At 32.2% G+C, this 288,358-nt stretch overlaps 9 protein-coding genes and 1 long non-coding RNA gene across 11 annotated transcripts; 2 read left to right on the top strand and 8 right to left on the bottom strand.

Moving 5' to 3' along the window:
• Window positions 1-14,097: 14,097 nt before the first annotated feature.
• On the bottom strand, window positions 14,098-26,158 carry LOC143052652 (uncharacterized). Its single transcript, XM_076225716.1, has 5 exons — window positions 25,980-26,158; window positions 21,742-21,987; window positions 18,780-18,905; window positions 15,501-15,911; window positions 14,098-14,778 (listed from the first exon to the last, which is right to left on the bottom strand). The coding sequence occupies exons 1-5, from the start codon at window positions 25,987-25,989 to the stop codon at window positions 14,669-14,671; spliced, it is 903 nt and encodes a 300-aa protein (XP_076081831.1). The 5' UTR covers window positions 25,990-26,158; the 3' UTR covers window positions 14,098-14,668.
• A 14,946-nt stretch (window positions 26,159-41,104) lies between these two features.
• LOC143050870 (uncharacterized) lies at window positions 41,105-74,172 on the bottom strand. The gene is made up of 17 exons (XM_076223976.1): window positions 74,110-74,172; window positions 73,454-73,552; window positions 68,900-68,998; window positions 67,619-67,717; window positions 65,355-65,453; window positions 61,543-61,641; window positions 61,015-61,113; window positions 59,992-60,087; window positions 56,781-56,898; window positions 53,703-55,126; window positions 51,812-52,336; window positions 50,496-50,599; window positions 48,264-49,499; window positions 47,068-47,098; window positions 45,651-45,928; window positions 43,831-43,858; window positions 41,105-42,539 (listed from the first exon to the last, which is right to left on the bottom strand). Exons 2-10 carry the CDS (start codon window positions 73,523-73,525, stop codon window positions 54,963-54,965), a joined length of 945 nt encoding a protein of 314 aa, XP_076080091.1. The 5' UTR covers window positions 73,526-73,552; window positions 74,110-74,172; the 3' UTR covers window positions 41,105-42,539; window positions 43,831-43,858; window positions 45,651-45,928; window positions 47,068-47,098; window positions 48,264-49,499; window positions 50,496-50,599; window positions 51,812-52,336; window positions 53,703-54,962.
• A 6,616-nt stretch (window positions 74,173-80,788) lies between these two features.
• Window positions 80,789-97,888, bottom strand: LOC143050869 (uncharacterized). The gene is made up of 5 exons (XM_076223975.1): window positions 97,824-97,888; window positions 95,366-95,401; window positions 94,350-94,442; window positions 82,587-82,679; window positions 80,789-80,905 (listed from the first exon to the last, which is right to left on the bottom strand). The coding sequence occupies exons 2-5, from the start codon at window positions 95,381-95,383 to the stop codon at window positions 80,789-80,791; spliced, it is 321 nt and encodes a 106-aa protein (XP_076080090.1). The 5' UTR covers window positions 95,384-95,401; window positions 97,824-97,888.
• Window positions 97,889-119,117: 21,229 nt separating this feature from the next.
• Window positions 119,118-128,112, bottom strand: LOC143052651 (uncharacterized). The gene is made up of 5 exons (XM_076225715.1): window positions 127,977-128,112; window positions 123,408-123,653; window positions 121,970-122,095; window positions 120,522-120,932; window positions 119,118-119,806 (listed from the first exon to the last, which is right to left on the bottom strand). Exons 1-5 carry the CDS (start codon window positions 127,984-127,986, stop codon window positions 119,697-119,699), a joined length of 903 nt encoding a protein of 300 aa, XP_076081830.1. The 5' UTR covers window positions 127,987-128,112; the 3' UTR covers window positions 119,118-119,696.
• A 5,068-nt stretch (window positions 128,113-133,180) lies between these two features.
• Window positions 133,181-148,040, bottom strand: LOC143052647 (uncharacterized). Its single transcript, XM_076225712.1, has 5 exons — window positions 147,649-148,040; window positions 143,866-144,066; window positions 142,427-142,543; window positions 140,950-141,165; window positions 133,181-133,719 (listed from the first exon to the last, which is right to left on the bottom strand). The coding sequence occupies exons 1-5, from the start codon at window positions 147,650-147,652 to the stop codon at window positions 133,604-133,606; spliced, it is 654 nt and encodes a 217-aa protein (XP_076081827.1). The 5' UTR covers window positions 147,653-148,040; the 3' UTR covers window positions 133,181-133,603.
• Window positions 148,041-150,352: 2,312 nt separating this feature from the next.
• Window positions 150,353-158,258, bottom strand: LOC143052646 (uncharacterized). Its single transcript, XM_076225711.1, has 5 exons — window positions 158,135-158,258; window positions 156,714-157,004; window positions 156,341-156,457; window positions 153,467-153,724; window positions 150,353-150,629 (listed from the first exon to the last, which is right to left on the bottom strand). The coding sequence occupies exons 1-5, from the start codon at window positions 158,136-158,138 to the stop codon at window positions 150,514-150,516; spliced, it is 786 nt and encodes a 261-aa protein (XP_076081826.1). The 5' UTR covers window positions 158,139-158,258; the 3' UTR covers window positions 150,353-150,513.
• Window positions 158,259-162,209: 3,951 nt separating this feature from the next.
• LOC143052645 (uncharacterized) lies at window positions 162,210-186,522 on the top strand. Its single transcript, XR_012971193.1, has 4 exons — window positions 162,210-162,400; window positions 179,985-180,994; window positions 182,271-182,346; window positions 184,185-186,522. It is a non-coding gene; the product is annotated as an uncharacterized LOC143052645 (long non-coding RNA).
• Window positions 186,523-191,693: 5,171 nt separating this feature from the next.
• Window positions 191,694-230,817, top strand: LOC143052650 (alpha-mannosidase 2x-like). The gene is made up of 23 exons (XM_076225714.1): window positions 191,694-191,778; window positions 192,271-192,390; window positions 196,097-196,417; window positions 196,809-196,953; window positions 198,482-198,653; window positions 202,000-202,127; window positions 203,158-203,331; window positions 205,472-205,658; window positions 207,036-207,213; window positions 208,729-208,931; window positions 209,456-209,638; window positions 213,225-213,339; window positions 214,527-214,594; window positions 215,028-215,193; window positions 215,776-215,903; window positions 216,428-216,524; window positions 217,102-217,224; window positions 218,369-218,480; window positions 220,284-220,423; window positions 222,940-223,081; window positions 224,874-225,004; window positions 225,661-225,972; window positions 227,218-230,817. The coding sequence occupies exons 1-23, from the start codon at window positions 191,740-191,742 to the stop codon at window positions 227,386-227,388; spliced, it is 3,555 nt and encodes a 1,184-aa protein (XP_076081829.1). The 5' UTR covers window positions 191,694-191,739; the 3' UTR covers window positions 227,389-230,817.
• Window positions 230,818-236,148: 5,331 nt separating this feature from the next.
• On the bottom strand, window positions 236,149-247,804 carry LOC143052639 (uncharacterized). Of its 2 annotated transcripts, XR_012971191.1 has the most exons (4): window positions 247,619-247,804; window positions 244,187-244,267; window positions 238,832-243,521; window positions 236,149-238,554 (listed from the first exon to the last, which is right to left on the bottom strand). XR_012971191.1 is itself a non-coding variant. In XM_076225706.1 (3 exons), exons 1-3 carry the CDS (start codon window positions 247,656-247,658, stop codon window positions 240,373-240,375), a joined length of 3,270 nt encoding a protein of 1,089 aa, XP_076081821.1. In that variant the 5' UTR covers window positions 247,659-247,804; the 3' UTR covers window positions 236,149-240,372. The 2 variants fall into 2 exon arrangements, 1 of the variants encoding a protein (XP_076081821.1); XM_076225706.1 differs by having other exon boundaries at window positions 236,149-243,521.
• A 7,708-nt stretch (window positions 247,805-255,512) lies between these two features.
• On the bottom strand, window positions 255,513-265,582 carry LOC143052643 (uncharacterized). Its single transcript, XM_076225709.1, has 6 exons — window positions 265,384-265,582; window positions 261,980-262,174; window positions 260,889-261,021; window positions 259,854-260,102; window positions 259,242-259,352; window positions 255,513-256,130 (listed from the first exon to the last, which is right to left on the bottom strand). The coding sequence occupies exons 1-6, from the start codon at window positions 265,415-265,417 to the stop codon at window positions 256,052-256,054; spliced, it is 801 nt and encodes a 266-aa protein (XP_076081824.1). The 5' UTR covers window positions 265,418-265,582; the 3' UTR covers window positions 255,513-256,051.
• Between the last annotated feature and the right edge of the window lie 22,776 nt (window positions 265,583-288,358).

Raw genomic sequence — 288,358 nt, 5'->3', positions numbered from 1 at the left:
CATTTTCTACATTTGAAAACGCCTGTACCAAGTCAGGAATATGACAGTTCTTGTCCATTCATTTTTGATGCGTTTTGTTATTTGATTTTACCATGTGATAATTGATTTTCCTCTAAGTTCAGTATTTTTGTGATTTTACTTTTTCCTTATATAGTAAATAGATAGATGTTAACCATTTTCCTCTTGTCGCTGCCTTCAATTGTGTGGATTAAATTCAATGTAGATGAATCCCAAACAACATCAGCATATTCAAAAACTGGCCAGATATAAGAAGAATAAAGTTGTTCATGTACAGAGTTTAAGGGGATATTATTCACTAAAAGCTGTGGATGAATTGGTTTTTTAAGTTTCAGAGATATGGTCATGCTCTCAGTTTTATTTGCATTAAAATTAATCAACCACGTCTCAAACATGTTAAACTAGTATTGATTGTTTTTAAATCATCATTAAGCTTTAATGTATAATTTACTGGATTGTCCACTTACAGACTTGTGTCATCTGTCAAAAAGTTTTATTTATATATTCCCCTAGACAAAATACCGAGAGAATATCGTTTTACTTGTTTCCGTTCTATCGTCCGTCCCACACATTGATAATATAAAAATAATCATCTGACCAGGAAAAGTGAAAATCGAGTAAGAACTATGGAAAAAAATATATATATTTAATAGTACAAATAAGATGCGGAATATACAGTTGTCAATATCTAATCAGACACACACTTTATACAACTGTTATATGAACTGATAACAGTTTAAAAAAATGTTTATTCCAACACTACCTTAGTGTATTCTAACCAGTATTTGGTTGTTTTTGCATATAGTTCTTGATTTCTGAAACTAAACAACATAAAATATATTAATTGTCAATCAAACAAATTCTTCCTAGTTTTATATAGAAGTGAACAGAGATATTGATGCTTATTGCATAGTTCAAATATTTGTATGCACAATAATATATTAAGCCCATTAACTATTCATTAACCTCAGGCAAACAATAATATATTTTTAAGAAAATGAAATTTTGGGTTTTTAGAATTATTTTAGTATGTTGTATCTTTAGATGTTTTGTTTAAAGGTTTAGCATAAGTGAGCATTACTTCTTATTGTATATATGTAAGTCGCAATATTTTTGGTATCTTCCTACTTACTCATATATCAATAAGTACCGATTATCAGGTTATCTGCATGTTGATATCGTAAAATATCAGCTGCGAGACATAATATGAAGCTTTTTGTCGAGTGAGCGTAGCGAACGAGATCAAAAAGCCTTCATATAATGTCAAGCAGCTGATATTTTACAATATCAATATGCAGATAATCTGATAATCGATTTATCGGGCTATATTTGCGTGTTTCAGAAGTGTTTTCGTTGTTTCACCAGCACACAAAAGATGACTTGATAAGTTCGGGTCAAAGTTATTAACGTCGGTTCAAACATTATGACGTCGCTGATATGTCCGGGTCAAAGTTATTAAGGCCGGGTCAACGTATTTGACGTCACAAAGACATGATACGGAATAATATTAAGAGCTGAACAGAGTGATATAGACAGTGGGACGACCGATAAGTTAGTGTTATCAGGTTGTAATATAGCAAATGTATAGCATACAACATGTACAATGTCATATTTTATTACTTATGATTTACATGTACCCTCAAATCACAGAATGTAAAAACATATGGTCTTGTAATTAGTACGTCTTTTTTAGCTTTTTTAATAGAATGGAAATGAATGTTTCTCAGAAAAAAGTCTGGATCGTTGTTGACTACTTAGCTTTAAAATATTTATCCTTTAAACAATTTTCAATTTATTACTGGATGATTGTCACTTCTCAAGTTACAATAAAAAAATACAGTAAAAACTGTAAAAGTTTTTAAGAAATCTGTTTTTAATAACTCACTTGTATCAAGTAAATTTTGATGGTTTGCTCTTAGTTCGTTCTGTGAGTCTTGACCCGCTCTGTAGTTAGCTTCAAACTTGCAACGTGCTGCTTCGAATTCGATTCGTAGACTTTGTACTGTTCGTTCCTTTTCCTTCTGTAATTTACTTCGAGTTTCGTTTAGATCATTTCTAAGAATGTCTTGTGCTTTTGTCATATTATTCAACTCTGCCTCAGATTGATTTGTGTCTGTTTCAATTCAGCAAACGTCTTGCTAACTTCAGTTTCTATATCATCAATCTTGTATTGCATTTTCAGTTGAAGTTTGATATGCCGTCCATAGTCTGAAGTTAAGTTACTCAGATTTTTTGTAAGTCCATCGAAAACCAATGTGTTATTCTTTAGCACTGAAAAACAAATAGTCCAATTCAGTGGTGCGACGGATATCGTGATATAAATAATACAGTCAGCTCATTTATATTTTACATTAGACAGACAACAAACAAACGACTAACCTATCGGTTTTATTCCTTATATAGGTATTTGTTCAAGATCAGACCCCTAAAACTTTAAATGTTAGAAAAGAGTTCAAATTCTTATCAGCACAAACATTATATTAAGGATGTACTTAGGTGAGGTTTTGGAATTTGTGTCAAATGTTCGGACTCCTTGGTGTTTTTCCATAGAATACAATGTAAAATATTTTGCCCCATAATACCCATTTATTTTTTCATATAAAACTTAATAGCTCATGAAAGGTAATTTATCAAAATTTTAGAAGATTCTTGATTTTCTTTCATTTGTTTTGAGACCCAAATAATACCAATGCAAATATAAGGTAAAAGTCCGAGTCAGCCTTTTCCCGTCATATTTTAAATCTCAAATATCTCGAAAAGGAGGTCCATGACCTATCAATATTTTTAGGTTATCTTTATCCTTAATTGATGCTCTACAGGCTTATAGTATCAATTTTAATTTCTTAATTTCTTAATTTTTACCTAACCTCACCTAAGTACATCCTTAAGAACTTAATATTGAACTAATTTAAAAACAAACCGCTTTGGTCTGAAAGATTGAAGATAAAACAATCAATTATCAAAGAAAACATAAGTATAACATGGCAAAAATCACTACAGTTCATTTGAAAAAGGTAGCTTCTTTAAGTAAAAGCTTATGATGTTAAAGTTGATTCACCACTGTAGCATACTTGTTTACTTTTTTGTGAAATATTTGTTGGTTTGGAGATTGTAACACAGTGATGACTGATGTACCCATATTTTGACTATTTTACTTATTATGTTTGTTTTGTTCAGGCATCGTTGTAAATATAACAAAATTTGATGTGACTGTCATACACGTAAGCGGTTTAGCGCTATAAAACCAGGTTCAATCCACCATTTTCTACCTTATGAAAATGCCTGTACCAAGTCATTTGTTGTCCATTCTTTTAATGTGTTTTATCATTTGATTTTGTTATTTGATTAGGGACTTTCTTTTTTGAATTTTCCTCCGAATTCAGTATTTTTGTGATTTTACTTTTTTCCAGTAAGTCTTTTATCATCATTGAGTTGTTATGCGAGGGGATAGTCTATGATGACAAAGTTCTGTTTTAATATTTGATCACTTATATCAAGTATATCTAGGACTGAAAAACAAAATTGAAGACCACTGGTTATGAATTGTATGTACTGTAGTAATTGATATTTTACATACTTGTTAATTTCCGTTTTGTCTAAATCTTTGTTTTGGCGGCTCTGCCCAAAAAACAACAATGTTATATCATGTTCGAATTTTTTACTTTGAACTTTGGTCTGCAATATGCCCTTTTTCATGGGGAATATGTCTAAAATAACACAAAGATATAAATTTAACGATACATGTAAAACAAAGATTTATCGTTCAAATTATGTTTTTCTTCCCAATAATTATAAAATCCTATTTAAGAAACTACCATAGTTTAATATACCATGATCGTTTCACTATCTCATTGCTCCAATGATATAAAGCAGAACAGTCGATCACATTTCGATAAAGAAAGTCCTTAAGAAGGAAATGCATTTCTCATCAATTTGGTAAAATTTGTAGATGCAGTTAAGTAGCAATATCACTCAGTATACCTTTGATTTGTTATTGTATATAAATTTCGTTCTATATCTACATCGTAAAATGTTTATCAAGGTACCAGGATTACAATTTAATACGCAAGACGCGCGTTCCGTCTACATAAGACTCACCAGTCACGCTCAGATCAAAATAGTTAAAAAGCCAAACAAGTACAAAGTTGAAGAGCATTGAGGAACGAAAATTCCAAAAAGTTGTGCCAAATACGGCTTAGGTAATCTATTCCTGGGATAAGAAAATCCTTAGTACAATGCTCTATTTAAGTTAATCACAACTTCTCTATACACGGGGCGATTAAATATTGAAATTTCTTACTGCATAAAAACCAGCATTATAGACGTACCTTTGTTGTCGTGAGACAGACCACTGAGTTTGTAGGTTAAACCAACAACAATGCCGATACTACATACTATTAAAATACCAACGGAGCATGGCCATTTGTTTCTTCTATACACAGAACATGTACTTTGCTGCTGTACTTCCTTTTTTCTTCATCGTGTGACGTTAAATCCACTTTCACGTCGGCTGAATCCTCGTTAAGGAATTTTTCAGAGCTATCTGGATGGAAATTGTTGTCTTTAGCTGTATATATAATGCCAACATAGAGACGTGTGACACAACATCAAATACTGTGGAATCATTGTTATTCGTTGGATATCAATTTTCTTGGATTTCGTGGGTGAAGGCGAACCACGAATTCAAATGTTTATAATATAAAAATGTTATATAGGCTTGTATGCAGACTTTGACAAAACCACGAAATAAAATATCCACGAAAATGAAATGTTTACTGAATCTACGAAAATTGATACCCACGAAAATAAATGAATCCACAGCATAGATGTAAATTGTACTATTTCGTTTATTTATGTTGAACTTGACAAAATCATTATCAAAGTCGAAGAATTTTTGCTTGTCGGCAGATGCGTTTGTTGTCTATGTTTTATTGTGTTTAAAGGTTTATGATTCAAATATTGCATAATTTAGGAAAGGGATTAAAATAGTAACTTAAATAGAAAAAAAACTAATACCTCGAATGTGGCGATCATGTGACTATAGGGTTGTATTATATGACACATATACGTAAGAACCATTTGTATCTGACACTTGGTTGTTTCTTGTATTATTAGATTCGTTTATTACATTGGTTGCAGTGAATTACATTAATTTCCTAGTGTAAAAAAAAACGGTAATTTCACATATGAAATAAACGTTGTTATTTCACTTCTCTGACGTCATACAACAATAGGCGTTGAATTCTTCGTTATTCTTAGTTATTCTATAAATATTTTCAAGTTAGGAATCCCCGATTATAGAAGTATCCATTTGCGTCCAAAGTATCATTCTCAAATATACTTTTAATAACTTTTTTGCTAGTCACAACCTAGTATATATCTAAATTATGTGTTTTCAAAACGAACTTATTCATTCGACAAATTTGAATATATTCTAAAGAACTAACCTTTATTCATATTTAATATTAGTTGCAGAGTGAGACCAAACCACAATCTCACAACAAACCCTGATAAGTGAATATGAAAGTAGATTTGTTTGGGTAAATTTTAATTTCTGAATTTAGAACAAGTGATAACTTTTATTATCCTATAATATAATCATTGATGTCAGTGATTACTATTGTAAACATAGATTTATGAATGAATAATACAAGTGATGAATTGTGTTGTTCCTTTATGCGGCCAGTATGACCGGTGAGAGAGGTCTAAGTCCGTAATATATTTGTTTATGTAATCGAAATACTAATTTGTTGGAATCGGCATGCTCTATGACAATGCAGATTTGTGAAAACGGTAAAGAGCAAGCGCAAAAAGTCTGAAAAAGTGTAGTGTGCGGCTGGGGTTATTTTTGCGTTTGATTTATTGCAACATGGTTTATGTAGTGTCCTTGTTCAGAATATGGAAACGCATACTGACTGAGCATGAAGAGTTGTTCCTTCGAAAGCACAAACATTTTTTACCTACATAATTTATAACTTATGTCTGAAATTCTGGGTAAAATTGAAAGTGATTATAATGAAATTATAGCTATTCAAATTGCTTTATAAAGTGATAAATGTTAAACCTAAGTAGTTGCTATATATCTATTAAAGGGAAACTTTGCAAAAAAATCAAAAATTGATATTATGTTTATTCTGTATAAAAATGCTCAAATTCATAGATATTAAAGTTTTATTCCGCTAGATAAGCGATCACCATCGATTTTAAATTTAGAGTATCAATTCTCTGTGATCCGCCATTTTGTCTTCTTTCCCGATTAATAAAAACGATATGTCTATAAACCACAAAGAAACAAAACTACAGTAACCGATGTAGTCGTAATTGCGTGTCGATATCTTGTCAATCGTACGGTTGTTTTATCCGACTAACTAACTTGATACGAAAAATATTCTTACTTTTTTTAAATTACCATGGTCTGTTGTTTTTAAACTGTTGATATTGGAATTAGGTGAAAAGTCAAAGTTGAAATCATAAATAAGTGTTCCGTGAAAATTGTTTTCGAAAATCTAATTTGTTCATAATTCTTTAAAGTAATAAACAAATATATTTTGATCTTCCCTCATCTGATCACCAGCATGGCTAAAGGTATTACTTCCAAAGGTATTGTGAGGGGTGTGAGGTGACACGTCCAGGTATTCAAGCGATTTCCTGTCGGGCTTGCAAGTTCATGCATCGTTTCACTTCTGCAGGTATTGATCAGTGTACACGGCTGATAACTTATAACTTATAACTTTCCATTTTGAACTATCAGATGAATAATATACAACTCTGTCTTACTTGTCATTACTAAACTCATACGCTTGTTTATAAATAACATTTCTGGTGTAAAGAATATAATTCATAAACATATAAATAATACCCAAAAAATAAGATTTGATGAAATTAAAATCTATTTAAATATTTTTTCCAAGGGTGAATTTGGGAAAATGTAATATATAGTCATTGTCAATAGTGAAGGACAGATTGGAACAGACCAGAAATATTGATTTAAAAAAATGTACGCACTTGCCGACGATTCGTTTATACGACTGGATAGAAAGATACGGAACTATAGCGCAATTTAAAATATATACATGTATACATTGAACATAAGAAAAAAACATATATTTTGAATAAATAGGGGTAAAAGTGTTGTAAATAGACTAGTCCACGTATGCCAACAGTATGTAATCATCGAATGTCGATAGACTATTGTATACCAGAAGAAGAAGAGAACCAATTTGATTTAAATACAGGTCGATGTATAACTTTTGCTTTGGTTCATTGAAGCTGTGGACCTAGTAAAATCACAGATTTATATTTCAATAAGATTGTTCTCGAACAAAGGAAGTAATTCGTCATCACAATTGTTATATATGCCACTGGACGAACACTAATTATCCCCAGGGAATGTGAATATTTTGCTGGGAAACTTTTGAGTATCAAAGTTTCAAATTAATTTCGGGATTTATTTTCTTTCTTGGTATTCAATAACAGAAAAAAGAATAAATTACTTGTTCGTTAAATAGGGGTATTCTTGTCAGATAAAAGACTTTTAGTTATATTTAAAAAAATAGGGAAATATGACATTAAATTGGTTCTGTCTTTTTTTTTAAAACATCGTTAAAAAGATGTGTGTCTAAGGTGAACGCCACAAGAACCCTGTAATACTAGTCCGAGAGTATAGCATGTAAACATTCCTTCTCAATAATATGGTTGTATTGGAAATCTTTTCATACAGATTGACAACTCATTGTCCGATATGCATGTAATATTTGCCACATGACGCCCATAGTTCTTTCTACCATCATCATCTTATTCTGTGATATTGCTGTAAACATCGATGGTTCACACCCAAACAAAATGGGAGTAATGGACCTTCAGAGCTTCTCCGTGTTATACACTTGTGAAATATATAGACGAAATTTCTGTATTGAAATGAATCTACATCTCACAAACAGGATTTTCAAATAACGATTGTGAGTAATCACCTTACAAACCAATATAAACGTATGGCAAGATATAACCATGAAGGAATTTAGTTTTTGTCAGACGCAAGAACTCATCAATATATATATCATAAACGTATACGTATATATATGCATACAGTTTCAAATATTAAGAACAAGCGGTCGATGTCGATAGTCTGTTTTCTAACTGTTCAGAGTTAGACATGTCACTTGTTCATTCTTGGAAGCCTTCATATTCCCCGTCTAACGATGGGAACTCTTTCTGATTGTGTTGACTATAAATGCTTGTATGGTAATTCTGTCGTTTATCTGTACAAGCGGTTGCATTTCCTCTCCTTTCCCAACAAACAAACGAACGAAACGCCACTAGTCTGATTTCTCTGGAGCTCATCCTCAATGGCTCTTATACGTCAGGAAACTTACATGTATACTAATAATGATTGTTTCAAGAACAACGATGTATGGACGAACTATTATAAATTCGTCAATATCAGTTATGCATGACTAAAATATAACTTGTATTACAACTACTGTATTACTTATTTGGATTAATGACGGCTATCATGTTCAACATTGCACAAATATTATCATATAATTTTTAAAAAAATCCTCAAAAATCCTCAAAAGAAATAATGCCTTAGCTTAGATAATTGATATTCTTTTCACAAAAAGTTCGTGTAAATGATTGTCAAATGAATTTAATTATGTAAGAATAAAATGTTAAAAAGAAACTAAAAAAAAATCATGCATGTTGTATGTTGTATTTTTTTGTCAATTAAAAACTTTAAAATTGCAATAGTTTTATTAGCATTTAAACACAGCCAGATTTGAATACAAGTTAAGAAATTCCGGTAAAGTCAATGATATCAAACAGATGTACAATGGTATATCAAATTGGGTAATATTGCATTTAGTTTTTATAAAAGATTAAAACTACAATTTTTTGCTTCATATTTGAATCTTTACGCCAATTGCCGCTAAGAAAGTAATCAAAAATTGTTTCCTTTTATTTTTATACACTTTCGGAATTACGAATCTGAATTTTATTTTCAATTAATTTACACAATTTAATTATTGTATCTTTATTCTCATCGTGTATTAAATCTTAGTGTATTAACATCGTGACAGCATACTCTTTCTAATCCGTTCTGTTTATCCTTTCCAAATAACAACATTTATACCTGTGTACGCTTGAACTCACACCTGCGGCTAAATAGCTACAAGGTAAACGAATTGACCTCAAGCCGAGAAATATACAGTGACCTTTACAAAATAATATACACACTCTGCTCACACATTAGTTGCATTGAAATGATTATCAAAACAATAACGGTAAATAGAACTGAAATATTTTCAGTTCAATATCAGTAAAAATGTTCAATAAATATTTTATGAAAAAAATCTCAACAATAATTAATTAAATTTATTCAAAAACATTTACTAGAGATAATTTTATAGGAGTTTAATTCAATCAATACAAAACGGTATATGCATATTCATTTTCGTTCATTCTTATATTGTGGTTAATAACTTCGACCATTCGTCAGCTGTGCGCTTTTAATTACGTATATTGTCGATAAGCTATAAGAGTTAAACAGATTTTATTTTTTCCCAGAATTCAATAAATCGGGCTAATACGTCACGACCCACTCAAGAATTCAACCAAAAAAGTTACAAATACTTGATTTTCTCCGTTATTCGAAGGAATATAAATTTAAAACTTTGCAAATGTGTTTTTTATGTTAAGATGAACATAATTAGATGATAAGTAAAAAATCGCGGAATTTCCCTTTAAACATGCTTATAAAGATTCCAGCTTCTTCGTGCAAAGTTGGCCTTTATATCTGAATTTGGCCACTATTGTCCTGGCATGTGACTCTGTACACGTACTTATACATGCCCGATATTGTGTTATTGAAAATGTGTGTTAACAGATTTGTTTGTTTTATAGTGATTTTAATCTTAAAAGATAATAACACAATGTTGTTGAAGTGCTGTACTTCTAGCTTTTACTTATTTACCTATCATGTCAGTTTGTTTTGTTCACACATTGTTGTGAAATTAATGGAATTGTATGCGACTGTCATACAAGTAAGAAGTTTATCTAGCCATAAAACCAGGTTTAATCCACCATTTTCAACATATGAAATGTCTGTATCAAGTCAGATATATGACATTTTGATGTTCATTCGTTTGATCTGTGTAAGCTTCCCTTTTTTAATTTTCCTCGGATTTTAATATTTTTATGATTTTTCTTTTTCACACAACTATTCTCGTGTTTCTGTTCTTTTGCATCCTTGGCTTTCAATTGGTTCATTGACTTTACTGATAACATATTATAGTCGAAAACTATGTTAAGTATTAACTTACATATTATGTAACATGTATAAATTCAAAGAACAAGCTAGTTATAAATTTTCACTGGAAATTTCCTTCCACAACAAATGTAACTCGCTGTATCCTTTAATATCTATCAGGGTCTGGACGGAGTTTATAGAAGAAGAAGAATCACAAAAAATAATGAAGAGCAACATGAGAAAAGAAAACAAGGAAAAGAGAATAAGAGTGCAAAGTTTCAATAATAAACGTAGAAAATAATACGGTTAAACTCTATAATTACTTCAGAAAAGAACGACGTGTGTATAATTTCAATCGTATAATTACATACAGAAAGAATAATATAATATCCTTTTTACAAAAAATGTTTTATGAGAATTTAATATTCTGACCCCCAATTTGATGAGAAAAATTATTCTGGTATTAACGCAGAATTTTTACCAAAAAAATATTCTGAATCCAGATTTTTCCTCATATGTTTTAGTGTTAAATTTTGAAAGATTAATTTGATTGATAGCGCCGAAAAAACTAAACAAAATTAAACATAACCCTCCCCCTTTTGAAGTTAAATGACTGCTTCCTTAAAGCAAAACCATCCCAATAAGTGATGTAAGGACAAACATAAAATGAACATGAAGAGAATTTACCTGTTTTAATAATATTACTTGGTCTTGACTAAAAGCGATCCTTTAATATCTATCAACTTTGATTACGTTATCAAATCTATTTTCTTTATCTACCAGCACGTGTTAAAATATTTAGTTTACAACATACATTTATTAGTAAATTTGCACCCCATAGATTTATGAGTCTATTTTTAGAATGTCAAAACATCTTTCGATAAATATCAGATTTCAGAAAGTTGATTTTCAGAAAATAGTATTGAAAGGTATTGGCTTGTTACACATGTTTCATTCATTATAATATATTATGATTGTTTAACGTAGTCCAGAACATGTTCAGTTCCGTTTATTTATTAGTATATATAATAAAAGATTATGAAACAATAATGAATAAACAGCTGATACACAGTCAAGACTGTACAAAAGAGCTTTAAATGTAAAAGCCAGACATATACATCTACTTATATTGACTAGATCGCTAAACGAAAACTTAACGTATATGTTTGCAGTTGTAACCAAATTCAACTTGAAAGGTTTTTTACCCAAACATTTAGACCTCAACACCTATATTTGCTTTAGTCGGTAGATGCATTATTTTATTTTTATACTAGTTGTTCTTGGCTTTGAAATAGCCGTCAGTAACTGCAAGTTCTCTTAGATATGTACTTGGTGTCCCTTTTGTTGTTGAGATGTATATTACGTACCTGACCACGTCCATGTGTTTTTCGTTAGATGTAATTATATTTGTATGCATCTGATGAGTTAATAGTTATCAAACGTACCAAGGTTGTATTTAAGTACACCAGACGCACGTTTCGTCTACAAAAGACTCACCGGTGACCATATGTGAAGCTCAGATCAAAATAGTTATAAACGCCAAACAAGTACAATGTTGAAGAGCATTGAGGACCCAAAATTCCAAAACGTTGTGCCAAATACGGCTGAGGTTATCTATGCCTGGAAAAAAAAATCCTTAGTTTTTCGAAACATTCAAAGTTTTGTTTCCGGGGGGGGGGGGGGCACTTCCTATCTACAAGGTGATAGGACGCACCGCTGGAATAGGTCACCTTTTCTAGCTTTAAAACATGTAAATAGGTCGGGTAAACTATCAGAAATATATAAGGTCAATAAAGTTCCCATAACTTTGTCTGTCATCTTTCTTGCTGTTCCTGGCTGTGTTTTATCAGCCATTTTTTTCTCATTTTGCACTTTAATATTCTACTGGTACATTACACACCAAACGAAACCCAAACAATATGGGAAAATGCAACATTTTTACCTATGCAATATATGAATAGGTATATATTTTTGAAATCTAAATTATATGAAAAGGGTGGGATAACAGAAACCCAGCGGCACCCCTATCAATTATGTTATTGAAATGCCCATATCATGTCAACATCGATCGAAGTGCTGACTACTGGGCTGGTGATAACCTTGGGGACGAAATGTCTACCATCTCTCGGATTAATATAAAAAAAAATAGAACGAGCTCGAGGATTCTTATACAATTATATAAAATCATATTCAAAACAGTGTGGCTGTGGCCATTGATTGACAACCTAAATTATCCCATTGACTGGGACAGATTAGGTGAACGTTTGTCTGTAGCGACCACTGCTCACTACTTACTTATTATAGAATTTAAACTGTGGGGTCACCAAAGGTTCTTAACGCCTTTAATAATAAAATAATTCGAAAAATTAATCAGGAATAACCTTTATGTTTTGATTTATATTATTGATATCAATCAAAACATCGTATTATTCCTGATTAGTTTTTTCGAATCACTTTTTTTAGGTGTTGAGAACCTTTGGTGACCCCACAGTTTCAGTATCTTTAACAAGTACATAGTGAGCAGTGGTCGTTACAGACAAACGTTCACCTAATCTGTCCCAGTCAATGGGATAATTTAGGTCGTCAATCAATTGCCACAGCCACACTGTTTTGAATATGATTCTATATGGATATTAATAGCAACATATGAACAGACATACTACATGTACTTCGAGATTCGTTGAATTAGTAACTGTACTCAAAGATCAAAGTGCCATCCAGGATTTTAGCCACATTCGTCTGTCGAACAGGCATCATTCAAATGTAATGATTTTTTTAATTTGCCTCATCTGTTGAATCACTTAATATTTGCCACTGGACGTCAGATAGAACAAGGGCCAATGTAAACTTTTCCCCAGATTGAATTTTAAATCTGAATTATATGTACTACTAGGTAAAATTTATCGAATGTATGATCTTAGTTGACAATATTAGACGTTTGTCACGTTTACACTGTATTTGGCGGTGAAAACACACTTTGACCAAGTTCAATGCTATCTTCCTCTGCATGGTCACCAGAAATCTTATCAAGGGTGACTGGTGAATAAAATGATGACCTTTTTTTCAGACTGTCGTAAAATTCCTTGTCAATGCGTGGCGTCCGTTAGGATGTGTGGGATATACAAGTACGAAGTCACGTCCTCTTTGAATGGGGACCCGGTGCAACCTGCAGAGAGAGAGAGTATGCTCTTTGTACGTTAAGAACCTTTGGCCAACTCTTCGAGGGTTCCGTATGTAAAGAAAGGCTAAATGTCCCTATCCAATTGCAATCATTTTTATATGACACTCCAAATTTCCCCGACCTTATCCGTGACGCCCTCATGTTCAAGGCCTAATAAATTGTATTAATTGTAAAATTTCTCGTCCTGAACATATATGAAATATTTGCTGTTGGACATTACGCATCAAACAATAAAACAATATAACATATTGATGAAATGTCTGGTCTTTAATGCGAACTTATAGTAAACCTTTTTGTAAAGATTCATATGCGGTTAGTAAAATCCATATGGGCTTCAGTTAAGCAGCAAACAATGTAACTTATCAAGTGGTGTATACGACAAGGAGACAAGAAACAAGCGACATAAAAAGATCCAGAGTGCCACTTTCTGTCTAGAGAAGTGTACATACAATTTGTCAATGATTAAATCGACCTCAGTCTATAGTATACATGACTGTATACATGGCCGTACTGTGACATATAGTAGTTGTTAATTTCTGTGTTAGTATGTCTCTTTTGGAGAACTGTCTCATTGGCAATCATACGATATCTTCTTTTTTATTAGATTTGAATAAGTCATTTTTTTCGTTGAAATAAAGATTATTAAGTCGTGTTACAAATAAAAATATTGGCTTTATTGCAAGTACAAAATATCACATAGAGTTTATCTTTGTGAATAGTGTGTAACTATATCGTTTATGATCATGATTATAATGAAATGTGTACATAAGAATAAATAATATTACATTTTAATAATACAATAAAATTGAGAATGGAATTGGGGAATGTGTCAAAGAGACAACAACCCGATTATTTTAATTATTGATTATTTTAAATTACACCTTTACATCCTTCAATTGGACCTATAAGTCACCTTAAACTTAATGTTCATATTTTCAATAATCAAAATTAATGTGAAATTGTTACTTCTTCTCTTTTACAGAAAAATAAATTCCAGTATTTGGCTGTTTGTCTTTGATGAAATGCATGTCGTCCAAATGTACTACCATTGATGTAATTAATATCAATGTTCACTGATTCAAATGGCATGTGACTCAAATTATTGAAAGCTTTACAGTATAGTAAGAAGTGTTTCTCATCTTCGTCAGTTCCGTCGTTGCACAGGGTGCAGAAACGTTCATCAGGAGCCGCTTTTCTAAATCGCCCGGTGAATTAAGAACCAATCAAAAAAATAAAGGGATGAATAACAGTAAAACTAAAATTAATCCAACAGAGCTTCGAGTAATCGGACCGGAATTTGGTTTGGTTTGAACTTGCTTCTTCAGATCTGAAACTAAACAATTAAATAAAATATAAACATTTATGAATACTGCTATGAATGATTACATATGTTCAAAGCTGAAAGCGATTTTAGTAAAAATGACAGATCTTATCCGATTTGTATTGTAGACAATGTAAGTGATGTCCAATGTTTGAAGCCCTAAAGATTCACAGCTGCATTATTTCACATTTTGTCACGTGTTTTATAGCTGACTATTTGGTATGCGTTTTGCTCATGGTTTATGGCCTTACAAGGACCTGCACTTGCCAACATCTTAGTTATTTGGTATATGATGAGGAGCAATCACACGTACCACATATCCTTACATTCAATATTTAGTCTGAAGTGTGACAGAAGGGTTTACCGAACAATTTAGATTAGTTTGAAGTATCATACTTTGTATTTGAAAAAGTTATGTCAACTCTCGTTTTTTACCACTCAAGCCTATGGAAATCGGAAGTCAATATGATTCGTATAAAACTTCTAGGAACTTCGAGTGTCTCAAACAAAAACTTCTAGTAACTTCAAGTGTCTCGGACAATGTAAAGACTTTTGTGGTTCGTCATATCATTTGTGTGTTGCATTCAAGCGATTACATGAAGCTTTACTAAATAAATTTTTGACATCAAATTAATGATCAGAATATTTTTTAGAAAATAAAACATACACCCCATTTTGTTAAAGTAAAATGGTCGTTCCATAACAAGATTGTGTTTTTTAATAATTTAACTTACGTTTCCCAAGTAACATACTGCGTAGAGATTGCTGGCTTGCTTTAAGTTCATTGAGTGAGTTCCGAGTTTCTCTATCGTCAGATTCTAATTTGTGTTGTGCTGCTTTGAAATCATTTCGTATCTTATCCACTGCGTTTTGTGTTTCCCTACGTAAACTACTTCGAGCGTCTCTTAGATCATTTTTCAGAGCTTCTTGTGATGCAATCATATCATTTAAGTTTTGCATCATAACAACCATCTTTTGGTTGAATTCTTCAAACTTCTTTTTATTTTCCGTTCCCATTGCATCGATCTGTTTTTGCATTTCCACCTGGAGTCTTCCTTGACGTTCGTATTTTGTAGCTAATGTGTTAAGCTCTGTTGTAAGATTGTCGATGCGCTCATTAAAGGTCATATTTATATTCTGAAGCACTGCAATGAAATATATATAAATTACCTTCCATTTATATAACCAGATGCTCTGCAGGGCGCAGCTTTATACGACCGCAGAGATTGAACCCTGAACGGTTGGGGCAAGTATGGACACACCATTTAAGCTGGATTCAGCTCTAAATTTAGATTGTGATTAAATAGTTGACACATCATAGGTTTCTGACACAGAATGAATGTGGTCTAATGAACTTAAAAAAAAAATTTTGCCTTTGAGCAATTCACTATGCTGTTGAATATTAATCCTCTCAAAAAAATGTTTGAAGAAATTTTCTTTTTATTTATGAAATCTGAAATAAGAAAAATTTAACCCCTCCCTCCATTTTTTCACATCCCCCTTTCCCTTTTTCCAAAACTGATCTCAATTCAAATTTCTAATGGAGTTTGCAACAATAACTTCTCATTTAAATAAAGTGCTTGTATCACTGAATGGTAAAGATTGTTTTAATTTATCAGTTGGTAGTAAAAGTGAATATACATTGTATATTGTATAAAACAATGATTTAAGTTGATTCAACTACTATTCTGGACAAAGAAAGATAACTCTACTTGAAAATTTCTTGCTATTGCACAATATTGCGCAATTAGATATTTCTTGCTATTGCGCAATACTGTACAATTGCAAATATTTGCTATTGCACAATACTGTGCAAATGAAGATTTCTTGCTATTGCGCAATACTGTGCAATTGAAAAATTTTTGCTATTGCACAATACTGTGCAATTGAAAATTTCTTGCTATTGCACAATACTTAATATAATAATTTTGGATCCTGATTTGAACCAACTTGAAAACTGGGTCGGTAATCAAAAATCTAAGTACATGTTTAGATTCAGCATATCAAAAAAGCCCAAGAATTCAATTTTTGTAATCAAACTTAGTTTAATTTTAGACCCTTTGAACTTTAATGTAGACAAATTTGAAAACGGGACCAAAAATTAAGCAACTACATACACAGTTAGATTTGGCATATCAAAGAACCCCAATTATTCAATTTTTAATGAAATCAAACATAGTTTAATTTTGGACCCTGATTTGGACCAACTTGAAAACTGGGCCAATAATCAAAAATCTAAGTACATTTTTAGATTCAGCATATCAAAGAACCCCAAGGTTTCAATGTTTGCTAAAATCAAACTAAGTTTAATTTTGGACCCTTTGGACATTAATGTAGACCAATTTGAAAACGGGACCAAAACTTAAGCAACTACATACACAGTTAGATTCGGCATATCAAAGAACCCCAATTATTCAATTTTTGATGAAATCAATACAAAGTTCAATTTTGGACCCTTTGGGCCCCTTATTCCTAAACTGTTGGGACCACAACTCTCAAAATCAAACCCAACCTTCCTTTTATGGTCATAAACCTTTTGTTTAAATTTCATAGATTTCTATTCACTTATACTAAAGTTAAACTTTATAAATATGGTGCGAAAACCAAGAATAATGCTTATTTGGACCCCTTTTTGGCCCCTAATTCCTAAAACTGTTGGAAGTAAAACTTCCAAAATCAATCCCAACCTTCCTTTTGTGGTCATAAACCTTGTGTCAAAATTTCATAGATTTCTATTTACTTAAACTAAAGTTATAGTGCCAAAAAAAAGAAAATGCTTATTTGGGCCCTTTTTGGCCCCTAATTCCTAAAATGTTGGGACCAAAACTCCCAAAATCAATCCTAACCTTCCTTTTGTGGTCATAAACCTTGTGTTAAAATTTCATAGAATTCTATTCACTTTTACTAAAGTTAGAGTGCGAAAACTAAAAGTATTCGGACGACGACGACGACGACGCAGACGACGAAGACGACGACGCCAACGTGATACCAATATACGACCAAAAAAAATTTAATTTTTGCGGTCGTATAAAAATAGGTTCTAATAAAATGGAGGCAAGCAGTAATTGGCAAACGTTCAGCATTCACAAATGGGAAAATGTCCATATCGTTATCAAATTCTCCGTCACGAAAATATGAAATAATAGTTTATGGTAATTTTTGTTATTACCCTAAGGTTTTTAATGGTCGACTATAATGACAAATGAGAATTGGCGATGTTCCTCAGATAGATAGTTAACACATTGAGAAAATATTCGATCGTTTAAGCGATATTTCTAATAAATGGATTGTTGAATGCATACATTGTCTATTAATTATTCTACCTTACGATTTTATTTTTTCTAACAGTTACTTAAAACAAAATTTCATATTCACAGTTGTAAAGTTAAATACAAGTTCATAGAGTTGCCGATCATATTTCATTCTAAAACACTAAATGAATATTAAAATGTAGTAAAAAAGTAGTTTTATTACTTGCAAACAACTTAATACAAATAAAGGATGATATGGTTTAAGGTCAACGAAATAAATTATCAAGTATAAATCAATTGTCAACTTCATAAATTTTCAGAAAATATATTTAGATATAAATCCAATAATAAAAGTGAAACTAATTAAATATTTACAGCCTCATTGACATATTTTTCGTTGGACTTTGAGCAAGCTACAATCATTCAGTATTGCATTACACTTTCTATATTTCAAGACATATATATATATTTTATCCCCTGAACATCAGTAAGAGAACAACCATTTAACTTCAAAAAGGGAAGGGGTATGTTTTTTTCCTAAAACAAAATATTCCTATCCCCAATTTGATCCAACATACATATTCTTCAATGTCAAGCATATGAAAAAAAAAAATAAATAAATGACAGAAACATAAAACATAAACTAAACCGTCCCCTTGAAGTTAAATGGTTGCTCCCTAAACATTCTAGAACACTCTAAAACTAACCCGTCCCCTTGAAGTTAAATGGTTGCTCCCTAAACACTCCAGATATTTAACGTACCCGTTTCTAATGTGTCCAAGTTGTCATTTGGATCGTAGTGCCCAGCATACAATAGTTTAATGTCATTTTCAAATTTTTTCCTGTGTTGTTTCATATCTAATATGTCTTTTTTCATACTGGATATCTCTGAAAATATACAGGTTGGGTAATATATTTTTACCATATATACAATGATAAAGACGTACCACATAAATTCATGTTTATGTAAACTACATATATAAAATCATAATATATTATTCAAAATCATTTTTAAATAATCAGAAAATCGTCATGATTTACAATATCCTTTTTTTAAATTTCATAAACGATGCAAAATTTAGTATACACTGGGACACCGGCTACCTACATCAATAAAAACTGACCGCGGAGAACAATAGTGTTGAAAGTGGCTTTAAACATCAACAAGTCAATCATTTATAGACAGGGCTCTTTTCCTACTCCAAATATCTGATCATATTTTATTTGACAATTGAGCAAAAATAAAAATTTAACCCCATCCATTTTGCGGAGGGGGAGGGGGTCTTTGTAGCATTTATTAGCTGTATCGGATATAAATTTACCTTATGCAAGTGCCCCTATTCATGTTCATTTATAAGAATTAATTTTGATACACTCAAATACGAAATTAACGATCAATGTTGGTCTGTTTTGTACATGTTGTAGATTTTGTTTAAACAGTTATACCTTCTAACACACTTTTCATCGAAACAACCCGAAGTAGGTTAAGATATGTATTAATTAATATATATGTAAGGACACAAGGTCGATTTCTATCCGACGCAGCTCTATGCTAAAACCTAAAGTCAATACATTGTACTTAGAATTGGTAACCAGATGCTCCGCAGGGCGCAGCTTTATACGACCGCAGAGGTTGAACCCTGAACGGTTGAGGCAAGTGTGGACACAACATTCAAGCTGGATTCAGCTCTAATTGTGGATTGTGATTAAATAGTTGACACAGCATAGGTTTCGGACTCAGAATGAATGTGGTCTAATGAACTTAATATATTTTTTTTACCTTTTAGCAATTCACTATGCTGTTAAATATTAATCCTCTCAAAAAAAATGTTTAAAGAAATTTTCTTTTTATTTATAAAATCTGAAATGAGAAAAAAATTACCCCCCCCCCCCATTTCAAATTGAGTTTGCAACAATAACTACTCATTTAAATACATCATAAAATATTAAAATGTAACAAAAGGTGATTGTTATCACTGAATGGTAAAGATTGTTTTAATTTATCAGTTGGTAGTAAAAGTGAATATACATTGTATATTGTATAAAACAATGATTTAAGTTGATTCAACTACTATTCTGGACAAAGAAAGATAACTCCAATCAATTGAAAATTTCTTGCTATTGCACAATATTGTGCAATTAGATATTTCTTCTATTGCACAATACTGTGCAATTGAAAATATTTGCTATTGCATAATACTGTGCAATTGAAGATTTCTTGCTATTGCCCAATACTGAGCAATTGAAAATTTCTTGCTATTGCTGAATACTGTGCAATTGAAAATTTCTTGCTATTGCACAATACTTAATATAATAATTTTGGATCCTGATTTGAACCATCTTGAAAACTGGGCCCATAATCAAAAATCTAAGTACATGTTTAGATTCAGCATATCAAAAAAGCCCAAGAATTCAATTTTTGTTACAATCAAACTTAGTTTAATTTTGGACCCTTTGGACATTAATGTAGACTAATTTGAAAACGGGACTAAAAATTAAGAATCTACATACACAGTTAGATTTGGCATATCAAAGAACCCCAATTAGTCAATTTTTAATGAAATCAAACAAAGTTTAATTTTGGACCCCGATTTGGACCAACTTGAAAACTGGGCCAATAATTAAAAACCTAAGTACATTTTTAGATGCAGCATATCACAGTACCACAAGGATTCAATTTTTGTTAAAATCAAATTTAGTTTAATTTTGGACCCTTTGGACCTTTATGTAGACCAATTAGAAAACGGTACCAAAAATTAAAAATCTACATACACTGTTAGATTCGGCATATCAAAGAACCCCAATTATTCAATTTTTGATGAAATCATACAAAGTTCAATTTTGGACCCTTGGGGCCCCTTATTCCTAAACTGTTGGGACCAAAACTCCCAAAATCAAACGCAATCTTCCGTTAGTGGTCATGAACCTTGTGTTTAAATTTCATAGATTTTTATTCACTTTTACTAAAGTTATGGTGCAAAAACAAAGAATAATGGTAATTTGGGACCCTTTTTAGCCCCTTATTCCTAAACTGTTCAGACCTAAACTCCCAAATCAATCCCAACCTTCCTTTTGTGGTCATACACCTTGTATCAAAATTACATTGATTTCTATTTACTTATACTAAGTTATTGTGCGAACACCAAGAATAATGCTTATTTGGGCTCTTTTTTGTCCCCTTATTCCTAAACTGTTTGAACTAAAACTCCCAATATTAATCCCAACCTTCCTTTTGTGGTTATAAACCATGTGTCAAAATTTAATTGATTTCTATTTACTTAAACTAAAGTTACTGTGCGAAAACAAAGAAAATGTTTATTTGGGCTCTTTTTGGCCCCTAATTCCTTAACTGTTTGAACTTAAACTCCCAAAATCAATCCCAACCTTCCTTTTGTGGTTATAAACCATGTGTCAAAATTTCATTGATTTCTATTTACTTAAACTAGAGTTATTGTGCGAAAACCAAAAAAATGCTTATTTGGGCCCTTTTTGGCCCCTAATTCCTGAAATGTTGGGACCAAAATTCCCAAATCAATTCCAACCTTCCTTTTGTGTTCATAAACCTTTCATAGATTGCTATTCACTTTTACTAAAGTTAGAGTTCGAAAACTAAAAGTATTCGGACGACGACGACGACGACGCCAACGTGATACCAATATATACGACCAAAAAATTTTCAATTTTTGCAGTCGTATAAAAAGAAAACTATTTTTTTCTGACGTACCTTTCTCATCAAAGAACAAATTCGCCATTTTGTAAAATGACAATGCAACGGCGACAATACTACACGCTGCTATGATACCGAACAAAACTTTCCATTTCCATTTTTTAATCCAAACACATGTACATATTTTTCGCTGCGGATTTTTCGTCTGTTTCCCGCCATTAGACTTCATGTCAACATCATATTCACTTCTCTCCTCGTTAAGTAACTTGACAGAGCAGTCTGGATAATCATGGTAGTCTTTGTCTAAAATATCAACATTAAGAATTAAAACATTGCGCCAAAAAAAATATATATACAACCAGATGAAGGGCACAGCTTTATACGACCACAGAGGTTGAACCCTGAACGGTTGGGGCAAGTATGGACACAACATTCAAGCTGGATTCAGCTCTAAATTTGGATTGTGATTAAATATTTGACACAGCATAGGTTTCGAACACAGAATGAATGTGGTCTAATGAACTTAAAATATTTTTTTTGCCTTTGAGCAATTCACTATGCTGTTGAATATTAATCCTCTCAAAAAAATGTTTGAAGAAATTTTCTTTTTATTTATGAAATCTGAAATGAGAAAAATTTAACCCCTCCCCCCCATTTTTTTCACATCCCCCTTTCCCTTTTTCCAAAACTGATCTCAATTCAAATTTCTAATGGAGTTTGCAACAATAACTACTCGTTTAAATACATCATAAAATATTGAAATGTAACAAAAGGTGCTTGTTATCACTGAATGGTAAAGATTGTTTTAATTTATCAGTTGGTAGTAAAAGTGAATATACATTGTATATTGTATAAAACAATGATTAAATTTGATTCAACTACTATTCTGGACAAAGACAGATAACTCCAATCAATTGAAAATTGCAATTAGATATTTCTTGCTATTGCGCAATACTTTGCAATTGAAAATATTTGCTATTGCACAATACTGTGCAATTGAAGATTTCTTGCTATTGCGCAATATTGTGCAATTGAAAATTCCTTGCTATTGCACAATACTGTGCAATTGAAGATTTCTTGCTATTGCTAAATACTGCGCAATTGAAAATTTCTTGCTATTGCACAATACTTAATATAATAATTTTGGATCCTGATTTGAACCAACTTGAAAACTGGGCCCATAATCAAAAATATAAGTACATGTTTAGATTCAGCATATCAAAAAAGCCCAAGAATTCAATTTTTGTTATAATCAAACTTAATTTAATTTTGGACCCTTTGAACTTTAATGTAGACCAATTTGAAAACGGGACTAAAAATTAAGAATCTACATACACAGTTAGATTTGGCATATCAAAGAACCCCAATTATTCTATTTTTGATGAAATCAAACAAAGTTTAATTTTGGACCCCGATTTGGACCAACTTGAAAACTGGGCCAATAATTAAAAATCGAAGTACATTTTTAGATTCAGCATATCAAAGAACCCCAAGGACTCAATTTTTGTTAAAATCAAACTAAGTTTAATTTTGGACCCTTTGGACCTTAATGTAGACCAATTTAAAAACGGGACCAAAAATTAAGAATCTACATACACAGTTAGATTTGGCATATCAAAGAACCCCAATTATTCAATTTTTGATGAAATCAAACAAAGTTCAATTTCGGACCCTTTGGGCCCCTTATTCCTAAACTGTTGGGACCAAAACTCCCAAAATCAAACCCAACCTTCCTTTAGTGGTCATAAACCTTGTGTTTAAATTTCATAGATTTCTATTTACTTATACTAAAGTTATGGTGCGAAAACAAAGAATAATGCTTATTTGGGACCTTTTTGGCCCCTAATTCCTAAACCGTTTGAACTAGAACTCCCAAAATCAATCCCAACCTTTCTTTTGTGGTCATAAACCTTGTGTCAAAATTTCATAGATTTCTATTTACTTAAACTAAAGTTATAGTGCGAAAACCAAAAAAATGCTTATTTGGTCCCTTTTTGGCCCCTAATTCCTAAAATGTTGGAACCAAAACTCCCAAAATCAATCCCAACCTTCCTTTTGTGGTCATAAACCTTGTGTTAAAATTTCATTGATTTCTATTCACTTTTACTTAAGTTAGAGTGCGAAAACTAAAAGTATTCGGACGACGACGACGACGACGACGACGCAGACGACGACGCCAACGTGATACCAATATACGACCAAAAAATTTTCAATTTTTGCGGTCGTATAAAAATCATTCGGTCAGAGAGCAATGTAGTTTTTTTAGTTAATTATATAGAAAAACATCAAATTTCCTTTCCGGTCAGACAAACCCCAGATCAGTTTGGTACAGACTTACTTAACAGATTCAGATTCATGATTTTCTAAATAGATGTGAGTGGCTTTGAACTAGCTGTAAGTAACTGTCAGTACTCTTAGATCTGTAAGTAAAGTGCTTTTCATGTATGTTGGGTTATACAAGTACCCGGCCACGTCCACTCTGTGTTTTATTTCTATGTTCTTTTATAAGCCATGTGAATCTAGTTTAACACGGTGGTTGTTTGTTTTTTTAAAGTCCAGTGGCAAATATTTCATGCCTTTTCAAGACGAATGCGGCGAGGCATCATAATTATAACTTCATCTCGATCTTCGTTAAGAACTACATGAATCAGTACTTACACTTCCTACAAATATCTTTGACTAAAAAGATCGAAGTCTATATGTTGACGGAGTACTTAACACATCTCTTGATAAAAGTACATATATGTATGTGTTTAAGTACATTCTATTTATTTATTTTAATTGCCTGTCGAAATCTTGTCAACGTTTCGAATGCATTTATATTCGTAGGCAAGTCTTTCTTACATACTATATTTGATACAATGTGAGGCAAATTAAATATAATGTTTTCCTGGTTTTACTACCATCACTATTTGTTCTGCCGCATTTAAATAAAATGTTGAATTATAGGGTTTTAGTGACAGCCAAATGTGCCGAATTATCAGTATTTACATACTTAGTAAAACATGTAAAACAATGTTGGGCAAAATATTCCACTCTACCCTTTAAATCTTAATGAGACAGTTAAACACACATGTTTTTTTTAAATTTATTTGTAAGACATAACTTACATATTTTTTTAACGATTGTTACTGCTATGTTTCATATTATATATATAGTTGTAAAGGTGGATATGTAAAAAGTAGAATATTATATAAATGAATAATCACATGTCACAATCCTTATAACATGTATAATTCAGTTTGTATTTAAATGCAGTGAAATTGTAGTTCCATAAAATACAAATAAATATATGTAAAGTAAACGAGATCTGGGTAAATGTCAACTATATAAGTAAACAAATACTTTAATGAAGTAGAATAAATCAATTGTCAATTTAATTTGATTTTCTGAAAATATATATTTAGACATAGACATTCTCGAGGAATCCAATAGGGAAAATGAAAGTGAAAGTAATTTTTCCATACATGTTTGTTTGATTACACTGTTGAGTTGTGTAGTCAGTTCAATAGATTAATTATATTTCTCACTGTTAGAAATTATGAGTGAAGCATGTATGATCAAACAATATTATATAAAAGCGTTGACCTCAATTATTTTTTTTCTTTTACACCCTAGCGATTATTAGAAAATAACAACCAGTAAATTAATCTATATTGCATGATACAACGCAGTTGTTATCATTTAAGAAAAAAACATCAACTATCATTTTAAGTAATGATACATTTTAATAATATGCCATCGACAGATTCCTCAATTGTAGAAAGAGTTTTTAAAACATGTAAAACGCATATGCACGTGTCCAACCCTGCACCTCATATTTAACATGGGAACGGTATGGTGTTCCTGATTTAACACACTCCGTTCCGACCCGACTTGCCTATGTATTTCAACATCCCGCCTATCCAAACAGAGGCCCCTTAGATGTTAACCCTTCTCTATAATATACCCGTCTACCCTTAGTAAGTATTACACCGATAACTTACGTAAAAAGTAACAATTAAAGAGAACAACAACTTGAATAAGGTGGAGCCGTGTTATCTCATACACCAACATTATAAGATATACACACTAATTCATTGTTTATTTTTATTCAGTGTTTTTCTTACATATTATCTAACATTAGATCTACGTAAGAATCTGCGACTAAAAATTCCGCCATTTTTCTTGGATATATATATCAATTATATATTATTATTTTCTAATCACCAAGAATTATAGCCCGAATTAGATCACATGTCTAATGTGGTGTTCCTTAAATCATCTGTTCGTAAATATTCTTATTGCTAACTTACCTGTATACATCTTGATTGTCTGTAGTAGACTGAAATTAAATACGTTAACAAACAATTTTGAATAAGTGCAAGTAAAAATAGATGATGTGGAAATTTCCTGTCTGGGTTATTCTTCTGCTAAATTTAGAACACGCGTTATCATAATTATGGGGCTCTGAACGGGCCATAACAAAACACCATATTATGTAATTTGCCTACCAAGGCCACCTGACTGAACGGTTTAATAACAATTAAACGTTACATTTCCTGTCCCAGTTATTCTTGTGTTAAATTTAGAACAAGTTATCATGATTAAGGGGCTCTGAACAGGTCATAACAAAACACCATATGTAATTTGCCTATCAAGGCCACCTGACTTAGCGGACAAACGTAACAGAACATAATTGTATATATATAATAGTTACAAAAAGTGTAAAATTGCTTAGTTATAATTGGAATCAATAAGGGAAATTCTAAAAGAATTTATGTATAAGATAGATTTAAATCCTTATCTTTTGTCTCATCATTACGAGGTTGACATACTTTTTCTTATAGTTTTAAAGTAAAAGTAACGGTTTTCTATTTTACGTTTGGTATATTATTAGTAAGGTGTTGGTAAAAGATTGGTTCTCTAAAATGAAAATTACACTTAATAAATCTTGCCATTTTCTTAAATTACCATCATCAGCAGCGCTAGCTCAAAACAAAGTGAAAGCCATGGATATATAAATATCTATAAAATTTAAAAGGCAAAGGTGTATATACATGTACATGAAACATTTGAAACCGGGGATGTTCAATACCCGAATACTTTTACAAAAATTATTCGACAAAAAAATACTGAAGAAAAGTATGAAACAAACCATGCAGACAATTGACATCCAATCAAATCTACATGTATCGTAGAAGAACACTGACTTCCAATTTCTATATGTCTTCTCAGATCGCTCAATTATCATGGTATATTGTTCTTGAGGTAACTGCTTTAATGAGGACACATTCACTAGTGTGAGGTGTACAGATTTTTAATCGTAATTAATATTCAATGCAAAAGAATTGTATGTCCTATATTCATATATATAAATCCCAGAATTTCGCTCAAATCGGAAGCCTATTTTCAACTTATGGTGAGATTCGCGAGTTTTTTTCTGTGTTGAAGGCCTCCATTTAAGATAAAGATCAGCAATAAAAGCAGCTGCTCCATAAATTTCCAGTCCTAAAAAATGTTAACCAATTTTGTATCCGCAATTACGCAACCACGTGCCACGCCTTCTGCAAATGATGAACACAAGACAGATGTATGCCTCACTTGTTCAAGTGTTTAACTGCCGGTCAGACGAAACCCTAAGTGCCCTTATTTCAAATTTCCCAGTCACCGTTGGAAGGCAGTCCATCAGAGTTATATTTTACTTTCATATAATATTCAAACGCGTTTATATGCCATACTATTTGATGACGTAGTTGTTTTATTAGTGGATTGTTCTTGTATAGGAAGATTTTTTGTTTTTTATTGTCTCATTGTATAAAACCTGTGCGTGTTGTGTAAAGTTATAGACCAATACTCGATGGATTGGTATCAATTAGCCAGTCGTTTCTCCGTCCTAGTATGGTAAATTTATGAAATTATATTCGTACATCAATGTTTTTGATACACCAATAACAAAAACTGAAATATATTGAATTGATACATCTTGTAACTATTCAAATTTATATCAGAAACCTAAACTTAATTATAAAATAATGAACCTGTTAAAGGGAGACAATACTCCCATAACTTTTTCGAATTGGCACATAATACAAAGGAATGTCACTCCTGCATACAAATGGCAGATCAATATAATTAATTAACTGTGCAATCGCGCTCCACCTTCAATGATGATTCTAAATTATAAATATAACGAAAAGTTGTTAATCTATAGATAGTAAAGACTAATGAAATCTAACCCACTGTTAAAATATTTCTTTGCATTTTTTTAAAACTTCCTCAGTAAAATGCTTGAGCCACTTGACTTTCATAGCTCATAATTAACGTTTTTACACAATATTTAAATAAAGTAGCTAAATATTATTCGCTTCTCAAAGTGTAAGACGCAATAAAAATCGTATGCTTGCACCATCTTACCCAAAAACAGATTTAATTAAGTTCTGAACATTTCGACATTTCTTCGTTAAAACCGGTTTTAAACAAATCACAAGTACGTGTTAAGATCCGACTAAATACCCATATCCCGATATCGTCAGGTTAATTTGCTATCCGATGTTGAACGAATTCTTTTGGGTATGAATGAAAATATCAACAATAAGCATAAAACATAATGATTTATAGGTTTTAAACAAGAATATTAACAAGTGAAATATGTTTTTGCAACGATTGTAAAAGAAATAAGTCTAGCTGAGTCGTTCCAGGCGCCGTTGTTTACTTTGGAAACACAGACATGTTGAAGAGGTCGTCATGAATAATTAAATATACTGTCGGCAACTACTATTGAAAACTTCATGAGGAAAATTGATATCAGGTCAGTGACTGTTTATGACAGAGAAAAATACAGTGAACACATTTTGACTACTCAAGTAGAACGAGTGCAATATATATAAAAATAACAATGTGTGTATTCCTGACGTGTAAGAGATCCATTGACTGTCGTTTGTTTTCTGTTTGCGTATTCCTGCATTGGATCCTGAAATCAATACATAATACATGAAATATATATCATGTATATGTGGTGTACAAGTTGTAATGTTGTACAGATTTTTTGTACAAGTTATCAGTGTTTTATGAACTGCTTAACACAAATGGATGATTCAAGCACACAGTCTTTTGTTTCGCACATTTCTGTCATATTTCCACAACTACAGTAGCATAGTGATACTGAACATAAATACAAAAAAAAATTATAACACAAAAAAACATTTTATGGACAACGATTTCTATTTGAAAAAGAGAAAATCTATATTATTCTCTTTTTTCCACTTTTCATGAATGAAATGTGTATAGATTTGATATTGGCAATCTTGTATATTTTGTATATTTTGGGGCACAAGCCCCAAAATGATAAAATAACATATTTTTTAAAAAGCAGCGTTTAATGACGAAGCAAGCTATATCCATCATTTTCAGTTTGGGGCACAGTCCCCAAAATGAAATTACAACATATAATTTTGTCTGTAATATATGTTATGTTTTATTCTCTTTTCCCCACTTTACTTGAATGAAATTTGTATAGATTTGATATTTTCAAGCTAGTATTTTATGGGGCCGACAGTACACTGGAATTTGGTTAATAGGTTTAAGGTCACTCACTCCCATCTCAACATTTCAACGATCGAGTGTTTATACAACAATGACATCTTGATTTTTACAAAATGCTTTACTGTCAAGAATGAAAAGTAGAAATAACTCTTTATTACTACGTATTAAATCAAGTAGAAACTAAACTTATCAAACATACATGACTTTTTGTATTTAAATATGCTGGATACTTTCCATGGCTTAAACACATTGCTCTCCCCCTTTTATTTGGTTTGTACTTATAGCAGTGGTTTTTTTTTTTTATGTCAGATCAGATATATATTTATTCCATTTGAGCAAATTTAACGTAACCAGAATAAGAGATGATATGATATAATGATTACTAAATTAATGAACTAAATATTGCTTAGTCAATAACTATAACATAATGACCAATTAACAAAAATAATGGTTAGTCCTGTACTTTCATGACGTTCTTGTAATATGGACAAACATTCAAAATTTGTGAATTAATTTTAAATGATAAATGTTTGCTGTGATGGGGTTTCGATAAGTTGTTCGTGTTATCAAATATACTTTTGTCAGAGGGAAATCTAAGATCAATACACCCCTTGGAAATAATCTCGTTCCGACAGTTAAAGCCTTTCAAAAGTTAGACATCCGTTTTGCTATGCGGGACAGTGTATAAATACGTAGCCACGTTCGGTGGGAATGATGACTTCAAAAACTATTGCAGCATCTCTGTTCAACAAGTTCAGGGGTCTGTAGGTGGCATGTCCCTTTGAAATATATCCTTATTTCCTTTGAGATGCTTATACCCTGACGAACCCTATTAGCGGACCAAACTGTTCATATATTCATTCTCATATGTATTTGTTTCACATGAACATGCAAGAAATACTTGCCATTGGACGTAAAGCAAAAACAATTGATCAAGCATTCATCTTGATTTTTGAGTTTTTTTTCAAACTATCAAAAGCTTTGTCTAATTATTGGAACTAGGCTTTGTTTGATTAAACAAATTTGTGTTATACATTCTACATTTTACTGACTGAGAATATTAACTTTTACTTTTACACTAAATTATGACTGTGTATCAGGCATTTGTCTATATACAGAAACCATACACATACCTGTTTTTTGACTGAACAAATATTCAAGTTCAACTTTTGTGTTTTTCAATGTCATCCCTTCTTTTAAATCCTACATGGGGACACTTTTTTTTGTCAATATTTCTACAGAAATCCTGGGTGTGTCTGTAGTAAAAAAAACATCATACGTACTCTTAGTTCTTTATTTCAAAATAATTTATTTACCCTTAATTGTCTTCGAATCTTTTGAAATGTTGTACTAGAAAACAGCATTGCTCTAAACTCCTCTCTCGGAAGATAGTTTTGCGTCTTTCATTTTCACCAAATATCTGTAGTGTACAAAGATGCAACATGTTTATATATAGTGGGATTATGTGTAACTTAGTTCCTTTAATGTCATTTGAGGCCAGTAAGTATAATTTAGTGGCTGTAATGTCATGTAGGACCAGTAAATATAATTTAGTGGCTTTATTTCATGTGGAGCGAGTAAATATAACTTAGTGGCTGTAATGTCATGTAGGGCGAGTAAGTATAATTTAGTGGCTGGAATGTCATGTGGGGAGAGTAAGTATAAGTTATTGGCTGTAATATCATGTAGGACGAGTAAGAATAACTTAATGGCTGTAATGTCATGTAGTGGAATTATGTCTAACTTAACGGCTATAATGGCATATAGGGCCAGTAAAAATAAATAAGTAGCTGTAATTTCATGTTGGGCGAGTAAGTATAACTTAGTGGCTCTAATGTCATGTAGGGCTAGTAAGTATAATATAGTGGCTGTAATGTCATGTAGGGCCAGTAAATATAATTTAGTGGCTATAATGTCATGTAAGGCTAGTAAGTATAAGTTATTGGCTGTAATATCATGTAGGACGAGTAAAAATAATTTAGTGGCTGTAATGTCATGTAGTGTAATTATGTCTAACTTAACGGCTATAATGGCATATAGGGCCAGTAAGTATAAATAAGTAGCTGTAATGTCATGTGGGGCAAGTAAGTATAACTTAGTGGATGTAATGTCATGTAGGGCCAGTAAATATAATTTAGTGGCTATAATGTCATGTGAGGCCAGTAAGTATACCTTAGTGGATGTAATGTCATGTAGGGCCAGTAAGTATAATTTAGTGGATGTAATGTCATGTGGGGCCAGTAAATATAATTTAGTGGCTTTATTTCATGTGGGTCGAGTAAGTATAACTTAGTGGCTGTATTGTCATGTAGGGCGATTAAGTATAATTTAGTGGCTGGAATGTCATGTGGGGAAAGTAAGTATAAGTTATTGGCTGTAATATCATGTAGGACGAGTAAGAATAATTTAGTGGCTGTAAGGTCATGTAGTGGAATTATGTCTAACTTAACGGCTTTAATGGCATATAGGGCCAGTAAGTACAACTTAGTGGCTCTAATGTCATGTAGGGCTAGTAAGTATAATTTAGTGAATGTAATGTCATGTAGGGCCAGTAAGTATAATTTAGTAGCTATAGTGTCATGTAGGGCCAGTAAGTATAATTTAGTGGCTATCATGTCATGTGAGGCCAATTAAGTATACTTAAGTGGATGTAATGTCATGTAGGGCCAGAAAGTATAATGTAGTGGCTGTAATGTCATGTGGGGCGAGTAAGTAAAACTATGTGGCTGTAATGTAATGTAGGGAGAGTTAGTATAATTTAGTGGCTGTAATGCCATGTAGAGCCAGTAAGTATAATCTAGTGGCTATCTTGTCATGTAGGGCGAGTAAGTGTTACGTAGTGGCTATAATGTCATGTAGTTAGATTATGTGAAACTTAGTGGCTATAATGTCATGTGAGGAGAGTAATCGTTACGTAGTGGCTATAATGTCATGTAGTGGGATTATGTGTAACTTAGTGGCTATAATGTCATGAAGGGCCAGTAAGTATAATTTAATGGCTATAATGTCATGTAGGGCGAGTAAGTATAATTATTGGCCACAATGTCATGTAGGGCGAGTAAGTATAACTTAGTCACTATAATTTCATGTAGTGGGATTATGTGTAACTGAGTGGCTATAATGTCATGTAAGGCCAGTAAGTATAACTTAGTGGCTATAATGTCATGTAGTTGAATTATCTGTAACTTAGAGGCTGTAATGTCATGTAGGGCCAGTTAATATAATATCGGAGCGGACTTCATAAGTATGGCTTACTTGTGTCCAATCCATTTTACTTTGAGTAAATAAAATATGTTTAAACTAATATAATCTATTTGCTGTATTATCATGTGGTGCGAGTAAGTATAACTTAGTTGCTGTAATGTCATGTAGGGCGAGTAAGTATAATTTTGTGGCTGTAATATCATGTGGGGAGAGTAAGTATAAGTATAACAAAACTCAACCAGGGTCTCCTAAATAGATTGTACCAACATCATGATGACAATATTATCAGTTCGTGGTATTTTAATGGTCATGTATATGGATCAGACGAGGAAGGAACTAGACATCGGTTTGAAATATTTGACGACATAAACAAAAACTGAAAAAAAAAAAATGTGTGTATAAAATCACTTGAACATGCTTTTCATATTTGTTTGATATTGTCAAGTACCATATGTATTTTTATATAATTGCCGTTCATCTATAATTATTTTGTTGTCTACAACACCAACTTGAACCTTGGGACGATATTTGTCTCTTTGTCTCTCATACCAATCAACTATTTTTATTTTGTAACTATTTCCGGAAATTATACGTTTTCTACGTATTTGGTTTAATTTTTAAAATACTCATATTTCCGGTTAGCTGTAAACATACAAATTTAATTATTTACTTCCAGAGTTAACTCGATTTTACACATGAGATTTACACTCAAGCAACTGGATAATGGTTGCAATAGTGAAGGATGTCACATACATCAATATCCCTCAATATACTGTATTACCATAATCTAAAACATACATTATCCTAATCATTTGACAAATTGTGTTTCTCACCTCTGTCTGCACTCGTAAATTGAAAATTAAGTCAAGCTTTTAAACTTCTGTCAAGCATATTCTATAGATAAGTCTAGTCAATTTTACTGCGCTTAATTCAATTTTTGTCTGACATCAGGCCAAGTGTAATCCTACTTTTGCTTATTTATTTTGCTTTTGTTTTGTTTTCTACATTTCACATTATAATTACTGCCATACATCTTTGTAATTCAAAAACACAGATTATTGCATAAACACAGACCTTGCTAATTTTTTCAATATTATTACAGTATCACAAGATAAGTGATATCTGATATCATCAACATCTGTTATTTATTAATGTTTCAATTTTGTATATATGTTCTGTACATGTATGTTTTGTTTTGTACTTTATCTCGTCTATGTTTTAGTGTCCGGCTTATTAATGTATACGTCAGCTTTAGGTTTCAAAGATCTGTCCAAAGTGTACATCATGTGCTTATGTTTCACTATATATTCATTATAAGTTTTGATAGTTTTGACTGATCAATGTTTTTAACATTAATCTGTAAATTTGTAAACTATACTATTATTCATAACATAGTCCTCCCTATAATCATAAAAAATGTTTTTATCCTCAGTAGTATAATACAGTTTTTGTTACTGGTTGCTGGAATTGAGCAAAATCCAGGTCCAGATCAGAGTAACAAAAAGAATTTGAAAATAGTACACAATAATGTGTGTAGTTTACTTCCTAAGTTAGATCTCATTAATAATGAACTTCACCAGTATGACATTATTTGTATATCAGAATCTCATCTTGACAAGTCAATTACTGATGACCAAAGTAAATTAAATGGGTTTCATTAACCTATTAGGTTAGATAGAAATAGACATGGTGGAGGTGTGACCATTTATATAAAAAATAGCTTACACTTTATTATACGGAATGACATATATGTAAGCAATCTTGAATTACTTTGGGTTGAAGTGAGGAATTGTAGTAATGAAAAATTTTTAGTTGGTGTTTTATACCGTCCTCAAAACTCAAATTCTAATATATGGGACTTATTAAGTGAGTCAGTAGATAAAGCACTTGATTGTAATTTGCCAATTTTCCTTTGTGGTGATTTCAATTGTGATATGATGTCGAACTAAAGTAACTCTTTTAAAAAGTTACTTAACCGGTTAAACTTGGAAAATGCTGTTTGGGAGTCTACCAACTTTACAACCCAAACTGGAACTTGTATTGATTTATGTGTGACTAATGGCAAAAACTTAATTAAATCGGTTACTGTACTCACACCGATATACAGTTCTCATTCTCCTGTTTCAGTCGAAATTTCATTTAAAACTTTTAAACAACACTCGTTTAAAAGACAAATTCGAGATTTTAAGGGTGCAGATTATGAAGGTCTTAAAAACCAGTTGAATAATACTGACTGGGATGATGTTGTTTTTAATTCAAATAATATAAATGATGTTTATATGAACTTTGTCAAAACATTCGAAAGTACTGTCAATAGATATATACCTACCAAAGCTATTACAGTTAGACCAAATGATAAACCATTTATGAACAACTTGATAAAAAACAAGATAAGACATCGTAATAGAATTCACCACAAAGCGAAAACTTCAAATAATCCAGATCACTGGAAAAAATTTTGAGAAATTCGTAATGAAATTATCAGTTTAGTTAGAAAGGCAAAAGATGATTATAAGTGCAAACTGACATCACAACTTATTGACAAAAATATTCCTCCTGGTAAATGGTGGCGCATTGCCAAGTCTGTATCAAATTTTACTAAAAACAGAGATTATCACCCCCCCCCCTTTTTGGAACATGATGGCCAAATTTTTATTCATCCATTGAACAAATCATAGATCCTGAACAATCATTTTGCTGATGTAGCTAATATTGATATAGAACCAGAAATTCCTGATAATAATGAGCCTCCTACATGTCATTTAAACAAATTTTTCCTCACTGAGAAAGAAATTTTAGACCAGTTAAAAATTTTGAATGTTAATAAACCAGCTGGACCTGATGGTATCAGTCCTAGAATTTTAAAAGAGGTTTCTAGCTTTATTTCTAAACCATTAACTAAGTTATTTAATATGTCTCTATCAGTTAAACAGGTTCCACTGTTATGGAAAATTGCACATGTTAATCCTATTTTTAAAGGGAAAGGTAGTCCACATTCAGCTCTAAACTATCGTCCAATATCTGTTACTAGTATTGTTTGTAATATTATGAAAAAAGTTTTATTTAAACATTTGTATAATTATATGAGGAGTAATAACCTTTTGTCAAAGTTTCAATCCGGATTCCAACCAGGTGATTCTACTGTTTATCAGTTAATCGAAATAAATCATAAAATTGTTAGTAATTTGGATAGTGGTAGGGATGTAAGGTTTGTATTTTGTGATGTATCTAGAGCTTTTGATAAAGTTTGGCATAAAGGACTTTTATTTAAACTTAAACTATCTGGCTTAAATGACTAAAAATTTTTCATTACTACAATTCCTCACTTCAACCCAAAGTAATTCAAGATTGCTTACATATATGTCATTCCGTATAATAAAGTGTAAGCTATTTTTTATATAAATGGTCACACCTCCGCCATGTCTATTTCTATCTAACCTAATAGGTTATGAAACCCATTTAATTTACTTTAGTCATCAGTAATTGACTTGTCAAGATGAGATTCTGATATACAAATAATGTCATACTCGTGAAGTTCATTGTTAATGAGATTTAACTTAGGAAGTAAACTACACACATTATTGTGTACTATTTTCAAATTCTTTTTGTTACTCTGATCTGGACCTGGATTTTGCTCAATTCCAGCAACAAGTAATAAAAACTGTATTTTACTACTGAGGATAAAAACATTTTTTATGATTATAGAGAGGACTATGTTATGAATAATAGTATAGTTTACAAATTTACAGATTAATGTTAAAAACTTATAATGAATATATAGTGAAACATAAGCACATGATGTACACTTTGGACAGATCTTTGAAACCGAAAGCTGACGTATACATTAATAAGCCGGACACTCAAACATAGACGAGATAAAGTACAAAACAAAACATACATGTACAGAACATATATACAAAAGGGAAACATTAATAAATAACAGATGTTGATGATATCAGATATCACTTATCTTGTGATACTGTAAAAATATTGAAAAAATTAGCAAGGTCTGTGTTTATGCAATAATCTGTGTTTTTGAATTACAAAGATGTATGGCAGTAATTATAATGTGAATTGTAGAAAACAAAACAAAAGCAAAATAAATAAGCAAAAGTAGGATTACACTTGGCCTGATGTCAGACAAAAATTGAATTAAGCGCAGTAAAATTGACTAGACTTATCTATAGAATATGCTTGACAGAAGTTTAAAAGCTTGACTTAATTTTCAATTTACGAGTGCAGACAGAAGTTAGAAACACAATTTGTCAAATGATTAGGATAAAGTATGTTTTAGATTATGGTAATACTGTATATTGAAGGATATTGATGTATGTGACATCCTTCACTATTGCAACCATAATCCAGTTGCTTGATTGTAAATCTCATGTGTAAAATCGAGTTAACTCTGGAAGTAAATAATTAAATTTGTATGTTTACAGCTAACCGGAAATATGAGTATTTTAAAAATTAAACCAAATACGTAGAAAACGTATAATTTCCGGAAATAGTTACAAAATAAAATAGTTGATTGGTATGAGAGACAAAGAGAAAAATATCATCCCAAGGTTCAAGTTGGTGTTGTAGACAACAAAATAATTATAGATGAACAGGAATTATATAAAAATACATATGGTACTTGACAATATCAAACAAATATGAAAAGCATGTTCAAGTGATTTTATACACACATTTTATTTTTTCAGTTTTTGTTTATGTCGTCAAATATTTCAAACCGATGTCTAGTTCCTTCCTCGTCTGATCCATATACATGACCATTAAAATACCACGAACTGATAATATTGTCATCATGCTGTTGGTACAATCTATTTAGGAGACCCTGGTTGAGTTTTGTTATATCATCACCAATTCGAACTTTGAGTGCTTCGTTTATAGCCTTCTTTTTACGCAGAAGTCAAATTTTGGTATCCATTCTTAGAATTTTTATAAGAACTGGTCTTGGACTCCCTTCTTTCCCTGGTATTCTATGCATTGCAACAACTTCTGACGGGTTGATGTCTAATTTGACTTGGTTCTTTAGTTCATTAAAAAGAGAATGTGGTAGGTCTTCATTTCGATTTTCTGGTACATGTAAGTGGTATATTTTCACATTTTTCTTACGCGAGTATTGTTTATTCCAGTTACCAAGCCGAACACTTTCAGTGGCTTTCTTGTTTTCATCAACGACTTCCCTCATTTTCCTAAGATGAGAATGCAGACTAGCATTTCTTTCGAGGAGATTCCCATTTTCAAACTCAATAGTGTTTAATTTGTCATGTAGGTGAGATATTTTCGAATCATAATTGGTTTTTAATATCTCGACTTCTGACTTGACTTCAGACATAATCTCTTTTTTAATTTGCTTTTTCAAGTTTTTGGATAATGATTTAAATATCTCGGTCACTATCTCTGTAAGGTCAGATTTTTTCGGCACATTTTTCAGGGACTGCTTCATTTCATTAAGTTTGTTTTCAATACAAATACTATGATCCGAAGAACTAAAAAGAAAAGGGTGGAGACGTTTTGCTGGATTTATGATATTTTTTTTATCTCCATTTTTCTCTGTAAATGCTGATTCCTCAGCATTATTTGTGTTTTTGGCTGACAGTTTATCGACTTTAGCGGTTGAAATAAAGCTGGTTATTTGTTGTTGTAGTTGTGACATATTATATGTGGCGATTTAAACTATGTCTGCGATCATGAAAGTTCACTTTATGTGTACATCTATATGTAAACATTGGCTAATTACTACTCACTCGGTCGTCAATTTTAAAACTCCTAATTTAAACTGCAATATTTATAGTTAAAGTTCTGCTTTTTTGAATATGTCAATTCAAATTAATTAGTAGTAACATCGATGAAATAGAAAAGACGTAAAGAATATCTCTAAATGCATAAAAACACAAACCTTCATGGGCGCCATCTTGAACGGTGCAATATGTCGAAGATGGCCGACAGCGGGGAACTTTGTTTAACATAGGACCGTGCCTATGGGAAATACATACAAATATCTTCTTTAAAGAACCACTGAATGGAATGAAACCAAACAAAGCATGAATATTCCTTACGAGGTGCTTACCAAGTGTTGTTACTTTGTAGCCGGCCCATCATCCAAGATTGCCGCCAGCGGAGGCGGACTTTGTTTAAGAAAGGACTCTATGAGAAATACATACACATGTCTTCTGCTAGATATTCATTGAATAGAATGAAACCAAACATAGCATGAATTCCCCTTATGATGTGCTGACGATGTATTGATACTTTGTAGCCGATCCATTCTCCAAGATGACTGCCAGGAGGAACTTAGTTTAACGTAGATTCCTATAGGAAATACATACAAAGGTCTTCTTTTTAGAGATCCACTGCTTGAAATGAAACTAAACATATCATAAATGTTCCTTATGAGGTGCTGAACAAGTGTTCTACTTCGTTTCTGATTTACTGTAAGATGGCTACCAGGATCTATTATTAAATTAAACCAAATCATAACTTAAGTAGATATAGGAAGATGAGTGCCAATGAGACAACTCTCCATCCAGATAACAAGTTAATAAAAGTACGGCCTTCAACATGGAGCCTTGGCTCACACCGAACAACAAGCTATAAATGGCCCAAAAATTACTAGTGTAAAATCATTCAAACTTGAAAACCAACGGTCTAATCTATATAAAAAAACGAGAAACACATATAAATTACATAAACAAACGACAACTACTGTACATCTGATTCTTGACTCAGGACAGGTCCTATGTTAAGTATCTGTTTCGATTTTTTCTTTTCATTTTATATAATTTCAAAACCCCAAGTAGAGTCAGGTGAGCGACATAGGCTCTTGAGAGCCTCAAGATATTGATGTTATTTCTTCGAAAGTGTTTAGATTGCAATCAGGCTTGGTTTGTCATTATTGAATATATATCACAGATATTCAGTAAATAGATTTAACCGAGTTATCCTAACCGCATGCAATGCCGTCCATTTGTCCTCGGTTGAGAAACCAACGAATAAGATTTATCAAAGAACTTTCAGAGCAGGATCTGCTTAATCTTCCGGAGCACCTGATATCTACCCTAGTTATTGGTAGGATTCGTGTTGCTCTGTCTTAAGTCTTTTATATCGTCCTTGTAGACTGTAGTTTTTCTTTTTCTCCTAAGAACATGAAGATTATGAAAAATGTTATAGTTCCACAAAATGAATGATTATGAAAAATGTTATAGTTCCACACCTTGTATCGTCAGTTTAAACATTACTGTAGCTTGTATGAGAATTCTCTGATATGCAGCTCCTTTAAGTCCAATGATTAAGTTGTATACATTATGTAACTAATTCCCAATGTTGCTTCAACTGCTATGTGCTTTATAACATTTATTGATGATAAATATTAAGAGGTGCACTGTGGGTGACGGAGATAGCTCTCTAAACATGTTTAAAAGGAGTCAATTTTGGGGTTTTTACCAGGCATCTATGGAAACAAGGAACGATAATCGATTGGGAAAAGACAAAGCAAATGAATCGCATGAACTCAAACGTAGAAAATTAAACGAATGAAACATTTCGAAGTAGATCTTCGTAATTTTTTAAGAGTAAACATATGTTAGCCACTGCTGGTTGAATACACTGCATCACACTTTTTTGAAGGCCATCTTTTACTGTATCAAATAGTAATAATAAGATGTGGTATGAGTACCAATAAGACAACTATCTAGCCAAGTCACAATTTATAAAAATAAACCATTATAGGTCAAGGAACAGTCTACAACACGGAGCCTTGACTCACACCGAATAGCAAGCTAGAAAGCCCCGACAAATGACTAGTGTAAAACCATTTATAGAATTGTTGAAATAAGTAAACATAAGCATTGCAATCATTACAAAAACGCTTAACTTTTTTAAAGAAAACTACACAAATCTCTAAAAAAATATTTTAAAATATTAAAATTAATCAAGGGTGCATAAGTAACTAGACGTATTGCTCTGCAATGCGTCTTCAGTCCTTCCACATACCCAATAAGGGATCGTAAGACTTTCCACTCGTTTCCTTCATTCTATCATTATCAAAAGCGTTACTCGTAGGCATTAAGAACATGTAAATATTAAATATGACGAACACTTTTATATATTGTTGACTCTTGAGGGGCAGAACTACCTTCCGGATGTTCATGAACTCTTCGAAACATATAACTAGATATTAATAAAGAAATAGTACTTTCTGTTTTCAGGATGTGTTGTAGTAGACATGAACTCAAAGCTTTTTACGTAAAAACCTGTTTCAAATTGATAGTATGTAATCATGAACCACTATGACACAGATAACTCATAATCATTTTATTAAATTGCATACTCAGTAATTGTAGATGAATCCTTAAAATCAAGGAGGCACCATTGTGTGTCCTATACCTGAACCGTAAAAATCGTTTGTTAACACACACAATAAATTTTACAGGTCAACAAGTTTACCTTTTTAAACAGCTTAGGACTGATTAGCTCTATAATAATGTAAGGTAATGGGGTCATCTATAGTAAAGGTTGTAAATTGTAATGTTGTTGTGTATGAATGAAAGTTACATGGTTTACCTATAGTATGTTGTTGTTATTAATGAAGGAAAGTTACATTTGTTTTATTAAGAATGAACAATGAACATTACAAACATTAACATTAATTATATGGTTTAGGTCAGGCAGACTGAACAGAGATAATTTTCTCTTTTTGTATTGTTTTGTATATTTGATATGTTTTTCTGTAATTTTTTTCTACTTAGTTATATAATGTTCAAATACGTTAGGTGTATCACATATGAAATTAATAAGACTGTAAAGCCAAAATTAAATGGCTAATTATTGTATCAATTTAACTTCTATTAATGTAAATGGCTTTGGAAACGATTTTAAACGCAACTGCATGTTACTTTGGTTGAACAAATTTCAAAGCGACATCATTTTCTTTCAAGAAACACACAGTATGGAATCATATAAAACTATATTCTGTATGTATGTGCATGTCCCAAGTCAGGAGCCTGTAACTCAGTAATTGTCGTTTGGTGACGTATCGTTGTTAATTTCTGTGTCAGTTTGGTCTCTTGTGGAGAGTTATCTCATTGGCAATCACACCACATCTTCTTTTTTATAATATATAGCCATCGAACATGCTTGATTTGGCATTTGTTGTACTTGAAATCGGATAATTAAAAACATTACATAAATGGCTATTAAAATACATTTTTTTTTATCATTGTAACTTCTTTCTTAAATTAAAAAAAAATAGGATATTGTCTGAAAACTTCAACAAATGTCCACTTTTTTATGAATAAAATCACAAAACTCGGAAACATAAAATCTGAAATTTGAAAAATCTGAAGGGAGCTTACGTCAAAAAATAAGCATTCCATCAAAGTTTAAGGAAAACAGATCAAAGCATTTTTGAGTTCTTGTTCGAAGACTGGAATAAAACCCCAAAAATTGAAAAAGTGCGAATATGCACGAGCATAATGTATCAACTGAGATAGGTACATGTAACACCATACGATGCAGCAGCGGGTTGGTTATTGCTGAGAAATGAGAAATTGATAATTCGGAAGTTGAAATCGTCCTGTTTGTCATTTGATATCAGACAACTTATCATAAATCTTATAGAATAAAAACTAAATAAATGTTATTTGTCGATTTGTAAGTATACTTCTGACTATCATTTATTTTATATATGTTTATATGTTTGATATAGCTAAGTTAATTTAAACAACATGATAAAATGTTTAATGATAAAAAAGAAAATTGTGAATTATCTATCTAAAACCTGCCAACATAAAAAAAAAGTGTTAAATTACATAAATAGATGTCGACAATATCTTAGTTTTTATACTTTGTACATGTAAATTTGTATTTGAGTCCACCTGCATTTACTCGTTCAAGTGCCATCACCAAACTATGGATGGTTTTGATCTTTGACTTTTTTTTCCACGTCATAAGTATATCTTCTACCAAACCAGATAAATCTCTTGGAAAACTGAACAAACTCTGCTCAACTTCTCTGAAACTTAATCCTAGCTCTATTCCTAATTGCAACGGACAATTCCCTATCTGCTTTGACAATTCTTTTAAATCTTGATCAGTCGGGGTGTCCTGGTGATTGTAGTCTGCTTTTTTATGTAAAAAGATTAGATAAAAGAAATGGATTAACATAGTAATTTATAATCGTAATGCCTCTGCATTGACACAGTACGTGGCCCTTATTGCTTTTGCACTTCTTACCCTTCCGATTTCTATAACGTTTCTAGTGTTATTCTTTTTGCTCAATTGTAATTAATTGTTAATTTGTATTGATTCATTACAACAAATCTTTTCAGAAAATTAAACAAACCGTTTCCAGGCAAAATGTTTTAAAGTAAACGAATAAAGCATCTGCTACAATTTGCGCATACTAAACAGTTAGCTTGAAGTAAAGCAAATCGGATAGCATATTCATTTGACCAGTTTTAGTTAACTTCAGACCGCATAATGACTTATTTCTCGTGATTTTAGTTGTGTACTTATTTGTTTTGTTCGTCGTTTTTTTTTTTTGTCTGATTTTCTTTTCGTATTCATCACGGGAAATTGTTCATAATTAGTTATACATGTAGGTATTTTCGATTCGCATATACATTCTCAAGTTATCTAGAACGTATGCATGATTGGTTTCTAATAAGCCTGTATCGCTCACCACGGTCTATGTGCATATTAAACAAAGGACACACATGGATTCATGACAAAATTGTGTTTTTCGGATGGTGATGCTTTTGTAGATCTTACTTCACTAAACATTATTGCTGCTTACAATTATCTCTATCTATAATACACTTGGACAAGTAGTTTCAGAGGAAAATATTTTGTAAGATTTATAAAATTTATGAAAATTGTTAAAAATTGACTGTAAAGGACAATAACTTCTCAAGGGGTTAATTGATTATTTTTGTCATTTTGACTTATTTGTAGGTCTTACTTTACTGAAATTTTTTGCTGTTTATATAGTTTATCTCTTTATAAAATAATATTGAAGATACATGTAATAACCAAAAATCAATTCAGGGGTAGAAACCCAAGAAAACGGATTGTCTGATTCATCTGACAATTTCAGGGCAGATATATTTCAACCTGATTAACAATTTAACCCCATGTCAGATTTGCTCTAAATGCTTTTCAACTAAATATCCTAGTGATGATTGTGTCCAGGTTTGGTTAAGTTCGGCTTAGTTGTTTCAGAGAAGAAGACTTTTGTAAAAATTAACTGACGAAGGACGCCGACGAACAACGACGAACGACGGACACCAAGTGATGAGAAAAGCATACTTGGCCCATTGTGCAAGGTGAGCTAAACAATTAGATTTTCTTTGTGAATATTCGGAAAGTTTTACATTCAACACTTACATTGTAATCCTAAGTTATATAACTTACCAACTGGCTTTGATTTCTCTCTTAAGACCTAATAAAAAAGAAAATTAATTATAGCGAAAGAAGGGACGTTAGTTATATTTTCAATGCGACAACAACTACTCTACCCATAATTAACAATTAACAAAAGGATCCTAAATATTCTTTCAACTATAAACAAGAAACGTTGCAGATCGTTCAAAGGTATGCGTGTTTAACAGCTCTGTATTTCAATCTGACTGACTACATAATGTAAATTTATTGGTCGCCACGTCTTGTAGCGGATACATTTAATATATAATTTTCATAAATTAAATGTTTTGGTAAATCAAAAATCTATTTACCTGTATTGATATTTTTCTGTTTTTATTACGTTCATACAATTATATACTGAGTTATAGTAGTCGGGGAAATAAAATTACCTATTTTACTATATATCAGCTATCATTTTCTATTATACTTAGTACACAATATATTGACTTTTTTCAAATTACCAGCATTGAACTATTGGCCAGTCAGAAGTTTCCATAGATTGGACCATGTGGACCTCGACGAATCTTTTTCGCCACAAGCGTCATTATATTTTTTGGAAATTCAAATGCAGCTATGGGATTAGGGTATTTTGAAGATATCACGGCAGTAGCAAAATACATGTATCATGTACTTTGTAAAACTCTAGATTCTACTGACGAGGAAAGTAAATACTATGCCTCCGAAAGCTGATTTAATGATTAAAGGAGTTCGCTTCTCACTTTCAAAATAATAAGCTTTTCAAAATGCTAGTAAATATTGATAAGTGATAAATAAAGGAAGCAAAAGAGCAATAAAATATAGAGGTCCATGTGCTTGTTATTATCCTTCAAAATTTTGGCTGGAAAATGTTCTCTCTTGACTTTTCATAGCTTAATCATTGACAAGTATCAAAAATCAATTAATAGCTTGGCATTATACATGTGAAAGATTTATAAAAAGAAAAATGGGGGTAATTGGGCAAAATTTTTAAGGCATTCAAATGGATAAAACCAGAGAATTTCGAAAATCTTACAAACATTCCAAAACATGACAAGCGAACATCCTTAAGTCTAGGTTGCCGGGTGTTCTAAAGCAATTGACACAGTGCAGGCGGTTTTGTCTCGCTATCCAAATAGCAGTAGTTTAAATATGTGATAACTTGATGACAGACATGCTTTATTGAATAACTTATTATCTTACAGGTCTGACACCATACACTGTATATACATAGTCGATAATTTATCAAAACAATGTTCAATATATCTTTCAATGGGTCCTTTAACCCTGCTTGTACATGTGTGGCATGTTGGAGACACGTCCTGCATTGTGTATGTATAATCATATATATTCCAGATGAAACGTATACACATGTATCGTGCTGATAATTTGAATGGTCCAGGGTGCCTTTGCATATTTGTCAATTACCTGATATATCAATATTTTACTATGGAAGTTTACCACAATATATCTTCCCTGATGAGAGAAAACAGAACAATGGAGACGGTTTTTTATTAGATGATTTATACTTTGTTTTCTTCTTATTTCTTTAGTTTTGTTGTGTGTGTTTTTTTGTGATTACTGTGGTATCAAAATGAGAGAAGATTGCACATATTGCACATAAAATATTTAATGTTAATAAACTATTATATTCCTCACAGTGAGAAAAAAAAAGCTATTAAAACATTCAGTGACTTTCACTATCATTCGCACTTACGTTTGTAATTTGAAAATTTTGAAAATGAGATAATTCTGGTCATCACAACAGCATATTTTGTTGTCGATAAATTTTCCTACAAATATATTTAGCGTAATACATCACTCAATAGTTATACCTGACATATGATGTGTTTATCGAGGTTCACTTTCGTCAAGGCTTCGGCAAGGTCTTTGAAGGTAGATTTTGATCCAGAAAGCTTCCATTTGTGTAGAGCCATCGCCATTTTCCCGTATGCGCTGTGACCTTCATACATATCAATAGTATTCTCCCATTCCCTTCCCTCCATTCCCAAGTGAATGAAAAAATCTTTAAATGACGAAATTCCCATCTGGCTAACCAATCTAACCAGATGCTTATCACTTGGCTCTGTTTTCAATTCATCCATGGATAGACCTTTAAATTATACTTATTTATCATTTATCAATTACGAAATTTAAAGAACAAGTGAAGATAAATGGTTTGGTGTTATCTACATACAAAAAGACTAAAAATGACAAACAATGACTTGTAATTGGACAATGCAAAACTTATCCAATTGATTATCATAAAGGAATGTGTTTCGATTGTCAATAAGAAAACTATCCATTAAAGTTTAAATGATGTTGATGTAAGACACGTTAGGCAACCATAATACAGTCAAAAATAAGTAAAACCCAAAATCATATATATAGCTATAAACGTCCCCGTTATGCACAATATAAAACCATTCATAAAACAAAACCAAAGGCATAATTTACAACATAACGATCTACAAACACAAAAATGAACCCTTCCATTGACTTGCATCGGAACAAACTTAAAAATCAGTTAAAAAATTGGAGAGGGTTCACTTTCTGGTCGATTTAATGCAAACACACGTCTTTTAAAAACACAAACAGGGGGTTTGAGCTCAATCATAAATTCATAACACAGAAAAGACACAAGGTAATGTTCGGAGAGTAATGGCTGTTACTGACAGCGAGTTCAAGGCCAATAACAACTAAGTGTATTTAAAAACATGTATCGAAGACTATAGTGTACGCATTTTAAATCCAATATATCTAGTTTCAAGTTTTTAATGACTAAATATATGTTCAATAGCATATTGTTTTCTTTTACTCTGATTGTGATATCGTTTTCGTTTTACTTAATCTGTGTATTTGTTATCTTTATCCTGTATGTTTTTTTTTAAATCTATTTTTTTTTTGCAATGCTTTATTCGTATGGCACTGTGGTGATATGCATTCATTAGATGACGCACGTATTGTTTAAACAATTATAAGCCTGATATTTTGTATGAGTTACAAAGCTGTTGGAGTAGTTTTTGTATAATATCAATAAAGGGCGAACATAGCGGCACGTATTAACTAAGATTTTTAAACGCCAAAGGTTTCATTATTTACTTTTACATAGTATATAGTAACTTGGACCGTGCAAGGGCTGTATAGCTACATGTAGTCAATGTCGTTTAACACTTCCATTTGTTGTAACTTAGATAGAGAGTTGTCTCATTTGCGGTTAATCCACATATGTTTATTTCTATAAATATATACCTTGACACCCACTTCTGCACTTCTCTTGTGACTGCAATTGTATAAACTAAAGTGTCATCGTAATTCGTAATCAAATAACATGTTAGTAATTATAGCAAAATTTGGAACAAATAATGAAATGAAAAGTAATATCAAAGTTTAAAAACAATCTAAATTATTAAGGTTAATGTATTATGTTTATAACTGTGTTCTTGTATAAACATGTGTTTCTACTTTCATGACTGTATGGATCTGTGGAATTAATTGATCATGTAGATGCCAAAGAAATTGAAATCTGATGAAAAATCAAAAGAAAGAGGAAAAGCAGATGTTACCAAAACGTTATTAAAATTACCAAATGAAAAACTAACTTCTTCGTGATAACACGAATTCAATAAAAAGAATTATTAAAGAAATATCAAGAAAATTCATAAGGTGTTGCCTTTTATCTATTACCAGTTGATGGGTCTTATTATTGATGTACTGATAGTACCAGAATTATCGTCGGCTATGACGTCAGTGAAAAGCTCTGACATTTCAATTGTAAAAAAACGTTTTGGTTAATAATGAAAAACATTTAGTCCGTTTGAATGTGTGTCGGCATTATTATTTTTTTTTTTTGTTAAAAGTTGTTTCCTCTTCAAGTTAATGTGTTTACCTCAGTTTTAGTTAATGGTCCATATTTATTTAATTCAGATTGATTTATGACAAGTTCTCGAAACTCTCGCACGCGAAAATAAGTTGGTTTACAGTATGGCTTATCCTCATAAATATGGACTTTAGATACAATTATATCATGATGATCATGATGATCATTCATCATTTTAATACTTATGTAAAATCCTAATCAATCACGCTTACACTGAACATTAGGATTTGTTTTTTACAATTTAGGGTAAATTTTCTTAAAACAACTTCAATTATGTAGCAACTGTAATTCTGAAGATTTATTTAAACATAAACCAACACTTACTAGGAATTAATACTACTAAAGGCAATTATAAACTCCTGAAGTGAAGCGCATTCAAAAGCATCCCCCTTTTTTGTGTAGCAAACGATAATAATTGATGTTGTATGCACTATTGATAAAATATAATTAACATCTGTATATATAATATTTAAAGTGTAAGCTCCATCACTTCATACGATGTGTATATATGTAGTTTAGATCAGTGGCAATGCGTCAAGATCAGTACAATCATGATATATAATCTTACCCTGTCGAAAAACCAGTACTTTAAGTATCGTGTATCATGCTTCGTCCCCCTGTTACCATGGTTACATTGAAAACTGTCCTTTTTCATTACTTTTGGTGACGATATATAGCAAATGTTATTGCCGCATTGAATGCCTACTTCTAAAGTGTATAATTCTGACAGAAATATTGATTTCGTTCTTTTACCGAAGCTGTTATAATGAAATAATAGACAGGACTCCAGATTTTTAGTGAGGCATTCTTGAACACTGGCTGCAACATCCGGTGATAAATGTAACGATTTTTTGTGTGTCATACAAACCATAACTCGATTATCCTCTAACCATATTCTGAGTTCATTATCTTCACTAACGTTAAAAATTGCAGCCTTCTGATACAGACATGGTTTGCTGTCATTTTTCAGAGGCCACACGTTGAGTGATGCTCCAATTATTTTGTAAGCCAGTGCAGTAGGAATAGAATGACGGGCTAATGAATACCTTAGATATATCGTTTGTTCTCCTTGTCTGTCGATCGAATTGAAATCCGATGGTCGTATAGCCTTGATCATGCATGGTACCAGGTATACATCATTAGTATGTGTGAAAGCCTTTGGTATTATGAGAATGTCTAAATGTATTAGAAGCTTTGTTACAAATTCTTTGGTGACATCATCGGGCATGTATGTATGCACATGGGATTGTTGCCAAAGCTTTAAAAGGTTTGTTTTGCAGATTTGTCCAGATTCCTTCATTTTTATTAGAATTGATTTAAGTCTATGATCTACTGGAAAGAATTTTTCATCTGTTACAAATGACCTCAATATATTAACCATAGTAGGAGGATGAATGACGATAAATTTGTCTAACCCTGACAAATTGTAATACATCAGCTTACCAAGAGAATGTTGAACTAAAAGAAAGTCGTTTAACTGACTTTCGTTCAAGGCAAGGTCATTATTTAACTTGTTAACGCTATGAAGGTCCTCCTTTGTTATTATATGCACATGCTTCATTCTCATGTTGGCAATTTGAAGCTCTAATGGGACCCATTGCATAGGTCGCCGCTGACCCCAGGATAACTGTTTCATTGCAAACTGAACCACTTGATTTGTCAAGCGTCGAATTTCGGCGTCATTTTTATCTAATCCGTTGATGAAATATACTGTTTCTAGATAAATGTGATGTTTCTTCTCGTGCTTGTAGAAAATTTCATTTATATCTTTGATGAAATGTTTCTTCAATTCTGCGGCATTACTCTAAAAGAAGTAAATAGCAGAAATAATGAATATCGTTATATTTATTGACTTCCTGATAATTTCCAAAGTTCCTTAATGATGTACGATTATGTAAAACATGTTTGTGAATATCATATCTGAAAAGCTTTTGCAATTGGTAGATTCACAATGTTATATTTTGTTGTCGTTTTCTACCACATCATTATACGACAGTGTTCAACAGTTAAACATTTTGACATTGATGCAAATACCACCAAACACATATCAATAACCAAACAACATCGAAAGAAAACCGATGATACTATGTGTTATAAAATGTATTGGATGAGAGAGTTGCAAGAAAAAAGTTATAAAGTATTCACTGTTTTGTATTGTATTATTCATTAATGTTTATTGCAACGTTTTTATAATTACTTCTTGGCTTCTCAACTGAGTAGTGATACGACACTCGTTAACGATACCTCCGAATACAGGATTTTCGCAATGTGTTGAAAACCCGTGGATGACCTGGTGCTGTTTTTATTAGTTCTTACTTATCAATTAGGTTGTTATTTTTCTAAATCGAATTTTCATATGTTTTATGATTGGGCATTTTATAGCTGACAATATGGATGTATTTCTCATTGTCGAAGGCATCACAGGTGCCAATGATTTCTTGTTGACGATTTCTTGGTTTTTGTAATTGGATTAAGGACTTTTAGTTTTGAATTTCCTCGGAGATCTGTTTTTTGGCGATTTTGCCTTTTACATCTACTTCGTATGAACTTTCTTATATCCAATCATACCACAGCTTCTTATTTGTATTATGATAAGTTAAATCATTAAAGACTCAGCAAAACACGAAATGCAAACATTTTAATATCCAAAGACAGACTGAAAATAACGTTAGAATTCTACACTAAAATTACTTAAAACTGTAGATAGGTATAGAACATGTATAATATTCGCGATTATAATTTTGTAATTGATTGAGCTACATGTATATGGTTGTGAAATTGCTCTAAGATGTTTATTTACCTCACACTGGTCCCTGTGTGTTGCAGCAAACATAATCATTGGCATAATGTCTGCTGTATCTTCAATATATGCCAAAACAGAATCAACCCAGTGTTTAAGTACGTCTGAAGCACAACAAAATTTTTGATTACTACTATCGATAACTGTCAAATCAATATATTTATAGAAGTTTCCATACATTTTATTGTAACTTAAAGTTACTTAATTATTATGTATGGTAAATACATAATTTTGAAACGTAAATTGGATAAGAGGTGGATATTGAATAAATATTACAATGATTTTATGAGACAATGTCTGGTATATTCAGTTATTATATGTAATCATTAAATTTCAGAAGTGATGCAAACTTCTTAAACTATTATTTATTTCGTGATTTATTATCAAAACAAATAAAATTAAAACGTAAAACACAATATATTAAAGGAAAACATTTGCAGTTACCAACTTAATTTGGTAGATATTTTCTATTGTACATCTGCCTTTAAATTTCAATTGTATATTCGTTCGATTCTCGTCGGCCTTTGTAAAAAAATCACATTATAAATAACCTTGTATTTCAAATATTGAACATAATTTTACCGTGGGTCGAAGACGTTCGTACAGTTTGACTAAAATAAACATTGAAGGTCAAATACAAGTGATTCGGTCAACTCTACATGATTCCTTCTGTTGTAACCAACATTAATTTCAAGTCTTGTAGTAAAGTCCTGAGTGTTGCCTTGTCGTTCATGAAAGATTGCCGGATTTTTTAATATCTTTTTTTTTCATATGATCTACATGCGGTATTTGTTTCAAAATATAAATGCAAATTTGACCTTCTAAACAATTTTTATCTAAAGTATCCGATTTGCTTGGTTTCTCTGTGCATTCAGTTAGATTGCTCGTTTAGTGTTATTTATTTTATCAATTATCTTACATATCTTTCAATAAATTTGTTAATTACGGTGCCTTTAAAATACTGAATATATCTTTCAGTTGGCACAAAATACATATACGTTTATCATTAACAATTAGAATGGTAGGCTTTATTTCAATCTTCGTAATGATATGTCTCAACTATTAGTTTGTTTATGTTTAAAGGGGCCTGTGTCCTGTGTTCAAGCTTTCCCCAAAAGTATTTGACAATGCTTGTTTCGCACGCTTTTTGTTGACCTTTTGAGTGCATTGGAGATGTCGAATTATTTCACACAATCTAAAATTTAATCAGGCAATGGAAATATAGTTTTAAACAATAAATATGTGATAAAAAGACTAAATGAATCATCGTTTTGGTGATTATGCATAATGATATTTAAGGTTAACATGATACTAACCTTTAGCGGTAACTCCATCTATCTCCTCATGTAAACCATATCTTCCGTCAAACATCAGAAGAAAAGACCCGGTATGCTGTATGAAGAGTTGATGGGTCATGTCATATGATTTCTGGCCACCAAAGTCAATCAGGTCAGAAGGTGCTATTTGTATTTTATATTGCCGATTTCGCACTTCCTCTAAAATATCTGTTTGAAGTTGCAGCTTCTGGAATTCTAAGGTTTGGATTTCTGTTGGTGCCGAGGATGTGCGTTCGTTTAAAATGTCAGTACTTAAATTTTTCTGGTCAGGTTTCGCTACGGATAACAATTTATCATGCCCCAACTCGTGTTTTGAAATGTTGATAGTGTCCTTACATCTCTGAAGAGTTTTAGCTTGAGAAGCACCGTCTGTTGTATCTGTTGAACTGGCATGAATTTGCTTACTTAAACTGGATGTTTGCCCTTGTGTTACCATTCCAGATGTTTTGCGAACATCTGGTGCACCTCGAAGAATTTTTGCAATTACTCCATGACCACGTTCACCTGTATAAGTAAAAAGACAGTTGTGTGGAACTTTAATAAACACTAACGTCAGCTGACCTTAAACAGATACATTAAGTTAAACGTAAATTCAGCGTAATTATGCATCAATTTTCAAGCCTATAACATGTAAAAAGAAGTTTATAAATACAAGTATAAACGACACTTTAAAATAGGTAAAATAAGCATTCTCCCAAACCCGTTTTTGAATTTACCGTAAACAGAAACTCAAATATACTCATATTGAAAGTGAGGGACATATACAAACCGACATAGTTGAACAGTTGTATTACCAGAAAATACGTTCATTATTACAAGCATAATACGTGCATTTCTTGCTCTAAAATTTCATGAAATTTAAATTGTCAAATTAACACTGAAATGGACGAATATCTATTTGCTTCTTTTAAATGTTTTGCTCTTTTTTCTCAATTTTATTGCCTCTATTACAAAATAATTTTCCTCATTCTAGTATATAAAAGTCTCATTCCGTAGTTCATGTTCTAATTTTATAAGTTCATGAAGTTAAAAAACAAACTTATTTTAAAATTTCTTCACGAAGCATTAAGTACTAGTTTGACCGTTGTTTTCCAAATTTAAAACATCGGAATTTTGAAATAATTTTTCGTTTTTAGAATAGATATAGGAAGATGTGGTGTGAGTGCCAATGTGACAACTCTCCATCCAAATTACAATTTAAAAAAAAGTAAACCATTAGAAGTCTGTTTAATTCAATTTCGATAAAATAAATTAAAAACATCGATAATTTGTTATTGATTTGCAAGCCAATAATATAACTTATTTGAACACAATTTTATCCGACCTTCGAATACGCATGTGTAAATCATGTTCAGTTATTAACAAAAAGATATGAATGTCAATATCGGGGAAAAAACTACAGATCAACGGGGATAATTCATTTCGTGTATTTCTTCTGCGCACACAAAATCATTCTTATTTAGGTGAACAATGATTCACGTTTGTTTTTATTTCAATGATATGAATTGTAACTAACCTAAAAATTACCACTATACGATTTGCGTGTCTGTCTGTGCATTTTATTTAGGTTTATGTATATACATGTATCGAGTCTTGTCACTATCAGCGTTCTAGGAAGTTAACTTGATCGTAAAGTAGATGGCTTCTACTCTAGCATACAATCAAAATGATATCAAAGACACTCCATGCATTGTAAATTGTTTTTTTAGAGTGTTGCAATCTGCATATTCATCTGGGTATGTTATTAATCACATATTAAAATTTGAGTCAAAAAGGATAATGTTACATTAATTATATCAATAGCAAACTAGTGTATCAATTGGAATTAAAATGAGACAAATTTATTCGTTTTACACTATTTTAAACGTACCCTTTTTGAGGGGGACCATTTTCTCGTTTTCAATATCAATACCATTCCTTCCAAAAAATATTACCAGTCCATCTGTTGAAATCCACTTTTGCGGAATTTTTTCACCAATAAGCACACTTGCTAAGGTACTCTTTCCTGCTCTACATGGGCCACCTAACAATCAACAGGATAATAAATAATGATTATAAAAAATAATTATGCATTCAGGTTTTAAGTGCTCTTCGATGTTGTATAAGGTTTCATAATTTCAAATATTTTGGACATGATCAACGCGGAAGAAACATTAAATGTCGAAATGTGTTCTAGTATACCTCCATTGGTACTATTAATGTTATGTATAGCAAAATACATACATGTTCGTAGTATCTGATTCTATATGAATTGCGGCAAAACGTTATATTTATTTGATATGCATAATCAAAATATGATAGCCATGTGGATAAATATGGCATTAGTAAATATGATGCCTTACCCTGTCGTTCCTTTGCTAAACAGTGAAAAGCGATAGTATTAGAGCGGCAAAACATGGTATATATTTTCCTTTGTTAGTAAATCTATGTCGCAGCAGTCGAACAAATGTGTATTTATTTGATATATATTCATGTTTTAGATTGTATAACTTGTAATTGAAATCATATAAAAAGTTGAAATTATATATTAATATTTGATAAGCTTAAATACACAAATCTAAACTGTCAAGTTTAGAAAAAAAAATATAGTTTGTGCAGACCTATATCAAACATTCAAAGGGAATTCTTTAAAATAAAATCAGTGACATAATCTTAACTAAATCAATAGTAACTATGGCAGAATCGCCTGAGGTCATATTGTGTGTCGTCAATTGCCAATTACAACTGATCATCATTGGCAATATATGTATATGTATATTTTGGAGCAGACAAATCAATTTGTAAAGTTGTTATTCCTCGTACAAGTCATCAAGCTGGTTTAATAGCATTTTTAAGAATTCGCTTTGATCTTGATCTACAAATACTATATTTTATTTCTGAATTTGACGGTTTTAAATTTGTGAATTAAATTATATCCAATATTACTTCATTATTTGTATTTTTTTTAATAAGTTTTCGTAATTACATTGTTTCATATCTGTTCTGTCGGGACCTTTTAAAGCCGACTATAATGCAAGGGTATTTCTCACTTTTAAAGGTGGTATGATTGCCTATAATTGCGAACATTTACTACACTTGAATTTTTTAGGATAGTTGCCTCATTGACACGCATACCACATCTCCTTAATTGTTATAAACTGATATCTACATATATCTTTTTGTTTCCATATTCCATGTCGTTTATAGATTTACTACCCAGACTCAAACGGTTTTCGTAAGACCGATATTCTCCATGTGAAAGCATACGTTGGAAGTCGTCAGCATCGACCAACCACGGCAGTTGACAATCTTTTTCTAAAAAACAAAAGTATATTCATAATGTCAGAATTGTTCATCTTTGGTATACCTTTTATAATTGTTAAAATCTTACAATACATATTTATAGCACTTGTGATTAGCATTTTTCAGAATTCTCCAACACTTTCGATGCATATTTGATAATGGTTGGAAAACAATATATATTTTTACAATAATGTATACCCAACAGCTTATTTCATTCTTTTATAATCAACACGTTTAAATGTTAAAGTAAATACTTCTCAAATTGAAAAAAAATATAGTACATTTTAACCTTAATGCAACAAGTCATAAATCAATAGAAAGGGAAAATATCCAAGTCGTAAAATAAACCACTTTAAGTTTAAGAGAAAAATAAGGGAACATCAGAAACACTGAGCTGCATCAAAAAACTAGGTACAGAACATTTTAAGAATCTGTTGGTGGGTTCAATTAGGTGGTATGGCTAACAAAACCTCCGGCTTATATTGCAATGTCAGAATATGTCGCTAAAGTGAACACACGACGTGACAGAAATACAGTCAACATGCGTAATATTCTGACAACATCCAAAATGTGTTACATACTGTATCAGTGGCACAATCCTATTGATATTGTCATGCATATAGTTTTATGTTTTAAATCAATCATTTAAGGTGGATCATAAGTAAATATTTTTTGAGACAGAATTTTCTAATACTTAGCCAAAATGAAGATTTTACTATGCTCTTTTCAAAAATATATAATAAAAAGTATGGGTCACCGTGCTATTTTTCAGGCTATATGTCGTTCAAAATTGCCTAAATTTGGTTAGATTGTTCATGGAAAAACACATTTGTGTGCATAAAAAAAATCTATGAAATAGAATTTTGAAATAAATTGTGAAAAGATAGTTTTTGTAATATATTATAAGAAAATAAAAAAAAAATTGTGTCACCGAAATTGTTTTCTTGCTACAAGTAAAATTTTTTTCACTAAAAGAGTTATCTTCCCTTAAATGGCCCAAAAATGATTCTAAAAAAAAAAAATGATATTTGTTTTAATATTTTGAATTGTACAAAAAATTACCAAGTTTTCTTTATATTATTAAACAGTATAACCTTTAAATTGCAAATCTGTCTCTGCAGTTTTAGGCAAATAACTAGACCGATTTTTTACTGTGATTGTACAATCCAAGATGGCGGTATACCATGTATCTACCTTAAACGATTACCAGTTCTACAGAACAACACATATGACACCTATGTCACAAATCATGCTTATTTTGATTTGTCTCATGTTTTTATGAAATAAAAGCGAGCTTTGGTTTTGAACTTTGGCTGACATGCATGTGTCATTTTAGTTATAACATTTCACAAATTTGCGAGCAAAAATTACAAGATTCTTCATAATAGTACAAATCAAAATATTTTGCATTGAAAGTGATAATATAGCACGATGTATTTTTGTTTCTTTGAAATAGAAAAATGTGCTGTATGCAACCATTCGAAACCAACGAAAGCATGCTAAAACATACAAAACGAACTTAAACAACTAACACATCCTTTTAGAGCTATAACTGATTCGGAAAGGCGGATATGTCTGTTATCTTTGGTTTGACTACTGAGTATTCAGCACATGGGCCAATTCGGTCAGCTTTTCATGTGAAACTGACAACACACCGAACGCTTACCTTTACTGACACATGCCTGTGCTGAGTTATTAGAGTTTGACTGTTTACTACCATTCCTTTTCTTGGTATCAGTAACATGTAATTGTTTCTTTGTGTTATCCATTGAGTCCATTTCTTTCTAAACACAGACAATAACGACCGTTAGAGAACATGAGTTTCAATGAATTGATGTACATAAATAAACAAAAAACAAACAGATGGCAAAAATGATAAAAATGATAAAAAAATACTCTGCAAATAATTGAATCCGACAGAAGGACGTTTGGAATATGAAAAACTAACAGTTTGCAAATATATCACATTTTTCTGTTCCTTCCAATGGAGTGTTGCCTGCACCAAGTCAGGAATATGACAGTTATAATTCATTCGTTTTATCTGTTTGAGCTTTTGATTGTGCTATTTGATAAGGGTCTTTCCTTTTTGAACTTTTCTCGGAATTCAGTATTTTTGTGATTTTACTTTATGTCTTTTATCAACAATGGATGACCTTTCATTGAAGAACAAAAATGATTTCTATTAAAATTATCAAATATAATGTGTATACAGGTCGAAAGTGTGAATACGTATTAAAAGTAGTTTTTCAATTAAAGTTAGTCAACATCCCACTGAAAACAGACCAAATGATTTTATCACTAGGAACACGTAAAAAAAGGCAACAGTAGTGTACCGCTGTTCAAAATTAATAAATCGATAGAGACAAAAACAAACCGGGTTACAAACTAAAACTGAGCGAAACATATCAAATATAAGAGAACTACGACACAACAGAGACACAACACCGAAATGTAACACACACAGAAACGAACTATAATGTATAGTATATAGTGTATAATGGCCATTTTCCTGACTTGATACAGGGCATTTTTTGAAAAAAATGGTAAAAATGTTGAAAAAAATCGAAAGTTCTTCATCACATAATACAAAAGCTCAAGCACATCAAACGAATAGAAAACACCTGACAAATTCAGGACTTAAACAGGTATTTCCCCATGTATTTCCTCATGTCGAAAAAGATTAATTAAACCTGGGTTTATATCTATCTAAACCTCTTAATTGTATTAGAGTCGCATATAATTACGTTATTTTGATGTGTAAGCAATGGCGAAAATATCAAAAATTGGGATACAGCAGTCAACATTGTGTTGTAACCTGAATAAACAAATTTATATATAGACTTTATATTCTTAAAACTATCATATTTCACTTGTGAAGTTGATACGGAATATGTATTAACAAGGTCTCTGTTGATAAATAATTTATTTATAAATGTTTGAGGGAACTCCGACTCTATGAAATTAAGAAAAAGTTTGTGCCTTTAAATGGTTGAAAAATTTAGCAAATATGTTGTAAATCATATACAAAAAACTCATACATATTGATCACTTGTTCGTCTGTGTGTCATGTTTTACTATTAACAAACTATGCACTATGTTATCCCAAAGCAATACAAATAAAAAAACACAAACATACTCAACTCCGAGAATTATTCGAAACCGAAAGTCTCTAATCAAATGCAAAATCAAAAGCTTAAATACATATTCATGACGTGGTTCAGGCATTTTCTGACGCATGACATGGTGGTTTAAACCTGGTTTTACAGCTATCTAAAACTCACACTGCTATGAAAGTCGCATAAAATGTCGTTGTATTGACAACATATAGCGTGTCGATTAAGGACTCTCCGTTTTAAATTTTCCTCGGAGTTGAGCATTTTTGTGATTTTACTCTTTATGCTACCAAGCGTAAATTGAAAAGCTTTGTATATTATTTCCTTAAGACAACATTTCCATTTCACATCGGAATAGTGGTATGCAGGGTTGAATAACTAATGTTGTGATATAAATAATTTTAGAGAAAGATCGAGATTTCAAATGATCCAGAAGGTTTAGAGTTTGTGTTTTTTTCAGAATCCACATATGGTTAATACGCGAATAAACAGTTTCTACGTATTTTTAAAGATTTTCTTTCACTGCGAACCATTTGTTTTGTCAATTTAGTGGATAATTTATTGTAAGAACATATGATCCGTCAATGTTCCTCTGTTTGTACGGAATTTAACGAAGATTAAGTAACAAAAAGTTGAGTCCCCTGGTTTGCTGTTCGATATAATGAAGTTATGATTCGTCAAAATGTGTGCAATGCATACAGCATAATCCTTATTTTGCATGTTCAAATATAAAAGCTATCTTCCTAACTGTTATTGCCTGTACCGATGTATGTATTTCAATTGTGATCAGTAAACAATGTGTTTGTCATTCAGTAAAACTTTTTAGAGCTCTCAAAATTAGTTGAATCTTTTAAACTGAAATGGGTTGCATAACACCGCCTGGTCTGAAAAATTTTGCGTATCTAATGTGAATAAAAAGCTTGGGATGGTAATTCTATGATGCATAATAATATATAGATACAACCGATATTAGTGGATTCCAGATAAAGGAACCATGAACCCGGTCGTTAATGTTTCTAATTTGCCGTATGACTTCACCGTTAATAAATCCTCTAAATACATGCTGTGAGTGACAGCTATTTCTGTGCAAATACAGATAAGAATTGGTATCTTTAAATGTATTGCAGGGTAAAGAATGCCATGTGTAGTAAATCTATGACCATTAATTACATCAACATATACGAAAGACATTTTATGGTTGATATATCATAGGTTAACTTTCATAAGGGGTTATAAGTATTTGCTAGACGAACAAAATCTATTACTTAATCTGATGTTCCAGCTTATATTATGAATCCTTCGTCCCTATATCTGCCATTATAGAATACCTTGTCTTTCTTTATGTTGAAAAGCAGAAATTATTTAAGTAAGTCACATATTCCGGTGAAGGAACTGCACCAATTGCCGAACCTGTTATTTGTATATTTAATTTAAAAAAAAAAATGACTTAGAAAATTTTACCTGAAATAAGGCATTTTCTGCTGTAAAGCAGTATTGTATAAATACAGACCATGGCTGTTTTGATGTTTGGCTTGTTTTCCTATTCAAGATAACAGACAACATACAATTCCAGGAGCCTCCCGTTTTAAAAATAAGAATCCAAATGATTATCTATTCGGTGTAGGTTTGGTTGCTATCTCGATAACAAAAGTCTGAAATCTTTGTTCATTTATTATAGCTATGGTCAAATATTCCAAACACTCTTTATTTAGAACAGAAAACATTTGTCGTTGTTCTTAGTAGAGAACTATTTATGATTTATACCTGTAGATATTTCAACAAACTGTGGTATCTGTCTACTGTAGACAGCTTTGTTTTTGCCATCATTGCTTCTCCAGCTACGTCTTTCGGTGTCTTACCCTGTATGAAAAAAAAGATAATTTATAGATCTTAGAAGAGTTCTCTTCCTAAATATTTTCAAAAAAGAAGATTTTTAAATGTAAGCGAATATAATGAATAACTTGTGTACAATTGTCTTTAAAGGGTAATAACTTATTAAGGGGTTGACAATTTTGGACATATAAACTGTTTGTAGTTATTACATTGCTGATAATGTTTTTACTGTGTACAGCTAATCTCTATCTTCAATATTATTCAATGTAATCAATTTCCTAAAAAAATATATAATTTCTACAGATCTTGTCATATTAAACACGTGTTATTCAATATGTGTAATGTGTTTAATTTTTTAAGATAAAAGCTATATAAAATTAAGAATGGAAATATTTTTATTTTATAAAGACAACAATCCGACCAAAGAGCAGAAAAAAGCCGAATGCCACCAATGGGTCTTTAACACAGCGCGAAAATTCCGCAATCGGAGGCTTGCCTCATCTGGCTCCTAAACAAAAATGTGTGCTGCTAGTTCAGTGGTTATCGATGTCTTACTGAACACCGAAATATATAAATGAACTAAAATTAAAATCATACAAGACTAACCTGTATATGACCCCTATGTTCTATGTTTAGCCCCGGTGGCCATGTTTGATGGATAAATTTTTCGGATACAGTTTTTAAAACGACGTACACTAAGGAAAATTCAGTTAACGTTTGAAAGTATTTAGCCCAGCAGTTTCTGATAAGAAGATTCTTGAAATAGTTTACGACGACAACGGACGCCAAGTGTTAAAATAATCTGTAATGAAGCCAATTCGGGCCCAGAAAAGCTAAAATGTATTGCTGAACGCGTATGGCGTGAAACATATCTCTTTTTTGTTCGAAAATACAGTAAAGTAAAATAGAAGCACATATATCTAATGGACGTTTATTGTATTCTAAACATCTAACCTCGTTATTTGTAGCTAATACATTGGCACCAAGAAGTTTTAAAAGTCCAACGGTATTTAGTTGACCATTTCTAGCGGATTGATGTATTGGTGTGTCACCCTAGAATATAATACGTAAATACATTAATTCTCGTATGTAATTTCTTTTAAATAAGACGGTCTTTACAAAATAAAATAGTTAAATAAGTTGCATTCATTTGTCTTTGAGAGCTCATAATCAAAATTTCTGGAATATTGTGAACAGCAAAACACAAATCAGGATTGAGAATAACAAATTGATACAACTGAAACGATTAAGCTTTCGGCATTAATCAACGACTTCAAATCATTGTTGGTCGATAATGTTTTTCTCTGTATATATGTACGATTAATTCAACTGAGAAGATACTTATAGTAAATAGTGAGGCCCCTTACTCAGAATTATATATATATTTTTTTCTTCCTTGGTAATGCATTTGTTGAAAATAAGTTTTGAAATATAACAACTAAATTGAACTTTAACTTCTTAAATGAATTTCTGTTTTCAAACCTTTTTATTTGTAGCTGAAACATCGGCACCTAACCCAATTAATCTCTCCACCATGTCAATGTTACCATAGCTGGCACTTTTATGCAGAGCCGTGTCACCCTGAAGAAATAAACTTTGGACTCAAATGACAGCCTAATGCCACCAATGGATCTTTAAACTAGAGGCTCTAAAGAACCTGTGTCGCTCACCTTGGTCTATGTGAATATTAAACAAAGGAAGCAGATGGATTCATGACAAAATTGTGTTTTGGTGATGGTGATGTGTTTGTACATCTTACTTTACTAAACAGTCTTGCTGCTTACAATTATCTCTATCTATAATGAACTTGGCCTAGTAGTTTCAGTGGAAAATGTTAATAAAAATTTACAAATTTTATGAAAATTGTTACTAATTGACTCGAAAAGGACAATAACTCCTTAGGGGGTCAATTGACCAAAAACAGCAAAATTTCCTTAAAATACCTATTCAGGGGCAGCAACCCAACAACGGATTGTCTGATTCATCTGAAAATTTCAGGGCAGATAGATCTTGACCTGATAAATAATTTTAATCCTGTCAGATTTGCTCTAAATGCTTTGGTTTTTGAGTTATAAGCCAAAAACTGCATTTATCCCTATGTTCTATTTTTAGCCGTGGCGGCCATCTTGATTTGATGGACGGGTCACCGGACACATTTTTTAAACTAGATATCCCAAAGATGATTGTGGCCAAGTTTGGATTAATTTGGCCCAGTAGTTTACTAAGATTTACGAAAAATGGTTAAAAATGGACTAAAAAGGGCAATAACTCCTAAAGGGGTCAACTGACCATTTCGGTCACTTGACTTATTTGTAAATCTTACTTTGTTAAACATTATTGCTGTTTAAAGTTTATCTCTATCTATAATAATAACCAAGATAATAACCGAAAACAGCCAAATTTCCTTAAAATTATCAATTCAGGGGCAGCAACCCAACAACGGGTAGTTCGATTCATCTGAAAATTTCAGGGCAGATAGCTCTTAACCTGATAAACAATTTTACTCATGTCAGATTTGCTCTAAATGCTTTGGTTTTTGAGTTATAAGCCAAAAACTGCATTTTACCCCTATGTTCTATTTTTAGCTATGGCGGCCATCTTGGTTGGTTGGCCGGGTCACGCCACACATTTTTGAAACTAGATACCCCAATGATGATTGTGGCCAACTTTGGTTTAATTTGGCTCAGTAGTTTCAGAGGAGAAGATTTTTGTAAAAAATAACGACAACGGACGACGACGGACGACGGACGACGGACGCAAAGTGATGGGAAAAGCTCACTTGGCCCTTCGGGCCAGGTGAGCTAAAAAGGCGTGCTTCTTTGTATGATTATTATTTCATATCGTCTCTCTATTATTTAATTTGTATACTTCTAATAACAATCTCAGCATGATTATGATTCATGCGTTTATTCAAAACTTACATTTGCTTACACCTACATAGTTGAACGTGACCTAAAACTCCTAGAGGCTCTGAAGAACCTATGTCGCTCACATTGGTCTACGTGTATAACGACGGACACTTTCACACATTGCAGACAAAAATAGAATTCATGACAAAAATTAGTTTAGATGATCTTCTACTGCTTATCATTTAACCTGTTAAGATTCTTTCTAACTTCTATTTGCTAAAAACACCAAAGAGGATAAAAGAAACGCACTCAAGAGCAACCACTTTTATACTTATGTGTAGCTCTGACTTTGCTGAACAATTTTGCTGTTTACAGTTCATCTCTTTATATTATTATGTTCAAGATAATAACACAAAACTTTAAAATTTCCTTAGAATTACTAATACAAGGGCAACAACACAATGCAAATTCAGAACTGATAGATTTTCACCTGACAGACATTTTAACTTGCTGTCAGATTTGGTCTAAATGCTTTAGTTTCAGAGATATAAGCCAATTACTGCATTTTAACCACCCCCCTACCCAACCCCAAGTTCTATTTGTATCCATGGTGGCCATCTGGATCGATGGGCAGGGTCATTGGATTATTTTTTTAACTTGATACCCTAAGGATGATTTAGGCCAAAATTGGTTTCATTTGGCCAAGCAGTTGCAGAGGAAAAGAATTTTTTTAAGGCTAACGGACGACGATAGATGACGATGACGATGGATGACAACGGGTGAAGAAGACGATGGATGACAACGGGTGAAGAAGACGACGGACGACGGGCGATAATTTAAAAGAAAAGCTCACTTGGTCCTATTGGGCCAGGTGAGTTAAAAACGCAAAAGAAACCAACACGACAGTAACAGTAATAATATAGATTTAACATGTTGAACTGAAAATACCACGATAAAAAAACTAAAAATCAAAAAACAAAAAAAGATAAACAACAGTTTACAAACAACACTACAAAGACAAATTAATACATATGATAAGATGTGGTATGAGGGCAAATGAGACAACTCTCAATCCAAGTCACAGTCTGTTAAAGTAAATTATTTTAGGTCAACATACGGTTGTCAATTAACACGAAGCCTTGGTTCACACCGAACAGCAAGTTATAAAGGGCCCAAGATTTCTGGTGTTAAACCAAAGGTCCTATCTATATAAAAGCGAGAAACAATAAACAATTATAAACCACATCAACAAACGACAAGTACTGAACATCAGGTTCCTGACTTAGGACAGTTGCAAACAAATACAGCTGGTTTAAACGTTATCATAGGTACCAACATTCATCCTGAGCCGAAACAATAGTACGTGTAACATCACAACATAAAAAGACACACTATTAGATATCAATTGAAGTGGGTTAACTCGATCAACTGACATATTAACACAAATGAACATACACTGAAAGAATAAATTTGATCTATGACACAATGTATATACAAAATCAATAAAAAAAAAAGGATTGAATAAATAAAGCAGTAGTAGTATACTGCTGTGAGATGTTAAAATTTCAGAATATTACTAAAAACCTTGAACAAACATTGACGTCAAATAAAATAAGCCTGATCTAGGGGGTGGGGTGGGGGAAATTCGTAAGAAACATGAACGGGTTCAGTTGATTCTGCATCACGTGTGGTACCCATCGTGTTGCTCGTGCAAGTACAAACTCCGTACTAAGTTTAATTCGGTAGGTCCCATTGGAGGAAAAAGGACGAGTTTGTGGTAATAACTATTGGGACAAATCCGTCGATATTTCTAAAGCAGATCTTTTGTAACGTTCAGCCAACTCGTGATAGTGTCCGTAAATTCCTTGAAAGCATCACTTTTCCTCCAGCGAAAGAATGCTAAGAAATATTACTTCTGGAATATCTTATCTCATGGTATAAGTAATTATGGTCCTACATGAACATAGACATAATAAAACCTATACATTTAAAAAGCTGAAATCATCTTTTTTTTTATCAATCCGACCATCACCGTCTACTTCAATATGTTAGTGAAGTTATGAGGCAGCCTGAACTGTTTATGTTGTATCCTTTATTTCAAGTTCGACAGAATTGATGTGTTCATTGAAGTCATCAAGCCTGCAATTTTGTAGAGGGAGGACATCATCTTTTTAGCGAAAAGTGAAGTAATGATTCAACTCACAAGCGTATCAATGTTTAGTGCGATCAACTGTTATACTTCAAATATAGCTTTATGTCGATGATTTAAGTGTACTTAACTGACAAGAAACAGGCCATGAGTATTCCTTTGGATGGTCAATCCAGAAAATATTCATGTGCATAATATTCATCTAGTGAGGTTGATAGATTATGAAGGACATATTGCTAATGAAGAAAGTAATTAACTAACAAGTACGTTTGTCGAGTTCGATTAAAAAATCTCACCTCAGAATCTGACGCTGATACGTTGGCTCCTAGATTGATCAAACGTTCCACCATTGCATCTTTATTCTTTAAGATTGCTTGATATAGAGGTGTTTCACCCTATAAAAACAAGGTATTAAATAAAATGGAAATCGACATCAAGTTTAGAAAACCTCCATTTCTTCTTACCGCTTTATTTCATGATGTTATTTAAACTATTTTTAATTTGATGTTTTATTTAAACCTTGTTTAAAGTAAATTTGCAACTGAAAAAACTGGTTTAAAACAGTTCAATATTAGCGCCAGCATATACTAAAATATACCAAAAGGCGCCCTAGAACAGTGATATATAAGCATTTGATGTTTCTATATAGGAGAAATACTGAATGTTCATATAATTATTATAAATGGTATATCATGCTCATTAAGCGTATTGACAGTTCAAACAAAAGACATAATAATCTTGTACTAACAAAAATTCAAATCACAAAAATACTGAACTCTGAGAAAAATTCTAAATCTCAATCTCATCTAACGAACGTATAACAACTTTTATATTCCTGACCTGGTGCAGATATTTTCGTAAATATACAATGGTGGATTAAACCTGGTTTTATAGCTAGCTAACCCTCACACTTGTATGACAGTCGAATCAGATTTCAAGGGCACGAATAATTTATCAGGAAATCATATGAGCCTTGTACACTTTTAATTTCCAATGTTTATAAGAGAATAGTAATTCTTTAGTATTGATAACTATTCAATGCCGCTTATATTTTATCCTAAGGAAATGAAATATCATTTTCTAACACACTCATAGACAGTGCATCATAATAATATTTTCTCGACATGTACTTTTTCATGCATATCCCTAATATTGTCAGTTAGATTTTTATCATTTTTACACGTTACCTATTATCTTTCAAGATGAGGAGAGAAATAAAAAAAAATAGAAAATGAAATGTTTTAATCACTGTCTTTTTACTTCATCATATATGTAACCTATTATCTTGCAAAAGTGTAAAACATGTCTGTGGTTACAATGTAACATGTGGAAATGTACTATTATGTTATCTATTTATGTATTTATATGTCCTTAATATTTTTGCATTTATTTGTACATTATTCTTGTCATGCAACGTTGTCATATTTTGCGGTATATTTGACAATGTCATAAAACGCGAGGTTTGGCTAGCCACAAAACCAGGTTCGACACACTTTTTTCTTAACATATTGTGTACCAAGTCAGGAATATGACAGTTGTAATCGTAAGGTCGTTTCTATGTTTGTTGCATTGTCGTTTTTTTTTTTGTTGCACTTCAGTGTTTCTGTTTCGGTTTGCAAACAAGATTTCGGTTTTTTTTCATGTTGCTTTTATTTATGTATCTATGATGAGTCTATTAAGGGTCAAGATCTTTGCAATTGATCTAGGTTATGGGTTTATGAAGAAAAAATAAAAAAGGTTACCAATTGTTCTGAAAAAGGAAATGGGCAATGTATCAAAGTGACAACAATCACACCAAAGTGCGTAAAAATATCAAAAACTATTTTTAATTTGATTTGTATAAAGCAATATATTGAAAATATTTGATTAACACAGTGGATTTCTTTAAATTTTTCCTTCTAAAATAGATATTGCAATTTTACAAACTATCGATTGATCCCTAAAACAAATAATAATACAAGAACTACTGTATCTTTGGATGTGTATTGCCGTTTTTTGTTGTTTTTGCTTGTTCAACGCTTTTGTTCTTTGTTATTTCTTTATGCTGTTTTTTTTTTTTCTTTTTGTTGTAGGATTGTCAAAATGTTCATTTTTATCATCGACTGTATCAATTCAACATGCCTTCCATATTTTTACCACTTATATTGTAAAGCAACAACCAGATTTATTAACGCCAACGCCAAACACCTTCCTAACCCAACACCAACATATTTCCTTTCAATAATTAATATTTTCTATAACACGGACTGTCTGGCCGTTATTGTTGTCAACCTAAAATGATATATTTATGACCAAGATTTTGAAATTGAGGTCTGGCCTTAATGACCGTTTCTAAAAAGTTAGTACCGAGGTCGGTACTGACAGGTTCATGTCGCCATATGTTCGTTGTTGCCTTTTCCAGGTGTGTTCTGTTAATATCGTTTATTAGTTGCATACAGTAAATCGTCAGGTCTCTTATTCTGTTTTATACATTTTCTTGAAATCTTTATAATGCTTTTTGTATATGAACACTGAAAGGTACGGTAAATCTTCTCCAACGAAATTTAATAAGTATCCAAACCTTGCTATTGGTAGCAAATATATTGGCACCTAACACAATTAAACTCTCACAAATATCCAGGTAACCATATCGTGCACATAGATGCAGAGGCGTGTCACCCTACAAAAAATACTTATGGCTACAATCATGTTTCATTATATCAATTAGCGAAAGGAACATTATTGGTTTTTGTTTTTTTTTATACATGTTCATCTGTTATACGGTATTGTTTTTTTTTACATCAGTAGAACGTATTTCCCACAACATTTTCAGTTACCGTTTTGAGTTACTATCACTTTTTTTTCAAATATTTATATTCTTATTTTTTCTCTTAATTTCATGAAACTAAATAAATGTTATTAATTCACTTCTTATACTCAGGAGATTAGTTTAATTCAGTAGAATGACTCTTGAAATAGATTCCTATACTTTAATGAATTTCGTAACCACTTTAGCGTCGTCTTGTCCTTGGATGTGATTTGTCGAATAAGACTTATCACCAGATATGTATTAACATGAGTGACACGAGGGTTCCTACGGACCCTTCAGTACCTGAAATCAATCCCATTTTTAAGTTTTCTATGCGAAGTTATATGTTCTTTTTCTTTCTTTTTTTTGGCCTTTCTACCTATCAGAACATTTCTTAGAACGTTTTACCTTTCGTTTCAAGGTAAATATCACGAACTATTTTCGCAGTATATCTATATAATTTTGCTTAAGTGTGGATTTCCATTTCAATAATGCAATAATTGCAGGATTATATTCACATGTCGATGCAACCGTTTCTTGAATAATCCATGCCGTCGGGTCAATTAGTTTATAAAATTCAAGTGTCTGCTGCATATTGTTATAAAAAGCTAGCGTTTTCTTGGAAATTTGTAAATATTATTAACAGTCCCTTGTTTTTTTTTTTTTCACTTGGTAAATTACATATTTCGCAAAATTATATAGTCACAGGTGTAAAGGGATATTACTTTTACCTGGAAGACCAACATGTATTGTTTGGTTCCCTACTGACCCCCTAAAAATCAAAAGAGGGTTAGTGAAATCCATAGGGGTCAGACCGATTCCTCAAAGGATTTTATTCATCCTCCTTTGTCCTTATGGGGTCAACAGTGAACAAAGAGTTATCTGTTTGTTGTATTAGGATATTTCTTTGAACGTAAACAAGTTTTAAAAGTAATTTCTATTGTTTTTGTTATCATATTATTTATATACAACTTAATAAAGGATATCTTACAAAATAAGAAATATGTCAAATCACATGTCAATTTGAATTCACGTGAATTTAAAATATCTCACCTCAGTATTTGAAGCTGAAACATCAGCTCCCAGATGTATTAAACAATTCACCATGGAACCGTTTTTATTTCGGATTGCCTGGTGTAGAGGTGTTTCACCCTATAAAGTGATATTGCGATTAAAATTGGTGTTGTTTTAAATCTAATGAAATATCTTTTAAAAATTACACGTGTAAATGAGCATGCGTTTTGAGTGGTTTTGAAAACAATGAGACGATGATTTCATTTGTTTTGTCTCTGATGTACCAATATAAACATTAATATACATCGTATTCTGACACAAACAAAATGTAAAACAGCAATAGTAAACCATTGTTCAAATTTGCTTTTACCATGGAAAGCATCATTAAATCAATTTATAAACAAAACGCTGCGGCATTCGAATAAAATCCAATAGAACAAATATAATTAATGCTAGTTTCGTAGACACTATTCACGTTTTTTATCGAAATGGAATGGTATTGATGTGACGCTATCGTGATGATAGCTTTGTCAAATAATTTGGTGGTAGCGCTGAAATGTGATTGGTTACTGAATCATTATTGTTAATGTTGTCCATGGTTTAAAATGTAGATGAACCTATGAACTGTGTACCTACATATTATATTCGAACAGTCAACGATAATCTTATTTTAATTTGGTAAATAATATAATTGCCGAATGGTTTTACATAAGTTGTTAATTCAACAATACACATTCATATTATCAATACCTGAATGTTATCAATGTTTTATGGATAAAAAATAATGCAAATCATATATTGAAATTTCGGAGCCTTTAATTGCTGACTATGCGGTATAGGCTTTGCTCAATGTTGACAGCAGAACGGTAGACTACAGTTGTAAATGTATGTGTTATTTGGTCTCTTGTGGAGAGTTGTCTCATTGACAATCACTCCAAATCTTTTTATTTAAATGATCTTACATGTTGGCCTCTTTAAGCAATAGACATACATGCAGTCTAGTTGAAGGTGAAGAACATGTATTGTTAATGATTAAATTACATGAAGACTAAGTGTATGTGTATCTTGTTTTTTTTTGTGTGTGACCTATGACTATTTATATATTCACATGTAGTTGGTGTTTCAAAATGGACAAATTAAAGACAAGTATCTCTTGGGGAGGGATAAATCCTACTTTGTAAAGGATCACTCTGATTCAAACAAAAAATTCTCTGAAACTGACATTATCAAGATCCTTGATTTCTTTATTGACAACATATTTGTTTCGTTGGGAGGACATGTTTTTTCAACAAACTGTCGGAATTTCAATGGAAACCAATTGTGCCCATCTTCTTTTCGACTTGTTTCTTTTTTATTTTGAGGCTGACTTCATAGAGGAACTTGAAGAAAGATAAGAAGTTAGCAAAATCCTTCAACTTTACAATCCACTATATAGATGATGTTCTCTCACTAAATAATACAAAATTTGGTGACTATATTGAACGAATCTATCCCATCAAACTACAGATAAAGGATACTACAGATGCAGCTAAGTCTGCCTCATATCTTGACTTACATCTAGAAATTGACAATGAGGGTCGGTTAAAACAAAACTTTATGACAAAAGAAATGATTTCAGTTTCCCAATTGTGAACTTTCAATTTCTATGTGGCAACATTCCAGCAGCGCCTGTATACAAGTATATATCTCCTAATTGATACGATATGCCCGGGCTTGTATTTCCTATCATGATTTCCTTGATAGAGGATTGCTACTCACAAGGAGAAGAAATAATGTCGTAATTATTGTGATATTTTAAAATGTAGTAAACTCCTATTACTTTCTTTTTTTTCTGGTGTCTTATTTCTTATGATATGGATTCGAAAAAAAGGCAGGTTCACTTTAAAGAAAAAGGTTCAATCATATCGAGTGCACCGCAGTCAATCAAATCTATTCCCAATATAACACTAAAAAATAATAGAAGAAAAGACAAACTGTTAGTACACACGATGTTTGATCGGAAGCGTAAAACTCTTCCAAGTTTGAAACTATTGTACGTCTGAGTTGTTTTTTTTTACACACCTATTTATAAGTTACATAAAAGAAGACCACAAGAGACCAAAAATGACACAGAAATTAACAACTATAAAAACTATAGGTAACCGTACGGCCTTCAACAATAAGCAAAGCCCATACCACACAGTCAGCTTTAAAAGGCCCCGAAATGATAATGTAACACAATTCAAACGAGAAAAACTAACGGCCTTATTTATGTACCAAAAAAGAACGAAAAACAAATATGTAACACAAACCACTGAATTACAGGCTCCTAACCTGGGTTAGGCACGTGCATACGGAATGTGGCAAGGTTAAACATGTTAGTGGGATCCCAACCTTCCCCTTACCTGGAATAGAGGTATTACTGAACAACATAAGAAAGAACTATGAAAATCAGTTGAAAAAGGCTTAACTCATCAGATTGACAAAAATACAAGTGGATGTGGCCGGGAACTCGTACATCCCAATAACAAAAAGACACTAGGTACAGATCTGAGAGTACTCGCAGTTAACTGACAGCTAGTTCAAAGCCACTAACAACTTATAAAAAGTCATGCATCTAAGACTAAATGATCAATCCGTACGCATCCAACATCCAATGGATTTAGTGTAAAGACGGCATACACAGGCAGAGACAAAACATGACCTTGTGCAATGCTAAGATACAGGTATCGACAGATTGTAGATTCGTGAATGTGTACATGTATATAACATACTAGTAATATTTAGTTAACTTTTAATTTGCTGTTAACAAAATCGATATTTATTCCAATAAAAACAATATTCAATGATCTTATTACAGCGCTGAATTTGTAACCTTTAAGAATAAGTTTATCTAAAGGATCTATCAGTTTCTAAATTTCAGGGCACGGTTATCTACATATCCTTAAAAAATGAAGATGTGCAATCCCGTTTGAAATAAGTTTACTACAGGTACAACCAAACGTCCCAACCAAATGTTTATATATATGAACAAATTTAGTAAAGGTTTAAAGTAATTTGTGATAAGGAAATCCCTGGTTTAAAAATTTACCAATAATACAAAGATTACTTTCGTTAAAATCAAAAACGTCACCACGAACACGGGCATAGCGAACGAGCTGTAAATATAAATACCATAAGATTGTGTTAAAGGAACATAACCATCTAAAAATGGAAAATTAACAATACGGAACGAAATGTCGTCTTTTTCCCGTTTGGAACCGAAATATCTGAAGCTAGGAAAGGACAGTTACTACCGTATAAATTTAATTTATCTAAGGTAAGTTCCTCGGGAGGAAATTTTAGCAGTATATTGAGAAAATTCTTGATTATCTAACGAAAAAGTATCATCAAGATAACGGTCCGTGTTTTTGAATTTATCAATTAAATGCAATTTAGACGGGTCCTTACTGACTTTGGTCATAAACTGATTCATAACAGTACAAAAACAATTCTGCTATTAAATGGGCCTAATAAATGCCCATAGGGATACCTACAACCTGTCGATAAACTTTGTTGCTGAAACGTACATAAATATTATCAAGGAGAAAAATTAACGTTAAATTTCAATTTTCAATATATTGTGATTGGAAAAGTTGCGTTATCACGACTGCTTTAATTTTTGTGACTGTCAAATTGTAAATAGTACAGAAGTTGTAAAAACTCTTGATAATTTTTTATCCAGATCTTATTTGTTCTATCAACACTTTACATTTTTTAACCCTCATTACCAACATTCCCCATGTGAAATCTTTAGGTTTTTGTCAAAGAACGTCTCGTCCTTTTTCTACAAAAGTTCATTTGAAGGTACCGTAACTTAGTTGATAAATATTCCGTATCAACTTTACAAATAATACCAGAGAATCTTGAAGGATTAATTATGGATACGGACGTTCTTTATCATTTCAATAATATGTTATTGATCTTTATGAACATGATGAATTTTACTGTTAGTAATTTTTTGGGGGGTATCCATTTGACATGGCGTCGTACTGATACATTCCGTCATTGTGTGATTGTTCTAGTCTTTCATTTGTTTGCTAATATGATTCGTACATATGTCTTTTTGTGTTTCCTTGTTATATAGGAATTGTCTCTGTACTTCTACAACCCGTCATTGTGCTATAGTGCCTTGGTAAATATGTATGTTTATATATTTGTTTACTTTTATATACATATAGTGATTAAGATAATAACACAATGTTTAATTCTATACCCCTGTTTGACATATCTACCTATTATGTCTGTTTGTATTGTTCAATAGAACGAAATTGTATGCAACTGTTGTACAAGTAACAGGTTTCGCTAGCTTTATAACCAGGTTAAATCCACTGTTTTCTACATAAGAAAATACCTGTGTAACAAGTCAGGAATATGACAGTTGTTGTCCATTCGTTCGATATGTTTGAACTTTTGATTTAGACATTTGATAAGGAACTTCCCGTCTTGAATTTTCATCGGAGTTCAGTATTTTGTTATTTTACTAAAATTTTTAAAAACAGTAAACAAATTAAAGACAACTTGAATTACACATTCACTTTCAAATACAACTTAAAAGTTAAAGTAAATTCTAACCTTAGTAGTTCTAGCTGACACATTTGCACCTAAACTAACCAACGCTGTCACTTGGGTCATATTTCCTTTCATCGATACTAAATGTAAAGATGAATCACCCTACAAAGAAAATGTTTTAACTTTAAACAAGACACCTGAACATTTTAAGTGTTCGTTATTATTTTGTGGTTTAAATGTCGAAGTCTACTATTATATTATTTACTTATGTATGTTGTTGTCACGAGTGTTCTTAAGCTTGCATTTATTTGTACTATATTCCTTTCACGTAATGTGTCATTTTGGTTGTACTTTAATATTTCGATATAAGCAGAAGGTTCGACTATCCATGCAACCACGTTCATTCAACCATGTTTCTAAAAATCATTTGTACTTAGTCCGGAATATGGCAGTTGTTATCGGAAAAAAAACACTATTTGTCTTTTATAAAAGGATGAAAGATGTGCATAAGTTTAGGAAGTCTTGTAAAAGAGAAAATCAATTAGTTATAGCCTTTACTGGTGCATGGATTAACGCATCGTGTTGGTCCATCTAGGTAAAAAGCATAGGTGAAGGTTGTGTTATTACACTCAGTTAATATTGTCACATGCATCAAAAGCTGTTTAAATACATCTTCATGAATGTAAATTATCATTCAATTTATATTGACTTCAAAGTACCTTAGAAATTTGTCCAGGCCAACATTGACTAAAGTAATCTTCAAGTAAATCTAGTGGTGTCTTCTCCTGTAAATACGATAATTATGTCTTAAGGTAGCACAATAAAAAGATTTGATCACCCCCGATCAGACAACTTTAAACTAATGTAATTTATTTTATCGAGATTTAAATTTTATAAAATAAGGTACCAAAACGAAAGAAAAAGATTAATCTTTCAAATGGAGATTGTGTCATTAAGACATAGTAATGACATCATTAATTATTATGTAATTATTTGCTATATTGTAATGTCACCAGGTTGAATGAAATTTTCTTCTTTGTTATTCATAGCATAATTTATTATAGCAGAATATTGTATAGATTCTTGTATAACACAGTTTGACCTCCAAAACTGTGTCTCAGAGTTTTCCTATTGTATTTCATTCTCTTATAAATCTTCAATGAAGTTTCCAACCTCAATTCATAAGAGATCACCAATTTTAATTGGTTATAAAACGTGTTCTTATATGTTTTTAGAAATCTGAGAAATCTTTTTGAAGATAACTGGTCAAGGAACAAATGTGTGAAAATCAGGCATATAGGGACACCAATTTAGGAACTAAATTCATTTAAAACTACATTTTTATGATAAAAATGAATGTGTCACAATTGAGTAAATAGGGATTTTACTACTTGCACCCATTAACTTCCATATAATTTACACATGTACCATGGGAATACTGCTGATATGGTAAAATTTCCTCCCACCATGGTAAAACCTTAACTATTAATGATCTCAGGAGCTTAGTTGTACATTGCATTTACTTTTTTTCAATATGCATGTTATTCATTAAGAATATTAAACAATATATCTAGTTTTTTTTCTGTATTACAAAAAGTAAGTTATGCATGTGGACAGAAAATTATCAGTTAGTCAGTCTAGGGGATCTTTAATTGGGATTTCTAGAATTATAATTGTATTCAATGACAAAACTGTGTTTAAAAGCAAAGAGGATATTTTCTTTTAAAAAGAATTCATATTTAAACATTCTCCTTTAGAAATTTTAGTATACACATCTTAACTGTTAAAAAAATTGCTGGTCAGTGGCTTTAAAGCTGATTATATTGATTATAAATGATTATATTGATTAAACACAAAGTACTGCCCACATGTTCTAATCTTGTATCGTTGGGACACGTGTATGTGTCTATAAAACTAGTTATCATCAAAACTCATTAACAGTGCAAGTTATGTAAATTTAGTGTTCTTTTTTGGTTTTGGAATAAAAAGAAGTAACAAAAACAGCTGAAAATGATATTTTGATAAAAATTTAGTTGCTTTTGTATTGTGCTACCATAAGGAGGCTCGAATGTACAAATATTTCTGCCTAAATTTAAATGTGTTTTTTTTTATTACAAATTTTATTTAATACAATATTAGTTGTTAGTTACTGATAGTGTACAAAGGTCAACCAACACAATCGATCCGTTTTGGTCCCAGATAAATTCTAAAATGTTTCTATCATTGAAAAAGATCCTAATTATCTCCCTTTGGTGCGCAAATACCATCTTTTTTAATAAAATTTAAATAGCTTTTTTTAATTATCGGTTACCTAATTTTTTATTATTTTTTTCAACTAAGCTGTACTAACACAATTTTAAAGTTTAAGAGATTTCTGTAATGTAGTTCTATTTTTATTTCGATATTACCTCTATTTCTACTATTAGTTCAACAGAAAAAAGGACCTTGGCAAAAATGCATGCGTTATTCGATAGCAGAATTGTAAGCTTGCATGAACGGCGGTCCCATTGTTTTTATGTTATTTTTCTATAAAGTATATGATAAAGTTTATTTATAAAAAATAATAGAGAAATCCTATATTTAAAAAAAAATGATTTATACCCTCGAGCCCCTTTATAGAACCTTGCATTAGATTACTGCGAATATTTCTCATGTGATGTAAATGTTGTTTTTTTTTTATATTTTGTGTTCCGGTTATCTGTCATAACGGTATTTTGAACTTCTGTCTTTTCCGTTACTGTGATATTGTGATGTTAGTTTACTTAATATACATATTAAGATTTAAAAGAAAGAGGAAGAAGATATAAAGATACATATATTATCATATGGTATGTGTCTGCCTTTAGTCATACTCCCGTAAGTAATTGCCGAATCTCAAATTTGTTTTTAATCTAATTTGTTAAGTCCACCTATAATTATTAATAAATATCATTACAACTATTCAATGTATGTTCATCGCTGTTTATTAGTTTTAAAATAGACCAGGGGATTTCAATGACAAATGTTATCTTTTATTAATATGAGGCTGCCTTCATACCAGAACTGCGTCCGGAAGAATCAAGGAAGTTAACAGTATGTATTACCTCCCATTCCACTTAAAATGATGTTCTCTCACTTAATAATTAGAAAAATGGTTATTATGTTGAACGAATCTATCCAAACGAACTTGTAAATCATCCACGGCCTCTGGGTTCTTTAATGGATTAGACACCCTTGTGCACACAGCACATCATATGTGTAATGTGTTAATGATTATTTGAAAGAAAATAAATTAAAAACGTTCAGAGAGAAACTCTTACATTTTATTCTTTCAAACAAAGTTTTATTAAAACAATAGACAAAATGCCAAAACTCAGACTATGATCACTGTAATATTACCGAAGATAATGAACACTTTTTTATTACATGCCATTTCTTGATCAATTTTGGAAAGAAATATTAAAACTGTTAGAAAAAATAAACTTGGAAAACACATTTTAACACTAAAATAAATCTCGGATTGCAAACTAAGTGATGAAGATGATGAAGTATACTATGATATTTTTTTTTCTAACAGTGATTATTTTTTCAATTCACAAAACACACTATCTGTCAGAGCTTAGAACAAAAAACATTAAAGTATTTTATGTTTTTAAAACTGAGCTTATAAAGGCTCATTCTACAAAACAAAAAGTTAGATAAGAAATAAAAGGGATATTAGGAAAAATATATGTAGGTGTATTTGAATTGTATGAATTGTTAGCATGGTTAGCAATGTTATCTTTGTGTATTAATTAATTTATTATCTATTTTTTGACACTGCAATAGTTATATAATCTGGTACGATGCATATCCATTACAAAAACACAGCACAATTGATTTTGATTACCGAATGACTATGAATCTTTCAAATTATAATTGTCTTACCTGTATAATGATGTAGAAAAAGCTATTATTTCAATATTGATTTAAAAAAAAAAACGTTATCCGGAAACACGTGGAAACTGGTTAAAGGTTGTAAATTATCGACTATCTCGGATGTACTATGAAATTCCGAAAATAGCGTCAAATTATATAAATACTTTATTATAATATAATAGCATTATCTATCTACTGATGTTATATTAATATTCGGTAAAAGACAAACAATATGCAGTTTATCTGCCTAATGAATCCATGAACCTCTGGTACTAATACAACAGGGACCTTTACTGAGCTAGCTGTGTCAGAGGAGTAATTGTTAACAGCATGTGCAATACTGTTGCTAATCCAAAAAAAAAAGAATATGGAGATTGTGTACTATGTGCATACAGAATTGCCAGATCAATAAGATATGTCAACGATGCACAAGCAGTACATACATTGATTACTCCTAATTTTGTGTTACTTTTTTCATATTACTTTGATGGTTGTCCTACAAATTTTAATGTTCAGCCTTTTTTATGTAATTTATTCATATACTAACTTTTGGTGTCACTGCATTCTCAATATTATCAATTACTTGCCTGGTTCTCTACATTCACGTTGGCTTTGTTCCTGATTAACTCATTAATGACTTCAGCTTTTCCATTTCTTGATGCACTGTGAAGGGGAGTCCATCCCTTTAAATTGATAAGCAGACACATAGTATTTTACTTATGTCGTTATAATTTAATATCTATAATAATTCATCGCACAAGGTAATCGAAAGTCTCATGTCTTACAAGTAACATTTAGATACAGCAAATGTCAGTCATTTGGTGCCACAGAATTTCAGGTATCTCCAAATGGCATAAAGCAACCACATTTGCAACAGGATAAAATTATTGCAAACAATAATATTCTAACATTTCTTGAATTCTTCTTTTTATGTGAACAATACATGTTTCATCCCCATTTTGTAAAGCGAATTGCTTTTTACGGATAAATGAACGTGTCCTTCTACTTAACAAGATATATAATACATATTTTAATACGTTTCTTGTCGTATAAAACGCTGAGTGGTTTCAGGAGTCGGACAGTCTTGACAAGTGGTGTTTTATGCAAAAATGTCCAGGATTACATCCTTTTTACTGACAACACTTTTCTGATGCTTTCATGTATTGATACGCCCTAAGCCAGTTGTAAAGTGTTAAGACTAAATTTGTATTATTAAATTCATTATTTGTTTATATCTTTAACATGCTCGTCTTTGACACTTTCTTTGGTATTCAGTCTTATTAAGGTTTAATACCACCATTGACTTTCCCCTATTAGTCTTTGTTAAATTGCACTTTTCAAAAAAATGTGCAGAATTTATCTTTGTTTCAAATAATGAAATACTTGGCATGAGTAAAGTTTTGTCCTGTCCAGTACTATAGAAAAATTTCACATAACATTTCATTGCATTTAATAAAAAGAACTATCACTGGAAATTAACCAATCAAATTACTCCCTTTATTTAATGTTTTACTGCAATAAAATGTAGGATTAATTACCTACAACTGTCAAACTCAAGGGAATATTTTTTTCGACCTATTTTCGTATACAACCGGATGTGACGTATCATGATTTGGTGGTATTACAACTAAACGGACGAGAGGATAGTTGGTGTCTTTTACCTATCAAAGATGGAAAATTAAAATGTTTAACCATTATTCGCAACCAAAGAAGGGCGAAAAACACCAGAGGGACATTAAAACTTACATGTCGAAAATAAACGGACAACGGTAGGACTAAAATTGAGAAAGGCCAATAGACAAACATTAGTATCAAAAACGTAGGAAACTTAAAGCATAGCAACACGAACCCCACCAAAATACTCCAGAAGGGTAAGCAGATCCTGACCTACAGGTTTGAACCGTCGTGTTCCTCATGTTATTACAAATAATACATATTTTGACATTTATATTCCGAAACAGTCAGCTAATTGGCGATGGCGCCCGTAAAACTTCAGAAGGGATGACTTCACCACTTGGAACACTTGGTTTAATAGAGTTAACAACACGAGAAGACTAACAAACACATTAAATGTTTAAGTAAACAATAGTTTGTATCTTTCACCACTGGAAAATGAAAACCTTACACAGGTCGATGTGCTAAGCCTTGAAGCATATTTCATTTAAACTTGGTATCGTCCGGGTTGATTCTACAAACGAAATATCAATCGTTCCGAAAAAAAACACCTCCATATAGGTATATTAGAGATGTAAAATATCACGAAATCGTGACTGACACCACCAAATATGATTTGGCAGGGATAGTAAAATTATCTTATAAATATGCATGACATTAAACACAAATTTTCTTTCAAAAATACCAAACCGATGAACAACATAATTGACTCTACAACTGACAGATTGCATTTTCTTCTGAACAGGTGTCACATTTATGTTACTTGTTTTATTCGTGTTATTCTTTCCATTAAGTTGTACCAGACTTGATGTATGTGTCAACAGTAGTACTCAACACAACTTTTGAATGATGGTAGATGTACGACAGGCACTTAAAACATCCACGAATAAATACAGTTATGTCTACTTTACATTGTAAGTAGTGAACTGTAGTTGATGATATTCGACATTTTCGTGATCGCTGGATTGTTTTTATTGTTTTATTGGTGGTCGGTATTGTCTGAATACGCTCTCATAATCTTGTTTCTTCTATTATTGGGAATTTGTACATTTGACGTTTCATCCCACTGCCTAATACTTTTCTTTAATTTAATTTTGGATGTAACGTGTCTTCTGATTGGCTAAAGTTGATTTTTTTATCAGCGCATAGACATTATTTTGTCACATGATCGTGATGTAGCCAACGTTTTTTCATAATTTACTCCGGTTTAAAATGGATTGAAGTATTAAATTATAAGAAATGACTTTAATGTTGTTTCTGCCTATTTAAAAAAACATAAAAAATGTGGTGCACACGGGTTTTTCAGTGTACACCACATTTTGTATGTAATTTCTTTTTAGACAGAACAATATTACAGTAATTCCTTAAATATCTAGGACAGGACCTGATTCTTTACAATGTAAGGCAATGATGTCACGCAACATTTCAATTAGCAACAATTTATCAAACGAAATTCACGCGACATCATATATACAACCAAACAACTATCAAATGTTTGTATATACTCACACTGAAATCTAAGCTGTTCATATTGGAGCCGTTCTGAATTAAAATTTTTGCAATTTCTGCTGTATTTACTATATGTAGCGGTGTTTGACCTTGCTAAAAAACAAACAAATTTACATAATAGCAAGAAATTGTGTACCGATTTAATCCTTAAGTATCGTGTCGATGTTATTGGCAGGATATAAATAACTCAAAGTCACCAATAGAATATGTGGGGTTCAAAGTATATTCTTGTTTATATTTATGTGCTTTTCTATTTGGAAGTTTGGTCATGCGTCGTTGAATTTTCATGTAGCTTCTGAAGTGTTCTTGTTTTCTTAACTATGTTAAATAAGTACTTGCCTTGTTCTCGGCATTCACATTAGCTTTGTGTTTGATCAAAACATGTGTAAGTTCATCATTTCCATCGTTTATTGCATTGTGAAGGTGAGTCGATCCCTTTAGAGTATAAGTAAGTTTTATTATTATTATTATTATTATTATTATTATTATTATTATTATTATTTTTATTTTTATTATTATTAATATTATTATTATTGCATAGCAATATAATATTTCCCACAAGAAGTAACTAAAGTTAGCGTGCAATAAGTTATAATATTGCACTTGTGCAATCAATCTTCAAAAAGTCATGACGTCATCAACGACAAAATCTTACTTTAAACCAATTTTTACCTTCAAGTACTATATTGCTATACAATAGAAGGGTTATTGCATGAATTTTTGGGAAAATTCATGCAATAACCCTATGTTATTATTATTATTATTATCATTATTAATACTATCACTAGTATGAGTATAGGTATTATTATTATTGTTGTTCTTATTATCATTCTTTTGTATTGTCATTATTGATGACATGATTGTTTCGGTTTTTTTTTATTCTAATTTATTTTATTTTTGTCAGTTTTATGGACAGTCCATTTTTTTAAATGAGATTAGCATTCGGTGTTCTCGTTTATTTATTTTTTTACCTTTTTTGTAAATGATTTGTGATACAGATATACAAGTAACATTGACAGCTAAAACTATTTTTTAGTCACTGCTTACGTTTCTATTTTTAATCAAATGAGACGGAAGCTTCCAGAAGTCAGTATTGCAAACACGTAATTTTTTTTCTGGCTCATAAACCTTATTTGTAGCAGAGATTTTGAGCATCATTATAATTGTTATTTATTTGTCGGTCTGTTTAGTTTGATTATGAACCAAATATTTTTGTTTTATAGGTTATTATTTTCGTTTAAAATAGTTATATTTTCTAAGAAACGTTGTTTTTTTCGATGTATTGAATTATGTCCAGTATACAAAAAAAACCACATAGCCCTGATATATATTTTACAAGGTAAGATTGGTATGTTCAATTTTACAGGTAAGTTTAAAACTTTGAATACCCGTTCTGTTGATTTGACCGTCTGTCATGTAAATTGCGTCTGGCTTGAAGTGCATATGAACTCTTTTAGGAGCAAAATTTGGTTTACGTTTTTCACGATTTTCTTGTGGTCAACGCCACTGGTACACTTTAGCGTATATGAGAACTAGGCTTAAAACAATAATTCATCACAACTTAAAAAACGTTTTATTTCATGGTTGGAAACTTCTATGAGATCTTCATATACATGCTGTACAGTAAGTATCAAACAGTCCCAACAAAATTTGTAATAGATTTAAGCAAGAAAATACAGATAAGACTAAAAAAACCGCTTTAAACAGCAAAATCAGACAGTAAACAATTAATAACAAGCTCCTGGTCAATTGGGACATGAAGATATGTAAATATGTAGGTAACTTTTATTTGGTTTGGTAAATGCATCTCTGAGACAGTCATTCAATAAATATTTCTCATTGCAGCAAAGCTCAGAATCGAATTCAAAGCGATCGTAAGTTACATAATATCTGCACCTCCATAACACCATAATTCAATGACAAAGTATTTTGATGACCTTTTTTCACTATAAGTAGAAAACTCCCATGATAACACGGTATAATATCCACACACAGACACATACACACTGTAGCACACTTATATATGTCTTAATATGTTTAATAAAAAGAGGAGAATACTTCTAATTATGATTATTTAATCATACAATAATGTTTAGATACGATACCATTTACTCACATTAACATCTAAGCTGTTAACATTTATCCCTTTCTCAATTAAAATTTCAATGATTGCTTTGTCCTTGGCAACACGAAGAAGCGATACTCCATTCTATAATTAAAATTAAACTTTATAAATTACAACCTAAGCAACTTATAAAGCAGCCATTGGGCTATGTAAATATCTCAAGAAACAACCACAAGGCACATATTTCAAATTAAAACAATCATAGGTTAATTGAAGGAGCTTAAATTTTTCTTTTTTAGCGATTCAATAATATATCAACACTAAACATTTTTGCAAAATGCTGAGTTGTTTCTTTATTGCACATTTAACATGACCCATTATGATTTGCCGTTAACAAAATTATTTTTACAGATAATTTGTCCTCCTTTCAGTCGAATACGTGGCGATTCATTTTGGTAATTTACTAACCCGATTAAGAATGAAAACTATGTGTGGAGAAAATGCTATTCTGACGTATTAAAATTTTAAACTTGTTGCCTTTGTTAGCTATTATTCGTATGTTTCTTTGTCAATTATGTTCTTCTCTTTATTTATATTGTAGTCCTGTAATGTTGTGTTGTCATTTTAATTTTATATTTCACATGGCCATAAAAGAGGGAGGTTTGGTATGCCACAAAACCAGGTTCAACCAACCATCTTTCCATTAAAAATGTCCTGTTCTTGTCCATTCGTTTTTGATGCGTTTTGTTATTTGATTTTGCCATGTGATTATGGACTTTCCGAAATGATTTTCCTCTTAGTTCAGTATTTTTGTGATTTTACTTTTTTCTGTACCAAGTCAGGAATATGGTCATTGTTATATTATAGTTCGTTTCTGTGTGTGTTACATTTTAACGTTGTGTTTCCGTTGTGTCGTTTGTTTTCTCTTATTTTTGAGTGTGAATTTACTTTACTATAAGACGTGTCACGGTACTTATCTATCCCAAATTCATGTATTTGATTTTTATGTTATATTTGTTATTCTCATAGAATTTTGTATAATGCTTAGTCCGTTTCTGTATGTGTTACATTTTAATGTTGTGTCGTTGTTCTATATTTAATGCGTTTCACTCAGTTTTAGTTTGTACCCCGATTCGGTTTTTTGTCCATGGAGTTATGAGTTTTGAACAGCGGTATACTACTGCTGCCTTTATTTACATATACACGCACCTACTGATATTTTCTATAAAAAAAATCCTAATAGCAACAGTTTCAAATATAAGCCGCAAATATAACTATATATTGATTAACTTCATAAAATTGTGTACATTCTATATACAATGTTTTTTATCTGGATGAAATTTCATCATTCTATTTTAAATTCTTCTTTAAAAAAATATGTTAACCTTTACGTCGTCATATGTATTATCCGTGCGATGAATGCAATAGTTTTGATATAATAAGTTTTTAATTGTATATGAAAATCATTTTGAGTAGTTATATTTGTGTATGTCAAGCACACATACATTAGGGAGCTACCATTTGATTTTTATGGGGGGGGGGGGGGGGGGGTAGGATAAAATTTGAAAAAGATAGGCAGGACAGGAGTTTTGAGTTAAAAAAAAAAGGCAGGATGAGACACTTGCAAAAAAAAAGGCAGGATGACAATTTAGGTAAAAAAAAGTCAGGATAAACTAAAGAAAAAAGGCAGGACCGAACAGAGTGAAAAATAAAAAGGCAGGACAGAGATTACAGCTAAAAAAATGCAGGACAAAATGTTTCTTCCTAGCCCCCCCCCCCCCCCCCCCCTAATCAAATGGTAGCTCCCTTATGAATCGATGCAACACATTCACATCGCTATTGAAATGTTGTTTCTCTAGGCAAACCATTCGACAATACAAAAAGAAAATAAATCACAGCCTTTGAAGTAGACTGTACGTAAAATTCATTTCAGAAACGAATAATATATTGCATCAGAATGACGCAGTTGGACGTCAACAATGTGTTCATATAATGTACATGTACAGTGAGTATTAATCATAATGAATTATTATATGGTATCCTAAGGAAAAAAGAAAAATTACAAAAATACTGAACTCCGAGAAAAATTCGAAACGGAAAGTCCCTTATCAAATGGCAAAATCAAATGACAGAACGCATCAAACAAATAGACAAAAACTGTCATATTCCTGACTTGGTACCGGCATTTTCAACTGTAGAAAATGGTGGATTTAACCTGGTTATATAGCGTTTAACCTCTCATTTGTATGACAGTCATTTTTCATTATATTGACAACTATGCGTTATCAAAACAAACATAACAGGTAAAATTGTCAAAACAAGGGTACAGCAGTCATCACTGTGACACAATCTCAATTAGAAAAAAAATAAACAAATATATCACAAAGACGCACAAAAAGCATCTATAAAATATAAAACAACCATATGCATTGCTAAGAGTCGAGTGTTTGGCGTCAGAATGTTAACGTCAATATAAAATAATTTTGTCGTTCAAAGTATGTTCAAAATTTTTTTTAAAACTAATTTCGGAAATAAAACCGAGATTTGAAATTATCCCGAAGTTCTTTTAAGATGCACATATGGTTAATACCAGTAAGCGAGTGTGGTAAAGTGTTATTTTAGGATATATGTATTTTATATATAAGTAATACTGTAGTATTATATTATTGCATGGTTAAACTATACGGAGTGTATATTTCAGGTTCGCTCAGGTATGACTTTTATCAGGTGTTTCAATTGTGTTTTATTGGTATTGATTAGTGGTCAATTCTTTGGCGGGAACTTTACATTTCTACATGGTCACTTTGTGTAATGGACACCATTTTCATTGTCTAGTAAATTGTAATATTATATTCTATTTGGAGTTTGGTTTTCCTATTTATAAGGTCAGTTATTCTTCTTATACTAATATATTAATTATCTATCCTTATAATTATATGTATGCATGATTTACGAATGTTTTGAATAAATGCATGTTTGAATGATGTGTAGATGTGATATGCAAGTGTAACAATAGAAAACTTAAAAGAACTTTAAATCTCTTTAATAATTGTGCTTTTATGGTTAAAACAGTAAATTATATAAAACAGCTAAATTTCAGTAAATGGATTAAACTATTGAATTTTATGGAATGAATGTTTTATAATAATTTCAGATATTAAATAAAGTCATAAATTGATAAAGATAATAACTATCTTATTTTGATATGCAGATTAGGTTAGTTATGAATCTAATATTTGTACTGCAGGTATATTCCATATTGATGACCCACCATGTCGGCATCAACCTGATGTGATCGTACTTTAATTGTATTCAAGCCTTCACAAATACCTGTGAGGTAGGTTATGTTATGTTGAATCTGTGTGCGTTTTGCTTATTGTATTGTTTGCTTTAGAAAGTGCTTTATGCTTTGTTTGCACGTATGTTCTTGCTTTGCATGTATATGTTATTTTTAAATATGCTTATTTAAATTTGGTATTTAACAGTTCATTGCATTACTGTTATAATGTATTACTAATGCATCCACATATGCATTATGATTAGATTTGGTATTTAGATGTATTCATGAAACAATAGAATTGGAGATCACTATTTCCGACTTAATGAAATTATATAGTATTCTTTTATTATTGAAATGCTTGGAAAAGTAAACAGTTTCCTTGTTCATAATTGTTAGCATAATGTTTTAAATCTTTTATATAGTTACTTAATTATATTACATCCATTAATATAATGTATGGTTATTACAGGGTATTTATTTTTGGATTACAATATAGAACGAAATAAAGAATCCATAACTTTATATTGTCTTGGTGTATTCATTTGCCACGAAACAAGACTACACGAGTACAATAATTTTGTCGTTCAAAGTATTTTCAAAACTATAATAGAACAATAACATTATGGCAGTATAATAGATCAATTAACATAAAGGCGGGATCTTTAAAAGTACAGAGTCACGTCATATGTACCAAAAAACTCAAAACGTCACAAACCACACCAGCAGAAATGAGAGATAATACAAACAACACATTGACAGGATGTGTAAGTACCGCACCACGTCAAATGGATACAACAAAAAACAGACCAAACAGTAAAAGTAATATTAATAATAAGACAAAGACAAATAAAAGAACAATATAACACGTTATCATGATGAAGACAACGTCAGTACGCAGAATCTATACATAAACCATCATGTGTTATGTGTGAAGTTGATATCGAATATTCTTCTACAAGGTCTTTTTATCTTCCGATGAACTTCTTTAAAAAAAGGACGAGATGTTCTTTGATTTACCCCTGGTTCATCAACTTTTTGATCAGACATTGGAGACGTTTAACAAAATCTGAGTGGGAGTTGCAAGCTCTCGAATATCGACGAAGTTGGTAAATGTATATCCTATATGCAGGTGACGTTGGTAGTGACTCTGCAGCGTTCACTAATCGAACAGGTGATGATTATTTGTGTACATCAATTTGAAGCATACTTATTGCCTGGTAAAAAAATGACATTATTTCTTGTCATCGGTACGGCAGTTTTTTTTTGTGACATTATCTCCCCCTTTGGCGCATTTTCTTCTGTGGAGGAATCTGCTCTTTTCGGTCATATAACAATAAGACTAAATAATTGGCATATTGCCTTTTTAATATACCTAAGTAATTTCTAATACATATAATGAATCACTGTTGAATAATTATTAGATTGTTTCAGGGCAGTAAAGAGCATGAACAAGGTTGTGGCAGTAGCCCAGCATCATAACAGCAAAAACTGAAGTTCAGAAAATAACAATATTTCATACTTCGGAGCAATGAATATCATTTTAAATGCAATGCCTCTTTAAAAGAATACTATTTAATCAAAACATACAAGAAATTAATGAAAAATGACTTGCATAATGTAATATCACTCAGTCACCATCGAATCCAATATAATTACATAGAGGGAAATCAATATGAAGTGGACGAAAGACATAACGAGACAAGAAAAGGAGATATTTCAAAACATATAAAATCAGTTGTCATATTGGCAATTATACCACATCTCCTTCTTTGTATACTGATATATTCATCTTAAATGTGGAATAAATAAATCTTTCATGACCATGTTCTGAAGCTATAAATCTGAAACTGTGCAAGTTGCACCAAAGCCCCAAAGAGTTGATAACTTACGATTTAGTTTATATTGAAAAACCACAAATTTCACTTTTGCATGCAGTTTACGTACACCTCCAAATAGCTATTTGGATTGTGCTGCTGGCTTGCTGTCTCATTAAAGTTTATCCCAATGCTCATATTTGAAATACATAATAAAGAAAAATTAGATTTATTTCAATTTCAAGTTAAATGTTTATTAAAATGATGACTCTCATTCTTTTTTCACTGTTGTTTCTTCTACTTCTACATCTGAAAATAACACAAAATACAAAAAATAAAATAGTTGAAATTAGTGTGTGCTGTTAGGTTGTTTCTATATATAAATATCTAAAACTTACTGGTAGTTTAAAATCAAAATAACAAATATCAATTGGATTAAAAAAAAAAATATGAGTAGGTGTTAGCTGTTTTCATAAATTTAATGTTATTTCAACTTTGACTCTTCCATATTTGCTATCTTGCAATTTGTCTAGTCTGTTATGTAAAACAGGAAATATTGATCAGTTTTTTCCAGTCAAATGAACTAGTAAATACTTTCAGCATAATTCAACAACATACATGAATACAGCTGAAGGATACCTCCGGGTGTGGGAGTTTCTCGCTACATTGAAGACCAATTGGTGGCCTTCGGATGTTGTCTGCTCTATGGTCGGTTTGTTGTCGCTTTGACACATTCCCCATTTCTTTTCTATATTTTATCTACTTTGTAATTGTTAAGGCCATTTCAAGTTATTTATTTAAATATAACCATCAAATTGTTTTTAATTTTGATTATATGATCATGTTGTTTGGTTGCTGTTTCAACAACATATGACTAATTTCAATGTTTTCTCCATAACATATTTGTTTCATGATATGTATGAATAACCATCTACCTGATACATTTTCCAACGTAATCGAGATCTCCAAGTTAGACATCAGAATATCTATCATATCAGTAGAGCCTAGTTAACTAGGTCATGGTAATTCTCCATTCTTATTCAAAAATAAATAAAATACTCAAGTGAAATAATTCATATGTATCAAATGACTTTCAAAAAAGTATATGAGTTTTTTTATATGCATGATTGTGTGTGTTCTCATATACAGGTCACAAAAAGGACGGGCAATAACCATATAAAAATTAGAAAGATCATAGTTATCATAAGGAACATGTAAACTATATTTCAAATTGATTGGACTTCAATTTTATCAAAAACTACCTTGACCAAAAACTTTAAACTGAAAAGAGACAGACAATCTTACAAACAGACAAACAGACCCTTTTCTATCGTAAGTGGGGCATATAAATTTTAGGTTTTTTTTTCTTAGTCAAAAATATTGTACGTTCAAAGCACAAAAAAAAATATTTAGTTTTTTGACACGATTAGTCAGATTATTTTTTTTTAATTTTAGACCACTACCTTATTGTAATTAAAAAATGGGGAAAAAAAGGAAAAAACCTGAGTATTGAGACTAGTTTTGTTTTTTTTCAAATTGGGGATCAGTATACATTGTATTTGTGAAAATAGAAAACTTTCTTCACTTTAGTAAATTGTTCAAATTAATTCAAAGTTGATTTGAAAAAATATATTGAAGGCATTTTTCAGACAGGAGGGTTTCCTATACTAGGCTATTCTTGTAAATGAACATTGTTTAAATAAATTGAGAATGTGTTTTGGGGCTGTAAATACCCTGCCTGTAACAATATGCACCAGTCAACTTCCGCATACAGATGCAGGATTAATTTCATTAAGGCCCTTTTGTAATTATAAGCATTGTGTATAAATTTCATAAAATTTAGTTGAAGCAAACAAGAGGAAGAGAATCAAGCCAACAGATTAAGTAATTGTTTCATTTATAAAAGAACATAAGTCATGAATGGTAAAAGTGACGCCACCCAATTTTAAACATGATCTGTGTTTTGTGGTAATAAGCATTTTGCACCTATTCGTTTGATTGAGGCAAACTAAAGTAAGAAAACGGAAACTCCGCAATTTTTATTTTAACTTGTGCTGTAGATAAAGACTGTATGTTTTTCTATGCCATATTGTTGTGTTACTGTTTCATTGAAATTGGTTTCAGTGGCTGAATGGTCTTAAGTAAATAACGTCTCTATCACTATCCTGTCAACACAAAGGTTTTGAATTTCAAAGCACACATTAAGCCTTTCAGTTTGACTACAATATTAATTTAGCTTGTCAGTTTTACTATCTTGGATCTTGGTTCTCTACAAGCATTATTTTCTAACTCAACCAATAAAAATAAACTACTATGAAATAGTACATAATGCTGAAAGTGGCGTTAAACACCAATTACCCATTGACATAAATCACACATGTGACAGAATGATTAAAATTTGGACACCTTTAAATGTTCTGTGTTTTGCACTCGGGGACTTGCTTTTAATATAATAAATATTCGATACATGTATTGACAAAAATGTTTATATAAAGCATAGTATTACTTACAAATAATTGAAAAATCAAATAGCTGTCATATTTTCTTACTTCTTCAATCTTGTGTGGGTTTTTTTTACAGCGGCTGGTATTAAATCTAAACAGAAAATATAATAATTTTATCTCAAGATTTATAGCATATGTAATAACAAAAAAATCTAAAAGTCCGAATTTTCTTGTTAAAACATATTAAAACTTGGCCTTTCTTTTACTTGCAGAGAGCTATATATTTGTTGGATTGCTGTTCGTGTCTAATTATCATACTACTATTATCTACTGACTTATTGATAAATCATTAACTAATGTATCATTATACATTAAATAAAGTATTATTTGTCTGTAGCAGTATCTTTGAGTATTTGGTCATTTTTTTTTAATTTTGTGGGTTTTTTTATATCTCTTTTTAAAATTGCACATGTTTTTTTTAAATATGTATTCTTTAATCTCAGCGATTCATCTAATATAAGAACAAGAAAATACTTGTTTATATTATCAAAAAGGAGAGCACTTCATGAAAACAAATTTATTAAAAAATACAGCTGTGTTAAATCTGAGTCTAATGATACTGTTTTCCTAAAGCAAAAAACAAATACCTTCAAAATATTTGTTCATTTTTTTTTATATTTTTTGTTGGTAGTTCTATCAGAATTATATAGCAAAAGAAGGAAGGTGGCATATTTAACTGCAGAGTGTTGTGGTGTGAGGTCCAACAATCACTGATCATCACTGCCTCAACTCTGGTGATTCGCCTAAATATAACACACATCCCTGAGTCTAAAGACAGTAAAGTGAAAGTTAAAAAAAGAAACTGACTATAGTTTCTCGTGATACAAATAGACAGTCTGACAAACAACTCGGGTCTCCGTTTCAATCAGATGTTACATAGAGTATGCTGTTTTAATTTGGCGTAAGTGTTTATTATTACTTTTAACAATCAAAAGTAATAAATATAAAACATACACGGCTTTTTTGGTGCCGGGCTGCCATACTTTTTGCGATGGTTGTTTACAGACCTTTACAATTTGGGCAACAACAATGCCTTTCATTTTCACGGAATTACACAAATCGTCAAATGGAAGAAACGTTGCAAAGTATTTCACAACGTTGTCGACTAATTCCGAAAAAAGTATCAACATCTATAGTTTGTCTGGTTCGCGCTGTGCAAATGATGATTAGAAAGCCAGATCCAGCTAAAATTTTGGGATAATTTCAACGAAGTTCTAAAGTTTGTTCTCCAAAGCTCCAATTTATTTACGTACGTTTTCGAGAGAAAGATAACCTTTTACATTTTAAACGTACAGGCTACTTTATTTACCTACCGAACGATAGGAGCATCAGACAGTACAATCTCTGAAACTTTTCCATCACAATGAGTCTTCTGCTATAAATATCCATTGTTTATAGATGACGCGCCAGCGTAATAAAATAAAGTATGTTCCGATAAAATAAACGAAAAATGTAACGTCGTCTAAAAATTACCGTTTTGTTTGACAGGACGCAAATTTCATTTATTGTATATCAATAAATATAATACCATGCAAATATTTTTTAAATATTCATTTATTTTTCTATCTAATTTATTTCTAACTCAACCCAGTAATTCTATTTGCAATTGCGATAACAAGTGGTAATACAGAACTAAATATTGTATGACGTGTCAGATCGGCAGATCGTAACATTACGACGTTACTTTAGCGGACAGAGTGCCTAACGTTGGTATATTGCTACTAAGGTGTGGGAAATTGGTGATTTTAAAATTAAAATCGTCTCATTTGTTATAGATTCTGGTATTGAGATGACTGTGTATGTCAAATTCGAGGTATAAGTCGAAAAATGAGGCGGAGGAAGCCGTGTCTTTAATTTCTAGTTCTTGGGAATATATCCATGGTTTCCATTCAGAAAAGTTCGGATTGTTAATGGAAAGAACATCATCAATATATCTGAAATTAATCAAATAACTTTGCTTTTTTGATCTTCTGGTTTTTGACAAGTGTCTAACGAAATTCCAATGCTTATGAAAATAAGAAGAGGTCGACAAGGAGAGGCGCAAAGTTCGTTCCCACAGGAATGCCGACAATTTGTTGAAAAAGTCTACCTCCAAATTTAACAAATATGTTGTCTATAAGAAACTCAAGGATACTGATTACTAGATCCTCAGTGTAGCATGTTTAACCCTTTTGTTCAATATTAACAAAATATTTTTGATAATATCCCAAAGTAATAAACTTATAGCGTATGCTACCATTTTTATGTTAAAAGGCATTGTGGATTATGATTTCGGGCATTTTTTAAAGACTAAATAAGAAATTTCCGGGTTTTTTTGTTTGAGAGGGGGTATGCAAAACTTGTCATATATTGAAAAATGTCTGAATTAATGAATATTTGAATATTAAAAAACCTTTAAAACTTATAAACCATTGTATCATTCAATCAAAAGATGTGTTGAGTCGTTCTGTATCGATTAACGAGAACCCCAAAAATCATGAAAAAATCATCATGTTATCCAAGGCAACAATTATGTGAGTTTCGGCAATAAGTTGCATTGTCAGCAGATATCCCTATTGGCACATCTAAGACCCTTTAATACAAAACTTGGTCGGTAACTGCTATTACAGTTAATGGCAAAACAAATAGAGACAAACCAAAATTTGAGTGTATTGTTAAATTCGAAAACACTTACCTTGATGGTATTTATTTTCTTTTGAAAGTCAAAACATGGTCAAAAGTACTGTCAAAATTTACCAAAAGGGACTTTTCTTAAATAAATCTATTATCAACAACCATAACTGTCCATTCCTAGATTTATTTATATTTTTAGTTTTACACACGAACTACTTCACGAAATGAACGACAGAATGAACAAGTGTTTGTTTTATGTCGTTGATTTACTTTCTTTGGACCTTATTGTTTCTGTTGGTGTCTGATTCGTCCTGTTTGCTTTTGTATGTCTATGTATAACTGGCAAATTATTGAGTCACGGATTTAGTGAACACACAGTTATTTACATTTACAACTAATTCTTCCATAAATACAAGTATGTTGGTTAAAAATTTGGTTTATAACCGTAGGAAATGTATTTCAAACGAAACAAAAACATACTTATGTTTAAAGTGATCGTGTATGTTGCACTTTGTAAGACTACGTCTTTTATGGGGCTGATACATAATAGTCATTTATATGTTGATTTGCTAACGTACTGGTTCCAAGATACGATCTCTGTGTTTCATCTCATAGCAATAGGATTGGGAATGTTACCAGTATATAAAACAAAGAAGCGCCGAAAAGTTCAATATAAGGAGGTCTCAAGCATTTCAAAGTGAAGGTAGGGATAGTACACAATTTTAGTATCAGTTTGAAATCTGAAAATTTCAGGACTTATTAATGTTAAAAATATGACACACAGCCCAATATTTTGACCTTTTTATAAAATAGTAGTGAATAGCATCTTTTCGTTCTGGGATATAATTTTTGAAGAAACTTCATAATAAAAGTGTCTCAGTTTTAGCCGCAAATGGAGTTCCTATGGGAAATTGCATTGTATATATTAACAAGATTTTAACCTGTAGTATGTGCATGACGCGAGTAAACATGGTTAACTCCGTTATATACGAGTATGTCCAAAGTAAGGAGACTGTATTTCAGTGGTTTTCGTTTTCTAATGTATATCGTATTTGTTTTTCGTTTATTTTTTTGAAATACATTTGGCTATTACTATTCTCAGAATTATTCCTTATTTGTCATTTAGGGGACTTTTATAGCTTACTATGCGGTAATGCAGTTTATGTATTGTCATCTCAAAATCACTTAACTTTCAATGATTTAAGGTTTGGTAGTTATTGGTAAATATTAAACATAATTGAATTTGAAATTGCCGTGACAACGATATACGGAGCAAGCAAGACAAGTTCACTGCTAAATGTTATACGATTGCCACTTTGAAATAATCAGGATAACGTAATGACGTTTGATCTTTTACATTGAAGAGTCAAGAAAATGCCAATTTTTAAAGTATTTTTGTACTGTCTTGTTTCTTTCAAAAGAATAACCAACCATGCAGCAATGGGGAACATAATTCCTATGATTGATGATAATATTGAATAAAATATGGCACAAATCCATAAATATGCGTTTCATGTCTCGTTTTAAAAATGTTTGTGATTACTTTAAATGGTAACAGATAATGTTTCCTTTTTTAAAATAAAGAAATGTCGGAGTAACTTACAAAATAACTTTTTTTATAATGCACTGATGCACCTTCTGCTATTAGGTTCTTCACGTGTGTGACTTTTCCTAGCTTCACTGCCCAAAACAGTTTCTACAAGAATATTTTAGATTTTTTATACAGCAGCTTTGTCATTTTTTCATGAATGAAATATCACTTAAAACATATTATTAGAAATAAATTTCCTTTCCAACTTTACTGTTGATGTTTTTTTATGCCCCACCTACGATAGTAGAGGGGCATTATGTTTTCTGGTCTGTGGCTCCGTTCGTTCGTTCGTCCGTCCGTCCGTCCGTCCGTCCGTCCGTTCGTTCGTTCGTTCGTCCCGCTTCAGGTTAAAGTTTTTGGTCAAGGTAGTTTTTGATGAAATTGAAGTCCAATCAACTTGAAACTTAGTACACATGTTCCCTATAGTATAATCTTTCTAATTTTAATGCCAAATTAGATATTTACCCAATTTCAAAGTCCATAAAACATGGAAAATGATAGTGCGAGTGGGGCATCCGTGTACTTTGGACACATTCTTGTTTTTTAAGTTTTTATTTTAACTCTCATGTTGAACATTTGGATACTCCTTCAAATGTGTTTTCATTGTTCAATGTGATAATAATATAATCTATGTATAACAATATAAACTATGTATAATCATTTTGTAATGGTTTTTTTTGTTGAATATGATTGTTTGATTTACTTCCACCTGTGTTACAGAAAGCCTTTTTGGACAATATTCTGGTCGGGGGACAAATATTAGGTTGGGTGTTAAACGGTTTATATGAAGAACCAGCTCATTATAATACCACAAACTATACTTGTGAATTGTCTGACATGAGTTGTTTCACATTTTGTCATACCGAGGTTTTTATAAGAGCTCATAATGTCATAGCATGCCATTTATTGTTGATAGGTATGAATTGTGTGTATGATGGCCTAACATTACTGGCATTCAAGCCCTGTGATGAAAAACATGTCTCATTGGTAATTATATCTCATAAAGCAATAACCTGTACCATTTTTACCTCATTCCAGTCATCCATAATTTAATTTAGCTTGCACTGAAATATAGAAGTACACGATATATTTATTGTATAAACACTCACACAACATGTTTAAATGGGTATTATATTTCAATGTCATCTTAAACAATATACATATAATGTCAACAAACATAATACTTGAAGGACATCATTTACCAAATGATACAATACATCATTCTTAAATTTGGAATTTACCAATACATACATTATATATAAAACTTCAAACATCATCACTGTAGTAAGGATATAAACTCTTTGGCATCAATCAATCATTATTACCAGCTCTATTTATTTCAATAGCGGGTGCATTGCTTGATTTTTTTCCAATTATGTACGGCATCCGGAATATTGACACACAAAGTGTATCAATATAAAACAGTGCACGCACATTACACATATGTTTAAAATACTATCCGTGTAAATGACCGACAACTATGACTGATGATACACAAAATGACCATCAGGTATCGAGTATTGAGCACGACAACGGACCACCAACATGCAACTTTACCTTGGAGCTTGGTATTTTTATTGTAAATCCATTTGTTCTTGGGATTCCATTTAAGTTGTGTTCTGATTGCTATGTTTTGCTATTATTCCAAAATTACTAAGGAGTCTTTTGCATTAGTTTGGAAAATTAGTTACATCGAAATATTCAGCCGAACTTAATTACCCTAAGTATTTGTCGGTATCTTGTTGAAGTTACTATCATATGAAACCGGCAGCTACTTTTTGTAACTGTCAATAGCAATTTATCATTCTTATTAAATAGTAAAAGTGAACAGTATATATTTGGAATTTTTGAGTTATATATTAGTATTATTTTTATATTGACATCGAATTATTTATATTAAATGGTCGTTTAAAAAAAACTTGTTCTAAGATGTATCACGTAAACGACAAAGTATTTTATTTTTTTACATCGAGAACCGTGAGGTCATTCCGATGTATTGCTATCGCCTAAAATTTGCACACGTAACTGTCGTTTTGGGTTTTTAACCGATCTTCACACATGAAAAATACCCAGATATTAACTAGTGCAAACTAACATTTCTTATCGATTGTTAAAAATACATCTCTTCAATGAATACTCATGAAAATATTTTTGTTTAAAGAATAACCGTTTCACAAATGATATCGGATATGTTCCTTACGTCGTAACTACAATCCCCTTCCCTTTCATGAATGTGACCTACCGAATTAGACTATTTACCGGATTTGTTATCACATAAGCAACATGACGTGTGCCACATGTGGAGCAGGATCTGCTTACCCTTCCGGAGCACCTGAGATCACCCCTAGTTTTTGGTGGGGTTCGTGTTGTTTATTTTTCAGTTTTCTATGTTGTGTAATGTGTACTATTGTTTGTCGGTTTGTCTTTTTCATTTTTACCCATGGCGTTGTCAGCTTATTTTCGAATTATGAGTTTGACTGTCCCTTTGGTATCTTTCGTCCCTCTCTTATGAAAAGATAAGTAAAAAATCATTGATAATATCTATGCACACGTACCAAAAAATTTTGTGAAAGCATGCGGAAGAATATCTCAAGAAATTTTGTGACAATTTCGGCAGGGACTGGTAACTCTGTAATGGTTTTAGCGGGAAAATATGAATGCCTACTCATATCCAATCTTTTAGAAAAATCAAGTTTTTTACAGAAGAGTGTCCGCCATGCACTTGCACTGCACTATTATTAGAATAGTAGAATGAAATGACATACAAATAGATAAAAAGTATATATGAATGTAACGGTTAATATAGTATAATATTAACAACAAACCAGTGTATATTGATTTGTATCACTGCAATATAGTTATTACGGTGAGGTTGAATTTTCTGTCATTTATTCATCATTCACGCACGAATTATCTCAGAAAACATATATCTCTGTACATTAACCTCACTTTCAGGTTGCGAGATGTGATTTTTTTCAGTGACAAGTGCTTTTGACCATCCACAAGAACTTGCGGTCATCCGATGTTCATTACTTCAGTACTTTGATTTTATTTCTACAGTAATGATTGATTGTGTTTCCAATAACTTAAAACATAACAAAACAAAAATATTCAATATTTCAGACTTTGAGACAAAGAGCAGCCATAAAATCCCTTTCCCTTTGCATATTGTATGTTTTTATTCTGCAGGTACTTTGTGTTATGGATAATTTATACATATCTTTAAAAGTTTGTTTTTCTATAACGTACAACTGAAAGTTTAAGCTAGCTATACAACAAGTGTTATTCAACCATTTACCACATACGTCTTTACCATGTCAAGACTACGACAACTGTTTTCAATTTGTTTGATGTGATTGAGCTTTCAATTTTGCCATTTGAAAATGTTTTTCTGTTTTGATTTTTAAATGTGGATCTGTATTGTTTTCATTCTATGTTTTGATTAAAAAGAAATTTTAAATTACTTGCATATCTACAAATACTTACATGTGATTAGTCAGTAACATGTGATCCCAGTTATTTCCATTTCCTTAGACATTGTTGTTGTAAATATCTCTGTAATCAGTTAAAAGTCTATAACAATTTACCTGTTATATCAATATGCACTATACACATCAATTTAATCCATGATTTCCAAGAAAGTAAATCTTATTTTAAACCAGCTATTTTGATAGAGAATTATAAAACAAATAGACATTTTGTTTTCTCTAGAAATTATTGATGTGACAACATGAACGCGGACACGCGAACAAACATACACTTATTTCTCTTTAAATTGTATTTAGTTACCGACAGAGTTAATCAGTGCTGTTACTTTACCGTTCTAACAAATCTAAAACGATAATACTCAAATATCGAACTGAATGTAAAACATTTTTTAGGCATCCTTTTTTAAATAATCTTGTATTTTTAAAATATCTTCATTATGAATATCTGTGTTATAAATGTATCCTTGCTTCAACTTCATTGATATTGATGATGCTTCATTATTTGACATTCATTAGTCATTTTGTGACATGGAACCTGAGATTGCGTTCATATATATGTTTCAGTACTTATATTGTGACACAAAAAAAAAAACAAAGTTCAGTTAAGAAAGAGTTTGTTATGTATACATAAGGCGACATGGACGGGATTTATATATAAACATTTATTGCAAGCAGTGTATTTAAGAGAAAAGATGTTTTAGTCTTCATTATCAGTTTGATGAAGACCGCGAATCTGGTTATTTCAATTCGTCAGTTATCATTTATAGTTGATTCAACATCAATATGTGTGTACGCTGTTTTTTAGATCAATTTATTTATTTATAAAACAAAGCTTGTCAACACAATTCTTCACGCATATATGATTTATCTCAGAAAAATGTCCTTACCTGTTTTTGTTTCAAAGTCCATTTTAGTCATATTTTTAAAACACTCGAACTTGTTATCACAAATAAATTAACTAACAGTTCTTTCAAGGTCAATGGTGATTGAATAATATTCAAAGGAAATGTATATGTGTAGTTTAAATGACACCAAAGAACAAAATAATATTGTGTTTTATCACAACGTTAAGGTTGAATGAAAATAATGAGGCCCCTACATTGTATTTTGTGTTATATTATAGGAATAATCCTGCCTTCAATTGTAAAGCAATTAAAATATTTACGAGTCACAGCTTTCAACATTTTTTATAAAAAAGAAATTTAATGATATATAAAATCAAATGTAAAATGTGTTTATCATTTTATTATTACAAAGGTCGTTTGTATAGACCACAATTGACCCCATTGAATCTGTAATCATATGACCTTCATTTAACTGGGGATGAATTGCGTATGAATTTTTATGAAGTTCAGTTATTTAAAGGAGAAGAATGTCAACATTGAAAGTAAAACAAAAGTAAATCATTTGATTGACTAATTCGATACACAAAAACTCATTCTGATACAGGTAGACAGGATGATTAATATTTATTTTGAACCTACAATATGCAATTAAACAGACCTTGCAAAATCCGAGTTCGTTATCTGTTTATATCTTTATTCACTAAAATCTTCTAAAATACCCTAATAAGATAAAAATTAATAAATTCATGTCTTCTTCCCAAATCATTAGTATTATACGGAAAACAGAAATTCCTTGGTTCAATGTATAGACGACCTGAATACCAAAACATATATATAATTTAAAATATTAAAATACTCAAAATTATCTTTTTTTTTTATTTTTATGTTACGTTTGCTGTTCTTAACCCATACTTTTAGATATAACATGTCCATTGTGCCGCAATTACCATTAGTGGGGTTACTCGTGAAAATTAAGAAATAGCGAATTTTAAATAAATGAATGGACTGCTACGACCCTTTAGCCCCTAATAACATACATACCTTATACTTCATTCGAAAGCTTATTTATAGAGAATAAAAGACATATAGTCAATATGTTCCACAACGCCTATTAGAATAGTAACACAGACCCTTCGGTCCCTTTATACACTACTTCAAAGCTTATAGAAAGAGGGATAAAATGGTATATTTTTAAGCTTTCGAATGAGGTATAATGTATATTTGGAATTAGGAGCTGAATTGTTGCAACAGTCTATTCGAATATTCAAAATATCCATTCCATTATTCAAATTGGCTATTTTTCAATTTTCACTCGTATTTTGGCATTTAGGTCCTCCGTAACCACTCTAATGATCATTGCGACACAATGGACATGTTATATAATATATATATGGGATGACGAACAGCAAAGGTAACGTGAACTAAAATAAGATAACGTTGAGTATTTTAATATTTATATATATTGTTTGGTATTCAGGTCGTCCATACTTTGAACCAAGGAATTTCTGTTAAAAATAGTTAGGGAAATCCACTAGTTTATTCTCCGAAACTAAATAAATGAATGAATTAAGTTAAAAATTTTAAAGAGTGCTATGAACTTTGTTTTCTCATATTAATTTGATTATTTGTTAGATAAAATCAAAATGACGAATTCAGAAATACAGTTTCGTTTTATCGAGATGAAGATATGTTTTTATCGAGATGAAGATATGTTTTTATCGAGATGAAGATATGTTTTTATCGAGATCTCGATATATTTAACCGAGATAACGATTTAATAATCCGAGATCTCGTTTTAATAAATCGAGATAACGATATAATAATCCGAGATCTCGATTTAATAAATTTAATAAATCGAGAAAACGATATAATAATCCGAGATCTCGATATAACAATTTTGTTTTATCGAGATAACGATATATTTTTTTATCGAGAACTCGGTAAAACGGTAATGTTTTATCGTGATCTCGAATTAAAAAAAAGTATTTTCTTATTTTTTTTTGTGTCCCCTTCCGGCTTCCGTAGTATTATATGGTTAACATTCATAATTATTTATTTTTTATTTTGAGCCTTGTTTCTTTGTTACTGAAACATAAACAGTCTTTTATAATAAACTTCAAACCTTATTAATACCTTTTTTACTTTATTATATTTAAATTTAAGTTAAAATTGATCTTCAGAATTGATATTTTATATCAATGTGTCTGCATTTATACTTCTTAGTTACACTTGATGTATGTTTTATTATAATACGTTATTTCAATTGGCTATATTGTATATGTACCAGCAATTACGCGTCATTCTGAAATTAATCTTCATGATGACACACGTTTCCACAATAACTTGCACAAGCAAATAAAAGAAAAACTTGATAGTAATCAGGTTTCATGATCAAAGTGAAAAAAATGCAATTAAAATATTGAATACTTCTTTCGGTAATTTAGTAAGGGTTGTTAAAGCGTTGACCGCGCACACATTTTTGGAATGAAGCGTTTCCGCGCTAGATACAATTGTACTTCGATCAATGCTTTTCCACAAAAGGAGTATTCAATTCATAAAAGTCTCATAATATTCAAATAAAGAAGTGTAACTAAATGAAATCAAATATCCACGAACATTTTTACTTTATTCACAAAACATAAGGTCACCAAGACAATGAACGAATTTACTACAGCATGCCTCCTACAATTTAGGCATCTACTATAATGTGTATATTTATTAGATTGAATTCAAGAAAAGTTAGGCACAGAACAAACTAATCCTAGTTTTTAGCCCCCTTTCATCCTAAAAAAAGTTTCTATGATTTATAAAATGTTGTTTTCAATTACGATGCCTATACTATGCAATCTATGTTCATGTACTTTGTTGTTTTCAATAGATGTAACAATACATTAAAGAATGTCTACTTACATTTCCTCATCTTTTCATATTAAACAAAATGTATTTGAAAAGCACGTCTAGGTGACAGTTAAAGGTCCTGTTCTAAATAATAAATCATTCAATCCATTTTAACTGTACATTAAAAACATTATATGTAACGTATCTTTATCTTTGTATTTTTTTTTATCTAGAGTCAAGTGATAGTTTAAATATCCGTGAGTGTAAAATCTTCCGTTGGGACTTCAAATTCTGTAGAATAGATTAAAGAGATTGCAATTTTCATACAAATGTCATATTGTCCTCTGCTGTATTTATTAACTAAGTTTTAACACTCAAGTTACTTCTAATAAGTTATGTTGATATGCTGAAATAATTTACATTGGTTTTTATACATATCATAATACTCTCAACACAAACGAATGTTTTAACAGGCTTAAAACAAACGACAATCCTTTAGATATTAACTAATTTTGAAACCCTTCTACCTGACAAACATGATTCTAGTATTTAGGAAATTTTACTTTTTTTCTATTAGTAAATTATGGTCACTTAATCTAAATTTTGTTATCAGTTTTCTGACTTCAAGTTTTGAGCAAGTTAAATAGTTTTCTTCTGATTTATTAATTTTTACATGTTTATAATTAGTGAGTTTGCTGTTATCATTAATATCTGATAATTAATCATTTACTAGTTTTTTTTCAAAAAAATGCTTCAATTTTAATTGTATTTGTTCTCATATATTTTTAGTTATCTTTTCTGAGGAATATGTTTTCAAGGTGTCAAAATTCATACCAGTTTCCTCTGCTATACACCTCGCAAAAAAGTTAAGCAACACCTGATAATTTTCCAAAATATTTTTTTTTACTGAATTCATAACTAAGTGAAATATCGATACAATGAACGGAATTTGTGTTTTTATAAGATAACATATAAAACATCCATTGAAAAGTAAAAGTTTGGACTGATTTTATAATTGAATTTTTGACTATTTCAATTTGTGCAAATGGTTGAAAAATGGCAAAATTAAATACAAGATAAAGTTTCAACTGATACTGAAGTTTTTGAAAAATTTGCTCTGCACTATGCACACAATTCTTTTCAAACTCGAGAGTGACAATTTGTGAATACATTAAAGTACAACTTAGGTCAATAGCGAGTGTAGCCTCCATGCTTCCGGAAAAGTTCATTCATTCGTCTGCTAATGCTTTGAACTAATATTCGAACGGGACTTCTTTGCCATTCTTCAATCAAGGCTGCTGGTAATTCCTGTTAATTCTTACTAGCTTGTACCCAGTTGCTGATTTTTCGACCAATATCATCCAAGACATGCTCAATGGGATACATAACCAGTGACATTTATGGCCATGGAATAGTGTCAATTACCTCCTGACGTATATACTCTGAAACAATGCGTGCTCTGTGTGGCCTACCATTATCGACAATGAATATTGGTCTAGTTGCAAGATTGTTTTCTGCCGAGACTCAGTTTTGAGACAAAATTAAGGATTCTTTAAAAAGAGGATTAATTTCATCAGAATATAATCTGATAAATAAACTCCTCCTAAGATACAATATAGATTGAAATTTAATATTTAGTTCCAGAGAAAGTCTCCCCAGATCAGCTCTTGAATTTAAATTCGATGAAGTGTTTCTATACCAAGTTTATATTTACAAACAATTGAAAACACGTTTAATAATTTCATGCGTCCGAGGCTGGTCTGGATATACCTTCATCAGGAACGCTCAAAGCCAAACATTTGAAATCCGAGAATGTATAAGTAAACCAATTAAGAGCGGGTAAAAACTGTAGGTGTAACTTTTCTAAGGGAGTTTTATTAATGAAATAAAAAGGGTCCAATTGTTATCCGGAGTTACTTGCTCTTTTTATTTGGGGGGGGGGGGGGGTGGGCTCTAAAATATGTAATATAGGAGTCCAAAAATGTAACTTCTGCATTATATAAGGCTACAGATTTAACTTATGACTCAAAGAGATTATTTACAACTTTAACAGGTATATTATACAATGGACTAGTATATGACTTCATCACAAAGAGAACTTTTTTTTAACTTTTTTGGTTAGATCTATAGAACTGTTCGAAAAATTTCCATTATTTTTAATCAACATTCCTACAAGTTTGATTTTTATCATTTTGTGAAGATCTTTCAAAAAATAATATATAAACTTCATGTGAAAAGGACAGACAAATAAATTCAACAATTTTAGCAGAAAATTACAAAAATATTATGTTTTGACTTTAAAAAAATTCTCTTTAAATTTGTTCTTATGTAACTGGTGAAATAATGTGGTTCAAATGGCTTGATACCACTTTCCCGGCAGTTCACTACATTTTATCCATTTCATATTGCATCTACACGTGTGTTAGTCCATAAATAGCAGTTGAGAAATTTCTTCACCAGAGAGAACATTTTAGATAAATGGTTCTCTATATACCAATGATTATTGCCCAAAGAATCAGTTGTTGAAACAGGTAATGTCAAATTTTGAGATCGCTTTACCTTGACTGGAATAATGGGAAGTTTGTGTTCAAGGAATATGTTGAAGGCAGAAAGAGACGTCGAATACTCGATACTTATACTTTTGGAGAATAATCTGTTTGTGTTTGATTCATAACTTGTCGAAATGTAGTCGAAACGCGCGACTGGCGTATTAAATTATAATACTAGTACCTTTGATAATTATTTTGTCTGTTTGTCTTTTTAATTCTTTGCCATTGCGTTGTCAGTTCATTTTCGATTTATGAGTTGTCCCCTCTAGTATCTTTTGTCCCTCTTTTTATCATACTCGGTAGCCATGGCAGTACTTAACCGGTGATCAAACCTCAAAAATCAATTAAGTTAAGAGATAACCGAAAAGTCTCCAATAATTTAAAAAGGTAAGCAAAACTTTCTGTGTGAATGTTACACGGCATGCAAATAAACACGCAATAAAAATATCATTAGAGGTACATTGTATTAGGACACAATGTTAATAGACGATAAATCATGTACATGTATTTACAATATATGTCAAAAACATTTACATGTTATCAATCATATCGGTCAATCAATTTTTGCACCGACTGCATTCGCCTCTCTTAAAGCTTTGTTCAAGCAGTTTGTGGGTCAGAATCATACCGCTTTCAATTTATCAATATAAAGTAAACTTTCATCCACATGTGTAACCTATCATTTATGTGTTTTGTATTATCCTGATTGGAATGAACACACAACAGTAAATACAACAAAAAAACGACTATAAATAAAATTGTCAGAAAGGGAGTTAGATACATACATGTAAAGTATAAATTTGATGTGGGAAATAAATATGATATATATATTTATATATAAGCTAACATACATATTTTGGCTAAACCAGAACATCAAATTTACATGAAAATACATGTGTTACTGAATCTACGAAACGTTGATTTGATTTTTTTAAAGATAGTATTTGAAATTGTTAAAATTCAACTTTTCCAAAAATTATAGCATAATATTTCATGTTTTTTTTTACCTGTATATCGTTAACTTAAATATTTTTATAGAAGTAATACGACAATCACCACAATGGAACCATGTTACCTAGCCGGAGAATGAAAATAGCACAAGACGTTGTAAACGCTTTTCTAAATTTACCTTCATCAAAATATATTTTAGCTGCAATAGCAATCCAAAAACCTTTCCATCTTTCTTTTAATTTACTAAGAGATTGAACGAAAGATGCTAACTATGCGCCCAGGGACTTGCGACGAGTCAGCGGAGAAATATTTTACAGGGTAACAAGTCCGAGGATTTTTCAACGAGGATCAGCGCATGAGTTTAAGCGGCCGGTCGCATATCTAACAACCAGCACGGGGTCTTTTCAACTTGAACATTGAGCTATGAATTAGTAATTTAAACTAATTACCTGATTTCCGATATAACAATTAGTAAGAAAACACTGACAGAGGTAACAAACGACAACAACTTGACAACATTTACCACTGAAGAATTGCGATACTTAGACATGTTTTGATGGCTTAACAATCCCACCTACAAAGAACAGTGGTATGGTATTACAGCTATAACATACAATAAACTTCAGTCAAAAAGAAGACTTACTTGTCAGACCATCATCTCATAAACGAAAAATATAATATACCACTACAAATGCAAAAATCAAAAACAAGGCACCGATTTAAAAAAAATCACAGTCGATAAAATATATTTCATATCGCAGTATCAATTAAGATATAGCCAATGTTTATATAACTAGCTAAGTACAAAAATAAGAAAATTCTACATATTTTAGTTTTAAAATCTCAGACCATGTTCATTTGACCATGTCATCATTATCACAATACAATGAAGTTTTACTACCGTATGGCAGGTTAGTGTCGCGGAAGTAAAATTTCGCGATTTTCATTGAATTGGGTATACGAAATATTTTGGCGCTTATTATTTTGGTGGATTCAAAACTTGTATCAATACCTTTGCATGCTTTGCCTTTTAGCTTTCAAAATGGCGGAATATCTTTTGGCAAATTGTTCAATCTGCGAAAATAACCCGCTATACAGTAGCTCATGAAATCTGTATTCGACTCGACCAATTCACTCTATATTTAGGAAAACATGCTTAATCATAGGTAGGAGAACAATGAATATTTTGATGTTTTGAAACTTTTTGTTGTAAAATAAGTTAGGAAAATTCTTGAAGTTTAGTAATATAAGATTCTTTATAGTTTCCGAGATACAAATGTGTTTAAAGTTTTTCGACGGTAGATTGATGTATTTCGAGTTGTCAAGTCAGACACGTACAGGTTTCCACAGATATAAATGCAGCGGATAATGTTTAGGAACTATTGTTAATTTGATAGATAAGTTAACGCAAGTAAATGGAACCTGTTTTAGCAGGTTGTAAAGTTATACATTTTATAATACCCATCTCTTTTAGAAGATAGTGAAAACACTGTTTTCATCATGCTTGTGGTGCAGAACGGTTTAATTCTCAAACAGCTATATCTGCGCTTCATACAAAATGTAGTTCAGTCAACGCTTAAACACCCCTACGTTGAAGCATTCAATTCTTAAATGTCGTAATGGTATTCAAATAAAGAAGTGAAACACAACGAAATCAAATATCCACCAACATGTTTATTCTATTTACAAAAAAGTAGGTCACAACTACAATAAACGAATTTGTAGCAGTCTTGCCTTTTAAAGATTGAGGCTCTATCATAATGTGTATAAAGGTATCAAATTGAATTATATTACGGTTAGACAAAGTTCATACCAATACTAGATTAAAGCCCCATCTTATCCTAATATACGTTGCTATGATTTAAAATTTGTTGTTTTTAATTACTTTGCCTATACTATGCAAAGTATGTCCAGGATCTTATCAAATGGCTAAGTAGTATTTCAATAGATTTACCCATACAGTAAAGAACTTCTACTTACATCTCCTCATCTTAAAAAAATAGTTCATTTTGATATACAGGTTACAATAACAACATATCTTAGTTTTAAATTGTGTATTCCGAAGTACCTAAAATTACTTGATTGTGTTTATAGAAACTGTGTTATTTACTATCTTTTCATTTAAACAAAATGCATTTGAAAAGAACATATAGGTGACAGTTAAAGGTCCAGTTCGAAATAATAAATCATTCAGTATTGAAATTCAATCGATTTGAATTGTACACAAAACATCATATGTAACGTATCTTTATCTTTTGTTTTTGTTTTATTTATGAACCAATTGATTGTTTAAATATGCGCGAGTGCAAAACCTGTCCATTGGGTTTTTAGATTTTGTAGATGATTAAAGAGATTGCAGTTTTTACATCATGATACATGCTGAAACTCAAATTACGTCTTATAAGTTATATTGTTATGCTTAGATAATTTACATTGGTTTGTGTACATATCATAATACTCTCAACATAACTAATTTTGAAACCCTGCAACATGACAAACATGATTCAAGTATTTACTAAATAATACGTGTAAACATAAACAACTTGTAATATCAACTGCTTGTGTATGTCTTCTTTTGAAGTGAATTAAAAGCAATATATCAAATAAGGGATACAAGATTTAGCGAAACTATTGCGGACTTGCTATTTTGTTGTTTATGTATAATTCATGAAAATAATTACATAATAAATGTTCGTATTGCGTACTCATTAAATAGAAATGCAGCAAAAACATGGCAGTGTTTATGCTTTTCTTTGGTTTATTTTCATTTTTTTTCCCAATATATATAGAATAAAGGACTTTTTGTTTTTGATACTGACTTTATCACAGTAAAATATCAGGTGAGCCCGAAGGGCGAGCCTGATATTTTCTGTGATAAAGTCAGTATCAAAAACAAAAAGTCCTTTATTCTGTTTATCGGTAATTTAAAAAAAAATCACTACAATAATAGAGAAAAAAAAAACAAACGAACTTCTTTTTCGCGTCGAATCACGGCGAATCACACTTGACGTCACAGGCTACATTACGTCATTTGAAATTTTGTCACAGTGCAGTAAGCATGACGTTCTTTTGCAAAAAGTATTGAAAAGGAATTATTGCATGCGTTTCATTAATATTCTGTTTTGTACATGACACTAATGGCAAATATAATGGTAAGTCAAATTTCTTTATTTTTTTCACAAAGCATCAGCATAGTGATAGTCAGAAATACAATGAATGAGAATGATACGATATGAATCAGCAGATTTTTCATCGATCATCATTTTGAGTTCAACGACAAGTTATAATTATATTTTACCACAGGCGTTTGAAATCCTATCAATAAGGGGGTAAACATATACCAAAGTCGACTATCACAGTAAAGCTTCTCCCGAATGCGGCCGTTAACATGAATCGCAAATGACGTTGCGTAATCAAATTCTTTTGACATTGCATTGTCAATACATGTTGATCTGGTCGTCGATTGTCAGCATAAAATCCTATCTTCCTGTAACATTTTCGGAATGACAGTAAGACGAGTTTATGAAGTCAAACTCTATGGTTTCAGAAAGTGACGTTTTTCTGTTTGCAGTATTAGCTCTTCTGTGATAGTCGACTTTGGTATATTTTTTCCCCCTTCTTGATAGGATTTCAAACTCTTGTGATTTTACTTAGTTTAGTGGATAAAATTTATTTAATAACACTTATTTTGTAATTATTCGTTCAGTGGTCATCATGTAAACGATCACATTGATTTCAAATAATTTCAAGGAAAGCACTAAGAGGAGACATTTATGCAGGAGGCAATGTAAGCTTCACTAAACATTTAGCTTATAATTCTTGCTTTTTCAAAGTCATGCCCTGCGGTTACCTTTAATTTCAGAAGCGAATTTAGGGGTAGGCGATATTCAGTCACCCCTTATAAAGGCTACACTTCTGGTCAAAGCAGACTTTTATAGTTTGGTGCCCCCGGTTACTCCCCCTTTTTAAAAGTTATCCTACGGATCCGCATATGAATATTACGGTTCACTTGTTTGTTCTTTGTTCTATCACAGGAATCGGGAGTTCTATCAATAAAATTCTGTAAATAATAAAGTCGACTATAGAGCTTCTACCATGTCTACGAGAATCTGTATTAATAGTCGACTTATTATTTACAGAATTTTATTGACAAAAATTCCGATTCCTGTGGTTCTATGAATATCTGTCATATTGACAATGAAACCCCATCTTTTAAAATTGTTTATGATGGTCCCACAAACATGTCGAAAATGCATAAATTTCATTTTTTTTTTTCTAGCTTCTCTCATCATGCGATAGCGGCACCTTTTTGGTAACTATTTATGTGTTGCGTTTAAATATGAATTGTAACACTTTATAGTGACTGAACAGGTAAAACAAATACTTCTCAAGAAACAGAAAAAGAAAACTGCTTGGAACAGCACCAGGCTATGTATTGGTATTGTATGAATAAAAACTCAGCATGGACGATATGTTGTACTTCATAAACGCATTTTTTTTTAAAAGTCTATCGGATTTTTCATGCATTTTCTGTTCACATTTTCACAATAATTGTTCAAAAAGGCTAAACTGACTGAATGTTTCAAACAATGTCAAATGTTTTATTCCATCAAAAATCTCGTGCGTTTCTGCGCAGAAAAAATATCGCGCAATTGTGTGAATGAAAGGGGAAAGTAGATCCTTACGCATTGCATTCGCGCATGTCATTTGCGTACTAACCCAATAATTTTTATATCACGGCCAGTCCACTGATACTGACATTATTAGCGAGTACACATCAAAGGAAAAATGTACAAATTACCGATAAACAATTATATAACTATAAACACACAATTTCAAAAGCATGTATTTTTGTAAATAGAAAATGCTTAATAAAAAAAAGTTAAAAGACATCCACATTCATTTTCTCGCATGCTATATTTTACCAGACCTAAGACAGTTATCAAAGGTATCAGGATTATAATTTAATACGACAGACGTGCGTTTCGTCTACACTAGACTCATCAATGACGCTCAGATCAAAATAGTTATAAAGCAAAACCATTACAAAGTTGAAGAGCATTGAGGACCCAGAATGCCCAAAAGTTGTGCCAAATACGGCTAAGGTAATATATTCCTGGGATAAGAAAAAACCTAAGTTTTTTTAAAAGTTCAAAGTTTTGTAACAGGAAATTTATAAAAATGACCATATAATTGATATGCTTGTCAACACAGAAGTGCTGACTACTGGGCTGGTGATACCTTCAAGACGAAACGTCCACCAGCAGTGGCATCGACCCTGTGGTGTAAACAGTTATCAAAGGTACCAGGATTATAATTTGATACGCTGAAACCACATTAATTAAATACAGGCTTAATTTCACGGTTACTTGTAAAATAATTTTTGAAGGCGAGAAGGGACGGACCAATTTGCAGTTCAATAGCTTGCGAGTTCAAGGAATTTACTGCTGCTGAGAGGAAATAGTTAGGGTATAATGTTGTTCTTGCTGCAAAAGATATGAAATCATTCGTATAACGCGTATGATATTCATGTATATTATGGAACTTTTAACGTAAAATATTATTAAGATAAGAAGGAGTACTATTGTTAGACATTTTGTACAAATATATAAGTCTGTAGGCCTCTCGTCTATCCTTTAGTGTTCCCCATCCCGATATTTATTCTTACATACTTTTGATTTTTTAACCCTGTATGCTAACATTGCCGAGGTAAATTTTTAAATTGTTTGTATGTACATTGAACGACAAATCTATGTGACGTATACAATTTTCTGACGTCAGACACACAAATCAATGAATGTGATTGTAGATAGATGTTTTTTGTGTTCTGTTAAATTGTTCTTTTAAAATTGTTATACGATGATGACTGATGTACGCACATTCTGACTATTTTATGTAACGCATCAATGTAAATATAACGGAAATTGATGAGACTGTCATAAAAGTGAGAGGGTAAGCGCTATAAAACCAGGTTTAATCCACCATTTTCTACATTTGAAAATGCCTGTACCAAGTCAGGAATATGACAGTTCTTGTCCATTCATTTTTGATGCGTTTTGTTATTTGATTTTGCCATGTGATTATGGACTTTCCGAATTGATTTTCCTCTAAGTTCAGTATTTTTGTGATTTTACTTTTTCCTTATATAGTAAATAAATAGATGTTAACCATGTTCCTCTTGTCGCTGCCTTCAATTGTGTGGATTAAATTCAATGTAGATGAATCCCAAACAACATCAGCATATTCAAAAACTGGCCAGATATAAGAAGAATAAAGTTGTTCATGTACATAGTTTAAGGGGATATTATTCACTAAAAGCTGTGGATGAATTGGTTTTTTAAGTTTCAGAGATATGGTCATGCTCTCAGTTTTGTTTGCATTAAAATTAATCAACCACGTCTCAAACATGTTAAACTAGTATTGATTGTTTTTAAATCATCATTAAGCTTTAATGTATAATTTACTGGATTGTCAACTTACAGACTTGTGTCATCTGTCAAAAAGTTTTATTTATATATTCCCCTAGACAAAATACCGAGAGAATATCGTTTTACTTGTTTCCGTTCTATCGTCCGTCCCAAGGTTTAGCATAAGTGAGCATTACTTCTTATTGTATATATGTAAGTCGCAATATCTCTTTGGTATCTTCCTACTTACTCATATATCAATAAGTTAGTGTTATCAGGTTGTAATATAGAAAATGTATAGCATACAACATGTACAATGTCATATTTTATTACTTATGATTTACATGTACCCTCAAAACCACAGAATGTAAACACTTATGGTCTTGCAATTAGTACGTCTTTTTTAGCTTTTTTAATAGCATGGAAAATGGAAATGCATGTTTCTCAGAAAAAAGTCTGCATCGTTGTTGACTACTTAGCTTTAAAATATGTATCCTTTAAACAATTTTCATTTTATTACTGGATAATTGTCACTTCTCAAGTTACAATAGAAAAATACAGTAAAAACTGTAAAAGTTTTTAAGAAATCTGTTTTTAAAAACTCACTTTTATCAAGTAAATTTTGATGGTTTGCTCTTAGTTCGTTCTGTGAGTCTTGACCCGCTCTGTTGAAATTCTTATCAGCACAAACATTATATTAAAAACCTAATATTGAACTAATTTAAAAACAAACCGCTTTGGTCTCAAAGATTGAAGATAAAACAGTCAATTATCAAAGAAAGAATAGGTATAACATGGCAAATATCACTACAGTTCATTTGAAAAAGGTAGCTTCTTTAAGTAAAAGCGTATGATGTTAAAGTTGATTCACAACTGTAGCATACTTGTTTACTTTTTTGTGAAATATTTGTTTGTTTTAAGATTGTAACACAGTGATGACTGCTGTACCCATATTTTGACAATTTTACCTATTATGTTTGTTTTGTTCAGGCATCGTTGTAAATATAACAAAATGTGATGTGACTGTCATACACGTAAGAGGTTTAGCGCTATAAAACCAGGTTTAATCAACCATTTTCTACCTTATGAAAATGCCTGTACCAAGTCATTTGTTGTCCATTCTTTTAATGTGTTTTATCATTTGATCTTGTCATTTGATTAGGGACTTTCTTTTTTGAATTTTCCTCCGAATTCAGTATTTTTGTGATTTTACTTTTTTCCAGTAAGTCTTTTACCATCATTGAGTTGTCTATGATGACAAAGTTCTGTTTTAATATTTGATCACTTATATCAAGTATATCTAGGATTGAAAAACAAAAATTGAATACCACTTGTTATGAATTGTATGTACTGTAGTAATTGATATTTTACATACTTGTTTCCGCTTTGTCTAAATCTTTGTTTTGGCGGCTCTGACCAAAAAACAACAATGTTATATCATGTTCGAATTTTTTACTTTGAACTTTGGTCTGCAATATGCCCTTTTTCATACTGGATATGTCTAAAATAATACAAAGATATAAAATAAATTTAATGATACATGTAAAACAAAGATTTGTCGTTCAAATTATGTTTTTCTTCACAATAATTATAAAATCATATTTAAGAAACTACCATAGTGTAATATACCATGATCGTTTCTCTCATTGCTCCATTGATATAAAGCAGAACAGTCGATCACATTTCGATAAGAAAGTCCTAAACAAGGAAATGCATTTCTCATCAATTTGGTAAAATTTGTAGATGCAGTTAAGTAGCAATATCACTCAGTATGCCTTTGATTCGTTATTGTATATAAATCTCGTTCTATATCTACATGGTAAAATGTTCATCAAGGTACCAGGATTACAATTTAATACGCCAGACGCGCGTTCCGTCTAAATAAGACTCACCAGTGACGCTCATATCAAAATAGTTAAAAAGCCAAACAAGTACAAAGTTGAAGAGCATTGAGGAATGAAAATTCCAAACAGTTGTGCCAAATATGGCTAAGGATATCTATTCCTGGGATAAGAAAATCCTAAGTACAATGCTCTATTCAAGTTAACCACAACTTCTCTATACACGGGGCGATTAAATATTGAAATTTCTTACTGCATAAATACCAGCATTATAGACGTACCTTTGTTGTCGTGAGACAGACCACTAAGTTTGTAGGTTAAACCAACAACAATGCCGATACTACATACTATTAAAATACTAACGGAACATGGACATTTGTTTCTTCTATACACAGAACATGTACTTTGCTGCTGTGCTTCCTTTTTTCTTCATCGTGTGACGTTAAATCCACTTTCACGTCGGCTGAATCCTCGTTAAGGAATTTTTCAGAGCTATCTGTATGGAAATTGTTGTCTTTAGCTGTATATATAATGCCAACATAGAGACGTGTGACACAACATTAAATACTGTGGAATCATTGTTATTCGTTGGATATCGTGGGTGAAGGCGAACCACGAATTCAAATGTTTATAATATTATAATTACAAATGTTATATAGGCTTGTATGCAGACTTTGACAAAACCACGAAATAAAATATCCACGAAAATGAAATGTTTACTGAATCTACGAAAATTGATACCCACGAAAATAAATGAATCCACAGCAAAGATATAAATTGTACTATTTCGTTTATTTATGTTGAACTTGACAAAATCATTATCAAAGTCGAAGAATTTTTGCTTGTCGGCAGATGCGTTTGTTGTCTATGTTTAATTGTGTTTAAAGGTTTATGATTCAAATATTGCATAATTTAGGAAAGGGATTAAAATAGTTACTTAAATAGAAAAAAAAATAATACCTCGAATGAGGCGATCATGTGACTATAGGGTTGTATTATATGACACATATACGTAAGAACAATTTGTGTCTGACACTTGGTTGTTTCTTGTATTATTAGATTCGTTTATTACATTGGTTGCAGTGAATAAATTTATTTCCTCGTGTAAAAAAAACGTTGTTATTTCACTTCTCTGACGTCATACAACAATAGGCGTTGAATTCTTCGTTATCTTAGTTATTCTATAAATATTTTCAAGTTAGGAATCCCCGATTATAGAAGTATCCATTTGCGTCCAAAGTATCATTCTCAAATATACTTTTAATAACTTTTTTGCTAGTCACAACCTAGTATATATCTAAATTATGTGTTTTCAGAACGAAATTATTCAATCGACAAATTTGAATATATTCTAAAGAACTTACCTTTATTCATATTTAATATTAGTTGCAGAGTGAGACCAAACCACAATCTCACAACAAATCATGATAAGTGAATATGAAAGTAGATTTGTTTGGGTAAATTTTAATTTCTGAATTTAGAACAAGTGATAACTTTTATTATCCTATAATATAATCACTGATGTCAGTGATTACTATTGTAAACATAGATTTCTGAATGAATAATTCAAGTGATAAATTGTGTTGTTCCTTTATGCGGCCAGTATGACCGGTGAGAGAGGTCTAAGTCCGTAATATATTTGTTTATGTAATCGAAATACTAATTTGTGGAAATCGGCATGCCCTATGACAATGCAGATTTGTGAAAACGGTAAAGAGCAAGCGCAAAAAGTCTGAAAATGTGTAGTGTGCGGCTGAGATTTTTTTTGCGTTTGATTTATTGCAACATGGTTTATGTAGTGTTCTTGTGTAGAATATGGAAACGCATACTGACTGAGCATGAAGAGAAATACAAATGTGTTGTTCCTTCGAAAGCACAAACATTTTTTACCTACATAATTTAAAACTTATGTCTGAAATTCTGGGTAAAATTGATTATAATGAAATTATAGCTATTCAAACTGCTTTATAAAGTGATAAAGTTTAACCTAAGTAGTTGATATATATCTATTAAACATGCTTATAAAGATTCCAGCTTCTTCATGCAAAGTTGGCCTTTATATCTGAATTTGGCCACTATTGTCCTGGCATGTGACTCTGTACACGTACTTATACATGCCCGATATTGTGTTATTGAAAATGTGTGTTTACAAATTTGTTTTTTTATAGTGATTTTAATCTTAAAAGATAATAACACAATGTTGTACTTCTAGATTTTACTTATTTACCTATCATGTCAGTTTGTTTTGTTCACACATTGTTGTCAAATTAATGGAATTGTATGCGACTGTCATACAAGTAAGAAGTTTATCTAGCCATAAAACCAGGTTTAATCCACCATTTTCAACATATGAAATGTGTGTATCAAGTCAGATATATGACATTTTGATGTTCATTCGTTTGATCTGTGTAAGCTTCCCTTTTTTAATTTTCCTCGGATTTTAATATTTTTATGATTTTTCTTTTTCACACAACTATTCTCGTGTTTCTGTTCTTTTGCATCCTTGGCTTTCAATTGGTTCATTGACTTTACTGATAATATATTATAGTCGAAAACTATGTTAAGTATTAACTTACATATTATGTAACATGTATAAATTCAAAGAACAAGCTAGTTATAAATTTTCACTGGAAATTTCCTTCCACAACAAATGTAACTCGCTGTATCAAGGTTGAATGGTATTTATGTTTTATATATTACGTCATTATCAGGTCTGGACGGAGTTTATAGAAGAAGATGAATCACAAAAAATAATGAAGAGCAGCATGAGGAAAGAAAACAAGGAAAAGAGAATAAGAGTGCAAAGTGTAGAAAATAATACGGTTAAACTCTATATAATTACTTCAGAAAAGAACGACGTGTGTATAATTTCAATCGTATAATTACATACAGAAAGAATCATATAATATCCTTTTTACAAAAAATGTTTTATGAGAATTTAATATTCTGACCCCCAATTTGATGAGAGAAAAAATTATTCTGGTATTAACGCAGACTTTTCCCCAAAAAAATATTCTGAATCCAGATTTTTCCTCATATGTTTTAGGTTGAAATTTTGAAAGATTGATTTGATTGATAGCGCCGAAAAAAATAAACACAATTAAACATAACCCTCCCCCTTTTGAAGTTAAATGACTGCTCCCTTAAAGCAAAACCATCCCAATAAGTGATGTAAGGACAAAAATAAAATGGACATGAAGAGAATTTAACTGTTTTAGTAATATTACTTGGTCTTGACTAAAAGCGATCCTTTAATATATATCAACTTTGATTAAGTTATCAAATCTTTTTTTCTTTATCTACCAGCACGTGTTAAAATATTTAGTTTACAACATACATCTGTTAGTAAATTTGCTCCCCATAGATTTATGATAAATATCAGATTTCAGAAAGTTGATTTTCAGAAAATAGTATTGAAAGGTATTGGCTTGTTGCACATGTTTCATTCATTATAATATATTATGATTGTTTAACGTAGTCCAGAACATGTTCAATTCCGTTTATTTATTAGTATATATAATAGAAGATTATGAAACAATAATGAATAAACAGCTGATACACAGTCAAGACTGTACAAAAGAGCTTTAAATGTAAAAGCCAGACATATACATCTACTTATATTGACTAGATCGCTAAACGAAAACTTAACGTATATGTTTGCAGTTGTGACCAAATTCAACTTGAAAGGTTTTTTACCCAAACATTTAGACCTCAACACCTATATTTGCTTTAGTCGGTAGATGCATTATTTTATTTTTATACTAGTTGTTCTTGGCTTTGAAATAGCCGTCAGTAACTGCAAGTTCTCTTAGATATGTACTTGGTGTCTCTTTTGTTGTTGAGATGTATAAGTACCTGACCACGTCCATGTGTTTTTCGTTAGATGTAATTCTATTTGTATGCATCTGATGAGTTAATAGTTATCAAACGTATCAAGGTTGTATTTATACGAAGTACGCCAGACGCACGTTTCGTCTACAAAAGACTCACCGGTGACCATATGTGAAGCTCAGATCAAAACAGTTATAAACGCCAAACAAGTACAATGTTGAAGAGCATTGAGGACCCAAAATTCCAAAACGGGGTTAACTATGCCTGGGATAAAAAAAAATCCTTAGTTTTTCGAAACATTCAAAGTTTTGTTTCCGGGGGGGGGCAAGGTGATAGGACGCACCGCTGGAATAGGTCACCTTTTCTAGCTTTAAAACATGTAAATAGGTCGGGTAATCTATCAGAAATATATAAGGTCAATAAAGTTCACATAACTTTGTCTGTCATCTTTCTTGCTGTTCCTGGCTGTGTTTTATCAACCATTTTTTTTTCTCATTTTGCACTTTAATATTCTACTGGTACATTACACACCAAACGAAACCCAAACAATATGGGAAAATGCAACATTTTTACCTACGCAATATATGAATAGGTATATATTTTTGAAATCTAAATTATATGAAAAGGGTGGGATAACAGAAACCCAGCGGCACCCCTATCAATTATGTTATTGAAATGCCAATAGCATGTCAACATCGATCGAAGTGCTGACTGCTGGGCTGGTGATAACCTTGGGGAAGAAATGTCCACCATCTCTCGGATTAATATAGAAAAAATAGAACGGGCTCGTGGATTCATATACAATTATATATATGGATATTAATAGTAACATATGAACAGACATACTACATGTACTTCGAGATTCGTAACTGTACTCAAAGCTCAAAGTGCCATCCAGGATTTTAGCTACATTCGTCTGTTGAACAGGCATCATTCAAATGTAATGATTTTTTTAATTTGCCTCATCTGTTGAATCAGTTAATATTTGCCACTGGACGTCAGATAGAACAAAGGCCAATGTAAACTTTTCCCCAGATTGAATTTTAAATCAGAATTATATGTACTACTAGGTAAAATTTATCGAGTGTATGATCTTAGTTCACAATATTAGACGTTTGTCACGTTTACACTGTATTTGGCGGTGAAAACACACTTTGACCAAGTTCAATACTATCTTCCTCTGCATGGTTACCAGAAATCTTATCAAGGGTGACTGGTGAATAAAATGATAACCTTTTTTCAGACTGTCGTAAAATTCCTTGTCAATGTATGGCGTCCGTTAGGATGTGTGGGATATAAAAGTACGAAGTCACGTCCTCTTTGAATGAGGACCCGGTGCAACCTGCAGAGAGAGTGTATGCTCTTTGTACGTTAAGAATCTTTGGCCAACTCTTCGAGGGTTCCGTATGTATAGAAAGGCTAAACGTATGTCCCTATCCAATTGCATTCATTTTTATATGACACTCCAAATTTCCCCGACCTTATCCGTGACGCCCTCGTGTTCAAGGCCTAATAAATTGTATTTATTGTAAAATTTCTCGTCCTGAACATATATGAAATATTTGCTGTTGGACGTTACGCATCAAACAATCAAACAATATAACATATTGATGAAATGTCTGGTCTTTAATGCGAACTTATAGTAAACCTTTTTGTTAAGATTCATATGCGGTTAGTAAAATCCATATGGGCTTCAGTCAAGCAGCAAACAATGTAACTTATCATGTGGAGACAAGAAGACAAGGCAAAAAAAAGACAAGGAGACAAGAAACAAGCGACATAAAAATATCCAGAGTGCCACATTCTGTCTAGAGAAGTGTACATACAATTTGTCAATGATTAAATCGACCTCAGTCTATAGTATACATGCCTGTTTACATGGCCGTACTGTGACATATAGTAGTTGTTAATTTCTGTGTTATTATGTCTCTTTTGAAGAACTGTCTCATTGGCAATCATACGATATCATCTTTTTTATTATATTTGGATAAGTCATTTTTTTTCGTTGAAATAAAGATTATAAAGTCGTGTTACATATAAAAATATTGGCTTTATTGCAAGTACAAAATATCACATAGAGTTTATCGTTGTGAAGAGTGTGTAACTATATCGGTTATGATCATGATTATAGTGACATGTGTACATAAGAATAAATAATATTACATTTTAATAATACAATAAAATTGAGAATGGAAATGGGGAATGTGTCAAAGAGACAACAACCCCATTATTTTGATTATTGATTATTTTAAATTACACCTTTTACATCCTTCAATTGGACCTATAAGTCATCTTAAACTTAATGTTCATATTTTCAATAAGCAAAATTAATGTGAAATTGTTACTTCTTCTCTTTTACAGAAAAATAAATTCCATTATTTGGCTGTTTGTCTTTGGTGAAATGCATGTCACCAAATTTGCAAATGTACTATCATTGATGTTATAAATATCAATGTTCACTGATTCAAATGGCATGTGACTCAAATTATTGAAAGCTTTACAGTATAGTAAGAAGTGTTTCTCATCTTCGACAGTTCCGTCGTTGCACAGGGTGCAGAAACGTTCATCAGGAGCCGCTTTTCTAAAACGCCCGGTGAATTAAGAACCAATCAAAAAGATAAACGGATGAATAACAGTAAAACTAAAATTAATCCAACAGAGCTTCGAGTAGTCGGACCGGAATTTGGTTTGGTTTGAACTTGCTTCTTCAGATCTGAAACTAAACAAGTAAATAAAATATAAACATTTATGAATACTGCTATGAATGATTACATATGTTCAAAACTGAAAGTGATTTTAGTAAAAATGACAGATCTTATCCGATTTATATTGTAGACAATGTAAGTGATGTCCAATGTTTGAACCCCTAAAGATTCACAACTGCAATATTTCACATTTTGTCACGTGTTTTATAGCTGACTATTTGGTAGGCGTTTTGCTCATGGTTTACGGCCTTATAGGGACCTGCAGTTGCTAACATCTTAGTTATTTGGTATATGATGAGGAGCAATCACACGTACCACATATCCTTACATTCAATATTTAGTCTGACGTGTGACAGAATGGTTAACCGAACAATTAGTTTGAAGTATCATACTTTTATTTGAAAATGTTGTGTCCACTCTCGTTTTTTACCACTCAAACCTATGGAAATCGGAAGTCAATATGATTCATATAAAACTTCTAGCAACTTCGAGTGTCTCGGACAAAAACTTCTAGTAACTTCAAGTGTCTCGGACAATGTAAAGACTTTTGTGGTTCGTCATATTATTAGTGTGTTGCATTCAAGCGATTACCTGAAGCTTAACTAAATAAATTTTTTACATCAAATTAATGATCAGAATATTTTTTAAAAAATAAAACATACACCCCCTGTTTTTAAAGTAAAATGGTCGTTCCATAACAAGATTGTGTTTTTTAATAATTTAACTTACGTTTCCCAAGTAACATACTGCGTAGAGATTGCTGGCTTGCTTTAAGTTCATTGAGTGAGTTCCGAGTTTCTCTATAGTCAGATTCTAACTTGTGTTGTGCAGCTCTGAAATCATTTCGTATCTTATCCACTGCGTTTTGTGTTTCCCTACGTAAACTACTTTGAGTGTCTCTTGATTCATTTTTCAGAGCTTCTTGTGATGCAATCATATCATTTATTTTTTGCATCATAACAACCATCTTTTGGTTGAATTCTTCAAACTTCTTTCTATTTTTCGTTCCCATTGCATCGATCTGTTTTTGCATTTCCATTTGGAGTCTTCCTTGACGTTCGTATTTTTTAGCTAATGTGTTAAGCTCTGTTGTAAGATTGTTGATGCGCTCATTAAAGGTCACAGTTGTATTCTGAAGCACTGCAAAGAAATATATATAAATTACCTTCCATTTATATAAAAATAAGTTCTAATAAAATGGAGGCAAGCAGTTATTGGGAAACGTTCAGCATTCACAAATGGGAAAATGTCCATATCGTTATAAAATTCCCCGTCACGAAAATATGAAATAATAGTTTATGGTAATATTTGTTGTTGTCTCAAATCTATACCCTAAGGTTTTTAATGGTCGACTATCATGACAAATGAAAATTGGCGATGTTCCTCAGATAGATAGTTAACACATTGAGCAAATATTCGATCGTTTATTAAAAGGGACTGTTGAATGCATACATTGTCTATTAATTATATTACCTTACGATTTTATATTTTCTAACAGTTACTTAAAACAAAATTTCATATTCACAGTTGTAAAGTTAAATACAAGTTCATAGAGTTGCCGATCATATTTCATTCTAAAACACTAAATGAATATTAAAATGTAGTAAAAACGTAGTTTTATTACTTGCAAACAACTTAATACAAATAAAGGATGATATGGTTTAAGGTCAACGAAATAAATTATCAAGTATAAATCAATTGTCAACTTCATAAATTTTCAGAAAATATATTTAGATATAAATCCAATAATAAAAGTGAAACTAATTAAATATTTACAGCCTCATTGACATATTTTTCTTTGGACGTTGAGCAAGCTACAATCATTCAGTATTGCATTATACTTTCTATATTTCAAGACATATATATATATATATATATATATATATATATTATCCCCTGAACATCAGTAAGGGAACAACCATTTAATTTCAAAAAGGAAAGGGGTATGTTTTTTTCCTAAAACAAAATATTCCTATCCCCAATTTGATCCAAAATACACATTCTTCAACGTCAAGCATATGAAAAAAAAAAAAAAATGACAGAAACATAAAACATAAACTAACCCGTCCCCTTGAAGTTAAATGGTTGCTCCCTAAACACTCTAGGACACTCTAAAACTAACCCGTCCCCTTGAAGTTAAATGGTTGCTCCCTAAACACTCTAGATATGTAACGTACCTGTTTCTAATGTGTCCAAGTTGTCATTTTGATCGTAATGTCCAGCATACAATAGTTTAATGTCATTTTCAAATTTTTTCCTCTGTTGTTTCATATCTAATATGTCTTTTTTCATACTGGATATCTCTGAAAATATACAGGTTGGGTAATATATTTTTACCATATATACAATAATAAAGACTAACCACATAAATTCATGTTATGTAAACTACATATATAAAACCATAATATAATTTAAAAAACATTTTAAAAATAATCAGAAAATCGTCATGATTTACAATATCTTTTTTCAAATTTCATTACCGATGCAAAATTTAGTATACACTAGGACACCGGCTACCTACATCAATAAAAACTGACCGCGGAGAAGTATAACAATAGTGTTGAAAGTGGCGTTTAACATCAACAAGTCAATCAATTATGGACGGGGCTCTTTCCTCAACCAAATATCTGATCATACTTTATTTGACAATTGAGCTAACATAAAAATTTAACCCCATCCATTTTGCGGAGGGGGGGAGGTCTTTGTAGAACTTATTAAACATTCATATAGATGAGGAATGACTTTCAGATTGACATAATTGATTGAGCTGCATCGGATAGAAATTTACGTATACCTCACGCAAGTGCCCCATATACATAGACATTTATAAGAATTAATTTTGATACACTCACATACAGCTAGTCCACTCTGTGGACGAAAAGAGAGCCGAGTGCGTCAGCCTCTCCTGCTGGTACAAAGCCTCTACACCATCAAGACTCTTGCAATGCCTCCTCGCGGTAACACACGGATACTGGGGTCTAGTATCTCAGGCTAATTTGCAAGGGATCTCAGAGCAGCAAGGGCCTTAGAGATGCAGAGTGCAGGCCCACCGGCGAGTGGACACGCCCTGGCTCTAATCAACCTTGCCCCAGCTATGGGTTAAATGCCCCACTGCCTTGTGGGTGACTTGGGAATAGTCAAAGGCTATGGAAGTTAATCCAAATAGAAAATCCGGGTAGATGGAACTCGTTAGCAACAGCAATCGTCTAAGGGATGGAAACCCCCTACAGAACAACCCGACCCTTCACGTAGAAGGTTTAGCTTAGGGCCAACACCCCTAACTTGTAAAAAATATTACGTTACAGAAACGACTACAGAACTGTAGTCGCCCTATGTCCCCCTTGGGACGAAGTGGATTAAGTCATGTAAGTCACATACGAAATTAAAGATGAATGTTCGTCTGTTTTGTACATGTTGTAGATTTTGTTTAAACAGTTATACCTTCTAACACACTTTCCATCGAAACTTTTTCAACCCGAAGTAGGTTACGAGATGTATAAATTAATATATATGTAGGGACACAAGGTCGATTTCTATCCGACACAGCTCTATGCTTAAACCTAAAGTCAATACATTGTACTTAGAATTGGTAAAAAACTATTTTTTCTGACGTACCTTTCTCATCAAGGGACAAATTCGCCATTTTGTAAAATGACAATGCAACGGAGCCAATACTACACGCTGCTATGATACCGAAAAAAACTTTCCATTTCCTTTTTTTAATCCAAACACATGTACATATTTTTCGCTGCGGATTTTTCGTCTGTTTCCCGCCATTAGATTTCATGTCAACATCATATTCACTTCTCTTCTCGTTAAGTAACTTGACAGAGCGATCTGGATACTCATTGTCGTCTTTGTCTAAAATGTCAACATTGAGAATTAAAACATTGCGCCAAAGAAAATATATACAACCAGGCAGGGCGCAGCTTTATACGACCGCAGAGGTTGAACCCTGAACGGTTGGGGCAAGTATGGACACAACATTCAAGCTGGATTCAACTCTAAATTTGGATTGTGATTAAATAGTTGACACAGCATAGGTTTCGAACACAGAATGAATGTAGTCTAATGAACTTAAAATATTTTGTTTTGCCTTTGAGCAATTCACTATGCTGTTGAATATTAATCCTCTCAAAAAAATGTTTGAAGAAATTTTCTTTTTTATTTATGAAATCTGAAATGAGAAAAATTTAACCTCCCCCACCCCCCCCCCCCCCCCCCCCCCATTTTTTTTCACATCCCCTTTCCCTTTTTCCAAAACTGATCTCAATTCAAATTTCTAATGGACTTTGCAACAATAACTACTCATCTAAATACATCATAAAATATTAAAATGTAACAAAAGGTGCTTGTTATCACTGAATGGTAAAGATTGTTTTAATTTATCAGTTGGTAGTAAAAGTGAATATACATTGTATATTGTATAAAACAATGATTTAAGTTGATTCAACTACTATTCTGGACAAAGAAAGCTAACTCCAATCAATTCAAAATTTCTTGCTATTGCACAATATTGTGCAATTAGATATTTCTTGCTATTGTGCAATACTGTGCAATTGAAAATATTTGCTATTGCACAATACTGTCACTGTGCAATTGAAGATTTCTTGCTATTGCGCAATACTGTGCAATTGAAAATTTCTTGCTTTTGCACAATACTGTGCAATTGAAGATTTCTTGCTATTGCTGAATACTGCGCAATTGAAAATTTCTTGCTATTGCAGAATACTTAATATAATAATTTTGGATCCTGATTTGAACCAACTTGAAAACTGGGCCCATAATCAAAAATCTAAGTACATGTTTAGATTCAGCATATCAAAAAAGCCCAAGAATTAATTTTTTGTTAAAATCAAACTTAGTTTAATTTTGGACCCTTTGGACTTTAATGTAGACCAATTTGAAAACGGGACTAAAAATTAAGAATCTACATACACAGTTAGATTTGGCATATCAAAGAACCCCAATTATTCTATTTTTGATGAAATCAAACAAAGTTTAATTTTGGACCCCGATTTGGACCAACTTGAAAACTGGGCCAATAATCAAAAATCGAAGTACATTTTTAGATTCAGCATATCAAAGAACCCCAAGGATTCAATTTTTGTTAAAATCAAACTAAGTTTAATTTTGGACCCTTTGGACCTTAATGTAAACCAATTTTGAAAATGGGACCAAAAATTAAGAATCTACATACACAGTTAGATTCGGCATATCAAAGAACCCCAATTATTCTATTTTTGATGAAATCAAACAAAGTTCAATTTTGCCCCTTATTCCTAAACTGTTGGGACCAAGACTCCCAAAATCAAACCCAACCTTCCTTTAGTGATCATAAACCTTGTGTTTAAATTTCATAGATTTCTATTTACTTATACTAAAGTTATGATGCGAAAACAAAGAATAATGCTTACTTGGGCCCCTTTTTGGCCCCTAATTCCTAAACTGTTCAGACCTCAACTGCCAAAATCAATCCCAACCTTCCTTTTGTGATCATAAACCTTGTGTTTAAATTTCATTGATTTCTATTTACTAATACTAAAGTTATTGTGCGAAAACCAAGAATAATGCTTATTTGGGCCCTTTTTGGCCCCGAATTCCTAAACTGTTTGAACTAGAACTCCCAAAATCAATCCCAACTTCCCTTTTGTGGTCATAAACCTTGTGTCAAAATTTCATAGATTTCTATTTACTTAAACTAAAGTTATAGTGCGAAAACCAAGAAAATGCTTATTTGGGCCCTTTTTGGCCCCTAATTCCTAAAATGTTGGGACCAAAACTCCCAAAATCAATCCCAACCTTCCGTTTGTGGTCATAAACCTTGTGTTAAAATTTCATTGATTTCTATTCCCTTTTACTAAAGTTAGAGTGCGAAAACTAAAAGTATTTGGACGACGACGACGACGACGACGCAGACGACGACGCCAACGTGACACCAATATAAAAATCATTCGGTCAGAGAGCAATGTAGTTTTTTTAGTTAATTATATAGAAAAACATCAAATTTCCTTTCCGGTCAGACAAACCCCAGATCAGTTTGGTACAGACTTACAGATTCAGATTCATGATTTTCTAAATAGTTGTGAGTGGCTTTGAACTAGCTGTAAGCAACTGTCAGTACTCTTAGATCTGTACGTAAAGTGCTTTTCATGTATGTTGAGTTATACAAGTACCCGGCCACGTCCACTCTGTGTTTTATTTCTATGTTCTTTTATAAGCCATGTGAATCTAGTTTAACACGGTGGTTGTTTGTTTTTAAAGTCCAGTGGCAAATATTTCATGCCTTTTCAAGACGAATGCGGCGAGGCATCATAATTATAACTTCATCTCGATCTTCGTTAAGAACTACATGAATCAGTACTAACACTTCCTACAAATATCTTTGACTAAAAAGATCGAAGTCTATATGTTGACGGAGTACTTAACACATCTCTTGATAAAAGTACATATATCTATGTGTTTAAGTACATTCTATTTATTTCTTTTAATTTCCTGTCGAAATCTTGTTTACGTTTCGAATGCATTTATATTCGTAGGCAACTCTTTCTTACATACTATATTTGATACAATGTGAGGCAAATTAAATATAATGTTTTCCTGGTTTTACTACCATCACTATTTGTTCTGCCGCATTTAAATTAAAATGTTGAACTATAGGGTTTTAGTGACAGCCAAATGTGCCGAATTATCAGTATTTATATACTTAGCTAAAACATGTAAAACAATGTTGGGCAAAATATTCCACTCTACCCTTTAAATCTTAATGAGACAATTAAACACACATGTTTTTTTTTAAATTTATTTGTAAGACATGACTTACATATTTTTTTAACGATTGTTACTGCTATGTTTCATATTATATATATAGTTGTAAAGGTGGATATGTAAAAAGTAGGATATTATATAAATGAATAATCATATGTCACAGGGGCGGATCCAGCCATTTTAAAAAGGGAGGGTTCCCAACCCAGGATAAAGGGGGGTTCCAACTATATGTCCCCATTCAAATGCATTGATCGGCCAAAAAAAAAGGGGGGTTCCAACCCCCGGACCCCCCCCCCCCCCCTTCTGGATCCGCCACTGTGTCACAATGCTTATAACATGTATAATTCAGTTTGTATTTAAATGCAGTAAAATTGTAGTTCCATAAAATACAAATGAATATATGTAAAGTAAACGAGATCTGGGTAAATGTCAACTATATAAGTAAACAAATACTTTAATGAAGTAGAATAAATCAATTGTCAATTTTAATTTTCTGAAAATAGATATTTAGACATAGACATCAGGAATCCAATAGGGAAAATGAAAGTGAAAGTAATTTTTCCATACATGTTTGATTGATTACACTGTTGAGTTGTGTAGTCCTCGGTGTAGTCAGTTCAATAGATTAATTATATTTCTCACTGTTAGAAATTATGAGTGAAGCATGTATGATCAAACAATATTATATAAAAGCGTTGACCTCAATTATTTTTTTTTTCTTTTACACCCTAGCGATTATTAGAAAATAACAACCAGTAAATTAATCTATATTGCATGATACAACTCAGTTGTTATCATTTAAGAAAAAAACATCAACTATCATTTTAAGTAATGATACATTTTAATAATATGCCATCGACAGATTCCTCAATTGTAGAAAGAGTTTTTAAAACATGTAAAACGCATATATATATATATGCACGTGTCCCACCCTGCACCTCATATTTAACATGGGAACGGTATGTCTGTTCCTGATTTAACACACTCCGTTCCGACCCGACGTGCCTATGTATTTCAACATCCCGCCTATCCAAACAGAGGCCCCTTAGGTGTTAACCATTCTCTATACCCGTCTACCCTTAGTAAGTATTACACCGATAACTTACGTAAAAAGTAACAATTAAAGAGAACAACAACTTGAATAAGGTGGAGCCGTGTTATCTCATACACCAACATTATAAGATATACACACTAATTCATTGTTTATTTTTATTTAGTGTTTTTTTTTTTACATGTTATCTAACATTAGATCTACGTAAGAATCTGCGACTAAAAATTCCGCCATTTTTCTTGGATATATATCAATTATATATTATTATTTTCTAATCACTAAGAATTAGAGCCCGAATTAGATCACATGTCTAATGTGGTATTCCTTAAATCATCTGTTCGTAAATATTCTTATTGCTAACTTACCTGTATACATCTTGATTGTCTGTAGTAGACTGAAATTAAATACGTTAACAAACAATTTTGAATAAGTGAAAGTAAAAATAGATGATGTGGAAATTTCCTGTCTGGGTTATTCTTCTGCTAAATTTAGAACACGCGTTATCATAATTATGGGGCTCTGAACGGGCCATAACAAAACACCATATTATGTAATTTGCCTACCAAGGCCCCCTGACTGCACGGTTTAATAACAATTAAACGTAATATTTCCTGTCCCAGTTATTCTTGTGCTAAATTTAGAACAAGTTATCATGATTAAGGGGCTCTGAACAGGTCAGAGGTTATTTGCCTATCAAGGCCACCTGACTTAGCGGTATAAAGGCAAAGTAACGTAACAGAACATAATTGTATATAATAGTTACAAAAAGTGTAAAATTGCTTAGTTATAATTGGAATCAATAAGGGAAATTCTAAAAGAATTTATGTATACGATAGATTTAAATCCTTATCTTTTGTCTCATCATTACGAGGTTGACATACTTTTTCTTATAGTTTTAAAGTAAAAGTAACGGTTTCTATTTTACGTTTGGTATATTATTAGTAAGGTGTTGGTAAAAGATTGGTTCTCTAAAATGAAAATTACACTTAATAAATCTTGCCATTTTCTTAAATTACCATCATCAGCAGCGCTAGCTCAAAACAAAGTGAAAGCCATGGATATATAAATATCTATAAAATTTAAAAGGCAAAGGTGTGTATACATGAAACATTTGAAACCGGGGATGTTCAATACCCGAATACTTTTACAAAAATTATTCGACAAAAAAATACTGAAGAAAAGTATGAAACAAACCATGCAGACAATTGACATCCAATCAAATCTACATGTATCGTAGAAGAACACGGACTTCCAATTTCTATATGTCTTCTCAGATCGCTCCATTATCATGGTATATTGTTCTTGAGGTAACTGCTTTAATGAGGACACATTCACTAGTGTGAGGTGTACAGATTTTTAATCGTAATTAATATGCAATGCAAGAGAATTGTATGTCCTATATTCATATATATAAATCCCAGAATTTAGCTCAAATCGGAAGCCTATTTTCAACTTGTGGTGAGATTCGCGAGTTTTTTCTGTGTTGAAGGCCTCCATTTAAGATAAAGATCAGCAATAAAAGCAGTTGCTCCATAAATTTCCAGTCCTAAATAATGTTAACCAATTTTGTATCCTCAATTACGCAACCACGTGCCACGCCTTCTGCAAGTGATGAACACAAGACAAATGTATGCCTCACTTGTTCAAGTGTTTAACTGCCGGTCGGACGAAAACCTAAGTGTCCATTGTTCTATTTCCCAGTCACCTTTGGAAGGCAATCAGTCCATCCGAGTTATATTTTATTTTCATATATTATTTCAAAGCAGTATATGCCATACTATTTGATGATGTAGTTGTCTTTTTGGTGGATTGTATAGCAAGATCTTTTGTATTTGATTGTCTCATGGTATAAAGCCTGTGCGTTTTGTGTAAAGTTATAAACCAACACTTGATGGATTGGTATTAATTAGCCAGTCGTTTCTCCTTCCTAGTATGGTATAATCGTTTTAATCTCAAGTTTTATCGTTTTAGTTTCGAAATTAAAAAAAATACTTAAGTGTTCTATCCCTAGAAAAAATTATCAAAGCTGCTTTTGGCAAACCCTTTCGAAAATTTTGATTTAATGATTTATCAAATTTCAAGGCCAGATAAAATGATCATGATACCAACAGCAAGTTTTACCATCGATACAACGAGGTATAACAGGTTTTAATCGATCTTTACAACAAAAACAAAAATTATTTGACCAAAAGGAGTAGCAACTAGAAAGATCTGTGATACATTGTACGTCAAGTCAAAACACAACAATTGTCCATGCAAAACAGTCTTTAAAATTAAGGTCACTGAGAAGCATATGTTTGGTTTTTTTTATAGAATTTATGTCTTCACCTTGTGTTATAAAAATATTTATTTCTATCTAAACTCGACTTATATAAAAGGAAAGGATATACAATTACAATTTCTCCATAATATTCTATGACCTTCTGCTGTTGTCTGCTCTATTGTCGGGTTGTTGTCTTCTTTGTTTAAGCTAGGTTCACACTGCCGATTAGATCAACTCTATCAAGCCCGATCAAGCCAAATTACGTGATCGGGAGAATGGTCTGACTCAATCGACAAGAAAGTTCGGGATAGTCTACCTTGCTCTTCATCGATCTGACTTTCTACCCATGTCAAAAACATTCGTGTAAGGATCGAGAAGCAGGTCACTCGAGAAGAGATCGAGAATTCGTCGAGTAGCGGTCGAATTGATCGGGAAAGGATCGTGTAGAGATCAAGTTTGGTCGGAATACAAAAATTTTACCGATCAGTACTCGATTATTTCTACCTTTGCTCGACTAAGGTCCGATCATTTCCAGATTAACTCGACCAATGCCCGATCGCTTCCAGATCACTGCGACTAATATATTTATTTTATTATAGACCAACTCGACCAATATCCGATCCCTTCGCGATCACAATCGACCACTCTTCGATCTCTACTCGGCCATACACGAATACACATGACTGCTACACGATTCTCTAAAAGTGTGTGCAGATCTGATTAACTTCATAACTCTGCTTCCGCAAAAATATGGTGGCAACATTATTTTTAACTGTACAAAAATTCCTCCAATAACAGTATGTGTCTTTACTTTTGCAAGACGAGGTAACATTTTAAAAGAGAGGCAACAGACACCCAAGGAACAATCAAACTAAAAGGTCGAAAACAAACCGACACAGCCATAGCAAAAACGGTAACCGACGAGAAGACAAACAGCAGTCCACATAACATAGAAAACTAAAATTTAGGAAACACGTTACCCAACAAAACCTGGGATGATCTCAGATGTTCCAGAAGGGAAGAAAATTCTGTAATTTTAGCACTGGCTGATTTTTCAAATATTAAAGTAATTGTTAAACTGCTGATGACTAAGTTATTTTTCAAATTTGGTTTATAAGAACATCAAGATTATATTTTACCTGTTTTATGGGCTATTTTCTGTTTTGGTTGTCCGTATTTTCCGTTTGTCCATAAATGTTTGTAGCATAAAAAGAGAAGATGTGGTACAATTGCCAATGAGACAGCTCTTCACAGAACACCAAATTACGCAGAAATTATCAATAACAACTATAGGTCACCTTACAGTCAATTTTTTTTTCATTCGAACTTTTTGACGTTATTTCACACAAAAATGAGACTAAAGAAATGTTTTTTTTAATTGGTGCGAATTTTTTCTGACAGTAACGATACAAACTGTTCAGCGAGCACACGTTTTGATCATTTGTTTCTAACATACTTTTGCAAGTTTGCATAAACTTTTATAAACTATACACTCGCTGCATATGCGTCTACAGTTTGTCGTTCGTCGTTTGTTAGTTCAAACGATGCATTTCTTTTAACATTAAATCAATTATCTAAACGTGTTCTTGCTTGTCAAAATTTCAATCCCCTCTAACCAAACGATGCATTTGTTTCTACTTCTGTAACGTTTAACAAACTATAACAAACGGCACACAACGTTTAACAAACTTTGGTTAGAAAGAAATGCGCTCTTGATCTCTTGATAGATATATGTAAAGTTGTAAACTGTTTCAGAAAAGGTATCCCTCCCAATTCTACTTTGGGTCAAATTTTGGGGAAATATGTGACATCTTTGCCTACTTTTTGCAATATTTTTTGGCAAATACATACAGGTTGGTGCCATACAGCAAAAAGAAAACAAATATCTTTAACCATTCAACTACTGGATATCAAATCTATGAAAAATACTGATAACATACTTATGCACATATATTTGACAAACAGTATGCTTTATTTGTAAGAAAGCAAGGAAATGGGAATGGTAAAGTTTAGGTATATTGCTATCTAACATAAGTACTAATCCAGTGACAAATCTCATTTTGTGGCGTCATTTTCAAAAAACAGCAATAAAACTACCATTACATATCAGTGTCCACTATGAGGAAGTTTTATAAGCATTTGGTTCCTTTTTGTTGAGTTAGTGCAAGTCTCTCATACGGCCCTCACAGTGGTCGTCGTGTCAGCCATTGCCTCACCTAGATTTCTCGTCGCCCGTTGCTGTCTACATCTTCTTGTTCGTCTTCTATGCACTCTGCAAGCTCTGTCACAGCTACTAACCAGTCTCTCTGAGCTTTTACCACCTTGCCCCATCTTCGCTAGCCAATGGTTACGATCCACTTCCCTCCTCTCCACGAGGGAAGTGGATCGTAACCCTTGGCTAGCGAAGATGCACCTTGCCCACAAATCAATTACTTTATTTCTATGTAGATATTTTAAATGTATGATTTTACTCGGACCTTCTGCTGAATATAACCAAAAAAACGGAGAATGTGTCCATGTGAAACCGATAATGCCCCAGTTAGCATATATATAACATTATAAAGGGTCATGTTGGTACGTACTTGCGTTCGGACGGACAAGTGTAACACTTAATGCCCAATCCGAAGCGGCGGGGAATAAACAAACTCGGACGTTTTTATACTAGAAATGTGCATACCCGACTAATTCCCGATTATCCCTACCACCAATATACGATCAGGTCGATCTGGTCTGGTCGAGATCAGGCTGAGATCCTGAATAGTTGATTTGGTCTAGCTAGTCGAGTAAAGATCGTGTCAAGATCGTGAATTGATCGGAATTGTCGAATAAGTATTCATTTTGTTGTCGGGATGGAGTCGAGATGGAGTCATTAAGGAGTCGTGAATGGCCGAGTTAAGGTCGTGTACAGTCGGATGGCGGTCGGGTATAAGTCGTAAACAGGCCCGATCAAGAATTTGGTTGAGCTTGGTCGTGGAAATTTGGACAATCGGGATCATCGAGTTGATCTGATCGGCAGTGTGAACCTAGCTTTAACATTGCACTTTTTTTTGCAGTAATTCTATTTAATTACTATTAAAGATAAAAAGACGTGTTCTTCGCACAATTGTAAAGGATAACTAAAAGAAATATAGACAATAATTGTATATTGACTTGACATAACGATATAAGAATGAGGCTTAGAAACGGGGAACAGCGAGGCTCTGTCGATCTTTCCCCCCGTTACGGGCTGAATTCTTGTATCGTTGATATATCAAGTCAATTCACTTTTATTGTCTTTATATAGCAATCTTGAAAAAAACTAAAATATTGTGTTATTGTTATTTATTAGATTTGAATATTGGGGAAAACCCCCTTTAAAAGAGGACCATATCTGGCGGAGTTATCTTGTAATACATTAAATTTGATCTGATGAAACCAATCCGATGTTGAACGAATTTGTTTGGGTATAAATAAAATTATCAACATTAAACATAAAACATAATGAATTATAGGTTTTAAACAAACATATTAACCAGTGAAATATGTTTTTTTCAACAATTGTAACAGAAATAAGTGTAGCTGAGTCGTTCCACGCGCCATTGTTTATATTGGAAAGAAAGACACGTTGAAGAGTTCGTCATGAATAATTAAATATAGTTTAGGCAACTACTATTTAAAACTTCATGAGGATAATTGATATCGGGACAGTGACTGTATATGACAGAGAAATATACAGTGAACGCATTTCGACTACGCAAGTAGAACGAGTGCAATATAAATAAAAAATAACAATGTGTGTATTCCTGACGTGTAAGAGATCCATTGACTATCGTTTGTTTTCTGTTTGCGTATTCCTGCATTGGATCCTGAAATCAATAAATAATACATAAAATTGTCATGTATATATAATTTTTGCAAGTGTTATTCACGTTTGAATTCATGTATAGATATGACACTAGGATAGGTGACCGTGACTGACATTATTTTAAATCTTCATATGATTATTCGCAAATTGTACAATTTTGTTCACAAATTGGAATTTTGTGAACGTAGTTACACTTACCTGATATCCTTACATTATGGATTATCTTTCCGGTATTTGGTCACATCTCGCTCAAAACGCTTGACTGATCAAGAATTCAAACCTCTCGGTGAATCAGTCCAAGCGTGAGAACCCCTTCAGTATTCTCCGGCGAAATCCAAACAGATTGCCAAAAGAATTACTAATGGGGAGGAGGTGGGTAGTATATCAGGTAAGTGTAACTACGTTCACAAAATTCCAATTTGTGAACAAAATTGTACAATTTTAATATTACTTGTTACACTTACCTGATATCCTTACATTATGGATATCCATAGATTCTAAAGCAGTCCCAACTCAAGCGGTGGACTGTAATTCTTTTGTTCAAATAATGTACACTATATTACACTATATACAAAGTCTAAATGTTTGACTTTAAACACATTAAATAGATGTCTTTTTCATCTCACACACAAAGGTTTAAAAGCTTGCATCGCATCTCGTCGGATATGAATAGTTCCAACACTATACAAACTATATTACAAGTTAAAAAACTGTACACATTTTTCTTCTTTTTTTGTTTTTTTGAATTTTATGTATTTTTCTTCTTTTTTTTTTATTTACTTCGATAAAACATGAGGGTCTATGTGACGTAAGTAAAATTTGGTGAATGTGGATTCCCTGCTCCAATCAGCAGCTTCCATGATGTTCTTCATTGATGCACCTTTATAAAGAGCCCAAGAAGGACCAATAGCTCTTGTCGAATGAGCCTTAACAGATTTCTTTTTGTCGTTATATGCCATCTGAATGGTACTCACAATCCATGATGAAATTGTTTGACTTGAAATTGGCTTATGTGGATTACTGATTGCTAAGAACAATTTACTATCTTGTCTGTTTTCACCACGAAAATTGTCAGTGCTCTTTAAATAGTACGTTAATGCCCTTTTAGGGTCAAGAAGCTTTTCTGCATCAAAGGCAGGTACAAAAATCTTAGCACCAAAATGTCCAGGACGGTCTTGTTTTGACAATCCTTCTCTAATAAAATAAACTCCTCTGCTATGTACAGATATATTTCCATCTCCCAAACGTAAGGCCTGTATATCACTGCAACGCCTGAAAGTAGTGATAGCAATTAAAAATACAGTTTTCCATGTGATAAACTTGAGTTCAGCCTTTTTCATTGGTTCAAAAGGCTTTTTCTTTAACATTTCAAGTATTTTATCTAAATTCCATTCAGGAAGTAGTTTGACCCTGGGAGGCCTTGAATTGAAAACACCCTTCAATAAACGAATAATGTATGGGTGTTGACCTACTGGTATTTTTTCAACTGGGGGTAAAACACTTGATAACATAGATCTGTAGCCCCCAATCGTACTATACTGGAGACCACTGGTATACAGACTTGTAAGAAAATCTGCAGTTTCTGTTAAAGAGGCAGAATAGGGATCAATTTCCCTTTCACTACACCAGCCACAGAATTTTTTGAACTTACTAGAATAGTCCTTTTGAGTTCCTGTTCTCCAAGAAGCTGACATGAGTTGTCTAGTTTCTTTAGAAAAGCCTCTCTTTTTGAAAATTCTGTTGATAGAGGCCATGCAACCAGACTGAATATTTCTGGGCTTGGATGGTATATTTTTGTTCTTGGCTGATGTAGTAGATTTTTTTGAACTGGTATTTTTATGGGATAATCTGATATCATTTTTAGCAGTTCTGGGTACCAGTGTCTCCTTGGCCAATGAGGAGCTACAAGAATTAGCTGGCAATTGTACCGATTCATGTGTTGGAGCACTTTCGGTACTAGACAGATCGGAGGAAATGCATACCCGATTACATTGTCCCACGGTATGGACAGAGCATCTATTGCATATGCTTCCGGGTGTGGAAACCATGAACAAAAAATTTTCACTTTGCGATTTTCCGCTGATGCAAACAAATCTATCATCGGTCTGCCTAACCTGACAAAAATTTGTTGAGCTACAGTCTCCTGAAGAGACCACTCTGTGTGTCTTATTTTTGTCCGTGATAGAAGATCTGCTAACACATTCGCTTTGCCTGCTATATGTGCTGCTTTTATCTGAATTTTGTGTTCTATTAGGAGTTTCAACAAATCCCAAGTTTTTTGACAAAGCTGAATTGATTTGGTGCCCCCCTGTTTGTTTATGTATTGTACAACAGTCGAGTTGTCGCATCGCAGAAGTACATTTTTCCTTTTCAACTGAGGGAGAAAATGTTGTATTGTTTTCAGTACAGCTTCCAACTCTAGACAATTGATATGTTGAGTTTTCTGTATATCTGACCAGGTCCCTTGGACTATCTGGGAATCCATGTGACCACCCCAACCGTTCGATGTAGAAGCATCTGTCGTTATGGTCACATGAGTTTCCCAGTGTTGTAAAGATCTGCCCTTTGTAATGTTGGCTGTATCTGACCACCAAATCAGATGAGATTTTAGATATTGTGTAATTGGAACATTCAGTTCCAGATTTTGAGAAGTGGGGCGCCAATGACTCAGCAAATAAATTTGAATTGGTCTCATATGAAGTCTTGCATAGGGAATCATCTCTATGCAAGAAGCCATAATTCCAAGTAGATGTAAAAAATCTCTGGCTGTTGCATGTTTTTTCAAGTTCATTACTTTGACTGTTTTTTGTAATTTCAACACTCTTTCATGTGTTGGCATTACTATTCCTAAATCCAGATGGAATAATGCACCTATATATGTTATTTTCTGTGTTGGAGTTAAAGAGGATTTTTTTAGATTGATTATGAAACCCAACTTTACCAGAAGATTCAACACTATCTCTCGATCCTGGACTAACATGAGAGATGATTGATTTACTAGAAACCAGTCGTCCAGGTATACTACTAGTCTGATGCCTTGTGCTCGTAAATGTGCAGCTACTACCGATACTACTTTGGTAAAAACTCGAGGAGCTGATGTTGGACCAAACGGTAGAGCTGAAAATTGTAAGCAAGGGCTGTTTTTTACACAAAACCTCAGATACTGTCTGTGTTTTTGAAATACAGGGATATGCATATATGCGTCCTTTAGATCGAGAGATATTGCCCAATCCCCTTGTTTTACTACATTCAAAACTGTTGACAGAGAGTCCATTTTGAAGTGTTGTTTTCGGAGATACCTGTTGAGGGGTTTTAAATTTATTACGGGTCTCATGTCCCCTGTTTTTTTCGGAACTAGGAAAAATGTGCTGTAGAAACCGTTTAAAATGTCCGCTTGCGGAACATATTCTACAGCGCTTTTTTCCATAAGTTCTTTTACTTCTAAATGTAAAATTTCTAAATCTTTTGCAGGAACAGAAGTTATTTTTACTCCTGTTTTTGGAGGAAACTGTTGAAATTCCAGTTTGTAGCCCTCTTTTATAATTGATAAAACCCACTGATCGTTTGTTATTTTTGTCCATTCCTTTAGAAATAGGCTTAAACGACCCCCTACAGGTATCTCTGGAAGCAACATTTGCACATGAAAGTTGCTTACCTTGATCTGATAGTCATTTCTTTTGTTGCCCCTTGGCATGAAATGGGTTGTTAAAGCGACGAAAATTGTTCGTTGTACCAGAACTCTTGTCGTCTTTATCTGGTCTTGTTACTGTACTAGTTCTTTGTACTGTACGCTGTGTATTAGACTTAGCACCTGTGAAAGTAGAACCTTGTGCATTGTCAAATTTTGGTTTCTTAGACCAATCATTGGAAAATTGATTGCCTGTAGCTTTCCTTTTCACTGAAAAAGTTTTATTTACATGTAATTCAGGCAGTAACTCTTTTAATTGTTTATTTTTGTCAACCCTGTCTTTAAGGGTTTGTTCCATATTGTCACCAATGACACCTGACTTTGTCAAAGGTAATGATACAAGTGGATGCTTAAGCTCTTTAATATCATTAAGACCTGTGTCCTCTAAAGTAGCTTTTCTACGAATTAAGTGGTGAAATGCACCAGCCCGTGCCACTTGGTCCAAAGATTTTGTAGACATTGCAAATATGTCTCTTACAAGTTGGATAGATTTGTCTAGATTAACTTCATTTTCAGACAAAGTATTTAACAAATTGCCCAAAGCTTGTTGGGTGTATGCTGTAGTAATTATCCCCATGCGTGCAGCTACCTGGCCTTGATACGCCAACTTTTCAAGGGATTTTAAACAAGGATTGTATAAATTGCTTTTCTGGCTTACTGAATAAGCTTTAGCACCATGTTTTTTCACTAATAAATCAGGTACCATATTATCTAGACTAGGTACTTCTAAAATATCACTAGTTTTCTCGTGAACAGGAAAACTGTGTCTATATTCATCATTATAGGCTGTCAACCTTTCTGGATTTTTACACCTCCAAGAACCAGATAAAATATCAATTTGACTTTTGTCAAGAATAAGACCTCCAGAGCTTGTCTCTTTTTTAGTCTTTACATCATCCCCAAATAAAGATTTTAAGTGATCATTATTGTTCTCATCTGAGTCACTTTCATTACCATTCACATATTTACTGAATCTTGATGAAGATTTTTGAGGATTTTCAGTTTCACTTTTTAAAGAAGACTCATCTTCTGATAGTAAACCTATGTCATGTCTTTCTCTAAGGCCTGGTGCCAAAGATACAACATCTTCATTTTCCCTTTCACGAACTGAATCTGTTGGAAAATGTTCATGGTTAGAATCCTGAACAAGTCTGTGCGCTCCTGAAGAGCCACTATCTTGTTCAGATTGATTCTGACAAGGTCTCTGCTCACCTGACGTGACAGTATCCTTGTTTATATTTATACCATCGTTTGAACTAAATAAATCAAAAAATTTATCAAACCTGGTTTCTATCTGTGAGAAACGGCTTTCCCATTTCTTATTCAGTTCCTCTACCTCGTCCCTTTTCTTGGACCTACGGGAACTGGTCTTTCTCGAGGCTTTTGGCTCCGCCATTTTATCCCGAGCATCCCCTGCCACTGATGATTTTGGACTGCTGGCAGTAGAAAGTACCTCGTCTTCACTGAGCGTGTGATGAACGGTAGCTTCCGTCATCCTTGCACGCATACGAAAACTTAATTTGCAAAAACTTGTGTCTTAGACACGTTAATTCTGACGAATAAAGAAACGTGACCGCTTTGGATTTCGCCGGAAAGAATACTGAAGGGGTTCTCACGCTTGGACTGATTCACCGAGAGGTTTGAATTCTTGATCAGTCAAGCGTTTTGAGCGAGATGTGACCAAATACCGGAAAGATAATCCATAATGTAAGGATATCAGGTAAGTGTAACAAGTAATATTAAAATGAACACTAATATATTTTGTAATGTCATCGATTGTAACCGAGTGGTCTACGAAGTCGATCTACTGTATCACTAGCCAGTCAACACTGTTACTGTTGTGAGTTAAAATCATGAACGGGTAAGGTGCACTCGACTCTATATATTTATATACCTCAGTATTTATCATTATGCTTATGGGGTGAAGCTCTTTTAAGGTTGGTCAAGTGTTTTAAGTAGTTCTCATCTTAATTGAATAGGATTGCCAGTTTTTCTAAAGGTGGTCGGTGGTTCTCCCCGGCTTTCTTCGCCTATAGCAACTGATCGCTACGAAATATTACAATAATTGTAAAAATGACCTTAAACATCAATCATTCAATCAATCAACTCATCGATTGTACAGTAGGTTATAGCTGGACACTAATGCTATTAGAGCTTTCTTACAAATTGACGAAACGAACGTAAAGGGAGCTCGTATTTCATTTCTACAATAACAGTTAAAAAAAGTCTTTGTTTTATCCAGTAAAACAGCATTCTTTTCTAAATCAAATTTATTTAAAAAAAAATAATATCGCAAATAATACACGATTTTAATATAATCAAACAGAGAAAAATAGTGTCAAATACACTTACGTCCGATACGTTACTTACGTAAACCACGAGTACACACATTTTCGCGGGAATTGTTTAAGCACGAGTTACACGATTAACATTTCAATGACATTATTGAAGTAAGTCTAAATTTAACGACAAGATCCACATTTATTTTTATTTGTTACAGTACACTTTCAGCAAAATGTCAAAGTGGAAGATCGAGATTTGCTAAAAAATTATGCTACAATGTTTATAAACAGTAATGTTGAATAAATCTAGAAAAACAGACTTTGTATATCAAAAAAACAAATCTACAATTTTGCACCATATATATTGTGGATTTTATAATGACGATTTAACAGTACACATGTTTGGAAGATAGACGCGAAGTTGTCACTTATCGTCCAGAAGCCAATGTTTCATGAATGTTCAGGACTATAGGCAAAACGCAGTTATACGCTAAAATAACCGTCCCATTGCTCCGGTGTATCATATATACACATTTAGGGGGGGGGGGGAATGAATATAATCAGGGGAGAGGCGATGATTTAAAAGTTTTGAAACGAGCACCAGCATATGGCATAGTATGAAGATCATCTTTTTCCCTCATTTTTATTTTATTATTTTGAACGTTGCAAATTTTAAAACAAGGTTTCCGAAGTATTTGTGTTTTTGTTGGGGAAGAAGACAATGTATTTGCTTTGACATTTTCTTAGATTGAACAGTGCAACATTGTAATATTGAAGAGTGGGGGAGGGGCCGGTTTTTAGTCTTCTAGGGGCATTTTTTTCGTCTGACGAATCTATATTTATAATATTTTGTAGTGTTATCTCCTCCGACCTGGTGGTATCAATAATCATATTCTAACCTATCGTACGTCCCGAAATCCGAAATATATCTCAAGAAAAATCCAATTTAATAAGTGTCGTTGCATGCACGATAATTGTCCGAAGTTCCACGACTATTATTTAAATATGTCAAAATAAAGGATCCCAAAAACGAGTCTTACGTATGATTCGTCAAGCATATTTCGTCAATTTGTAAGAAAGCTCTATTATGCAGTGAATATTTGTATATCATTGTATATTTTGTATGGGAAAACAAATACAGTTATTGTTATATTGGTAAACGTTGAAAATAAATACAATTTCATTAGATAAAACCTCATGCGACACAGTTGTTTAATCATTTTAAGAATAGAAATTAAGTATATCATAGTTCTCTTTATACCTGCAATTAGAATGTCTGACAGTTTATGTTGAAAAGAGTTTTGTGTCCGAACTATTTCATCAATCTTCAGCCTGGTATTTATATTATTAGTCTCTATCAGTGTTTGTATATCTCTCTGTATTTTCACCTGATTTTCATACAGTTTTGTTAAGTCACTGACATCCACTTGAAGTTTTCCAATGTTTTCATTGAAGATAACTGTATAATTCTTTAACACTAGAAATGGATATGAAATTATAGTGATGCTGTTTTTTGTCGATGAATGAAGTTTAATTTCATTTTCTACATATTACGTATATTTTTTATTGTACATCGCACAACTTGAAGAGGATTATATTTTGTACATTTTTTTTCAATTTCAAGGCAACTACTTGTTAATCACTTTCATGGTGACACGCACTGTAGAGTGATTGATTATGAAAAAGAGGAATTATGGGATTATTATAGTCATTAACCCAACGCAGTTTAAAAACGACATGCAACTTTTGCGCCTGTCCCAAGTCAGGAACCTCTGGCTTTTCATAGTCTCGTATGTGTTTTTTTATATTTTTTGTTCATTCATATGCTTAGCAGAGAAGTAGGAAATACTTACTATTTTAAAGATTTGGTTCGACACGGCTGGAGTTCAAACCCACGATCTTTAGCACTCGAGGAAAACACTGGAAAACCGAGGCAGTTAAAAAAAAAGGACAAAATGTGAATCAGCATTTAAAATTGTGACGAAAGATACCAGAGGCACAGGCAAACTGATAGATCGAAAAAAACTGGACAACGTCATGGCTAAAAAAAGAAAAAGACGAATAGACAAATAATAAAACACAAAACACAACATAGAAAAGTTAACACCAAGCAACACGAATCCTACTAGAAGCTGGGGGTTATTTCAGGTGCTCCGGAATGGTATGCAGATCCTACTCCACATGTGGCCCCCTTTCCTCATGCTCATGTTATAATTAATCCGGCAAATTTACTAATTCGATGGGCAAAATTATCAAGCTACATCTATTGAAACAATGGTTGTGGTATTAATAAGTTAACAATCTTAATCGGATTTGTATTTGATTATTTCTTGAGATACCACGTGATAGCCGTTAGGAAGAGCAGGAAGAATTGAACATAATTTTCAGATCGGGTCACACTTCTTGGACCTTTGTTTTTTTTTTCTTTTGTCACTTAGATGAACACACTTTGCAAAGAAGCATTAATAGTATACCAAGTTTCAAAATTCTAGTTTGTAGCTATTAATTACCCAAATCTTGCACTATTTAGAAAAAAAAGATATTTGGGTGCAAAGGGTTAGACCGCATTATATCAAGTGATTTACGCTTAAACGAAAGATGTAAGAAATGTTTACGTTAGTTACACTACGTTACATTTACAATTATCAGGAAATCCCACGTTAATTGCAAACCCCATTTTCCTCCCCAATGAAAAAGTAAGAAATTGTAAACTCCAATCAAAAACGTGTAAAACTTACTGATGGTCATGTTATTGATTTTGTCATTATGTTTTTCATGTCCATCAAATAATCTTTCAACTTCCTCTTCAGATTTTTCTATCTGAAATCTGTTTTGCAGGGAGTTGTTCCTCAATACTGCAAAATGTTAAAAACAGAGGAAAAGTATTAAGCGTACGGTACGCGTTTTCAATTAAAAAAATTAATAAGATTGAGAATGTAACAAAATACACGAAGAAAATCAAGCCTTCAAAAATATGGTTGATTTCAAAAGAACTTGCTTTTCTACAAATTTACTTTCTGGTTTCTTCCATTTATTACACTTCAAAACTTATGAAATGTGTAATAGTTTATTATAAGATGTTCATCAGATGATATCAAGACCTTGTTGGTAAACAATCGGTATCAGCCTCACCGATAATACATGATGGCATTTTAACTATTGGTTCTAGACACTGACTGGTTTATCATCTACTTGACGTGATATAGCGTCATTGTTGAAGGCCGTACGGTTACCTATAGGTGTTTATGTCTGTGTGATTTTGGTCTCTTGTTGACAGTTGTCTCTTTGGCAATCATACCACATCTTCTTTTTTTATTCTTTTTATTTGTCCTTGTACATTTTATCCTTCACTGTTTTGTCCATTTTTTGGTAATGTCCTTTTGGCGTGGCTCGTTATTTATACATTCCGCTATTGTGTTATAGTGGTATGGTCATTTTTTATATGCTTGGCTTTTATTTCGATTCTGCTTATGTGCTTTGTCTATATAGTGCCCACATGTCGTTTTGTTTTTCATTGTTGACATACTGGTTTGTATTTATAGTGATTAAGATCACGACACTATGTTGAGTGCTGTACCCACAATTTGTTTTACATTTTTACCTATTATGTCTGTTTGTTTTGCTCACATATTGTTGTCAATGTAATGGAATTGTATGCGACTCTAAAATAATTGAGAGGTTTAACTTCTAAAATAATTGAGAGGTTTAACTTCTAAAATAATTGAGAGGTTTAACTTCTATAAAACCAGGTGTAATCCACCATGTTCTGCATGTATGTACCAAGTCAGGAATATGACAGTTGTTTTCGGTTCGATGTGATTAAGATTTCGATTTTGCTATTTGACGAGTGACTCTCCTATTTGAATTTTCCACGACGTTCGTTTTTTTTTTTTGTTATTTAAAAGATAACTGTATTATATTTTAAGCTCTAACGGCATCAATTGGTGATTTCGTTGTCTCAAATAATGCTTAAAGGCAACACGTTAGCGAAGCCAGTAAACGTTTGTTTGCAATCTTTAAATCCCCTATTGGTGCAGACGGAGCTTAAAAACAATATTGTTATTTCAATTTCAATGAACTCACAGAAAACAACGTTAAATCATACATCAAAATTATTCAAAGGGCTAATATTATATTATATTGATTTCAGGTATATACATTCTTTAAATGAACATACCTGCACGCTCTAGCTCAACACTCAAATCTTGAAATCGTAGCATAAGGTATATGCCAAAGCCTATGGATCCTAGACATAAACTTGTTAATATGACGAGGAAAATAATAACTAACTTCCATCTACTACAACAACATGATTTTTGCTGTTTGGATTTTTGTGAGACCCAATCAGATGTGTTGCCTATATCATCGTCATGATCCTCTGAAATGTTTTGTTGTAAATAATTTGTTATGTTATTCACCGATGGTCTTATTTGAGACATGCGCATTATAATTATGTAAATGTATGTCTAAATATGGACTCTTCGGAGGAAAGATTATTGGAGTATTTCAGTTTACCCTATTCCCATGACAAACAGTATATGAAAAGTAATAATTGGAAAAATCTAGAAATTTATTCTGATTTTGTTAAAATAAAAGAAATCTGTTCTTGAACTAGACTATACGTGCATTCATAATTTTCTATGAATATTTCTAATCAATCATGCAACTAGTAGATATGACGGAATGCTAAATAAGGAAAACAGTAGTATACCGCTGTTCAATTGTCATGAATCGGTTGAGCGAAAACAAATCCTGGTCACAAACCAAAAGCGAGGAAACACATCAACAATTAGAGGGAAACAACGGAACATCAGAAACACTGAACTTCTAAAACACAAACAGACATTAAGACGGACTATTTGATAACAACTTCCATATTCTTAACTTCGAACAGGACATTTTAAGAAAACAATTGTGGGAAAACCTCCTCCTTGTATGACAGTCGAATAAAATAGAAAGAGTTGAACTTTCATAAAATGTTGCAATGTCGGTAAACGAAAACAAAGAAATATAAACAACATTCACTGTACTTAGGAACCTGTGGCGCGTTTTTAAGCCATACAATCGCCATTTATCATTATTTTTTTTTTCAAAACCTGATCGCAAACGATAATGTCAGGAAGTAAATAAAATCATCATATATAACAGGATTCAATTGTGTATTTACGCCAGACGCGCGTTCCGTCTACAAAAGACTCACCAGAGATGTCCGAATCAAAAATAGTTTAAAAGGCCAAATAAAGGAGTTACTTCGTTGAATTTTAATCAAATTCAATATTTTCAAATTTAGAAATTCTCGAAAAAAAAAGGTTTTCAATTGTTGCAGTTTTAAGAACTAGTAAGCTGTCAAATAGTTATCAAAGGTACCAGGATTATAATTTAGTACGCCAGACGCGCGTTTCGTCTACATAAGACTCATCAGTGACGCTCAGATAAAAAAGATATAAAACCAAACAAGTACAAAGTTGAAGAGCTTTGAGGACCCACATTTCCAAAATATTGTGCCAAATATTGCTAGGGTTATCTATTCCTGGGATAAGAAAATCCTCAGTTTTACGAAAAATTCAAAGTTTTGTAACAGGAAATTTATAAAAATGACCATATAATTGATATTCATGTCAACACCGAAGTGCTGACTACTGGGCTGGTGATACCCTCGGGGACGAAATGTCCACCAGCAGTGGCATCGACCCAGTGGTGTAAATAGTTATCAAAGGTACCAGGATTGTAATTTAGTACGCCTCAAAACGTTATTCATGTGATATAATACAATTTGCAAGACATGTACTCAATTTCGTTTTATTGTAATGAACCCCAAAATATAAAACGAATTATCATGACACCAGACTTAAATATAAGTTAATTAAATTTAATTTTCTTGAATTGACCGAATTTTAAATTTGCATTACAAAATTTTGTAAAAATACAATAGGACTTCATTGTTTTTTTCTTTTTTTTCAGCAACCAAGTACAGGTAAGATGATAGTTACAAAATATTCGACCAATACACGTTGTAATTCACCTTGCCAAATGCATTGCTACAATGCCAGACATAGATTCCTTTAACCGTACATTTTATTTGGCACAACATTTTGGGTCCTCAATGCTCTTCACTTTTGTACTAACAATTCTAATCTGAGAGTCTTTTATCGGCGTCATAAACCAGCGCGTAGCACTGACGTACGCCTGGCGTGCTTAAAATCCAAATACGCTGCCAATACGCTAGTAATTTAGACACATTCAACTTGTCAATCATATCTGTATCGTGTGCACAACGAGCTAAGAGCGTGTGTATTAGGGCGTACAAGCAGCGTACATACGCGTTTATCGGGCGTGTAAGTAACATATGCGTGCGTATGTTGGTCGCTTGTCTAACGTAATTGTTATGCACTCTACGAAAGAAAAACCTCCTTTGAATAAATTGAACATATTTGAGACGCGTCCCGGTCGTACCTGGAACGGTTATCCGTGATATAGCGTGTCTGAAACATGTAATTCTGAGGTGTTTCACTGAACTAGTATATATTTTTAATCAGGGGCCAGCTGAGGTCGACCTCCGTTTGAGGGATGTTTCTGCTACATTAAAGACCAATAGGTGGCCTTCGCCTGTTATCGGCTCTTTGGTAGGGTTATTGTTTCATTCATATATTTCTCATTTTCATTCTCAATTTTGTTGTTTGTAGTACTTCTGGATACATATGGTCTTGTAAATTCACGGACATATGTCACTTTATAAATGTCAGAGCAAGTTTTGTTGAATGTCAGAATACGTTTTTGGTACGCCATATGTGCGTTTCATCCGTTCACGTGCAGGCGTATGTTACAAACACACTCGGCATGCGTTCAAGTTAGAGTCTAAGTAAAAGTTAAACGATCTTGACGTGCTCTAAACGTGTCTCATACTTACCTGTACCGTTTTCGCGGGTAGCGAACAGGTATACACTTCAACAACGCTAAAGCTATATGAAAATGTGTATGCTTCAAAAACATTGCTGGGGGGAAAAGTGTTTACCAAGCGCATATTTTCACATTTCGACGAATTATAAACTTATGAAATGTGTGTCTAACAATTGCTTTGCGTTCCTCTTGCGTGCAACTAGCATATTCAGAATAAGTAAATTTCTCTTTACGTCTGTTCCATGTCAATTTATAGGCCAATGTGCGACACCGGTATTACAGTTGACTAAACGCGCGTTTGGCGTATCACATTATAAGCCTGTATCTTTGATAAAAGAGGGACGAAAGATACCAGAGGGACAGTCAAACTCATAGATTGAATATAAACTGACAACGCCATGGCTATAATCAAAAGACAAACCCACAATAATAGTACAGAAGACACAACATAGAAAATAAAAGACTAAGCAACACAAGACCCACCAAATATTGATAACCCTTCCTGTTTATTGCTGATTTGTTTAAAATGGTACGTAGACATAGAATACATTCTATTCCGGCGTATTCACGATCAAACATTGAGGCATCATTTTCATCATGTTCATAATTTTCAAATGTCAATCAAATACCATAAATGCATCAACTTCAGTCTTAAAAACTGCACAAAAATATATGGATTTTCTTCTTGTTAAAACAAATTTTAAAAAGCTTATATTTTTGTACGCCAGAAATGTCATATTTTTAAGTCATTATGGATTTTCAGAGGAAAATAAAAATACAAATTCGTTTAAATAATGACAAATATCAGTACAAATTATGGGTTAATATAAATTTCTTAACTATGTCGAGTAATTTCAATAATGTTTAGTACACTGAAACAATTAACAATATGTTTATAAACGATAAATATAACTAAAAAGAAAATGAAAATGTTCAATCTTATTATAGAATCCGTCAGTTTTCAAACAAAATGTTTAATTTCGGTTATACTGTGTGATTTTGTGTTTTATCTTTATAATAAAGATTTAACACCGAAAATGAATAAATAAATCAAATACCATACCCATCTCTGGCCTTATGAATTTGATGATATATTTTCCCGATTAAATTTTCAGTCAGTACTTAAATTATACTTCATTTTAGAAAGATGCTTTCCAAATAAAAGATACTGAAGAAACATGAAAATAACATCAATTTCCTTCCTTACATGGGTTTTATTAAATAGAGCAACATAGATGGACCATGATATGATTTATATAAATAGGGAAGTATTACAACTACTTTCATATTATGAATGTCTTAAATGATGATAGTTAATTAAATGCAACAGTCGTATACCGTTGTTCAAAAATCATAAATCGAATAAGAGAAAACAAATCGGGGTTACAAACTTTAACCGAGGGACACCGGACATTTTACGACAAACTGGTTGGTTAAATCACTCAAACAAATCTGTACTTAAAACACACAATATTGATGCATCATTACATATAGACTGAGCAACATAAAACTCGACAAAAAACCTCTTCTTTTTTAAAGTCATAAGAAACCTCAAATTAAAAAATATAATGCATGTGTTTTTTAGCTCTCCTGACCTGAAAGGTCAAGTGAGCTTTTCTCATCACTTGGCGTCCGTCGTCCGTCGTCCGGCGTCCGCCGTTCGTAAACTTTTACAAAAATCTTCTTCTCTGAAACTACTGGGCCAAATTTAACAAAACTTGGCCACAATCATCTTTGGAGTATCTAGTTTAAAAAATGTGTCCGATGACCTGGCCATCAAATCAAGATGGCCGCCATGGCTAAAAAAAGAACACAGGGGTAAAATGTATATTTTGGCTTATATCTTTAAAACCGAGGCATTTAGAGCAAATCTGACAGAGTAAAATTGTTGATCAGGTCAAGATCTATTTGCCCTGAAATTTTCAGACGAATCGGATAACCTGTTGTTGGGTTGCTGCCCCTGAATTGGTAATTTTAAGGAAATTTTGCAGTTTTTGGTTATTATCTTGAAGACTATTATAGATAGAGATAAACTGTAAACAGCAATAATGTTCAGCAAAATAAGACCTACAAATAAGTCTAATGACCAAAATTGTCAGTCAACCTCTTAAGGAGTTATTGCCCTTTATAGTCAATTTTAACAACTTTTTCGTCATTTTTTGTAACTTGTACAAAAATCTTCTCCTCTGAAACTACTGGGCCAAATTTAAACTTACTTGGCCACAATCATAATTGTGGTATATAGTTTAAAAAATGTGTCCGATGACCCCACCTACCAAACAAAATGGCCGACATGGCTAAAATTAGAACATAGTGGTAAAATGCAGTTTTTGCTTTATATCTTTGAAACTAAGACATTTAGGGCAAATCTTTCAAAATTTAAATGTTCATCAGAATAAGATCTATCTCCTCGCAAATTTTCAGATGAATCCTACAACCCATTGTCGGGTTGCTGCTCTAAAATTGATAATTTTAAGGAAATTTTGCAGTTTTTGGTTATTATCTTAAATACTATTATATATAGAGATAAACTATAAACAGCAATAATGTTCAGCAAAGTAAGATCTACAAATAAGTCAAACATGACCAAAATTGTCAGAGAACCCTTTAAGGAGTTATTGTCCTTTATAGTCAATATTGAACAACTTTTCGTCATTTTCGTAACTTGTACAAAAATCTTCTTTTCTAAAACTATGGGCCAAATTTAACCAAACTTGGCCACAATAATTACTAGGGTATCTATTTTAAAAAAGTGTCTAATGACCCCGCCTACCAACCAAGATGGCCAACATCAGTAAATACAGTAACAAGTGAGCGACACAGGCTCTTGAGAGCCTCTAGTTTTATAACTCAATGGATAGTTTACATTGTAAAACTTATGTACATATACTTTTTTCTGAAGAAAAATCTTTAATTTATTCATATTTAGAAGAAGTTTACTTTATTTTAATTGCTTCCTTCCAGGAAGAAATTTCCCCAACATATTTTCCGTATGCAAAGTGACCTCAGTGTGACCCATCTCGCAAAAAATCCGGTGATCGCAATACGCATGGATGTCCTTAAAATAAACTATTATCTGAATTTACATGTTAAACACGTGCTCAATTTCTATGCTTTTTTGTTGATTTTTTGTTGATTGTTGACCAACAGGTGACAATCGTTAAACTTCGCCTTCAAAACACGAACTTTAATTACCTGCCATATTTTCACAACAACACTGATCGATTGAAACAAAAATTGACGATTATACGAAATTTATGCCAAAAAAATAAAAAATTCTTGAACAGAATACTAAGTTTATGATGTTTGTATGCATTGGTTCAAGAATTGGAAGAACATAATTTTTCACCGGTCACTCGTTTCTTATGACTTTAATGATTTTTTTATATTCTTTAAAAAAAAATGCGGTGAAAGTGACTTGATGATAATGAAAATATTTTTTTTATAAATTGAGCAATTTCAAGAAAGGGTAAAAATCAACAATTTTATCAAGTATTATGGTCCAATTTCAATTTCCCTTGAATGTATGAAAAAGGCCTTAACGAGATCGGTTACGTTAATCATCAAAGGTTCCAGGATTATGATTTGATAAGGCTGACGCGCGTTTCGTCTAAATAAGTCTCCTCAGTGACGCTCATAACAATTGTTCCTGCAGAAGAGTCTTAAAAATATGGAACAACGAAGCATAAATCTTTTAATACAATTTATGTCTTCATTTGTGTTGTATAATTTTTTATTCTATTGGCACATAACTCAAATTTGAAGTCTTTATGAGAATATATGTTTTAATTCACTTTCTCCACAATATTCTAATAAATTGATTTGTTTGAGAAGTTGTTGGTTATAATTGATCACAGTTTAACATTACACTTTTTTATTGCAGTCATTTCATTAATGAAGATACAAAAATAGATATCATATTTTTCGCCTACATGCAAAGGATAATAAACAGAATCATAGAAAATAACAATGTGTGTATTCCTGACGAGTAGGAGATCCATTGACTGTGGTTTGTTTTCTGGGTATTTATTTGTTCATTGGATCCTGAAATAAACAATTTGTAAACTATGACTTTTTGTGCAATTTTATTTAACAGTTGAAAAACAATGTGTTTTTCATTTAGTAAAAGGACAATGTTTTATAAATGGAATTTATTTATTTGATTTAGGGTCCAAATAAAGGCAACAGCAGTATACCGTTGTTCAAAACTCGTAAATCTATAGACAAAAAACAAAATCGGGGTAAGAAACCAAAACTAAGGGAAACACATTAAAAATAAGAGGAGAACAACGACACAACATTAAAATGTAACACACACAGAAACGGACTAAGCATTAGACAAAATTCGATGAGAATAACAAATATAACATCAAAACCAAATACATTAATTTGGGATAGAAAAGTACCATGACACGTCTTATAGTAATGTGAATTCATACTAAAATATAAAAGAAAAAAACGACACAACGGAAACACAACGTAAAAATGTTACACACTCAGAAACGAACTATGATATAACAATGGCCATTTACCTGACATTGTACAGGACATTTTTAAAGAAGAAAATTGTGGGTTGAACCTGGTTTTGTGGCCTGCCAAACCTCGCACTTTAATGGCAATGTAATAAAAGTGCGAGGTTTGGCATGCCACAAAACCAGGTTCAACCCACCATTTTTTCCTTTAAAAATGCCCTGTACCAAGTCAGGAATATGGTCATTGTTATATTATAGTTCGTTTCTGTGTGTATTACATTATAACGTTGTGTCGTTTGTTTTCTCTTATTTTTGAGTGTAAATTCACATTGCGATAAGACGTGTCACGGTACTTGTCTATCCCAAATTCATGTATTTGGTTTTGATGTTATATATATATGTTATATTTGTTATTCTCGTGGGATTTTGTCTATATGTGTTACATTTTAGTGTTATGTCGTTGTTCTCCTCTTATATTTAATGCGTTTCCCTCGGTTTTAGTTTGTTATCCCGATTTTGTTTTTTGTCCATGGATTTATGAGTTTTGAACAGCGGTATACTACTGTTGCCTTTATTTAAATATAACATTAAAATGACAACATAATATAAGAGGACAACAATACAAAAAAATAGGAGAACGTATTATGCAAAGAAACACATGAATATTAGATAACAACAGGCATCAGGTTTAAAATTCAATACGCCAAAAACGCGCCTCGTCCACGCAAGACTTACCAGTGACGCCCAGATATAAAAGTTCGAAAGTCAAAAAAAGTACAAAGTTGTACAGCACTGAGGATCAAAAGTTGAAAAAGGTTGTGCCAAACGCGGCTAGGGTTTTCTACTTGTGATAAGAATATCCCTATTATTTAGAACAATTTATGCTAATGCAAACAGTAAATTTTATCAAATGAATATAAAAGATATACATGATAAAACTGAAGTCTTAACTAATTACAGAAAACAAAACCCGAATACATAATACAAAGACCAAGAAATAAAGAAAACAATTAACTAATAAGCACAATATCATCGTATTTCGTTCTTTTTAATGGTGTTGTTAGTTTTATGCGATTTTTTACTGGTACCTTATTGTATCTTCTGTCTCTTTTAACTTTAACCAGTAATACTATAAAAAAGTTGAGAACAACAAGTGTGAAAATTTACAGGTATGCTGGAATACTCAAAATTGAGAATGGAAATGGGGAATGTGCCAAAGAGACAACAACCCGACCATAGAAATAAACAACAGCAGAAGGTCACCAACAGGTCTTCAATGTAGCGAGAAATTCCCGCACCCGGAGGCGTCCTTCAGCTTGCCCCTAAACAAATATATACTAGTTCTTCTCGTATAATGTTTGATGGTATTATTAACTCCTAACGAAAGGGATTGTGCTTGATTTTTCTATGATGAAGACGTATTCTTTCGGTCAGTGTCATTGAGGTCTGGAGCTGGCATGTTTGTAACCGTTATTAACTGATGTTGATCGTTGTCATTTTGCTTAGTGTTGTCTGATACCTATTCAAACATCGGACTGGGACTTCCTTAAAACAGAGTTTTATTGTGCGTGTTGTTGTGTATTTGGTTATTCCACATTGACAAGATGTATATTGAGAGGATTAAGTCTCTGCCTCTTCTGCTCTTTGGTCGGGTTTTGTCTCTCTCACGGCACAACCCCCGTTTCCTATCTCAACTCTGTATCATAAAATCGACTCTTTTTTGTTTGTTTTGTTCACGCATCGTTGTCAATATAATGGAGTTTGATGCGACTCTCATCTCATACAAATTAGAGGTTTAGCTAGTATTAAAACCAGGTTCAATCCACTATTTTCTTCATACCATATGAGAATGGCTGTACCAACTGAGGAATATGACAGTTGTTATCCATTCGTTTGATGTGATTGAGCTTTTGATTTTGCCGTTTGATTAGGGACATTCCGCTTTCAATTTTCCTCGGAGTTCTGTATACTTTTCTCATTTTTCGTTTAAAGACACAACGCAGTAGACAATGTTGAAATTAAAGTAAATATAATATAAAGACAGGTAAAAAAATGTCAATTTAAAGTGGTTCGTGAAATAAGTCCAATTCGTTATCATGTGACTTGCTTAACATAACAAGTGTTTTAAATATTCTCGCATCTTAAATCTTGCACTGTTAAAATAACTTTAAAAGACACGGAAGGATCAGTTGCAACATACTTTCTTCTCATACATTCTACAGTTAATATCACAAGTTTCTGAAAGTTATGAAAGTTCTACATGAGATCGTTGGCAACTAAACTCTACTGTAAAACTCGAACATAGCAAAAATATATTCCGACTTAACAACAGTGGGAATCATTTTATAATGCAAAGGAAGAAATTTTAAATATAGTAATTTTAAAAGTTTTCTAAGATTCTCTTCATACCTGCCATTAAAAAATCGGACAGCTTCTGCTGAAAGGTCTTTTGTGTCCGAACTATTTCATCAATTTGTTTTTGGACCAAAATATCTTTTGTGTCAAGTTTTCTTAACTTCATTCTGGTATTTCTATTGTTAGTCTCTATCAGTTTCTGTATATCTCTCTGTATTTTCACCTGATTTTCATGCATTTTTGTTAAGTCACTGACATCCACTTGAAGTTTTCCAATGTTTTCATTGAAAATATCTGTATAATTTTTTAACACTATAAAAAGAAATAATTCAATTTGTACGTAAGCTTTAAGATTTCAAGAGTAATTCGATGTTTTACTTTGTACGCGTGTGTTTGTTGCAAACTGCACAAGCAGAATATGTTTTCCATTTTTGGGGGGGGAGGGGGATATTTTAATGAAATTCCTTAATAATCACTGTAATTGTAGGACGCACTTTCAGTGTGATTTAAAATATTATAAATCAAATATTTCTCCATTTTTCAGACATTACAAAGGATCTGAAACTTGCACCTTAATCGTTTAAAATGTTTTAAAATCATCGGATTTTGTCTAATGCTTTGTTTGTTTCTGTGTGTGTTACATTTTAATGTTGTGTCGCTGTTCTCCATTTATATTTACTCGGATTTTTTTCTCCATCGATTTACGAGTTTTGAACAGCAGTATACTACTGTTGCCTTTATTAATCAATCAAACAAAAGAAAGTTAAGCAAAAGAAACAAACATGTAAAGTAAAGAAGAAAATATCATGTTCCTGGCTTAAGGACTGACAAAACGGTTGTTCTTATACCAAATGTTAAAGAAGAAATAGAGACAACTTTTGTTTTAGAAAGGTACTTAATTTTAAAGACCAGCACCAAATAAGCAACACTTTTTTTTAGACATATTTGTGGTCTGTACTCTTTAATGACGCGTGCTTAAAAGCAGCAATTAAACATTTTGAATTTTTGATATCTGAGTGGAAAGGGTTTAACCATATTATATCAAGCATGTGTCAAGTGATTTACGCTTCAACAAAACTAGAACACACCCGCGAAATCGCGGGCATATACATCTTGTGAACTATTGTAGGATGATTTTTTTGTCAAAGATATTATGTATGGAGAATTTCATAAAAGGTATGAAAAGCTCTCTCCCTTTTTCTAAAGTCTGATATTTGTTTCCTTTCTGTTAAATTCAATTTTTTCGTGTTTCTGCCTCAGACCACAATTATACTTCTCCTTTGCTATAATGCTTCTTTTGGTAAAAGTGAAATCAAATTAAAAAATTGCACCGTTTCATACATGAAATAAATGTAACTGTTTATATATAAACCATTATTAGTCTAATAAAATATCCTTCTAGGACAATCCATCAGTGCTTTTTCTTTTGGAAGCCTTATTAACATGCCAATGGTAGGATATGAATCTTGTATAAATGACCAAGACCGACTAAGGCTAATTTGAGGGGTTGTCGGAGGGGTCCTGATCCCGAAATCCTGGGCTTAAAACCATGAAATCCCGAGATGCAGAATTTAAAGAATCTTGTATCCCGAAATCCCGAAATCGAAAAATATATTCCCGGATCACGTAAGGATCAATCCCAAAATCAGGAGCTTAAAAAACACCCGATCCCGACGCCCCCAAAAAGGTCCTGCCTTCCTCTAATCTCTACCTTACTTTCATTTTTGCCAAATCACTATTTTCCCTTTCAACAATAAATTTGGCTGCCATATTTATGGGCATTATGTTTTCTAGTCTGCATCCGTGCGTTCATTCGTTCGGTCGCCCGTCCGTCCGTCTGTCCCCCTTCATGTTAAAGTCTTTGGTTGAGGTAGTTTTAGATGAAATTAAGCACGTTTTACTTATTTATGAAAGTGGTATGACCCCTTAAATAGTAAACATTTCAAAGAAAACAGTAGGCAGAATCAGGGACTTTCTATACTAACATAGAAAGTCCCTGACAGAATACAGAGAGTCTCTTTATATTAAAGTAGTATAATCGTAGTTTACATGTAGATAAACGCGAAAAATAATTGTCCTCTCTAAGGAGGTATTATAGTTGTGATTCTTGTGATCTAAACATCATGATATGGAGAACGCTCTGAATGGCTTATTCATTTTTTTCATTTTTGTTATCTATCATACGATTGGTTGTACTTGTGTCACATGTTTTATTTATTTTGATATATATGCAACTGGTATGACCCATTAAATAGCAAACATTTCAAAGAAAACAGTAGACAGAATACAGAGAGTCTCTTAGACTATATAGTAAAGTAGTTTAATCGTAGTTTACATGTAGATAAACGCGAAAAATAATTGTCCTCTATAAGGAGGTATAATAGTTGTGGGCCTTACGATCTAAACACCATGATATGGAGAACGATCTGATTGGCTTATTTATTTTTCATTTGTGTTATCTATCATACGATTGGTTGTATTTGTGCATGTTTCAAACCGGAAGTCTTATCTATGACTAAAAGTCAGTCTGACGACGGAATCATATTCGGACTCCTTTTTTGTCGTTTTTCTCCCATAATAACTCAATCTGAATAATCGTAAGAATGGATGACAAATGCGACTATGCATGTTACCTATAGTACACAGAGGCATGATGTTTGATTTATTGTGGAAGAAAGAGAAGCGACACACAAAATGACGTCTTCTCGTTTAATAGTATAGATGTGTATATTGTCACTCATACCACATCTTCCTGTATCTAGTAAATAAACAACTTCAAATTAAAACAAAAGAAATGTTAACTTCAGTTATACCTACGTTACATTCGCTTTTATCAGGAAGTGACATATATATAAAAAAAAAAGTGTTCACCCCTCCCCCCAAAAACGCGAAATTATGACCTCTACTCAACAAACATGTTAAACTTACTAATATCCATGCTGTTAATGTGTTCACTATGTTTTTCATGTCCAACAAATAACCTTTCAACTTCCTCTTCAGATTTTTTTATCTGCAATCTGTTGTGCAAAGAATTGTTCCTCAATACTGTAAAATGGAAATAAGAAAGTGACAGTAAAGCGTTTTCATTCGAGTTTTCCTTAAAACAAAATATAATCGATTGTCCATTTATGGTATTACAATGTGCCTGTGTTCAGAGGTTTATAGTAAGCTTAAAACCTGGAGTTTGGAATTTTGTGTATTTTTCTTTTTAAGAATTACTTGCTTACCAAACTTGTCCAAACGGCTAATATTATATTATAGTACATATATATTAATTATTTAAATAAACATTTTTACATACCTGCAAACTCTAAACTCAAATCTTGGAATTGAAACACAAGGTATATCACGAATCCTATTGATACTAAAAATGAACTTAATGAAATAACGAGGAAAACAATCAAACAGTTCCATCTTTGTTTTTTAATGCAAGAACAACATGAGTTCTTCTTGTTGGTTTTTGGTGAAACCCAATCAGATGTTTTGTTTATATCATCGTCATTTTCCTCACTTGCATCCGTTCCACAATTATATTCTTTGTCAAACATATATTTTTTACTTTCTCCGTGCTGATTTTCTTCTTGAGATGAGTCTGAAATGTTGAGTTCTTAAATTAATTGCTTATCCTCGATGGAATTATTTTGTACATTCCTATTATAACTATGTACCCCTGTGTATGAAGCTCTTCACTAGAACAATTATTATAGTAGTTAACGTAGTGCTATTTCCATTGCATCCCTTATGATAAATATAAAATAGTGAATATCATGAAACACTAATAGCAAATGACTTAGCTAATACTTTAGATTTAAGTCATCACAATAGCGGCATATAATCTGTTTGATTTTATTTGAAAAGAACGAAATTGACAACATTAATTACTACTACCGGAAATTACTCAATTTTGGAGAAAAATATATACCGAAATAGTACACAACATATCCATCTGTACTAAAAATACAGAAGATGCTGTCATTTTGTCACTGTCAGTTATTGCATAATTTATCTATATTTATAAAGAAACTATCTGCTCTCATTTTGTAAGATGCATGTTTCTTGCAAGTTTTATGATCTTTAGAAAATACACTTTAGTTATTAGTTTCCTGTCTATTCTGTCATTTATTGAATTTGATATGTAAGTTTTCCATATTTAACACATAGTGTGTGTCTGAGTGTAAATTAAGAATTGAATAATTGCCAATTTTATCACATAAATCACGATTTGAATTAAATCTACTTAAGATTGAAACTCTTGAGAGAAAAAATACATCAAGAAGTGCATGTTTCAAAAATCAGGGATGGTCACGCTTTTATCATAATTAATAAAAAAAAAATAATGATAATTGGTTCTTGGGACAGACGATACGTGGATTCAAAGGAAATACAAATACAAATTCGGTTTTATAATGACAAATATGAACACAAAATATCGGGAAAGTACATGGGATGTACTTCATAATTAAGCATGTCGAGTTATTACGATAATGTTTTTTAATATACTGAAACAATTAACAGTAATTTTTTTTGACGATAGGGAAAAGAATTTAAAGAAAAAGGCTAAATTTTCTGTCTGGTTCTTTATAACCACAACGGTACATGATTGAAGCCGTAGGTTTTTTTTTAACAAGATGTCCAAAGTCGGTTGTGCGATGAGATTTAAGTTTCGTGTGTTTATAATGAGGATTTAACACCTAAAATGCATGTGTTAATTATATACTATACCCATCTCTGGCCGTCCACCATATGATATATCTTCCCTTCTTTTTGTCAGTCTGTACCAAAACGTATACTCAATATCAGCACCGGGCTATCCAAATCAGTGTTTCTTCTGTAATGATAGTTACATAAGATATCAGACACACATGACAATAACATTAATTGCTTTCCTTACAATGTTGCTTTTAAAAAGAACCATGCTAGATTGAGCTTGATATTATTTATTTATAGTGAGATAAAACTACCTGTGTTCATACGTGTCACAGTTCATTATACGATGGAATTTTAACATGAACAGCCATCGTAGATTTACTTAGTTCTGCACTCAATGCCAACAATCTGCATTTAACATGTTTAACAAAATAAACAAAATCTAATTAATGTCAGGATGTGCATCAATTTACTAAAATACATAATATAGTATATATAAATGATTTATAAATAGTCATATCAATTTGTCACAGAAGATCATTTGTAATTTATTTTGTAGTGATTTATCCAATTAAACATGTTAAATATTTCAAGTTGAATGCACCTATGAGGTCGTTAACCCGATTGAATTTATCTTATATTCTAATATGACGTGCTTTTTTAGCTTTGTAAACAACACTGTGATAAAATTCTCGATAAAATATACTTAGCGCAGACTCAGAGATATACATAATAATGGCTGTTACAATATACTTCCAACGTAAATCTACATATATTGGAACCTATTTGCAGACCCTTTGCCGATTTTATTGTTTTAAAAAGTGCAATTCAAAAAAGACAAAATAACTTATTCTTATTCGTATGCATAATAAAAAGAAGTAATGCACAAGAGCTCGGGGAAATCAACAAAATAGAAATAAAATAAAATTCCGCGAAAGTCTATTAATCTTTATGGCGCATTTAAGTCATTTCAAAACATGACGTCATACAAATGAAACCGCTAAAGTTGAAAGCGTGAACCATCGGAATTCGTATGATATTGTATTAAAACTGATTTTGGAGGTAGGTTTTGTTTTATTTTCTATTCTATTGCATTATTCACATATTTACTCATTTCAGCAAGTCAACATGGCGGCTCCTTAGTTACAAAAAGTCAACTTTTGATTTGTGACGGAACTCCGAAGCTTACGAGAAAAATATGGCAAATGTTAGGTTTGAGAATTTAAAGAATTAAAAAGTTTTTTTCTAGCAGTTATTCACGAAATACATATTTATAAAGATATTTGAGCTTTATCTAACAGGGAGTAAAAAGGAACAGCCACACACACAGCATACCAACCCTCGCTTCAGTTTTTTAATGACCGTATTTGTCCTATTAGAATCGAAATAATTCATGGAAGCCATAGATTGTTGGAAATTTACACATGGCCTGTGCCGTGATATTCGTTAATTTTATCCCTCGCTAACGCTCAGGCTAAAATTCGAATATCACGTCCCAGGCCATGTGTAAATTTCCAACAATCTATGGCTTCCATGAATTATTTCTTAAATAATACATTTTATGATTTGACAAATGTAAAAGTTATAGCATTTAACTATTTAGTGTTGTATTATACGTTTTAACATATTTAACCTATATTGCGGACAGTTAACTTACATTCAACATCGACACGATGCATGGCAGACAGTTCTTTGTGTATAAATAAATAAGATCTTTGTGTATGTTGATGATAGATAATATATGGTAGACTTTACAGGACATAATTGATGATATTCTTACAAAGTTTGATTCTTTGATCGGTCATTGGTAGTTATGAAATGCATATTCCTGACGTAAACAAATTAAAAACGGATCAAGGCATTTGCTGTGCAAGTCGGTAAGTCGATTATTATATTGTTTTGATTTTATACACTTACAAACAAATAGAACGGTGTTGTTTATTATTTTAATAATCCCGATCACAATCAGTCATGAAGTTGTAGAACAATGGATATGAAAATTCATATATAGGATTTATATGTTATTGAGAGAGCGTAAGTGTTTCGTAATAGCATTAAATTGTTATTGATGTGGATTAAGTGCGATTTGCAAGTGGTGGCTATAATGTCTTTTAGGGGGATTATGTGTCACGTTGTAGCTTTTACCTCATGTAGGGGAACTTGTGTTACGTAGTGGCTATACTGTCATCATGGTCATGTAGGTGGAATTAGTGTTACGTAGTGGCTATAATGTAATTCGCGTGAAATGCTGTTTACATAATCATGGTAATGACTATAATGTCATGTAGGTGGTGTAGTTTTAACGTGATGCCACTGATGTTATATAGAACGAAAAATTGTTACGTTGAGGCTATAGTTCCATGTAGGGGAGTATATGTTATGTAGTTATTATAATATCATGTAAAGGAGTACGCGATACGAAGTGGATTTAATGTTATGAAAAGAGAGGGAGGTGGAGTTACGAAGTTTTTTGATGGAATAAAGTTTTGAGTGGTCATGTAGGAAGAGTATATTTTACGTAGTGACTATAATATATCATGAAGTGGCGAAAGTATTTTAAAGTAGTGGCTGTAATGTTTTATAGGGAATTTCTATACATCTTCCCGTCAATGAGTGGACTCATTTTTGAGTGTATTATACTCCAGCGAGATTGACCAGCTTATACCTTCAAGTATGTACAGTTAAAATGAGATATGTATGTACAGATAAAACCAGTGCTGTATTTTAGATGTGGAGTAGTGTCGACATGATGTCGGAATAAAGTGTTACGTAGTGGCTGTAATATCTTGATGGGTAAACAAATGTTACGTAGTGACTATAATGTCATAAAGGGTATTCAATATTATTTACGTAGTGGCTATATTGTCATTTATACTGCACTCGTTCTATTTGTGCAGTCAAATGCGTGGACTGTATATTTCTATGTCATATACAGTCACTGACCCGATATCACTTTTCCTCGTGAATATTTAAATAGAAATTGCCGAAATAATAATGAATTATTCATACGACCTCTTCAACCTGTTCTTGTTTCAAATGCATACAACGATGCGTGGAACGACTCAACATTGTTTCTTTTGCAATTATAGGAAAAACATATTTAATTTGTTAATATTTTTTGTTTGCAACCTATAAATCATTAGGTTTTATGCTTATGGTTGATATTTTAAAAGTCCATACTCAAACGATTTCGTTCACCATCAAGTGTTGGTTTCAACAGGTAAATGTAAATTTCATTGTGTTGTATATTTCTCCACGAGCATGATGTGAGGCCTTTTTAAAAGGTATTTCCCCCAATATTTAAATCAAATAAATAACCTTAACGCACTAAACAACAATTGAAAATGTTTTTTTTAGATTTCAGTATAAAGACAATAATAGTGCATTGACTTGACATATCAGCGATATAAGGATTCGGCATGAAACGGGGAAATGCGAGTCTGTGCAGAGCATTTCCCCATTTCTAAGCCTCATCCTTATATCGTTGATATGTCAAGTCAATGCACTATTATTGTCTATGTAGAAGAGTAAGTGTTACGTAGTGCTATAATGTCACGTAGTATGAGTGTTATTGCTTTAATATCCTGTTATTTGCCATTGCTCTAAATGAATGCACATCAGGCTTGGAATTTCTCGTTCCCTCTCTGTCCGACTTGACTGTTTATATACTAGTTTCAATATTAATTTTGAAGCATTTTCCCAAACGGTAATAAAGTAATCTATAATCGGAAGTATATATCCATCATACTTAAATTTGAAAACATTAAAATTGAAGATATTCTTTAAGTCGTTCAATAAGTTGCAGTCTGCTTAAATTAACAACACAAAGTTATCAGTTTGATGTTCCCCTGAAACAGATCAGTCAATATGGATTCCTAACAGGTTATGTTTATTATAAAGGAGTTGACCTTAGTAGCTGTGCGTAGTCTTTGATATTCTACTTTTGTTTGAGTCTACTCTCAATTCTAACCGATGTTTTGACCTGTTTTTTCTTATTTTCTTTTGTTACTTCTTTTAAATTTAATTACCGACATATGCTTGTTAAGTTTTTTTTTATCTAGGTATCTGTTTATTTCAAGAAAATTCTTATCATATCGTGTCGTAATTCTGATTTGTAATGAAGAAGTATGTTTTATCCTTTCTAGGGAGAGAGATAGTACAAGGGCGACAAAGACAACACCATGTCAAACAAGTTGAATACAGAATCTGATAAAGAAAAAAAACAAGTAACATAAACCCAAGCAAAACTTGGGAGGTTAACTCACGTGCTTTGAAAATGACAGCATTACTTGTTCCTTTAGTGACAGCTATCATAACCATCCAATGTAACAATTTCGAGAGGTAAATTAATGTACATGCATGGATATTTGTCATTTTTATTAACAAGTGAAGTAATAGCAACCATTTCGTGTGTAACCTAGTAATTGATCTTTAATATTTTTAAACATATTAATTTTCATATATTCATGAATAAATAATAATTCATAATAGTTATTCTCTACAATGAAAGGAAAAACATGAATTATAATCAGATATAGTTACACTTCGATGAATCAAAACGCGCTTCATAGATTATCATTATTGATGCCAAATGGGAATTTTCACTTGATATAAAAATAGATTTAATCATAAGAAAAAACATATTATCATAAGGTAGTTAAATGCATCCAGTAATTCGGAAAAATGTCAAGTCATTTATTTAAAAAGGTAAGTTCATCTTGTCACGTCCATAAAAAAAAAGCTCGGGTATAACCATGTGAATACGTAATATTTCGTTATAGAACACTTTGACATTGGATTATAAACAAGACAAGACGCCATATTTAATATGTATTTTTGAGAAGTTACAATAATTGTTATGGTAAGAAAATTAAATTGAGTACTTAGTTTTTTTAAATTCAGACATATCATCTCATAACTGTATATTACGTATAACATAATTGTTTTTTAGGATTTAGAAACAATCAAGCCTACTTTTACAAATCTGCTCCATGATCAATAGAAGCTGATATGTATACATGTATATGTGTGTGTTTCATATCCATGTAATTAGGTCAACATCAATAAAATATCTCATTTGAACATGTAGAGGAGCGCGATAAAAGTAAATTTGAAATAAAAATTAAAAATTATATTAAACAATAGTACTTAGGTATTGTTATCCGACAGCATGGAAAACGTTTAAACACCACGTGCAGTTTATATTCGAAGGACCACTTAAATCAAAGAACGGGGAATCGAAATGTAACTACCTCATGATATGGGTTGGAAATAAAGGCCGGGATATTTACTCCACGTGGAATTTACAAGTTGCAGAGGCCAAGCTGTTAACATGGTTAAAGACGTATTATGAGAAATTCGAAAACTATGTAAAGCCTAAATCAAATAAATTGTATGCAAGGTACAAATTCACAACAAGAAAGCAATCAGACGTAGAAACTTTCGAACAGTTTGTTACCGATTTAAGGATATTGATTAATGATTGTGACTATCAACAAGAAGAAGAAATGTTGCGAGACCAAATCTTATTTACCGTTAAATCACAGAAAATAAGAGAAAAACTAATAAACGAAGGAAGTGATCTAACTATAGAAAAGGCAATCGATATTTCAAGAACATACGAACTATCGAAAAAACAACTAAGGTCAATGAATGGAGAGGATACATCAATTCATGCGTTAAAAAAGAAACCGTCCGCGCACACATCAACAAGAAGAGAAGAATATGTGCCTAGAAAGTACAAATCACAAAGGAATTCAAAGTGTGGAAAATGTGGACTTGATCATCGCCGAAATGAACAATGCCATGCTGAAGGTAAGAAATGTAACAAATGTTTAAAGATGAACCACTTTGCTGCAATGTGTAAAACAAAACAAAACAAATCACGTGACTTTCGCAACAAGAAGAACATACACACGATTAGTGATTCTGACAGCTCATCAGATGGTGAATTTTACGTAGGAACTATAGACGCTCATATACACACTATAGATAAAACGTGGTACGAGACCTTGAAAATAAACAATCAACCAATCAGATTTCAACTAGACATTGGAGCTAAATGCAACGTCATCTCTACAAAAACATTCTCGAAGCTAAATCTCGATGTAATCAAAACAAAAACAGACATTTCATTAAAGTCGTACTCAGGTCACAGTATTAAACCACGATATGCAGTTAACATTCCCTGCACTTACAAAGGTCAAACTTATGATGTCAAATTCTATATTGTTGATATAAATTCAACATCAGTACTTGGAGGAAAAGCATACTTAGTATGCAAACTTTGAATTAATTAAAAGACTTTACACAATGTAAACAGATGACAACCAAATCATTGAAAGCAATCAAACAAATCCAATACCGGAAGATATCCGAAAGAATTACGCAGACATTTTTAAAGGCATAGGGTGTATACACTCAATTCAAATTGACAGTACAGTACAACCGGTAGTACACGCACCTAGAAAAATACCAATAGCAATAAAGGACAAGGTTTAAGAGGAACTCCAGAGAATGGAACAAAATGAAATAATTGTAAAACAAACTGAACCTACTCCTTGAGTTAATTCTATGGTTACGGTTATAAAACCAAATAACAAGGTCTGAATTTGTTTAGACCCAATAGACCTCAACAAAGGGATCCGTCGAGCGCATTAGTCATTAAAGACTATCGAAGAAGTGATAGCTAATATGCCTGAAGCAAAGGTTATGAGTAAAATTGATGCAAAAAATGGATTATGGCAGCTCAAGCTCACAGAAGAGAGCTCGAAGCTCTGTACATTCAACACTCTATTTGGGAGGTACCGATTCAAAAGTCTACAGTACGGAATCGTCTCCGCCTCAGAAGTGTTTCAAAAGGCAATGTCTGAAATGTTTGATGACATAGAGGGCGCAGTATCTATCATAGATGATGTTCTGATATGGGGCAAAGATGTACAAGAACACAACGAACGACATAAAAAGTTTTAGATAGAGTAAGAGAAAACAATCTAAAATTGAGTCCTGAGAAATGTGAATTCAGAAGAAATCAAATATCGTATGTTGGACACTTACTTACATCTGAAGGAGTGAAACCAGATCAAGAAAAAGTTAGAGCTGTAGAAGCTATGAATCCGCCTGAAAACAAAAGCGAGCTGTTAACGTTTCTAGGATTTATAAACTGTCTTATCAAGTTCATACCGAATATCACAGAAGTTAGCGCACCACTAAGACAACTTCTTGAGAAGAAAACTGCATGGCATTGGAACGAGCAACAACAAACAAGCTTCCAAAAGCTGAAACATATGGCTACGAACTCGCCAGTACTTAAATACTTTGATCTAAAATTACCATTAACTTTTTCAGTTGGTGAAAGTCAAAAGGGATTAGGTGCAGTGATTCTTCAAGAAGGAAAAACCGATTGCGTACGCGTCGAGAGCTATGACAATAAGTCAGCAGAGATATGCACAAATAGAAAAGGAAACACTAGCAATAGTGTATGGCTGTGAAAAGTTCCACCAATATATTTTTGGACGAAAGGTACTTGTTGAAACAGACCACAAGCCGTTACAAGAGATATTTAAAAAGCCGCTATAACAAACTCCACCAAGATTGCAACGATTACCTTTGTCATTACAAAAGTACGATCTCAATGTACAATACAAGCAAGGGAAACTAATGTTTCTAGCAGATCACTTGAGTCGAAATTACCTGCAGGAAACCAAAGAAGATTGAGTTCCTGATTTAACGGTTAACGAATTAACTTTATTAGCGTATTTGCCTATCTCACAACAGATGTATGATAGATTTAAAAAGTCAACAGCCGATGATTTTGAACTCAAAGAATTAACAAAAACAGTTATCGAAGGATGGCCGCTAGACAAGTCAGAATTAGTAAAAATTATGACTCCTTACTGGACATTCTGAGATGAGATTTCATGTGTAGATGGACTACTTTTCAAGTCACACAAACTGATTGTACCGAAAAGTATGCAACGTGAGATGCTAAATAAAATCCACGAATGGAATGGAATGGCCGCTCAAATAGAAGATTTCATTAGCAAATGTTCAACATGTCAAGAGAATCAAAAAGAACAAACAAAAGAACCGATGATTGAATCAGAGCTACCGGAGAGACCGTGGTCGAAAGTTGCCGCAGATATTTTCCATTTGAATGGGAATGATTTAATACATTTTAATCGTTGATTACTACTCCAAATGGCCCGAGATTCACAAATTAGACAATCTAACTAGTAAGAACACAATTGCTTACTTGAAAAGTACATTTTCAAGATGTGGAATTCCGGATATCTTCTACTCAGACAACGGAGTCCAATTCAGCAGTCTTGAATTCAGAGATTTCGCAAAGGATTACGGATTTCAACATCTTACATTTAGCCCTACATACGCACAATCTAATGGGCAAGCCGAAAAGTCAGTTCAGACAATTAAATCTGTACTGAAGAAATCCAACGACCCGTACAAATCACTATTGGATTACAGGAATACCGCAATTACAGAATTGGAATTATGACCAGCACAAATATTCTATGGACGTAGACTAAAAACTACATTACCAACAACAGCACCGCTACTAAATGTTAACAATTCACAGGATATTCGCCGAAAATTAAAGGAAAGACAAAGCAAACAGACACACTATTATGACAGACATTCAAAACAGTTAGAACCACTTCAAAACGACAGAAAGTTTTAGTACACGATGGAAATAAATGGTTGAAACACGCGACTGTAAAACGTAAACATCACACTTCAAGGTCGTACGTAGTAGAAACAGCTGATGGGAGACTTTACCGGCGTAATAGAAAACATTTACGACCTACTAAATGTTACAAAGATTAACATACACACAACATTGTGCCGATAGTGAATCATAATCATCAAGTTCATAAAGAAGTTATCAACACATCCAGTGCAGACGAAACATCAACATGTGTAACTCAATCCGTCGTTACAAAAACAAGGTCAGGAAGGAATGTGCAAATACCAACAAAATTTAATTATTATGTGCGATAAGCAATGTCAATGTTCTATGTTATATAAAAATGTTTATCATTCGAATAGTGTGAAACCGAAAATAATACGAGATCAAGATAATTAGTAGTGATGAAATATATCAAATCAGAATATCGAATACAAAAACATGATGGAGACGGGATGTATATAGAGGATTGCATGATTATTTGACTTTGGTTAAGCATAGTTAGGATATTTAGATTGGCATACTGTAAAACATGGTATGGTACGATGGTATGGTATGTGTTATGGTATAATGGTATGGTACGAATACCATCATACCATGGTATGCATGAATGGTACCATGGTATGGTATGATGGTATGGTACAAATTACTATACCATGGTACAAATTATTATACCGTGGTATAAAGCATGGTATGGTTTTTCAAAAGAGGATATTTTGAAAAGTTAATAAACTATTCTTAAACAGGATTTTATCAATTATCTGTTTTCTTTTCTTTTTTCTTTTTTTACCTATTCCAAAACAAACTTTTTTTGCAAATTGAAATGGTACTTTATTTTTCACAACTACATTCAGGTGCTCTGGTCAATGTAACTTATCAAAATTTCTATATCTACAGTTTTTATCTTGGGACTGACCAGGAATTTAGCTGGTTGAGGAGTGGCCACTCCTGTAAACTTTGGGATAAACTATAAATAGAAGACAGAAATGAACTACATTGGTTAGAGGTATAGGGCGAGGGTTGAGATCTCACAAAACATGCTTAACACTGTCACATGTGTTGCACCTGTACCATGTCTGGAACCTCTGCTCTAGTCTTTTTTTGTTTTTTGTTTTGTTTTTTTTTTGGTTAATTTACATGTTTCGGAGTTTATTGGCACGTTTATTTTATATAAACTAGTACACATTTTTATTCAGAAAACGGCCATACAAATTCTACCCCCCCCCCTTTTTGAAGTTAAATTATTGCTCCCTTTGGAGTCAGCTTCAGCTCGCCTCCTGGTGCAAGATTTTTTCGCTGTGTAAAAGACTTTTTTGTTTTGCCTTTGGCTGTTTCTACTCTTTAGTCGGGTTGTTGTTTCATTGACACATTCCCCGTTTCCATTCTAAATTTTATGAAGGATTTACTATACTCAAAGACAGTTACATATATGCTGTTTATGTTTCTCCTTTGAGAAAGCACCGTAAAGAAAGAAATGGACAGCAACTGCATTCAATGTGATTAGTGTGAATCTTAAGATTCTTGTAAACTACAGGTACATGTAAGATCAGTTCTCAGAGACAAATTATGTCCAAAAACACTTTAAGTGTCTAGTAACAGATTACAGGAATCCCATTTTCATAAAAACAGTTAACAACATTACAAATTTTAACAGAACAGATAACAGCCAGTGGGTTGAAAACAGTTAACAGTTTAATTTTGTCTAAAATAACAGTTGAAACACAAAGGCAAAAACAGGTTAACACAAAAAGGTATTGCCCCCCCCCCCCCCTTCCTTCCTTGTAGGTCAGTATGTTGATCATTTTCTTATACTTATAGTTCAAAATCAGTCTAACATATAAAGGATACTACATCATTAATTAATATTATTGAGAAATTAGAACCTAATTAGCCTTTTGGTTTCGTATAATATAACAAAGATGTTTACAAATCTTCCTTAAACGTCCTGTTAAACGAGCCCAGGACAGTTTTGACAAATCAAGCTCCGCCGTCAATGTATTAATACATTTGTTGAGAATCATTTTAGAAAACAATACATTTGAATTTGATGGAAAAATTTATAAACAAATAATTTATAAATAGTTGCGGCAATTGGTGCAGTCCCTTTAAGGGAAATCTGTGATATACTTAATCATGTTAAAATATTCGAAATAATGAATCAAATACTTTCTGCATTACATAATATTCTATCATGGCAGAGTATTCATAATATTCGATGGAACATCAGATGAAATAATAGATTTGTTTCGTCTAGCAAATTATTATAACCCTTTATTAAAGCTCAAACGAAAAAATGTCGTTTTTAGATGTTGATGTAATTAAAGTTCAAATATTTACAACACATGGCAATTATAATTGACCTTGAAATCCATTTTAAAGAAACCTATTCTTATCTCTATCTGCACAGAAATAGCTGTCACTCTCAGCATGTATTAAAAAAATGAAATAAAGTTGTTTCATAAAATCACACATAATAAAAAAAAAAGAATCATTCGTTGGTTGATATTGTGTATTAACTTCCATAATGCACATTGTTTTTACATATAAATGAAGAAAACAAAATACACTCTACAACATGTGGTATCTATCAACTAACATAGTATTATATTAGTGACAGTTTAATTTGAAAGTATGGTGTTTTCTAATCCACACAGGAGATGCATTCACCTTTTATTCACATTTTAGTGGAATTTCGTGGCCATAGATGTAGACAGAATATGCAACTGTTTAAAGTGTCATATTTCAAAACAATATAAAAGTTGACCATTGACAAAAGTTTATGCAATAAAACTTTAACTACATTATCTAGATTATAATCTAAAGATATGTAGTACTTCCCAAAATTTCAAAGAATAATTGACAGCCATTTACAATGTGTTAGAACAGGACATTATATCTATCTTATCTTAACTTAATAGTTATCTGAGATGTTTAAATTGAATTTTCTCTTGTTTTCTGTTCACAGCTTTATACATGTAAGTGATAGTCTATCTGGTTTGTCTACATCTATTTTGTAAAATATTATTTTCATACCTAAAACCGATACATAATGTCAACAAATTAAAAAAAAAATCATATTTCGTATTACCTAAATTAATTTAAAAAAATTTCCCACTTCCATGCTTCATACCATCAAGTTATACCATGGTATAATAATTTGTACCATGATATAGGAATTCGTACCATGGTATACGAATTTGTACCATACCATCATACCATACCATGGTACCAGTCATGCATACCATGGTATGATGGTATTGGTACCATACCATCATACCATAACACATACCATACCATCATACCATACCATGTTTTACAGTATGCCATTTAGATTAGGATAGGACATTATAGACAATTAGATGAACAGTTAAATTCATAAATGCTCCTTATTCAGATGGACAGTAATTGATTTGTCTTAATAAAATGTTTATGACAGTTCAATTTCAATATCAGCAAACCGATTAAAAAACAAATTCTATTTTGAAACTCTTTCTATATATTTTAATGATGTATTTAAATTAATTAATTTCGTTAATTTATCATTTGCATATTTCTTTTTATTTTAATCTGCTGTTTCATTTTCTGATAAGGGGAGATGTCACGTGTGCTAAATCTGTATTTTATTTATACTCTTTAACCTATAGAATTCTAACTAACACCGTGCATGATAAAACATTCCAGCTAAAAACTGTAGGAGGAAGCAAGAAGGGCATAAAATATCCAACATAATGATTTCTTGTAAGCTTATAACTAACATGGTCTCATTGAGATCACAAATAGAATAGATATTGATATGAAAGAGTATGATTTATTTGTCACTAGTTAAATATCAAATAAATATAATTGACCCACAACTAATTAAACTACTCACTAGTTTTGTTCTTTTTGCTTCTCTATCTTTTAAAAGGATGTCTTCATTCAGAGGAATCTTTTCAACTTTTTTTTTAAATAGTAAGAATGAGATAAACATGACAATAAATAGTATGTAAACCTAAGACAACAGGTGTATAAAAAACTGTAACCATATGTCTACAGAAATGCAACCTATAGAATAATCAATTCTAACTAACAATAAAACATTCCAGCGAAAAACTGTTACAGTAGGAGGAAGTAAAAAGGGCATAAAATATCCAACATAATGATTTCTTATAAGCTTATAACTAATATGAAATTATAAGTTGTGAAGTTCATGCTTTTGCTGTAAATAAATCAACCAATGAGATACAACAGAAATAAAAACTTAGCTTTTTTACTTTGTTAAAGTGTTCTTTGAGCTTGATACATTTAATATCCTTTTTAGAATTGTATATGCACTGAATATAATCGGGCATAATATTGACCCAAATAAGGTGGATTTCTTGGGACAATTTATTTTTAGATTTAATCATCCCAGTATGTGTTTGAAGTTTTCTTTCTTTGTTAAAATAATAATAAACAAACATTTCTATACCATTCAATCAAGTCAAACCACTGTGCAGGCCAGCTCATTCTGTTAATTCTGTTCCAAGGTACAAACTCTTCGGTGGACTATGCACAATGGACAGGGGCAGTGTCATCTGTGGTGACTGTAAATTTTGATAAATTTTGTCATGATCAATACCAGGTTTTAAAATATGATTTTAAATGAATACTTTATTTCCAGCACCTGTTAGATTTGAGCTTGATCTTGTCAGTGATTTATTGTATCAGGTAATTGTAGTTTATTTTTATATGCAATTTGTTGTCGTTGACTGAAAATGGCACATATCTATCTATCTTCATATTTCCAAACTCAGTCAGAAGTTTTTTTAGGGCAACCTGAAACTATTCCTGGCCACTAAAATTTTGAGTTGGCCATTAAATTTTCATGTCTGGTGGTCAATTGGCAACTTCATTTCAGAAGCTACTTTGAGGGCTGCGCATCCTTGGAGGAGGGAAGAATCTCAGAAAAAAAAATCAAATAGCCTTGCAAGACGTCATAATTATTTGGACTTGGATTTATAATGTATTCCCTATTTGATTTAATCTTCATATCCTTTTTAAATTATTTCGATTCTGATTAGGACAATAATGGTAATCTGTATGTCGACAAATATAAGTGTAAAGCGTTTGTGTAGGCTCTTGTATGAACCACCTCCCTTTTTTTGGCCAACGGCTGGCACTGTTTTTTTTCAGAGGGAGAACAGCCAGCATGAAGGGTTGTCGTATCTAGGTCAAATATGTCAGTTTCAGAATGAAATACATTACAGTCATAATAAATGAAATTAGTAACATCATGTGCACCATTTAAGAGTTTGGAAGTGTTTTAAGTTAATGAAATATATTAAGTGCATGACAATTTGATACAATTCATAATACTACAGTAGTCAATATACGCATGTGCAACAATTTTTTTTTTATATAGAGCATGTGTTTGTTCACAAAGCAAAAGAAACACCTCATACTAAAATTTTAAACAAGTATGTGTCCAAAGAACACAAATACCCCATCTGCACTATCATTTTCTATGTTCAGTGGACCTTGAAAATGGGATAAAATCTCTAATTTGGCATTAAAATTAGAATGATCATATCATAGGAAACGTGCTAAATAAGTTTCAAGTTGATTGGACTTCAACTACCTTGACCAAAAACTTTATCGGAAATGGGATGATTCGATGGCTGAACGAAAACACAGACCAGAAAACATAATGCCCATAAATGGGGCATAAAAATAGCAAATCTCCGATACAAGTGTATATTTATACATTAACGATGTAATTAATGAGTTTTAAATTTGCTCTACCTTTGGCCTTCAGAATTTTGCTCTTTTGATCAAACCATCATGCAATTTAACACCACCTTAAAATGATTTCAAAATTTCCGCTAGTTATATCGATTTCTCAGTAAATCTTCTGAATATTTTGTCTGAATACTTTGGCTAAATTCTTCTGTTCAAACACGTTTGAACATTGAAAACAAGTTTTGTTCTCTATTGCACATGTCTGGGTTATTATAAGCATAATAGTCCCAGCACATGTTTACTGAATTATTTGAAATGCCCCCTCTGACGTGATTCTAAATATACAAAACTCTAAACATAAATACAGAAGGTTGTTTAAATTCAATTTCTTACTTTGTTTTTACTTTTTAAGACAGGATAAATAAAAAATCTCAGTTGTTCCTTTTATGTAAAAACAAAACGGTTAAGTCTTGAAAGGGAGTCAATGGTAAAAGTCTACAGATTGCCTGACAGCACTTGTATCCCAAAAACCTTTTACTTATTATCATAAGGTAAAACTAAACTTACTCTCATTCTCTGGACTGTCTTCTGATCCATCAACTTCTGGTTCTGTAAGTTTTTTGTTTTTAACTGGTTGCTTCTGAAATATGTACAGTAGCAATAAGGATGAACGAGTGAAATTGTGAGCAGTACCCCATAACCACTGAAATCTTTGTAATGTAGCTCCTGAGAAAGAAGCGACAAAAAACATTCATGTGACAATTGGCGGATGGACCACATCATATTGGAAATCATGTTGGAAATTAATTGTCTGGCTAAAATTCAATTATTAAAAAATTCAATAAAAAAAATAAAACATTTAAGGCTTTAGAATGGTTCACTTATCAATATGATGCAATCAATTAGGCAGTTAGTACCTAAGTAACAAAAGTGGAGGCAAAGTATTGAAATAGCTCACTAAATATTACAATGTTGGTGTCTTATGCTTTGCAAGACGGTACAGCAATTATACTTACAATATCAACTAGGTCATAATCATCAAGCTCCAACTTTCTTTTACATCCTTTGTTCTTGTTCAAAAACTGGTTCTGAATTAAGCTCTTCATCTGGATGTGGTCCAATGTGATATTCTAAGTCAGTATTATCTTTAAAAAAAAAAGCATAAGGTGAATTGATATTATCATGTACATTAACTAAATTGTTGACACAAAGATATGTTTCACATATGTAACGTCTGACAAAATTGGCAAAAAGCGGTTAAATGTTATTTTAACTTTGATGTTGCAAAATTAACATTGACAAGCTGAAGCACCTACAAAATATTCGTTCTTTTTCTTAAAATAATTTTACACCCATGCACTCTCCTTGTTTCATTGAAAGTATTTATACTAGAGGAGTATAAAAGAGAGAAATAGATAGACGAGATACGATATACGAGGAGGAGAGACGCTTTTGTGTACGAGAGGAGTGTAAGTAGGAGATTTAGGATTATGCCACCGTATTGTTGAGCCTGCAGTTTAGATGTTGTAAACTTGTATTACTGTAACATGTACTTTGGATTTTGAATAATACAGTATTGAACTTTTAATCGACTTTGTGTTTATGTTAACTTGCAAGACTTCCTTCAGACTACACCAGGATCCATTTATTTATTTATGTGACCAGGATTCCCTTAATCACGCTACCAGAGATTTTTAGGGTTACCCTGTTAAAGAGTATACTTGTCATTTGTCGTCCGTGGACTTGTGAAACGTAGACACCAAACAACAAAGCACAAACACAAGAATACACACTTTAGTTTAAGTCTCCATACTTAAACCTTTTCGTCACAGAAGAATTATTGGATTTGTAACATATATAAGCAAGTTCTTTCCAAAACTTAGTGACATTTGCGAGCCACTTCGAAAGCTAACTTTGAAAGACTCCGAATTTTGTTGGATTGAAAATCATAATAAAGCACATGAAGAAATCAAAAGGTTAGTGACTGCTGAGCCAGTTTTAAAATATTAAGATCCTAAACTACAGCTAACAGTTCAAAGCGATGCTTCACAAACAGGACTTGGTGCTGCAGTTATGCAAGAAGACAGACCAGTTGCATATGCGAGTAGAGCTCTCACTGATACCGAAACAAGGTATGCTCAGATAGAGAAGGAACTTTTATCAGTCATTTTCGGACTTGAAAAAGTCACTTTCTTCTATACTCTTTTATTTAAAGGAGAGAGAGTTATTATTCCTAAATCTCTTAGAACTGATATGATTAAAAAAGATTCATTCATAACATATAGGAATAGAAGGTTGCTTACGTAGAGCACGTGAAGGTCTTTATTGGCCAGGAATGAATGCCGAAGTAAACGATTTTATACAGAGATGCGACACATGTCGAACATTCGAACGTAAACAACAGAAAGAGACACTTATATCACACGAAATACCAAGTTGTCCATGGTCAAAAGTAGGAATCGATCTAATGACATTGGAAAGTAAGAACTATCTAGTGACAGTAGATTACTATTCTTACTACTGGGAAGTCGATTATCTTGAAGATACTCTTGCACTAACAGTAATCAGAAAACTCAGAGCTCAGTTTGCAAAGCATGGTATACCCGATGTGTGTTTTACAGACAACGGTCTACAATTTTACTGTGGAGAGTTTAGAAAATTTAGCAGACTTTGGGAATTTAAACATGACACTTCATCTCCATTGTATTCTCAAAGCAATGGAAAAGTGGAACGAGCAGTACAAACAGTAAAAAGGTTAATGAAGAAATCAAAATTTGACAAAAAGGATCCATACTTAGCATTTCTCGATTTTAGAAATACACTAACAGAGGGTTTTTACAATAGTCCAGCTGAAAAACTCATGAACAGAAAAACTAAAACACTTTTACCAACGAATGAAGGTCTTCTGAAACCGAAAATGGTTGCTCCGAATAAGGTATAAATAGATTCACTGTGTCTAAACCACACCGGCAAAATTTGCTCGGACTCGATGGTATCTAACATCCGGCACAATGACGAAACATCAATAAACAAAAGAAAGGTAGGTTTCTCCTTATTTTTTTTTAACTATTTTATGATATCGAAGAATATATATACATATACAACTATTTTCTATTGTGAGATGCAATATTTTCTACAACCGTTCTATATTAACGGAGAAATAAGTAAAAATGCATGTCAAAATGCCGAATTGAGTGAACCTTGCCTCGAAATTGTTTAATATCTCGTTAAATTGTTCACATTGTACGGAAGGAAAGGTACAGGAAGATAGATACTGACATAGAGATTGCAAAACTAGACATTATGAGCATCTCAATACTTGCATCTCTGTGTATGGAACGAAAGAAATGGGTCATGTCAAAATGGAACTTGCCGGTTTCGTTATAGATTTTTCAATGCATAACCCGGTTTGGTCGAATAAAACAAATCATAATCGCATTACATTATAAATAATTTTTTAACTTTAGCGTTGAACGGGAGTTTTGTGGGTCGTTGGAAAACAAGTTTTTTTTCACCGGACAACGGCTTATTATTTATATGAGTCTCAGATTCAAATAAATAATTCAGCAAACACTTGAATTCCTACACTTATTTATATAGAACACAAATATTTTAATTTTACTTTGCATTCCGAAATTTTTTAACAGCAGATTGAAATAAAAGCTCTCTAAATATGCGTTTTCTATATGAGTTATGGGAAAATATGTTGAACATGTTTAAACTTGAAATTAACGTTTACGGTCTTAAAAATCGAAACACACAATTGGTATGTGATTTTCTCGCACAAAAGGATGGGCACCTTTATAAGTAATCTAATCATTCTATGTATGTAATATTTTCTATCATCGTTGAAAATAAATCTTCTTAAGGATAAACGTTGATAATAAAAAATGAATATGCATGCATAATCGACATAGAAAATGAAGGCAGGGGCGGATTCAGCCATTTTAAAAAGGGGGGTTCCCAATCCAGGAAAAAAGGGGGGTTCAACTCATGCGATGCTCATAATAACTAAATTTGCAATCTCCGTGTCAGTATCTATCTTCCCGTACCTTTCTTTCCGAACAATGTGGACAATTTAACGAGAAATTAATCAATTTCGATGCAAGGTTCACTTAATTCGTCATTTTGACATGCATTTTTACATTTTTTCTCCGTTAATATAGAACGGTTGTAGAAAATATTGCATCTCACAATAGAAAATAGTTGTATATGTATATATATTCTTCGATATCATAAAAAAAAAATAAAAAAATAAGGAGAAACCTAACTTTCTTTTGTCTATTGATGTTCCGTCATTGTGCCGGATGTTAGATACCATCGAGTCCGAGCAAATTTTGCCGTTGTGGTTTAGACACAGTGAGATTTAACAAAACAAAAACAAAAGCAACAATTCTATTACAATCAAGAAACAAAAGATTTACCGATGTTAAAGAATGGAGATACCGTAAGAATTACCAATGTTAACATGGTTAAAGTATGGAGATACCGTAAGAATACAACCGTCAAACTTCAACAAAGAGTGGAAGAAAGGGACTATCAAACAACAGGTCAACATCAGATCGTACGAAGTTGATGTTGGAGCGCGAACCATACGTAGAAATCGTCGCCAACTTAAACACACACTAGAAGACGATAATAATGAACCTACAGAAATCGAAAGAGACAATTCCAACTTTAAACATGGAGAAATAAACAATCAAGACAATAGTGAAAATGCGACAGAAATCGAAAATGCGAAAGACACACCGATAATAACACGATCAGGAAAAGTTGTTAAACCACCAGCACGATTTAAGGATTGTGTGTGCGAGTAGATCACAAGTGCGTACAGGGCATAATAATCCCTGAAGTGATCTCGTGTAAATAATGTAAAAAAAATATATTATCGTCTATTAGACATGTTAGAGAAGAAGTGTTTTCAAACAACCGCTAGGATATATTTTATGTATGCAAAGCGAATCATTATGACACTATATTTGACTTTAACTTCACATTTAGACATTAAAGTTCTTAGGGGTTGACTATGACTTTAATTGGTAAAACAAATTTTATATATGACTTTAATTGGTAAAATAACTTTTATGTAATTATTTTATTTAAAGAAGACGGGATGTAACAATTACTATTTCAATATCAGAATTCAGTCAGAATTAATTTAGATATACCTGCACAACCAAAATGTATTAATAGATTGTTTATGTAGCATGCGCACACTCTTGTTATCATGTAGCTAATTAAATATGTAGAATGAAACTGCCTTTGTGTTCATCGCTTCAAACCATTCCTAAACATTTTAATATTCATTTTATTTAATTGGATATCTTTTGATTTGACATCTTTTGATAGATTATCGGCTATTGTACATTCTGATATCGTTAAATATCAGCCCCGGGCCACAATGTGAATCTTTGAGGCGAGTGAGCGCAGCGAACGACCTAAAATGCTTTAGATTGTGTCAAGCGGCTGATATGTATAGATTATTGGCCATTCTACACATTGATATCGTAAAATATAAGCCGGAAGCCACAATGTAAACCTTTTTGGTAAGTGAGCGTAGCGAACGTTCTAAAAGGTTTCAGCACTGATATGTTTTTAGGTCGAGCGGCTGATATTTTACGATATCTATACGAGGAAAACCCGATTGCGTGCGATTATCATTCTTTAACTTGTCTTTTCCCCTCCCTTTAACAGTTTTACGCTTGAAGAAAGCAAGCTTGATAACGTCTCCTCTCGCACTGTGACGTCGCTGATTACTTCTTCTCTCACATCGCTGATAATGCCTGGTCTTGTTTTGAAGACTTTATACGATAATTACGGAGCAACAGAGCAGGGTGATATAGGCGTAGGGACGGACGATAATATACGATATATATAAGAAGAAAACTTGAATATCTGTTCATCATTCTATAACTGGTCTTTTTACCCTCCCTAAAACAGTTTTACGATTCACGAAAGCAAAAGTGATATCGTCTCCTATAACATTGTGACAATTTTGATAACTTCTCCTCGGACATTGTGACGTCGCTGATAATGCCTGGTCTCGACTCAAAGCCGTGATACGAGAATGACGGACCGTCTGAGCAGAGTGATATAGGCGTAGGGAAGGACGATGACGATAAAAAAAAGTTTCTACCGTGATTGATGACTGTATACCCATGCATTTGATTTTACATTTATGTCCAAACTGTTTAAGCTGAGAGATACTATAAAAAAAATAAACATCAAAATAGATAATTAAGCTATGCCAGTAAGTCAACATGACTAAATTGTCAAACTAGACAGCAATCAATATTAAATTACATATTTTTTTTCCATATGGGGATTCAGGGTCTGTGGAAAATTCAAAAAGGAAAGTCCCTCATTAAATGGCAAAATCAAAAGCTCAAACACATCAAACGAATGGATAGCAACTGTTATATTCCTGACTTGGTAAAGGCATTTTCTAATGAAGAAAATGGTGGATTAAACCTGGTTTTATAGCCAGCTGAACCTCTCACTTGTATGATAGTCGTATCAAATTCCATTATATTGACAACGATGGAACCTTTTGTTTGATATTTCTGAACTTCTTATACACTTTCAAAAATTGGCTTTCTTCGAACCCTTTAAAAACATATCCAGTAAAGTGTACAGCTTTTAAGCAATTGGCTAAAATAAACAATGGATAAACAATTAACCTTGTTCAAGTTGTTCAAGATTGTATGTGTATTAGAAGTCTTTTTATTGAGCGAGATCTGCTCTTAAGAGTCTCTTGTTCAAAGAAAGTATTGCAGGTGCAGACATAAATGAATGATGAATCATAAATTCTAAATAGTTCATAAAAAACTTTCTAGTTTTCAAAATTTTTGGACAAAAGTAAAAGAATAAAACACCAGGGCTCATTAAACTTTACTTTCTTTTCTGTAAGAAAATTCGTAAATCCTTATTAAAAAAAAACTCAGTTCAGAAGTTGATTAATTATAGCGTAACTTCTTTAAAACTGTATCGATTTCTTTCCGATATGTTTGTTCTCTACTTTATCGCGATGCACGTGTAGACGATTAACATTGTCTTTCATTCTCGTCTCTAAATGCCATAACATGACATTGAAATAGTTTGTCGGAAACTTTAGTAATTGGTAGGATTCATATGTACATGGGTGGTTAACCTTACTATTCAGCTTTCGGTTTTAATATATATGGTAGCTCATTAAATATATCTTTTGGTTCTGATCATTACTGATAAAAGTAATCAACATCACGATTTTGGGATAACTAAATATATAACGTGTTAAACTTTTCATCTTTAAACACTGATTTGGTAGATAACACTGTTAAGTGTACCTGGGTTTCTAGCATACAAACATGCCAAAGATGGCCTCAGATTGTTTTTTCTGTTATATTTGTTTTAAAATATTAATGAGTAGGTTTTCAATATTTCAAATTATCTAAAACAGACACTTTTATCTTAGCGGTTACACCTAAACTGATTTTAAAATGCCTCTGATACATCATGTTTAATCTTATGTATATATTACAGATTAATAAGAAGAGTGAACAGCCTTTAACATAATAATGAGTGGAATAGAAAAAGAAAATCTACTAAAACTTTACATGCTCTTAGTTGGATATACCAAACAGGCTATTATTGGCTTTTTTGAATTGCATTTGACAAAAAAAGGTTTAAATTTCGAGGATTTCATCAATTTGAATCAGCATGACCTTTATCATCTTTGCTACAACACTACAAAATGCTGCAGACCTAGGTGTAACATTAGTTATAAAACTCCGTACGTGCCTAGGCGTATCCTCAACCCAGTCCAGTTAGACAAATTGTTGGATAACACGTCCACTCGTTTATCATATCACAAATCTACTAGCACAGGAGAGTATTGTTGTTGCCGAGGTCAACTCGGAATTCAAACAGATGTTTTGGATGTAACATTGGCGAACTGTCTGCTTATAAATTTTTGTCATGAGCTCTTTTGGGACTGTTGTTTAACACAAGGACAGAATATTACGTCATTTCTTGACAGTAATAAACATAGTATTTTCCATTTAACCAATGGCAACAAGAACTGTTGTATGTGTTCTTCTAGTACGAGTTGTTCATTCGTTACACAGCAGACGGTTAGCGCTTATTACTGGCATTTACTATTTAACAAACCATCCGGTAAGGCATGCGGAACGTCTGGAATGCAGTGCATTTGTTCCTTGTCCGCTACTGTAGGACTGACAAATCTTAACGATGAATGCACTCGCGCTTTCCACAAAGAATATTGTTCGGCAAGAAAGGCTTTAGATGTATTAGTAAATTACAGAAATATTTATGGCCACCCAGACACGACATGTGTACCCGTGGCAGAGTATGCTAGGGTAAAAAATGATATTTGTAATTCAATCATGATATTAGCCACGCTATCCGGACAAGAAAGACAAACCAGACAAAAACTGAGTGACTTGGAGAACATTTCACTTGATGTACAGCTGTGTGGACAGTACAGAAACACATTACTGGAACAGATAAATAGAGACAGGAAATTAGAAGAGGTAAATGTACATATACGTATATGTGTATGTGTGTTCTATAATCCTTGCATCTGGAATTTGCTTTAATAACTTTTCTCTTGCTTATCAATTTGTATCCTGGTATCCCCTAGTAGAATCCTAATAGGTAGCGCGATGAGCTGTGTATTATTTGTTCCAGTTGTAGAGACCTAGCACAAATTATTGATCAAAAGAGTGACACGTTCGACTATTTGTGATATTTGGTGAATTTCATGAAAAATGTATTCATATACGTTGTTTGTGATAATTTGTTATACAATCTAAAGTAAGAGGGTAGCAATGCCCTTTATCGTCTTTTGTCATTTTCGGCTAACTTAAACGTCAAATTGGTCAACTTTTTACCGTGAATCATCAACATATATTTATCATGATTTGTCAGAAGTCTCAAATAATCATTGTTATTGTTATTTTTGGGAATTCTTTTTATTGTCTACAAAAAAGTACATTTTGTCGTCATGCGTCAAAATTACCGGTAACATTATTTGGCAAGAACCTTTATTTTATGTGTCTTGTTGTTTCTTATTTACATATGACGTGGATCTGTGTTATCCTAATCACTATAAAAAAACCCATTAAATATGTAAACAGACATTTACGATGGCACAATAACTCAATGACGGGATGTATAAGTACAGACCCACGTCTTATGATACAAAGAACCACAAAAAGGCATATAAACAAAGCATATTAGCACAAATGAATGATACGATTACATACAGACGATGAAATACCTGTACAAAGTGAGTGAAATGACAGAAGTTGTACATTCGTTTGATGTGTTTCGGCTTTTGCATTTGCCATTTGATTAGGAACTGTTTGTTTTGAAATTAACCTCGATGTTCAGTATTTTTTGTGATTTAACTTTAATGTAAAACACCATGCAGGTACCGCCATTACGATCCTGAAGTAAGGGTACCAATCTTAACAAAAGAAGATGTGTTGTTAGTCTATGAAACAGTTGTAAAACAAAAAGAAACAACATACCTAACAATCGACTTTTAAAAAAATAAACACTCTCGGGTTTTCTTATTTAAATCAGAAATGCACATGTACATGCAGTCGGTTCAAACTAGATCCCAAAACATTACTGAACAAAACAATACCAAAATAAACAAGTACCCACGAACTCTCAAATTGAAAGGAACTATCTCCCCTCCGACGTTATGCAAACTTTCCGGCGGCTAAACCTTAATTGAACATCTTGAAAAAAACACTGCTGGTAATTTAAATGTACACATTTATTTTTTTTCTTTTATAGGCCATTACAGATCTTCCTGATATAATGAAATCAATTGTGGAGGATATCACAAACGAAAGATTCACACAAATAGAAAGTATGTAAAGACACTATATGAATTAAAAACGATTAAATGACATAATTGCAATAACATAAACAAAATATATTACCTGAGCCGATTTAAACAATGGAGACAACTAGACAGAACTAGATACATCTGTTTCAGCAGGACAGCTTTTATCTACAAATTATTTGATACGGTTGTTCGTCTGTTAACTGAAGCATGTGAATAATTTGTCCTATAATTAGCAGTTAGAACTGTAAACTTTAATATAAAAAGAAAGAAACCGTTACACAACAAAATGGATAAGTTAGACATTAAACTTCTTCAAATTGTCTTTCGGGTTCTTAAGAGAAGTTAGTGCCCCTCTTTCGCAATTCTAGTCATTTTTCTTTTTGTTTTTCTTAATCTAAATTTTTGTTGTTGTAAACTCTACAATCCATTGAGAGTACTATAATTGCCCTTTTATTGAAAACTTTGTCTATTTTTTGTCCTTTTTAGCCCACCTGTCACTTAGGGCCATGTGAGATTTTCTCATTGCTTGGCGTCCGTCGACGTCCGTTAACTTTTTAAACAAATCTTCTTTGAAACTACTCAAACAATTTACCAACTATCTACTTTAAATGATGTGTCCGGTTACCATGACTGTCAACTAACATGACCAACATGGCAGGAAAATAGAACATAGGGGTAAACATTTTTTTGACTTATGTCTATTAAACTTAATCATTTAGAGCCTTTGGACCTTTTGGATTATAGCTCTTCATCTTTTATATAAGCTTTGGATTTCAAATATTTTGGCCACGAGCATCACTGAAGAGACATGTATTGTCGAAATGCGCATCTGGTGCAAGAAAATTGGTACCGTTAATTTTATTAGAGCAAATCTGACATGGGGTACAGAGTTCATCAGGGTAACATATATCTGCCCTGAAATTTGTTTGGTTGTTGCACCTAAATTGGTAATTTTAAGGACATTTTGAAATTTATCATGATTGTCTTGAATATTATTACTGAAAGGCATTAACTTAAACCTCAATAATGTGCGTCAAACTAAGATCTACCAAAAGTTAATATTATCAAAATTGACCCCGAAAAAATCTTCTTCTTTTAATTTAACTACTTGGCCAAATTACCGATGCTTTGCTTTTGCGCCAATTGACATTTCAATTGCGCCAAAAAAATCTTTCATTTGCGCCACAAACAACATTTTATTTGCGCCAAGTTACAGGTAAATTCAGGTAAAAAGTATAGGACTTTTAATAATAAGAAAGTTTTTGTTTGTATAATGAAACATCTTCATCAGAAACCAGTCATCATTAAAAAAAAAAAGACCAGTAATGTTAAAACTTGATAAAACACAGTTCTGTTATAATTTTAAATCAACGTTAAAATCTGGTTGATATCTTATTTCAGGGGTTATACATGTTTCTAAAACATAGTCAGCATACTTTATGTATCTGCCAATTTTGTCCAAAGATGCAATCTGCAAAAAACGATCTTCGAACCCGGCAATATTTGCAAAATAACATTATGCATAGCTTGTTCAAAGTATATATAAATTACACAAAACTTGGCATCAATCACCATAAGGGTATTCAATACTATTTATAATGATTTTAACCTGATTTTTACAAAACCTAAGTAGATACAGGTGAGCGATTCATGCACTTAAGAGTTACAATGACACTTTCAGGTCAAAACTATTTTAAAAATTGCATACCTGATATTTGTATAACAACGGATTCCTTTCTTTGATTTGAGAAATTAACGTTATGACTTAATTCAGTTCTGATAAACTCTTTCTGTTGTTTTTTTAATCACATTAGAAACATATCAAGACTGATTAAAATGTATATTTCATTTACTTGCAGAGAAACTGGATAATTTAGCAGACATAGCTTTTGATAGTAAAAGACAATCCACAATCGGTGAAATACTGAGAATACACGACGATATACCATCGGTTAATAATTTAAGCGATAGTTCACAATGTTCAACCAAACCTAGATTTCAAACCGGTTTGAAAACAGCAATTCAACTTTTATCGTCTGTTAAATTTCTAGATCCGAAGCTTTCCGCGGTTGTAACTACTGTTGAAGCACTCTTCAAAATATTCGGCGAAACACCAATTGAAGATGAGCTAGATAGATTTATTGAAGACAAAACTGACGAAGAAATATTTTGTGAATGTGAGGGAACAATACAATATTTTGTAAGTTCAATAATATTTCTCAGCGGCATTGGTATAAAGAGTCTTGGAGATTGCGAGTTCAAATTCGTATGTGATAATATAAAACCATTCCATGGAGTACTTTTAATGGGAAAACTATGGAAAAAAATCGATATTCTAAAGAATCTGTCCATCAAGAGAAGGAACTTTACAAAACTTATGAGTTACATTCAGGCCTATATGTACCTAAGTTTTATGCGGGACCTAACATCGGTTCTCTTTTGTAAGATATTAGAAATTCGTTCGTCACAGAATATTCTCAAAGGAATGGAAGTATTGATGAATCATCACAAATCTAGAGATAAAATGCTACTGCAGTTTTTGGTTGAGCCTACTAAAAACACATTGACATTTAATATCATGTATAATTCAAATAATTGGCCTACAATTGATAACATGCTTGCGAACTATTTCTTTCCAAAACAGAAAACTCAAAATCCTTTGAGTTACCTGTGTGATGGCGAATTTGTCATTAAACCATTAAAATACGCAGGTGCTTGTCTGTATATGGCTGACATAGGTTGCACTTGGTTGAGATGGTCTGATGAAGAAAATGAACAATCAAGATTTAAGTTTATCCAACATAAAATAGATGGAAAGATTTACTACCAAATATTTTCTGTGAAATGGGTTGAATATTATGCATCTATGGGATTAGCGTCTTGGTGGACTCGGGGATGGAAGGGTACCCCAGACGACTATGGTTTATGGGAAATAATATCATTTGAAAGTGAAGGCTATCCAGGAGAAGAAATTTACATGTTTTCACAAAAAGATTCGCGGGCTAACTTTATGATTGTAGACAGTTGCGGAAGGGTTTATGGAAGCCGCTGCTTGCCTAGCGTTAATACATTTTTCAAGATTGAAAACCGATTTGTTGATGCTTTGGATGAAATAGATTCTGACGCAAGTGAAACGACAGAAGAATACGAAGACTGTAAAGACGTCATAACAGAATGAAGTTTGTTTGACAGATATATTTATAATACGTCTGCATGTATTATTTATATATATATAAGTCTGTAAATTTAATCAAACAGTATTAGAATAAGATTTTAATGCTGACAAATTGAGTGTGAATTAATTTGTTTGATGTATTCAAATATTTATATTGTCTAAAATGTTTTACTTTTTGTTTAATTTCAAAAACTATCAAATAAGAACCAAGAAGTTATGTCAGTTGTGTGAAGCTCTTGGCAGCATTTATAAGCGTCTTTCAACAAATTAAATTCAGCCTTGAGATTTCCAAATGTATACATTGAATTAACAGTATCCTACTGTATTGGGACCGCCCAAGTTTAGCTTAAACAATACAGACGACTGGATAACAACTCTCCTAACTTGGAACAGACATTTTCGTAATTAGAAAGTGTTGGATTAGATCTGGTTTTATAGCTTTCTTAACCTATTACTTGTAAGACAGTTATCACAGGTACCAGAAATATAATTTAATCCGCCAGACGCGCGTTTCGTCTACATAAGACTCATCAGTGACGCTCAGTTCAAAATAGTTATAAAGCCAAACAAGTACAAAGTAAAAAAATCCATTATATTGACAACGATGTGTGAACAACCAAAAAAAAAACAGACATAATAGGTATAAATGTCAAAAATAAAGATACAGAAGTAAACATTGTGTTATAATCTTAATCACTATAAAAACAAACAAATATATCAACACAGAAAAAACTGAAAGGCATATAGGATCTTTCCTCATGTTTTCGGTTTGAATGTGTGAATAACAGAAAACAGTTGTCATTTTGAATCAGTATGGACAAGATATTTAATGCAATTGTATCTGTATTAAATTTTAAATAAAGGACAACAAAAAATGAATTAAAATAAAAAAGAAAATATAGTTAATGTTATTATTATGCTTCAAATTAAAAAAAATCAAGGAATGCAGTAAACTCTCTTGGCTTCATCTATTTTGCCCTCTGAACGTATTATGATATTAATTTTATAAAAATATCTTTTCAAATGTTTAGCATGCCTTATAATATCTGTTGTCTGGGGAGACTACTTTTTTAACAGGTTAAACATGGAAATTGAAATAAAAAAAAATGTAGAAAGAAAACAAATGCTTGACAATAAATCAAGTAAAGGCATTCAAACAGGTATTACAAAAATACAAAATAATTTTCTTTTACTCCGAACAGTAAATAACTATTTCAGACTGATATGAGATGTGACAAATAATATCGGTTTGCTTGAAGAAAAAACCGTTCGAGATAGATTCATCTCCCATTTTCCATCACTACTTCATCAGATACAGGTTTTTTTTCAGGTGCAGATTCATAATCTGAGATGTCTGTGTCGACATTCAGATATACAATTTGTTCATTTGTTCATTTTATCCATCTAATTGTAATGATAACAATTTATAAAACTAAAAATAAAGATTGTAATTAATGTTTGTTTTAATTCAACTCATATGATCCAATAACATGTATGGTCTGCTCGTACTGGACCATACGCGTAATACGCATACGGTCCGACCGTACGCGTACGGTCCAAATACTCATATGGTCTGGAACATATACATACATATATAAAAAAGTCTAAATTGAAAACTACGTTCAAACCTATGATTGCGCTGGATATAAACCGCAATTTTTATACGTGTGCATGTAAAACATATTTCGTTGTAGAAGGGTATAAATACAGCACAAAGAACATTTGCCAATATATGTTTATAGACGATACAACTAATGTTCATGAAGCTGGTGGCATTTAAAATTTTAAGTTAACTCTGAGGCCCTGATTTTAGTCAAATCGGTGCACATGAATTTTGACAGCTAGTTTCCCGGCCTTTAAAAAAGGAGAGTATATTTTATCTGTTAATCCATTCCGTGGTTTGTGTAGACCTCAAGACATCCAAATATCTTATACATATGATTAAATAGCTTTGTTGTGTCGTTGGGTTGCGGTCTCAGTATATCATATATACCGGCCGAACAGGCATCTCCTCTTGTTCTGTATTAAAATATTCGAATTAGCTCACGCCGCGTCAATCCTTTTTATGCGGCGTAAAGCAAACAACAATCAATCAAAACCTCTTCACGCCTGGTAAACCATCTAATCTCAACCAAATGTTGAGACGGTAAAAAGTATTCTGGCACTTCCTGTTGAGCTTTTCTGGTTCAAAATATCCAAAATAAACATAGGGTAGGTCGACTTTTCGTCAATTTACTGAAAATCAATGATTGTTTTGTAAAATAGGAGAATGTCATGCCATAGATAAATGATAATTGTAACTAATATATGTCTCTTCTTGGTTCAAAATATCTGAAATTGAAGTCACAATCACTTTTCTCCTACGGATTATCATGTTTACTTTCTTTGAATCCGATAGAAACTGCTATGATATTAATGATTTAGCAAGAAAATATGTCAATTATTTGTGTTTGTTTTAATGCTTTACGATAAATGCTTCTGTACTGCTATGATATTAATGATTTAGCAAGAAAATATGTCAATTATTTGTGTTTTTTTTAATGCTTTACGATAAATGCTTCTGTAAATTGCAAGACTATTTGATTGTCAAGCCTAGTCTTAGCACAGAAATGAAAAATTCTAAATGGTTGAGATATAAAGGTATTGGTTGAGTCTTTCTGTCACAATGTTGAGACTTTCTGGTTACTTTGTGTCATGAAATATATTACTGTTAAAAACATTGGCACTTAGGTTTCAAAGTTTAAATTAACTATGACTGGCTACCCAACACGCGTGCATTATTATTATATAAAGATAAAACCTATTAAAATAGCTATGCTACAGTTTATTTCAACTAATCAAAATTTGTAAAAATATAGTTATTTCCCAAAATGAACAAAGAAACTTTATCAGTGCGCGGTACTATTCGAGTTAACCTTTTTAACGGTTAACTTGATTTATGTTTTCTGTCTCTGGTAAGTTAAAATCTGAATACAGATACCATTTTAAGAATTGACGATAGAAAAATGCATTTCTTTCAAGTATAAATAAGATTAGTTTATAATATATTAATATGATTTGGAAGAATTCGATTCCTAACAGGCATTGTTCAATGCCGAAAATGCGTACCTTTATAAAGAAATAAAATTGATAAAAACTAAACAATCGAACAGGACCCCTTCTCTAGGTTTGTTTTTTCGTGCACATTATTTCAGGATGAGTTCTCACTCTAAAAGGTGGTGATCATTTATTTGTGAGCAAAAGATGTTATTTTTGTCATTATGATATTGATCACAAAAACAAGATATGATTCGATTTTAAAACTGCTTTGCAAGTACTATAAGTGACGTCCAACTTAGTGTAATCACGCGTGTTGTATTTAAATAATTAATCGCACCACTATCTCTAAAAAAATAATACTTTTGACGATCGTAGTGCAATCGTGTAGACCGCAGTATCAGGCGGAAACCCGGTTGAAATAGAACAAAAGCATTGAAGCTCTTTGTTAGAGAAGGCGATAAATGCTTACTGAATTGTTTACTATAGTAAAAAAAAAAAATGTGTTAATAGAAACAAATAAAATGACAATTTTCTTCTCTATTACGAAGTGTTTTATTTTAAAAACACCATTTGCATATAAGTTTTCAAATTACCTATAACATAGTTAATCTATTATTTCAGTAATTGTCGTGTCTGCCCTTCAATTATAGGGACAACATAAAAAAAAATCAACGAAGGATAAAAAACTTAATTAAAATAGTTCGGGGGGGGGGGGGGGGGCAAAAATTGCCGCAAGTTATGTTTATTAATTGACATCGATTTTATATATATCCTTATTGGTCAATCAATTTTTCCCAAATTAAGTTAAGAGGGGGGGGGGGTAAGTGAAAAAACTATATGAATTAAGTTTTTTTTTATCCTGCATTGAACTTTTGATGTCTAGTGAAATACCACAGGCACTTGTCTCAGAAAAAAATCCTATATACCTTAGTATAAGACAAATAACGGATACAAAACGGACACATAACCGACGAGTATTGTAAAAAAACGGACGCTACACCGGACACTTCATCCGTTGAACGTCCGTTCAAAGTTTTGAACATGCTCCAATTTTTCCATCGGACAAAACGGACGACGACTGATAAAGCGGACAGTCCTACACTGAGCGAAATGAAACAGATATCGACCGACGTCTAAAGGATAACAACATGCGGCTTATGGACATGAACGAATTCAAAAACAAAAAAATATTGGTTCGGCGTCCGTTCGCGCTATCTGGTGAGGTGTGACCGGAGTTTTAAGCACTAGTCACACCTTATTGGATAGCGCAAACGGACGCCGAACGGATAACTTTTTTCAATCCGTTCATGTCAGTTAGACATCCCTTAGTTTTCGTTTTATGTCCGTTCAGTATCCGTTTTATCCATCAATGTCCTTTCTGTCCGGTGGAAAATTTTGAGCATGTTCAAAACCATGCTTTGAATTAAGGGACGTTCAATGGATGAAGTGTCCGTTGTACATCCGGTAGGCGTCCATTTTTTACAGTATGTGTACGTTCCGTTTCCGTTGTACATCCGTATCTTCATCAACGGACTCCCAACGGATATCAATTTTGTCAACGGAATCACTTTTCATTTATCCGTTAGGCGTCCGTTCGTGCTATCCGGTACGGTGTGATCACAGCTGAATTGAGAAGTAAACACTTCTAGGCTTAGATTTAGAATAATGTGTTCTTAAAAAGGGACAAATATTAACTGCAGGACAATACCTTGTGTATACTATAAATATAGATATAAAAGAAGATGTGGTATGATTGCCAATGAGACAACTCTCCACAAGCGAACAAAATGACACAGAAATTAACAACTATAGGTCATCGTACGGCCTTCGGCCATGAGCAAATACATAAAAAATGAAGATGTGGTATAAACCCCAATACTGCATTGTCAGCTATAAAAGGTCCTAAAATGACAATGCAAAACAATTGTAGCGAGAAAACTTACGGCCTTATTTATTTAAAAAAAAATGAACGAAAACAAATATGTAACACATAAACAAACGACAACCACTGAAATACATGGTCCTAACTTAGGACAGGCACATACATACATAATGTGGTGGGGTTAAACATGTTATAGCGGGATCCCAACCCTCCCCTATCCTGGGACATTGGAATAACAGTACAACATAAGAACGAATAAAAAAATCAGTTGAAAAGGGCAACTCATCAGAAGTACACAAATACAAGTGGACGTGTATATCAATTTCATTTCAAAAGCACACACGGCGTGTCAATCTAGTACATAGGAGGGTTTATATTCGTGCAACATTTTCATTTACTCGTCTTGAATATGCATGTAGTTAGACAATGGGCGTTAATTTGGTGAAATTGCTACCCGTTGATATATAATTTGACAATGAAAAAGAGACCCATTCCTGTGGCACGTCTGTGTATTCTTTATAAAGAAGTAAACCCATACCACGATATGAGGCTGTCAGGATAAAGGTCTAGTGTTGAAGATTCACAGTTAAGCACTGATTATGTAAATATAGCGCAGGGGATGCAAATTGTCTCGTGCTAACGATTTTTAAAACCAAGTTCTGTGTTATGTTGATGTTAACACCAGCACTGCAAATGTTAAGTATAGCGATGTAGATATCTAAAAGCTAGCTATTGAGATGTCAAGATAAGCGATGTAGGAATAAATTCTAGCTTTTGGAGATGTCAATTACACCATTATTGACTTTATAGTTTCTGTGCAAAACTGCATCTCAAACGCTAGACTATTAATCTCCAGCGCTAGAACTTTAATACTTTAAATCTTTAAAAAACACACAGTTGTTTACTATTTAGACTCTATTACAACCAAAGGTCTCTTTAGAAGCTGCTGTCATAACTACAGACAAGATTTAAATGACAGTTGAAACGTTTTGACGGATGTATATGTAATTGATACTAAGCTATAGTTAAAAGTTTCATTCACCAGAAGATCTCAACATTGTTCCAGAATATCTCAAACAATTAGATGGTTTACCAGGCGTGCTCTTGCTCTGATGATTCAGTTAACAGTTTGGTACAATTTTACTCCAAACATGTTAGGATATGTATTTTTAGACTTAAAATCGATTTTTAAATTTTTCAGTTTTATTTATATTATAAATAATTTACCTTTAAATGCAAAATACAATACCCACAGACTGTGACGAAAACACGGATATGAAAAACATTGGTATTTTACGTATAGATCTATACTTTTTAAATGGAACAAATCCGCATAAGTAAAGTTATACGGAAGAAGGTAACGAACAGCAGCATCAATACTGTGTTTCAAGTGCAAATTTTACACCTATCTGGTACCTGAAGATTACCTCTGTGATATTCTCAGCTGGTTCATGTAACGTGTGATCAGCAACCGTGATGTCAATTTTGATATCGTTATATACAGCGCATATTTGTTTTTGCGATTAAAGCCATTGCAACCTTTATCAAGAGTTTAAAAATATTTGGTATTCCGTAGAGTGTCAATAATTCTGCGAAAAATATTAACGAAAACGGAACTGTATCGTAGTCAGACGACCTACGATTTTTTCTTTTTTCTTTTTACACATATTGGATGACGTAAAGCACATTGGTGTGCTGTCAACTTTTACGGCTACAAGTATATCATGCCTTTTCTGCAATTTTAAAGCACTAATATGTTTAATTGTTAACATTCTGCATAATTTGATGAAGACGAACTACATGTTCTTTTGACTGTGTGTTTATCTGATGCACTTTCTACAATTTACAGAGGAAAATGAAGAAATACATGGTAGTATGGGGTTCTATGTTTTTCATCGTAGTCATCATGTCGCTGTATCTTATGATGGAAACAGTATCGAACAACATGGGAAGAGTCACTTCTGACGATGTAAGAGACACTTTCATTTAAATTGTATAGGGGGTGATGTTTTTATAATAATAGGCAGGCATTACCTGTGAATGGGGACAAAGTCTGTATTATTTTTTTTTAATTCAAACATGTTGATAAAAGAAACGGAAATACTGTAACGTTTCCGATATTGGTTCTGTTGTTAGGGATTTAGTTGTGACGTTATTTAAGTTATGATGTCATATACAATGTAAACGAAGAAATGCTGTTATCCAGGTAACGTTTTTTTTCATATCAAACAATTATTAAAAATGATTGGGTGTTGAATTCCTTCCTATATTTGTTGATATGTTGATAAATATACATTTCATTCATATTCTCGCGCTAACAAGACCGGAAACGGAAGAAAACGGGTAACGGAAGTAGATCTGAAAAAAAAAGTTAACGATTTTGAGTTTATTAGTAAAATGAAAAATTTCGGTAAATTTTCCCGATTTAAAAACATTTTTTTTTTTTATTTTTCTACCGTAATTGGCGACTTCTTCCCCATATAAAACACATGCGTGTGCATTCATAAGAGGCATGTATGGTGGCTGCAAAATATGGTGGCAGAAGTAGAAATACAAAATAATGTATAGCCAGATTTGACTCAAATTCTTATATATATTGTAAATTACAAAAAGTCTAAAATAAGCAATTAACAATTGATACACTCAATGATATGTCTCCTCATTATGTTAGGGCTGGGACTATTATTCTTACGGGACTGGAAACTAATGGATCTGTTGAGATTTCAATGCCCCAATAGCGGGATTATTGATTTTTTGTTTTGATTGACAGCTTATCGTGTCACGTAGGAAATTAGCATTCGGTACACATGTAAACAACAGATTTCGCCAAACAATTCAGCCGATAGAAAACTGTTTTAATTGGTGGATTTTTAATAAAGAATAATTATTAAATTTATTAGTTTAAACATGTTAAATGCAAAAAAATAGATATTGTTTATGAAAAATTATTAATAAAAATGTAAATAGTCAATATAAGTGTTGAAAACTAATAAACCTGATATAGTCGAAAAGCCGACATTTTACTTGGCTAAATAAGGCCAAATAAAAATATATGTGTGGTTCCAGTTACATACTTTTGAAAAATAGGGTCGGTAGGTCGGCAAGTTTTATTTATTTTTTTTTAAATTTTATTTAGGATTGTCAAAATCCGGAAAAAAATCGTGTGTTTACCGAAATTGTTTCCAGTATTACACAAGTCAATACCGGAAGTCGGCAATTTTAAAATTGTTCGGTTGCAAAATAATTTTGTTGCATTTTGACAACAAATTGTTATGAATTCTTGGATTTTACCAAAAACAGATACTTCTTATGGAGATTCAAATGACAGAAATCTACGAATTTTATATTATTCTCAAAATTAGATCGTATGAAATTTATTTTTCAGAAATGAAAAAAAAGTTCTAGGGTCGGGGGGTTTAAACTAGGGACGGTTGGGTTACTGGAACCACACACATATTTTTATTTGGCCTAAGAAAACAACGTGTCAAAGGTTAACAGATCATAAATAATCCTGATAAAACAATAAGTGTGCAATAAAAACAATGTTGAGAATTTCAGTAACAGAAGCTACCCGGGTCTCATGAAAACATAGCCACATTGTTTTGAACTTTTGTGAACTACTTGTTTACACCAAAACTTCAATATAACAGTGCACTGTCGGGCCTACTTTTGAAGTTCTAATTGTGGAACCTAGTGTACATATTTTTACGAAGTCATATGCTAATGCCACCTGAAGACCATTACTAAGCAAAATTAACCCTGATTATAATAAAATCAGTTGTAAATGGTTGTAATGAGAAAGAGATTTTTTTCATTTTTCACTTAAAAAAGTGAAATAAAAATAGGCAAATCCAAATTATAACCTATAAATATGACTTAACAACAAATCGAACTTGCGTATCTTTTTTCAATCAAAAGTTTTAAAACATTTTATGAATCATATACTTTTTTCCAAATCGTCCCCACGCTATGTACATCCTGAAAATTTCAATCTTTATATGTTATTTTTTACACTTAAGATGAGATTTGGTGATTAATAACAACTGTTAAAGATCAAGATATCTTTTATCATTATAGTAATCATGTTTACATGTATATTAAGGATTATCATTTCAAATACATTTGTAACTATAAAATAAAAATACAAATTACCGAAATTATAAGATCAAGGCACGATGTCACTGTCTAAACAATAAGGTGTATCGATAAATAGTAAAGTCTCGTTCTAACAGCTGTGATCTAGATATTATTACACTGTGATTGGTGTAACGGTTTCCAGTCCCGTTTGTGTAATAGTACCAGGTGAGGGTGGTAATACCCTTTACCATCAGGCGTTAATTTTTTTTCAGGTACTGTTAATGCCAAATTGGTTAAAAGATTTAGCGTGAATTGTCAACATTTCATTAACATGATTCTTCAGAGGTCTCAACTAATTATCCCCATTCTTCAAAATCAGTCAATTTTTTCATGGTCTAACAGAGAGTACGTTTTATCGTACTGCTCCAAAAATTCTGTCAACATCAAATGGCTCGAAATTTTTACCATTTTACGTCACGAAGGTACTCCCATTACAACACTCTGAAAAGTCTAATCATGATGTTTGTATTTAAGTCAAATTGTTTTGACAAATTTGGGCTTAACATTAATACCAGACCCAATAATAACTTACATTTTTTTTAACATAGTTTTAATCATATTATTATCAGTCTGATTTTATTGTAAATACTGTATATATATAGCGTAAGGAACTAATTAAGTCACCATAAGTAGTCGTGAAAACTTTAAAAAAAACTGACTGCTTACATTATATTATTTTAAAAGTCAACTTTCTTTTGACTTTTATCAATCATTTGTCAATACTTCATTGTTTGTACTTGTATAAGTTGTAACAAACATCTGTTTTAATCGTTACTTATTAAATGCTGCTTAAACAATTATATGAACATGATAAAATAATTGATTGCAATTTTATGGAGGAATTAAATTAAAGTTCCTTCCAACCCTTTCATGCATTTTTTTCTGGAAATGCCCTATATGTATATGCAATAAGCATAATATTGATAACAAGTTATATTTATTTGGTGGTAATGTTGCAGTTTCAATCTCAATGATGTCCATTTGAAACAAAATGAATGCAGAAACAATGTATATGTATGTAACAAAGATCATTTGAATATCAACATATTGGTAGTGCCACATGTCTACAGTAGCATGAGAAGGTTAATGTCATCTGAAATGTGTTTTTTTTTTGTCGCTTCCAATGAACCACATGTATATAATTTTTGAAGTCCTTTAAATAAATGATACATATCTACATTTGTATGTACATGTTGTACATATACATGATATATAAGATTTACATGTACATGTACAAATACCTGCAGCTGTTGTCTCATTACTGTGGATTCACATTAATTCATGGATAATTATACATTTATAACATGTATAATCTATGATAATAATCAACAAATTTTAAAATTGAATACGGTGAGTTGGCAGTACGTAACAATGTCTAGTATTCATGAAAAACTAGTTTTACCATGTTTACCCAAACCACAAAAATGGTCATGTTGGTACCCAAGAAAATAAATTAATCCACAGTACACTAAACATGTCTTTAATCAAAACAATTGTGTAATAATTAACTGTAGCTTTTATATTTTATATACATGTAGGTACTGAATGCAGAAAAACTATCAAAATTAGAGAACGATTTAACTAAAAATGAAAAAATAATAAAGGAAATAAAGGACACAGTGAAGTTTGTTTCTCAGGGTGACAAAGAATCACTGAAAAAATTAAATGATATTGTCAGAGATGCTGATTCTAAGTTAAATCAGGCAAAAGAAGCAGTAAAGGAACTTTTCCAAAAACCAGCTGAAAAGATTCAAGCAGAACAACCTATTGCAAGGATTCCAGTACACAATGTAGCAGTTAGCGGTAGCAATCAAGTCTGTACGTTAGCTGATGCACCAAATATCAAAACTGATGTTCAGGTTTGACTTTTATTTTATGTCTTAGTGTTTCCAAAATTGTAAAAGTGTTTAAAAGGATGCATTGGTACAGTTCCATAATAAAATACATGAGATCCCTCATGGGTTGTCCAAGTAATCATATGATCACAAATGTTTTTCCAATATAATCAACCATTCATTAATTATTATTTCAAACAAGACAATCAAACAATCAAGAATACCGACCTAGAAATATAAAAAAAAATTTGGAACACCACATGAAAAAAGTCTTGAATTATTGTGTTTATATGTACACAATACATGTAAAGATGTAATTTCTGGATTGATCCTACAAATTCTAAATTGTCAGAAATTTCATTTACAGTATCAGAAAATTTAAAATCTTTCATTGTTATCTTTGTGAATATTTCAGATGTTGAAATTGGTTGACCTTATGACCTTTGAAAATCCAGATGGAGGCGTATGGAAACAAGGATGGAATGTGAACTATGACAAAAATAAATATGACAAGAAGAAGTTGTATGTGTTTGTGGTTCCACACTCACATTGTGACCCAGGTAACACATAAGGACTATACATATATACTGTAAATTCAGAAATTATTGTGTGCTTTTATAATTGTATTTTTTGAAAAATGGACAATATATATGCAAGACTAATAAGTGCAATTTCAGGATATTAGGCAGTGGGCACAGACCCCCCTTTAATATCAGGAAAAAAAATAGTTGATTATATAGGAAATTACTGAAGCATGACCAGAGCGAGCCCTCACTTGTGAAAAAATCTTGATTCACCATTGGAAACTATATTTTCATGTACATGTATTCATGGTATTGGCCCAAACTTAGGATGATAATAGTAATTTTAGTGACAAGGCATTCAAATGTTTAAAATATGGGAAATGAAGGGTCATGATGGTAAGAGAAGAGGAAGAAAAAATTTCTTTGCCTTACCTGAAATGTTAGAAATCTGAAGTTGATAATGCTTGTCAAAATAAAAACAAGGAGATGTGGTATGACTGCCAATGAGACAACTGTTCACCAAAGTTCAAATGAAATGGATGTAAGCAATTATAGGTAACCATACATCCCTAAACATTGAGAAAAACCCATAGCTGACATGAAAATTATAAAACAATTAATTGAGAAAATTGTCAAGTTCATGTTTGCTCCTCTTGTTTTTGATTTTTTTGCCAGATATTCAGAATAACTTGGTTTGATCCATGCTGTGCCATTTAAAATTTTACCTGCTAAAATTTATTTTGAAATGCCATTATTGAAAGTCTTATACAGTGGAGTCCCCGGTGTCCGCGCAGCCCGGGGTATCGCACATTAGCTGATTTCGTCATATTAACACAGTAACACATACAAAATCGTTCTTGTTATTGTTTTAGCCTTCTGAAATATTCCGGATAAAAAAGAATAAAATTGATAAGTTCGAGAATTAATTAATAACTGCAATCCCATGATTTACCATATTTGGCCAATTTCCATTAAAAAAATTACATCATCAGATAAAATTTGTTTTATTCAAATCAAATTGATATCAGATTGAAATAATTTTTGGTCTGCATCATTGGTAGTGTGTTTGGTACAAACTCAGCTTTATTTAGTAGTAAAAAATCTTTCCTTTATTCCACATAAGCTATTTTTTAAAGGCATGCGCGAAATCACCGGATATTGGAGGAAATCTCAGAACAGGGGTTTCCCTAATTTTGGACACACATTTCACAAAATCTAGCGGATTAAACCTTACAAACAGAAGATTTTATGAAATAAAAGTATGTTATGAATGTGTTCACCCAAAATTATCCAATTATTGGTCTTATCAGTTGAACGAAGTGAAGTCATAAGTCTTAGGTGCACGTAATTGTTAACAATCTTTTAAAAAGCTTGTTATTTTGAAACAGATTAGCAAACATCTTTAAATGTTGGTCATTTAAATTTATCTGTTGATAGTCTTTTATTCAGGCTGGGTAAAGACACTTGTAGTGGCTTGTCGAGAATCCTGGTATCTATGATCAGTTTAATATAGGGTTAAATGTTGTTTCTTTTCATTTTATTGGGATGATAATCTTTTTTTCAGGCTGGGTAAAGACACTTGATACTTACTTCAATGATCAAGTGAAAGGAATATTAGATAACATGGTTGCTAAGTTAGAAGCTTATCCTAAAATGAAGTTTATGTATGCAGAGGTCTCGTTCTTCTCTATGTGGTGGAGTCAGATTGACCAGAACAAAAAGAACAGGGTCAAAAAGTAGGTCATTTATATATTTTTTCACGAAAAAATAATTTAGAAAACGAGGGTTCTTGTTCTAGTAATTTTATCCTTCTGTAGTGGCTAGTCAAGCTTTGGCAACATTGCTAAGGGAAACCAGGAGATTATCAAAGAGGAATCTGACGTAATGTTATTTTTGATGTTTGAAAGTTCTATAACTCTTGTATTAACACGATTAAGCATTTAGCTTTGGTTTAAATATTCTTCTAAAGTATTGTTACATTTTATGTCGCTATATTTTTTTATTTAAAAGAAAAACAAAAGGTTTATAGAAAAAAAACAAAGGATACAGTGTATCTATTTAGGACACAAAGTTAGTACATGTACAACAACAAAAACGATCAAAAAGCAAAGGAACACTGCTTTTATTGCTGTTCTTCATCTCAAAGTCACAGTGAGGCCTTCAACATGTAGTATATATATATCTATATATGTATAAGAAAATTGAAAAAGATAACAATGGTTTTGACTTATTGCATCACATTTATAACAATAAAATATAATAACAGTTTAATAAAATATATGTATGAATAGGAAGTTTTGTACTTATGCTCAAAACTTGTAATTTAATTCATTGCACATGTTGCAGTGTTCTAATGAAACAAGGTGTTTTTTGCTGAAATTATTATTTTATTGATATGTTTTTCATAATTTACTGCACATGGAAACACCTGTATAATAACTCTACCTTGTTCTTGTTTAAATCATTAATTTGTACAAGTTCCTTACATCATGTATATTGTGATTACTTGACACTTTCTACTACTTCAGTGTAAATTAAAAACCTCTTTCAAAATAACAAGCTTTTTAAAAGATTTTTATAAATTGATAGCATGTAAAAAAAGAAACTAAAAAAGAAGAAAAAAATGAAGGGTCTGTGTGCTTGTTTTCGAGATATAAGCCATTGAAAATTTGGCGGGAAATGATTCTCTCTAGATTTTTCATACATTTAACATTGGCACCTTTTTCCTTTCAAAAACATTGAAAAAATAACAAGGACTTTATATGATTTTTAAATATGGCTTTTTAAACTATATGTAATAAAATTATGAAAAGAAAAGTAGTGGTTAGCAGGCAAAAATTTTTAATGGGAATATATAGATAAAACCAGAGGATTCCGAATATCTGGCAAAAATCAAAAACAAGAGGAGCAAACATCCTTAACATTGACTTATAGGTACTTTTGTTTCAGTAATTGACTCATGTTTATTATTGTGTGTTAAGAATGTATTGCTATTTACATTATTTATTTATTTACTTGTTATATGCAAAGAATTATTTTGTGTGTAACAAGACTATTTAGTAGTCAAGAATATGTTTAATACTTTACATCAGTCATGTCAGTAGGTTTTGAAATTGATGTGGTGATCCAAAATAGAGAAAACGCTCTTTTATATTCAATAGTGACATAATAGTCTCTTCCCATTATCCCAAATCTAATTTGATTATTAATGCCAAAAAAAAAAAATGGAATAAGGCTTAAATTAAAATATTGTTTGTTTGCCCTTTACCGACCGACCCTTTAAACTCGTTCCGCCTGAAAATCTTTTATTTGTATTTATCAGCAAGATTTTATTTTTTTTTATTTTTTCGTTCCTACCAAAAATCTTTTATTTGTATTTCCCGCTCAAAACTTTTTTACCGGAATACTCGGGTTTTATCTTTATCGTGAAAGGTCTAGTCCGTTTGGTATCACGTGAACATTTGACATGAACACTTGCATTTAGAGTTTCAAAGCATTTGTTTGAAATCAATGTTGAACGCTTTGAAATCATGATATGACGAACGTAAACTCTGTATTTTTATACTTGAAGAGTAGGGTTCATTTACAAAAAAGTTCGTTTAATACAAAATTATCAACGTGTGTACAAACCGTAGTATTTTGTGTAAACGGACGTTGTATTCTATGTAGGGATGGCCTTTTGTGATCCGTAGATCAGGAAGATTATGTTAACGATGCCTTCGACCAGCATTGCTATATTATTTATATCTGACATGAACCAAAGGTGACAAAAGCCTGTGAAGTGGAGAATATTTGGCAGTAAAATCGCCCAGGTTTTTCATACAGATCATTTATAAATGCGATGTAAAATATGTGACAATTGAGTTCAAGTCATGTAGCATTTTTATTAATAGAAACATAGGCACACATGGAAATTTAAACACTCTAGGGACTTTTTCTACTAGTAATGTATGTCTGCCCGGACATATTTTACCAGGACAAAGTTATCTCTTACAGAAAACCTTTAGGTAGAGGTAAGCGTACAAGGTACTTAGTACAGAATATTAGTGCAAGCTAAAACTCTTCAAAGTTCCAGGCATATTTAAACGTAGAAAATATGCGGCACAGCTCTATATTTTGGTATTTGAAAACAAAATAGTAGTGCATATGAATTAACTTCACATTCTACATGATACTTTTTTTCGAAGCCTAGTCCAAGAAACTTTATAGAATGATATTCAAAACAGTGTGGCTGTGGCCATTGATTGACACATTAAATTCATCCATTAACTGGGACAATTTAGGTGAACGTGTATCTGTAACGACCACTGTTCACGACGTACCTACGATAGACATTTAAACTGTGGGGTCACCAAAGGTTTCTTAACGCCTTTAATTATAAAATAGTTCGAAAAATTAATCAGGAATAACCTTTATGTTTTGATTTATACAATTGATATAAATCAAAACATAGTGTTATTTCTGATTAATTTTTCGAAATACTTTATTAAAGTGTTGAGGACCTTTGGTGACCCCATAGTTTAAGTGTCTTTAAAAAGTACACAGTGATCAATGGTCGTTACATACAAACGTTCGCGTAAATTGTCCCAGTCAATGGATGAATTTAATGTGTCAATCAATGGCCACAGCCACACTGTTTTGAATTTCATTCTATTAGCAAAAGCAAAACAGACAAAAATGACATTATGCAGATTTTGTATCTATAAAATAAAATATTATACCTACCTGCCTACCCATGAAAAAAAATATACCGAGCCAAGTTATTTTTTTGGGGAAAAAAATAAAATATTTTACCTACCTACCTACCCTGTTTCAAAACATAGGGTCGGAAAAGGGCAAACAAACAATATTTTAATTTAGGCCTAATCTTTTTCAAAAGTTGTATTTAAATTAGACTGTTGGTTTTCCTGTTAAAATGGTTTTACACTAGTCATTTTTGCTTGCTGTTCAGAGTGAGTCAAAGCTCCTTGTTGAAGACCGTTCTTTGACCTATAATGGTTCACTTTTACTAATTGTGACTTGGATGGAGAGTTGTCTCATTGGCACTCATACCACATCTTATATCTATTGTACTCTTTACAGATTGATAGAGAAAGGCCAGTTTGAGATAATAACAGGAGGCTGGGTGATGAATGACGAAGCCAATACACATTACTTTGCTATGATTGATCAGATGATTGAAGGCAACCAATGGCTAAACTTGACACTAGGTATGCAAATTTAATACTAGACCATTGAGAACTTCAAACATTACAAACTAAAACTTTTATCAACATTTAAACACATTCTTTTTTCACAAACTATTATCATGATTATTGATTGGTACTTATTACCAAACACTGCAGTGAACTGTAAAACTGTTGAAATATTTTAACTTAAAGACAATTATCTCGCGCAACTATTTAAGTCAGTTGTGCAAACATACTTCCTAGATAAGTTTTATTCAGCAATATTTGAGTTCATTTCCAGTATAATTCTGATACAGAGAGAAAGAGAGAGAGAGAGCCCATTAAACAACACACAGTCTCCAACAATATGCAATGTTGTCACATTCTTGCAATCTTGTGTAAAAGCGTTTTTATGCCCCATTTATGGACAGTATGTTTTATGGTCTGTGCGTCTGTTTGTTTGCCCGTCCGTTTGTTCATCGGTCCTTTTTTTCGTCCGTCCGTCTGTCTTGCTTCAGTTTAAAGTTTTTGGTCTAGGTAGTTTTTGATGAAATTGAAGTCCAATCAACTTGAACCTTAGTACACATGTTCCATATTATATGATCTTTCTAATTTTAATGCCAAATTAGAGATTTTCTCCCATTTTCACGGTCCACTTAACATAGAAAATTATAGTGCGGATGGGGCATCCTTGTACTGGGGACACATTCTTGTTTAAAACTATAAACATTATTCTATGGACTATTTGTTTTAGTTTTTGAATTGATTTCAGTGACTTTTCTGTCTTTTGTTCAGAATTTGCTAAACTTTTTAAAAACTCACAGAAAATGACAGTTTTATACTCAAACATTGTCAAACAACTTACTGTTCTTGACCTTTGTTGGAGGTGAAGATATTTTTTAATGACATCAAAAAAGTCAAATTTTGGCAAGTTTCATTGGTTTTAGCCACATTTCTATATAACCAATTTAAGCTTCAAGATTATTCACTAAGTTTTCATTGTGATTATTATCTTGTAACATGAATGATTAATTAATTCTCCCTATATAATTACTTTTACATTGTTTTACAGGAGTTAGACCAGAATCTGGCTGGGCCATTGATCCTTTTGGACACACTCCCACCATGGCTTACTTGCTAAAGAAAATGAACTTCAAAAATATGTTAATACAGAGAGTGCATTATGCAGTTAAGAAAGCCCTAGCTAAAGAAAAACAACTGGAGTTTATGTGGAGACAAAACTGGGGTATTTTCATTAATTACTATTGTATCTTAAACATACTGATTTGTTGTTTTATTTAGAGGTAGGGGTCAGGGCTTCCAAAAAATATTTGAGCCAGCCGGACATTTCATATCTGATCCCGATTTTAATTCCTTAAGACTTTAATAGTCACAAAAGGCAATTATGGTAATCAGATGGCCATTCCAATGATTGACATTACATTAAAAAAATAAAACGATTTTAAACATTACTTTGATATGATATGAATTTGATGTTCAGATGTAACTGTTAAATTGGCAGTGCATCATTCATAGTGTGCACATTAGCGTGCTCATATCTGCCTTAGACTTTTTATTTGTGCAAAATGACATTGTCAAAAACTTTACTTTCGTTTTCAAACCGGATGTTGACTTTACAATGGTAAAACATGGACCATAAACGGATACGTAAAATCCGTGTACGTTTACAAAGCACGACTGAGAGAAGGAGCTCTTTCCACGTTATCACTTCAACAAAATACTTGAAATGAACGTTAGATACATGTATCAATGATAATTTTAGCATTTTTGAAGATATGTATAGGATGCATTATCAAATTTCCCACCTATGCACATGCACACACGTGTTCTAGTGCATACAACGTAGTTCTGACGATTTTTCATTTAAAACCTTTTTAAATTTTTCATCAAATCATCTTGATAAACTAATTTCTAATAATTTTAATCTTTTGGACTAAATCAATAAGATACAAACCGTTGAAATGTAAGAAAATAATTGTGAATAAAGCGATCAATTTATACGATGTCCAGTACTGAACATAGTTCACCTGTCACCTGAACAGGTAGATTTCAGCTGTCCAACTACTAATTAGCCTTGATTAAAATTAGAAAGTATTGAAGTAGGTGTTGTTTTGATAGTAATTAATCATCATGTCACATTTATGACCAGAAATGTGTTGATGTTAAAGGCAAAAGGTTTGGTTAAAAAGATCGTGATTATGTAAAAATGACTGAAAAAACCTTGAAAACTAAAAAGTATATGACCGTTTCATGCTTTGCCCAGCCGGACTTTTAGCGGACATTATACAAATGACCGGAATATGTGACCGTTTTGGAAGCCCTGGTAGGGGTATACATGTAGCAAAAAGAAGGAGAAGACACTAAGAGGATATTCATAAACCACATGTCAATTAAATATCCACTTAATAATATAAAGAAACTAAAGATTAAACACACTTAAGGTGGTACATAACACTACAGGGAGATAACTCTGTAAAAATCAGCTGAAGATTTTAATCACGTTCTATTGTAAAAGGAAATATTAAGGAAGCTGGCTTGTCATGTTTTGGATTTTTTGTCAGATTTTCGGAATCCTCTGGTTTTATCAATTTGTATGCCTTGAAAAAATTTGCCCGGTGACCCCCATTTTTCTTTTTGTAAATCTTTTACATGTACAATGATAAGCCATCTGTTAAAGTCTGATAAAATTTTAATTACTTTTTAACAGTTTTTGAGAGCTTCAACTTATCAATGATAAAGCTATGAAAAGTCAAGAGAGAATATTTTCCCGCCAAAATTCCAATGGCTTATATCTCGAAAACAAGCACTGTGACCTATATATTTTTTTTGCTCTTTTGGACTCCTTTATTAATCCCCTTTCAATATAAACTAGTGTTTTGAAAAGTTAATTACTTTGAAACTGAGAAGCCAACTCCCTTAAGATTCAAACAAAACAAGTGTTTGTCTAACTGTGATATATCTAATAAAAAATATTCAGTAGTGTGTGGTTCAATTTTTTTAGAAATTTTATATTTTGTCAAAGAGTAAACGTAGGTAAATAGTTTGAGAAAATTTTATGAAAATCAAACTAGCAAAATTAATTTTAGACTAGGTTTTTGGTACCACCTTAACCCCACCAAAGACTATAGTTGAACTGGAGTGCTCAGAACGTTTTAGCAATTCCTGCTCCAGTATTGACACTCCTGAAAAATTATAACAACATCTATAAATAAAATGTTCCTACCTCCATTTTAATGGTATAGCCCTTTATAGAACAAGAAAATATGAATTCAAAGATTTCATGTCAGAGTAATAAAGCTTGTGAAGAAGAGATTTAATCACTGCATGCAATGTTAATATTTTATACCAGAGATATTATTTTGCAGATCAGGAAGGTTCCACAGACATTTTATGCCATATGATGCCATTCTATTCCTATGATGTTCCACACACCTGTGGTCCAGACCCTAAGGTCTGTTGTCAGTTTGACTTTGGTCGTCTTTCTCCCAGTAGGTGGAACTGTCCTTGGAGAGTACCACCTGTACATATACATGAAGGAAATGTTCAAGAGAGGTAAATAGTTTGTTTTTATTAGTTTTCAGTTTAAAGCGTAGCAATTGCTTCACAAGAAAGTAGACATAGAAAAGGACAGTGCTCCATATTTCGTCACTGTTCAACAAAGTTGTACAGATTTTCATTGTTAAATGATATCCCAAAAATGCAACATATATTTTTATGCCCCACCTACGATAGTAGAGGGGCATTATGTTTTCTGGTCTGTGCCTCCGTTCGTTTGTCCGTCCGTCTGTGCGTCCGTTCGCTTCAGGTTAAAGTTTTTGGTCGAGGTAGTTTTTTTTTTTTTTTTTTTTTTTTCGATTTTATTTTTTTTTTTTTATTATTTATAGGTAGTTTTTGATGAAGCTGAAGTCCAAATAACTTGAAACTTGATACACATGTTCCCTATGATATGATCTTTCTAATTTTAATGCCAAATTATAGTTTTGACCCCAATTTCATGGTTCACTGAACATAGAAAATGATAGTGCAAAGTTCAGGTTAAAGTTTTTGGTCAAGGTAGTTTTTGATGAAGTTAAAGTTACATCAACTTGAAACTTAGTACACATGTTCCCTATGATATGATCTTTCTAATTTTAATTCCAAATTAAAGTTTTGACCCCAATTTCATGGTCCATTGAACATAGAAAATGATAGTGCGAGTGGGGCATCCGTGTACTATGGACACATTCTTGTTTTGATTTCTTATATGGTAGTTACAGCAAGACACAAATAAGGTTCTCATTTTTTCTCTGAATTACCTCAAGAAATAGACATTAAACATTGGCACCCTTTTTCTGTAAAAAAAAAAATGTAAAAATTAACAATGATTTTATAGAATTTTCATTGTATGTAATAAAATTCTAAAAAAAAAAGTAGGGGTAAGCGGGGAAATATTTATAATGGCATTACATGGATAAAACCAGAGGATTCTGAATATCTGGCAAAAATCAAGAAAAACAAGAGGAGCGAACATCCTTAAAGCATAAAGTGGTCATATATGTTTTTGCTTTCAGTAATCATATGATACAGCAGCACTAGAAGTTGCTTTACATTTATAAATGTGTCAAATGCTTGTGTATCTGGAAATCAGTTATTTTTTTAGCTAATATTGAGATTGGAGATAAATCACAAAAATATTCCATAACCTGAATTTTTTTCTAAAAAGACGATCAGAATCAAGTAATTGAAAGATATGAAAACCATAACATTTTGTAATTTCAAATCCTTTCAAAACTTTATACAGTACCAACAAAAGTATATTTACTGGATTTACCTGCTGTGTTGAAGACCCATTGCATTTGGTGCCCTGCAGCTGTTTTCTGCTCTTTAGTTGGGTTGTTGTCTCTTTGACACATTCCCCATTTCCATTCTCAATTTTATTGATCGTTGTAGATCTCTGACGTTACTAGACCAGTACAGGAAGAAGGCTGAGCTGTACCGAAGTAATGTGTTGTTTATACCGGTCGGTGATGACTTCCGTTACGACAGAGGGGACGAATGGGACAAACAGTACACTAATTATCAGAAAATATTTGATTATGTTAACTCCAAATCTGACCTCAATACACAGGTAAACAAATCTGACCTAAATACACAGGTTAACAAATCTGACCTAAATACACAGGTTAACAAATCTGATCTAAATACACAGGTTAACAAATCTGACCTAAATAAACAGGTAAACTTTTTTTTATGTAGTATAATTTCAGTCGAATGTACAATGTACAATATAATCTGCTTAAACTTGCCCTGAAGAGTTGCTAAAGTACATTTTTAAAATGTTAGACACAGAGGACTAATATGTATATTACCATAAACATAGCACAAAAAATAAATAATACTGTGGATTTATTGATTTTCGTTGGTACCAATTTCCAATTTACCAAACTTACATATTCATGGATATTTAATTTATATAGTTTTGGGGAAGTTTGCATACAAGCCTAAAGGAAACTTGTCATTCCTTGAACATTTGATTTCTTGGTTCACATATATACCCAGACCATATGAGTATTTGGACCGTACAAGTACAGTCCGACCATACGCGTACGGTCGGACCGTATGAGTATACGCGTACGGTCCAGCTGATCATACATTTGGGATCATATGGGTTAAAATTAAACAAACATTTATCAAAATCTTTATTTTTAGTTATACAAATTGTTATTATTACAAAATAGATGGCCGATGATAAAGTGAATAAGCGAACAATTGAAATTAAATATTTGCTTAATTGTATATCCGTGAATTCTATTTTGTTACTCTCGCCGAAGGTGACACTTGCTTCTAATAAGAACGTCGTATTTTTTACATTTACATGTTTTGTTAATGCATGTTCCTTTACGTATGCATTTCTTTTGTAAAGTTCATAAATATTCTAAAACAATTGTCCTCCCTCATTATGTTTACTTCCAATAACTTCAATTCAATGAGAATACTGAGCTGCAATTAATGAATTACCGGCCTGCAAAATACAGGAGATTAACAGATTAAATAAGCGTGATCTTTTGAAATAGTTAAAATATTAAGTTTTTATGTCAAATGCTGTTGAACTTTTTATATTGATTGGAGATATAAGTCATGTTGATCTGTTATATACATTTGTATCTAATAAGCTTGACCAACTTCTTAATATCAGTCAGACCGTACGCGTACGGTCCGACCGTATGCGTATTTTGAAAAAGTACGCATACGGTCCAGACCTTACGCGTACGGTCCAAATACTCATACGGTCTGGAACATACCCACCAAATCCATGAAATTGTTATCCAATGAATAATAAGGAATTCACAGTATGCAGTAATAACGTCCAACTCAACTGTGTTGAAAACATGGATAAATCTATTTTTTAAGTACACACTCAAACATGTCATATTGTCAAAAAAAATGACAGGCTGTTAAAAATATCTGGTTTACACAAATCTCATGCCAGATTTCATGCATTCCAAACATATGATAACACACTCGACCTCTGGTAAGTCAAACACTTTTGTTCAGTCCCTTCAACCTCGACATCAGTCATCATGAGGTTCGACTAGTTTTAGATATAAAAATTGACTATATCTACTTTCTGATATTATTTTAGATTCAGTTTGGAACTCTAACAGATTATTTTAAGAAGTTATATGAAGTAAATGATGTAGCATATGGACAGAAGCCACCTAGCTACCCTGTATTGAGTGGTGATTTCTTCACATATGCTGACCGAGATGACCATTACTGGAGTGGATATTATACATCAAGACCATTCTATAAAAGACTGGACAGAGTCCTGGAATATCATCAAAGGTTGGTTGTCAGTTAAGTGAATTTCTAACAGTCATTTTTATACCCCCCCTCCCCCCCTTTAAAAAATGTGGAGTATACTGTTGAACCTTGGTCTGTTTGTCCTTCTGGCCAATGAACATTTTTCATTGCATCTTTCTGAGTTTCTCAGGAATTATATCATAAGGATTGCTGAAATTTGGTTTCAAGGTTTATATAAGTTAGCTATACTGTATGATGTGTTTTCAGATTCATCACTATAACAACAAATGCATATTTGGGCTTGGGTGTCATCATTTTCACTTGTTTTCTCATCTGCGCAATGGAAGTCTTGATAGGATAGACGTAGATATTCCTTTGGCATTGGTGGCATCATATGTTTTAAAAACAAAATATGATAGATATATATGCCTTTCATGGCCACAGTGGCAGCTGAAAAAACATAGCATATGTAGCTTTCAAAGGTTGAAGGACAATTTATAATGATGAACAAAAAAAATCTTTATAATATAATGTTACTCTATTTGTCATTTATTGTTTTCATTTAGATCAGCAGAAATAGCCTTTACGATGGCCACAGCTTACAGTAGAAGTGATGCTTATTCTAACTTCCCTGAGAGTGCCCTGATGAAGATGTTAGTGACAGCTAGGAGAGCTTTAGGTCTGTTCCAACATCATGATGGCATCACAGGAACTGCTAAAGACTTTGTTGTCATTGATTATGGTAAAAGGTAAGTTTATTTTTAAAAAATGGTTCTGTTGTTATAAAAATTACATGATTACAATCTTATCTAAAGTATTGCTGTTATACCTGATTTTACATACATAGTTGTTGTAAAAGAAATTAAAAATTGTATCGTTCAACAAAATACAAAATTTTTACCAGTGGGAAGAGCCATGTATGAAGAATTTTTTCAAACCATGTAAAATATTTATGGTAATGCATATTTTTATGCCCCGTCTACGATAGTAGTAGGGGCATTATGTTTTCTGGTCTGTGCGTCCGTTCGTCCGTCTGTTCGTTCGTCTGTTCGTTCGTCTGTTCGTTCGTCTGTTCGTTCGTCCGTTCGTCCGTCTGTCCCATGTCAGGTTAAAGTTTTTGGTCGAGGTAGTTTATGATGAAGTTATAGTTGCATCCATTTGTAACTTTACATACATAGTCATTATAATAGGGAATTTCTAAAAAGTACCTCAAATTTAGGTTTTGGTCCTCATTTCATGGTTCATTGAACATGAAAATGAGATTGTGTGAAACAGCTCTTTGCCAGGTTAAAGTTTTTGGTCGAGGTAGTTTGATGAAGTTATAGTTGCATCCATTTGTAACTTTACATACATAGTCATTATGATAGGGAATTTCTAAAAAGTACCTCAAATTTAGTTTTTTATGCCCCACCTACGATAGTAGAGGGGCATTATGTTTTCTGGTCTGTGCGTCCGTTCGTCCGTTCGTTCGTCCGTCTGTCCCGCTTCAGGTTAAAGTTTTTGGTCGAGGTAGTTTTTGATGAAGTTGAAGTTCAATCGACTTCAAACTTGGTACACATGTTCCCTATGATATGATCTTTCTAATTTTAATGCCAAATTAGAGATTTCACCCCAATTTCACGGTCCACTGAACATAGAAAATGAAAGTGCATGTTTCAGGTTAAAGTTTTTCAGGTTAAAGTTTTTGGTCAAGGTAGTTTTTGATGAAGTTGAAGTCCAATCAACTTGAAACTTAGTACACATGTTCCTTATGATATGATCTTTCTAATTTTAAAGCCAAATTAAACTTTTGACCCCAATTTCACGGTCCACTGAACATAGAAAATGAAAGTGCATGTTTCAGGTTAAAGTTTTTGGTCAAGGTAGTTTTTGATGAAGTTGAAGTCCAATCAACTTGAAACTTAGTACACATGTTCCTTATGATATGATCTTTCTAATTTTAAAGCCAAATTAAACTTTTGACCCCAATTTCAGGGTCCACTGAACATAGAAAATGAAAGTGCATGTTTCAGGTTAAAGTTTTTGGTCAAGGTAGTTTTTGATGAAGTTGAAGTCCAATCAACTTGATACTTAGTACACATGTTCCCTATGATATTATCTTTCTAATTTTAATGCCTAATTATATTTTTTATCCAATTTCATGGTCCATTGAACATGGAAAATGATAGTGTGAGTGGGGCATCCGTGTACTTTGGACACATTCTTGTTTGGTCCTCATTTCATGGTTCATTGAACATGAAAATGAGATTGTGTGAAACAGCTCTTTGCCAGGTTAAAGTTTTTGGTCGAGGTAGTTTATGATGAAGTTATAGTTGCATCCATTTGTAACTTTACATACATAGTCATTATGATAGGGAATTTCTAAAAAGTACCTCAAATTTAGTTTTTATGCCCCACCTACGATAGTAGAGGGGCATTATGTTTTCTGGTCTGTGCGTCCGTTCGTTCGTCCGTCCGTCCGTCCGTCCGTCTGTCCCGCTTCAGGTTAAAGTTTTTGGTCAAGGTAGTTTTTGATGAAGTTGAAGTCCAATCAACTTGAAACTTAGTATACATGTGCCCTATGATATGATCTTTCTAATTTAAATGCCAAATTAGAGTTTTGACCCCAATTTTACGGTTCACTGAACATAGAAAATGATAGTGCAAATTTCAGGTTAAAGTTTTTGGCTTCAGGTTAAAGTTTTTGGTCAAGGTAGTTTTTGATGAAGTTGAAGTCCAATCAACTTGAAACTTAGTATACATGTGCCCTATGATATGATCTTTCTAATTTAAATGCCAAATTAGAGTTTTGACCCCAATTTTACGGTTCACTGAACATAGAAAATGATAGTGCAAATTTCAGGTTAAAGTTTTTGGCTTCAGGTTAAAGTTTTTGGTCAAGGTAGTTTTTGATGAAGTTGAAGTCCAATCAACTTGAAACTTAGTATACATGTGCCCTATGATATGATCTTTCTAATTTAAATGCCAAATTAGAGTTTTGACCCCAATTTTACGGTTCACTGAACATAGAAAATGATAGTGTAAATTTCAGGTTAAAGTTTTTGGCTTCAGGTTAAAGTTTTTGGTCAAGGTAGTTTTTGATGAAGTTGAAGTCCAATCAACTTGAAACTTAGTATACATGTGCCCTATGATATGATCTTTCTAATTTAAATGCCAAATTAGAGTTTTGACCCCAATTTTACGGTTCACTGAACATAGAAAATGATAGTGCAAATTTCAGGTTAAAGTTTTTGGTCAAGGTAGTTTTTGATAAAGTAGAAGTCCAATCAACTTGAAACTTAGTATACATGTTCCCTTTGATAAGATCATTCTAATTTTAATGCCAAATTAGAGAATTTATTCCAATTTCACAGTCCTTTAAACATAGAAAATGATAGTGCGAGTGGGGCATCCGTGTACTGTGGACACATTCTTGTTTCCAATATTCCACAAAAATTGGTACTAACAAAATATATGAAACCACAATTATTATGGTTACTTATACTTTTGAATTTTTATACGCCTGTCAAAATATTGACGGGACGTATAATGGTATACAAATGTCCGTCCGTCTGTCTGTCCGGCGTAAACATGTCGCACTGTAACTTGAGAATGACCTATCCAAATTTCATGAAACTTTATATAGTTGTTTCTTATGATGGTCAAATGATCTGTATACTTTTTGGTGAAAATAAGATTAAAACATTTTGAGTTGCGGCACTTTGTAACTAAAACAAGTGTCTGTTTTTTTTCACATGTCGCACCGTATCTCAAAAATGATTTTTTATTATTGCTTAAAACTTTACACTCTTCTTAGTTATATTAATCTTAAGATCTGTATACTTTTTGGTGATGGTTCAAAATTTCATTTTTGAGTAATTGAGTATTTTGTAAAAAAGGGGAGGGGTTTTTACATGTCGCGCCGTTTCTAAAAAACGATTTATGATTATTGCTTAAAACTTTACACACTACTTTGTTACATTAATCTAAAGATCTGTATAGTTTTTGGTGATGATACAAAATTTGATTTTTGAGTTATTGAGTATTTTGTAAAAAAAGGGGGAGGAGTTTTTTACATGTCGCACCGTATCTCAAAAACAATTTATGATTATTGCTGAAAACTTTCTCAGAAACTATTTATGATTATTGCATAAAACTTCCACAATAGACGACGGACGTATCATGCGCTCATGGCTCAGCTGTTTATTTGAACATGAGTTTGTCCATTTCTCCAAAAAAATTGAAACCCATGAATATAAATGAATTCACTATCAGAGTCAATGATAGTAAAATAGAAAAAAAATCTCTGATGACATCCTTGTGATGCCTAGCTATAATATATGTGATCTGTTTCAGAATGTTAGAAGCCTTGATGAATGCCAAGAGGATTATTGTTGAGTCCATGACCTATCTGACAGCCAAGTCTAAGTCTGACTACAAGTACAGCAATGATAAACCTATATTTAACTTGGTATGTCCTTATAGTTAATATACACAGTAAATAGACATAAGAAGATGTAGTATGAGTGCTAATGAGACAACTCTCCATCCAAGACACAATTTGTATTAAGGATGTACTTGGGTGAGGTTTTGAGATAAGTGTCAAATGTTCGGACTCCTTGGTGTTTTTCCATACGATACAAGTTAAAATAGTTAGCCCCATAACACCTATTTATCTTATAACATAAGACTTGATAGCTCATAAAAGGTCAATTGACTAAATTTAAGCAGATTCTTGATTTTCTTTCTTTTGATTTGAGATCCAAATCATTCCAATGCAAATATAAGGAAAAAGTCCGACTCAGCCTTTTCCCGCCATATTTTATAAATAAAATATCTCAAATAGGAGCTCCATGACCTATCAATTTTTTTAGCTTATTTTAATCCTTAACTGATACTCTTCCAGCTTAAAGTGTCAATTTTGAATTCTTGATTTATTTAAGTTTACCTTAGATCACCTAAGTACATCCTTAAGTAAACTATTATAAGCACAGCTTTCAGCAAGGAAAACATGTTTAAAGAATTGAGGATACATTATAAAGCAATTGTTTATAACAAATTTGATTCAATAAAAGAATTAACTATTAAGCAGAAGAAAGTAAATTGATAATCAACAGATTTACTACGCCTTGTTTACTGTAAATTCATAAATTATTGTTTGCATTTATTATTAAGACATGACAGACCAAAATTTAAAAATAATTATTGTGATTACATGAGCACTGTACACAAATGTTTTTGTCAGATATCAAAATGCTAGTTTCTATTATTGCTGAACTAACAAAGTTGCATTATTTCGCAATAATATAAACTTTGCAATGTTTATGAGTTTACAGTATAAAATTTGGGACCTCTGTGGCTGAGTGGTCTAAGTAGTTACTACTGTAATCACTAGCCAGTCAACACTGTGGTTGGGAAATCTAAACCAGCTTGTGCGGGTGTACTCGACTCCAATCTTAATTGACTAGGATTGTCAGTTTTCCTATAGAAGGTCGGTGGTTTTCTCTGGGCACTCCAGCTTCCACCACCAATAAAAACTTGCCGCCATGAAATAGCCTAAATTTGGTGCTTAAAAGTGGTGTTTAAATATCAAAAACCAATCAATCAATCAGTATAGAATTTCATATATCTGTATACAGTATTCATGGTGTTTTACAGGATGAAAGCAGAGAAAATCATGATTCTTTGGCAGAGAAGTCAGTTATTGATGTTACTGAAGAAGGAAGGTAAAATATGGTCATTCTTTTTTTTACCCTGCTTGAAAATTAGGGTGTGTACTAGTTTTGTTATTACACCTCTTGGAAAGTAGGGGGTTTATTGGTTTTATTATCATAGCTCTTGGAAACTAAGGGTATAAAATGGTTAATGTCTGTTGGTACACATGTCAGTTATTCTGTTCCGTCTGTGCAATAATTGACACATTCTCATCTTATTTTTCATTCCATATAAGCAAGATTTATATTTTATGATTTAAGAAATCCAGTTTTACTGACAACTACCTTGAGAATGAAATATGATATTAAATAGTCTAAGAATTTCACAAATTTGGCAGGATTTTTTTTCAATTTTCAGTGCTGTAAGAAAAATCAGATGAAGTGTACATGGTAAAGTGATATGAACTCTCAGATTTAATTTAACATTTTCAAAATTTATTTTCAGTCCAGTTATCTTCTTTAATTCCTTGGCTCACAACAGAGAACAGGTGGTAACAGTTCATGTAAATACACAAAATGTCCAGGTTGTTGATGGCAATGGTGCAGAAGTTCCATCTCAAACTGATGCATTCTGGGTTATAAAGAACAGAATGGCTCCAGAGGAATTTTTGGTGAGATTTTTTTTAGTGGACATATTGTATCTTAGTCATATTAAAAGGTTTAATGGGTTCAGTTCAATGAAATTATCTTAATTTATTTAAAGTAACTATGGTAAGAGGGGTTTAAGGAATGCAGCAAAAAAAAGCATGAACAGTGTAACTTAAATAACATTACATTTTAAATCATTTAATGTAAAAATAATCTGTTACTTTGTCTAAAGAATATAAATGTCTTTCAAAATTGTCCAATCACCTAATCACCATCAACATTAACCTATTAAGATATCATTAATGTATTACAATGCCACATTCTTACATGGATGGACAATTGGAATAATAAAACTACCAACTTTTTGTTTTGTCATTCACAATTTAAAAATAAAGAGTTGTAGTATACTTGATGATGAGACAACTATCCACAAAATTCTGAATGTAGTCAAGTTAAACAATGTAAAGATACTAAGCTGTGACAAGATTGTCAATGAGATAACAACCACATAAAATTTAACAACTATTGGTCATTGTATGGCCTTCAACAATGAGGAAATCCCATTTATTCAAAATTGTTAATTTATTTTATCAAATCTGCTGCAGGTGTCTTTTGTTGTTGATGTTCCAGCCTTAGGTAGCGCCACTTACTTACTGAAGAGGACAACAAAGGGAAGTAAATCCTATGGGAAAGTAACAATGTATAACACTGAAGCTGAAAATGTTCCTGAACAGTTAGTATTGGTTATTTATAAATTACACAAATTCTTCTTGAAATAAAAGAATAAGGACAACATACAAAAAAAGGACACATTTTGGAAGATACCTTCAGTGGAAAGTAAACTGGAAATCAGTATCCAACAGCAATAATTCCAATGATGTATTAAGTTTTATCTCAATGGTCACTATCCTGGTAACCTAAAATTTCCACGTGTATAAACCCATATCATTGAGAGTATGCATTCTTACACAGAACTGTAAGTGTTGATCTGATTTAATTGTTTGTGCATGTGATTTGTAATATAGGTAATACATATAAAAATTTCAAGATATTTTATAATAACAAATTGATATACTTGTTAAGTTTATTGCTGTTGGAGATCAACTTTAGAGTTATTCATAGAGTACTTGTTTTCAAAGATTTGGTTGGTACAGAACAGCAAATTTAACAAATATTTGTAGAAACGATGACTCGAAAAGGTCATTTTGGCAAATAAACATAATAAATTTTCCTATAATGTATTTTTGTGTTTTTCAGATCTCCATTTACAATCAAAACAGAACAAGAAAAAGATTTCTCTGTTGAGAATTCCTTCTTGAAAGCTGATTTTTCTGGAAATACAGGCTTTTTAAAGGTTAAATTAAATATTTATAAAAATAAGATCTTAGAGTGTACATTGTGTCAAAATCATAACCCTGTTCTACTTATTGAAAAACACAACCACATGCTAAAACTTGAAATACACTTTTTTTCTGTATGACATGTTCCTGATGTTTAATCCTCATTTACACAATGAAGGGGTGCTAAATTTTATTGTTCCCCATGCAACACATTGCGGAGACATAGAAATACCCGTATTTGTCCGTTGTTGGGAAGTTTAATTTTTTGTAGAATTTTGAAAATAGAAATTATAGTTAAAAGGAAATTCAAAATAATGAGTAGTTGTCTTAAAAAAAAAGGGCCTTTGCTTTAATAGACTATTTACACTTGTATGCAAATTTATTCACCGTTACATAAAATCACACATGTTCCAGTAAACCGTGACATCAAAATTTAAAAGCAATTGTTGCTTGATGGCAGAAGGTTATTTCGAGCAGATCTAAGATCATTCGGAGACAAAATACAGCTAATACCAAAAGTGTAAATATGTTTATTCTGAAACAGCTTGAATAGCAAATTTAAATTTTATGTCAAATGATTATTAATTACAGTCTGTGACAACAAAGGATGACGGCAAACAACACAAGATAGAGGTCAGCTTTGTATCTTATGGTATATCTCATGGTAAAGAGAAGAGTGGAGCTTATCTGTTCTTACCTGATGGTCCAGCAAAGGTAAGGAAAAGGGGGAGGGGGAGGGGGTAAGATAGAGGTCAGCTTTGTATTTTATGGAATATCTCATGGTAAAGAGAAGAGTGGAGCTTATCTGTTCTTACCTGATGGTCCAGCAAAGGTAAGGAAAAGGGGGAGGGGGAGGGGGTAAGATAGAGGTCAGCTTTGTATTTTATGGTATATCTCATGGTAAAGAGAAGAGTGGAGCTTATCTGTTCTTACCTGATGGTCCAGCAAAGGTAAGGAAAAGGGGGAGGGGGAGGGGGTAAGATAGAGGTCAGCTTTGTATTTTATGGAATATCTCATGGTAAAGAGAAGAGTGGGGCATACCTGTTCTTACCTGATGGTCCAGCAAAGGTAATGAAAAATATATTGAGGGGGGAGGTGTAAGATGTAGGTCAGCAGTCGATTTCACACAAAAAACTTAGGACTAAGATTTATCGTAAGTATACTGATTTGTTCATGACTTAAGACCAATCTTAGTCGTAAGTTTTTTTTGTGAAATCGACTCCAGCTTTGTATTTTATGGAATAATATATAAAGAGAAGCATGGAGCTTATCTGTTCTCACCTGATGTTTGTACCTTTTTAGGTAAAGATTGCATGAAATGCAATCAGAATTTTATGAGACTGACTTGATATCTAAATCTTCGATGGCGTACCACTACCTTTTTGATACACAAAATATAGTGCATTGATCATAACATTCTATACATCCTGTATATGAACATTTTCAGAAATTTAAAGATGTAATATATGCTCAGATATTCAAGGCACAAAATTATATTACACTTGTCAAGAAATTTACATAACTTCTACAAGGTGTAGGAATCTAATATCTGTTCTAAAAATATAAACAATGTCATTTTTAAAGTCATCTTTTTAAAAAAAATGGAGTTATCTTCCTTTGTCTAGAATTGCTGTTAAATCAACTACAACCAATGCAATATTTAATTTTAATTCCCACAGATAAATTGAAGCAATCTTCACCATTCAGTGATTAAAAGCAGCACTTTGATTTTACTCATTGAAATCCTGTAGATACTTGGTTGGGCTATAAATTCTTCTGAAAAAGAAAAAAAAAGAAATAAACTCAAAAAAGGGAAATGTCAAATTTGTTTATGATCTTTTTTCTATTTTTTTGACAGCCTATCAACTATATGTCACCAACCATAAGGATAACAAGAGGCCCCATTGTGTCAGAGGTTGTAGTGTACCACCAGTATACAGAACATCATGTTAGAATTCTCAGTTCTCCTGGTAAGTTATACTACTGTACAGGTCACCAGTAATAAGGATAACAAGAGGCCCCATTGTGTCAGAAGTTGTAGTGTATCACCAGTATACAGAACATCATGTTAGAATTCTCAGTTCTCCTGGTAAGTTATCTCACTGTACAGGTCACCAGTAATAAGGATAACAAGAGGCCCCATTGTGTCAGAGATTGTAGTGTACCACCAGTATACAGAACATCATGTTAGAATTCTCAGTTCTCCTGGTAAGTTATCTCACTGTACAGGTCACCAGTAATAAGGATAACAAGAGGCCCCATAATGTCAGAGGTTGTAGTGTCCACCAGTATACAGAACATCATGTGAAAGTTTTCAATTCCCCTGGTAAGTAATCTTCCTCTCCAGACTTTGATCACATGACCACATAACAAGTCACATGACATTGTGGCTGATAACAAAGCAAAAAACATGGGAATCCACATGTAAAAGCCAATTAATCTCAGATAGCTGGGGCTCATAATAAAGATATGATGTACTGATTATCAGGTTGTCTGCATATAGATATTATAATATAAAAGCTTTTTGCTGAGTGAGAATAGTAAATGAGTTCAAAGAAAGATTCACATATATTGTGTTGAGCAATTATTTTCAGTGGTGTGGAAATGCTATGCCCGACTCGCCCGACTCGTACATTTGAACAACCGGACAAGTAATTATTTTTGTCTTGGTTGCCCGTTGACAAGTAAAAAAATATACAAGACAAAGTTCAAATCCAACAAAAACATAAAATTAATTTCAAAATGTATAAAAATGTTTAATTCATGTAAAATAAAACAATGTTCATCAAGTGAAAACATCAATGTTCATGACGATAAATATTACATGATACTGGTAATAGATCAATTACCAAAATAAATAAAAATAGGTAGGCGAACCAGAGTCACGTAACATTGCATTGGCTTTGTCATTTACTGGAAGTGTCATTTCTTTAAATTTTGTATCGAGATTCAGATTGATAAATTAAGTTTTTGTCTTATTTATAGATGAAAGGTCAACATTATTTGTTGTCAAACTGACAAATGGAAGGGACGCTTTAATTGCACATCAAGACAATAAATAAATAATCAAGAAAAAACAAGTGTGTCAGTTGAGAGAAACACCACAAATTCAATAGTTAATCTATTATTTAGTTTACATTTCTTCAATCACTGTCCTCAAATTAATTATAATTATTATGTACCTACTGGCTACAATTGTTATTCCAAAACTGCTGCAAAATTGTTCTTTACATGTCATTTCATTGGTTGGTTTGCTGTTAGGTTTCTGACCCATTGATGTTAACCCATTTCCTACTTTTCTAAATTTTTTACACATATAAACAAATGGATTTCATTTGTTTGTGATGCACAATAGTGCTAAGTAAGAATCATATATTAGCTAACAAGAAATACTTCAATATATATTGGGATCATCAGGGCAAGTAAAAAATTTTCCGGACAAGTTAAATTTTTAGTTTTACTTGCCCAGGGACAAGTGCTCATAACAAATATTTCCACACCCCTGATTTTTTTCTTCTATCAGAATCGTAGTTGGGATTTCAGATGGGAGATATCAGTTTGTAAGCTAGTTTCTAGTTGCTGTGGTGTCTGGAGCCCTATATTTCCTCCTAAAGGTTCAACTTTAATTTAAGGTACTAATGTGGTTATATTTGATTTATTATTATTATATAGAAACAAAATGGCAGTTGTGATCAATTATTTAGATTTCTATTTATAGGTAGAGATGGCAGTGCTATAGATATATATATAAACTGGTATACTTCTATTTGTAGGTACAGATGGCAGTGCTATAGACATCTATAACCTGGTAGACATTAGTAGTACTGGTGGTAATATAGAGACAGCCATGAGGATTAACACTGACATACAAAACACAGATAGAGAATTCTTTGTTGACCTTAATGGTTTCCAGGTAATTATTTAACAAGGTTATACAATATTTATATACAGTTCAACTGAAATATTGATATATTATTCAGAAACACTTTTTTTGGGGGGAGGGGAGTTTTTTTCATCTTTGCAAATAACAGACGTGAATTCAAATCATTATATATCATATATAATTTGTAAAGATGGCTTTAAGTCATACCCAATTTAAGAGCAGATGATACATTGCTATCATATTGTCCATCTGTTTGTCCATCAATTATTATACCCCCACTTTAAAAAAGGGGGGGTATACTGTTTTACCTCTGTCTGTCCGTCAGTCCATCCATCAGTCCGTCAGTCCGTCCGTCAGTCAGTCCGTCCCATGAAACTTTCGTCACATTTTTCTCAGGAACTACACATCCACCCTTTCTGTAATTTGGTATCAACATTTATATATGTCAGATATACTGTGTGATGCGTTTTAATATTCATCACTTGACAACTTCCCAGTTTACCGAACACTTGTCTGATTTTACACATGATAGCCAAGTTGAAAATTTTCGTCACATTTTTCTCAGGAACTACAATACAAGGATTTCTGAAATTTGGTTTCAGGATTTATATAAGTCAGCTATACCGTGTGATGCGTTTTCAGATTCATCACTCAACAACTTCCTGTTTACCGAACACTTGTATGATTTTAAAAAGGGGGGGTATACTGTTTTACCTCTGTCTGTCCGTCAGTCCATCCATCAGTCCGTCAGTCCGTCCGTCAGTCAGTCCGTCCCATGAAACTTTCGTCACATTTTTCTCAGGAACTACACATCCACCCTTTCTGTAATTTGGTATCAACATTTATATATGTCAGATATACTGTGTGATGCGTTTTCAGATTCATCACTCGACAACTTCCCAGTTTACCGAACACTTGTCTGATTTTACACATGATAGCCAAGTTGAAAATTTTCGTCACATTTTTCTCAGGAACTACAATACAAGGATTTCTGAAATTTGGTTTCAGGATTTATATAAGTCAGCTATACCGTGTGATGCGTTTTCAGATTCATCACTCGACAATTTCCTGTTTACCGAACACTTGTATGATTTTAAAAAGGGGGGGTATACTGTTTTACCTCTGTCTGTCCGTCAGTCCATCCATCAGTCCGTAAGTCCGTCCGTCAGTCAGTCCGTCCCATGAAACTTTCGTCACATTTTTCTCAGGAACTACACATCCACCCTTTCTGTAATTTGGTATCAACATTTATATATGTCAGATATACTGTGTGATGCGTTTTAATATTCATCACTTGACAACTTCCCAGTTTACCGAACACTTGTCTGATTTTACACATGATAGCCAAGTTGAAAATTTTCGTCACATTTTTCTCAGGAACTACAATACAAGGATTTCTGAAATTTGGTTTCAGGATTTATATAAGTCAGCTATACCGTGTAATGCGTTTTCAGATTCATCACTCGACAACTTCCTGTTTACCGAACACTTGTATGATTTTACACATGATAACCAAGTTAAAAATTTTCGTAACAATACAAGGATTTCTGAAATTTGGTTTCAGGATTTTTATAAGTCAGCTATACCGTGTGATGCGTTTTCAGATTCATCACTCGACAACTTCCTGTTTACCGAACACTTGTATGATTTTACACATGATAACCAAGTTAAAAATTTTCGTAACAATACAAGGATTTCTGAAATTTGGTTTCAGGATTTTTATAAGTCAGCTATACCGTGTGATGCGTTTTCAGATTCATCACTCGACAACTTCCTGTTTACCGAACACTTGTATGATTTTACACATGATAACCAAGTTAAAAATTTTCGTAACAATACAAGGATTTCTGAAATTTGGTTTCAGGATTTTTATAAGTCAGCTATACCGTGTGATGCGTTTTCAGATTCATCACTCGACAACTTCCTGTTTACCGAACACTTGTATGATTTTACACATGATAACCAAGTTAAAAATTTTCGTCACATTTTTCTCAGGAACTACAATACAAGGATTTCTGAAATTTGGTTTCAGGATTTTTATAAGTCAGCTATACCGTGTGATGCGTTTTCAGATTCATCACTCGACAACTTCCTGTTTACCAAACACTTGCATATTTTTACACTATTAATATTATCCACTTGCGGCGGGGGTATCATCAGTGAGCAGTAGCTCGCAGTTTCACTTGTTTTTTCCTCACTTTCATCTGTTTATGCAATATAGATATAGATGATTTAGTTAACAATAAGAAAAGAACACACACAATCAATGTCAAGATCTTTTGGTTAGCACTAAATTTAACACCACCACAAATAATATGCAATGAACCTTGTTTTTGACTAAGATATCTTCAAATTTTATAGACTCTGACAATTTAATATATGTTAATCTTGTATAGACATGTGTCTGTTCGATAAGACTATATGTTCCCCTATATATGTCTTTTTGTAATGCATGTTGTTTAGTTGCTGGGTCATAGAAGTCTTCATCTTCTTTTAATTAAACAAAAAAAGTTAATTAACATGTATCTCCCATCTTTAAATTTCAGATGATCAAGCACAAGAAGTTAGATAAAATTCCACTGCAGGCCAACTTTTACCCAATGCCGTCCATGGCTTTTATAGAAGATGATAGTTATAGGTTTAGTGTTTTATCTGGACAGTCACTAGGCATGGCTAGTTTAGAAGTTGGTAAGTAATGATTGATTGTTGATGTTTAAGGTGGTACCTAACACTACAGGGAGATAACTCTGTAAAGTCAGCTTAACGTTTTAAATTAGTGTTGTCAACGGTTAACCGGTTAATCGGTCGAATGACTGAATACCGAATACCAAAAACGCTAACCGGTTAACCGGGCTTTTTTCAATTTCGATAGATTTGATATAAATTTGTGTTGAAGATCAAATCATTAAATAGTTGTTTTATTTAAAAATTGTTGTCATGGTAATTAGTTTGACAGATCAATTGTCACCTTTATTGATTGCTATTGTTAATCCTAAAAACATAAAATTAATTAGAGTTCGGGGCAGGATCTTTAAGAAACATAATTAGTAAACATGTTTTTTTAACAGTAACTTTAAATCAGTAATGAGATTTAATTTTACTAATTACTCCATTATTTTCGGAGACAACAAGAGAAAAGGAAAGAATAATCGGTTTCAGACATATGACATATTCAATTCTAAGAGATTAAGATTTTTTTTTGGATTTTTTAATCTGAAGTTGGTACAAACGCTATAGTTGATACAGTGTATTTGATTATTAAAAGTCAAACATCGCCAGGAATCCTCACAGACAAGCCTTATAATGCTAAAGGAAAAATTTCAATTCTAGAAGCGTATTTATGACTTGTTGTCAAATTGACACTCATACCACATCTTATATCTATGTGTAGGGTTCTATTGATAAGGCTTTCAAACACCAACTTAAATTATCGGTTAACCGGTTAATCGGTCGAACGATTATCCGAGTAACCGGTTAGGCAAAAGTGTACGATTTGACAACACTATTTTAAATATGTTGTGTTGTAAAAGGAATATTAAGGTTCTCAATGATCAAAACTGGTGTTTATCAAATTGCTATATAACCAGTGTAATTTTTCTAACAAAACGGTTGGTTCAAAAAATTTTAAATTTTTATATTTTTGTTTAAGTGTCAAAGCAAATACTTTTACAAAATTTTATGAAAATTAAGTGTACGAAAATTAAACGAGCCAAATTTATTTTAGTGAAAGTGTTGGGTACCACCTTAACACCACTTTTAGCGCTATAAGCAATATTCTAGTGGCCATATTTTATTGATGGAGAAATCCAAAGTGCTAAAGAGAACTACAACCTTCAACAGGACAATTGTCTTTGTCTCATTCAAAAAGTAAAATCACAAAAATACTGAACTTTGAGGAAAATCAATTCATAAAGTCCATAATCACATGGCAAAATCAAATAACAAAACGCATCAAAAACGAATGGACAAGAATTGTCATATTCCTGACTTGGTACAGGCATTTTCAAATGTAGAAAATGGTGGATTAAACCTGGTTTTATAGCGCTAACCCTCTCACTTTGATGACAGACTCATCAAATTACTTTAATCTATTTGATGTCATGTTGTCAAACTATATGAACAAGTCATTGCAAATGTCATGTGACAGACACAAACCAATGACATCCACTTAATCATGTTAACCTGTATCAACAATTTCAACAAATTCCATAAAAGATTGAATCCCAAAGAATTCAACAAAAGTTGGAAATAAACAAATTCACAAAAGTTGGAAATAAACAAACTCACAAAAGTTGGTAATTAACAAATTCACAAAAGTTGGTAATTAACAAATTCTGCAAAAGTTGATATCCAACAAATTTTACAGGAGCTGGAATACAGCCAATAAAAATAAATCAACAGTATATGAATGGAAGGAGCCAGCATCCCAGCAATACATTTGAACTAAACTGATGTCTTTAATATTTTATACTGCTTACAGGTCAGATTGAGATAATGATGGACCGACGTTTAAACCAGGATGACAACCGAGGTCTGGGTCAGCCTGTTCATGATAATAAAGTTACACCTAATAGATTTGCTCTCTTATTTGAAAAGAGGCTTAAGCCTAGGGTAGGTATTCACTTACACTTTGAACATAAGCAGTTGCCCTGTTCTGTGTTTCACATTAATGCATTAGTGTTTGTCTTGTCTTGACAGATTCCCATGTCTTAGGCATGCTGTTTTAGACAAAGGTTGTGTCAACAATTTGAGAAACTTTGTGATTATGTTAATTAAACTAAAGTCAAAGGTCAAGGATATTGAGTACCAACCATACTTTTCAACAAGAAAAAAAAAATTGTGAACAGAATAAAGTAAAAAAGAACCCATCAAAGATACCAGGAGTATAATTTTGTACACATTTCATCTATAAAAAACTCATGCATCATCTGTGATGCTCAAATCATAAAAGTGAAATCGCAAATTAAAGTACAACTTTAAAGAGTGTTAAGGACGCAAAACTAATTATTTGTGAATAAACTCATCATAGATACTAGGATTGAAATTTTTAATTTGCAACAGACAAGTGTTTGGTCTGCAAAAGACTAGTCATTGCCTTTATCAAAAAAGTATAAAAGGCCAAATAAAAGACAAAATTGAAGAGCATTGAGGACCAAAAATTCCTAAATGTTTTGCCAAATAAAATAAGGTAATCTATTCATGAGGTAGAAAAGCCGTAAGTTTTTCAAAAATTCAGTTCTCTGACTATATTAATTTTATCTTTTCAGCCTAAAGAAAAAATTACTGGATTTCCGTCTCTTCAAGCTCATCTAACCTCGTTACAGCTCATTCAGCCAATATTTGTCATTCCTAAAAATAGTGATACGGAAAGCATTCCACTTTTACCAAACTTTAAACCAATGCAGAAAACCTTGCCGTGTGAAATCCATCTATTGAACTTCAGATCTCTACGTTATAGTGAAGATGACACTAGTCATGGATTTAAGCCGAGAAAAGATGTTGCAATGTTACTTCATCATTTAGGATTTGATTGTAATTTTCCTAATCGTGGATTAAAATGTGATAGTTCAGATGGACAGGTAAGATTTTTTTAGAGTGTAGGGGATGACATTTTTTTTTTTTTTTATTTGGTGTATTTTGACAAGAAGTAATGTAAAAAATGTTTTTTAATTTTCAATATGCAATAAAAGTCCAGAATAACAGATCAAAGGTGGACCAACTCATAAATTGACTTCTAAGATGCAGAGCTCTCAGGGATTTTCCCAGAGGACTATTGTTAAAAATCATGGTTGTACATCAATTTTATTTTAAAGTTTCTTTATTATTCACATATAGCAAACTTCATGCAGTGTCTTCTTAAGATAGGAGTGGTAATTAGGCTTACTGTTGTTATTGGTTTCAGATTTCTAAATTTAGTTTGCCTAAATGAAATACAACAATGCCACCAAACACAGATCAAGTTCCAATTTGAGTTGTGTCAATTCATAAATTAAAAAAATTCAAAACATTTACTCAACCAAATCTAATAAAACTTAATATACACAATGTGTATCACCATCAAACACAGATCAAGTTCCAATTTGAGTTATGTCCCTTTATAAAAGGTCAAATATTGAATTTGTTGCTTTGCCACTCTAACTTTAGTTTGCCTGAACCAACTATATGTATATGAATTTTGTTTTTACTCTATAATTAAGGAAGCTGGCTTGTCATGTTTTGGATTTTTCATCAGGTTTTCGGAATTCTCTGGTTTTATCCATTTGAATGCCTTGAAAAAATTTGCCTGGTGACCCCCCTTTTTGTTTTTGTAAATCTTTAACATGTATAATGATAAGCCATCTGTAAAAGTCTTATAAAATTCTAAATACTTTTTAACAGTTTTTAAGAACTTCAACTTGTTATAAATGATAAAGCTATGAAAAGTCAAGAGAGAATAATTTCCCGCAAACATTTCAATAGCTAATATCTCGAAAACAAGCACGGTGACCTACGCGGTATATATTTTTTTTTACTTTTTGGATTCCTTTATTAATCCCCTTTCAATATAAACTAGTGTTTTAAAAAGTTGATTACTTTGAAACTGAGAAGCGAAACTCCCTTAAAACAGATAGACAACAACAAACAACAAAGAAAACTCCCATACAGACACCTTAAAACAACAAAGAAAACTCCCATACAGACACCTTAAAACAACAAAGAAAACTCCAATACAGACACCTTAAAACAACAAAGAAAACTCCCATACAGACACCTTAAAGTACAGATTCCCTCCCCTCCTCTCAGCTAATATAATATGTACTTAATTATATTGTTTTCTCTTTCAGATATCATTCCTTCGCTTATTCAAAGAGTTAACATTTAAAAATACCAAAGAAACATCTTTATCTCTGAATTATGATCAAAGAGATGTTAAGAATGGAGAAACAATGTCTCTTAAACCAATGGAAATATATGCATATCGAACAGAATTACAGTGGATGGCCTCAACGTATTAATCAGTTTACTTATTGTACATATTTATGCATTCTTAATATACTTGAAATAGTTTCTGTAACTGTGGATTCAGAAATTTTAGCATGCTTTAAATAAAGGAGATTGTTGAATAGCTAAAAAACAATTAGTGATTTGTTCTTGTGATTTTAGGAAATGACGGATAGAATAAATGCTTTCTAAATTTGAGTTTTTACATTAGCATTAACTTGTTTTGTTTTGTTGAAAAAAAATTCTGAAATTAATGTAATTCACTTTTATAAAAGATGGAACTAGCTTCCAAGGATAAACACTGAAAAATGTGCACTGGAAAAAAACAAACTTTTAATTCTTTCATTGAACTATAATTTGATGAGGAACACTTATTTAGAATTGCTCATGAATTGACAAGATTGTATTTGTTTCTGTCTCACTAGCCATATGTTTAACATTATGATAGTAGCTTTACCATTTTAGAATAAAAACTAAAATGTAAAAACATGTTTATAATGACATAGCTAGAAAAACTTTGGTCTGAGCACTTTTAAATTTTGTAATTGGTTTTAATTAAACATTGAGTGTTAGCCAGTCTTAAAAATAATCAGCACAGATAATGAAATACTTTTATGCACCGTCAGAGAGTGTCTGATAAAATCTAAATTGGTCTGAAAAATGTCAAATCAAATTTAGTAACCTCTGTTTTGTAGGTCAGAAATTTATTTAATCAGTGAACCTTCAATTACTTTTAATATTAGATATTGAATTTGCATTAATTTATTGAATGTATCATCTGTAGAAATTTCTTTTCTAATATTGAAAATGGGTGCAATATTTAATTATTTTTTTTTTCATTTATGCTCAGCATAGATTCATTGACTTGTTAATAAGATAAAATAGGGATCATTTGTATTGAGTGTATATATACATTGTCAATTGTTCTTAAAAAGAATAACATGCTTTAGATTTTAAAATGTCCATTTTGTGTAACTAATGTACTACAACCCTTATCTTATTTTTCATGTAAAACTAAAATAATGATATACAAGTAAAGCAATATAACCAGACTCCTTATTTTATATAGTAGTTAGTTTTTATTGACAAGCAGATATGGTATTTAAATGGATGTGGGAGGGTAGGGAGTGATTACTAAACCCCCTCCCACCAACCCACCCTAAATACCAACATGTTGCGACCCATGTCCAATGATTAAATGCCTCCCCTCCCAAAACATTCATTTGGAATAGCCTAAATCAAGTTTATAGATGTACATATTTGTAGGTGGTTGATTTTGACCCCTGAAGTGACCTTTCACTCTAATGTGATGTACTAGTAGAATTATACCATTCCATATTATGTGATATTAATAAAAATGCAGCTGATATTTAATGTTATATGAATTTATTAAAGGTCATTTAAAATTAATTCCTTAGTTTTTTTGTTTTTTTTTTGTTTTTTTTTTGATGGATGGGCATTTTAAATTGTAAGAGCGTAAGATAAGATAAACATTACTTCTTAAAATGAAAATATTGTGGGATGTAAGAACAGGAATCAGAATTTTGGAATTAATTTTATTATGGCTGTATTTATACTGTACAATGTGTGTTCAATATATAGCAATGAAAAGATACAATAGCGGTTTGAGGTTGATTATTATTTGTAACATTAATATATAAATTTGTTTTGATTTTTCAGCCAAGTTCATTTGAATGAAAATGTTGTACTGGTTGATTATAATTAATTTTACTTTATTTTCATCATATTTTTTGTATATAATGGTCTCTTGAAGCCCATTACCTAGTTTTCTTGTTGTTCTGATGATTTTTTTTGTTTTGTTTTGTTGTTCTTGTTTTTGTATAGTCTTACATGTTTTTGTTATTTTGCTGGGGGGTTTGTTTTGTATTTTTTGGGGAGATTGGGAAGGTTCTATCAAAAAATGGAAATCCGACATGAATAATTTATTCAAGAGGGACATTCTTTTCTAAATATTAAAATCACGATAAAAAAATGAAACTTGTAAATGGATTTAAACACCAATAGAAAAGCCTCTATTGATTTTGTAACAAAACATTGACATTGGCTATGAATTTCATTATCTTTTTGTGTGTAGAAATTAAAAGAATATATACCAAACTTTTTTTGTGTACTTTGAAACCAAATCAAAATGTAAGGATTAATGTCTTTCTGTAGTTAACCAGTATTGAAAAAAATATTGTGCTTTATTTTATACCTTCATAAATTCTTATGTGTATGTGTGTACTTCTACTATGTATAACCTTTTATTGTATGTTCCTCACTGTTTATTGATATATCTTGCAATTTGTATGCCCCATTAATGGGCATAATGTTTTCTGGCCATCCGTGTAAATGGGACACATTCTTGTTTTCAATTTGAAGCATACATGGTCTGACTAAATGTACAATTAAATGTTTGAATCTTTGGATTCATATTTTATATCTTGGTATGAATGATTATGCAAACATTATTTAAAAATTCCTTCCTTTTACTTATAAAACTTTGTATTGATTTTTCCCATAACAGTTTTCATGTTTAAGGTTTAAAATTTATTGTTAAAATGGAAAGACAGACCTACCTTCTACAAATCCAGATTTTTTTTTACTACACAATATAAAAAATTAGCACTGTAGGTCCATTTTGTCAGGGGTACTAATTAATGTGGATTGAGAAAAAAATTTGTATAGATATAGATTCTACCACTGCATCAAGTGTGATACGATATTTATCCACTCTCGACAGTTAAATTTTCAAATTTAAAACGCAAGGCTCGTCTAGCGTTTTAAATATTTAAAATTTAACTGTCGAGAGTGGATAAATATCGTATTACACAAGATTTGGTGGCGGAATCTATTTCTCTAATGATTTTCAAACAATATGCAGGCAAACTTAGTCCTTCTTTGCGACTGATCTGCTAAAAGATGTTTTCTGTCTATGTGACGTCATCAGACATGGTCACCTTTTTTCATGCCGTCACAATAGGAAATTCAGAGAAAAACAAGAAAATTCAACGTCATAATCGGATTTTAACCAATGAAGAACTGAGATCAAACGAACCACACGTTGATTACATTTTTTTATACAATTGGTGCAGAAAGGGATAAATTGACGAAGAATTAGAGAAATTTAGATATTTGATTTCATGATTAGGTCACACTTAAAAATATTTTGGTTTGCCCAAACCCTACCCAAAGGTTGAGACAGTGGGTAGGTAGGTAGGCATTTTCTTTTTTTTTCAAAAAAAGAAATTGAAGTATCAGATGTTTATTAGTCTTCATGCCTATTTGATTAAAAAAAACCTTCTTCAAATCAGGACAATAAAAAAAATTGAGTAGGCAGCTTTTTTCTGGGTAGGTAGCATTTGGGCAAACAAACCTATTATTTATTATGGCCTTATGCAAAAAACTTAATATATTATAAAGATTTGAATATTGTTGCTAAACTTTTATTTCTAAGTACAATAAGACTAAAGTTGTATTTACTTTGTAACTGTGAGTGTTTATGTATGCATATGTATGATTGAGAAAATCCAATGACTATAATATTGATATTAGATGTGCTAGTTTTATATTTTGTTATTGTAATATGACCGAGCACTGTATGTAGAGGTTGGTGTAACATTTTCACATTTTTTGTATGAATTATGGTATAATTAGTATTATTCATGTCATTCAGATTAAAATTTTGCAATGAAAAAAACTGCTGAGAATGAATTTAATTTGATGAAATTTATCTGACAGTTTAAATGATTCATCTTTTATTTAAACATTGAGTCTTTTGTAGATGAAACATGTGTCTCAGTCTGGTCTACAAAATGATAATCATTGTATTGTTGATGATTTTTTTTTCATAGAATATCATGTGATGATGTAAACCTAAATAGAGGGAGATAACTCTGTAAATTTGAAATGTGTTTGTAATAGATTGTTCCATCTGCATTTCACAAATAATTTTTCCTGCAGTGAATATAATGTTTTACAAAATAAGATTAGTTATATAAAAAAAATGATTGAAATATTACTTAATGAATTTGATGATGATAGTACTGTTAGAGTTAATCTTCTAACCTTTATATTAAATATATTAAAAAAAAAATGGAGACAATGATTGTTACAACATTTGATGAGGAATAATTCAAATATTTTTAGAACAGTTTTTTTATTTTCTTATTAGTAATTACTTGTTAACTAAAAAAAACTCTTTTGGTTATCTATTATTTATATTTTTTTTATTTAACAAATTTTGGATAATAGCTTGAAATTTGAAGTTTTATACTTGTTCAATATTTAATTGTTTGACATATCTTAGATGTAGATATAAGATGTATAAATTTTATGTGATAGTTTGTATTTATTTTCTGTGAATAACAGATTTATTATTCAAGACAAAGCATTTAAAATATATAACGTAATTATTTCAATATATGCTTCCTATTTATTGCAAAATTTGATGCATAGGTAACATATAGCAATTGAAATTACAATTGAAGAAGAATCATCTGTTCATTACCTAATCTGCTAATTATAATATTGAATATGAATTTCAGAAGGTACTGTTTGCTTACTCCATGATGATTAAAATTTAAGAAGTTATTATTTTGGATCAGATTTTGAAAAAAAAAAAACAACTAATAATCCATATTATTTTTGTTTTGAGCATCACTTGGTATGGGAGTTTCAAATCATTTGATGAGAGAAAAAAAAAGTTATTTACAGAAAAAACCTTTAAATTAAGAAATAAAAATTCTGTAGGATGTAATAAGAAATATTACCAAAGGGAGATAATTCTGTTAATGTGAATTATCTCCCCTTATAATGCAGGTGGTAATAGTTAACATACATTTAAACTCATGGCAGTATTTTTTGGGGGCTTAAATGAAAATTTCATCTCTGAACTAATAACACTACATTAAAAACTTGATATTATTATATAGTTAATTTTTTAATAGGATATGTGTTGTGTGCATGTAAGATTATTAGACTTTTTGTATCAGGTTATTATTCTTAAATAATTTTCTCACAATTGATATGGCCAAGTTTGTTGCAAGAATTTATGATTTTTGTACATATACTGTTATAATGTATGTTGAGTTATCTAAATTGTTTATGAATAAACTACTTCTTGTATTTGTTTTGTTTGTGTTTATTGGTAGACATATTCACTATAATAGTGGGGCAGGGGCTAGGATTGTTTCTAGCTTGATCATCGAATTCAATCTGTTGCTGCACATGCACATTTTTTTCCATGGCTTTCACCACAAGACAATTTATTTTCACTGTTGATCACATTTGTTTCCAGCATTTTGTGTAGCAGAATATTCGTTTTCATATCCTGTCTTTTGCAAAGTTATTCATTTTCAGTTCTTACCAGACAAATTTATCCATTTTAGAAAAGTCGTCCTGCCCAGAGAAAGGTTAATGGTTGTCCCCTTATACTGAATGGGACTTAGTAAATTAAAATTTGATATTAGAAATAATCACTGCACTGACATATTTTAATAAACATATCAATAAATCAGTCTGCAGGAAGAAATGACATCCTATCCATAAACAATATTCAGACTCCAAGCAAGTCATAGTTTGCTCTAATTGAAATACCATATCCTTGGCAGAGAAGCAACTAATGTTCTATTTGTAATTGTTTGGCCAATCATAGATGTAGAAATTTACTGTGATGGTCAGTATCTATTAACTATGTCTATAAATAAAAGATTTATTGAAGATGGAGCAATTAATCACAAGGAAACTGTTTAAATTGGTTTACATTTGTCATGTCAGGGCCTTTTATAGCCTGCTATTCATTATGGTTTTGCTAAAGTGTTGAAGGCCTTAATTTGGTCTCAGGTGGAAACTGACTCTATGGCAATCATACCACATCTTTTCTTGCTATCAATAAGTACTGTGTATGTATCCTCATGTGGTTTTTTAAAGGAAATTTCAATTTTTCTACACTTGTAAATAAATCACTTAAGATGAGTTGGTTTAGTTTAATATCTGGTACTTTCAGCTTGATATTATCAATGTTGTTTCATACAACAAGAATGTGTCCAAAGTATACGGAGGCCCCACTCCCACTTCATTTTACATGTTCAATGGACCATGAAACTGGGTAAAAAATCTAATTTGGCATTAAAATTAGAAATATCCTATTATAGGGAACATGTGTACTATAAAGTTTCAAGTTGATTGGAATTCAGCTTCATTAAAAACTTACTTGACCAAAAACTTTACCCAGAAGCGGGACAGACGGATGCAAGGACGGAAGGAAGGACGCACAGATGGACAGACCAGAAAACATAATGTACCCCTACTATCGTAGGTGGGGCATCAAAATAAATGGTGATTTTCCAATGAACTCATTTGGAACTTTTGTAGGCACATTGCTACAATGTTTGCCACCCAATCAACACATGAAAAGGATATTGAATCATCACTCATAAAAGGTCTTGTAGTATCAGAGAATTGAAAGGCTATTCAATGATTACAAGTTTGGAGAAAAGTTTATATATAAAGTAAATTGTACAATAAGGTGAGATATAATAGCTAATGAGACAACTCTCCACCAAACATAGATGATGATTGATGGACTATTTTATGGTCCAAGGCAAATTAAATGCATATGGCCTGAGAACACAATAAATTCAAATTAAAAAAATCGCACCTGCTCTTTCTCAAAAAGATTTTTTACAGTGTAGTGTACTACCAGTGAGACAAATAATATCAAAAAATTATAGAAACTTCTACCGGCTCTAACTCAAAATATTGACAATTCTGTGTTAAGGGGGTGTAAAATTTAGTTTAACAGCTTCAGACGTGATAAAATTTGACCTTTTTGAACTGGACCAAAAATCACTACTTAACATAAAGATTCAGCACTCAAATTTGTTTAACATGTAATTACATCCCCTACTTAATATTTCAAGCATTTAATATCAAGAAATAGATTGGGAAAGTGTATCAAATAAAACATGCAAGTTATACACTGTTTACACTAGGAACTATATTCGTAGACAACGAAAACCAAAGGATGATAACTGTGTCCATGGACTATATGCAAGACAAAAACTGTTTAATAAAAGTATTAACTATACCTGGTACAAGATAGAAGTACTGAGCTGGAAGTTGAAGGTGCTAGTACACAAGGTAACAGTCTGCAGGAGTAATGTCACCTTTCCCTGATTCAAAGACAATTTGTCATTTTTCTTACAACTCAATATCTAGTGTTTAGTGGAGAAGCAGCAAATATCAATTCAAAGTTCTTTGGTATCACCCTGACGGATTTTTTGTTATGCGTTTACTTTTCTACATTGGCTAGAGGTATAGGGGAGGGTTGAGATCTCAAACATGTTTAACACCGTTGCATTTTTGCGCCTGTCCCAAGTCAGAAGCCTCTGTGTACAATTTGGAAATTAGTATGGCGTTCATTATCACTGAACTAGTATACAATGTATATTTGTTTAGGGGTCAGCTGAGGGACGCCTCCGGGTGCAGGAATGTCTTGCTACATTGAAGACCTGTTGGTGACCTTGTTCTTTTTTCTATAGTCAGGTTGTTGTCTCTTTGACACATTCCCCATTTCCATTCTCAATTTTATTTGAACTAAAGACTTCCCACAGTGAAGGTGAACATGCAATCAATTACACATAGCTGGCAGAAATGTGAAAGTAACCAACTCATACCAATTACACCCAGCTGGCAGCAATGTGAAAGTAAACAACTCATACTCAATTCAAATTATTTCATATGGCTTATTAAATTCTCAGCAATAACACGAGACCTTAGATGTATCAAATTGTTGAAGACTTAATAATATCCGATGGGTTGCTGTCCTTTGAGGTAAAAAAGGTCCTTATACACATCAGCTATTTATGAATAGAATTTCAACCTAAGCTATATACCATTGACTTTAAACTATCAAGTTTTTGAAGATTACAAAATCTGTGAATAACTTATAATTTTGTTGCTGGGTTGCTGTCCTTTTTATACGTACATGTACAAACAAACATTTATATAAAAATCACATGACTGATGAATTTTAAATCAAATTTGGCTTCAACCAAAAGCTTTGTGTGAATCAAGTGATGGATGTTGTGTTCAACAGTGACAATCTTATCCTTTTTTATTTAGTTGCCAAGTTGCTGTCTCTTTGATGTATGTCAAACATGTTTAATTAGTCCCCAACCAAAACTTGAGGTTTCTACTCTGTACGTCTGTCTGTTCATTCAATAATCCGGTAAATAAGTTTTCCACACTTTTTTCCTTCACGCTTGAAGATATTGATTTGATATTCTATGTGTTGTTATATCATGAAAAATTACATATCAAGTTCGAATTTTGTTCCTTTTTGATAATTTTGTGTATAGTAACGGTCCTTGGACTTCCTTCCTTTTTTTCGTCATGATTGAAGATGTTGACTTGATATTTGTTATATAGTTTACAAATATAGACAAGTTATAGATAAAGTTAGCAGTTTGTTCCAGTATAATTTAACTTAACTGGTAGCGGACTGAATTGCAATACTCTCAGAATGTGTGTTTATATTACTTTTATACCTCATTAAGTGTTGCTCTTTACTAATAGGCCTAAAGTCAAGCCTCGGTTATGTCATTTCAACCTCAATAACAATCGAATTTGGCTATCACTTAAGAGGTTACATATGTTGACTTGTAAATGTCTTGTTTTTATTGTGTTGCTGGGTTGCTGTCTTCGATGTAACTGAAACATCTCCTTATATTTGTTTTTCATGATATGGCTTATTAAACTAAAACAACAAATTGAATCAACAAAACGTTTTATTGATATGTATTGCACCACTGCAGCAAAAAGCTTTGCAGTTAAATTTTGGTTGACAACATATGGTATTTTACTAAAGGCACATTGACAAAAATGATTTAAATGAGTGTGAAGTAATTTTAACAACTTCTTTATAAATCATGTATATATAATTATGAAAATTAAATCAGAAAAAAAAAGTTTTCTTTAACATCTGTTTTTTCATGCTTATAGTTCTAATCATCTGGGTGATTTTACTTTTAGTTTTCAATATGTTCAAAAGAATGAAAACTGAAGAAAAAAAATATGTTTTTTTTTTTTCTACAGATCTAAACATCTTGGTGATTTTAGTATTTAACATGTTCAAAAGAATGAAAACAGAAAAAATGTAAACAAAAATTAAACAAAAAATTAAAGAAATAGACCAAAAAAAAATGATTCATTCATGCTGACATTTCAAGTTTCAATTTATCCACTTTGAAAATCAAACAATAATTGTAAATTTAGAGAGAAAAAATACATGAACCATCTATAAACTTGTCAGTAAAAGCCAATATTTCAAGAATAAGTTTTATAAATCTCTCTGTCAATGTCTGCAATGAATGGAAATACTAATGATGATTTATGGAAAATGAAAACAGTGTGTACCACTATTTAAAACAGTGTAAAATAGTCTACAAGTATAGCAATATGTAACTTTGTTAGAATGGTTTAAATTCAAAAAAAAAATTGACAGAATAACTTAGGATTAACTTATTTATCCATATAAAAAAGATAAGTACAGATATCAGATAAAAAAAATCAAAATATTTTGTTATCTCCCCTTGATGAATATAAATGTGCCAAATTTGAAGATAAAGGCTCAGTGCTGGATTAGATTTTAAACCCTTAATTTTTTTAAACCTTGAACTTTAAAAGACTGATTTTAAAAGCATTATATTGAATTTCTTTATCAACAAAATTACATATTTACCTAAAACTTCAAAACAAAACATGTGTATTTCATACTACCATGATAACAGCACAAAATGAGTGTTCAATCCACACCCCAGTTTACCCTCCTATCTCTACAAACATCCACACACAATCATATATACATCTATTGTACAATACAACTTGATTAAGTATCAATTATGTAAAAAGACTGTATCAATTGGAATTTTTGAAGGCAAGACCACAACTCACAATTTATTTACCTCGGCAAGTTCAACAGTGAACACAAATTTTGATGTCTTTCTGGACTTAACAGTTTAGAAAATATGAGTCCAGAGAGATTTTCAAAGTTCAGGAGTAATGAATTCACCTTCGTGAGAATTTTCCTGTTCTAAAGCCGAAAGTTTTAAAAGAATGTTAATTCTTATCAATAGTATACACCCAAGTTCATGCTGGACCACAGCTGGATGATTGCAAATGCTTGCCCAACCAGCAAAATACATTTCCCAAGGTAATATTCAAACCATCAATTATAAACTTGGGAAATAAACAATATAAGTACCTCATATGAAAATAAATACAAATAGACTGACTATTTACAACTTGCCATACACACTAATTATGTTCAACTTTACAAATATACATGTACATCAAGACAAATACATATATGTACATCCAAGACAAATACACATGTACATCCAAGATAAATACACATGTACATCCAAAACAAATACACATGTACATCCAAGACAAATACACATGTACATCCAAGACAAATACACATGTACATCCAAGACAAATACACATGTACATCCAAGACAAATACACATGTACATCTAGACAAATACACATGTACATCAAGACAAATACACATGTACATCCAAGACAAATAAACATGTATATCAGCACAAGCAGACAAACATTAACCCCTATACTAATGGTTCCTTTACCTCAGTGGAATGAACAAATTTCTTGAAAGACATACACATATAAAACAATGAGACATATATTTGTCCTCGACAATTATGACAACTTATTAAGAGTATGCAGTTACAAAATTTGGATTTTTATTGTAATAAATGACTTCTTTCTAATTTTCGATTTTATTATTTTGGCTTTTTGAGGTAAAAAATGTAAAATGTAAAGTACTCTCAAATAGAGAATCTCATTTTGATTTTGCATAAGAATTGACTATTCTATTTCATTATTTGGCTGCAAGACAAACTTAGCTACCCTTATCATGAAACTGTTCTTATGTTATAATGCACTTGTTTCAAGTATATTTTTTAGTGTTCAAAACCATATTAGCTATCCTTGCTAGGAGTTTCTTGTTGATGCATTAACAGCAAAATACTGCAAGATTGATCAATTAATTTCTTAAACAAATAATTCTGCATACTTAAAAGAAAATGCACATACAGGACATCAAAAGCTGACAAGTTAATGATATCAAATCCCTGTCCACTTTCACTCTACTTAAGGTGGTACCCAACACTTTCACTCAAATTAATTTGGCTCGTTAAATTTTCATAAAATTTTGACAAAGTATTTACTTTGACCCTTTAACCAAAATATATAAATTTTAAAAATTTTGAACCAACCATTTTATCAGAAAAATTACACTGGTTATATAGCAGTTTGACAAACACCAATTTTGATCATTGAGAAGCTTAATATTCCCTTAACAACTCAACGTAATTAAAACGTTTAGCTGATTTTACAGAGTTATCTCCCTGTATTGTTAGGTACCACCTTAATGACTGACTAAAATGCTTTTCTCAAAAATATATACTATTTTTGATTTTAATCATATTATGATGAGATGAATACAAATGATAAACTTTTTTTATGAGTGATTCTTGTAAAAATAAATAAAAAATGCATAGTTTAACTCTGGATTACGAACACAATTTTCAATGCAAAATTTAACAATCATTTAAAGGCTATACCTATAACATGTATAACATGAATTACATTTGATATATCAACAACATGTACAACTGTAAAAAAATAAACACTCATTTAAATACAATGAAAACTTGAGCAAATTCAATGGACAATCGTGAATAGCAATCAGTAATTTGAGCAAATAAATTTGAACACATGTATTATTCTTTGGAACTTCAATTTTATATGGCACAGTCTAATATGGCAATACTTTAAAAAAATATTTGGACACACCAAGTCCTAACAAAATACATATAATTCTGCTAACCAATCTAACTGAAATTGTAAGTGACTACTCTAAGATTGTTTGGCCATTTAAAGTCAGATTGAACTAAGTAAAAATTGGAAAAGAATTATATTCCATACCACTCATATATTTTTACAGTATCAACAGAAACAACAGTATTTTTCATGGTCTAAATCTTCTAAACTCTACAAAACTTTCCATTGTGTACCTTACTGATCAAATTTGGCATGTGAATGGTTAAAAATATATCACCTAAATATAATCAGTATTGGGTTATCTATCTTTGGTATCATTTCAAACTATCTCCCCTCAGCTTTTATGAAACTATTTTGCTGCTGTTGTTTTTCTGTGCAAAAAAAATATAGAAGGTTATTATTTACATTTATTTACAATCTAATCTAAACAAACTATGCTTAATATTCTAAATGGACGTTTTCTGTTTGAAGTTAATTTATTCTGGTGGTCTGAGTACATAAGAGATGGTGGTAAAAAAAGGTTTTATTTAGGACCAAGTAAACTCCGGATAAAATCAAGATATAATCAGTCTGGAATGTATTTTAATTCGGATATTTGGTAAGTAATTGATTTAAGTGATTTTCTTAATTATGTTCAATCTAAAATTGGCCATACATTTTCATTATAACTGGCCATGGAACATGTGGAATCAAAATTTCAAATTTTTGTTTGTTTTGTTTTTTCCTCCCTATAACTCAAGTTAAATATTTTTTAGTGAGTTTTAAGGATTACAAATTTCAGTTATAGTATACTAATACTGATTAGTTATCTATACGCATACAATTTTAATTTTTTTTAAACACACTTTAACCCCCTTTCTTATATTAATAATAAAAATACACTAGTAAAGCTTCTGGTGTTATTTTCATCACTTTGAAAAATCAATCTTTGACTTCAAATGTAAAAACAAATTAATTTACTTATATATGTCATGTATCAATATTAACTGAAAAAATCCTGAAATTCTAATTATAACAATAACATTCTACATTTGAAAAAGTTATATTCAATAATCAATTATATTGGCAAAAACACCAAAAAATCAAATTCAACATTTTAAAATGTAAACAATATAAAAAATAAATTATGAATAACCGGCTTTTGCAATGGAATGATTAATTATGCTGCCATTTTGAATAGGGCTTCCTCTTGGGTATTCAAGAGGCCCACTGTCTTTGGTTATGTTAAATGGAAATGGAAGACTAGTTTTCATTGGAGTTCCTGACGGAGTCTGTCTAACTAAAGGGAGATCATTTGTGTCAGAATTATATTGGTATCCATTCGGAATACCTCTTTGGTTTTTCATCTGTTCACTGTGCATCATCATGCCTTGTGCAGCCATGACATTTGCAGCTAGCGCCATCTGCATTTGCTGGAGCTGAAGAAAGTACATTTGTTGAGCCTCTGCTGCCATTGGCTGTATCATCTGAGGATATTTTGATTGGTCAGCCGACTGATCTTCTATCATGTCCACGGAATCTTGAGATTTCTTTTTTTGACGGGATGCATATCGTTTCCGTTTCTTTGGTGGCATCACAATTTCCACCTTGGTCTCTTCTACAAGACAATTATCTTTAGGAATGAGTTGCTCCTTCAGTATATTTTCAGAGGATACTATTCTAGGTGATAATGCTGAAGATGTCGGCTTATAGTTAGGCACAAGATTTTCAGAGGCAGAGTTACTCCTAGATCGGAAGTCACTTTCACACAATGAGTCACCAGACTGACTTATGGGAGAATATCTGTCAGTTTCATTACACTTCTCTTGTACTTTGTCACAATGGTAACTGGTATTAAGTTTGGCTTCTTCATTATGGTCTTGATTCAAAGTGCTATTTTCATGATACTGGGGACCATAATCTGGAATTCTGGGTAAGGAACTCTCCTTTAAGCATTGTTCATCATAGGGCAAACCAGAGTTAGGACTATTGAGATATCGTCTCTCCGACAAGCTTGAGGCTAACGAGACACTAGTTTTGTCTGATGCATTGTCATCTGATTCATAACTTTCTGACTTCTTGTCATGTAAATCATCATGAGTATTTCCCCCTTCTTTGTTCTGCCTGTGCTGATGAAATAAATTTTCAACTTCTTTAAGACTATGTTTCATGACTTCGGTGACATCTATACGTGTGGCTTGCAGTGTTTGAGGAGGTTGATTGATTTTCTGTTCACACAATTCAACTTCAATGGATTTAATATCCTTCTGCTCTTTGTTAACCATCGTTTCTTTTACAAATTCTAGTGTCTTTTCCCCTGCAGATTTTGAAAGTTCAGATTCGTCTCCAGAAACATCCTCCATTTCTTCACCTGCTTCCTCCGGCTTTGAGCTTTCAGATAATTTCATTTCATTTTGGACAGTTACTTCCCCTGAATTACTTTCCTCCATTGAATCTTTTTCTCGTTTGATGTTGTTGTTAACAACATCTGATATTTTCTCATCACTAGAATCAATGGATGGTGAAGATATTGGAGAATCACCTGATTGTTTTAATTTATCTAGTATTGGTGCTAACGATTCGTGGATCATGGCTTCAGTCACACCTGGTTGCTCTGTATGCTGACGAATATGTTTGTATAAATGACTTGTCTGAGCAAATTCCTTCTTGCATATCTTGCAAATGTATGGCTTGTTTGTGCTGTGCATACGAGAATGAATCGTCAGATGATGTCGATGTATAAAAGACTTGTCACAAACATCACATTTAAATGGACGTATACCGCTGTGCATCTTCTTATGTTGACGTAACACACACGCCTTACTGAATGACTTTCCACACACATCACAGGTGTGTAATTCCTCAGCACTATGTGTTTTGACATGTTTTTGTAATTCTGCGTTGTCACTAAATGCTGCATTACACACTCCACATTTGTATGTCCTTTCACCAGTGTGTGACCCCATGTGCATCTCTAAATAAAACACTTCATTGAATGTGCGACCACACAGATGACACTTGTAATTTTTACCATTATGCACACGAAGATGACGACGTAAATTGTTATACTGACTAAATTCACGATCACACTGCTCACATTTATACGGCATACTTCCTGTATGAGTATTTCTCATGTGTCGCTGAAGTTCATAGCTATCACTAAATTCCTTTTCACAAATTCCACATGAGCATACTTTAGATTCATGAGTTTTCATATGGTTGTGGAAGTTTCCAACTTGCGAGAATTTTCTGCTACATGTTTTACACTGATAGATTTCAACAACGTCCTTTTGTTTACTCGTTATTTCGCTATTTTTGGATGTTGATCTCGACTTACTTCCAGAATTTCTCCTTACTGGTCCTACTTTACTGGGTTGTAAGTTTAAGTTAGGGTTGTAAGGCATTGTAGGATTCATGGAATTCGGGAAAGAGTCAATTGGTAGTTGAAATCTACCTTCAGGCATACCACCAATTGTGGCAGGTGGCATAAAAGAATTTGGTGGCATCATCATATATGGAGAGAATCCGAATGGCATTTGAAAATTTCCCATCATCCCCATGTTCGGCATTGGTGGAATCATGTTCAATAAGGATTGATTATCTATTGGTGGATTATAATACGGAGGATAACCACTAGTGTCACCTGGTTTAGTAAGTTCGGAAAAATGAGTATTATTTCTTTGTGGGGACTTAGACCTGAAGTCTAATGGCTGCCTTTCAATGGAAGGAACTTTATCATAAGTTCTAATGTCAGTTTCTGGACGGATTGATGAATGCTGTGTTTCACATTTATCATACTGTGAGTTGTAAGTGCTATTATATGAGTTTTGCTTTCCATTTTTAGCGTGATGAGACAGCGGAGCATTTGATTGGTTGGTTTCAGATGTATCTTCATCGCGATCATTTTCTGTAGTATTTTCATGTTGTGTATCTATAACTAACTTATCGCTATCTTCATTATCTGATTCAATGACATCGTTATTGACACTTGACGAAACTTGATTATATTCTGGCTTCGGTTCAGAAACCACTCTGCTTCTGACAGTCGAAAGATCTAAGGCACCAGACTCTGATACTACAGGCTTTTCCATGACATGTGAAGAGTCATAACTCACTCTTTGGGAATTGAATGCTGCCATTTTTAAGTCTAAAGGTTGAGAGTCTAGTTGAGTATTATGCACTTTGTTACAATGATTACCATTGTTCATTATTGAAGAGTGTTTGTATACATGATGGCACTGTAGGTGATATAATGACGAAAAGTTACTCGAACAAAAACTGCATTTGTAAGTTCCTGAAAAATAAAACAATAAAATTGCATATTGGTTTTTGTAATTTCTATAAATAGATGGCAACTCCTAGAAATCAATCGTTCAATTATTTTAAATTGTTTTACGCAGAATATCAATGCGAGTTTCCTTTCTATTGATGATGTCTTCAAACACGAAAACCTTTTTTTTATATTTAAACCTCACAAGTTTGAATAAAGATCACTTATTTTAAAATACATGGAAACCATGGAAACAACCAATGAAACTTCTGACAAAGTTTTTACCTCTTTAAGTTCATATAAAGTTATAGTTATTAGATTTATTTTTTATGGGTTCTGAACAGGCGGGGGAACATATATAATAATCATGATAATGAAGATAAAACCACTTGATAAAACATGAATGTATCCATAGTACATGGATGCCCCGCCCCTATCACATTATTATTTTCTATGTTTATTTTTTATGTTCAGTTGACCGTGAAATTGGGGTAAAAACTCTTAATTTGGCATTAAAATAGCAAGATCATATCATAGGGAACATGTGTACTAAGTTTCAAGTTGATTGGACTTCATAAAAAAATAACTTTACCAAAAACTTTAAACTGAAGCAGGACTGACAGAGGGAAGAATAGGCTATGCAAATCTAAGGACTGTAAGTAAATATTGTTGTGAAATACTAGACATACCTGGTTCCCTGTCTGGGACTGAATCCTGCTGCGAAAATGATTGACTATTGTCTGTACCTCCACTGTCTGGGTTATTTCTGTCTGTAAAACCAAAATAACATAATTAAATTTTGTAAAATAAAAGGAACACATACATGACTAGGGACATAAAGTGTGATTACTTAAAGTTACAGTTCTGTAAATTCAGAATTTATTGTGATGTTTTCGTTATTGCAAAAAATGCAACAGGGTTATAGCCGCAATAATTTAAACTCACATTTTGACTTTTTTATATGAATTAAAGAGGATTTTTCTCAATATCGCAAATATCAAAATTGCATTTAAATTCAAAATGACAAAACCGCAATAATATAAATGCACACAATATTTTTTTCTAATTTTAAGTATAATCTTTAACTGTACAGTATCTGTCAATGTTCATAAAATGGGCTAAAACTAATTTCTAGCAAACAGGCTGATTGCAGTATAAAGATTTTAATAAATTTTTAAGTTTTGCTAAATTATCATGTATATGTCAGGCAAAACAATTATGAAAGTTTAAAGTATTCTGCTACCAAAAAAAGTTGATTATTTCAAAGCATAAACAGAAAAGCTTGTGCATTTCAAAGTTTTTCACTGACTGTTTGTCAATTTCACCACAAATTTTATAAAATTAACAAAGTATAAATCAGCAAAAATAGTATTTATTGTCTATTCTAACCATTGCATGACCATGGTTATGATGGTTATAATATTATATTGTATTCTTTGTTGGCAAGGATTGATTGATTGATTGTTGGTTGCTTTACGCCGCATGAGCACAAAAAGGCTATATCACGGCGAGAGCCAATTCTAATATTTTTACAATTTAAAGCATATTTTTAAATAAGACAAAAAATCCTTCAATATACTAAAATTCTAGACTAATGTTGTCAAGGAATTATTATAGGGTTTGAATGGGGTCTTTATTAGTGTATTCTTTCTATTTGTTTAAAGGCCATTTTATTTGTCTCTATTTGTGAATCTTTATTCTTTTTTTTAATTTTCTTAAAATTTTCTCTTTTTTTATGTATGGCCAATTTTTCTCTATTTCTTGAACAAATAGGGTGTAACAAGTCAGAGATAAAACATTTAGAGCCTGTTTTGTTAAATATTAAATAAGCTGATGGACGTATAGAGGAAACATCTCTGAAAAATTCTAACTGTTGACCATCAAGAGTTAAACCAAAACATTATATACATTTTGAATATATATTTTAGTGCGTATCAGTCTGGGGACTTACTTAAATGAGTGATTTTTATATCACTGATTCAAGTAACATTTGACCAGAAATGTTGGAAGTAAGAGTTACCTTTTTTAAGTAATCTCCTATATTTCAGTAGTACAAATAAATCACTAGACTATTTGATTTAATATTATTGTTGCTTTAAATATACACTACTTATGATGTTTCTAAAATTCTGTGTTGATATGATGGCTGGTCATGTCAGGTGATGACCTTGTACCAAATTTGGGATAATGACATGAAAATCACTTCTTTTAGTATCAGTCATACCTCTGTTTTCTTTAAAAAAAAAATTGTTTGGAGTCATGCGAGTATTATAATTTTAAATATCCCCACTAATTTCAACACCCAGGAACAGTAATATTTTGATCATGAATAATAAAATTTTATTACATAATCTGTAAGAGAAAAAACCTTGAATTTTACAAAAAATTACTCCAACTGGTTGGAAAAATCTGTGAAAAAATAATTAGTTTATTATTAAGAGCCTTCATTTAGCATTTTTTTTTTACAAATATCAAATTTATAGCTGAGTGAATGCACCAAAAGCATAAACCAGGCTATAAAAAAAGTATTTTTTTTTTCAATTTTACTTACAATTAGATATAATCTAAAACTGTATGTTTGAAATTTATGTAAACCACAAAATGACAAATTTTTTACAGTTTTGTACTTAGGCCAAAAAACTATATGTCTAATTAAGGTTACAATGCTTTAAAAAAAAATAGGGTAGATTTTGTCTTGTCGTGGTTGGAGTTGATCATGGGCCGAGTTTACCCGTAATTTTAATGATTTGATTATTTCCCTTTGTTATAGATTTGGAAAAAATGGCGGCAAAATGTTTATTTCATCAAACGAGTCGCAACATTTCCTTAAAACAGCTATCATATTGATGATTATGAACATTGGAATGTATCAGGCAACACTTTCTTCACTTTTAACACGAGTTCAGTTTATTTTTCACTTTACGACGGAAATAAAATGGCTTAGGGTCAGTCAGGTAAACAGACATATATTTTTTTGGCCTTAAATGAGTGATTTATAAATCAGTCATTTTAGTAAGTCCCCTGTCTGATTATTGATCGTTTTTTAAAAACGGGATTTTTTTTCACTGGAAAATCTTGAAAAAAAATGTGTCCCTTGGTTGGTCCTCACGGGTTGGTCATACTGATTTTTCAAAAAAAAAATTTGTTTAGAGGTCTTTGAATTATTTGATGGATTTTTGTTGTTGATTTTTCTTGAAAGGCTATTATAATTTTTTCTTTGACGCCTTACTTCGAGCTTAGCCTTAACGTTTTAATAAAGCAGTAAATTCCCTCTCAAAGTCCAACTGAAAATATGAGTTTGGCATTATGACGTCAAAGTAAGGCGTCAAAGAAAAAAATAATAATAGCCTATCAAGACGTCATCATTTTTGGACGGTACTATATCATAAAATCAAATCTGGAGTGAATAGAAATGTGAATATATATAAAAAAAATTCAGTAGTACAAATAATTAATTTTGCTGTACCTTTTAAAATAATTGTTAATATATTCTTTACAAAAAGTGTATGCTCCCCATGTTTTCGTTTTAATTACAAAAGCTCCCCATGTTTTCTTTTTCATTACAATATATAAGTTTTCAATTTTAAATAAGTTGAAAGTGAAACAATGCAACTTTCTGTATTTTTATTTTCTTTCTAATGAGTCATTTTATCAACAAGCGTCTGTTTAAAAATATCTTTTGTCTCATAAGTTTGGAAATTTAAATTACAAAGAGGAACAAAAGCCATTGTTCCCATTATTGTGCGGATTAATTACCGCGGTTTAATTGTTTGAAAATAGAATTTGGGCGCTAAATTGCGGCAATATTTATTAAAAAGTAAATCTGTATTTCATTTGCAATGTATTTCATAGTCTTGAATGATAAAAACAAGCTTGCATTTACCAAAGTTCAACTCGGGTGATGTACAAACAAAGGGTCTAAAGTTTAGTAAACTTTGTCACATGGCTTTTCAACAGGTAAACAATGTAACTCCGTCAACTATTTTGCAAGATTTCCTTTGCAACACATCAACTTTCTGTGTTATAAATTAACCAGTTTGTTTAAAGACATTAAAACCATATATTTTTGCAATTTTTAAAACTAATTCTATCCTTATTTTAGTAAATTCATAAAATTTTACCTGTGCAAAACTCCTTTGTCGTGTTCAAAACCAAAGCCATTTTCACCTTTCACCCCAAACACAATCTGTGTACTGCCGACGCTTTCAGCTTTCAATACATATAATCGATTTCACGAAGCGCTTTCCTGATACACGCAACCACCTGTGAATGATCTATAAACCAATCAAATTAAACTTGATACCAGCGGCGGGAAATACACGATTCTTTGTCCATCAAATAAGCAATTAACAAAATCACGGTTCAGTGATTCATAATAGCAATTCACGTAGCATGTCCCCAGGCTAATCTAAATACACAAAGCATTAATTTACATAATATTGCAATCAATACTCAACAGTAATCTCATGGGGATTTATTTTTATTATCTTTATTATATTCTTTTTGCGTGTTTTTGTATTAATTTTGCTTAAATATTTCAAAACCTTGATGAATCCTGTATGCCTATTTTTGGTCCATCATTTTATTATTAGTTTTCATCATTAATTCATTTATATTTTATTTATTTATTTATTTTTTTTTTGGGGGGGGGGGGGGGTTCGATATAGAATATCTTTATCCTCGATATATATTTTTTTCTCTATTGTTGAGATTGTGTGTGTATTCTTACATAAACATGTATACATATCAATTTATTTTTGTTATTCACATATATCGCTTATTCCCGTTTTCTGATCTTATAAAATCACGAAGTATCATTTTTGTGTGGCATTTTTTTTTTTTTTTTTTTTTGCTTTTTCGCATCAAACTAAACATTGATAAACTGTAAATCTTTATAATGTTTCTGTTCTCTATTGTTCTTAAAGTTGTTTCAATAAACATAAATTCTTCGGTCACAATCTAATATTGTTTCAAATTAAAAGAAACACATTTATTTTATGATCGATAAAGAAATTATAAATCTTAAAAATATTTCATTTATGACATCAATATACACAAAATCAAAAGATAAAAAGATTAATCATAGCGAAAACGTATTGATCAATATTACGTAATCAGTTATTTTAACCATATAACTCTACGGAGGTTCGTTCCGGGTAAAATCATTGTAATACATGTAATGTATTAGCCGGGCCCGGGGATGTGTAATATCTTATGATTGACGGTGTTATTACAAAATAATCACATTTCTGACAGATTGTGTTTTGTTCATGTAATATTATGTATTGAATTACAGCCATTAGCGCTCTGACGCGATGTTTGTTTACCTATTCTTGGATTTTTCATACCCTGCAGGTGCGCGGTGTTCGTCACAGAGAAATGACGCAAGGTTTCACCTTTTGTAATGACCATTGATATAGATAAGTTTATTTATCTTCATTATCTTATTGTAAATACATGTTAGGTGTTTTGTTTGAGAAAAGACTTTGTGTTAATATTTGAACATTTAAAGAAGTAATTTAAGTAATTATCATGGAATGTACGTATGACAAAGACAATACATTCATGGGAAAAAGTTTTGAGTAAGTAAATGTTGAAAAGAGAGATCAAGAGAACGTATCCGAAAATGAGCGTCAAAGAGTCTTAGGAACTGCAATTAAAACCAAATAAAAGCAGTTTCGGATCCAGGGGGGTCCAGGGGTTGGAACCCCCTTTTTATTTGGACGATCAACTCATTTGAATGGGGACATGTGGTTGGAACCCCCCTAATCTTCTGAGTTGGGACCCCCCTTTTAAAATGGCAAGATCCGCTCCTGAAATGAATATATGCAAACATTTAACGTTAGCGCTCCTTGATCATTTTGCCAAGTCAGATGCTGATCAGGACTCCTCTTTATAAAAAAAAATCATTACATGAAAATTCGAAATGATTAAATACACTTGAGGTTCAGAAATTCCTCTTCCATATTGTGTGGGTTTTTTTCTTCAATAACTATAATTACGGAAAGCTAAATAGCTGTCATAGTTGTTAAATAAGAAAAACGAACAAAACGTAAAAGTATGTAAAGATTTGTATACTGTATTTTTAACTATTTTCAATCGCCCTCGAAATAAAATATTCAATGTTGCAAGACAAGACACAAAAAATACTATCCGCATAAGACTTATCCAATTTAAATAAAAAAAATATGTTTCCGTGGAGCCATGTGTCGTGCCTGCGATTGCTGCTGTCAGTGTAAACTTGTAATGTTGACTGTTAAAGGCCGCATGTCCGTTTATCAGTAAAATACAGATTTTTTTTAATCCATTTTTTCCTTCAGTGAGATTGATCATGAGATAAGCTTTTGTCAAAGTGTCATAACAATCCATGAAGGTTTACAAATTTATCAAGAACTAAATATGTCCCCGCGTGAAATAAAATTTATCCCAAACTGTATAGATCTACAAGTTAAACAAACGTCAGTCCTTTTATAAAAAATACGGAAAAAAAGAAGAAAAAAACATTTTGATTATATTACGTTGGACACTGATTGATCATAAAAAAAAGTTTATCCAAAGTAGATCGACTTCCATAAATGTTTAGACAAAGTTAGTGGCGTATAAAAACTTTCACCCATATATACTAGCTGAAGTTTTCCCTTAAGCACAAAAAAGGGTAAATAAAATTTAATCTTCATTTTACAATTAAGATACAGATTCTTGTCTTGTTGATCGTTTTTTGTTTTTCAAAGTTTCTCTATTTGTTATAGTTTTCAAGAATCAAGATAGACAAAATCTCTAAGTTAGTAATAATCGTCAATACAGAGCAATAACTCCTACTCAACTGAAGAATTCGGCCATTGGACTTTATATTAGTTCTTGCCTTCCTAATCCTTTTTTTTTTACTCGCCGCTATATAGCCTTTTTGTGCTAATGCGGCGTAAAGCAACCAACAATCAATCCTAATCCTTTTTACCTTTTCGAAAGTTTTTGTCTATCCATTGTAGTTTTTTAAGATACTAGTACTAGGCGAAATCGCAAAAAAAAAAAAAAAAACTTCATTAAAGTGCACTAGCTATCTCTAATCTAGAGTCGTAATAAACTTATTTAAAAATATTTCTGTCTTAATTGCTTCACCATGCATCTGTTTAAACTAGACACTCCATTGATGATTGTGACCAAGTTTGCTTAATTTTGGCTCAGTAGTTCAGAGGAGAAGATTTCTGTCAAAGTCATAACGGACGATGACTATACGACGAACGACGAATGCCAAATGACGAGAAAAGCTAACTAGCTTTGCTCTTTTGAATAGATAAGCTAACACTAACTGTAACTTGTTTGAAGAGTGCCATGTCCTCACGATTAAGAGGTGGATACAACAGTCCGAGATTCCAATTGCCTAATACCTACTAGTCCGACAACCATTAGTCTGATAGCCGACAAGGCCAAAATCCAATACCAGAAACATTTGTGTGCGTTTGTTTAGAATGGTAAGTTGGAAAAAACACGTTAAAGCTAGATCGTTCTTTTTTGTTCTCTCTTTGAAAATTTGTATTATTATCATATCTATAGTGAAAACATTAAGTGGAAATAAATACTGGACAATTGATTGAATGCTATACCGGTTAAGCTGGGGTCACACATAATCATTCACGATTTTTACTACCGTCCTTGTTAGGAGCATTCCCGATAATGATTTGTTACAAGTCTGATCAAGATCTTGTTAATCGATGCTGGAAATTCAAACTTTTATTAAAATTTGTGAAAACATTTATTCAATCAATCAGATATTGTTCAGGAAGCGTCTAACTTTAGCCGTTTCCATTCGAACTTGTCCCGATTATCCCGTTCCAAATCCGATTATAATCCGATTTGCATCTTTCCCATGGTTAAAAACGACCGAATCTATCCAGACAGCGTCACGATTCTGCTGAATGCGATCCGACAGACACCAGGCAGTGACCAGACAGTGAACCGACGCTGACAGAAGATATCTGTTAGAAACTGTCGCCATATTTGGATGATCAGGTACTGTCGGAAGGCAATCTTATCACAGTCTGCTGCACCGCATTGCAAACGGATTTGTCTGGACTCAGTCGTATAGTGTTCTGTAATTGTCGGGACTCAGACGAGGGTATTATTGTCGAATTTCGTATTAGTAACGGGACTGTTCGGGAACGGTTTCGTCAGAGACGGTTCGCATTCGGGATGCCATCTGGACTCAGTCAGCAAAAAAACCTCAGCAATGACAAATCTCACCAGACCGTCAAGAAAACACATAACATTGTTACGATTTTGATCTGATACAGCAGAATCTGTCACGACATAATCACGATTATTATCCGACAAGACAAAATCGGATGAGTTTTCCTGAATGTTACGGGACGCACTTAACTGTTGGGGTGTTTGTATTATACTATCAGATCTCTATACTCAGTATCATTTTGTAGATGGGGATGTATAAGTATTTTCAACTAATTTTCATAGTTTGTCCTTATGCTGTGCTGTTACCCCAGTTTCCCCCCGGGGTTTTCTTTTGAATTGCACTTGATATTTCGGGGACTTTCATAGTTGCCTTTGCGGTATGAACTTTGCTCATTGTTGAAGTCCGTACGATGAGCTAAATGTGTTTAAATTTCTGTGTCATTTCGTCGCTTATATATGTGGAGATGTCTCATTTTCAAATATACCACATTCACATCACATCGTTTCAATGTATGATTTGTAAAGAAAATGATATAGAAACACTTTAACAGACAATACAGAAACTGACCTAATTTTTCATCCGACATCTTGGGATGACCGTGAATGCAGTTACGGTCATCAGCTTTAACCCAGTGACATTATCTTATGTTTAATGTATAGATATATATAGCTCTTTATGTTGAAATTCCATGGTTGTCGTTTGCTGCATATTATGTTTGATTTTTTGTTCATCATTTTGTCCATAATGAGGCCGCGTTAGTTGTTTCGTTTGGATTGTTTTACATTTGTCATTTCGGGACCTTTTATAGCTGCCTTTACCGTAAGGATTTTATTCATTGTTATGGGAAGTTGTCTCATTTGATAATAAACCACATGACCTTATTTTTATATTAGAGGAGCTTTATTTAATGGTCAAGATGGTCCGTCATTTCTGCATTCTTAATTTTTTATGCCCCACCTACGATAGTAGAGGGGCATTATGTTTTCTGGTCTGTGCCTCCGTTCGTCCGTTCGTTCGTCCCGCTTCAGGTTAAAGTTTTTGGTCGAGGTAGTTTTTGATGAAGTTGAAGTCCAATCAATTTGAAATTTAGTACACATGTTCCCTATGATATGATCTTTCTAATTTTAATGTAAAATTAAAGTATTGACCCCAATTTCATGGTCCACTGAACAAAGAAAAAGATAGTGTGAAGCTCAGGTTAAAGTTTTTGGCCAAGGTAGTTTTTGATGAAGTTGAAGTCCAATCAACTTGAAACTTAGTACACATGTTAACTATGATATGATCTTTCTAATTTTAATGCCAAATTAAAGTATTGACCCCAATTTCACGGTCCAGTGAACATGTAAAATGATAGTGCGAGTGGGGCATCCGTGTACTATGGACACATTCTTGTTTTAAGACCATTTCTTCCCTGTACCTCTCAGAGGGCTCAGGCGGATCAAGAACATTTTAAAAGTTACTGGCTTAGAGGGAGCCGCTCAGTCATGCTTCTGTGATTTCCTAAATAATAAATACAATTCTTCCCCTCAAAGGCGGTAGACCCTAAATTCACCTCTGCCTCCCTATTTATTATCCCACTATTCTGTATTTCTTAATATTGTAAAGCAATCCCTTATTTTCTATTTTCTATTCATTTTGCTCTATTCTTTATTCTGTAAACCACAGCCAGACCCTAATATCAAAGTAAAAGCCTGCGACTCTCCATGTGAACTCTAGACATGGTAGAGGAAGTACGCTAAATCTGTATCTTGAAGACTTTTATTAACAAATACAATTCGTCGTTTTAGATAAGAAACTTACCAACGGACCATGTATCCGCCATTATTGAAGTTGATTCAGTTGTTAATAATTTCCAATCGGCAAAATTTTACTTGTAAGTAGATCTTGTCTTGTAGATTATTTTTGTGATTTAAAGTGGCTATTTATATATATTCGGTTGAGCAAAACACAAGTAATTGAATGGAAACGACAGATTTTGCAATTTTTCCATATTTAAAAAGACATAACTAAAGAACGACAAAAGTGACGCCACTCAAATTCGAATTTTATCTGTGTTTTGTGGCAATAACCATTGTGTGTAAGTTTTATAGTATTTGGTTGATGTAAACTAAAGTTAGAGTAACGGAAATGAAAAATACAGCAATTTATGTGTTTATAAATTAAGGGGCATAACTCACGAACTGTTAAAGTGACGCTATACCAATTTAGAACTTTAACTGTGTTTTTTTTTATTGCTATATATATAAGCATTTTGTTGTACAGTTAAATAACATTTGTTTGAGGCAAATTGATGTTAGAGAACGGAAACGAAAAAGTCGGCATGTTTTATGTTTATAAAGGGGCATGACTCATCAGTAAACGGTAAAAGTGACCGCTACTCTTTTTCAAAATAACAAGCTTTTAAAAAGAATGTTATAAATTGATATTATATAAAGAAAGAAACTATAAAAGCAGGAAAAAATGAAGTGTGCTTGTTTTCGAAATATAAGCCATTGAAAATTTAGCGGGAAATGATTTTTACTAGACTTTTAACATTGGCACCTTTTTTCTGTAAAAACATGATACAACAATTTGTCCATAGTACACGGATGGGACCATCCGCACTATCATTTTTTATGTTCAGTGGACAGTGAAATTGGGGTAAAAATTCCAATTTGGCATTAACATTAGAAAGATCATATCATAGGGAACATGTGTACTAAGTTTCAAGTTGATTGGACTTCAACTTCATCAAAAACTACCTCGACAAAAAACTTTAACCTGAAGCTGAACAGACGTACAGACAAACGAACGAACGGACGAGACAGACGGGACGGACACGGATAACATTAAATGCCCCCTCCGCTACGGAGAAGGCATATAAATGGTAAAAACCGTCATTAAAGGGCAAACTCTAAGTGGTCGTTGGAAGATTTTCACCAAATAATTTTTAATTGTAGATCTTGTTTTTCTGATTATGACTTGGTTATTTAAGCTTATATTTAACTATAATACTTTTAAGGTGTATAACGAAAACGCAACAATTGGTATAAATAGTCATCAAACTAAGGGTCGACTTTTCCAGTATTATATTTTTTTTGTAAAACTTGTCTCGCTGATCATTTTTGGATTTTTAAGGTTTTTTTTTCTATCTTTCATAGTTTTCAGAACAATAGGCAAAATGAAAAAAATATAATAACATTTGTTATTTATTGGTAATAACTACTAAAAGAAGTCTTATGACAATTTTTAAGTGTATGGACAAATGGAAATGCTGTACTCATTTCAGCCGTTGTCCGATTTTCTCTATTTATAACGGTTTCAAAGATAATTCAAAACAATAAACACTTGATTTTAACTTCTATGCTTTATTTCCATCCATGTCAGCCGTTTTGGTTAGCAGACAGCTAGGATCATCAGAGACATTTTTTTTTTAACCTAGATCCCTATAATGATTGTGGCCAAGTTTGGTTAAATTTGGCCCAGCAGTTTCAGAGGAGAAGCTTTTTTTTTATAAAAGTTAACAAACGACGACGACGGACGCCGGATTTCAAGTGATTAGAAAATCTAACCTGGCCCTTTCGGTATGATAGTACTCGGAGTTACTGAAAGCAAGTTCAAAGCTAATAAAAGCTTATACAAAAATCGTGTACATCTAAAACTAAAGTATTGGTTAAAATACTCCCAGCATCCATTGCAATCCAGTACAAAGATGTGACTGTCATTAATAGTCGAGGAAAAACGTGACCTTGATTTGTGTAATTTTAAAATAAGGGTTACGGCAGATTGCCCTGATACACCTCAGTTTATACGTATAATTTTAATAAAACTACCAGAAAACTAACAATATCTTTGTAAACAAGTTTTTAATTAAATTATATCCGAGAACCAGCTCTCAAGACATTAAGCATGTCGTTTGGAGTCATGCATGCAGATGTGTGATACAGGCGTGTTTAGAAATTTTTCAGTCATTGCGATAGCTGCAACCTGAAACCTTTATATTAGTTAAATTAAACACAATTTCTTAAATATATAGTATCTAATAGTAGGTTGGAGATGCATTCGTATAAAACTAAACTCCTTTCTCGTGTTCATATTTATTTACACTTACATATTTGACTTTGTGAAAAATATAATCATAAAACTAGAAATAATTAAACTGCATAGGTCATTGATGTAAAAAATTTACTTATAAATACTTTTTTCCAAGACAAATGGCATCACATAATATATGCCTAACACAAGACGATTTCATCACACGTTAAACATATATCCATTTAATGTCTCATTTCTTTGAAAATAAACTTATTCAGACGCATATACTGTTAAGTGAGATCTTATATATGGGAGACTATCACTGCGATAGAATACGCCGGGGAGTTTTCGAAAATCAAAATGGCGTCTGATCATCTTCCGGTAACTCAAATACTGGCGCATTATTTGGATTGATTCGTGGTATTCTTCCATACCTAAAATATCAATTAAATAAGTGTCAGTTAACTTTTAAATGAGATTTTCAATACATCTGCAACAACTTATCTTAAAATATTTTATACATTATTAAATGCTGAAAACGGTCGTGATATTATGATGCATTGGCATAATAATTCGTATTCAGTCATTACTATTCCAGGATATTCATTTTCAATCCCTGTCAGAATATCAAATAGTTGTTCTCTAAGGAAAGAATATTGCCATAATTAATGTATTTAATTACTGCGATGTCTAACCACAAAGCGCTTATGACGCACCAGTCTTATTTTGGCCACTTAAGTTGTCTGTTTTTAATTGACCAATCGTTATTATATATAACAACCACTGGATATTTTACTATTTCTGTTTAAAATACATTTGAAAATCATTAGGGGGGGGGCAAGGGGTTTAACTGTTATGCTGTTATGGGGCATTTTAATTCTTTGTTATCTGTTATTCTGAAAATATATTTACTGTTAGCTGTTATTGTCATATTCTTTGTTAGCTGTTATAGGACTATTATCTATTTTGTTATCTGTTATTGTGAGAATCTATTTGCTGTTAACTGTTATTGAAGATTGGAATGTTAGCATTTTGACAGCCAATCTTCCGTAGAAATTGAAGATAATTGAAAATTGTAATTTGAATGGATAATAGTCTCATTGGCACGCTTACCACATCTTCTTACAATGTATATCTATCGGGGTCTTTCTACTGGTAATATCGGGTGGCCCTGTATTTGCAGAAGAATTGCTCGTTCACTATTTTGTGGATAAATTAGGCAGTTAGTTTTCTCCTTTGAATTGTTTTACATTACTTTAAAGTGGTATGGGTTTGAATTATGGCTTTGGGAATTATACAACATCTTTTTTCTTTTAGCATTTATATTACAAGTGCTACATTTACTCCCTCTCTTTTCATTTACATGAAAGAGAACCCTGACCACCATATTTTTAAAAGCTTTTTAACTGCTTCACATGGCGAAAATTGAAGCTCAGAAACCATTGATGCAAATAAAGATGTCACGGTCTTCAGTTTAATTTTTCGACAAATACCTTTTTAAAAATCCTACAGCTTCTACAATGCTGTACCCAAATTTTCCATATTCTATAATTTCACATAAGATGCATGATTGGTGTTTCACTTGGTGTCATCTAAATTTTCACTAGGTCCAATTTCTATTATATTATCAGAATTGTCACATGAGTCAATTTCGATTATCAGAATAACCATAACTGGCATGCGTGTGTCAGTTACATGTCCTGTCTCCATTGATCTGGGTATTTTTGTATTTTATAAATAAGTTTCATCATGAGGTATTAAATAAAAAAAATATATTGTGCATCAATGTTTTTTTTATTACTTGTAAAGCACAAATGTATATATATTGTGGAGCAGGATCTGCTTACCCTTCCGGAGCACCTGAGATCACCGCTAGTTTTTGGTGGGGTTCGTGTTGTTTATTCTTTAGTTTTCTATGTTGTGTCATGTGTCCTATTGTTTTTCTGTTTGTCTTTTTCATTTTTAGCCATGGCGTTGTCAGTTTGTTTTAGATTTATGAGTTTGACTGTCCCTTTGGTATCTTTCATCCCTCTTATATATTGCTTTTCAGAAATAAAAAATCTAAAAATCAAATTGATAATAAAGTGTCACTGGCTGCACTACTTTCAAAAATTAACTTGATAAAAAAACCTAAATCATTAAAAATTGATCCCTCAAATGCCCTAGATTGAAAATATCCGTATATCAAAAACAGAAACTAGTAATTTCGTTCAGAAAAATTCAACATCCATACTATAACTTATTTTACAAGTTACGGAAAAAAATCAACCAAGGCAGAACTGCCTCAACGGCCAAAACGTCTTGTTTACACAAATTACAATTTTCTAGGTCCATACCACAAGTTATATACTAAGATCTACGAGTCATCTAATGGATTGGTACTGGACAGATTTATTTTCATATTTCATTTACTGTTATCTGTTATTGTCCCTTTTCAATTCCTTGTTATCTGTTTTTCACCAAATCAATTCACTGTTTTGCTGTTATGGGAACCCCCCTTGCCCCCCCCCCCATCATTGTGTGGCAAATCGAATATTCAACGTATTTCCACGATAAGCTTGAACAGATGTATGTTCTGTACTGTTTAGTGGAACCAAGCAAAAGAAACATGTTTGCAAACCGAACTAAGGCTATATGCATTCATTATTCAACATGAGAAAAATAATCTATAGAAACATAACCACTAATGCATTGTTCCATAACCTACTTTTTTAAATTTTACATGTCAAGCATTTATAGCTACTCATGATCAGTCAGTTAAAAAAAGTGGCAGTCGTTTATTTCAATACTACAACTAATTCAGACTTGGTGTGACACATTCAACATACTTATAAATTGTATATTCCCTGTAGTACAAAACATTTACAATATAGCAATTATACCATCCTATCTTATTTATCAACCAAAAGAAACTTTTTAAACGGTGTTCTACAGTGAGCGCTAGGTTCTTATGTTTTTATTGATCTTTATTTGATAACAAAATGTCCCAGATCTTTTACTATCTTTGGCAAAGTTACAGCTATGTGCTAGAACTATCTTGTATAACTGACTATAGGATATTGGTTACTTTTCTTATTGTTTCAGTGCATGGTTGTCGTCTGTTTAATATGTGGTTAATAAGTGTTTCTCGTTTTTCGTTTTTATATAGATTAGACCGTTGGTTTTCCCGTTTGAATGGTTTTACACTAGTCATTTTTGGAGCCCTTTATAGCTTGCTGTTCGTTGTGAGCCAAAGCTCCGTGTTGAAGGCCGTACCTTGCATGACCTATAATGGTTTACTTTTATAAATTGTTACTTGGATGGAGGGTTTGGCACACTCATACCACATCTTCCTTTATCTATTTACGGTTGCCTATGATTGATAACATCCACTTTCTTGGAACTTTTGTTGGTAGATGTCTCACTGGCAACCATTTCACATCTCATCATTTCTAGATTTTGTTTAAAATATGTACTTTTTTCATAATATATGTTCTTTAAGACCGGATCCAAATAAGGGATTATATACATGTATGACAGACTAAAATACTTTAGAAAAGAATTACCTTTCATAATCATAATTATTCATGGCCTTTATACTACGATCGCTCCACCGTCTATCCACAGGTTCGTGACAGTTCGTATTCGTGTGACAACATTGTCGTTCATCTGGTGACCTGTAAGGGAACAAGTTTATAAGATATAAAATTGAGAATGGAAATGAGATATGTGTCAGAGACAACAACCCGACTAAACAGCAGAAACCAGCCGAAGGCCACCAATGGATCTTCAACACAACTTGAAAATCCCGCACCGGAGGCGGGCTTCAGCTGGCCCCTAAACAAACGTGTGTACTAGTTCATTGAAAACAGACGCCATACTTATCTTCAAAACATATTACATGAACTTAAATTTAAAAGCATACAAGACTAGCAAAGGCAGAGGTTCCTCGTGTTTACATCAAACAAAATCTAACTACAGATTTCTTTTTCTTCTTCGGAAAATAAGTTACTTTTAGATGCTATCGGTAAGGAACTTTTCAGTTGATATATTTGCCATTTAGAACCGATAAATTGTCATTATGTATTTGTTTTCAATGAACAAATATGGAACACAAGACATTTCTTAGGTAAAGACGCACTATAACCGATTCCTACTTGTGTAAGCATTATCCTTACCCAGTACTCCATGGTGCATCGTAGTCAGCCTCGCTTTCAAGAGTACTTCCGGTTGATCGCGAATGACTTGATAAACGAGGACGGGGTTGTTGGTAATACGCAGGGTTTATAAATGTCTCAAATGGTCTAATGATTCCAACCTCTGACCCGTCCTCTGCAACACTAATGACAGCGGGAGGATGATCTTTTATATCGTGAACATATGTCATAGAATCAACTGACTGTGTCCCTAAGCCGTCTGTTCTTCTCCTGAAATTAAAATTAAATCTGAAACTATTGAAACAATGCATTTGCAAGCCATATATTGCAGCTGATATTACTCCCTCATGGCGTGGTATGAATTATACCATGAAAACTATTTTTATTGGTAAATTTGGTCTTTCGTTGTATTGCCTAGATAGCAGCGCTTTTTGTGTAACTCTGCATGATTAACGCCAGCAATATTGAAACGCATACCATTTTTAAAAAGACTATCACAGAAGCGTCTTTAATTTAAATTTGTTAGCCCTTATGTACAATCCTAAAACTAATTGCTAGCTTTCTAAATTTTGTCCAATGTGCATACTAAAACAATCTTAAACTTTGAATGAATTATGTTTACATTAAAAAGACCGTTTAATTTAAACAACAGTAGTTGCTTGGCTATGCATGCATCACCCGCCATATCAATCCACACGTCGTCAAATGTCGCAATCGGAAATAGGACATTCGGTAAAATCACAGATCAGACGACTACACTGCATAGTACCTACAGAGATAGAGAAATGGTCTAAAATTGTCGGTATTGCTTTTTGAAGTCTCTGTTGAATTTTTTCACGACTATGCCTTAGACTGGTCGATTCCGAGCTTGACATTTTTAAATATAACTGTTATTGTTGAGAAGACTGTATGCTGTCCGCTAGATTGTTTTTTTGTCGTTGTAGTGTCGTTTCATAGACGTATACAATATCTCCTTATATGAATACCATGATGCTCTATAAGCTACAGACTAATTGACATCTCTGTATTTAATAAAAGTATACTGAAACAATTTACCTTCGAAGTTCTTTATCACTAAAACACGTTAGTTTTGCGATCAATATAGTAACAGCAAATAGAAATAATGCCCCACAGGCACAAAATACTCCTATATAAAGTTTTGTAGAGTCTGACATAGCAAATGTTTCATCTGAAAATACAAAAAGTTATGTTTCAATAAAATTACAATTCTTAAAAATCTTATTCTGGCAAAGAACTCGTATACTTATTCTGGAATTATGCTAAACAAAATGTAGAAATTCATTATCACTGAACTAGTATATATTTGTTAAGGGGCCAGCTGAAGGATGCCTCCGGGTGCGGGAATTTCTCGCTAAATTGAAGACCTGTTGGTGACCTTCTATGGTTGTCTTTTCTATGATCGTGTTGTTGTCGCTTTGACACATTCCCCATTTCCATTCTCAATTTTATAACAAAAAATACCGAACTAAGAGGAAAATACAAAACGGAAAGTCCCTAATAAAACGCCAAAATCAAAAGCTGAAACACATTAAACGAATGTATAACAATTGTCACATTCCTGACTCGGTAAAGGCATTTTCTTACACAGAGAAAATGTTGGAATAAATTATAGTTAGCTAAACCACTCTCTTGTAAGACAGTCACATAAAATTCCATTATATTGACAACACTGTGTGAAAAAAACAAACAGACATAATATTGTAAACTGAACGTCAAAAATAAGCTTAGCGTTTGTATTAATGTATTCATCTGCTTTATTATATGTATTTAATGACTCGTTTGTAAACATATTTGCATAATATAGTAAAGCAATTGAATATTTAAATAATATCGTGTCAAATTTCAAATAAAACAGGGTTTAAAGATCATGAATGTTCATGTACGCGTGTATACGTGCATCTGATTTTTTTATTTGTATTGTTTGTTTGTTCGTTCGTTTGTTAGAATGATTGTTTGTTTGTTTGTTTCCGACAGAAAATCACTTCCGACATGATTGTTTGGTTTGCAGTGGCTTGTTATAAATAAAAGATTTGTATGAAAATCCAGAAAAAGACAGATTAAAATAGATAATAAATTGCTTTGTAACATTCATTTTGAACAAGATATTTTTGTTGTTACCATTATACCTGTACAATGAGGTTGCGCCTCTACATTCCATTTACCAGAACTTAAGCACGTGATCATATCTCGTCCAATCAATTTATAGTCTTCAGGACACGTGAGGTATACTTTCTGTCCAACCGTTCTCTGCGTCGTACTCAATAGAGCATCTGGTGTATGTGAAGTGTTGGTTCTTGGAAGAAATCGAAAATCTATGCATTCTATAAAAAATAAGAGTGAAATTTGAGACTAGAGCAAATGTTGATGTCTGTAAAGATATGTTGTAGTTCGCCCTTGACATACAAGCAGGGGAGTGTGCAGAAATTGTACTTGTTTGATTTTGAAAAGCCAGTCAAATGTCTGTTATTCAGTTGGTGTCGTTTATTTTCTGTAAATCATATTTGTTTTTCGCTCATTGCTTTGTTCATAAATTATGCCGTCACTTTTTTCGTTTGAAATGTTTACCGTCATTTCGAGGATTTTATAGCTAACTTTGCGGTATGCGTGTTCTCATTGTTGAAGCCGTACGTTGATCATTGTTGTTGAGAGTTGTCTCATTGGTAATAATACCATATTTTCTTATTTTTATAATCAGTAAATTAATAGAAAGCCGGTCAATATATAACTGGCAATGCTTCAGTCAGACATACAAATGAATGGTGCCATACTCCTTTAGATAAACAAAAATAAAACATACATACTCCATAAGTTCTTACCAATGAGATAGGGGCTCATACTTCATTCTTAATGTATACTAACTAAGTTGAATCTAATATTGCCCACGCGTACAAAGTAGAAACAGCCAATTGTACAAGTACTTTAACATGACCTACTTGTCATACCGAATATACATACATACGAACATTTATATTAAGAAATGGAACATGTGTGGTGTAGATATTAATTGTTGAAGTTATAGTTATGTATCGAAACGACATAATAAACTCGCATTAAAAATGTAAATATTTTGTAAAAGCATCAAGTGTTTAAAAGATTTTTTTCATATTTGAGTGACCGAAATGTGTTATCACCAACATTATAATAACTTCCGACCTTGTGATACCGTAATGGGTTGTCAAAGTGGTTTTAAAACGCCCTCAGATATATGTTCAAAAACAGGAAAGCGAACTATATCATGATAAATAGCTTTCTGTTTATTCTAATAGCTTTCTGTTTATTCTCAGTGTTACTATAATAGTGACATTATAAAATGAAAAAAAAAAACTATTATCAATTGATATTATATGGTATTTATTCAGGTATATTTTATGTTGATTTAAAAAAAAAATTGTGGGCTTATATCTAGCCTCTGCTGTGTGCTCTTAAATTCATTATTACAATTTATTAGTTTCAAACAACTAAAAAAAATAATACTTGACTATCAAATGGGGGGATGTTCTGGTATTCCCTGGAGATTTGTTCTCCTTAGAACGCAGGGGTTTGTTACTATTTGCATGGGGTTCCTTTGTATAGCAAACCTGGCAAATAGTAACAAACCCCTATGCTTAGACTTGGAAATGTGATGATCTAGCATTCCCCGGATATTACAGCAAAACGTGTGTAGGTTAAGGTTATATCATTGGTTAGCTTACTTGCTAGCTGAAACGTGAAGTATTTATTTGTTTAGGTATACTATCCTCCTTTCGGAGTAGTTTAGTCTTAACAAACAGGTAGATTTATTAAATGTCGCCTAGTCTACTCTCAAAGGAAGGTAGTATATACCCAACCTAGTAATGACTTCACTGTTCAGCTATAGCAAGCAAGCTAACCAAAGTTATTACCTTTACTTACCCACTCAATATTTTTTTGCTGTAAATCTTTATTTTACATTTAGATGCTACATATATAGATGCAGTTTCTTTATTTAAAGGTTAAGCTTGTTTAATAAACCCATTGCAATGCTTTCCGTGTATTTAGTAGTATTGAATGTAGAAAGGAACAGCCTGCCGAGTGATCGGCGGAAGGCCTATTGACATTGTAATCAGTACACGCGCCTGTGTTTACGAACGGTCGACCGTCACAGGCCCTTCTCACCCTCGTTATAAACACTTTAATTATTTACAGGATTGTTTACCACTTCTATAGAGTGTGTCGCATACAAGAAACAACACCCTTGAAAATCAAGGTAAACAAGTAAGTTAAACTTCTAGTCACCGCTATGCATATTTTGAAAAAAAAAAATCATAATCTCCGCTCCTTAATTATTAAACCCTTCGGAGCTTGGTTGTAAAACATGACACAATTATTCACCACAACTTTTAAAAAGGTGTATCAGGTGCAAGGATAATACCCTACAAAGTTAACTTAATTCAACAAATTCACCCCCGTATATATGTAGAGCTAGAAATTAACAGTGTTGGATAATGAAACTTGGCATGATTATTCATTCCTTCTTAAATTATTGGTGTCAGGTATACAAGGGAGAAAACTACACATAGTCGGAAGCCTTTTAATCAGTGGTTGTCGTTTGTTAGTGTGGTTCATAGATGTATCTCATTTCTCTTTTTTGTATAGCTTAGAGCGTTGTTTTTCCTGTTTGAATTGTTTTACACTTGTCATTTTTGGCTCTTAATAGCTTGCTGTTCGGTGTGAGCCAAGGCGCCGTGTTGAAGTTGACCTATAATTGTTAACAGAAAGTTAACTCGCCATCCAAGTCGCAATGTATAGAAAATACATTGCGACTTGGATGGCGAGTTATCTCATTGGCACTCATACCACATCTTCTTATCTATATTTTAAGCCAGGAACAAACTCTTAACTTAGCCTGTTTGAGGTTGAATTAGTGGTGCATCAGAGAAGAAAATGTTTTTCATAGGTATATTAGCTATGTTTGATAATTTGAATTTTAACATCGATGTTTTACTAGTATAAGCTTAGGCATTCCACCAATTCATTGACGGACAAAAATCACACGCTGCTTTAAAGAGTGAACTTGTTACCACCAAAATTCATCTTCCCTTTCTTTAACAACACGCACGTGCTCTACATGACAAAGTTACCTCATTGTGTAGGAATATTGGAAAAAAGCCAAGCCTGTTCCTGTTAAATTTGGCTTGTCGGGACCTAACTATGTATAAGGTATTTTGTTTTCATTGTTGAAGAACCTTTACTAGAAGCTGCTTTAATTTATGTCATTTAGTCTCTGGTGGAAAGTTATCTTATTGCCAAGCATACCACCTCCTTAAATTTCAATATTAACTAGTAACTTTTTTTCTTATCAAAATGAAATTGTAAGAATTGATGCCTCTTGATTAATTATATTAATAAGAAGATGTGATATGATTGCCAATGAGACCATCTCTATCTAAGTCACAATGAAAAAAAAAATGTCTGAATGATCTTTTCCTATTCTATACATACTGTAGAAGCTATACCAAGTGCACGTTATATATTTGCAACATTTACTTAACGCACATCAACACACACTTACCCATATTTGTAATTTGTTCCATGGTATCACCCATATTTGGTTTGGTTTTGTATTGGTACTATAAATTTTGATAGAAACGGTAAATTCAAATTGGATCAATTAGTTTTAGGACACATGCGCCATTCAACTTTGATCTGTGGTTTTGTGTAGGTCTGTTACTGTCAAATTTCAAAACCTGCAATGCATAAATACTTAATATTTGTTCATGTTTATCTTTACAGAAACAGAAAGTATCATGATTTAAGTATATTTTCGATCTATGAGTTTGAATGTCCATTTAGTATCTTTCGCCAGCAAAACGGCACTTAGAATTTGAATATTTCTCTTGTTTTTTTTGTTTTTTTTGTTTTATCGGAAATCATGAATAAAAAAAACTCATGAAAGTTTCATTCTTATTCAATATTTATCAGCTTTAAAGAAGTGACCAACATGATTAAATTACACGTTTATATTCCGATACATTATCTACGTAAGACTATCACTTATATCTATCTAAATCTTGTTAATATATACTTACATTGCCTTTAGGGACAAGATATGACAAATATCACATAGACATAAAATTGTGAAAATATTAATAAACAAATTATGGTATACAAAATATTTGCCTTAGAGTCGTTTTATGCATAAATTTCAACATTGTTTACTTTTATTTTTTTAATATTAATATGTTTTGGAAATTAATGCACATACCTAACATGTTTGTGTGATTTATAATATCTGTTATATAATATTGTAATAAAATAACAAAATGTAAAAACAAAGTTTCAGGAGCTTATTGTCGATGTACAAATAAGTTCAAAAGTACCAGTCTCGCGTGGATTTTCGATATAGTCTCATTACATATGAATTTGTCACAAAATAAAACAATTTTGACCAAAAAGATAAATAAAGATATAAAAATTACTTTATAATCGTCGGGAAAAGCACATAGAACTTAACAATTAGCGGTTAAAGACATTTTAAAATTGTACTTAAATAATTCATATTTTTCTTACCTTCCATTGACATTGTCTTCATATCTCAATCCATTTCTTTCTCACCTCAGTTTTCCACGATATATCAATCCCTAAGATCTTCCGGAAGTGCAGTTCGGAACCACAAATATGATTACCGTAAATCGGGTGAAGGATAAAATATCTTACTACTTTTAAAGTTAATAATATATATATTTGAACACTGAAAAGCAATAAATCTTTAATATTTAGCCGAACACTATTTTGATTTCAACAACAAAAACGGTCAAAAACATTTCATGCCACAAATGTCAAGAATTAGAAACGAAGTAGAGCAAATCCCTGTCAGCCATGTCTGTCTTAAGGGGAAGTTGTCGCTGTGACATCACATATATCATGAACCAATTAATCTACATATAACACCTACAAGTACATATATCGTAGTCTAGTCTTCAATTAGGAAAGGAGTTCTCTGTGTCAAGGTGTTGACTTAGTTCACAGTGTATTTAGTTCTTTGTGTCAAGGTTTTGACTTGATGCAATGTGTATTTAGTTCTTTGTGTCAAAGTGTTAACTTGGTGCAAATAGTATTTGTTTTTTGTGTCAATGTGTTGACTTGGTGCAACGTGTATTTAGTTATTTGTGTCAAGGATCTCAAGGTGTTAACATGGTGCAAAGTGTATTTAGTTCTTTGTGTCAAGGTGTTAACTTGGTGCAAAGAGTATTTAGTTTTTTGTGTCAAGGTGTTGAATTGGTGCAACGTGTATTTAGTTATTTGTGTCAAGGATCTCAATGTGTTAACATGGTGCAAAGTGTATTTAGTTCTTTGTGTCAAGGTGTTAACTTGGTGCAAAGAATATTTAGTTTTTTGTGTCAAGGTGTTGACTTGGTGCAATGTGTATTTAGTTCTTTCTGCCAAGGTGTTAACTTGGTGTAAAGTGTATTTAGTTCTTTAGGCATGTCAAGGTGTTGAGTTTTAAAATGCAAAGTGTATTTAGTTTTTTGTGTCAAGGTGTTGAATTGCTGCAAAATGTATTTAGTTCTTTGTGTCAAGGTGTTAACTTGGTATAAAGTGTATTTAGTTCTTTGTGCATGTCAAGGTGCTGACTTTTAAAATGCAAAGTGTATTTAGTTTTTTGTGTCAAGGTGTTGACTTGCTGCAAAATGTATTTAGTTCTTTGTGTCAAGGTGCTAACTTAGCGTACAGTGTGTTTAGTTATTTGTGTCAAGGTGTTGACCTAGTTGAGTGTAATAAGTTCAATTTGCGGTGAACACTGCCCTATATTCAAAAGATGTGGTATGATTACCAAGGATACAACTCTCCACAAGATACCAAATGACACAGACATTAACAACAGTTACTATAGGTTACCGTACAGCCTTCAACAATGAGCAAGGCCCATACCGCATAGTCAGCTATAAAAGGCCACAAAATGACAAAGGTAAAACAATTCAAACGAGAAAACTAACGGCCTAATTTATGTACATAAACATGAACGAAAAACAAATATGTAACACATCAACAAACGACAACCCCTGAGTGAAAGGCTTCTTACTTACACATACATACATAATGGGACGAGGTTAAACCTGTAAGTGGGAACCCAACCCTCCCCATAACCTGAGACAGTGGTGTAACAGTACTACATAAGAACGAACTATATATAAAAATCAGTTGAAAAAGGCTAAACTCATCAGATGGATACAAATAGAAATACATCTAACTGAAACACAGAGTGAACGTGGCCGAGTATTTGTATATCCTAATAACAAAAATACACCAAGTACAGATCTGAGAGTACTCGCAGTTACTGACAGCTAGTTCAACTAATTGAAAATTATCCTGCATCTAAAACGAACTTAACAATCAATACTATATGCATTCATGTTGCTTAGGATTGGGGATCGTTTATAAAGTGCTAGAAATGAATTAAGATTAATTGTACCAAGGTCTAAAACATAAACTTTAAGGTGGTACCCAACACTTTCACTAAAATTAATTTGGCTCGTTTAATTTTCATAAAATTTTGACAAAGTATTTACTTTGACCCTTTAACAAAAATATAAAAAATTCAAAAAATTTGAACCAAGCGTTTTATCAGAAAAATTACACTGGTTATATAGCAGTTTGACAAACACTAATTTTGATCATTGAGAAGCTTTATATTGCCTTCACAAGGCAACGTAATTAAAACGTTTAGCTGATATTACAGAGTTATCTCCCTGTAGTGTTAGGTACCACCTTAAATTCAGAAACGCTTGAGATATTTTTTTAACAGTTGCCACCTGATAGGTGTCTCAAAACAACAAGAACCTACTAAGACCCTGAATCGTTCATTTTTTTTATTGCGCTTGATTGAGACAAAAAGGAGACATATGTTTGCTGTTGTTCGCGTCGGCGACGGTGGCGTCAACAGTGTATGAGTTTGAGTTTATGTCAGTTTATGGGGAACAACTAGTAGATGATGTATGGTATTTCATTTGGTATGCAGTTATGCAGTTGTATAAAACTTGCACATCTATATCTACAAGTAAATATTGTAGCCTTAAACAATTATCTTAAGCAAGGAAAATTGGTTTATTGAAAAAATAATGTTTTCTAAAAAAATATTTCAAAGAGCGTACGCCTGCTGGAACCCCTGTCTTCAAGGCAACTAATAGAATGACTATTAAAGTTAACTTTTACGTAATACAAATATCTACCCAATCCATGCTGCCTCAGGTTTGATTTTCTTTTCTTTTTTAACATTATGATTATTTTTTATTATACTTTATTGAATGATTCAAAATATCATCTTTAGGTCCTTGTCAATATTTTGTTGATGTACTATGGAATTACTTACTATGATTATTTATATATGTATTGTTTGCCACTAAACACATTACACAAAAAACAACATTTGCACATCATCTCATTTCCATGATAATTATTGTTTGGCCATCACTTCAATATATAAATTTGTTTATTAAAGTGTCACATATTGATTGCCATAAAACGGGCGCACTACGTTTGCGCGCATTTGGGGATTAAAATGTGTTACGTTTGCGCGCATGGGTACTGATACTTGTAAATAATTGAACAAATTAATAAATGAATAAGTATTATTACCTGTATTTTACCTGAGTTCACCTGTCAAAAATGTAATCAAAAGCTGCGCGCAAACGTAATGATTTTTGCGCGCAAATGTAATGGTAATGCGCGCAAACGTAATGCACCGCATAAAACATATACAACAATTATAATATTTACACATAAAACAATCAATATCCAGCCATAAATACTGACTTATGAGACACTAACAGTATAAAACTTTATACAATTAATGATCAATAGTTAAAACAACTAAATATTACTCATTATAATTGTTTCTTATACTATATCGTAGTTCTTATACTTAAGAAATAATTCATGGAAGCCATAGATTGTTGGCTGATCTTTTTTACTCCCTGTTATAATAGATAAAGCTCAAATATCTTAATAAATCTGTAGCTTGCATGGGTTATTTCGTGAATAACCGCTAGAAAAAACTGTTAAATTCTTCTAATTCTCAAACCCAATATTTGCCATTTTTAATTTACATGATTTTCTCGTAAGCTTCCGTCAAATCCAAAGTTGACATTTCGTAACTAAGGAGCCGCCATTTTGACTTGCTGAAATTAGTATGCAAATAATGCAATAGAATAGAAAATAAAACAAAACCTACCTCAAAAATCAGTTTTAATACAATATCATACGAATTTCGATGATTCACGTAACAGAAAACTTTCAACTTTAGCGGTTTCATTTGTATGACGTCATGTTTTGAAATCGGACTTAAATGCGCCAAAAAAATTAATAGACTTTCGCGGAATTTTATTTTATTTTTGTTTTGTTGATTTCTCAGAGCTCTTGTGCATTACTGCTTTTTATTATGCATTCGAATAAGAATAACAGTTATTTTGTTTTTTTTTAATTGCACTTTTAAAATCAATAAAATCGGCCAAGGGTCTGCAAATAGGTTCCAATACATGTAGATTTACGTGGGAAGTATATTGTAACAGCCATTATCATTTATATCTCTGAGTCTGCGCTAAGTATAGATATATCGAGAATTTTATCACAGTGTTGTTTACAAAGCGAAAGAAGCACGTCATATTAGAATTGTAAAATTTCTTATATCAATTAGATTTAAAAAACAAATTAAAAATCTGAATATATAATAATTTCTTGACTATGGTTAAAATTGACGTATACAATGTAATATAAAGCTTAAAAATTATTGCCTGTATTAAAATTTTCTACTGGTAGAAATATTTACGTTAAAGAACAGTTGTAAATTCTGATTAAAATATATTTGTTATGAAAATAATTTTCTTCGAATAAAAAACTTATGTAATATTTTACACAAATAGTGTTGGATACTTGAACAGTTCATGATTTGTATAAATTTATTGTCCATATCAAGATTGCTAAAGTGATCAATATATTTAGAGCATTCGGAAAATAAATTATACCGTAAGTCACTATAAAGTTCACATTCAAGAAGGAAGTGTTTTTCATTTTCTACATAACCAAGGTTACAAAACACACAGAGTCTTTCTTCTACCGGAATAGGCGGCCTGGAGTACCTGCCGATCTCGTAGGCAAGGGGTAGTGCACCGGACCGAAACAGAGCCATAGTTCGTCTTTCTGGCCGGCCATATTTAGGCAAACATACGGTTCAGTTTTTACATTGTTTTTAAACAGTCTATATGTGCGTAATTTATTACCATTTTGTATATTGCGCCTATCATTGAAAAGTTCTCTGTGCCACTCTGTATTGTCGAGTTCTAAAAATTTTTCAATAACAGTTCTCATAACAGTTTTTATGGAATAAAACAAGTCGTATACAATATCTCTAATGTTTAAACTATTTACAATTTTGTCAACTTCAAAAGCCCAGCCCTTTTTCTTCCTAGATGTCCATTTCAATATTTTATATGATGTTCTATTTTGTTCGGTGCGAAGAAGTCTACACAATAGCCTACAGTAATGTATTCGTTGTTTTGTGTGACAAGATGTCCATTCCATATCACCGCGAGTAGTTACATTCGAGGTCAGTTTTCCAACGGAGAGAAAATATTTGCAGGCTCTGTTTTGTACAGCAGAAATAGCACTAAACGATATAGTGCCCCAAATGCCACTTCCGTATAGTAATATCGGTTCCACCGTAGCTGTATAAAGTTTAGTGTACACCTTATGAGTCATTCCTCCTGCTAATACTACTTTTGTCATTAAACTTCCCAGAGCACGACTGGCTGCTTTGGCTAATTCTTTTGAGTTTTTCGTAAATGTAAGATGTTTATCCATCCAGACACCAAGATATTTATATGAATCATAATAGTCGATATTATTCTCCATACATTTAAAGTTAAATTCAGAACGATCGAAAGACTGCGGTCGAAAATGAACGACTTTAGTTTTATTCACATTTATGGACAGTTTCCATGATGTACACCAGTCAGACACAGTATAAAGCATGCGTTGAAGACTACTTTCATCGGGTGCAATTAAAGCTATGTCGTCAGCATAAAGCAGTATACTGAGACAAAAATCATCAAGCTGTAATCCACACTCAAGGGAATTGATACGTTGTGAGAGGTCATTGATATACACAGAAAACAATGTCGGTGATATGATACAGCCCTGTTTCACTCCGGTCTCTACTTTGAACCACGGGGTATGGTCATTGTTAACACGAATAGTACATTTGACTTCCTTATATAAAGACTCAATTGCTGCTAAAAAATTTCCACGCACACCAATTTTCTGAAGTTTATACCATAATAAGTTATGTTGTACGGTGTCGAAAGCTTTGCGCATGTCTACAAAACACACATATGTCGATTTTCTAGAAATTTTACGATCGTTTAAGACGGAATATAGAGAATGGATATGTTCTTCACAGCTTCGACCTTTCCTGAACCCATTTTGTTCGTCGCATAAAACGTTGTTTTTCTCAAGCCAGGTACTTAGACGGTGATTGAGAATATTGCAATAAAATTTGCAATGCACTGAAATTAAAGTTATCCCTGTCTGTCATCATCTGTTCCTTGTTTAAGAATAGGGTTTTGATTCCACTAGTCCACTGAGTTGGAACTCTACCAATGTTGAAACACCCACTTATAATTTGGAATAATAGATTTACTGCGGTGTCATTTTTCAAAACTTCAGCTGGAATATCGTCTATTCCAGCTGCCTTGCGCAACTTTGCACGTAATACTGCCTGTAAAACTTCCTCCCTGGAGATAGGTTCGTTTAACGGCAAAACATTGACTTCGGTATTAAATGTTGATTCATCAAGGTCCGAGTAACTGTTACCATTTTGATGGAATAAAGTCTGAAAATCGTTTTTCCATTTGTTAAGTACAACATTTTTATCCGTTGCCTCGTTTCCATCTTCGTCCACTATAGCTAATGGTATACAACGTTTACGGTTACTAGCGATGCCTAAATGTCCTATTGACTTCCAAAAGTCACGCTGATTAGTCTCATCGAGTTTGTCTTCAAGTTTCTGTCGCTCTTGACTCTGAAATTGTCTTTTAAATTTTCTGTTTAAGCGATCAAAAGTTTTTCTTTCTACACAATATTCTTCCTTCAGTTTACGCTTTGTACGTAACCATTTCTTCTCGGATTTGCATACGGTCTTCTATTGGGCTGAAAGATTTTCATTCCAATACGGTTTATAACACATTTTCTTACGTTTATCACGACCAGCAGCATTGTTATAAATTGGTAATTTGTTATTGATTTCACATTTAACTAAACCCTGAAACTCATCGTATGCATTTTGCACATCATTTGATATTTCTATATAATTTTCAATTTTCTCAATTGTTTCAATTAATTTCACCTGAATTTCCTGATTCAATAAGACATCATTAGGAACCGCTCCAAAATTATATTTTATACGTGTATTACTGATCGGTGCATGCTGTGAATTCGGTTTTAAATCGACAGTTAATATAAAATCACAATAAAGCAATGAGTGATCAGGTAAACTATCATGAATATATGTAATATGATTAGACATTTCCGACATCGATACTATTTTGAAATCACTGATACATTCCATGTCCTCATAGGGAACACATATGTAATCTACTACTGATTTACCGTTTGTTGATATACATGTAAATTCGTTATCACTATATCGTCCATTTAACATTCCAAAATTGACATCACTTAAAAAATTCACGAAAACATCACCATGGTGATTTTCTACATGATCTATAACATTTCGTGGTTTCACTAAATCGACGCCTTCTATAAAATCAGAATTAGCACCTACACGTGCGTTCATGTCACCGCATATAAATATTTTTCCTTTATGTTGGTATGAATATATTTGGTTTAAAAGAGTTTGAAAATAAACGTCGGCATCCACTGGCCTACATGTGTCAGCAGGGGGTAAATAACATTCCACTACGTAGAAGCATATTTTGGAAAACTTATCTGAAAATTCCAACCACATTATTCCTTCCGTAGTATCATCTATAATACCAATATTAAATGAATTCAATAATTCTTCTTTCACGAAAGCACCAACCCCTGCTGACCCTTGCGTTGCTTTTTTGTGTATATATTTCCTATTACTTCCATAAAATCTAAAACCATCAACAGTTAAAAACTCATCTACACGTAAAAATGTTTCACATATACATAAAATATCACAATTCGAATAATTTAGCAGTTTCTCGCGGAATATTGAGTTGTCATTCGTTTTGGTGGACCAAATTATGGTATATTTACGTTGAAACCTTTGCTTAATTTACGTGTACTAGTTTAGATTAGGCCAGTTAATGGCGAGCCAGGTGAATGCTATTTTTATCCATATGTTTTAGCATTTACACATTTCATAATGATCGATATCCACGTAGTGGCGGATCCAGGGGAGGGTTCCGGTGGGGTTGGAACTACCTTTGTTTGGACGATCAATGTATTCGAATGGGGACATATGGTTGGACCTCCCCCTCCCCCTTTAAAAAAGCCTGAATCCGCCCCTGGCCATCGGTACATGATGTTTGCCCCTGTCTGTGGAGTCATGGTTTATTGACTACGAATATTTTTTCATAGCTTACATGTTAGACTTTAGCTATTTTGATTTCAAAAGTTCAATTTTACTATAAAAATAACAAAAATCAATTAGGGCGAGACATAAATTTAGTGTTACAGTTTATGAATATATGTTTACCTTTATTGCAATCATTTATGTTTTTTTCAATGTTTTTAGTACTTAAATCTTATTTAGAGATATTTTTGTACACCTTGTATTGCTATATATTTCAGATTGTGATCCCAGTAACTAATGTGTTTAAAAAAATTATACTGCAACTCCTACAACTGTTCTAAATGAAACATTTAGGGCAAACACCCTCATTTATTAATTAGGAGCGATCGACATAAAATTCCGCAACCTTCTCTTTAATGACGTCATAAAAGAAACTCTACGGAGAAGCCTTGTTAATGTTAAAGACAAGGCGATATAAAGTCATAGTTGTCTCATTGGCAATCATACCACATCTTCTTTTTTATATTGACTGACAATACAATTTGACTGCACAAATAGCACAGCTGCAGTATATAAAAAATATGTGGATGTAAATGTTTAGAAAATATTTCAAGTGATGTCTGTTGGAAGTAATTTGTATTTTAGATATACAAAATAGGCCTAAATCTTTAATCATCCGTTTTGCTATTTAATTAATTTATCAATTTGTATTGAATAACTCGATTTTTATCCGGTTGCATACGAGAAAGGGCCGTACAAAATATGTTCTTGAATTAGCATTTGTAGGAAATAAATTCTTCATTTGATAGCACATTGTACAATGTTGTAGCAGTAAAAAAAATTGAGTCATAAACATATGTCTTGGGTGTTTCAAAGGACCATTCTATAGTATTTTTAATTGGTGTTAATATAGATAATTTTATGAAATTGAGGTTACATGATTAAAGCAGGAAATCAGAGATTGAAAATGTGATTAGTTAACTTCCAGCGATGGTTATTTTCTTATGTGCAATGACATGCTATGTGAAATTTTGTCTGCAGTACTGAACAGGATAAAACGTTACTCAGGCCAAGCATTTTTTTATTTGAAACAAAGATAAATTCTGCACATTTAAAAAAAATGAATATCTAACAAAAAAGACGAAAGGGTGAAAAAAAATTAGTGGTATACAAAAACCCCACATAGTAAAGGATCCTACAAATTATTGTAATATACAGTCACAGAAAATAGTTATATTTATTTAATTTGTAGGATCCTTAACTATAGATAATTTAGCTGATCTGTAACAATAACATCTTCATGCCTTATATATCATGTACTGTAGTACGCCGCTAGATTAAAACTGACGAGGAAAGGTAACACACGGCCAGCGAAAGCTCTTTTTTTGAGAGCCCAGGTGGTCGTGTGGTCTAGCGGGACGGCTGCAGTGCAGGCGATTTGGTGTCACGATATCACAGTAGCATGGGTTCGAATCCCGGCGAGGGAAGAACCAAAAATTTGCGAAAGCAAATTTACAGATCTAACATTGTTGGGTTGATGTTTAGACGAGTTGTATATACATTATGTACACAGCCATGTATCACCATCATTGATGGCGATCCGATGAATACATCTGTTGTAGAGTTGTCACTGACTCAGACGTACTTATATATATATATATATATATATGAGTGACTTAAAAATGCCATTTACATTTATTTTTTGTCTGTCATATTTTTTTCAAAAGCAAATAAATGCATTTTAGCCATATCTTTCATTTCAGCCATAGTGTCCATGTTTCTTGACATAAAAGGAAACAAAATACAAAATTTATACTAGATTCATTTGAGAAGATTTTTTAGGTTAAAAACATAAACAACTTGGATAAAATAGTCCTTAAGGGGTCAATTGACATTTTTGGTAATATAAAAAAACTTTTTGTACATCTTACTTTGCTGAATATTTTTGCTGTTTACAGTTTATCTTTATCTTCAATAATATTCAAGATAATAACCAAAAACTGCAAATGGGTTGTTCGGTTTGTCTGAAAATTTCAGGACTTATAGATCCTTATTTATTGAACTTTCCCATGTCAGATTTGCTCTAAATGCTTTAGTTTCTGAGATATAGGCCAAAAAATGCATTTGACCCCTATTTTCTATGTTTAGCCATGGCGGCCATGTTTGTCGATGGACCAAAAATTTGAATACACTTAATATAAAACAAGATACCATAAGAAACATTAAGTTAAAGTTTAAAGGTATTTGGCCAAGTAGTTTCAGAGGAGAAGATTTTTAAATGTTAGCAATAAACTCATTATAGATAACAGGATTGAACTTTGTATTTACGCCAGACGCGCATTTCGGCTAAAAAAGACTCACCAATGACGCTCGATTCCCAAAAAGTTAAAAAGGCCAAATAAAATACGAAGTTGAAGAGCATTGAGGACCAAAATTCCTAAATGTTTTTCCAAATACAGCTAAGGTAATTTATTCCTGAGGTTTAAAAGCCTTAGTATTTAAAAAATTCAAAAGTTTGTAAACAGTTAATTTATAGATATGACAATATCAATAATAATTCATGTCAGCACAGAAATGCTGACTACTGGCATTGTCATTAAAGGCCAATAACTCCTTAAGAGGTCAATTGACAATTTTGCTCGTATAAACTTATTTGTAGATCTTACATTGCTGAACATTATTGCTGTCCCCGAGGGTATCACAGCCCAGTGTTGACATGAATATCAATAATGTGGTCATTTTTATAAATTTCCTGTTTACAAAACTTTGAATATTTCGATAAACTAAGAATTTTCTTATCCCAGGCATAGATTACCTTAGCCGTATTTGGCACAACTTTTTGGAATTTTGAATCCTCAATGCTCTTTAACTTTGTACTTGTTTGGCTTTATAAATATTTTGATATGAGCGTCACTGATGAGTCTTATGAAACGCGCGTCTGGCGTACTAAATTATAATCCTAGTACTTTTGATAACTATTTACAGTTTATATCCTTCTATAATAAAATTCAAAATAGTAACAAAAAACTGCAAAATTTCCTTAAAACTTCCAATTTAGTGGCAGCAACCCAACAATGAGTTGTTTGATTCGTCTGAGAATTTTCAGGGCTGACAGATTTTGACCAATTGCATTATTTAACCACATGCCAGATTTGCTCTAAAAGTTTTAGTTTTTGAGAAACAAGCAAACAACTGCATTTGACCACTATGTTCTATTTAAAGGCATGGCGGCCATGTTTGTCGATGGATCAAAACGTCGGATACAGTTATAAACTAGATACCATAAGGATTATTTAGTAAAAGTTGGAAGGTATTTGGCCCAGTACTTTCAGAGGAGAAGATTTTTTAAATAGTTTACGACGACTGACGACGACAGACGACGGACGCAAAATGGTGGCATAAGCTCACATGGAGCCCCTCAGCTAAGGTTAGCTTAAAAGAGTGAATAAGATAGCAGCAAAATTTAAAAAAAATAAAAACTCACATGGAAATAACTAAACGAATTTATAAAATTGATACATGTGTTGAAATGTTATGGAGAGTATCATCTTCAATATTAACGATATCTGATCTTCCTGTAGTAGGCATATTAATATTCAATGCTGAATAATTACAGTGCATGTATGTTTCAGTATGATACGTTATTTTGATTGGCTAACAGCAATATCGCATCCTTCTGAAATTGACATTCATTACACAATGCAAAGTAACATCCACGATGACACGAGTTCCACAATAAAGTGCTAAGGTAAATTAAAGAAAATCTGATAGAAATCGTGTTTTCATTATCCTAGCTAACAAATGTAATTATAAGTATTGAATGCTTCTTTTTGTAATTTCAAAGGAATGTGAAAGCGTTGACCGTGCGCACATTTTTAGAATGAAGCGCTTCATACAAAATTTACTTCGGTCAACGCTTTTAAACCCCAATAAATTTACAAAAAATAGCATTCAATTCTTAAGTGAATTCCACGTTTTATGTTCGATGAGAGCTGATACACTTCAGAGTCGGAGAGATGTTTTCTGTCATCGCATAGTATATCTGGTATTGGATTTCAATTCCAAAATATATCGCTATGATCAACTAGTACAGCTTCTTGATTGTAATCAAACATTTGCTTAAACTTTCATTTATGATTTGTCCAGTTGTGTTTTTTATTCTGGAAACAATTAAGATAGATAAAAAGTTTGAGAAGCTAAAATGATCAGCAAGACAAGATCTACAAATAAGTTAGTTATGACTGAAATCGTTAGTCGACTCCGTATTAAAGTTATTGCAACTTTTATATAATTTTTGCCAATTATGTGTATGTTGAGCTTACCATCTTGAAAACTATAATTATAGTTAAATAAAACAATGACAGGGGAAAACGATCAGCAGGATAAGAACTACATTTGTTAACATGACTGAAATAGTCAATTAACTCTTAATAGAGTTTTACCTTTTAATGATGATTTCTACTAACAAATTACCATTTTTCAATTTTATAAGATGCAGGCAAGAGATACATGATCTTAAGGGCCTCTAGTTTATCAAATTGTACCAGACAGTTTAAGTTAAAGATTGCATGAAATGCAAACAGATCACTATTGCCCTGACTTGATATCCATATCTTCCAAGGCTTATCATGTTTATCACTACCTTTGATAGTTGAAATTAGTTTTTGCAGTGAACTGAGTCAATGTAATGGAATTATTGATACATTGTATGTTATACTTTGATATTTTTAAAGTTACATTATGATGTGGATTTAAAAATAATCAACACGTGTCAAGGAAATATTTTTTTAATTAAAAATAATGAATCTGTTACAAAAATAGGTTGAAGTACAAATGTGCAATCATACACAATTACAGACAACTCCATTACAATTTCAATAGTAAATAAAAAATTCACTGTTTTATTATGTGAATTGCGAATCTTTACCTTTCAGATTTCACAAACATTGCTTATTTTTGGGTTACTTGTGTATACTGTGTCCGCATCTTTTAAAACCCATTCTTCGAGTCAGATATACATAGTTTCTGCTCAAAGTGTGTCCATCGAATTAGGTGTGGGTGTTGATATTTATTGTTCCAGAATTGACAAAATTGAAGATGAAAAACCACCCCTAAATCCTTTAGGCAAATTACAATTTGTTAGAAGTATGATCTACACAATTATATGATCGTTTTGCAGAAGTACTCGTCTCAGCAATATGACAAATGACATATCAGTTATTTATTTTTTTGGCAAAGAAAACAATGTATTTAATGATTATTTACATAATATAAACAAATGGTTACCAAGCTGTTTTGAATACTTATTGCAGAAATTGATTTAAGATCAATACATGATTTTCGAAATTTCCAGTAATTGTTGTTATTAGAGAAACAAAATTAAAACAAGCAAGCCCGACAATAGATCCCAAGGCTACCGATTTGACAATGTTAACAAGGCTGTTTAGAAAACAACTTTACAGCAAGTCAATTTTGATTTGATTTGATTTGATTTGAATTGTGTTTAACACCACTTTTAGCACTGTTTTGTGGCCAGTGTTTATTTGTTATTGATGTGAGAACCTACGACAAAAACTAAAAATCCTTTTTTTTTTAATTTTGATTATTTTATCAAAGAAATCGGATACATTTACTTCCAACATGGCAGCAAAGAGAAATAACTGTTACTGTAAACCAGGAAATTTTCGCGCCGTCTTTTATTTTGCGATTTACTACATAAATCCAAATTCGCACCGTTTTGAATTCGCGATTGCCCAGTGGAATCATTAAATATTTTCATAAATGATTTGGATATAGTTATCAAAGGTACCAGGATTATTATTTAGTATACCAGACGCGCGTTTCGTCTACATAAGACTCATCAGTGACGCTCATATCAAAATATTTATAAAGCAAAACAAGTTCCAAGTTAAAGAGCAAGTGATCAGCTTTACATATATCTTAAATCAAGTGATACAATCAATCAGAAACCTTTTGTTTTCGGTTCATTAATGTTAAAGTAGATTAAAAGTTTGTTATGTTTGCTTGTAAAAACACATACACAATAACAGAAAAGTAGACCTATAATGGTTTACTTTTATAAATTGTTATTTGGATGGAGAGTTGTCTCATTGGCACTCACACTAATCTTCCTATATTTACTAATTGGGACTTAATTAAAAAAAAATGCTGTCAGGATTAATGCTAATTAGTCGATCTTTTTATCTTAATTGTTCTGTGTAGTAGATTTTTATTACTGATTAACATGTGTCATTTACACATTTGTAACGAGTGTTGGTTACATAACAATATCCGTAATGTTGACTTCCGTGTTTATGATGTAATGATTAGCGTTAAATTCCTTACTTCTAACATTTCTTTTCATTATAAGATATAGCTATGATTTCAGTTATATATGTGTCGTTTATAAAATCTGTGTTATACAGTAGTCCTATAGATATTCTTCTTATATACGTAGATATTAGAAGATATGGTATCAGTGCCAATGAGGCAACTCTCCATTCAAGTCACACCTTGTAAAAGTAAATGTTATAAAAAGAGTTTCCTTGATATTTTCACGGTCGTTTTATTTTCGTGTTTCAATTCTTACCGCGAAAAATAGCGAAAATCAAAATACTGCGAAAATTTCCCTGTTTACATTACTCAAATCAGGTCTTCGAAAAACGGTTTTTAGAATGAATCGGTAAATTTATCCGAGCACTTCTTTGATTTTCTCCCAGAATACAACATTTCCTTGCTGATCATGAGGATACTCTATGTATGACTGTTGTTGAACGAGTTCTAACATAACCAGAGGAAGATCTTTTGGTTGTATGTTTTCATAGAATACCAGGAATATGGTACTGCGTCCTCCCCTAGAGTAAATGCTTTCCATTCTTGCCATATTAAATTCAAATATACAGTAATAAGAATCAAGAAACGATCGTGTAACGATACACACGGTCTTCTTACTCTCACGGATGGCGTTCGTTATATTCACAGTAATATCTTCGCCCGGAAGAAAGTCTCGTTGATGGATACATAATTTCAGGTCACATGCTTGTTCAATATTTGGAATCCATTCATTTATGATAAAATCTTTTTCTTTATCAGAATATGAGACGAAGGCGTTAAAAGAGTATATTTCGTCCATTTCGACTGGTTTATAACGATAATATTTACTTTTTGTCGTGTAATACATATAACGAAGTGTCCATCGATATCGATAAATTAAACCAGAACATAAAATTAAAATGCCTGCAAATATTCCAACGGCCACACAAACAATCAATGTCGTATATGAAGAACATTCCTTTTGTATTTGGTTAACTGTTTCTTTTAATGATGTGAGGTTAGCAATATTACCATTTTCAAATTTGCAGATGTAGCGTTCCTGGTTCAAAAACCGGTTATTATGATCCAACACCCAGCGGAGGAATTTAACCGTATAACAACTACACTGCAACATGTTATTTGTCAGATCTATTTTTAGATCTGTTGTTTGGAAAAGAGTAGTAAAAGCCTTCGTAATTGTATCATTGAAATGTGTGATTAAATTATCCGACAAATCTAAAATTTGAATTGACAATAAATGTGAAGTGTCAAATGTTATGTCCATTAAATAGTTCTGACTTAAATTTATTACTTCAAGACGGACGTTGTTATGGAACATTGAAAATGTCAAATAATGAATATTGTTCATCGAAAGATCTATGCTTTGCAAATCTGTTTTTGCAGAGAGCATATATGAATGGCCTGCAAGAAATTTTCCTAAAGAATTATTTCGAAGGTTCAATCTCAGTAAGTAGGGCATATAAATTGATAACTGTCTCAATCTATCACTTGAAAAATCCAAATGTCGAAGCGAAGGGGGAAGATATTCGAATGAAGAAGACATATATGATGTCGTCAACATGTTGTTTGTTATATGTAAACTCCTTATACTGGTCTTATTTAAGTAGAAGAAAACATCATATGGGAAAATGACTGCTGTAAAAAATGCGCGTTCCATTATCAAAGTATCTATAGGGGTTGTCTGTAAATCTCGAATTATGTTGTCGACTTGAGCAGAATTACGGTGTTTTCGAAAATGTATTTTCACAAACTTCAGACTGTGCATGTTTCTAAAAGTATCGCGAATAATAATTGATATAGGACAACTTGAAATATCGACGTATTCTAATTGTTCTATATGCACAAACGACATACTTTCTAACATATAAACAGTACACAGGCCTGAAACTAGTCGTTTAAGTCTTCTCAGGAATGATACACCTTCTCCAAATAGACTGCCAACATATGGTTCCCTGATGTCAATCTCCAGAGTGTCTAAAGTACGAAGATCACCAATTATTTTGCCCTGACTTTTTTCAGGAAATGCATTATGTTTTACATTCAAATACATCAATGACACTAACGGTTTAAATATTCCCTCAGGTAAATACATCACGGAAATATCATTGTTTGCAATTGTAAGTCGTTGTAGTTGAGTAAGACCTTCAAAAGAATATCGTTCTACCCTTAGTGTCTGAAGGTTATTTTCTGTTAAATCGAGATCTGTTAGATTTGCAAGGTTGTCAAATGTATAGTCCTTTATATACTGAATCGAATTATTACTCAAATTTAGGGTTTTTACATTAAAGGGTAGGTGTGGAATATCTTTCAATTCTTGACTTGAGCAATCAACATATACAAACTCCTGATCATGTCTGCATTGGCATCTGAGGTCAAATTGGCATTGATGAAGGTATGTTAGATTGTTTATACACATTGTTATTCTACATGATATTGACAAAATGAAAACTTCTAGTATATACTTCATTGTTCCAAAAAGTCTTTAAACTACAAATAAAACAAATAAATATATACATACGACAATCAGTTAATGACATAACTATTGCACAAATAATATGTAGTTAAAGACAAACATTAGAAAATTGAAGTAAAAGGCGGAACCGTTGAAATAAGTGCTTTATAAGGAAATCAAAATCGGAGTGCCGAAAGAAAATAATCGACGACAACAAATAGTATATCCTCCTATCCTGCATTGTAGACATTGAACAGATACTGAAATATAATATGTGGTATGAATGTTATTGAAACAATTATAAACCAAGGTTGACATGATTCGAATGTGGCGACAACTAGTACTGATCAACAGGATAATGACTCCAAATAGGCACATACAAAATAAGGCAGGATTGAAGACGTTTGTGATTGCTAAATTCTCCTTTAAACTGGGACAGTAGTATGACATTATTACAAACTCAGGATTAATACGATGAACATGTGGCTTAGGATTGGATCGAAGCACAACCAAAAAAAAAAACACAAAAAGTACAGATAGTACTCACAGTTAGTAAAAGATATTTTATATAAAGATAGCACTCTGGTCATGTTCAAATTGGAAATCATGACATGTTTAAGGTAGCACTACAGTCTAACAGTGAATTTTTTTAAGATATTTTTTTTATCACATAATTTTAAAGTAAGTATTATTCTGCACAGTTTGTAAAAATCCAAAAATCAATTTTCAAATCACAACAGGGAGTAAATTGATAATGAAATTATGTAAATAAAGGCACATGGTAATTAATCTAAATATATAGGCATTTAGGAGGGGCTAATATGTCAATCATCTGTTAATGCCAGTGTCCAGCTGTTAATCACTGACCACAAGAAGAATAGTGTGGTCTTATCTCATTGTATCATGTGTATTGCAACAAAAGTAATTTATATAGCTTTGAAGTAAACAGTGAAAAGGGAAAGTTATTAAAAAGGAGAAAATCTAAAGGGAAAAAAATCTTACTAAAATGAACAAAACTATATATATAAGGATAAGAGTGTGAAAGTATCTTTGAAAGCCTCTGACAAACTTTAAACATTTAAGGTTCTTACTACAAACAAGAAGTATATGTCTCTGAATCTGTCTTTTGTTAGGAGTTTCAGGCACTTTAACCAATTTTAAGTTTATGTGAAATTTTTAAATTTCATAAAACTGAAGAATCATGTGAGGCAGTCTATTTCCAGCAAGGGGGATCAGGTCTTGATCTTTTTTGGGGCATGTCTTTCATTGCATAATTTTAATGTTCTAGCTAATTTCATAGTATATTTCTTTTTAAAATACAAATGAAATCATTCTTTATAGTGAATATAATGATGTTAAAAATTGTTTTTATGCAGCTGGTCATTCCTGTTATTCTCTTATCTTAGACTGTCTGGAGAGAGGCGGAGCTTTGTCTATATTTAATTGCTACATCACAGATGTTGGTCAAATCTGTGACGTCAAACTCCCGCCAAATGCTAAGTTAGTGTTGGTAAGTGCACATATAATTCAAAATTTACAGTATTAGAGCATCAAAGACACAAAGTGTGTGGTTATATTGATAAAATAATGGTGTCAGGACACTCCTGGGGTGTTCTCAGTGGAACTTTTGTATTAATGATGCATTTATAGGGGTTCTAAGGGGGAAATTCAGTTTTTAGGTAATTTCTCTGAACAATTTTTCATGAGAATTGTTAGCAAAAAATGAAAATAGAAACTTCATTGGTACCCCTTTTGGTTTGACTTTGATATATGTGATTAAAGGGAGTATTTTCTACCATACAGTGTCCCAGTTTTTGGATAATTTGTTTCTAAATGAATTTATAGTTGTCCAAAGATGAAAGGTGAAATGAGGTTTGGTACCCAGCAGTTAAATCAATATATCTTCTTACTGGAGGCATATATCAAAAATCTGAGACACGGTTTTGTTTATAGTGTATGGTTGATTAAAGCGATGAAAACAAATTTTCACTACCATTTGACCTGAATGTGTCATTTTCATCCGAGTTGGAAGACCACTTTTTTGGCAATTAAGGAGCTATAGTTTGAGATTAATCATACCAAAAATTAATTTATTTACAGATTAAGAAGAATTAATATTTCACCTCTATAATGAGCTAAAGATTTTAAAAATCCATTGAGTAATTTTTGAGAAATTAATCTTTAAAGACTGTTGGTTGGAGTCAGAAAATTCTGACTATAGTGCTACCTTAACAATGAAAAACTTACAGTTGTTAATCAAAGTAGTAAACACGATCTCTCCAACCAACCAACACGAAGGAATCTTTCAGTCTCTGATAACTTGCTGTGGATTTAGAGGACGATGACAGATATTAGTGATAACGCCAGCAGAAAGAACCAAAACAGATCATAATATTGTATTGGAATTTAATGTTTCTTGGAGATGTAGGAGATCTAAATATTTCGAAATAAAAGTATATCCTACACGTTTCATCAATGTCTTGTGCCAAATGACAATACTTGTAAAAGTTTATTTAAAGCTTTTTAATAAATATCTAACAATGAATATAGAAATTAGATAACTAACAAAAGTTGTACTCTCAAGGAGAAGAACTGCTGTCGAAATAGTTTGTCGGCATTATTGAACTGTTGAAAGGTCTTATTGATATCAGCCCTTGATATCAACCCCATAAAACTTGAAGGTGTGAGAATGCCCATAAGTATAATATGCAATGTTGAAAATAGATGTATTCCAACAAGAAATAACTACTGAAAACATTTAGCACTGATTTTCCAATTTATATCTGAGCAATTACTGATGTACAAATTTAACATCAACTCCATAACAAACATACAAAAAACGTAGAATCGAGAGTGCTTATTATGGGATTTTCTGTATAAACTAAATTTCCTGGAGACATAAGTCTTTTTGAAATAAATGATCGGTTTTTAACTTGTACGACATATTGCTAATATAAACATTTGAGATAAATTATACATAAAAAAATGTCAATAACGATAACCATTAGAGCGCTTACATGACCGGACAGATGAGTGGACGAACGGACTCCCAGTGACGTGTAAAGCGACAAAATAAAACTTGTTTACATACATCGAAATATGACAGGTTATTCATGACAAAGAACTATCTTCTCGTTAATTTTACAATTCAAAAAACATACTTACATCTATTTGCGTATAACGATTACCATCAAAATAATTTCCTGTACTTTTGAACTTTATGCAACGTTATATTAATTTTATATCTATTTCCTAGGGTTTTGTTTTAAAATGAATTTGAGGATGTGACTAATTACAACACAACTATTTTTTATCATTCCACTTGACATACTTATTTTTACTTTTGAATATTTTCCTTTGTTTTACCTCTTTAACAAATCCAACACATTTATTGTTGACGAGGTTCTAGATGTGTTTTACAGAATTGTGATCTGATTGCAAAAATAAAGAGAAGAACACATTGACCAAACAATGAAAATGAAAGAAGAATAAAGAAAATTCAAGATGCTCATAGAAGGTTGATGAATGAAGAACATTTTAAACTTAAAAACAATATATCTAATCAATGAGACACTCAACTTATCAATATGATAATCATAATATTCAAAGTAATCAGTTCTAAGTTGATTAAGGAAAGATATATTGAACTATGGATTTCGCTTTTTGTTTTATATATGATATAATAATCAAATTTAGAATACTATTGTTTACAACCACTAGGTTAAGATGATCCTTCCTTAATAGTGCACAATTTTTAATCAGACAATTTTGATAACGTACTCAGTGGATAACATCAGAGTTCATATGAATGCTATATAACGACTTTTTGTAGTATGAATTTTAATCAGGAAATAATTTATTGCTCATTGAGTCAAATTTGAATATTGTCTGAATCTTCACTTGCTTTTAATGCTAAATATTATTGTAATCATTGGTTGCCTAATTTTTTGTCACCAAATATACACTACATTTTATTTACCTACCAGCGGCAAAAAGTGTAATGACAAAAAAAACATGTATAAGAAAAAGTGATTCACTTACATACAATTGCCAGTATAGTAAACATATAACTAAACGACAAAGTTATTAATATGAGTGATCAAATCTCTGTTTTTGATGTTTTGATTTATGAGATTGTGCTCTTTTGTTTTGACCCCAAGTGGTGCCTGTGGTAATGTGCATATCCCTTTTCTCTTGCGCAATGTAGTTTAGTTGTGTGGTATATATATAATCCGAAGCCATACCTGGTAATAATGGAAACGCTTGTGTTTGTTTGTAGTGTATTCCTGTCGCGGAGTGTTATGGTTTTAGCGGTAGTTATACCATTGCGATCGATAGATTAATATATAATAAGCGGGAGGGTTTGTTTGCCATAAAACCAAGTTCAACCCACCTTCCTTTCACAAAATGTCCTGTACCAAGTCGGGAATATCGTAGTTGTTTTCTACAGTCCGCTTATATGTATTTTTGTGTTTGTTTTTACTTGATGTTTTTGTTGTTCAATTGTCTTCCTGTTATATTTCATATATTTCCTTGTGATTTAGTTTATAACCGGAGTTGTTTTTTATTGAATCAAATTATGACTATTGAGCAACGTCGTTTGCCTGGTACGAGACTAATAAATTGTATAATCATTTTCCTGTTGCATTCTAAATTTCCTTATAGTTGTTTGTCCAATAATGATTTGTTCAGACACCATACCGTGTGAAAATTATTCAATTGATGGTTTAGTTGTAAACATCATGAGATATATGTAAAAGATAACAAGCATAGAGTGCATTTCTTTCTTACCAAAATTTTGTTAAACGTTGTGTCGCGTTTGTTGTTGTTTTCTAAACGCTACAAAAATAGAAACACATACATCGTTTAATAAGTCTTTACGGACCCTGTTTGAACTTTCAATAATGCATGTACATGTTGTTGGTAAACAGAGATTTTACAAACACAGAAACAAATACATCGTTTAATTAGGTTGAAGTTTGAAACAAATGTAGCGTTTGTTCTAACAAACGACAAACATTTTCAGCGTGTGCATAGTCTGTCAAAGTTTATGTAAACTTTGCAAACGTATGTTTGAAAGAAATGATCATGTGCGCGCTTAGCCGTTTGCATCGTTTGTGTTTGCAGGAAATGCACTCCTAATTTCCACTTAGATAAATGATCTTAATTGTCTCATCACTATGATCACTAAGGCGTAGTTATTCT

The sequence above is a fragment of the Mytilus galloprovincialis genome, chromosome 11 (assembly GCF_965363235.1).
Source record: "Mytilus galloprovincialis chromosome 11, xbMytGall1.hap1.1, whole genome shotgun sequence".
In the NCBI taxonomy this organism is placed as follows: Eukaryota; Metazoa; Mollusca; class Bivalvia; order Mytilida; family Mytilidae; genus Mytilus; species Mytilus galloprovincialis.
This window is presented reverse-complemented; position numbering and strand designations above follow the sequence as displayed.

Excerpts from the sequence above, each read along its gene's own strand:
- LOC143050869 (XM_076223975.1), bottom strand. Across the intron at positions 82,680-94,349 it reads ATTATAAAAAAAGTTATTTT|AATGGAGTATCGCTTCTTCG; the intron begins GTAAGTTACTCC and ends TTTTAATTATAG. Across the intron at positions 80,906-82,586 it reads TTAACAGCTTAGATGTTAAT|GGATCGACTCACCTTCACAA; the intron begins GTGAGTAAATGG and ends TATACTCTAAAG.
- LOC143052650 (XM_076225714.1), top strand. The coding sequence starts at position 191,740 with ATGGAACAAATCCGCATAAGTAAAGTTATACGGAAGAAG. Across the intron at positions 196,418-196,808 it reads ATATCAAAACTGATGTTCAG|ATGTTGAAATTGGTTGACCT; the intron begins GTTTGACTTTTA and ends TGAATATTTCAG. Across the intron at positions 208,932-209,455 it reads GTCCTGGAATATCATCAAAG|ATCAGCAGAAATAGCCTTTA; the intron begins GTTGGTTGTCAG and ends GTTTTCATTTAG.
- LOC143052652 (XM_076225716.1), bottom strand. Across the intron at positions 15,912-18,779 it reads CTTGGACACATTAGAAACGG|TGCTTCAGAATATAAATATG; the intron begins GTACGTTAAATA and ends ATTTCATTGCAG. Across the intron at positions 14,779-15,500 it reads CAGTATGTTACTTGGGAAAC|TTTCAGATCTGAAGAAGCAA; the intron begins GTAAGTTAAATT and ends TTAATTGTTTAG.
- LOC143052651 (XM_076225715.1), bottom strand. Across the intron at positions 122,096-123,407 it reads TTTGTCCCTTGATGAGAAAG|AGATATCCAGTATGAAAAAA; the intron begins GTACGTCAGAAA and ends GTATATTTTCAG. Across the intron at positions 119,807-120,521 it reads CAGTATGTTACTTGGGAAAC|TTTCAGATCTGAAGAAGCAA; the intron begins GTAAGTTAAATT and ends TTACTTGTTTAG.
- LOC143052647 (XM_076225712.1), bottom strand. Across the intron at positions 142,544-143,865 it reads TGTTGAGCTAGAGCGTGCAG|TATTGAGGAACAACTCCCTG; the intron begins GTATGTTCATTT and ends AACATTTTGCAG. Across the intron at positions 133,720-140,949 it reads GTCAGACATTCTAATTGCAG|GATCCAATGCAGGAATACGC; the intron begins GTATAAAGAGAA and ends TATTGATTTCAG.
- LOC143052639 (XM_076225706.1), bottom strand. The coding sequence starts at position 247,658 with ATGGCTTTGGTTTTGAACACGACAAAGGAGTTTTGCACAG. Across the intron at positions 244,268-247,618 it reads GACAAAGGAGTTTTGCACAG|ACAGAAATAACCCAGACAGT; the intron begins GTAAAATTTTAT and ends TTGGTTTTACAG. Across the intron at positions 243,522-244,186 it reads AGTCCCAGACAGGGAACCAG|GAACTTACAAATGCAGTTTT; the intron begins GTATGTCTAGTA and ends TTTATTTTTCAG.
- LOC143052646 (XM_076225711.1), bottom strand. Across the intron at positions 156,458-156,713 it reads TTTGAGTTTAGAGTTTGCAG|TATTGAGGAACAATTCTTTG; the intron begins GTATGTAAAAAT and ends TCCATTTTACAG. Across the intron at positions 153,725-156,340 it reads CATTAACAGCATGGATATTA|TGTTAAAAAATTATACAGAT; the intron begins GTAAGTTTAACA and ends TTCTTTTTATAG.
- LOC143050870 (XM_076223976.1), bottom strand. The coding sequence starts at position 73,525 with ATGAAAGGAAATATGACCCAAGTGACAGCGTTGGTTAGTTTAGGTGCA. Across the intron at positions 67,718-68,899 it reads TTTCAGCTTCAAATACTGAG|GGTGACACGCCTCTGCATCT; the intron begins GTGAGATATTTT and ends TATTTTTTGTAG. Across the intron at positions 61,642-65,354 it reads TATCAGCGTCAGATTCTGAG|GGTGACACGGCTCTGCATAA; the intron begins GTGAGATTTTTT and ends TTATTTCTTCAG.
- LOC143052643 (XM_076225709.1), bottom strand. The coding sequence starts at position 265,417 with ATGGGTGATACCATGGAACAAATTACAAATATGG. Across the intron at positions 260,103-260,888 it reads AGTGATAAAGAACTTCGAAG|GAGAAGAACAGACGGCTTAG; the intron begins GTAAATTGTTTC and ends TTTTAATTTCAG. Across the intron at positions 259,353-259,853 it reads GATGCACCATGGAGTACTGG|GTCACCAGATGAACGACAAT; the intron begins GTAAGGATAATG and ends GTTCCCTTACAG.